Here is a 283,394-nt window from a genome sequence, read left to right on the forward strand (position 1 = left end):
GCCCACTTTGGTGCTCATGTGTCCCTTGGTGGGCACACAGGTGGGACTCAAACAAATAGTTATCAATTAAATCCATTAAACAGGCCTTTGTCATGTACCCACATATATCCCCAAGCTCTGTAGCACTTCTCTCTCTCTCTCTCTTCAATGTCTTAGAGTTATTTGAGGCTTGGTCCTCAGTGTAGGGGAAAGATTCTTTTAAAAGCATTCTGGTTTTGTTGGAACAAACAAATGAAACAAAAGCAGCCCAGGTGTTTCCCACACCACAGAAGCCACGTGTGGAAGAGAGAGGCCTGGGGACCCAATGCCAGAGAGCCCAGTGGAAGGCCTGTTCTGTCACTCACTAGCCACATGGTGCCAGGCAAGGAGTTTCTTCAGTCAGAGACTCAATTTCTCCCCTGGTCCGATGAGAATGTTTATGGTAATAGGATTCTTGGTGTTATAAGAATCACACGAGACAACGCACACAAAGTGTTGGCTGAAAACTATGACACACCAATGGCTTAGATTCTCATTACTCCCCCTCTTCCATTTCTTTAATTTCTAATTCTAGAAAACTTGTGTCAGTGGTGGTGGCCAGGAGGACCTCCATGAAATCAATAGCCTTTGAAGTGAGAATCCATTAATATTATAGAGAGGACAACATAAAGAGAAAGAGCTAGATCCATATTAGGTATTCATTAAATGCTTATTGGTGAGATTTTCTTTTGGAACTATTTCTAACTTTAGAAGTCAAAATTCTGTCTTGTTTTTAAGATTTCATTTATTTATTCATGAGAGACACATCAAGAGAGGCAGAGACATAGCCAGAGAGAGAAGCAGGCTGGCTCTCTGCAGGGAGCCCGATGTGGGACTTGATTCCAGTACCCTAGGTAGGATCATGCCCTGAGCCAAAGGCAGACGTTCAACCACTGAGCCACCCAAGTGCCACTAGAAGTCAAAATTCTTAAATGTGTTGAGAGTAGCCCTCATTTAACAGGAAGGGTTTGATGAACTGAATGCTAGCCTCTGAGCACTCTGGGGGACCAGAAAAAATTCTCTCTGGAAAAACCCAGGAGCCAACTCAGAACAAGCATGACCTCACCCTGTGCCCCTCACTGCCGCATGATGGGGACATGAAGCCAAGGGCAAACATCACACATCTTCCAGGAGAGCCAATTTTCACTCTCAAGTTTTTTGTGTTTTTTTTTCCTGAGGCTGAAAATTACCAACAAGAATTTCTCTAATTGTAAGTTGTGCATTTTTCTTCATATAAACATTTCTAAAAATTCTGAATACATTGATAGGTGTGTTAACGCAACTATGCTTCTTGCTCCCAAATTTTTTTTTAAATGTTCTTAAATCCATGGTGCTCTTACAATTGACAGCATCTTAGAACCGAAAGCACAAGCCAGTCATTCAGTTCACTTTATATTGAACGGTGAGTCATTTAAAACGTTGTTTTTATGTTAAAACTTGCCAAGACACACTAAAAAGTAGAAGGCGCAAGTCATGTGAACTTTAAGAAAAAAGCATGAGAGGTCAACAAAATGTTTTGCTTGTGGTGGGGCCACTGCGTGCTGGGCCCCTAGGCCCTGGTGCTCTTCCCTCTCCCTGGCCCTCAGGCTGTGCTGAGAATGGCTGCCCCAAACCACCCTCTGAGATCAGCCTGCCAAGAAGGAAGTTGCCTGGGAATAAAATTAAAGATTAGCAAGCCAGGGGTGTCCCATGTGACACGGACACTCCTGTGGCATTGGGGCAGTACACCTGTGTCCATGGAGAGGCACAGGGCATGACAGGAAGCTGCTGGGCTGCAGGGGGTAGACAGAGCTGTGCCAATGCCTCCAGTGTCCCCCATCTCCCCTTGCGCCCCCACTCCCTTCTGGAACAATCCTGGAGAAGGACAGAGTTTCAGCGACCACACCCAGGTTATCAACCAAGAAAGAGTCCAGATTGTCAAAGACCCAGCTAAGGCCCATTTCAAGCTTTTTTGGGGGGAAGGGATACAGGGCTGGATGGAGACCTGGAATCCCCCTGGATAAGCCTGAGAGTCTGCACCATTGGCTCAGGGTAGGGAGCATTTGGGCTGGTCCCGGCTTTCCCGACATCCTTGGGGATGAAGGACTGTGGCTGCTATGGTAAGCAAGAGGTGGTAGGCAAGGCTGGATGTCTTCCAGACTGGCTTTGCTGGGCCTTGGAGCTCACTGACCTTGTCAATGGACCATGTCATAACCTCCTAGCCACACTCCTCTACCCTCTGTCGCCGTCTTGCTGAGCCCAGGTTAGGCCTGCTTCAACTATCCCAGCCCACACCTTGACGAAGGACTTAAAACATGAAAACTTTATGATCTGTAGAGCATTTGACATCCTCTTAGCATTTAATACTTTTCAACCTGGGACCCTTTACCCATCATCCTTCTAGATCAGAGTGCTTTCAGCCTTTTCCTCTGCTTCAGATCACAAGAAAGGTGACTCCGCAGGCAGGCACGCTCCCCTGCGCTCCCTCTGAGCTAAATGGCTAAGTTATAATTCCACTCCTCTTTTTCCCACTTCGTGCTGCCACCAGATTTCACATGCATATCTAGTATTGCGCTGTACACGGTGTACCCTGGTTATTTATTTACATGACAGTCTGCCTTGGGGGCAAGACCTAGTGCAGTGTTTGGGGGGTTGTTTGTTTTTTAATCCCAGCACACAACCCAGCATGGAAAATGCCATCTGCAGGAAGTGTGTGTGTGTCCCCGAAGCCCTTCTTCTCACAGGCCAAGATAAGACCTGTTTGAGGAAGATGGAAAAAGCTCTCTGTGAGCAGGATTATGAAATGATAGGGATGACGTGAGGGACTTTCGAAACCCTGGGAAGGAGTACCCATGTGAATAGCCCCTTGCTATTCTTGGCCATTAGCGGTTCAGGTTTTGACTCAGGACAGCTGCTGGGAGCCTGCAGTCAGCTGGGGACAAGGCAGTCCCGCCAGTGCAGGCCTCTGCTGCCTCCTGGTGGCCTCCGGAGCCCCGGCTGAGCAGAGACTAAGGACCGCAGCTTCTGCTCTCTGAGAAACTTGCAGGACCCCTGCCCTGCAAACTGAATAAAAAGGTGTTTGTTTGTTTGTTTGTTTGTTTCCATCCTCGGAGCCACACTTTGCAGCTGTCTGGGAAATGCCTCTTTGCAACATAGCACCAGGAATAGCTAAGAACAGGACCTTGGATGTTTTTAACTAAGAGCTTTGCAGTTTAACTTATGGTATGATACTCAGTGGCCTTCACCCAAGCCTCAGTTTCTTTATCTGTAATATGGGGATAATAATATGGATCCTGCCTCATATGAATTTTGTGCTAATTATAAGAGATAATGCATGAAAATCACTTAGCACAGTGCCTGGCATGTAGTAAAGACCCAAAGAAGTAACGGTTGCTATTATAGCAGAACCTTAGTGGCCCTCCATCTCGCTCCACTTCTTCTCTCTGCCATCCCCTTTCTCTGAGAGACCCTCTCTCCATTAGCCTGTTTCCCCCACCCCATCCCCTGCCTGCCACCACCTCCCAGTGCTGGCCAAGAATCTGCACCCAAGGAAATAATTATGATGCCCATGGTGGCCTCAACATCTGCAAAACCAAAATCTGATGACAAGTGAATGCACCAAGCCTGGCCCAGTAATTTAAAATGGGGTTTGTATTATGAATGTCTTTTTTAATTTCATTTTTCTAGTAATTCGCTTTTATTGCATTTTCCAAAACACTGGAATATCATGTTTGGAATTTTATAAAACCTGATCCTTCAGACACAGAAAGTTTGAGCTTTCTGCTTTACAAGGAAAGTCCATGAACCCGTTGCTATGAACCCCTTCAACTACATGTCCTATGAGCCTGTTGCTCTGACTTTCTACTGCTGTGCTAAAACTCTAAAACAGCCACAAGGATTCAGATACTGTCAGCATCAGTGAGGGATAGAGAAACAGGAGTCCTGAATATCACTGATGAAAAGGGAAACTGATAAAGCAGCAACAACAACAACAACAAGTATCAAGGGGAAATATTGACAACCATAAAAATTGTAAATGCACATACTCTGACTTTTTTTTTAAAGAATTAACCCTATGCATACACTCACACATGTGCACAAAGGCACATAAATCATTACAGCATCATTTTACCAGCACAAGATTGAAAACAACCAATTTAACAGGGAACTGACTAAAATAAATTATAATACATACATACAATGAAGAACTATGCAGTCATTTAACAGAATAAGGCAACTATATTCGTGTTGAGATGAACAATTGCCAAGTAACATTAAGAAGGAACAAGCAAGTACAGAAAAGTGCATACAAGATGCAATCATTTTTGTAAAAAGGACACAGAGAGAGAGGCTGGAAACATACTCATATATGCTTACCTTCACACTGACAATTTCTGAAATGATGCATGAGAGACAGGTGACAAGGTTTGACTATGGACATGACAGATGGGAGCTGGGGTGGGGCTGAGGTTACATTTCCCCATAGATCCATACCTTTTGGATTGTTTGTTTGTTTTTTTACTAAATCCCGAATTGTTAATTCTATGACTTAGGTAGGGCATCCATTCCAGGGGTTCCTGCCTCTAGGAGCAGTGGCCAGGATATATACTTCACTTTCCACTGAGTTGGCACCTCCTCGGGGCATGCCAGGGCTCTCAGGTACCCCAGGCTCTGAAAGGGCTACAGCCCCTCTGGACGTGTAATGATTCTGCACAGAAGTGCAGAGTGGCCTGAAGCAAAATGTATTTGGCAATTCCTTCCCCTGGCAGCTCTCGGCTTTTATATAAATGGTAACAGCAAATACCAGCTTCGACACGGGAAATTCAGATTTAACTCAATTTCAGGAGCCCCTATTACTTTTGCCACCTTGTATCAACTCATTCTTCTGGAATGTGGGCCTTAATTGTCCTCTGGGATCAACCTCCTCATGAAATTTCTGGGGTCACTGACCCCACCCTTTGCTCTAGGAGCCATGAGCAGTACCGTGAGGCTGAGACAATCAGAGCCCCCAGTTCCCTGGCTCTGGGATTAGTTCAGGCAAAGAAAGAAACATGACCCAATGCAAGCAATGATAATGCTGCTGAGATTCCTAGGGATCTCTTACTAGCTCGCACAAGGGAAATGGAGCTGAAGCTGAGGCTACTCTCTTACCTCCTGGGGGAAGGCCTGTCTGATGAGAGTCAAAGAATGGGGAAGAAAATTAGTTCTAGGGACGTCATTTGGGCCTAGATGAGGCTGCACTTTTCTACTCGATTGTCCACACATACCATATCCACTTCTGGGCCTCCTTCCATTTGTTTCTCGACCCACAAACCTGCTCATGTCCCAGCCAGAGGCACTTTTCTTTCTGCCTCATCGGATACCACCTCTTAGCCACCTCTCCTTCTGTTAGAAACCCTGCGCTCTCTTGCTGTGTGAAGCATACTCCCCAGCTTCCCGATGGTTTCTCCAGCCTCTCCCTTTCTGCTTGACTGGCTCTCATTCCCTCCCCAGCCTCACCGTGTTGGAGTTCTCAGGGCTCATTCCTGCACCCTCTTATTTGTCCACACCTTCTCCTGAGGTGTGCCATTCCAGTCCCAAGGTGTTAATCGCTATCTATCCTGGATGACACCCCAATTTGTCTCCAGCCCAAACCTCTTTTCTGAGCTCCCAAAATTTTGTATCATTCAATTGCCACACCTGAGTGTGTCAACTCCCAACCTTTCACCCTGTCCTCCACTCAAAACTTGTTTCACACTGTGTATCCTGCTTGGCAAACGGGACCACCAAGCATCTGGATGCTTAAACCACAAACCTGGGAATCATCTAGATTCTTCTCTCTGCTCCCCTACTCTACATATAACTCATCAATAAGACCTGTCACTTTTACTTCTAAAATGTATCTTGAACCCATGTACTGTCCACCTTCACTGGCATGGCCTGGATAGTGGTCCAGCTTTTCTCCTCCTGGGTACGTGATAGGATGGCACCTTCCCCACCCCAGCTGAAGTGAGGCATGCCCGTGTGACTTCCTTGGCCAAAGCATGTGAGAGGAAGAGACATCTGCGGCTTCTGGTGGGAAATTTTAAAAGCCAGTACACTTCCCTTCCTCCTGCCATGGGGACTATGGAAATCACGTTGAAATGAGGACCCTGTCAGCCTGAATCCCTGAGTGATTAAGATGAGTGGAGCCCCTCTGCTGACCCACAAAATACTGAGCCTGAAGGAGAATAAATATTGGTTATATTAAGCCATTGAGGTTAGGGACTGTTTGTTACTGCAGCACAGCCTGGCCCATCCTGTCTGATACACTAATATAGTCCCATCATCCCACCAAACCACTATGGCAGCCCCCTGCTTCTACCCTTCTTTCCCTCTACGCCGTCACAGTAACCTTCTTGCAATGTACACTAGACCCCGTTACTCCCTCCTTGAAACCTTCTGGTAGCTTCTCATTGTACTTGGAATATAATCCAAACTCCTTCCTATGACCATAAGATTTGAGCCTTGCCTGCCTGTCTGACATGATCTCTTACACTCCCTTCCTCATTAGGTCCAATCCCCCTGACTCCCTATCTCTAAGGCACTGAGCCTTTCCCGCCTCAAAGCTTTCACAGATGCTCTTCCCTTTGCCTGGAACACTTTCCTGCACTAGTCCCAGAGCTGGCTCCTTCTCCTTCAAGCCTCGGCTTGAATGACACCTCCTCTGGGAGGTGCCTTGCCCCTTTACCCTGTTCCTTTCCTTGTTAGCTCTTACCACCAGCTGGTATTGTATTCATTTCTCACATTTATTTACTTATTTATTCGCTATAGGGGCCCTCAGTCCTCAATAACTATTTGTTGAATGAGGGAATTAGTGAATAGAAGGCCCTTGCAAAGGGTAAGTATTACACAAAGGTAAATATCATTGACCAATTCAGACTCGCCCTGTGGGGCTGGCCTCTCACAGGTGACAGGGTCTCAAACTCCTCTCAAGGTCTTTTATTCTCCTCAGAAGCAGAAGTGCCTCTTGAATACCAGGGCTTCTCCAGAGGACCCAGCTGGGGTTCTGTGCTCCCTCTCAGCTCTGACAGCTCACCCAGTGACAGCCCAGCATGGAGAGGGTCCAGCAAGGGCCGACAAGTGGGCAGCCAACACCAGTGAAGAGGCAGCCAGCTGCTGCCATCATGGAGAATGATCTGGCCAGTTCTAGAAATAGCCCAGGGTCAAGGTGGGGTGCTTCCATTCTCTACAGATACATGAATCTGGGGAGATTCCAGTCCTGGATTCCCCTCCACCCGATACTGGGATCACTGATCCTGGTCTGGAACTCCCTATTTTCCAGCTACCCCTTCGCAGACCCCTGTGTTCATCACTGCTCACAAAGAAGCCCCAGGCTTCCAAACCCCTATCCTCCCAGCACACTTCGGAAGTGCGGAGGGTGGGCCTTCTCCCATCTCACAGATAAGGATACTGTGGCTCAGAGAAGTCAAAGGTCTCTTCCAAAGTCATAGTGTGAGTTGATGGATGAACTGGAATTCAAATTCCCTCTCAGAGTCCCACCTCAGACTCCATGCCGTAGTCCACCAGAACCTTCCAAACAAGGGATGTTCTTAATAAGAGTCCCACAGCCTCTGTCCTAGGACTGATCTCAACCCCCTGTCACTTGCTCTGGAGGGCTCTTTGCCTGTGGACTCTGACCCTATTCTCTGGTCTTGGGAGCACAATTTAGCCTCTTTGGCTGCCCCATTTAGCCTGCCCCATTGGCTTCCCCAGGGCCCAGCTCTTTTCTGACTGAATCTGAGATGTCTATTGTCACTTCTGGCCTGGGTATTCTGCAAGCTTGCCCAGCTCACCCCCAGACCTCACAGCTGGTCTGGCCACCTAAACTGCTGCCCTCACCCCACGAACACCCCCTCCTCCTCTAATAAGGGAGGACCCTGGCGGATTCAGCTATAAGCTTCACTGGCCACTTGCTCCAAGCAGGGCTCCCAGAATCCCTTCTCTCAGAGCTTCTCAGAAGCCTAGGAGGAAGGACATAAATCAGGCACCTGGGGAGGGTGGAGAAGAGTCGACAGAGGTAAGTGGCTGTTCTTTTGAATAGGACAGGACAGGGTGGGCACCTTGTAGCTCCCCACTAATCAGATGACAGTAGGCAGAGGAAATACAGGAATTAGGAAAGAATGAAAGATGGAGTGATGATGATGATGATGATGATGATTATTTTAGAAATATGCTTTGCCTTTTTGGGACATTCAATAGCCCAAGTGAAAACTGTTGGAATGTCCTCAACCCCCTGCAGGCCCTGAACAGCCCAAATGTGGAGAGCATGTTGAGGTCCCATCCACATGGGTCCGTGAGAATAGTACACAACTCACAACACCAAATGCAGACGCATCACAGACCTCCAAGCACTCCCCTTCAGGTCATTTTCTCCCCTCATACTCCGGGGCTTCGGGCCAAAGTCTTCAAGATGCAGAATGGCTTCTGTTTCCTGACCTGCCCTGACCCTAGCTTCAGGATCTCTCTGCTGTCTGGCTCTGAGCTCCAGCCTCCTCTCACCCCCAGCCTTGTGTTCCCACTGACTCTCTTCCTACTCTCCAGCCCAGCACTGACCCACACAGAGAACTCAGCTGCTGCCTCCCCGGATTCCCCCCAAGGACAAGGCCGTAGACTTCACAGGAGGCCTAGAGGTGACCAGAGGAGTTCCACCTCACACCAACATCAGATAGGATGAAATGTCAGGCACAGGGATTCTTAAAAGTTCCTCTATTGCTCTTCCCCCACCCTTCTCAGTCCCAGCCCTGCTTTGTGAGCTCTGCTAAAATGAAGGTCATCTACTCTAGCTTGTGAGCATCAGCAGAACAAAGACCAGCCAGACACCTTGAAGTTTCCACTGTGCTTTCTCTACTTTCCATTAGCCTCTATAAATAATAAAGGATTGGTATAGAGAATGGTTTCCCTGCCACCCCTGTGTCATCCTCCCTTAGATGGAAAATTCAAGTGTACTTTGTATACCCTTAATTCTTTTCCCCCACTCTACTAGAGTTGGTGCTTGAAGTGTCTATAACTGACTCTGAACAATATTTTAGGGTGGTTGTGTGTATTTGTTATCAACTGCTGTATAACAAATTATCCCAAACTTAGCTGCTTAAAACAATAAATGTTTATTATCTCATCATCTCTATGGGTCAGGAACTGAGTGACTTAGTGGGATGGTTCTGGTTCAGGGATTCCCATGAGGTTGCAGTCAAGATGTTGGGGGGAACTATGGTCATCCAAGGACTTGCCTGGAGCTAGGAAATCTGCTTCTGAGATGGCATCCTCAGAAAGCTGCTGGCAGGAGACCACAGGCCTCAGAGTCATCACATGGCCTTTCCCTAAGGCTGCTTGAGTGTCCTCATGGATGTGTCCCCTAACTTGCCCCGGAGCAAGTGATCCAAAAGACCGAGCACTTATGATCTAGTTTCAGAAATCACAACTGTCAGTCCCTTCATATTCTACTCATTGGTAATGAATCACTAAGTCTAGTCCACACTCAAAGAGAAGGGAACTAAGCTTCCTCATTTGGAGAGAGGAATATCAAGGAATTTGTGGGTGTATTTTTAAATCGCCAAAATGTGAAAAGAATACAGGATGAAGAGTCAAAATGTTTATGCTTTAATTCTATTTCTAAAGTGCTTCAGGACAGGGCACTTGGGTGGCTCAGTGGTTGAGCATCTGCCTTTGGCTCAGGACATGATCCTGGGGTTCTGGGATTGAGTCCCACATCGGGATCCCCACAGGGAGCCTGCTTCTCCCTCTGCCCATGTTTCTGCCTCTCTCTGTGTGTCTCTCATGAATAAATAAATAAAATCCTTTAAAAAAATAAAATAAAATGCTGAGAGACTTAGGGGCACCTGGGTGGCTCAGTCAGTTAAGCATCTTACTCTTGGTTTTGGCTCAGGTCATGATCTCAGGGTTGTGAGATTGAGCCCTCTGACAGGCTCTATACTCAGAGGGGAGTCTGCTGGAGATTCTCTCTCTCCCTCTGCTCCTCTTGTCTCTCTTTATCTCTCTCTCTCTCACACACACACACACACACATACACACACAGAGATAGATGATAGATAGATAGATAGATAGATAGATGATAGATAGATAGATAGATAAAATAAATCTTTAAATGATGAGGGGCTTAAGCACATCCCTTCACCTTTCTGGATCTGTTTCCCCATCTGCAAAGTAAGAAGAATGACCTTAATGACCATTAAGGTTTCATATTCAGTTAGTATGTGTCTCAATGTTCCAGTACCCAGGACCCTGGGCCTTGACCCCAGAGCTCAGGCAGCCTCCATCTCCTCCCAGCAAGCTTCCATGGCCCAGGTCCTAGATGCAGCTGCCACCCATCAGCTCCCAAGTCATCCCTGAGTTCATCAGCACCTGTAGGGTGGGAACCAGGCATCAGTAGGTTTTTTTTTTTTTTTTTTTTTTTTTTTTTGCATCAGTAGGTTTTTACAGCTCCCCAGTGATTCCACGTGTGCAGCCACAGTTGAAAACCACTGCTCTAACTGGAGGAGCTCCTCACACAGAGAATCTTTCAACAAATAAAATAACATTGAATGTGACTAATTCGTGATCTGCCCTTTCCTTTGATGTCTATGTAGTTTAAGGGTCTTACATGGCCCAGAGGACAGGTACTTCCTTTTCAGTTACTTGTATTTGGGGTCTGATTTCTCTAAGAGGCTGTTTTACTCTGTGTCACTTCAGAGAAATAGAGAAGTTTAGAAAATTAGAGAAGTTTAGAAAAATTTTTCACAGTCAGTATAGGACTCTATAGAACTGTTTCCCTTGTTCAGAGTTTCTCATCATGGTATTGTTTCTGTGGGAAAATTGATCCAATTTTTATCTTTTTTACTTACACCACCTTTTCCTAGAATATAACCTGCTATAAGTTTAAACAATGCCTGCCTTTTTTAAAAACTTGTGTATGTGCATGTGTGGGTGTGAGAAAAGTCAACATTCTCCAAGACAGGGCAGAGCCCAGTGCTGAGAGACATGCAGGATTTGGAACACCCTGGTAAGAGACACCGCTAAAAGGCTGCAGGTGCAGGGCTTAGGTAGGTACGAGAAGCAGTCAGTAGGACTCTTCTGATTCCTGACTTAGTGTCTTCCCCCACATGTGCTCCACCTCAGGTAAGCTGCTGTGCAACACAGCCATCTGTCCCAATTTGCCTAGGACTGAAGAGTTTCCTGGGATATAGGACTTCCAGTACTAAAATTGGGAAAGTTCCAGAAAACCAGGACAGCTGGTCACCTTCCAAGGGTTGTGTACCTATGGGCACCACTTCCATCTTTCAATACTACTAGAAGCTTCTGATACACAGGATGATCCAAAGGCCTCCCAACTTGGTGAATGCCTGCTGACAGCCTGAATGCCTAGTGGAGATGGATTCAGAGCTGCCCTGATAAGAGATTAGGTGGCTTCACTGACAGAAATAAGGGTAGAAACAGAACCGCTCTGCCCCATGAGGTCCTTAGATGCCATTTTGCAGAGCCCAAGGTCCAGGTAGTGGAGCAAGATCTGTCACATTGACTTCCATTAGCCATCCTCAAATATCTCAGTGCCTGTCATGGAGAAGGGGGGATGACCTGTTGTCTGTCCTGAGACCAGTGATTTGAAGCCCGTAGATGCACTTGGGAATCACCTGGGGAGTTTATAGCCCACCCCCAGAGATTCTGATTTCAGTGGTCTGGGTTTGGGCCCAGGTTCGCACACACATAGACATTTCTTGACCTTTCCCCACTGATTTTTTTCTGAGCAGAAAATGTATTGCTCTTAAACTTCTCTAAATCTGTCTCTGAGGTGATCTGGAGCAAAAATGCCTTTAGGTGAAATCAGAACTTTTTGCTATATCAATGGCAATCAGATTATAGATTCCCTTCAAGGGAAATTCTAACTTAACCACTCTTCATTGTGAGAAAATTGTCCAGTTCACAGGTGTAGATGCATGGTCTAGATTCCCATTTCTTCCCAGCTTTGTGTTGAGCTTCTACTCACCTGGAGCCCCAGCGGGGAGGTTTCCTTGGTGTTGCCCCCCACCCCATCCTCCACTTCCGGCTCTGCCTGACCTCCTGGCCCCCATATTTCCCTTGTTTTTGTGTTTCCCATCTGGGATGCAAGAACTCTCCCCTGCCATGGCTCCTCAGAAGTGGAGGGCTTCCACTTTGCTATTTTGAACCTCCTTCACCTGGCCAAGCCCAGTGGATGGGGTATGAATCTCTGGCCAGCCTCATCCAACAACTCCCTCTCTCTCCCTAGGATCTAGGGCTTACCCACAGGGTCTCTGAGGAGCTAACTTCGTGTACTATATCTGGAAGGTCATGAGTGTCAGAGTGAGGTTGCCAGATGGGAAAAAACCATTTGAGGCTGAAGCAGCAATGATCACAGTGGGAGACCAGGTCTGCAGACACAACAAAGACCCAGGTGACCAGACGGCCCAGGTGAGGAGGGCTGAGGCACCAACATGGAACCTGACTTTGTTCTGCAATTTTCCTGGTTCCCATTCTCATCCTCCTAGTACCCCTCACATTCTGTGAGATCTTTCCCCTAATTTCCTCTTTAGCTAAACCAGCATTAATAGATTTCTTTTTTCTAAGATTTTATTTATTTATTCATGAGAGACACACAGAGAAAGGCAGAGACACAGGCAGAAGGAGAAGCAGGCTCCCTGCAGGGAGCCCGATGCGGGACTCCATCCCGGGACCCCAGGATCATGACTGGAGATAAAGGCAGATGCTCAACCACTGAGCCACCCAGGTGCCCCAGCATTAATAGATTTCTATCACTTGTCACCAACCAACCCCTGGGAGAGTCACCAATGTCCATTGCTCCTCATAGACACTTTCTTGAAATATAAGTCTGGGCCTTTCCTGCTCCAATAAGATCCCCTGAGCCCATTACTCTTCGGGCTCCCTTTCGAGTCCACAGGGGGCTGGCTCCCACCTCCCGTGTGAGGCCTTTTCCCCAGGAGTTAGAGGAGTGATAGCCTCTTCATGAATTCAGCCTTCCTCACTGAGGCTTCTGCAGAGCCCTGGGTAGGGTCCTTGCTCATATCTCCAGTTCCCATAGTCCAGGCCTCAACTCCTCCATTGTCCTCTACCTAGACATATTTTCGAACACACTTCAGTGGAACACTTTTGAAAAGAGAGTAAACAGTGGTTTCCTCATGTTCCTGTCAGGCTTTGTTGTCCAAGATAAAGAGTCTTAAACTGGAGAGCTCCTCCACTTCCCCACACTGCCTTCCCTGGCTCTCAGTTCTACATGGCCCTGAGGGTGCGGGGGTTGCTGCTTAGGATTGCCGGCTAGGCTTTCAGCATCTGCCTCTGTTGTCTCCCTCAGCCCTACTCTAACACTGGAGTGAGAACCAAAGCTGAGTGACAGACCCCGGCAGTCAGGGTCCCCAGCAGAGCAGTCTTGATGCTAGCGGCACTCTTACCCTCTACTCCGCCCTGTGTCCTCCTGCCACAGCCCCGGTCAGACTCCCAGGGCAGCATCCTCAGCTCCGTCACCACTTTGTCCCAACTAGGTCCCAGGGACCTGGCTTCTCCTCTTCTAGGATGTAGTGTGGGCCTCAGGGGAGAGCTAGAACAATGCAGGGCCCCTTATCAACAGCTAATCCCATCCTGGCCGGCTCCTGGACTTCCCTTCTCAGAAATGCCAACTCTTATTTTAACACATGGCCTGTTCACTTCTGAGTCACCTCAGCCCTAATTGTGTGCAGCCAGAGCAGCGACAATCCCTCCCCAACACCTCAGCCAAGCTCTTCCGCAGAACTAAAAGCAAACACCTTCAAGTCCATCCGGAACAGGCCTGGCTTCCTTCTGCCTGGTCACGAGCTCCTGGCGCCACAAAACGCAAGAGCCGGAAGACACCCTAGAAATCACCAGACCCCACTCCCTTGTTCACGTCTAGGTTCACCAAAGCTGAGGGACAGAGTCCTGCTCAAGGTCACACAGCAAGGTCAAAACTCCTGGTCTATTCCTTTACTTCCATAACTTCTTAGAAGACACGAGGAAGGAAAATCTGGGGAGGCTGTGGCTAATTCAAGTTTGTTTTCTGTTTACATTTCCATTCTATACTTGCTCAGAAGAAATGCTTGGTACACCTCGGGGGTCAGCACTGGGGTCCCATTTGGCAGCAGAAGCAGTCTCAAGCACTCCAGGTATCAAGGATGACTTTGCCTAGAAGAGGGAATATCAGGATATCATGAGTCAGAACCTCCAAGTGTCCCAGTTGTGGCACTTAACAGGAGAAAGTGTGCAATGGCTGGATAAATGGCTAATAATAAAAGAGTTGGTATCATGGGGGAAGTCCACATGCCACTGCATGTGCCTTATCCAACCATATCTACAACCCCAGAAAAATGAGAGCCAGGTCCCCCAGGGGCCCTGCAGGTGCTTTATCATCACTGATCTTCCATCCTGAGACTCGGTGAGAAGGATTTACACCAAACCCAAAAGGTATTGGAGGCTAATCCCCAGGTAACTTTCCTATTAGTACCCCACAACTCAGCCCCTCACCCATTGTACATTCTCTTTCATCATAACATGATCTCTGGAGGCAGTCTGGCTGGGTATATGGAATAGACCCTTCCTCCAGCATTTGGAACACTGCCTGGCATGTGATCACTTAGCTACAATATGATCATCATAACTATTTCAAGCCCTCAGCAGATATGATCTGCTTCCTCTAGCCTCTTAAGTGTAACACCTATGGGCCAGCATTGTGAAAGCAGGAAGAGTAAGTCCTGTAGTCCTCAAGCTCAAGCTGGGTGCAGTTCTGGGGACGTCTGTGAAATGTCAGAACATAAACCAAGAGCTGTGGTCAGGATATTCCAGAACTGGAATGGAAGATTTGGCCAGTCTGATGAGTGTTCTATAATTTAGCTGAAACACCTAATGAATATTTACGTATGTGTTCCTCAGTATTTGCCCAAATATTTCCCTTCTTTGTACTTCTGGGTTGTAACAAATATAGAAGTCAAACAGAGATTTTCATCTGACAGAATAAGAGACCAAAAACCAGAGAATTTGGGTTCTGGCCTGGGGGTTTCAAACTTTTGGTCAGCTAAAACTTGATTCACCTTATAATGCTTTCTCAAAAGCATTTTTTAAGCTGTATGTACTCCATTGCACACTTATTTTTTATTTTTTTGTTTTGAGATCTTAGACTTTAAAACATTGCAAAAAGAGTACAAAAATTCATATATACTCTTCACCTAGCTTCCCTAATAGCATCTTATATAGTCACAGTATCATGATCAAAACCAGGATATGAACACTGATACAACAGTGTTAACTTCTTTTCAAACCTCATTCCTACTTTTTCCATTGTCCCACCAGTGTACTTCTGTTCCAAGATAGTTCAACCTAGCATCTCACACAGTGTAGATCATGTCTCCTGGGTCTCCTCCAGCCTGAGACAGTCCCTTGGTCTTTGTCTTCCATGAGTGCAACATTTTTGGCCCATTATTTTGTAGGATGTCCCTCATTTTGGGTGTACCTGGTGTTTTTCCATCATTAGACCAAGGTTATACATTTTGGGCATGGACGTCACAAAAGGAATGTTGTGCCCTCCAGTTCTTCGTGAAGCATGCCAGAGTTACATGCAGCTGATACATCTCATTCTTGGTGAGAGGAATTTTGACCGCTTGGATACAGTGGTGCCTATCAGATTCATTCACTGCAAAATCACTATTTTTCCTCTTGCAATGAAGTAAGTATCTTGTGGGGAGAGAGCTTGAAACCATGAGCATGTCTTGTTTCTTGTCACACTTTTACCCACTAATTTTAGTATTCATCGATTGTTCTTGCCTGAGACAATTATTACCATAATGTCAGCCAAATGGTGGTTTCCTATTTCCAACATTCTTCTACCTTTATTAATTGGAATTATACCATAAGGAAGAGCTTTATTTATTTATTTATGCAATTACTTATTTCTACCAACATTATATTTGGTCATGGATATTTGCTTCATTCTATGAGTTATAATCTACTACTATCATTATTTATTTTGTCACTAAATTTGTCTCAGTTTTGGCCATTAGGAGCCCCTTCAGTGTGGCTTTTATGTCCTTTTGTAATGTATTCATTGTTTTTGAGCACTTTTTCTAGTTTTCCAAGCTCCTTTATATTATTCCTGCTCCAGCCCTAGAATTAGCCATGTCTCCAAGGACCCTTGATTCCTTGTTTCAGAGAATGGTACTTAGAAACCAAGATCAAGGAGCGAGTATGCTCATAGCTACTTCAGCAACATCATTTCCAGTTCCTCTCACAGGACAAAGCTAGGAAATACACATCCATATGCACATGTACACATACACCTGTATCTATTTCTAGTTCTGCGTCTCAGCCTCTGTGTGTATAAAGTCATGAGTTCACACGGATTCCTCTGCCTCCAAACCAACACCACCAGACACATTCTAATCTCCTTTTCTATTTTACTTACTCCGTTTCAACAGTGAAAAACCTGGCTCTCACTATCCATCACACATTTACTTTTTTCCCTAATTGTGAAATACACTTGAAATATTTTCAGAATCCATAATGCCTTTTCTTTTGAGTTTGTGTAATTTCAGCCAAATCATGAAATGCTCATGATGCAAGTTTTGGGGAAAGGGGAAGCAATGCAGCCTAATGCTTAATTGAGTGAGCTCTGGAAGCAGGAAATTATTTATTTCTCTGAATCTCTCCTTATGTATAAACTAGAGATAATAACAGTATCTAGCTCACAGGCTTACATTGAGAATAAAAGAGTTAATGTATGTGAAGTGCTTAGTACCCAGAAAGCCCTGGATAAATAGTAATTTTATTAGCTATTAATTAGGAAATAAAGAAATTTTTCCACTGATATCTAATGGTTTTTATGAAATGTTGACCCATGATGCCAGTTGATATGAGGGAAACAAGAAAGAGATTGGACACTTTCAGGTTTGTCGAAATACTTTTCATACTATTGTGGTGAAAGTTAATTTTCCTCCAGCAGATGGCAGCACTTGTACCATAGCCTGTGAGCAGGGTCTTGGTAATAAAGTCATCTCAGTAGATGACCTGAGCCTGCTGAAGACAGGAAGCAAGTTCTGAATTGACAGCTTCAGACAAAATGTGAAAAGTCATCCACAACTTTTAAAAAAGCAAATTAAAAATTCCCCAAGTCGAAGCCCACTTGTGAAGAACCGGCAGGGAATTCAAACAAGCTTGCTCAAACCTGCTACAGGCCACAGGGCACCTCCTTGCCCACATGGGTATCACCCAGACCCACCAGGCCTCCAAATGCCATCTCTGGAGTGATGTTTAGGATGGGGGGCAAACTGGACAGGACTTACTGAAGGTTCTACAGCCTGGAAAAAAGCTGGAACATATTCTTAGGACCCTGCCCCTGTCTGGGGTCCCAGGGACTTACAGAGGGATATGAACCCTCACGTGTACCCCCATCACCTGGGGCTAGAGAAATGAGAGTCTGGAACTGAGGCAAGAAACATAGACATACCTGACCTCGCCAAAGAAGAACTGGAGAGGACAGTGGGACCCCACAGTGGAATCTGGTGGCTGTCCAACCACAGAAGACATTCAGACTCAGGAAACCAAAGTGGCTACATGGAGTCACCGTCTCTTGTTGCTAACATGACCAATCCTGCTCCTTTGAGTGGCAGGAGAGGGCAAGATATGGCCTGGGCTCTAATTCTAGAGCTACCAATTCCTATCTATGGGCCTTGACCAAGTTGTTTTCCCTCTCTATGCCTTAGTTTCCTTATCTGGAAACTTTGCAGGCCTTTCAGGTTTTCACGAGGACTACATGAGAGAATACTGTAAAGCATCTAGAGTGGGGCCCAGCAGATAGATAATGTGTAACAAAAGTTAGCTTTTATTTTTATTACCACAAGTATTCTTGTTATTATTTACATTTCTGTTAACCGCTTCCTTCTGGTTTCTGGTCCTCCATAATTCCTGCTTGCTTGCTTATAGCCATCATGGCTGTCCCAGCCCCAAGACTAACTTTTGGCAGTCTCCTCCCTCTGGGTCTGTTAGGTCCAATTCCAGAGCCAGCTCTCTGATGGGTCCAGCACATTACTGTGCTCCACGTGCCAGGCTAGGCCCCACCTATGTGGGTGGACCCCTCCCTGGTCCAGTCAGATTTGGCTGAAGGGGATGGAAGTTACAAAGCCATTGAGGACAACCAGCATTGTGGCAAGGGTCTCTCCCCAAAGAGTAGACTACCAGAGTAAAGTCTTAACCTACTGATAAAATGTTTTCCAAGACATATACATGCCATTGTGAATAAAATATAAATTCATTTAAAGGTATTATTGAACATAGTAATTTTCTTAATTATTAATATTACTAATAATATCATTTCTATTTTATACAATATTATTTTATCAATATGTTACATATTTGCTATTGTAATACATATTAATTAATTATTATTACTAAAGATGTAAAACCTACCATGTGGTCTCCGTAAAATGTTTTAATTATAAAGAGTTCTTATCTTCAAAAATTTGAGATACAATCCCCCTATAGTGCACTGGGCTACTTCAAGTCCAGTTTCTTTCTTTCTTTTTTTTTTAAAGATTTTACTTATCTATTCATGAGAGAGAGAGAGGCAGAGACACCGGCAGAGGGAGAAGCAGGCTCCATGCAGGAAGCCCAACGTGGGACTCCATCCCAGGTCTCCAGGATCACGCCCTGGGCTGAAGGCGGCGCTAAACTGCTGAGCCACCTGGGCTGCCCTCAAGTGCACTTTCAAAGCATCTGAATGAGCCTCAGATCCCTGGAACAGTGCACACTCCCATCCTGCCCCCTCTCCGGAGGTCCCACCAGCCTGGAGTCCATACCCCTCCACCCCTGCCCATGAGCACTCAGCCTGTAGTGCCTGGGTTGAACTGAAGACAGAGTCACTGCCTGGTGCACTGATTTTTAGAGCACCTATAGGTGTTTTCCTTGAACATCATCTCCACTCTCAGAAAAAGCATTTCTTTGGGTGGATGACCTGGTGGTAGATGAGGGGCATCCAATGATTCTGAGGACACAGTAGCTGGTCCTTAGGAGGACACTCTAGCAGTCATGGCATCTAAGGCAGAAACATAAGACAAGCATGTAGGATGAATCTTGATCTGCAGGACAGGAGCCCACCTTTATGCTCGGGGTTCCAGGAATTGGGGTACAAGGTAGTAGCCCAACTATTAGAACAGGGACTGAGTCTACAGCAAGGCAAGTTGATGGCTCCAACTTCTCTCTGGGGTACAGCTTACAGAGGAGAATTGTCTTATGAATTATAGACAATTACAATTCTGTTCACCTCATCATCTGCCTAAAAATTTTTACCGGCTGCCCAGAACCTTATAGGTAATGCCTCTACCTCTCGGCACAAATCTAGGCATACATGTAAATTTTCTCAACAGAGCATCACTGGAGTCTTATAAGGCAAGATTGTTGGTTTTCTGCATCAGATAAGGAAGCCAGAGGCAGAGCAGCTGGCCAAGATGGACACTTATAACAGTAGCAGCAGAATGAAACTCATGCATGTCTGGGGGCTTGAGCTGTGCCCCAGGCCACAGGCTGAGGCTCTAGCCATTTGGATGGACCCCTTCACAGGCCAAGACTGGACCCTGAGGAGGCCTGAGAACTTCATGGGACTCTGTCCCCTGAGGGTGTTGCTAGAGAGGAACATGGGCCCCCCAGACAGTATTCCTACTGCTGGAAGAAGGTTCTCTCTGAGGCTTGGTTACTGACTAAAAGTGGCATGAGGGAACTCTCTGAAGTGATAGAATTATTTATTCTGTGCTTCACAGGGATGGTGGATACTTAGTACAGACATTGTCAAAACTCAACCTAACAGAGCACTTAGACAAGCTTTTTAAAAAATTTAATTTTTATTTAGTTGTTTATTTAAAAAGTAATCTCTGCCCCACGTGGAGCTTGAATTCACAACCCCGAGATCAAGAGTCACACCATCCACCAAATGAGCTGACCAGGCACCCCAAAGCTTTTTTTTTTTAAATAAATCACCCACAAATTCTGGGACTTCAGCTCTAAGTAGTAACACATCCTTGCAGTCCCTCAACTTAAACCTTCACTCATGTTGTGCCACAGAGCACCAAGGTTGAGAGCATTGCCCCCAGGATAGGAACCATCTCCTGCTGGTTCACAGATGGCACTCTGGATGTCTGTTGAGTAAACTCCAAGGTTCTCAGCCAGATTATATAGGAAAACACATCTTACTTAAGGGCAGTCAAACCTTAGAACCAGGAATATGTGGTTTTTTATTCCTGTTAGCGACGTGTTTTCCTATTTGGCAGTACCACAGGCATAGCACCTATCTGTCCTTATAAAGTAGGCTGGACATTTGACATGGTTTGGCCATATACCATCTACTCCTCTTTTTAACATAACTCTAATTTCCTTTAGGGTATTATCTGGCACCTACCATGTACAGTTTTGGTGGACAGTAATTCACCCAAGGATCCATTCCCCCTACTTCACTAGCCACAAAGGTCATTCAGATCTTCTGCTGCCTGACTTCTCTTTCATGACCTTAGAACAACAACCAAATGCAGATATCTGATCCAAGCTTGACCAATTGGACTCTTTCCTAGGAATTTGGCTTTGTAGCAAAAAACACAAGGGCAGAGGAATGGAAGTTCCTTTGTCCCAGTGATTGTCCTGGGCAAGACCATGGTGCTGTCCCTATTTCCAAGACCCTCTGAGCTGCATGGCTCCTGTCTTTAAGCTTGGTTCTAGGCCACTACTTCCACCCTGTGGCATCCATCGTTGTCCAATCACTTCCCAGTTCTTAAATTAGCCTGAATCAGTTTTGATTGCTTACCATCAATGAACTCATCTGCTTCACCAGTTCATCCTAAAGAATTCCCCATTTCTCCTCTGTAGGGAAGTCCAATGTGGGACCCTTCTACCCTGAGGGAAAAAACTTCCCATGATTCTTAATGAAAAGAGAAGAGGAAGAAGAGGGGGAGGAGGAAGGGGGAGGGGGAAAAGTTGTTTATATAATTAGCTAAACCTAGCCATCTGCCACCTGGCAACATCTGATCAGAACATGGAAAACCAGGGATCCCTGGGTGGCGCAGCGGTTTAGCACCTGCCTTTGGCCCAGGGCGCGATCCTGGAGACCCGGGATCGAATCCCACGTCAGGCTCCCGGTGCATGGAGCCTGCTTCTCCCTCTGCCTGTGTCTCTGCCTCTCTCTCTCTCTGTGTGTGTGTGACTATCATAAATAAATAAAAATTAAAAAGATTATGTTAAAAAAAAAAGAAAAGAAAACAGAACATGGAAAACCAAGTTTACCTGAGAAAGTTTTGCCATCTATTATGAAAGGGATGGGAGGGGTAAAATTTCAAGTGTTTATTCAACACACAAGAAAAGCCAATGATTACTCTCTATTGTATCATTCCTCGGATTTGTGTTGGCAACAGTGCAGGGTCAAGCTCACAGCATCAGAGGAGGGAAGAAATGATCAACTTGGTCCATTTTGGTTTCCTGTCCCTAACCATTTCCAATTGTATCAGAGCCTTCCAGTCTTGCTGTCCCTGAAGGACACATGTCCTGTTTACTTACTGTGATGGACATTTATTCTAAGTTATAAGGTGTTAAAAAACAAAATTCAACCAAGTAAATTAAAAAGATCTTATTGGCTTTACCAAAATATGGAAAGATCCCAGATGTCCATCAGCAGATGAATGGATAAAGAAGATGTGGTATGTATATATAATGGAATATTACTCAGCATCAAAAAGAATGAAATCTCGCCATTTGCAATGACATGGATGGAACTAGGGGATATTATGCTAAGCGAGATAAGTCAATCAGAGAAAGATAAATACTATATGATTTCACTCATATGTGGAAATTAAGAATTAAAACGGATGAACAGAGGGGAAGGGAAGGAAAAAGAAAAGAAGATAAAAATTGAGAGGGAAGCAAACCATAAGAGACTCTTAACTATAGCAAACAAACAGGGTTACTGGAAGGGAAGTGGGGGAGGAAGGAGTAACTGGGTGATGACATTAAGGCAGGCACTTGGTGTGATGAGCACTGAGTGTTATATGCAACTGATGAATCACTAAATTATATCTTTGAAACTAATTTTTTTAAAAAAAGATCTTATTCAACAATTCATGAATGAGACAGCAGCAGCATCCCAGCTGGCAGACAGGAAGAACCTCCAAAGATGTGTACGAAATAAAAGATTTGTATAGGTAGAAGGGGGCAGGACAAGGAAGTTACTAGGAAAGAGTGGATTGGTTTAGGCAAGGTCACATTCCTTTGGGAGATGGCAGAGGTCTGTGAGGCAGATGCCTTCTGTAGTGCTGACCAGCTAATGCCAGATTGACTGGTTTAAGTTTCCATTCCTGGGAGAGATTGAAACTGGAATTAAGTTAGGTATTAAGTTTTGGTTTGGTGATGTGGGCCTGCTGTCTCTTTTTTAACAAATGGAACCCAAACCCCTAACCCTTGAAGAAAGGCAGGATTGTGTGGAAGTACAGACCCAACTGCCTAGGTTCAAATCTCGAATTTGTCAAGGCTATGGGACCTTCCACATGTCCTTTAATCTCTCCATGCTTCAGTCTCCACATTTGTAAAACTGGATCCTGGGTGAATATGTGGGAAGCACCTAGAGTTGGCACCTAGAATTGGAAACATTACCCTGCATTACTGTGATCCTGACCTTGCCACAGTATGGCAAAAACCAACCTCTATGCACTGCAGCAGATATATGCAACTCAAAGACAGAGATTGGGATAAAGAGGAACACTAGCTATATTGCTTTGCCAGGCAAAGGAGGCTGCAGCAGGTTATAGCCTTCAAAACTGCAAGCCTACCTGGAGAACTCAGTTGAGAGGAATTAATAGGGCAATACAGGATCTAACTGGTTTTGAAAGGAATTGTGTACATGCTGCCAGCCTCCTTAGTCATATCTTTAAGGTGGTACCAGGTTCATGAAACAAAAGGCTAATTAATAAGGGAGGAGGAGAGATTTACAGAGGAGAAAAAGAAGGTGACTTAGTTTAAAATCAAACTTCATGGGCGCCTGGGTGGCTCAATCGGTTAAGTGTCCACCTTTGGCTGAGATCACAATCGAGTCCCACATCAGGCTCCCTGCTCAGTGAGGAGTCTGCTTCTCTCTCCTCCCTGCTCATGCTCTCTGTCACTTTTGCTCTCTCTCTCTCAAATAAATAAATAAAATCTTTTTAAAAATTTAAAATCAAATCAAATCAAGCTTCACTGAAGCATTAGTGCAGCTATTTTGGCTTCTGTTCAACTTTATGCTTTTAAGTGGTTTTGATAGCATCAGGCCACTTAACAGTAAGCAACCAACTGAAGCTGTATGACCTGCCTTCTATGGTTCATCTGCAGTTACACTTGTCAAAAGAAAACATTCAAGGCGGTTTCACATCTGGCATAAATAGTATGAAATGCTCCGTGGACCCATGACCCAGAGAAAACAGTGAAAATTATTTTTAAAGCAACCATCTAGATTTTCTGGAATCTGACTAAGTGCATAGAGCAAATGAAGAAAGGTTTATTACAGAAAATCTACTAAAACTCAGGAAGAACTACATGGAGTCTGTGGTATTTGAACCAGGACCCTCACCTACTCCCTCCCCTTGCAGCTCAGCAAGATGGAAACCCCACTCTTGTCTGGTACAGACAAGAACTCAGGCTTCCCTCTTCTCCCAGATCCCAGCCATAACGCTATCTTCCCAGCAGAGACAAACTCAAGCACTTGCCATCATGCCCCCAGCTACCTGTTGCTGAGACTAAGTCTCAGGTGAGGGTAGCTAAGAGGTGGGAGCTGTCTTCTCAGACCCTACTGGTAGGATGGATGCTGTGTTGAGCGTGGCAGGGCTGAGAATACGGGACCCACTTTCCTCTTGGATAGCTCATGCGCAAGGAATTCCCACCAGGACATGCAAGCCGAGGAGGCCTGGGGTTGCAGCTTCCTGATCCATGAGCATTCAGATGCTGGAATCGGGGTGTCACTCAGAGATAAACACATCACTGTGAGACAGGAAAACTGAAGGGACCCCGTGAAAGACTCTTTTGCTACCTCTTCTTGCTAGAACCTAAACTGCCTCACTATACATGCCTTATGGGACAGGTAATGCACGTCCTCCTCATAAAGGTCAAAGATTTAATGATATCTTTGGAGTCTTCCAGCACAATAGATGACATCTAAGAAATGACCAAGTCATCATATTCAAGGCATAAGAGACTTAGGGAGAATACCTAAACACTCCTCTTTATTTTGATGAGTTCCTAGATGCCTGAGAAGCCAGTATACCAAATCATCATCCTCCATAAAAACTCCAGACCCCAAGAAAAGACAAGGTTCATGCTCCTTTCTTTCTGAGTCTTTAAGATGCTCTGTCTTCAATAAACTCTACTTTTACTTCCTCTCAGCTTGAGATTGATATCCATCCTGCATGAAGCCAAGGACTCTCTTGGCTGGTCCTGCAGGACCTGCTCTGGGGTCTCAGACCCAGCCAGCCTGCATCAATTGTCCCCACCACCAATACAGAGCCTTGACTCTAAGATTTCCTCCAGGAGGAAGAAACAACGTAAACAGAGGACTCTAAACTCCTCCCGAAAAAACAAACAAACAAACAAACAAAACAAGGTGACTTCATTTGCAACAGATTGTAGAGAGTTGCAAGCTTCAGAGCTCTTAAAAACAGTGGAGGTTACAATGAAAGACATTTGTTAGGAGATTGATGGATTTATTTAAAATACAGACTAAATGTAAGCAGGTTAATTTACTGGAGAGAAATGGGGAAAGAGGAGACTCTGAAGGGGCCTCCGAGGGTAAAAACCTCGAAAACCACAAGCACTATCCCTACAAAGAAACTTTGATTTGATTGAATATCACCACAAGGAATTTATTCCCTGAGGCATGTTGAAAACAGTAATCAGTCATGAATCTGTGGAGCTTATCAATTTGATTTTGTTAGAGAAAGAGACAGGGCCTTACCCCAAACATCCCTAAGCAATAGTAACTGTGGGCATCCTCAAGGCAGTCCCCCTGGAGGTGTACCATCAGAGGCCTCCTCTGAGAGGCAGTGCTGGGCTTCCACAAAAATTAATTCTGCAGGCCCTAAACAAGTAAACTGGAAAATAACTGTGTTCTATAGTTTTTAGAGTATAGATCCTTTACCTCCTTGGTTAGGTTTATTCCTAGGTATCTTATGCTTTTGGGTGCAATTGTAAATGGGATTGACTCCTTAATTTCTCTTTCTTCAGTCTCATTGTTAGTGTATAGAAATGCCACTGACTTCTGGGCATTGATTTTGTATCCTGCCACACTGCCAAATTGCTGTATGAGTTGTAGCAATCTTGGAGTGGAGGCTTTGACCATCCACTGGAAAAAAGACAGTCTCTTCAATAAATGGTGCTGGGAAAATTGGACATCCACATGCAGAAGAATGAAACTAGACCACTCTCTTGCACCATACACAAAGATAAACTCAAAATGGAGGAAAGATCTAAATGTGAGACAAGAGTCCATCAAAATCCTAGAGGAGAACACAGGCAACACCCTTTTTGAACTCGGCCACAGTAACTTCTTGGAAGATACATCCACGAAGGCAAAGGAAACAAAAGCAAAAATGAACTATTGGGACTTCATCAAGATAAGAAGCTTTTGCACAGCGAAGGATACAGTCAACAAAACTAAAAGACAACCTACAGAATGGGAGAAGATATTTGCAAATGACCTATCAGATAAAGGGCTAGTTTCCAAGATCTATAAAGAACTTATTAAACTCAACAGCAAAGAAACAAACAATCCAATCATGAAATGGGCAAAAGACATGAAGAGAAATCTCACAGAGGAAGACATAGACATGGCCAACATGCACATGAGAAAATGCTCCACATCACTGGCCATCAGGGAAATACAAATCAAAACCACAATGAGATACCACCTCACACCAGTGAGAATGGGGAAAAAAACAAGGCAGGAAACCACAAATGTTGGAGAGGATGCGGAGAAAAGGGAACCTTCTTACACTGTTGGTGGGAATGTGAACTGGTGCAGCCACTCTGGAAAACTGTGTGGAGGTTCCTCAAAGAGTTAAAAATAGACCTGCCCTACGACCCAGCAATTGCACTTTGGGGATTTACCCCAAAGATAGAGATGCAGTGAAATGCCGGGACACCTGCACCCCGATGTTTCTAGCAGCAATGTCCACAATAGCCAAACTGTGGACGGAGCCTCGGTGTCCATCGAAAGATGAATGGATAAAGAAGCTGTGGTCTATGTATACAATGGAATATTCCTCAGCCATTAGAAACGACAAATACCCACCATTTGCTTCAACATGGATGGAACTGGAAGGTATTATGCTGAGTGAAGTAAGTCAATCGGAGAAGGACAAACATTATATGTTCTCATTCATTTGGGGAATATAAATAATAGTGAAAGGGAATAGAGGGGAAAGGAGAAGAAATGGGTGGGAAATATCAGAAAGGGAGACACAACATGGAAGACTCCTAACTCTGGGAAACGAACTAGGGGTGGTGGAAGGGGAGGAGGGCGGGGGGTGGGGGTGAATGGGTGACGGGCACTGAGGGGGGCACTTGACGGGATGAAGCACTGGATGTCATTCTGTATGTTGGCAAATTGAACACCAATAAAAAATAAATTTATTATTTAAAAAAAAAGCACACCCTTCCTCATTCTCTCCAAGTCCAACATCTAAATATCTATTACTGTTCATGGATTCTACGTTACACAATGAGGGACAACCTACTGTTGTCCTTACCCATTTTAATACTCCATTTGCCCCAGATTTCACCATTGAGAGTCTCTTTGAACTGTTATTGGGTTGAATCTTGGTGGATGCACCATTGCTTTTGGTGATGGCCAATATTCACTCCCTCTCTAGTTACCATCCCTTTCCAGGTACCATGTCCATTCTCCCCTGAGTGACTGAGGAGGATAAACCCCGCTTCCGCACCAGAGGTGTGTCCTGACTTGGCTCATGCTATCCTGTCGCCCAGGCCCTGGGAACCGGGGGATGGATTCCAAATAGGTTGCCTGGCCCACTCCAGTCAGTGCGAACAGAGATGTCTAATGGGGCTTCTGGAAAAGAAGCCTCCATTCTCCTCACTGGGAGCAGGTAAAACATAGAATCAGCAAACACTCTCTTTCTGTCTGGATGACACAGTATAAAATGACAAGTGTGATGAGGCCATTGCTGCTGCCCAGATGGAAGCTAGCCTGAGATCAATCTCACTATACAGAGGTGGGAGGAATGTAGACAATAGCAGAGATAACAGGACTGAAGCCTGGTGACGCTACTCATTTCTGGATCATCCTGTGCCTGAAGCCAGCTATGGACTGCTTAATGATTTCAACCAATAAATTGTCTTATTCATTTAAGCCTGAAGGACCTAAGATTTCTCTTGCTTCCCAAGCAAAACAATCCTAAATATTAAACTTCCCAAAGCAGCAACCGAAGCAAAGAATGCATTTCAGCTCCTTAGGACCAAGCCCCTCTTAACTACAAGCCTCTTGTTCTCCCCCGCTGGTCTGAGAGCTTCTGGGGTATATTCACTGTGTCCCCGGCTCTGAGAGGAGGGTGTATCTCTACTGAGGGCATCATAAGCATCTCATGTATATGTGGAAAACCTGCAAACGTTGTATTGTCCACCGCTACTTCCTCAGCTTCTACAACAGAGTGTGGGACTTGCAATAAACATTCACTGAGGGAGTGCATAAGTCACCCAAGCCTGTCTCCGAGCCCCTCCCCTCCAATCCCCCAAAGGAACAGAAGCTGTGGCCAAAAGCTTGCAAGACATTTTATTCTCCTGCCAGGGGACAACACTGCAGGGAGCTAGCTGAGAGAAACTGGAGGGTCCGTCCTGGATTTAGGAAGGCAGGAGCTGGCGGTGCCTGCTGGAGACTCTGTGCTTCTCCCCGGGGTGGAGTAAGGTCCCAGCTCCTTGGACACCTGGAGTGGGGAGAAGAAACAGCTGTGGCAGGTGTGGGGTCCCTGCAAATGTGCACTACAGCCACCTGCCCCTGCTGATCACACCCAGAGTTACATCCTGGAACCCAGTCAGGAGCCTGAGGGGGTTAGGGGTTCTGGAGATGGAAATCACACGCTCCAGTGACAGGAAGTGGTGGGGACCTCACATTACAAGGTGACCCCAGATCTGCCAGCATCAAGTCCCAAAGCTTCAGTCAAGGCAAGACTGGCTGCCAGAGCCACTCAGGGGCCCTTCTCTGCCCCCAGTCCCACCACCCTGGCCTGATCTGTGGGTGCAGCCTGGGCAGCCCTGGAGGGAGAGGCTGCAGAGCCCTCCCTGCCAGCGGGGTTCCCGAGCCCAGCTCTCGGGCCCCGGGTGTCCTGGGCTAGATGGTGCCTGGTTCCTGTTCCCAGGAACCGCTGCTGGGCTGGGGACAGGAGTCAGTCAGGGCTCTGTCGTCTATGCCTAGCCCAGTCTGAGGCCACTTCCTTGGTGGTAACCTCCTTACGCATAATCATCTCACTCAAGCGTTACTCAAAATAAGAAATCAGGATTATTATCCCCTTCACAGGTAGAGACGCTCAAGTTCACAGGCGTTAAGCTACTTGCTCAAGTGCATGGCTGACCAGAGATGGAGCCTGATGTCACCCAGGGTTGCCTGGGAGAAAACCCAAATCCCTTGGGGCACCTGGCTGGCTCAGTGACTCACCTGGGCCTCTGGCTCTCAGGATTGTGAGTTGAAACCCCACGATGGATGTAGAGATTACTTAACATTTTTTTTTAAGTAAAAAATTTTAAAAGCCCAGATTCTTCATGAGTATTTTGCAACCTTTTTGTTACAGCCCACCTGCCCAACTTCTCCAGACTGCCACACAGTGGGGGGAGGAATGTGTCACAACAAGGGCGCTAGGAGGGACATGTAGGAGTTGCTTATGAACTTCTCTATGACAGATGTATTTCCATGTTTTTACACCATGTTGCATATAATTGAGGATGAGATCTGGACCTTCTAGGAAGCGGTCCCTGCTGTTACCTCTGTACTCACCTACTTAAGATTTGCACATCCTGAGTGTCACACAGATATCACTGTAGGGATAACCATTCAGGATAAACTGGGCAATGCCATTCAAAATTCCGGTGATGATTTTTTGGCAGACATTTTCCACCGCTGGAATCTTTGAGCACACCGCTGTTGTAGCCTTCTGAATGGCTTCCTGAAGCAGCAACAGCACCATGACCAGAGACAAGAATTAGCTGTGCTCTGCCCCAACCACCCCCACAGATCCCAGCAGCTACTGTCCCTGGGCACCTCAAACCGTGGGCATGCTGGGAGGAGGCCCTGGTGCCACGTGTCCATGGAAGCAGAGGCTGGAGAGAGCAGGATCGGCCCTCATTCCCAGGCCCAAAGCCCTGATGCAGGCCTGGCCAGGATGGGCTCAGGAGACAAGGACAGTTGGCTCTGTCCTGTGTCAGTCCCTAGTGCATCATCACCCCAGGCCCACTGTCTTGTGTGTGGAGCACAGTGCCCACTGCTGCTAGACCCACAGTCAAGTTTGCCTACAGAGTCTCCTGGGTCCCAGGCCTGGCAGGGCTCAGGCTCAGGTGTGGTGAGGAAGGCTAGGAGAGAGACCTTGAAGCCTTGGCACGTTCCATTTTGCAGTATCGTCTACTGCAATCGCAGAGTAGAAGGCTACAGCTGAGTTCCCAGGGTTGAGGGTGGGCCCTGCAGCACCCAGAAGCTGAGCAGGGTCAGGGAACAGAGGAGAAGGAGGGAGGGAGGGTGAAACGAGGCTTCCTGGGAGGAACACATCCACTTGTTCAGCACTTGCTCAGGGCCAGATGGGGAACTCAGCTCATCCCACCCCTCAGCTCAGGAAGTGGTTGGGGGATTAATATCTATCCCATTGCACAGAGAAGGAAACTGAGGCTCAGAAAGCATTAGCACTTGGCCCAGGCATGCAGCTAGAGGTGACACATCTGGGGTTCATCAACCCTGACCCAGATGCCCTTGGATCCAGCCTCATAGGCTCTCCCGTGGGCACATGCAGTACGACCACAGGGGAAAGGTTCCTACCTCTCCTGACTACAAGTTTCCTTTGACAATGAAAGAGAAAGCATCCTTGCCTGCTCCCAGAACATCCCAATTTCAAATGATTCTCTGTAGTCCCTCCCCAGACACAGGAGGGGACCTCAGATACCCTGTTGAGAAGGTCTGGCCCAAACAGGGATCAGCTTCTCCCCAGGTGCCAGCCCCCAGCCCCTACTACCACCCCAGATGGACGTGCAGATGGTTCCTCAAATCTGAAGATCACCTGAATCTTCGACGGTCCCACGCAAGTCCTCAGCCAACTAATGATCTTTCGACAAAAATTACATTGGTTGAACCGCGGGTCACCCTGTCAGAAAAAGAAGATCCTCAGAGTGGTCTCTCAGAAATCCCTAGAATCCTGAGCAGAGATTCAGAAAGGAGCCCTTGCATCCTCCTAGGCCACCACGATGACCAATGATCTTTCTGTCCTTTAGGGTTAGGACCAGCTAGCTGCCTGGCCCGAGCTCACCTTCTTGGTGGGCTTAGCGGGGTGACGCACCCAGAACCTGTTCCACACCCAGTGCACCTTCTCCATTCCAACACCTGCCCCCCTTGTGTTCTCTGCTCAGACCCCAGAGGGGCCTCTCAGGGGAGGGCCCAGACAGACCAAGGTAGCCCCCCTGAGCCAGGCACAAGTGCGCACAAGAGCAGCGTCTTCAGCCCACTGCTCTGTCCCCCCCACCCCCCCAAAAGAGATGTGCAGCTATCGCCTGGTGCTCCCTGGATGCAGAAAACGAGGAGGTGAGCAGGGAGCCAGCAAAGAACCTGGGCAGCCTCCTGGGCCAGTCTCCTGAAGAACTGCTCTTCCTGACAAATGTCGGCCGTGGACAGGTCATCATGGTCCTCAGGGATCAGACCAGAATAGGTCAGACCTGCAAAGACACAGCATCAGCATCTGTCCACACGTGGAAGAGGAGGGGAAGTCAGAACTCCTGGCTGCTGGGGAGCCCAGGAGGTGGCCAGAGCCCCGGACAGGAGTGGGGCTTGGAGAGGGGCCCAGGAAGCCTGTCCTCACACTGCCCTGGGGCTGCCTTGACCCAGGATCTGTGAAAAGACATGCTCTTAAGACCTTTCTGGAAACAGGAAGAGAAGATAATATCTCTCCAACATTACCATCTGTACAAAACTTTCTGTCTACCAGTGCCTCTATCTCTATTCTCTCTCTCTGTCTCTCAAAACACACACACACAAACACACACACACACACACACACACACACACAAACATGCGTGCAAATTTTCAGAATGCACTAAAATGAAAAAAATCTCATCCCTTCCCAAGCTTGTCTTTCTTTCCCTCTTGCCTTCCGCAAAGACTTCATATTAGGTGATCAAGTCCAAATCACTCTCCAGAACTGTCCCAACCCTCAGCTAAAGAGGAGCTGCCAGGATCACGTAGGGAATGTCCTTACCTGGGGTGACCAGGAGCACTGAGGCGAGGAGCAGGAGGGCCCAGGAGGTCATGGTGAGGCAGCTGCTGACACACCCTCAAACCCCCTTAATGCAGGCAGGACACCTCCCATCTGAACTGCCAGCTCCTGCTCCTCTTCTAGGCCACCTCCCCAGGTCCCTGGGTTTACCACAAACACCACCAGTTTGTGTAGAAGTGGGGGGAGGAGAGGCTCCACACTATCTCTCTTCCCTCCCCCCACACAGAGCTTTCCTAGCTGAGTGCAAGGTGGCTGGAGGGCACAGCTCCCATGATGTCCCCACCCTGCCCCGGATGTGGTCATGGAAGAGCCATCCTTGCACCTGAGGGCTCAGGGAACACCTCTACCATGAGCTCCCATCCTCCCCTCCCCCCCCAATTCCAAGACGTCTGTGCAGGTGTCCCTCCCCCAGCCATCCCCATTTCCCTGCTCTCCCCCAGCCATTTCAGCCCAGTAGCTCTAGCAGACTCCACCAGATTTAAAGACAGGTGCTTGGGGCAGATGCTGACAGCTCCTCCCAGCCCTGCCTTCTAGGGTGGGGGACACCCAGCATGAGCTCAAGGACTCCCTGTGTCCCCAGCCCCTCACCAGCCTGCTGGCCAGCATCGTGGAGGCAGGCTCTTCCCTCAGAGCCACCTTCAGCCCCGCCTGTCAGGGCCCTGGGCCACAGGGAGACACAGCCCGTGGGAAGGAGGTGAGTCCCGGCCAGGGGTCTAGGCCCAGCTCCCGGGCCCCTGACTCCCCATCTGTGCACCACGGTCACGGCCCTCATCCGTAATAACCGTGGCGGCTGCCCACTTAACAGCCAGTATCAGATAAGTAAGAGACCATCGTTTAGGGTAAGTCGGTCCCAGACATTGTGCAGAACATCCTCCTGCTACGGCGTGTGCCCTCCTTACCTGACACCCACATTCAACTGGGCATCCCCTCATTTGTGTGGCGCCTTCACCCACCTCCTTCATGCCTCAGACCAGGACACTGGGTGCAGATAGCGGGGGACCTGACCTGTGCTACCAGGCATGCGGGGGACACTGCGGGCACCAGAACTCGCCTCCCAACTCTTTTGGGGTCTTCCCCCCCGGCTGCTGAGATGGCACAGCCACCCAAGCAGGAACAGCTGACAGGGTTCCCTCACAGCCCCAGCCCTGCATCCCCCTCATTGTGGCTCTGAGGACTGCACCCCTTGCCCCTGCCTCGGAAACCCATCGTGGGCTGACAACCTTGTTCTTTAAATCACTCTACTTTCCTGAGCCTAATCAGAGCAATGCTCTCCACTCAGCTTCTGCTGAGAAGGGAAGAGGTTGGGGTCCCAGGCAAGCCGGCCTCTGACAAGCTGAGGCTCTAGAACAAGGGTCACCGTCTCTTGGAGCTTCAGTTCTTTTTTTATAAAATGGTATAGTGTCTCCTGTTCAAAGGGCTCCCATGTGGCACGTCTTTGTGCATGTGGAAGCTTTACAGCCTGTGCTATGCTGGCAGAGGGAGGCTGGTGTTAGGGCATCCTTCCCCCAGGTGGCTTCTGTGAGTGCTGCTCCTGTGGGAGGGTAACTGGTGCTGTGCCGGGGAGTGGAAAGTGAGATTTCTGTGCTCAGGAGGAAATGCCAGGCTCAGAAAGTGCCACAGCCCTCCTCCCCATGGGACTCCTCAGCACCCTCAACATGGTAACATGTCTTACCCTATTATTAGCATCAGAAACGCAAAAATGAACATTATGACCACTCTTACAGGGAAGATAACTTTTATATTACGAACAATTGTATGCCAATAAATTAGAGAACTTACATTGAAATGGACACATCCCTAGAAGGATACAAACTACTGAAACTGGATGAAAAGAATGCAAAATTCAAATAGACCTATAATAAGGAAAGAGATGGATTTGTAATGCAAACTCTACCCACAAAGAAAAGCTCCAGGCCAGATGTCTTCACAGATTAATTCTACCAGAAATTGAGCAAAGAATTAATACCAGTTCTTCCCGCACTCCTCCAAAAAGACATGCCCTATGTTAATACAAAAAAGAAAACTCAAAAACACAAAGACCAATATTTCCCAGGGTCCTGAATCGAGCCCCTCTTTGAACTCCACACTTCGGTGGGAGTCTGTTTGAAGAATCTCTCCCTCCCCCTCTACCCCTTCCCAGCTTGTTTGCTCTTTAGTGCTCTCTCTCTCTCTCTCTCTCTCACTCTCAAATAAAGAAAGAAAGAAATCTTTTTAAAAAGAAAGCAATGGACTGAAGATATGAATAGACACTTTTCCAAGGAAGACATCCTTGGAAAGGATGAAAGAACACTCAACACCACTCCTATTCAGGGAGATACAAACCAAAACCACAAGGAGATATCACCTCACACCAGTCAGAATGGCTAAAATTAGCAACACAGGAAACAACAGGTGTTGGAGAGGATGCAGAGAAAGGGGAGCCCTCTTGCAAAGTAGGTAGGAATGAAAACTGGTGCAGTCACTCTGGAAAACACCATGGAGGTTCCTCAAAAGGTTCAAACTAAAACTTCCCTACAACCAGCAATTGCAGTAGTGGTGTTTACCCAAAGAATACGAAAACACAGATTGGAAGGGGTACATGCACCCCAATGTTCATAGCAGCATTATCAACAAATAGACAACCTATGGGAAGAGCCCAAATGTACATTGACAGATGAATGGATAAAGAAGATGTGGTATAGGGGCACCTGGGTGGCTACTGGTGGAGTGACCCCTTTGGTTCAGATCCTGGTCCTGGAATCCTGAGATCAAAAGTTCCATCAAGCTCCCTGCAGGGAGGTTGATTCTCCCTCTGCCTGGTTTCCCTCTGCCTATGTCTCTGCCTCGTTCTGGAGTCTCTTATGAACAAATAAATAAAATCTACTAAACAACAAAAAAAGGAAGATGTCATAGATATACACGATGTAATACTACTCACTCATTAAAAATCTGAGTAATTCACAACCATGTGGATGGACTAGAGAGTATTATGCTAAGTGAAATAAGTCAGCCAGGAAAAGACAAATACCATATGATTTCACTCATATGTGAGATTTAAGAAACAAACAGATGAACAAAAGGGGGGAAGGAAGATAAAAGAGAAATGGATAAAAACGATGGAAAAAAAAAGAAATAAACCATGGGAGATTATTACAAATAGAGATAAAAATGACAAGAGATGGACGAAGGTGGGTGGGGGATGGGCCAGATGGGTGTTGTGTATTAAAGAGGGCACTTGTTGTGATGAGCACTGGGTATTAAATGTAAGTGATGAATCACGGAATTCTACTCCTGAAACCAGCATTTCACTGGTTCTGGTAACTAACTAGAGTTTAAATAAAAATTTTGGGGAAAGGGTATCATAAGAACACTTTCCACTCATAAGAACATCCAAACATGTGGACCACTTTGGAGAATTTTGCCCTCCTGCTAACTGTCTTCTACAATACCATACGTAAGAAGGTGTTCACTAAAGGAATCGAGATTCTTCAACAAATGGTGCTGGGAAAACTGGAGAACCCATACTACAGATTGAAAGTAGACCATTACCTTCCACCATACATGAAAAGTCAATAGAACTGGATTAAACTTTTACATGGAAGACCAAAAATTATAATATCATTAGACTAAAGCATTAGGGGAAGCCGAATGACATTGGACTTGGCAATGATTTCTTCGGTATGACTTCAAGAAATGCAGCAAAATGGACAAAACTTTCATCAAACGTAAGAATTTGAGGTATCCAGTGACATAGTCGGAGGTGAAAGGCGATTTATGGAAGGGTAAAAATATTTACAAATCATTCCCTAATAATGGGTTAATACCCAGAACACACAAAGAACTGTTAAAACTCAGCAACAAATTGCTCAAGTAAAAAGTGACAAAGGACTTTGAATAGACGCTCTCCCTACAAAATATACAAATGACTAACAAGCATATGAAAAGATGCTCCTCATCAATAATTGTTAGGGAAATGCAAGGCAAAACCACAATGAGATAGCACCCCATTCCCTGTAACCTGGCTCTTATCAAAAAACAGAAAATTACAAGTGTTAGTGAAGATGTGGAGAAAGTGTGCACTGTTGTTGTAAAATCATGAAACCGCTATGTAAAGCAATATGGTGGTTCCTCAAAATATTAAAGGTAAAACCACCACAAGAGCCAGAAAACCCACTTAAGGCGTTTTATACAAAAGAATGGTTTTCCACGTCCATGTTCTTAGTAGCACTATCCACAATAGCCAGGAGGAGAAAGCCCCCAAATGTCCATGGACAGAGAAATGGATAAATAAAAGGCAACATAAGTGTATATATGTTATTAACCTTAAAAAGATAAAATCCTGGGGATCCCTGCGTGGCTCAGCGGTTTGGCACCTGCCTTAGGCCCAGGGCATGAACCTGGAGTCCCGGGATCGAGTCCCACATCGGGCTCCCTGCATGGAGCCTGCTTCTCCCTCTGCCTGTGTCTCTCCCTCTCTCTTATGAATAAATAAATAAAACATTTAAAAAAGAAAAAAAGATAAAATCCGGTTGAATGTCAGAACATGGATAGACTATGAGAGCATTAACCTGAGTGAAATTAGCCAAATACAAATAGGCAAATAGTGTATGATTTCACTTATATGAGATGTCTAGGAAATCAAATTATTAGAAACATCAAATAGAATGTTGGTTCCCAGGCTATGGGTCATAGAAACGGAGAGTCATGGCTTAACAATGAGAATGGAGCCTCAGCTCTGTGGATAAAAACTCCTAGATGTCTGTGTTACAAGAGTGAGAATATACTCAACACTGCTGAGTGGACATTTAAACATCATTAAAATTGTAAATTTTGTGTAGTGTGTTTTTTACATGTAAAGAATAGTGATCCCTGATAAAGGAGGTAGTTGGGCTCACGACTCAGTCACCCAAGCACTTTACCTTGATGTAAGCAGCAGACCTCTCTGTGCAACACAAGTGTCTACGCATACTTCCTACCTCATCACCCAAAACACAATGAAAACATGTATTCATGCGATATCATTTAATAAAATTGATAATTTTTCCTTCTTGTACAAACAGAGGGGATTTAGGGTGCTAGACTTATTTCATGTGACATTACCAGTATTAGGTAGATTGCCAGTTGATTGAGGGAAGTGTCTCCTTCAGGTGTTCCCTAGCCTGACACCAAGATGTAACACAGAGCAGGGACTCTGTCCAGAGGCCTGTGAGAAGCCACTGGAAGGTGAGGAGATGTGGTTTGTAGTTTGGAAAGAGCCTGGGGATGCCCTGTACAGAAGGGACCCAGGAGCAAAGGCAGAAGGAAGTCTGAAGATGTCCAAAGAGGGATGCAGAGCCTGGCCAGGGCTAAGCTGGTTTGCACTAGGATGAGGCTACTCCAAATTGCCAGGAGGGGGGGGTCATCATTCGCCCCAGCTGGGGTCAGAGAACTAGGAAGTGGCCAGGAGGGAGGGATGTCACATGACACCAGCTAGAGGCCTGGGTTGCCCAGGTGTGTCAAGAGGAAAGTTAGAGAACTGAGAAGGGCCTGGGGGAGAGAGGGTACCCCAGAGGAGTCTGTATTAGGACTCAAGTGCACCCATGCTCGTCCTGACAGGTGACCAGAGTTGGCTTGTGCCCTGCCCTTTACTAGCTGTTACCCCTAAGACTGAGGCCACCTTCTTCTGCTCCCACCTTTAGAAGTCCCTGCTCACCCTCCATCGTGCCCTGGACCCTTCCTCTCCCTTCCCAAGGCCTCCCCTGTGGCTATTCCTTGGGTCTCTCCTACACTGTGGGCCTCGGACCTCTCCCGGGACCATTGTCATCCATGTGGACACACACCTTACACACAGACCCCACCTCTACTCTCACATGGCCTGTAGCTCTGCCCCACTTGGCTCCAACTCTTGACAGGAGCCCCCTCCTAAAGCCATCCCCGCCTGCTGACATCACCCTTTCAATCCCAGTGCACATGGCTGTTGTGCACTGAAACCATCTGACTAAGGTCCCCAAGGCCCAAAAGCACCCAAATCCAGGGACGGAATTTCCTCTGTCTTCTTCTTTCTTACTATCTCAGTGACCCTGGACAAGCCCAGCCATTCCCTAGAGCCTGAAACATTTGGTTCTCTTGGCTCCTTAGCCCCATGTCTGGTTTCCCCTGTGCCACTGGCTGCCTCTCCACAATCTCCTTGGTGCTTTGCTCCTCCTCCACCACCACCAGCCGCCACAGGTTGACTAGCCCCTCCTGTCCTCAGACAGGAATGTTCTCCTTCTGCACTGTCTCCCTGCCCTTCACACCCAGTTCAAGGACTTCAAATTGGGCTTGGCCCAGACACCCCCTCCCCATCCACCGACCTGCATAGGGAATAGACACAGTCTTAGGGTCAAAGAAGAACCCTTCCTCATTCTCTCCAAGTCCACCCATCTAAGAGTCTTTCCCCCTTAGTACATGTCACACCACCCATCCAGGTGCTAAGGCCAAATTACTACAAGTCTTTTCTCTTTATTTTTAAATCATGTCAGATTTCTGGAAAACTTGTAAGACTAGAACACACAGCTCCCGTTCACCTTAACCAGATTCCCCCACTGGTAACATTTTACTACACGTATGTGCTGTGCTGTCTTGTCCTGGTGTTTCTGAGCGTACATGTTACCATTCTGCTAACTCACTGGCAGTGCATTGCGGACGTGATGCCCCACGACCCCCTAATACTTTAGCGTGTGTTTCCTTACAAGAAGGACGCTGTCAATCATAGGGTGGCACTGCCATCCACATCAGGACGCTACCATTAGCACAATATTATCATCCCAGGCTGCAGTGAGTTTCCCAGATCACAGCAGCCGTGTCTTTTGCAGTCTTGATACACGCCAGGCTCATCTGTTACAATTACATCAAGCATCTTCCTAGTTTTCTTTGAATCGGAAGAGATGCTCCATCCCTTCTCCTCTTTCATGATCTTGGCATTTTGAAGAGTACAGACCAGCTGCTATGCGGAAAGTCACTGTGGGTTTGTCTGATGTTCCTCAAGATTAGTGCATGGGCAGGGGAGGGGGCAGAAAACATTAATCACCTGTCTGCCATGTCTCCACTGTCACCCTAACTAATAATGCCATTTAGTAAGTAATTCCCATCTAGTAAATCTTTGTGGGAATACAGTTTGCAACTTTGACTACATTTATTATGTGGTATTTTGAGGTAACACTTTCCTTTTTCCCTTATTAATTATGATTATTTATATCTCTATGGTTCTTGGATTCTACGTTACACAATGAGGGACAACGTACTGTTGTCCTTACCCATTTAAATACTCTACTTGCCCCAGATTTCACCATTGAGAGTCTCCTTGAACTGCTATTGGGTTGAATCTTGGTGGATGCACCATTGCTTTTGGTGATGGCCAATATTCACTCCCTCTCTAGTTACCATCCCTTTCCAGGTACCATGTCCATTCTCCCCTGAGTGACTGAGGAGGATAAACCCCGCTTCCGCACCAGGGGTGTGTCCTGACTTGGCTCATGCTATCCTGTCGCCCAGGCCCTGGGAACCGGGGGATGGATTCCAAATAGGTTGCCTGGCCTACTCCAGTCAGTGCGAACAGAGATGTCTAATGGGGCTTCTGGAAAAGAAGCCTCCATTCTCCTCACTGGGAGCAGGTAAAACATAGAATCAGCAAACACTCTCTTTCTGTCTGGATGACACAGTATAAAATGACAAGTGTGATGAGGCCATTGCTGCTGCCCAGATAGAAGCTAGCCTGAGATCAATCTCACTATACAGAGGTGGGAGGAATGTAGACAATAGCAGAGATAACAGGACTGAAGCCTGGTGACGCTACTCATTTCTGGATCATCCTGTGCCTGAAGCCAGCTATGGACTGCTTAATGATTTCGACCAATAAATTGTCTTATTCATTTAAGCCTGAAGGACCTAAGATTTCTCTTGCTTCCCAAGCAAAACAATCCTAAATATTAAACTTCCCAAAGCAGCAACCGAAGCAAAGAATGCATTTCAGCTCCTTAGGACCAAGAGCCCTCTTAACTACAAGCCTCTTGTTCTCCCCCGCTGGTCTGAGAGCTTCTGGGGTATATTCACTGTGTCCCCGGCTCTGAGAGGAGTGTGTATCTCTACTGAGGGCATCATAAGCATCTCAAGTATATGTGGAAAACCTGCAAACGTTGTCTTGTCCACCGCTACATCCTCAGCTTCTACAACAGAGTGTGGGACATGCAATAAACATTCACTGAGGGAGTGCATAAGTCACCCAAGCCTGTCTCCGAGCCCCTCCCCTCCAATCCCCCAAAGGAACAGAAGCTGTGGCCAAAAGCTTGCAAGACATTTTATTCTCCTGCCAGGGGACGACACTGCAGGGAGCTAGCTGAGAGAAACTGGAGGGTCCGTCCTGGATTTAGGAAGGCAGGAGCTGGCGGTGCCTGCTGGAGACTCTGTGCTTCTCCCCGGGGTGGAGTAAGGTCCCAGCTCCTTGGACACCTGGAGTGGGGAGAAGAAACAGCTGTGGCAGGTGTGGGGTCCCTGCAAATGTGCACTACAGCCACCTGCCCCTGCTGATCACACCCAGAGTTACATCCTGGAACCCAGTCAGGAGCCTGAGGGGATTTGGGGTTCTGGAGATGGAAATCACAGGCTCCAGTGACAGGAAGTGGTGGGGACCTCGCATTACGAGGTGACCCCAGATCTGCCAGCATCAAGTCCCAAAGCCTCAGTCAAGGCAAGACTGGCTGCCAGAGCCACTCAGGGCCCTTCTCCGCCCCCAGTCCCACCACCCTGGCCTGATCTGTGGGCACAGCCTGGGCAGCCCTGGAGGGAGAGGCTGCAGAGCCCTCCCTGCCAGCGGGGTTCCCGAGCCCATCTCTCGGGCCCGGGTGTCCTGGGCTAGATGGTGCCTGGTTCCTGTTCCCAGGAACCGCTGCTGGGCTGGGGACAGGAGTCAGTCAGGGCTCTGTCGTCTATGCCTAGCCCAGTCTGAGGCCACTTCCTTGGTGGTAACCTCCTTACGCATAATCATCTCACTCAAGCGTTACTCAAAATAAGAAATCAGGATTATTATCCCCTTCACAGGTAGAGACGCTCAAGTTCACAGGCGTTAAGCTACTTGCTCAAGTGCATGGCTGACCAGGGATGGAGCCCTGATGTCACCCAGGGTTGCCTGGGAGAAAACCCAAATCCCTTGGGGCACCTGGCTGGCTCAGTGACTCACCTGGGCCTCTGGCTCTCAGGATTGTGAGTTAAAACCCCACGATGGATGTAGAGATTACTTAACATTTTTTTTTTAAGTAAAAAATTTTAAAAGCCCAGATTCTTCATGAGTATTTCGCAACCTTTTTGTTATAGCCCACCTGCCCAAATTCTCCAGACTGCCACACAGTAGGGGGAGGAATGTGTCAAACAAGGGCGCTAGGAGGGACATGTAGGAGTAGCTTATGAACTTGTCTATGACAGATGTATTTCCATGTTTTTACACCATGTTGCATATAATTGGGGATGAGATCTGGACCCTCCAGGAAGGGGTTCCTGCTGTTACCTCTGTACTCACCTACTTGATGTCTGCACAACCTGAAGGTCACACAGATATCCCTGGAGGGATCACTATTCAGGAAAAACTGGGCAACACTACACAAAACTCTGGTGAGGATATCTTTGCAGACTTTTTCCACCGCTGGAATCTTTGAGCACACCGCTGTTGTAGCCTTCTGAATGGCTTCCTGAAGCAGCAACAGCACCATGTCGAGAAACAAGAATTAGCTGTGCTCTGCCCCAACCACCCCCACAGATCCCAGCAGCTCCTGGCCCTGGGACCCTCTGACTGTGGGCTTGCTGGGAGGAGGCTCTGGTGCCAGGTGGCCATGGAAGCAGAGGCTGGAGAGACCGGGATGGGCCCTCATGCCCAGTCCCAAGGCCCTGATCCGGGCCTGGCCAGGAGGGGCTCAGGAGACAAGGACAGTTGGCTCTGTCCTGTGTCAGTCCCTAGTGCATCATCACCCCAGGCCCACTGTCTTGTATGTGGAGTACAGTGCCCTCTGCTGCTACCCCACAATCAGGTTCTGCCTACAGAGCCTCCTGGGTCCCAGGCCTGGCAGGGCTCAGGCTCAGGTGCGGCGGGGAAGGTTAGGAGAGAGAGCTTTGAGCCTTGGCACATTCCATTTTGCAGTATCCTCTACTGCAATCGCAGGAGAGAGGCTACAGCTGAGTGCCCAGGGCTGAGGGTGGGCCCTGCAGCACCCAGAAGCTGAGCAGGGTCAGGGAACAGAGGAGAGGGAGGGAGGGAGGGAGGGTGAAACGAGGCTTCCTGGGAGGAACACATCCACTTGTTCAGCACTTGCTCAGGACCAGATGGGAAACTCAGCTCATCCCACCCCTCAGCTCCTTCCAAAGGATTAAGGAAGTGGTTGGGGGATTAATATCTATCCCATTGCACAGAGAAGGCAACTGAGGCTCAGAAAGCTCAGAAACTGAGGCTCAGAAACTTGGCCCAGGCATGCAGCTAGAGGTGACACATCTGGGGTTCATCAACCCTGACCCAGATGCCCTTTGATCCAGCCTCATAGGCTCTCCCGTGGGCACATGCAGTACGACCACAGGAGAAAGATTCCTACCTCTCCTGGCTACAAGTTTCCTTTGACAATGAAAGAGAAAACATCCTTGCCTGCTCCCAGAACATCCCAATTTCAAATGGTTCTCTGTAGTCCCTCCCCAGACGCAGGAGGGGACCTCAGATACCCTGTTGAGAAGGTCTGGCCCAAACAGGGATCAGCTTCTCCTCAGGGTCCTGCCCCCAGCCCCTACTTTGACCCCAGATGCACGTGCAGTTGGTTCCGCAAATCTGAAGATCACCTGAATCTGGGACGGTCCCACGCAAGTCCTCAGCCAAGTCATTATCATTCGACAAATATCACATTGGTTGAACTGGTCGCCCTGTCAGAAAAAGAAGATCCCCAAAGTGGTTTCTCAGAAATCCCTAGAATCCTGAGCAGAGATTCAGAAAGGAGCCCTTGCATCCTCCTAGGCCACCACGATGACCAATGATCTTTCTGTCCTTTAGGGCCTAGGACCAGCTAGCTGCCTGGCCCGAGCTCACCTTCCTGGTGGGCTTAGCGGGGTGACCCACCCAGAGCCTGTCCCACACCCACTGCACCTTCTCCATTCCAACACCTGCCCCCCTTGTGTTCTCTGCTCAGACCCCAGAGGGGCCTCTCAGGGGAGGGCCCAGACAGACCAAGGTAGCCCCCCTGAGCCAGGCACAAGTGCGCACAAGAGCAGCGTCTTCAGCCCACTGCTCTGTCCCCCCCACCCCCCCAAAAGAGATGTGCAGCTATCGCCTGGTGCTCCCTGGATGCAGAAAATGAGGAGGGGCTCGGGAGGTGAGCAGGGAGCCAGCAAAGAACCTGGGCAGCCTCCTGGGCCAGTCTCCTGAAGAACTGCTCTTCCTGACAAATGTCGGCCGTGGACAGGTCATCATGGTCCTCAGGGATCAGACCAGAATAGGTCAGACCTGCAAAGACACAGCATCAGCATCTGTCCACACGTGGAAGAGGAGGGGAAGTCAGAACTCCTGGCTGCTGGGGAGCCCAGGAGGTGGCCAGAGCCCCGGACAGGAGTGGGGCTTGGAGAGGGGCCCAGGAGGCCTGTCCTCACACTGCCCTGGGGCTGCCTTGACCCAGGATCTGTGAAAAGACATGCTCTTAAGACCTTTCTGGAAACAGGAAGAGAAGATAATATCTCTCCAACATTACCATCTGTACAAAACTTTCTGTCTACCAGTGCCTCTATCTCTATTCTCTCTCTCTGTCTCTCAAAACACACACACACAAACACACACACACACACACACACACACAAACATGCGTGCAAATTTTCAGAATGCACTAAAATGAAAAAAATCTCATCCCTTCCAAGCTTGTCTTTCTTTCCCTCTTGCCTTCCGCAAAGACTTCATATTAGGTGATCAAGTCCAAATCACTCTCCAGAACTGTCCCAACCCTCAGCTATAGAGATGCTGCCAGGATTACATAGGGAATGTCCTTACCTGGGGTGGCCAGGAGCACCGAGGCGAGGAGCAGGAGGGCCCAGGAGGCCATGGCAAGGCAGCTGCTGATACACCCTCACACCCCCTTTATGCAGGCTGGACACCTCGCATCTGACCTTGCCGGCTCCTGCTCCTCTTGTAGGCCACCTCCCCAGGTCCTTGGTTTACCACAAATGCCACCAGTTTGTGGAGAAGTGGGGGGAGGAGAGGCTCCACACTATCTCTCTTCCCTCCCCCCACACAGAGCTTTCCTAGCTGAGTGCAAGGTGGCTGGAGGGCACAGCTGCCATGATGCCCCCACCCTGCCCCGGATGTGGTCATGGAAGAGCCATCCTTGCACCTGAGGGCTCAGGGAGGCACCTCGGCCAGGAGCTCCCATTCCCCCACTCCTTCCCCCACCTCCCAGGGTTCTGTGCAGGTGTCCCTCCCCCAGCCATCCCCATTTCCCTGCTCTCCCCCAGCCATTTCAGCCCAGTAGCTCTAGCAGACTCCACCAGACTTAGAGACAGGTGCTTGGGGCAGATGCTGGCAGCTCCTCCCAGCCCTGCCTTGTAGGGTGGGGGACACCCAGCATGAGCTCAAGGACTCCCTGTGTCCCCAGCCCCTCACCAGCCTGCTGGCCAGCATCGTGGAGGCAGGCTCTTCCCTCAGAGCCACCTTCAGCCCCGCCTGTCAGGGCCCTGGGCACAGGGAGACACAGCCCGTGGGAAGGAGGTGAGTCCTGGCCAGGGGTCTAGGCCCAGCTCCCGGGCCCCTGACTCCCCATCTGTGCACCACGGTCACGGCCCTCATCCGTAATAACCGTGGCGGCTGCCCACTTAACAGCCAGTATCAGATAAGTAAGAGACCATCGTTTAGGGTAAGTCGGTCCCAGACATTGTGCAGAACATCCTCCTGCTACAGCGTGTGCCCTCCTTACCTGACACCCACATTCAACTGGGCATCCCCTCATTTGTGTGGCGCCTTCACCCACCTCCTTCATGCCTCAGACCAGGACACTGGGTGCAGATAGCAGGGGACCTGACCTCTGCCACCAGGCCCGCGGGGGACACTGCGAGCACCAGAACGCGCTTCCCACCTCCTATTGGGTCTTTCCCCGCCAGCTGCTGAGATGGCACAGCCACCCAGGCAGGACCAGCTGACACCCAGCCCTGCATCCTCCTCAGTGTGTCTCTGACGACTACACCCCCTGCCACCTGCGCGGGAATCCCATCGTGGGCCTACAGCCTTGTTCTCTAAATCACTCTACTTTCCTGAACCTATTCAGAGCCATGCTCTCCACTCAGCTTCTGCTGAAAAGGGAAGAGGGTGGGATCTCAAGTAAGCAGGCCTCTGTAAAACTGGGGGCCCTATAGCAATGGTCTCTGTTCTTGAAACCTCATTTCCCTTTCTAGCAAATGGATAATAGTGTCTCCTTCATATAGGGCTCCCATGTGGCATGTCTTTGTGCATGAAGAGCCCATAAGCTTGTGCTGTGCTAGCAGAGGGGAGCTGCTGGCTGGGACAGCCAAGGTGGCCTCTGTGAGTGCTGCTCCTGTGGGAGGGTAACTGTGCCAGGGTGAGTGGAGGGAGTGGGTTATGTGCTCAGGAGGAAATGCCAGGCTCAGAAGGTGCCACAGGCCTCCTCCCCATGGGACTCCTCAGCACCGTTAACATGGTAACGTGTTTTACCCTATTATTAGCTTCAGAAACACAAAAATGAACATTATGACCATTCTTATGGGGAAGATAACTCTTTTATTACGGATAATTGTATGCCAATAAATTAAAGAATTTCCATTGAAATGGACACATCCCTAGAAGGATACAAACTACTGAAACAGAAGGAAAAGAATGCAAAATTCAAATGGACCAATAATAAGGAAAGAGATGGAACTTGTTTTGTTTTGTTTTTTTAAAGATTTTATTTATTTATTCATGAGAGACACAGAGAGAGAGAGAGGCAGAGACACAGACAAAGGGAGAAGCAGGCTCCATGTAGGGAGCCCGATGTGGGACTTATACCCGGGTCTCCAGGATCATGCCCTGGGCTAAAGGCAGTGCTAAACCCCTGAGCCTCCAAGGCTGCCCAAGAGACGGAATTTGTAATGCAAACTCTACCCGCAAAGAAAACCTCAAGGCCAGATACCTTCACAGATTAATTCTACCAAAAATTGAGCAAAGAATTAATACCAGTTCTTCCCACACTCTTCCAAAAAGACATGCCCTATATTAATACAAAAAAGAAAACTCAAAAACACAAAGACCAATATTTCCCAGGGTCCTGGATCGAGCCCCTCTTTGAACTCCACACTTCGGTGGGAGTCTGTTTGAAGAATCTCTCCCTCCCCCTCTACCCCTTCCCAGCTTGTTTGCTCTTTAGTGCTCTCTCTCTCTCTCTCTCACTCTCACTCTCAAATAAAGAAAGAAAGAAATCTTTTTAAAAAGAAAGCAATGGACTGAAGATATGAATAGACACTTTTCCAAGGAAGACATCCTTGGAAAGGATGAAAGAACACTCAACACCACTCCTATTCAGGGAGATACAAACCAAAACCACAAGGAGATATCACCTCACACCAGTCAGAATGGCTAAAATTAGCAACACAGGAAACGACAGGTGTTGGAGAGGATGCAGAGAAAGGGGAGCCCTCTTGCAAAGTAGGTAGGAATGAAAACTGGTGCAGTCACTCTGGAAAACACCGTGGAGGTTCCTCAAAAGGTTCAAACTAGAACTTCCCTACAACCAGCAATTGCACTAGTAGGTGTTTACCCAAAGAATACGAAAACACAGATTGGAAGGGGTACATGCACCCCAATGTTCATAGCAGCATTATCAACAAATAGACAACCTATGGGAAGAGCCCAAATGTACATTGACAGATGAATGGATAAAGAAGATGTGGTATAGGGGCACCTGGGTGGCTACTGGTGGAGTGACCCCTTTGGTTCAGATCCTGGTCCTGGAATCCTGAGATCAAAAGTCCCATCAAGCTCCCTGCAGGGAGGTTGATTCTCCCTCTGCCTGGTTTCCCTCTGCCTATGTCTCTGCCTCGTTCTGGAGTCTCTTATGAACAAATAAATAAAATCTACTAAACAACAAAAAAAGGAAGATGTCATAGATATACACGATGTAATACTACTCACTCATTAAAAATCTGAGTAATTCACAACCATGTGGATGGAGCTAGAGGGTATTATGCTAAGTGAAATAAGTAAGTCAAGGAAAGACAAATACCATATGATTTCAGTCATATGTGAGATTTAAGAAACAAACAGATGAGCAAAGGGCGGGAGAAGGAAGATAAAAGAGAAATGGAAACAAACTAAAGGGAAAAAAAGGAAACAAACCATAGGAGACTATTAAATGCAGATATCTCTATTTATCTCTATTAAATAGAGATAAAAATGACAAGGGATGGAGGAAGGTGGGTGGGGGATGGGCCAGATGGGTGTTGTGTATTAAAGAGGGCACTTGTTGTGATGAGCACTGGGTATTAAATGTAAGTGATGAATCATGGAATTCTACTCCTGAAACCAGCATTGCACTGGTTCTGGTAACTAACTAGAGTTTAAATAAAAATTTTGGGGAAAGGGTATCATAAGAACACTTTCCACTCATAAGAACATCCAAACACGTGGACCACTTTGGAGAATTTTGCCCTCCTGCTAACTGTCTTCTACAATACCATACGTAAGAAGGTGTTCACTAAAGGAATCGAGATTCTTCAACAAATGGTGCTGGGAAAACTGGAGAACCCATACTACAGATTGAAAGTAGACCATTACCTTCCACCATACATGAAAAGTCAATAGAACTGGATTAAACTTTTACATGGAAGACCAAAAATTATAATATCATTAGACTAAAGCATTAGGGGAAGCCGAATGACATTGGACTTGGCAATGATTTCTTCGGTATGACTTCAAGAAATGCAGCAAAATGGACAAAACTTTCATCAAACGTAAGAATTTGAGGTATCCAGTGACATAGTCGGAGGTGAAAGGCGATTTATGGAAGGGTAAAAATATTTACAAATCATTCCCTAATAATGGGTTAATACCCAGAACACACAAAGAACTGTTAAAACTCAGCAACAAATTGCTCAAGTAAAAAGTGACAAAGGACTTTGAATAGACGCTCTCCCTACAAAATATACAAATGACTAACAAGCATATGAAAAGATGCTCCTCATCAATAATTGTTAGGGAAATGCAAGGCAAAACCACAATGAGGTAGCACCCCATTCCCTGTAACCTGGCTCTTATCAAAAAACAGAAAATTACAAGTGTTAGTGAAGATGTGGAGAAAGTGTGCACTGTTGTTGTAAAATCATGAAACCGCTATGTAAAGCAATTTGGTGGTTCCTCAAAATATTAAAGGTAAAACCACCACAAGAGCCAGAAAACCCACTTAAGGCGTTTATACAAAAGAATGAAAGCAGGGTCATGAAAAGGTTTTCCACGTCCATGTTCTTAGTAGCACTATCCACAATAGCCAGGAGGAGAAAGCCCCCAAATGTCCATGGACAGAGGAATGGATAAATAAAAGGCAACATAAGTGTATATATGTTATTAACCTTAAAAAGATAAAATCCTGGGGATCCCTGCGTGGCTCAGCGGTTTGGCACCTGCCTTAGGCCCAGGGCATGATCCTGGAGTCCCGGGATCGAGTCCCACATCGGGCTCCCTGCATGGAGCCTGCTTCTCCCTCTGCCTGTGTCTCTCCCTCTCTCTTATGAATAAATAAATAAAACATTTAAAAAAGAAAAAAAGATAAAATCCGGTTGAATGTCAGAACATGGATAGACTATGAGAGCATTAACCTGAGTGAAATTAGCCAAATACAAATAGGCAAATAGTGTATGATTTCACTTATATGAGATGTCTAGGAAATCAAATTATTAGAAACATCAAATAGAATGTTGGTTCCCAGGCTATGGGTCATAGAAACGGAGAGTCATGGCTTAACAATGAGTATGGAGCCTCAGCTCTGTGGATAAAAACTCCTAGATGTCTGTGTTACAAGAGTGAGAATATACTCAACACTGCTGAGTGGACATTTAAACATCATTAAAATTGTAAATTTTGTGTAGTGTGTTTTTTACATGTAAAGAATAGTGATCCCTGATAAAGGAGGTAGTTGGGCTCACGACTCAGTCACCCAAGCACTTTACCTTGATGTAAGCAGCAGACCTCTCTGTGCAACACAAGTGTCTACGCATACTTCCTACCTCATCACCCAAAACACAATGAAGACATGTATTCATGCGATATCATTTAATAAAATTGATAATTTTTCCTTCTTGTACAAACAGAGGGGATTTAGGGTGCTAGACATCTTCATGTGACATTACTAGTATTTGGTAGATTGCCAGTTGCTTGAGGGAAGTGTCTCCTTCAGGTGTTCCCTAGCCTGACACCAAGATGTAACACAGAGCTGGGACTCTGTCCAGAGGCCTGTGAGAAGCCACTGGAAGGTGAGGAGATGTGGTTTGTAGTTTGGAAAGAGCCTGCCCTGCCCTGTACAGAAGGGACCCAGGAGCAAAGGCAGAAGGAAGTCTGAAGATGTCCAAAGAGGGATGCAGAGCCTGGCCAGGGCTAAGCTGGTTTGCACTAGGATGAGGCTACTCCAAATTGCCAGGAGGGGGGGTCATCCGCCCCAGCTGGGGTCAGAGAACTAGGAAGTGGCCAGGAGGGAGGGATGTCACATGACACCAGCTAGAGGCCTGGGTTGCCCAGGTGTGTCAAGAGGAAAGTTAGAGAACTGAGAAGGGCCTGGGGGAGAGAGGGTACCCCAGAGGAGTCTGTATTAGGACTCAAGTGCACCCATGCTCGTCCTGACAGGTGACCAGAGTTGGCTTGTGCCCTGCCCTTTACTAGCTGTTACCCCTAAGACTGAGGCCACCTTCTTCTGCTCCCACCTTTAGAAGTCCCTGCTCACCCTCCATCGTGCCCTGGACCCTTCCTCTCCCTTCCCAAGGCCTCCCCTGTGGCTATTCCTTGGGTCTCTCCTACACTGTGGGCCTCGGACCTCTCCCGGGACCATTGTCATCCATGTGGACACACACCTTACACACAGACCCCACCTCTACTCTCACATGGCCTGTAGCTCTGCCCCACTTGGCTCCAACTCTTGACAGGAGCCCCCTCCTAAAGCCATCCCCGCCTGCTGACATCACCCTTTCAATCCCAGTGCACATGGCTGTTGTGCACTGAAACCATCTGACTAAGGTCCCCAAGGCCCAAAAGCACCCAAATCCAGGGACCGAATTTCCTCTGTCTTCTTCTTTCTTACTATCTCAGTGACCCTGGACAAGCCCAGCCATTCCCTAGAGCCTGAAACATTTGGTTCTCTTGGCTCCTTAGCCCCATGTCTGGTTTCCCCTGTGCCACTGGCTGCCTCTCCACAATCTCCTTGGTGCTTTGCTCCTCCTCCACCACCACCAGCCGCCACAGGTTGACTAGCCCCTCCTGTCCTCAGACAGGAATGTTCTCCTTCTGCACTGTCTCCCTGCCCTTCACACCCAGTTCAAGGACTTCAAATTGGGCTTGGCCCAGACACCCCCTCCCCATCCACCGACCTGCATAGGGAATAGACACAGTCTTAGGGTCAAAGAAGAACCCTTCCTCATTCTCTCCAAGTCCACCCATCTAAGTGTCTATCCCCCTTAGTACATATCACACCACCCATCCAGGTGCTAAGGCCAAATTACTACAAGTCTTTTCTCTTTATTTTTAAATCATGTCAGATTTCTGGAAAACTTGTAAGACTAGAACACACAGCTCCCGTTCACCTTAACCAGATTCCCCCACTGGTAACATTTTACTACACGTATGTGCTGTGCTGTCTTGTCCTGGTGTTTCTGAGCGTACATGTTACCATTCTGCTAACTCACTGGCAGTGCATTGCGGACGTGATGCCCCACGACCCCCTAATACTTTAGCGTGTGTTTCCTTACAAGAAGGACGCTGTCAATCATAGGGTGGCACTGCCATCCACATCAGGACGCTACCATTAGCACAATATTATCATCCCAGGCTGCAGTGAGTTTCCCAGATCACAGCAGCCGTGTCTTTTGCAGTCTTGATACACGCCAGGCTCATCTGTTACAATTACATCAAGCATCTTCCTAGTTTTCTTTGAATCGGAAGAGATGCTCCATCCCTTCTCCTCTTTCATGATCTTGGCATTTTGAAGAGTACAGACCAGCTGCTGTGCGGAAAGTCACTGTGGGTTTGTCTGATGTTCCTCAAGATTAGTGCATGGGCAGGGGAGGGGGCAGAAAACATTAATCACCTGTCTGCCATGTCTCCACTGTCACCCTAACTAATAATGCCATTTAGTAAGTAATTCCCATCTAGTAAATCTTTGTGGGAATACAGTTTGCAACTTTGACTACATTTATTATGTGGTATTTTGAGGTAACACTTTCCTTTTTCCCTTATTAATTATGATTATTTATATCTATATGGTTCTTGGATTCTACGTTACACAATGAGGGACAACATACTGTTGTCCTTACCCATTTAAATACTCTACTTGCCCCAGATTTCACCATTGAGAGTCTCCTTGAACTGCTATTGGGTTGAATCTTGGTGGATGCACCATTGCTTTTGCTGATGGCCAATATTCACTCCCTCTCTAGTTACCATCCCTTTCCAGGTACCATGTCCATTCTCCCCTGAGTGACTGAGGAGGATAAACCCCGCTTCCGCACCAGGGGTGTGTCCTGACTTGGCTCATGCTATCCTGTCGCCCAGGCCCTGGGAACCAGGGGATGGATTCCAAATAGGTTGCCTGGCCTACTCCAGTCAGTGCGAACAGAGATGTCTAATGGGCTTCTGGAAAAGAAGCCTCCATTCTCCTCACTGGGAGCAGGTAAAACATAGAATCAGCAAACACTCTCTTTCTGTCTGGATGACACAGTATAAAATGACAAGTGTGATGAGGCCATTGCTGCTGCCCAGATGGAAGCTAGCCTGAGATCAATCTCACTATACAGAGGTGGGAGGAATGTAGACAATAGCAGAGATAACAGGACTGAAGCCTGGTGACGCTACTCATTTCTGGATCATCCTGTGCCTGAAGCCAGCTATGGACTGCTTAATGATTTCGACCAATAAATTGTCTTATTCATTTAAGCCTGAAGGACCTAAGATTTCTCTTCCTTCCCAAGCAAAACAATCCTAAATATTAAACTTCCCAAAGCAGCAACCGAAGCAAAGAATGCATTTCAGCTCCTTAGGACCAAGAGCCCTCTTAACTACAAGCCTCTTGTTCTCCCCCGCTGGTCTGAGAGCTTCTGGGGTATATTCACTGTGTCCCCGGCTCTGAGAGGAGTGTGTATCTCTACTGAGGGCATCATAAGCATCTCAAGTATATGTGGAAAACCTGCAAACGTTGTCTTGTCCACCGCTACATCCTCAGCTTCTACAACAGAGTGTGGGACATGCAATAAACATTCACTGAGGGAGTGCATAAGTCACCCAAGCCTGTCTCCGAGCCCCTCCCCTCCAATCCCCCAAAGGAACAGAAGCTGTGGCCAAAAGCTTGCAAGACATTTTATTCTCCTGCCAGGGGACGACACTGCAGGGAGCTAGCTGAGAGAAACCGGAGGGTCAGTCCTGGATTTAGGAAGGCAGGAGCTGGCGGTGCCTGCTGGAGACTCTGTGCTTCTCCCCGGGGTGGAGTAAGGTCCCAGCTCCTTGGACACCTGGAGTGGGGAGAAGAAACAGCTGTGGCAGGTGTGGGGTCCCTGCAAATGTGCACTACAGCCACCTGCCCCTGCTGATCACACCCAGAGTTACATCCTGGAACCCAGTCAGGAGCCTGAGGGGTTTTGGGGTTCTGGAGATGGAAATCACAGCCTCCAGTGACAGGAAGTGGTGGGGACCTCGCATTACGAGGTGACCCCAGATCTGCCAGCATCAAGTCCCAAAGCCTCAGTCAAGGCAAGACTGGCTGCCAGAGACACTCAGGGCCCTTCTCCGCCCCCAGTCCCACCACCCTGGCCTGATCTGTGGGCGCAGCCTGGGCAGCCCTGGAGGGAGAGGCTGCAGAGCCCTCCCTGCCAGCGGGGTTCCCGAGCCCAGCTCTCGGGCCCCGGGTGTCCTGGACTAGATGGTGCCTGGTTCCTGTTCCCAGGAACCGCTGCTGGGCTGGGGACAGGAGTCAGTCAGGGCTCTGTCGTCTATGCCTAGCCCAGTCTGAGGCCACTTCCTTGGTGGTAACCTCCTTACGCATAATCATCTCACTCAAGCGTTACTCAAAATAAGAAATCAGGATTATTATCCCCTTCACAGGTAGAGACGCTCAAGTTCACAGGCGTTAAGCTACTTGCTCAAGTGCATGGCTGACCAGGGATGGAGCCCTGATGTCACCCAGGGTTGCCTGGGAGAAAACCCAAATCCCTTGGGGCACCTGGCTGGCTCAGTGACTCACCTGGGCCTCTGGCTCTCAGGATTGTGAGTTAAAACCCCACGATGGATGTAGAGATTACTTAACATTTTTTTTTTAAGTAAAAAATTTTAAAAGCCCAGATTCTTCATGAGTATTTCGCAACCTTTTTGTTATAGCCCACCTGCCCAAATTCTCCAGACTGCCACACAGTGGGGGGAGGAATGTGTCAAACAAGGGCGCTAGGAGGGACATGTAGGAGTAGCTTATGAACTTGTCTATGACAGATGTATTTCCATGTTTTTACACCATGTTGCATATAATTGGGGATGAGATCTGGACCCTCCAGGAAGGGGTTCCTGCTGTTACCTCTGTACTCACCTACTTGATGTCTGCACAACCTGAAGGTCACACAGATATCCCTGGAGGGATCACTATTCAGGAAAAACTGGGCAACACTACACAAAACTCTGGTGAGGATATCTTTGCAGACTTTTTCCACCGCTGGAATCTTTGAGCACACCGCTGTTGTAGCCTTCTGAATGGCTTCCTGAAGCAGCAACAGCACCATGACGAGAAACAAGAATTAGCTGTGCTCTGCCCCAACCACCCCCACAGATCCCAGCAGCTCCTGGCCCTGGGACCCTCTGACTGTGGGCTTGCTGGGAGGAGGCTCTGGTGCCAGGTGGCCATGGAAGCAGAGGCTGGAGAGACCGGGATGGGCCCTCATGCCCAGTCCCAAGGCCCTGATCCGGGCCTGGCCAGGAGGGGCTCAGGAGACAAGGACAGTTGGCTCTGTCCTGTGTCAGTCCCTAGTGCATCATCACCCCAGGCCCACTGTCTTGTATGTGGAGTACAGTGCCCTCTGCTGCTACCCCACAATCAGGTTCTGCCTACAGAGCCTCCTGGGTCCCAGGGCTGGCAGGGCTCAGGCTCAGGTGCGGCGGGGAAGGTTAGGAGAGAGAGCTTTGAGCCTTGGCACATTCCATTTTGCAGTATCCTCTACTGCAATCGCAGGAGAGAGGCTACAGCTGAGTGCCCAGGGCTGAGGGTGGGCCCTGCAGCACCCAGAAGCTGAGCAGGGTCAGGGAACAGAGGAGAGGGAGGGAGGGAGGGAGGGAGGGAGGGAGGTGAAACGAGGCTTCCTGGGAGGAACACATCCACTTGTTCAGCACTTGCTCAGGACCAGATGGGAAACTCAGCTCATCCCACCCCTCAGCTCCTTCCAAAGGATTAAGGAAGTGGTTGGGGGATTAATATCTATCCCATTGCACAGAGAAGGCAACTGAGGCTCAGAAAGCTCAGAAACTGAGGCTCAGAAACTTGGCCCAGGCATGCAGCTAGAGGTGACACATCTGGGGTTCATCAACCCTGACCCAGATGCCCTTGGATCCAGCCTCATAGGCTCTCCCGTGGGCACATGCAGTACGACCACAGGAGAAAGATTCCTACCTCTCCTGGCTACAAGTTTTCTTTGACAATGAAAGAGAAAGCATCCTTGCCTGCTCCCAGAGCATCCCAATTTCAAATGATTCTCTGTAGTCCCTCCCCAGACACAGGAGGGGACCTCAGATACCCTGTTGAGAAGGTCTGGCCCAAACAGGGATCAGCTTCTCCTCAGGGTCCTGCCCCCAGCCCCTACTTTGACCCCAGATGCACGTGCAGTTGGTTCCGCAAATCTGAAGATCACCTGAATCTGGGACGGTCCCACGCAAGTCCTCAGCCAAGTCATTATCATTCGACAAATATCACATCGGTTGAACTGTGGGTCACCCTGTCAGAAAAAGGTCCCCAAAGTGGTTTCTCAGAAATCCCTAGAATCCTGAGCAGAGATTCAGAAAGGAGCCCTTGCATCCTCCTAGGCCACCACGATGACCAATGATCTTTCTGTCCTTTAGGGTTAGGACCAGCTAGCTGCCTGGCCCGAGCTCACCTTCTTGGTGGGCTTAGCGGGGTGACGCACCCAGAACCTGTCCCACACCCACTGCACCTTCTCCATTCCAACACCTGCCCCCCTTGTGTTCTCTGCTCAGACCCCAGAGGGGCCTCTCAGGGGAGGGCCCAGACAGACCAAGGTAGCCGCCCTGAGCCAGGCACAAGTGCGCACAAGAGCAGCCGTCTTCAGCCCACTGCTCTGTCCCCCCCACCCTCCGAAAGAGATGTGCAGCTATCGCCTGGTGCTCCCTGGATGCAGAAAACGAGGAGGGGCTCGGGAGGTGAGCAGGGAGCCAGCAAAGAACCTGGGCAGCCTCCTGGGCCAGTCTCCTGAAGAACTGCTCTTCCTGACAAATGTCGGCCGTGGACAGGTCATCATGGTCCTCAGGGATCAGACCAGAATAGGTCAGACCTGCAAAGACACAGCATCAGCATCTGTCCACACGTGGAAGAGGAGGGGAAGTCAGAACTCCTGGCTGCTGGGGAGCCCAGGAGGTGGCCAGAGCCCCGGACAGGAGTGGGGCTTGGAGAGGGGCCCAGGAGGCCTGTCCTCACACTGCCCTGGGGCTGCCTTGACCAAAGCTCTGTGAAAAGACAATGCTCTTAAGACCTTTCTGGAAACGGGAAAAGAAGATAATATCTCTCCAACATTACCATCTGTACAAACTTTTCTGTCTACCAGTGCCTCTATCTCTATTCTCTCTCTCTCTCTCTCTCTCTCAAAACACACAAACACACACAAACACACACACACACAAACGCGCGTGCAAATTTTCAGAATGCACTAAAATGAAAAAAATCTCATCCCTTCCCAAGCTTGTCTTTCTTTCCATCTTACCTTCCGCAAAGACTTCATATTAAGTGATCAAGTCCAAATCACTCTCCAGAACTGTCCCAACCCTCAGCTAAAGAGGAGCTGCAAAGATCACATGGGGAATGTCCTTACCTGGGGTGGCCAGGAGCACCGAGGCGAGGAGCAGGAGGGCCCAGGAGGTCATGGTGAGGCAGCTGCTGATACACCCTCACAACCCCTTTATGCAGGCTGGACACCTTGCATCTGACCTTGCCGGCTCCTGCTCCTCTTGTAGGCCACCTCCCAGGTCCTTGGTTTACCACAAATGCCACCAGTTTGTGGAGAAGTGGGGGGAGGAGAGGCTCCACACTATCTCTCTTCCCTCCCCCCACACAGAGCTTTCCTAGCTGAGTGCAAGGTGGCTGGAGGGCACAGCTGCCATGATGCCCCCACCCTGCCCCGGATGTGGTCATGGAAGAGCCATCCTTGCACCTGAGGGCTCAGGGAGGCACCTTGGCCATGAGCTCCCATCCCCCACCCCTTCCCCCACCTCCCAGGGGTCTGTGCAGGTGTCCCTCCCCCAGCCATCCCCATTTCCCTGCTCTCCCCCAGCCATTTCAGCCCAGTAGCTCTAGCAGACTCCACCAGACTTAGAGACAGGTGCTTGGGGCAGAACTGGCAGCTCCTCCCATCCCTGCCTTCTCGGGTGGGGGACACCCAGCATGAGCTCAAGGACTCCCTGTGTCCCCAGCCCCTCACCAGCCTGCTGGCCAGCATCGTGGAGGCAGGCTCTTCCCTCAGAGCCACCTTCAGCCCCGCCTGTCAGGGCCCTGGGCCACAGGGAGACACAGCCCGTGGGAAGGAGGTGAGTCCTGGCCAGGGGTCGAGGCCCAGCTCCCAGGCCCCTAACTCCCCATCTGTGCACCAAGGTCACGGCCCTCATCCGTAATAACCGTGGCGGCTGCCCACTTAACAGCCAGTATCAGATAAGTAAGAGACCATCGTTTAGGGTAAGTCGGTCCCAGACATTGTGCAGAACATCCTCCTGCTACGGCGTGTGCCCTCCTTACCTGACACCCACATTCAACTGGGCATCCCCTCATTTGTGTGGCGCCTTCACCCACCTCCTTCATGCCTCAGACCAGGACACTGGGTGCAGATAGCAGGGGACCTGACCTCTGCCACCAGGCCTGCGGGGGACACTGCGGGCACCAGAACGCGCCTCCCACCTCCTATTGGGTCTTTCCCCGCCAGCTGCTGAGATGGCACAGCCACCCAGGCAGGACCAGCTGACACCCAGCCCTGCATCCTCCTCAGTGTGTCTCTGATGACTGTACCCCCTGCCACCTGCCCGGGAATCCCATCGTGGGCCTACAGCCTTGTTCTCTAAATCACTCTACTTTCCTGAACCTATTCAGAGCAATGCCCTCCACTCAGCCTCTGCTGAGAAGGGAAGAGGGTGGGGTCCCAGGCAAGCAGGCCTCTGACAAGCTGGGGGCTCTAGGGCAAGGGTCTCCATCTCTTGGAGCTTCAGTTTCTTTTCTATCAAAAGGGTAGAGTGTCATTTGTTCATAGGGCTCCCCTGTGGGGTGTCTTTGTTCATGAGGAAGCTTTACAGGCTTCTGTGAGCACTGCTCCTGTGCAAGGGTAACAATTGCTTTTGGGGGGGTTGAGGGGCTTTCTGTGCTCAGGAAGGTGCCAGGCTAGGAAGGTGTCCTAGATCTCCTCCCCATGGGACTCCTACGCAACCCTAACATTTGAATGTTCTTACCCAATTATTAGCATCAGAAACAACAGAATGGACATTATGACTGATCTTCCAGGAAGAATAATGGTTATACTGTGAAAATGCTAATAAATTGGACAACTAATGTTGAAATGGACATATCCCTATAAAGACACAAACTGCGAAATAGACCGAAAAGAATGGAAAATCCATACGGACCTATAATAAGTAAAGCCATGGAATTAATAATGCAAACTCTACCCACAAAGAACAGCCCAGGCCAGATATCTTCACAGATGAATTCTACCAAACATCAAAAAAAGAATTAATATCTCTTCTTCCCAAACTCTTCCAAAAACTGGAATAGGATGCCCTATAGTCAATACCAGAAAAAGGTAACCCAAGAGTACCAATATCCTATCAATATGGTTGCAGTAATCCTCGACAAAATCCTCACCAATGTAGAACATATAAAAAGAATTGTACACCGTAACCAAGTAGAATTTTTCAGGAATGCAAGATTATTTAACACCTAAAATTCATTCATGTGATTCACTACAGCAATAGAACAAAACATAAAAACCACATGATCCTCTCCATGGTCACAAAAGCATCATTTGATAAAACTCAACATCCATTCACATTAAAACACTCACCAACTAGAAATGAAAGGGAAATCCTGCAACCTAATAAATTGCATCTATATAATCCCCCAGCTGACATCATACATCTTGATGACAAACTAAATACTTTCCAACAAAGACCAGGAGCAAGACATGGATGCCTGCTGTCTCTACACCTATTCAGTATTGCACTAATGATACTAGCCAGGAAAATTAAGAAACAAGATGACAAAATACATCCATGAGCAAGGAAGATGTATGCCTATCTCCATTGGCAGATAACATCTCCTGTGTAGGTAAATACTAAAGGATTAAACAAAAAAATGAATTCATTCTAAGGTGTATCTAGAAGCCATAGACCTCCATTATCAAATGATTCAAAGGTGCAACACTAGATTTTACTAGATCAAAATTCATGCATGGATGGAACTAGGTATTTACCGTTTTTTATGTGAGTAAACTTGATCAGTCTCAGTGGCAGGCTGTTTTGTGTAATTATTGTAAAATCTCTGTAAAAGCATGCTAGGAGGCTGTTCTTAAAAAGTTTCATAACATTTCCACTTGTAAGAACATCCAAACATGTGGACCACTTTTGAGAAACCGCTCTTGTGCTAACCATCTTCTATAAGATCATATGTAAGAAGGTGCTCACTAAATGGGATTAAAACTCTTAAACAAATGGTGCTGGCAAAACTGGAGAGCCCATGGAAAACACTGAAGGTAGACCTTACTTTCCACCATATACGAAAAGTCACTAGAAATGGATTCAACACCTACGTGTAAGACCCAAAACTACAATATCATTAGACTAAAACGTAAGGAGAAAGCTGCATGACATTGGACTTGGCAATAATATCTTTCTGTCCGTTATAGCAAAATGAAAATGCAGCAAAATGGAAAATTTGAATTTCATCAAACATAAGAATGTATGCATCCAATGACACAGGCGGAAGTGACTAGCGATTTTTGGAAGGGTAAAAATATTTACAAATCATTCTTTAATACTGGGCTACATTCCAGGATAATCAACAACAAACATCAAATCACTCAATTTAAAAAAGTGAAAAGGACTTTCAATACACTCTCCCTTCAAGATATAGCAATGGCTAAGAAGCATATGAAAAGTTGCTCCTCATCAATAATTGTTAGGGAAACGCAAGGCAAAACCACAATGAGGTAGCACCCCATTCCTGATAACTGGGCTCTTATCAAAAACAAAAAAACAAAAAAAAAATTACAAGAGTTGCTGAAGATGTGGAGAAAGTGTGCACTGTTGTTGTAATATCATAAAACCACTATGTAAAGTAATATGGTGGTTCCTCAAAAAATTAATAATAGGCTACTACATGCTCCAGCAAGCCCACTTCTGGATATTTATTCACAATATGAGAAAAGAGAATCTCAAAGAGGTGTTCACACGCTCAGGATCATAGCAGTCCTATTCACAATAGCCAAGAGGTGAAAGCAACCCGAATGTCGATGGACACATGATGGATAAATAAAATGCATTATAAATATATGTGTGTGTGTGTGTGTGTGTGTTATTAATCTTAAAAAGATAAAATCCTGTTGAATGTCAGAACATGCATAGACTTTGAGGACATTAAACTGAGTGAAATAAGCCAGTCACAAGTAGGCAAATACTGTATGATTCCATTTCAATGAGTAGTCTAGAGGTGTCAAATTTTGGAAACATCAAAAAGAATGGTGGTTTCCAGGCTTTGGGTCAAGGGAAAAATGAGAGTCATGGCTAAACAGTGAGTGTAGAGTCTCAGTTCTGTAGGTTAAAAGTCCTGAATGTCTGTGTCACAACAGTGAGAATATACTCAACACCGCTGAGTGGACATTTAAATATTATTAAAATTGTAAAGCATGTGTTGTGTGTATTTTACAATGTAAAGAATAGCGATCCCTGATAAAGGAGGTAGTAGAGCTCACAACTCAATCACGCAAGCGCTTTTCCTTGAGATAAGCAACAGACCTCTCTGTGCAACACAAGTGCCTAGGATACTCCTATCTCGTCACGCAGAACACCATGAGGACATGTTCTCAGGACACACAATATAATATTTATAAGTACTTTTTGTTTTATCTTCAAACAGAATTTGGGGTGCTAGACATCTTCATGTGGCATTACTAGTATTTGGTAGATTGTCAGTTGCTTGAGGGAAGTGTCTTCCTTCAGGTGTTCCCTAGCCTGACACCAGAATGTAACACATAGCTGGGACTCTGTCCAGAGGTCTGTGAGGTGCCACTGGAAGGTGAGGAGATGTGGTTTGTAGTTTGGAAAGAGCCCGGGGCTGCCCTGTACAGAAGGGACCTGGGAGCAGAGGCAGAAGGAAGTCTGAAGACGCCCAAGGAGATGGTTGCAGAGCCTGGCCAGGGCTAAGCTGCTTTGCACTAGGATGAGGCTACTCCAAATTGCCAGGAGGGGGCGGTCATCATTTGCCCCAGCTGGGGTCAAGGAACTAGGAAGTGGCCAGGAGGGAGGGATGTCACATGACACCAGCTGGAAGCCTGGGTTGCCCAGGTGGGTCACAGAGGAAATGTTAGAGAATTGAGAAGGTCCTGGGGGAGAGAGGGTACCCCAGAGTTCTCTGTAATAGGACTCAAGTGCACGCATGCTCGTCCTGACAGGTGACCAGAGCTGGCTTGCGCCCTGCCCTTTACTAGCTGTTACCCCTAAGACTGAGGCCACCTTCTTCTGCTCCCACCTTTAGAAGTCACTGCTCACCCTCCATCGTGCCCTGGACCCTTCCTCTCCCTTTCCAAGGCCTCCCCTGAGGCTGTTCCTCGGGTCTGTCCTACACGGTGGGCCTCGGACCTCTCCCGGGACCATTGTCATCCATGTGGACACACACCTTACACACAGGCCCCACCTCTACTCTCACATGGCCTGCAGCTCTGCCCCACTTGGCTCCAACTCTTGACAGGAACCCCCTCCTAAAGCCATCCCCGCCTGCTGACATCACACCCTTCAATCCCAGTGCACATGGCTGTTGTGCACTGAAACCATCTGACTAAGGTCCCCGAGGCCCAAAAGCACCCAAATCCAGGGACCGAATTTCCTCTGTCTTCTTCTTTTGTACTATCCCAGTGACCCTGGACAAGCTCAGCCATTCCCTAGAGCCTGAAACATTGGGTTCTCTTGGCTCCTTAGCCCCATGTCTGGTTTCCCCTGTGCCACTGGCTGCCTCTCCACAATCTCCTTGGTGCTTTGCTCCTCCTCCACCACCACCAGCCGCCACAGGTTGACTAGCCCCTCCTGTCCTCAGACAGGAATGTTCTCCTTCTGCACTGTCTCCCTGCCCTTCACACCCAGTTCAAGGACTTCAAATTGGGCTTGGCCCAGACACCCCCTCCCCATCCACCGACCTGCATAGGGAATAGACACAGTCTTAGGGTCAAAGAAGAACCCTTCCTCATTCTCTCCAAGTCCACCCATCTAAGTGTCTTTCCCCCTTACTACATATCACACCACCCATCCAGGTGCTAAGGCCAAATTACTACGAGTCTTTTCTCTTTATTTTTAAATCATGTCAGATTTCTGGAAAACTTGTAAGACTAGAACAAACAGCTCCCGTTCACCTTAACCAGATTCCCCCACTGGTAACATTTTACTACACGTATGTGCTGTGCTGTCTTGTCCTGGTGTTTCTGAGTGTACATGTTACCATTCTTCTAACTCACTGGCAGTGCATTGCGGACGTGATGCCCCACGACCCCCTAATACTTTCATAAGTAAGGAAGCATGTGTTTCTTTACCCGAAGGACGCTGTCATTCTTAAGGTGGCACTGCCATACACATCAGGACACTACCATTGGCACAACATTATCATCTCAGACTGAAGAGAGAGTCCCAGATTACACCAACCATGTCCCTTGCAGTCTGGATACACACCAGGCTCATCTGGTACAATCACACCCAGTATCTGCTTAGTTTCCTTCTATCTGGAACAGATCCTTCATCTCTTCTTGTCTTTCATAATCTTGCATTTTGAAGAGTACAGACCAGCTCCTGTGCTGAAAGTCAATTTGGGTTTCTCCAATGTTCCTCAGGATTTGTGTATTTGGGTCAGGAGGGGTAAAAAACACTCACCACCTGCCAGGTCTCTCTACTGTCATCTTAACTAATCACTATTTTAGTAATTAATTGCAGGGTGGTATTTGTGGGAATATAGATTGCAATTGTGTCTACATTCATATTTGGCATTGTACAGTAATATAACACCTTCCCCTTTCCCTTATTTTCTTTTTAAAGTTTTATTTATTTATTCACAAGACACACAGAGAAAGAGGCAGATACATAGGCAGAGGGAGAAGCAGGCTCCATGCAGGGAGCCCGATGCAGGACTCGATCCCGGACTCCAGGATCATGCCCTCGACCAAAGGCAGATGCTCAATCGCTGAGCCACCCAGGCAACCCCCATTCCCTTATTGATTTATTTATCTCTACATGATCACGGATTCTACTTTACACAATAGATGAGAATCTACTACTGTCTTATCCATTTTAATACTCCACTTGCCCCAGATTTCACCATTGAGCATCTCTTTGAACTGCTTATTAGGTTGAATCCTGGTGGATGCACCAGTGCTCTTGGTGATGGCGAGCATGAATTCCCCTCTTTTCAGTAACAATCTCCTCCCAGATTTTCATGTCCACTCTTACCCAAGTGACTGTAAGATATAAATTCGGCCTCAGCACCTAGGATGTGCTCTAAATGGCTCAGGCTAATCTGCGTATCTCATGCCCACAGAACAAAAGATTGATTGCAGTACGGCACCTGCCTATTCAGGCCATAAAAACCCAATTAATGTTTGATGAAGTTTCTTAGGAAAGAAGTTTCCATTCATCTTCAAGGGAGGTGCTGGAAGAGAGGCCACCAAAGAACTCTCTTTCCCTCTGGATGACATAGTATAAAATGTCAAGAATGGACCTGATGGGGCCATTGCTGCTGCCCAGATGGATGCCTCAGAAGGAAGCTAGCCGAAAATCAATCTCACTATACAGCTGTGGGAGGACCTGAGAGAATGGCAGAGAAACAGGACTGGAGCTCTGGTGACAGTACTCATTTCTGGATAATTCTGTGCCTGAAGCTATCTATGGACTGTTTAATGATTTCATCCAATAACTTGCCTTATTCATTTAGGCCAGAATGACCTAAAATTTCTGTTGCTTCTAAGCAAAACAATCTTAAATAATACACTCCCCAAAATACCAACAGAAGCAAAAGATCGGTTTCTGCTCCTTAGGAACAAGAGCACTCTTAACTACAACTCTGTGGTTCTTTCCGCTGGTCTCAGAGCTCCTGGGGTATATTCACTGTGTACTCCCGGCTCTTAGAAGATTGTGTGTCTCTAGTGAGGGCTTCATAGGCATTTCATGACTTTATGTGGAAGAGCTGCTAAGGTTGTCTTGTCCACTACATCCCCAGCTTCTACAAAAGAGTGTGGGACATATAATAAACATTCATTGAGTGAGTGCATAAGCCACCCAAGCCTATTTTTGAGACCCTCCACTCAAATCCCACAAAAGGAACAGAAGCTGTGGCCAAAAGCTTGCAAGAGATTTTATTCTCCTGCCAGGGGACAGCACTGCAAGGAGCTAGCTGAGAGAAACTGGAGGGTCTGTCCTGGATTTAGGAAGGCAGGAGCTGGCGGTGCCTGCTGGAGACTCTGTGCTTCTCCCCGGGGTGGAGTAAGGTCCCAGTTTCTTGGTCACCTGGAGTGGGGAGAAGAAACAGCTGTGGCAGGTGTGGGGTCCCTGCAAATGTGCACTAAGCCACCTGCCCCTGCTGTTCACACCCAGAGTTACATCCTGGAACCCAGTCAGGAGCCTGAGGGAGTTTGGGGTTTTGGAGATGGAATCCACAGGCTCCAATGACAGGAAGTGGTGGGGACCTCGCATTACAAGGTGACCCCAGATCTGCCAGCATCAAGCCCCAAAGCCTCAGTCAAGGCAAGACTGGCTGCCAGAGCCACTCAGGGGCCCTTCCCTGCCCCGGGTCCCGCCGCCCTGGCCTGATCTGTGGGCGCAGCATGGGCAGCCCTGGAGGGAGAGGCTGCAGAGTCCTCCCTGCCAGCGGGGTTCCCGAGCCCAGCTCTCGGGCCCCGGGTGTCCTGGGCTAGATGGTGCCCTGTTCCTGTTCTCAGGAACCGCTGCTGGGCTGGGGACAGGAGTCAGTCAGGGCTCTGACATCTATGATAACCCAGTCTGAGTCCACTTCCTTGGTGGTAACCTCCTTACACATAATCATTTCACTCAAGCGTTACTCAAAGAAGAAATCAGGATTATTATCCCCTTCACAGGTAGGGACGCTCAAGTTCACAGGTGTTAAGCTACTTGCTCAAGTGCATGGCTGACCAGAGATGGAGCCTGATGTCACCCAGGGTTGCCTGGGACATAAGCCCAGGCTCTTAGTGAGTATTTCTCAGCCATGTCTAGCTACAGCTCACCTGCCCAACTCCTGCTCAATTTCCACACAGTTCGAGGAGGAATGTGTCTCAATAAGGGGACCTGGAGGGACAAGTATGAGGTATTGCTGACATCTCTATGACAGACAAATATCTCTGTTTTTTTTTAACGATGTGGCACCTGCTTGTGGATATGACCTGCACACTCTAGGAATGACTCTCTGCTTCACCTCTGTACTTACCTGCCTAGGGGAGCATATCCTGAGTATCACACAGATTCGCTTCGCAGGTTCAACATTCACAATGCAGTAGGTGATTTCCCCCAGAAATTTGCGGATGGTTTCTTTGCAGTGATTTTCCAGGAACGGAAACTTTGAGCACACCAGTGATGCAACTTTTTCAAAGGCTTTCTGCAAGAGCAACAACACCATAACCAGGGACAGGAATTAGCTGAGTTCTGCCATGCACAGACCCTTGAAGCCCCCAGCTGCTCCTGGCCCTGGGCCCCTCTGACTGTGGGCATGCTGGGAGGAGGCCCTGGTATCAGATGGCCATGGAAGCAGAGGCTGGAGAGACCGGAAAAGGCCCTCATGCCCAGTCCCAAGGCCCTGATCCGGGCCTGGCCAGGAGGGGCTCAGGAGACCAGGACAGTTGGCTCTGTCCTGTGTCAGTCCCTGGTGCATCATCACCCCAGGCCCACACTGTCTTATGTGTGGAGCACAGTGCCTCCTGCTGCTAGACCCACAGTCAAGTTCTGCCTACCGAGCCCCCTGGGTCCCAGGCCTGGCAGGGCTCAGGCTCAGGTGGGGTGGGGAAGGTTAGGAGACAGACCTTGGAGCCTTGGCACGTTCCGTTTTGCAGTATCGTCTACTGCCATCACAGGGGAGAAGGCTACAGCTGAGTGCCCAGGGCTCAGGGTGGGCCCTGCAGCACCCAGAAGCTGAGCAGCGCCAGGGAAGGAGGACAGAGAGGGAGGGAGGGAGGGTGAAACGAGGCTTCCTGGGAGGAACACATCCACTTGTTCAGCACTTGCTCAGGGCCAGATGGGGAGCTCAGCACGTCCCACCCCTCAGCTCCTTTTAAAAGCTTAAGGAAGTGGTTGGGGGATTGATATCCATCCCATTGCACAGAGAAGGAAACTGAGGCTCTGAAAGCATTAGCACTTGGCCCAGCCATGCACCTAGGAATTGGCAGATCTGGGGTTGGTCAGCTCTGACCCAGGTCCGCCCAGACCCAGCCTGGAAAGCTTTGCCTAGATATACCCAGTGAGGATAGAGCGATAGATTCCCACTTTCCGGGAACAAGTTTCCTTCAACAATGTATTGGAAACCATGCACACTCTTCTTACTACTTTCGTGCTCCCGGAGCACACAATTCAGGGAATTCTCAGAAGTCAACCCCCAGATAAACCAGGGCCCCACACATCCCCTGCTGAGAAGCTCTGGCCCAACAAGGGATCATTCTCTCCCCCAGCTCCCCAAACCGGTTGAGCCCCCAACCAAACTCTATTGACCAACCAGCAAGTTGTTCCCCAAACCATAAAGTCTCACCTGAATTAGGTTACCACCTAGGCAATTCTTCAGCCAGTTAACTATCAATTTACATAAATCGCATTGGTTGAACTGAGGGTCACCCTGTAGAAAAGGAAGAACCCCAAGGGTGATCGCTCAGAAACCCCAAGAGCACCTGAGAGACTCCTGAAGGGACTCTTAGAGCCTCCTAGGACAACAGGATTATCTATGGACTTCCTATTCTTTAGGATTGAAGCAGGTTGGCTGGCATCTGCCCACCCTCCTGCTAGTCCCAGAGGGCTGATGCACCCCACAACCTGCCCCATACTCACAGCACCTTACCCACCCCAGCACCTGCCCCTCTTCTGGTCTCTGGTCAGACCCCAGAGGAGCCTCTTAGAGTGGGAGAGGGGAGCTGCCACCCAGACCAAGGTACTCCCCTCCCTCAGCTAGATACAGGCCAGGCACAAGCATCTTCAGCCCACAGCCCTGCCTTCCCTCCAGCTGATGGATACGTGCAGCTCCCAGGGCAGAGAAAATGGGAAGGGGCTGTGGGAAGTAAACAGAGGGCCAACAGTGAACCTTGGCTGCCAGCTGGGCCAGGACCTCGAAGAAGTGCTCTTCCTGACACATGTCAGCGGTGAATAGGTCATCATGGTCCTCAGGAGTCAGACCAGATAAGGTCAGACCTGGGGAAGAAACAGCTTCAGCAGCCCTCCACAGGTGGAAGAGGACGGAAAGTCAGAACTCCTGGCTGCTGGGGAGCCCAGGGGGTGGCCAGAGCCCCAGACAGGGGTGGCGCTTGGTGAGGGGTCCAGAAGGCCTGTCCTCACACTGCCCTGAGGCTGCCCTCACCCAGGCTCTGTGCAAAAGTCACGCTCTCAAGTTCTTTCTGGAAAGCAAGTGGAAAGGTTATACAGCACCACAACCATTCAAGCAACCCCTTCTCTCTCTCTGTCCCCCTATGTCTCTTTCTCACACAAACACACACACACGCATAGATTTGACCTAAAAGGAACCTTTCCTCAACTCCTCTCTTAGGTCTTTCCTGTCTCTTGTTTTCCCCTAGAGAATCAACACAGGGTCCAGCCCAATCCACTCTCCAGAACTGTCCCTACCTTCAGCTAAGGTGGAGCTGCCAGGATCACGTGGGGAATGTCCTTACCTGGGGTGGCCAGGGGCACCGAGCGAGGAGCAGGAGGGCCCAGGAGGTCATGGCGAGGCAGCTGCTGACACACCCTCACACCCCCTTTATGCAGGCGGGACACCTCACATCTGACCTTGCCGGCTCCTACTCCTCTTCTAGGCCACCTCCCTAGGTCCCTGGGTTTACCACAAATGCCACCAGTTTGTGGAGAAGTGGGGGGAGGACAGGCTCCACACTATCTCTCTTCCCTCCCCCCACACAGAGCTTTCCTAGCTGAGTGCAAGGTGGCTGGAGGGCACAGCTGCCATGATGCCCCCACCCTGCCCCGGATGTGGTCATGGAAGAGCCATCCTTGCACCTGAGGGCTCAGGGAGGCACCTTGACTATGAGCATCCCATCCCCCACCCCTTCCCCCACCTCCCAGGGGTCTGTGCAGGTGTCCCTCCCCCAGCCATCCCCATTTCCCTGCTCTCCCCCAGCCATTTCAGCCCAGTAGCTCTAGCAGACTCCACCAGATTTAAAGACAGGTGCTCGGGGCAGATGCTGACAGCTCCTCCCAGCCCTGCCTTCTCCGGTGGGGGACACCCAGCATGAGCTCAAGGACTCCCTGTGTCCCCAGCCCCTCACCAGCCTGCTGGCCAGCATCGTGGAGGCAGGCTCTTCCCTCGGAGCCACCTTCAGCCCCGCCTGTCAGGGCTCTGGGCCACAGGGGGACACAGCCCATGGGAAGGAGGTGAGTCCTGGCCAGGGGTCGAGGCCCAGCTCCCGGGCCCCTGACTCCCCATCTGTGCACCACGGTCACGGCCCTCATCCGTAATAACCGTGGCGGCTGCCCACTTAACAGCCAGTATCAGATAAGTAAGAGACCATCGTTTAGGGTAAGTCGGTCCCAGACATTGTGCAGAACATCCTCCTGCTACGGCGTGTGCCCTCCTTACCTGACACCCACATTCAACTGGGCATCCCCTCATTTGTCGGTACCTTCACCCACCTCCTTCCTGCCTCAGACCAGGACACTGGGTGCAGATAGCAGGGGACCTGACCTCTGCCACCAGGCCTGCGGGGGACACTGCGGGCACCAGAACGCGCCTCCCACCTCCTATTGGGTCTTTCCCCCCCAGCTGCTTAGATGGCACAGCCACCCAGGCAGGACCAGCTGACAGGGTCCCCTCACACCCCCAGCCCTGCATCCCCTTTAATGTGTCTCTGACGACTGCACCCCTGCCACTTATCCGGGAACCCCATCGTGGGCCAACAGCCTTGTTCTCTAAATCACTCTACTTTCCTGAGCCTATTCAGAGCCCTGCTTTCCACTTAGCCTCTGCTCAGAAGGGATGAGGGTGGGGTCCCAGGCAAGCCGGCCCTTGATAAACTGGGGGCTCTAGAGCAAGGGTCTCTATCTCTTGGAGCCTCAGTTCCCTTTCTTTCAAATGCGTGTAGTGTCTCCTGTTCATAGGGCTCCCATGTGGCATTTCTTTGTGCATGTGGAAGCTTTACAGCCTGTGCTGTGCTGGCAGAGGGAGGCTGGTGTTAGGGCATCCTTCCCCAAGGTGGCTTCTGTGAGTGCTGCTCCTGTGGGAGGGTAACTGGTGCTATGCGAGGGAGTGGAAGGTTTGGGTTCTGTGCTCAGGAGGAAATACCAGGCTCAGAAGGTGCCACAGGCCTCCTCCCCATGGGACTCTTCAGCACCCTCAACATGGTAACATGTCTTACCCTATTATTAGCATCAGAAACGCAAAAATGAACATTATGACCATTCTTACAGGGAAGATAACTTTTATATTACGAATAATTGTATGCCAATAAATTAGAGAACTTACATTGAAATGGACACATCCCTAGAAGGATACAAACTACTGAAACAGAATGAAAAGAGTGCAAAATTCAAAAGACCTATATATAATAAGTAAAGTAATAGAATTAGTAATGCCATGTATACCCAGGAAGAAGACCCTAGGCCCGATATTTTTACAGATGAATTCTATCAAACATTAAAAAAAGAATTAATACTAATTCTTCTCAAACTCTTCCAAAATATAGAAGAGGTTGCTCTGATGTCAATACTAGAAAAATACAACAGGAAAATTACAACTGGAAAAAGTACAGACCAGTATCTCCTATGAATATGGATGCAATATTCCTCTACAAAACCCTAGCAAACTGGATCCAGTAACATATCAAAGAATTCTATACCATGACCAACTAGAATTTATCTGGTAATGCAAAGTGATTTAACACCTAAAACTCATTTATGTGATTCATTATAGCAATAGAATAAATGATATAAAGTGCATGATCCTCTCCATGAACACAGAAACATCATTTGATAAAACTCAACCTCCATCCACGTTAAGACACTCACCAACTAGAAATGGAAGGAAGTCCTGCACCTAATACATTGCATCTATATAATCCCCTAGCTGACATCATACTTCATGATGAAAAACTAAATACTTTCTCCCAAAGGTCAGGAGCAAGACATGGATGTCTGCTCTCAATACATCTATTTAGTGTTGCACTCATGACACTAAGTATAAAATTAAGAAAGAATGGGCAGCTCGGGTGGCTCAGTGGTTTAGTGCCACCATCAACCTAAGGTGTGATCCTGGAGACCCAGGATCGAGTCCCATGTCAGGCTCCCAGCATGGAGCCTGCTTCTCCCTCTGCCTGTGTCTGTCCCTCTTTTTCTCTCTGTGTCTCTCATGAATAAATAAATAAAATCTTTAAAAATAAAATAAATAAAATTAAGAAATAAAATGAAAAAAATCCATCTGTTAGAAAAGAGGATGTATGGTTATCTCTAGTTGCAGATGACATCTCCTGTACATAGAAATACTGAAAAATTCCACAAAATGAATCAACACTGAGATGTGTCTAGACCTGCATTTTCAAGTGATTCAGACTGCCCAACACAACTTTCATAGATTAAAATTAATTCATGGTAGTGTTAGGCCTCTAAGTGTATTTTATGTAAATTGATTAATCTGAGTTGGAGATTGTTCTTGTATAATTATTCTAAAATCTCTATAAAAGCATGCTAACAGGCTGCACTTAAAAAGCGTCATACCCTTTCCACTCATAAGAACATCCAAACATGGGCAGCCCGGGTGGCTCAGCAGTTTAGTACCACCTTCAAATTTTTTTTTTTAATTTTTATTTATTTATGATAGTCACAGAGAGAGAGAGAGAGAGGCAGAGACACAGGCAGAGGGAGAAGCAGGCTCCATGCACCGGGAGCCTGACGTGGGATTCGATCCCGGGTCTCCAGGATCGCGCCCTGGGCCAAAGGCAGGCGCTAAACCACTGCGCCACCCAGGGATCCCTAGTACCACCTTCAACCCAGGGCCTGATCCTGGGGACCTGGAATCGAGTCCCATGTCGGGCTCCCTGCATGGAGCCTGCTTCTCCCTCTGCCTGTGTCTCTGCCTCTCTCTCTCTGTATGTCTCTCATGTATGAATAAATAAAAATCTTTAATAAAAAAAAGAACATCCAAATATGTGGGCCACTTTTTAGAGACTTTGCCTTCACGCTAACCATCTTTTATAAGATTGTATGTAAGAAGGTACAATATAAATATTTATGTGTGTGCTATTCAATCATAAAAAGATCAAATCCTGTCGAATGCCGGAACTTGTATGGACTTTGAGGACATTAAACTGAGTGAAATAAGCCAGTCACAAATAGGCAAATACTGCATGATTTCATTTCAATGAGTAGTCTAGAGGTGTCAAATTAATGGAAACATCAAATAGAACAGTGGTTTCCAGGCTTTGGGTCAAGGAAAAAAGAGAGTCATGGCTTAACAATGATTATGGAGTCCTGGTACTGTAGGATAAAAACTCCTAGATGTCTGTGTCACAACAGTGAGAATATACTCAACACTGCTGAGTGGACATTTAAATATTATTAAAAGTGTAAATTTTGTGTTGTGTATTTTTTACAATGTAAAGAATAGCGATCCCTGATAAAGGAGTTAGTTGGTCTCACAACTCAATCACACAAGCGCTTTTCCTTAAGATAAGCAACAGACCTCTCTGTGCAACACAAGTGTCTATGCATACTCCTATCTCGTCATGCAGAACACCATGAAGACATGTATTCATGCGATAACATTTAATAAAATTGATAATTTTTGCTTCTTGTACAAACAGAGGGGATTTAGGGTGCTAGCATATTTCATGTGATATTACTAGCATTTGGTAGATTGTCAGTTGCTTGAGGTAAGTGCTCCTTCACTTGTTCCCTATCCTGACACCAGGATGTAACACAGAGCTGGGACCCTGTCCAGAGGTCTGTGAGAAGCCACTGGAAGGTGAGATGTGGTTTGTAGGTTGGAAAGAGCCCGGGGCTGCCCTGTACAGAAGGGACCTAGGAGCAAAGGCAGAAGGAAGTCTGAAGACGCCCAAGGAGATGGTTGCAGAGCCTGGCCAGGGCTAAGCTGCTTTGCACTAGGATGAGGCTACTCCAAATTGCCAGGAGGGGGGGTCATCCGCCCCAGCTGGGGTCAGAGAACTAGGAAGTGGTCAGGAGGGAGGGATGTCACATGACACCAGCTAGAGGCCTGGGTTGCCCAGGTGGTTCCCAGAGGAAATGTTAGAGAACTGAGAAGGGCCTAGGGGAGAGAGGGTACCCCAGAGGAGTCTGTATTAGGACTCAAGTGCACGCATGCTCGTCCTGACAGGTGACCAGAGCTGGCTTGCGCCCTGCCCTTTACTAGCTGTTACCCCTAAGACTGAGGCCACCTTCTTCTGCTCCCACCTTTAGAAGTCCCTGCTCACCCTCCATCGTGCCCTGGAGCCATCCTCTCCCTCCCCAAGGCCTCCCCTGAGGCTGTTCCTCGGGTCTCTCCTACACTGTGGGCCTCGGACCTTTTCTGGGACCATTGTCATCCACGCGGACACACACCTTACACACAGACCTCATCTCACATGGCCTGCAGCTCTGCCTCACTGGCTCCAGTTCTTGACATGAACCCCCTCCTAAAGCCACCCCCGCCTGCCAACATCACACATATCAATCAATATGTGTTTTGTGGGAACGTATTTTGCAGCTATGTCTACTTATATAAGTTGGCATCTATACTAAAGTAATACTTCTCCTTTTCCCTTATTTGATTATTAATTTATTATTTAAATCTCTATGAATTCATGGATTCTAATTTAATCAATGCATTATAATCTGATATTGCCCTTATCTGTTTTGATACTCAAATGCTTCCAGATTTCATCGCTGGGAGTCTTGAATTGCTCTTATGATTAAGTTCAGACCAATGCACCATTGCTTTTTACGCTGACCATGATGCCTTTCCCTGCCCCAGCAATGATCTCCACCCAGGTATTTGTGTCCATTCCCTCTCAAGTGATTAGGTAACAGAGTTGTGCCTGACTTGGCTCACACTAATCTATATATCCATTGCACTTGGAACCTATTGATTATTCCCATAGGGAAACTGGCCTATTGGACTAATGAGAACATTGGAGATATCTGATTGGGCTACGGGGAAAGAAGTTCCATTCTTTTCTAAGGGAGCTGCTGGAAGAGAGGCTACCAAAGAATTCTCTTTCTTTCTAGAAGACATAGTATAAAAAGTCAAGTTTCGATCTGATATAGTTATTGCTGCTACCCAGAAGGAATCAATCTCAGTATGCAGTTGTGGGAGGACCTGAGAGAATAGCAGAGAAACAGGACTGGAGCTCTGGTGACACCACAGATTTCTGGATCATTGTGTGCCTAATGGTATAAATGGACTCCTTAATGATTTGAGCCAATAAATTGTCTTATCACTAAAGCCAGAATGACCTTGTTGTTTCCAAGCAAAATAATCCTAAATAATACACTCCCCAAAGAACAACAAAGGTTGCCTGCAGACAGAAGTGAGTATGGGTTTCTGTTTTTTAGGACAAAGAGCATTCTTACCTACAACCCTATTGTTCTTCCCCACTGATCTGAGAGCTTCTAGAGATATATTTACTGTGTCCCCAGCTCTTAGGGAACTGTGTATCTCTAGTGAGGGCTTCATAAGCATCTCATGACTATATATGGAGGAGCTGCTAGCAAAGTCTTGTTCACCACTACATCCCCAGCTTCTAGAACAGTGTGTGGGACATACAATAAACATTCATTGAGTGAGTGCATAAGTCACCCAAGCCTGTCTCCGAGCCCCTCCACTCAAATCCAACAAAGGAACAGAAGCTCTGGCTAAAAGCTTGCATGATATTTTATCTCCTGCCAGGGGACCGCACTGCAAGAAGCTAGCTGAGAGAAACTGGAGGGTCTGTCCTGGATTTAGGAAGGCAGGAGCTGGCGGTGCCTGCTGGAGACTCTGTGCTTCTCCCCAGGGGTCACAGGGCTCAGAGGCTCGGACACCTGGAGTGGAGAAGAGCCAGCTGTGGCAGGTGTGGAGTCCCTGCAAATGTGCACTACAGCCACCTGCCCCTGCTGATCACACCCAGAGTTACATCCTGGAACCCAGTCAGGAGCCTGAGGGAGTTTGGGGTTCTGGAGATGGAAATCACAGGCTCCAGTGACAGGAAGTGGTGGGGACCTCGCATTACGAGGTGACCCCAGATCTGCCAGCATCAAGTCCCAAAGCCTCAGTCAAGGCAAGACTGGCTGCCAGAGCCACTCAGGGGCCCTTCCCTGCCCCGGGTCCCTGTCCAGAGGTCTGGCCTGTCTGTGGGCGCAGCCTGGGCAGCCCTGGAGGGAGAGGCTGCAGAGCCCTCCCTGCCAGCGGGGTTCCTGAGCCCAGCTCTTGGGCCCCGGGTGTCCTGGGCTAGATGGTGCCTGGTTCCTGTTCCCAGGAACCGCTGCTGGGCTGGGGACAGGAGTCAGTCAGGGCTCTGACGTCTATGATAACCCAGTCTGAGGCCACTTCCTTGGTGGTAACCTCCTTACACATAATCATCTCACTCAAGCGTTACTCAAAGAAGAAATCAGGATTATTATCCCCTCCACAGTAGGGACGCTCAAGTTCACAGGCGTTAAGCTACTTGCTCAAGTGCATGACTGACCAGAGATGGAGCCTGATGTCACCCAGGGTTGTCTGGGACATAAGCCCAGGCTCTTAGTGAGTATTTCTCAGCCATGTCTAGCTACAGCTCACCTGCCCAACTCCTGCTCAATTTCCACACAGTTCGGGGAGGAATGTGTCTCGATAACGGAGCCTGGAGGGAGAAGTATGAGCTGCTAATGACTTTCTCTATAACAGATGTATTTCCAAGTTGTTATACCGTGTTGCACATGCTTGGGGACATGACCTGGGCCCTCCAGGAATGAGTCTCTGCTGTCACCTGTGTACTCACCTATATCAGGTCTGCACATCCCGAGTTTCATACAGATTGCCTGAGGGGATTTGTCATTCAGGATACGCAGGGTGATGTCACTAAGATATTTAGTGATTATTTTGTGGCATAAATGGGTCAACACAAATGTCTCCTCGCACAGGAGAGATGCAGCATGCTTGATGGCTTCCTGGAGGGGCAGAACCACAGAAAAACAGGAATCCGGTAAGTTCTGCCCCACCCAGACCCCTGAAGCCCCCAGCAGCTCCTGGCCATGGGCATGCTGGGAGGAGGCCCTGGACTGTGGGCATGCTGGGAGGAGGCCCTAGTGCCAGGTGGCCTTGGAAGCAGAGGCTGGAGAGGCCGGGATGGACCCTCATGCCCAGTCCCAAGGCCCTGATCCAGGCTAGGCCAGGAGAGGCTCAGGAGACAAGGACAGTTGGCTCTGTCCTGTGTCAGTCCCTGGTGCATCATCACCCCAGGCCCACTGTCTTGTGTGTGGAGCACAGTGCCCACTGCTGCTAGACCCACAGTCAAGTTCTGCCTACCAAGCCCCCTGGGTCCCAGGCCTGGCAGGGCTCAGGCTCAGGTGGGGTGGGGAAGGTTAGGAGAGAGAGTTTGGAGCCTTGGCACATTCCATTTTGCAGTATCGTCTACTGCCATCGCAGGGGAGAGGCTACAGCTGAGTGCCCGGGCTCAGGGTGGGCCCTGTAGCACCCAGAAGCTGAGCAGGGTCAGGGAGCAGAGGAGAGGGAGGGAGGGAGGGAGGGAGGGTGAAACGAGGCTCCTGGGAGGAACACATCCACTTGTTCAGCACTTGCTCAGGGCCAGGTGGGGAGCTCAGCACATTCCACCCCTCAGCTCCTTCAAAAAGATTAAGGAAGTAGTTGGGGGATTAATATCCATCCCATTGCACAGAGAAGGAACTGAGGCTCAGAAAGCATTAGCACTTGGCCCAGCCATGCAGCTAGAAGTGACAGATCTGGGGTTGGTCAGCCCTGACCCAGGTCCCTCCTGGCCTCACAGAGCTTTCCCGTGGACACATGCAGGTGGGGCTACAGGGGAGAGGGTCCTACCTTCTCAATGAATAAGTTTCCTTTAACAATGTGTTAGAAACCATGCACACTCTTCTTCATCATCCATGCTCCCAAAGCTTCAAGATTTCATGGGATCCTCTGAATTCCCTCCCCAGAGAGGGGAGTGGGGCCCACAGATCCCCTGCTGAGAAGCTCTGGCCCAACCAGGGATCAACCCCTCCCTCAGAGCTGCCCCCCCCAAATCCCCACTCGTGCCCTTGACCACCCTCAGGTGGATCCCCAACCATAAGGCCTCACCTCTGTGATATACTCTCCCAGGTATTTCATCAGCAACCTGATTATAATCTTACAAGGTATACAGGTGAAGATCATCTGGTCATCCTGTCAGAAAATGATGCCCCCTGAGGTGATCTCTCAACACCCCCCATAACCCATGGCAGGGCCCCACGAAGGGGCTCCTCAGTGCCTTCTAGGCCAGGAAGATCACCTATGATCTTTTGGTCCATTAGGGCCTGAACCCAGCTGGCTGGCACCAGCCCACCGTCCTGCTAGTCTTAGAGGGGCTGACAGCCTAGAACCTGTCCCATACCCATAGCACCGTACCCACCCCAGCACCTGCCCCTCTACTGGACTCTGGTCAGATGCAGAGGAGCCACCTGGTGGGAGGGAGCAGTCAGCCAAACCAAGGTACCCCCCACCTCAGGCAAGAGTATCCACAAAATCAGTATCTTGAACCCACACACCTACCTCCCCTCCCACCAGGAGAGCACTAGGAGCCCTGCCTAGTGCTCCTAGGGAGGAGACACTGGCCCCAGCCCAGGGTGGGGGGGGGTGCGGTTGGCGGGGAGGGTGAAGGAGGTGCCGAGGGAGGTGAGCAGGGAGCCAGCTGCTTACCTTGGATGCCTCCTGAGCCGGGACCTCAAAGAAGTGCTCTTCCTGACACATGTCAACCGTGGACAGATCATCATGGTCCTCAGGAGTCAGACCAGAAAAGGTCAGACCTGGGGAATAAACAGCATCAGCATCTGTCCACAGGTGGAAGAGGACGGAAAGTCAGAATTCCTGGCTGCTGGGGAGCCCAGGAGGTTGCCAGAGCCCCAGACAGGGATGGGGCTTGGTGAGGAATCCAGGAGGCCTGTCCTCACACTGCCCTGGGGCTGCCCTGATCTAGGCTCTGTGCAAAAGGCAGGCTCTCAAGTTCTTTCTGGAAACAAAAGGAAAAGATTAGCCCCCCATCACCTGTGAACCTCTTTTCTGCTCTGATTTCTCTCTTCTGCTGGTCTTTGTTCTTTCTCTCTCTAAACACACACACACACACACACACACACACACACACAGAGAAATTTGCAGACTGCTCTGAAAGGCTACTACCCTTTATCTACTTTCAAAGGATGTCTTCCTTTGTCTCTCACATTCTCCAAAGAATTCAAGTCAGGTGCCCAGGCAACCCACTCTCCAGAACTGTCCCTACCCTCAGCTAAGGAGGAGCTGCCAGGATCACGTGGGGAATGTCCTTACCTGGGGTGGCCAGGAGCACCGAGGCGAGGAGCAGGAGGGCCCAGGAGGTCATGGCGAGGCAGCTGCTGTGACACCCTCACACCCCCTTTATGCAGGCTGGACACCTCGCATCTGACCTTGCCGGCTCCTGCTCCTCTTGTAGGCCACCTCCCAGGTCCCTGGGTTTACCATAAACACCATCAGTTTGTAGAGAAATGGGGGGAGGAGAAGTTTCACACTACCTATCTTCTCCCTCCCCCACACACACTGCTAGAGCTTTGTGAGCTGATTGGCTGGGATAGGAGGGCAGTAGCTGCTATCAGCCTCCCCGCCTCACAGGATGTGGTGGTGGCTGTTCTGGAGCAGCCTTCTCCAGGCAGCTTGTAAGCACTGCTCTGATGCGAGGGTAACAGGTGCTGTGGAGGGGAGTGGGGAGTGGGGGAGTTCCTGTCCTCAAGATTAAATCCCAGGCTAGGACGGTACCACAGGCCTCCTCCACATGGACTCCTCAGCACCCTTAACACACCAGCGTCTCCTCTGTAGCCCCCAATTTCTCACCCTTTCCTAACCTCATTGGTCACAAAATTTTCTGGTTCAGGAGCTATTAGAGGGATTGAGAGACACTAGCTGACCTAGTCACCGGCTTGGGATGTGCGTGCATGCGGCCTGCTGGCCTGGCAGCTTGTGGAGCCTGAGGGGCAGCTGACATGGAGACTTCTCACAGACACCCAGACACAGTCCCCTGCCCCAGACCGTCAGATGAGGTCCTCCTTATACTCACTTTCTTTCTACTCCAAGTGGGCAGAGTAGAGAGCGGGCAAAGCAGCTCTCTCTTTGCTTTGCATCTCTCTGAAGATGCAAAACATCTTCTCATCTCCTATGTCCAACTCCACACCCCGGACTCACAAGTACCCACAACCCAACCTTCTGGTTCTTTCTTTGACTCCACTTGGATCCCCACTTCATGATCTATAGCTGGAGAGGCCCTTCTCTGCTCTATCATCAACAAATTGCATTTAAATTTTTGGCCTGTATTTATGAATAGCATAAGGATATTTCTAAATTGCTTTCCTTACAAAAAGCAGAAGGACACAGATATAACGGCCCCCACCTGCCCACCTCCCCCCAGTTCTCCACTATTCCATGGTCTCAATCCTCAGGAAAAACTACTGTTAAAACTTGCTTTTTTATCTTTCTGAACAAGCATAGTATATATGCATTGCTCCACTCTTAGTTACAAAATGTAAAACATATTCAAGGATGTGCACAAAGCAAAAGGGACAGCTCGGTTGCTGCCTCTGAACGAAGCACCCATGTCACCACAACCCAGGCTAAGAACCCTGCCAGCGCCCCAGAAGCCCACTTACCTCCCCTCTCCTCCCCGAAGATGACACTAGCCTGGCCTTAATGATACTCACCTCCTTGCTTGTCTCTGTAGAAATCATCTGAGCACATGCTCTTAAACACTGTAGTCCCATTTGCTCTACTCTTGCAATGTAAGTAAATGGAACAAGACATGCTACATTCTCTGTGTCCGGCTGACTGTGATTAGCATTAATGTGTGAGAGATTCATGCGTGTTGTTGGGTGCAGGAGGCATTTGTTCCTTCGTTCCTGGTTGCTGTGGGCAACTACGCCATTGTGTTAAGTTTCCTTAATTAATTGATTCTCCTACTGATGGATGTTTTGAGCTGGTATCAGTTTTGACCGTCTGATGCACACTCATTATCTTTCTTTTTTACACCTTTATTAAGATATGGTTAAAGTACACTCACCTGCATGCATTGATAGTGTACAACCTTGACTATCAATGACACTATGGTAGCTATCAAGAAGGTGGACATGTTCATCACTTCCTTGTGTCCTTTTGATAAATGAATCGATACATGGTGGATGGATGGACAGATGATGGATGGATAGATAGATAAAGGGAAGGATTAATAGTGGGTGGATGGATGGATGCAGTTGGTGCAGAATGAAGAAGTGAAGGAAGGAGACCTGAATGATACATGGATTGGTTGGATGCATGGATGGATGGATGACTGGAAAGAGCTCCACATGATATAGCTTCCTCTCACTTTGTGGATGCACCTCCCTGGATACCTTCTAAACTACTTGTTACAGGTACACTTCCTGCATCAACTGACCCCAGGGGCTCCTTCCAGTGCCACGATAGCCTGCTGATGCTGGAACCTGACCAGTGGTTGAGAAATGATGGACATACCTGCTTTGTGTTTTGGATAGAAGCTCCTGAATGCAGCACTCTGGACAACTGAACAGATCAGATGGGGAGAACTGACTCACAAACCTCTCATTGATGTTCCCGATCAAAGCTGAGGTCAGACTCCTGACCACAAGGCTGCCACCACTTGAGTGATATCTTAGATAATGACACAGAGGAGAGATCAGAAGTTTCTCAAAGTCTTAGAAAACATCATCAGAACTACCCAAGACCAGTGTCTCAAGTTCCCAGGCCGCAAGACGGGCCCAGCTTCACCAAGGGCTTTGCTCTCAGATGTTACTGTTTTTATATCACAGTCTCTCCCCGTATCTACTTGTGCTCGATGCTCAGTGAAATAAGCCAAACACAAAACAATTACTATGTGACTCCACTCATAGGAGTCACGGAGGGTAGTCAAATCATAGAGATGGGATGTACAGTGGTAGTTGCCAGGCTGGGAGGTTAGGGAGTCATTGGTTTCTTTTTCCCTCTTTTTTTTTTTCTTCTTTGATTAGAAGTTTTTATTTAAATTCTACTTAGCTAACATGTATGGGAAAATTGGTTTCAAGGGAGGTATTTGTTTTTGATGAATACAGACTTTATTTTGAAAGACCAACAAGTTCTGGAGATGGATGATCATGATGGTTACACAATAATGTGATTGGACTCGACACCACTGAACTGGACACTTAAGAATGGTTATGATGAGGGCAGCCCGGGGGGGGGTGCTCAGCGGTTTAGCACCACCTTCAGCGCAGGGCATGATCCCGGAGACCCCGGATCGAGTCCAACCTCAGGCTCCCTGCATCCCTGCATGGAGCTTGCTTCTCCCTCTGCCTGTGTCTTTGCCTCTCTCTCTCTCTCTCTCTCTCTCTGTCTCATGAATAAATAAATAAAATCTTAAAAAAAAAAAAAGAATGCTTATGATGGGAAACCTTCACAGATACATTTTGCGATTCAGAAAGAATGGCTCACAATCCAGGGAGAAGAAAGACACCCACTCCTTCATGAGAGTAAAGGTCAAAAGGACATCTTTGAAGAGCTATTTTACACTGGCCTTTCAAAACTGTAAAATAGGGGCAGCCCCGGTGGCTCAGCAGTTTAGTGCCGCCTTCAGCCCAGGGTGTGATCCTGGAGACCCGGGATCGAGTTCCACGTCAGGTTCTTTGCATGGATCCTGCTTCTCCCTCTGCCTGTGTCTCTGCCTCTCTCTCTCTTTCTCTCTCTGTCTCTTTCTGTCTCTCATGAATAAATAAAATATTTTAAAAAACTGTAAAATATACACAATAGACATCATCCTTTCAGTCAGTCTTAGACTGAACCTAGTTTAAAAAAGTCCTAACAAAAAAAAAAAGTCCTAACAAGCCCACAAACACAGATGTGAAGGGGATTCTTTGAGACATTGTTCCTCTTCCAAACACTTGAAAGTAATCCATCACTGGGGCAATGAGTACAGACTATGGTAGGTACATAAAATGAAACATTATGCAGCCAGGGAAGAGTTAAAGCCCTGTTCTCTAACTCGGAAAAGAGTAACAGGCATAGAGAGTCTCTGTTTTAGGAAAAGATGGCTCTCTATTTCATTAGTGTTCTATTCCATCGACCAGATCACAAACTGGCTGGAAACAATACCCACTTAGGACCTCACAGTTCTAAGACCAGAAACCTGAGTGGGCCACAAGCCCAGCCTGGACTCACTGCTGGAGGCTGACAGGGACCTACTTCCCAGTTAGCAGAGCCCGCTCTGAAATTGGGGCCCCGGGGCCTTCCCCATCTAACGTGCCCACTGCTCATGGATTTCCTGCAGGAACCCTGTCACATGGTTCTCAGTGTTTCCTCCCACTATCTGCTCCCCTATCCATGTCACTGCCAAACTTTCAGGACGCTGACCCTCCCTCTTTTCAGCCATCTGAAGGGAGAGATTCCACCTGCGGACAGCCAGTCAGTGTATCCCACCACCCTGCCACACGCATGGGCTCGAGGATGGGCCTCCACCCCAGTTTGAACAATGAGATATGAGGTGTCTGCTGTGGCTTCAGGGAAGAAAGGCTCCCTCTGGCCATCAGCAGGGCTACCAGAGGAGCCCCCATCCTGCCTCGACAGAGCCGGGTGAGCTGTGACATCTGGACTGGCTAACACAAGTCACTCCTATGGGGAGAGAGACACAGCTGCAGGAAAAAACCCTACAAAGCAGAGGACGGCAACAGAGAGAAGCCTGATCTTGGTGTCAGAATGGGAACCTATGCATCAAGCTTTGCCAACAACTACTTGATCTATTTCTGACTCTTTCTGGTATAAGTATTAGAACCAATTTTGCTCTTGTTCTTTAAAAAAAAGTAATACTAATCCTGATATACATATTTTTGCAAACAGAAATTCATTAATGAACACAAGGTAAGAGAAATGTTCCCCAAAGTCAAACTGTCTCTTGCTACTCTGACATCCTAGCCTCTCCCAACCGTGTTAGGGGGACATGTCTCTACTCTCTCCTTTCCTACAACTCAGCCTCAGTCCAGGGGGCAGGGCTGGGCCGAGGAGTGGCCAACACCTTGGGAGCTCAGGTCCCCACACCTTTCGTCGGGATTCTGAGGCTTTGTCAGAGGGTCAAGCCTGGCTGGCTGACTCCCTCATCCCTCAGGAGAAGAGTCTCCCAGACGCTCCCCAGACCTCTGCTCTGTTCATCCCGGGGCTACCATCCCAGGACAAGGGCAGGACAGAGTGTGTGTGGAACCCAGGAGGGTCATTCTGAGGCTCAAGCTGTGGCCCCCAAGCCAAAGTTCATGCAACTGCGCCAGTGCTGAGACATGTCACTAAGGACAGATGTCCATGGGGGCAAGAGGACGGAAGATGGACTCCACTAGGGACAAACTGGGAGACCTCCTTTGAGGATATGGAATTTAATCTACATTGAAAGGATGGAAAGAATCCACTGACTTCCTTCTTCCCTTGCTTCCTCCCGACTCCCTTCTTCGCTGGCTTCTGCCTTTGGCTAAGATGATTTGGGCTGCACACAAGAAAATATCTGACTAGAAATTGTATAAGCAGTAAAAAGAGCCCAGAAGTGTAAATGGGCACCTCAGCCAGCTCAGGCTTCTGAACTGCTTCTCTGGGCTTCTCGTGTTTCTCCCTTCTTGGGACACAATGGCTACATCACATCCTTGCATGGGAATGTCCAAAAGGAGATAGGGACATCTGTCCCCATCGGTCTCTTAACCAGGAGGACACATTGCCGAGACATACACCCACCCCTGCAGCCCCCAAGCAGGCTTCTTTCTGCTGGACCAGAACCTGAACACATACTTACTCCAAAGTAATTACTGGCAAAGGCCAATGGCGTGGCCTAACCTTGGAGCGTCCACAGAGCTGGCGCCTAGACTCAGCTCTCCTAACACCTAGACTCTGTGCTCTTCTCAAAGGTCTCTTCCGCCATCAGACCCTTGGTCACCGGAAACAACAACGCTGATGGCAGCATTGACCAGTACGGTGCCTCCTTGTACGTGGCAGCTCTTAATTCAGATCTGCAAAACATGGGCATAGGCTGCTGGTGTAGGGACGGAAAAACGGAACACGTTGTATATGGTGGGCAACTGGAGTGCTTTGGTAGAGCCCCTTACGCATTACCAAACTGAGGGACTTAAAACGAAAGAAATGGATTCCCTCTCCAGGCTGGAGGCTCAGAGGCCACCCATTACCCCACACTGAGGACCCCCATCCTGAAGTCACTACTGGGAAGGGGGCCTCAGGTGCCTCCTCCATCAAGCAGGAGCCAATAATCCCCAGTGCTCTCCCTCTTGGGTCTCTGCAGGAGCCACTCCCTCCACCCACAGCACTTACCCAATCTCAGCCTTCAAAAACTGCCCAACTGCTGTGCTAGACTCCCTGAAATCCCTGCCCAGCTGTCCTGTGCCCACCTCGCCCCCCAGATCTCCCCTCTCCCACCCGAACCCCCAGATCTCCCCTCTTCCAGGGCAGTGCCCCGCTCTGGTTACCGGTCTGTGCTCCCAAGGCACATGAAGTCCACCAGGGCAGTGAGCCCTGTGCTCCCACCTCCCAGACTACTCACTGGTATTGGGTCAAATGAGTGCATGGGTGAGAGCTAAACTCCAAGCCCCTACACCCCCCACCCCCACCCAGGGGAAAAGAGCAGTGCCTGGAAGGGCTCCCATGAGGCCTCCCAAGCTGCCATTTGCCGGGCACTCCCTGGGTTTTACCGCCAAGCCCCACACTTCAGTGGACAGTGTCAAGTCCAGAGCAGAGATTGGCTTGGTCGTGGGCCTGGGGAGGGAGGGCAGTCTTAGGCCCTTGGGGAGCAGCCCCAGGAGGATGTCCAGAGACACAGCCCAGACCCAGAGGAGTGACGAGGAAGAGGGCTCTTCACCTGCACCCCTCCAAGGAGACCCCGGAGATCTCCGCGCTGACCCCTGACAACACCCCTGACCCCTGTCCCAGCCCCCCAGTCCCCTCCACCCAGAATCTGCCAATCTCTCTCCACAGTCACACAGACAACCAAGTCTGGCAACTCCACTGCAGTAAGAAATGAATCCATTTATAAAAGAAAGGAGAAAAACAAACTTTGCCCCACCCCACCTGGCTTCTTTATCCCTTCTCTCTCTCTCTCTCTCTCTCTCTCTCTGTCTCCTTCCTGCCCTCCATTCTTCAAAATTAAATATACACAAACACTATTTTTACAATTTGTAAGTACATCACTCAGTGGCAGGAAGTACACTGAGGACTTTCTGAAGAACTGTTTTGCACATACTGCTTTTCCAGCCAATGTGCCTCCTCTCCTTCCCACCAGGGGGGGGGGGTGGGCATTCTCCACATCCCCACCAACACTTGGCTCTGCCTGCTTTTCCTAAGCCATCCTTGAGCCTGGGAAGAGTGGCTTTTTTGCTCCAGGCCACTGAGCTCAAGAGTCCAGCATCCTGTCGCATGCACCATGAATGGACCACTCTTCACACCTTTGCTTCTCTGCTGCCCCAGGAATGCAGCTCTGATCTCCCAATTCAAACTCCAGTTGTCTCCACCAGGTCTGTGGATTGATTCGCTTTGGGGTAGATGTCACCCTGGACCCAGGGGTTGAGTGAGGGGGTCCTGGGGCCTTCTAATGCCAGGAGGGTGGCAAGGCAACCTTCTGGTTGCTTGGTCTGTTTGTTTTTTATTTCATTTATATGTTTTGAGAGGCAGAACAAGTGGGAGAAGGGGCAAGGGAGAAGAACAAGCAGATTCCCTGCTGAGTGTGGAGAGACACTCAGGACTCCTTCCCAGGACCCAGAGACCATGACTTGAGTGGAACTCAGATAGAGGCTTAACAGAATGAGCCACTCAGGCATGTGTGAAGCCACTTTCCTGCTGCGGGCAGGCAAGAACAGACTGGCCCCATGGGGACCGAGGCCAGCTGCGGACACACTGCTAGGCAGGAAGCACGAGTGGAAAGAGCATGGGCAGGAGAGACTGTCCCGCAGAACTATCCACCGTCCACGCACCCGTAGGGGAGCCATCGCATCAACAAACTCAAGTTCACGAAGCTCCAGACCTTGGGAAGCCAACAGTGTTTGCGTTGGTTGGTTAGTTGGTTGGTTGGTTGGTTGGTTTTTCCCAGAATAACTCTTTCTTCACTTACAGTGAGAAATAGATGTGCCAGCAGGTCAGGAGACTGATCTGTGCCGGCTGTCTCAATGTCCGTGTCCCTTGAAAAGCCCAACTTTGCTCAGAGTTCGTGGTGACAGTTGTGTTTGGAGCGATGGGAACCAGAGACCCATCCAGGGACCATGAGGCTGAATTCCTCCTTTGCCTCCAGTGCCAGGGCTCTCTGGAATGGCTGGCTGGCTCTCTGGGTTTCTTTATTTTATGCTCTTGGATGACACAGCTCAGCAGTGGGGAGAAGCCGACCCCTCTTCGAGGATTTGATGGGAGCCACAGAGCCGCTATACAGCAAACCCCAGGAAACACACAGCTCTGTGTTGGCTGGGCTGGATGGGAGAGCATGCCGTGTGTCCCACTCCATTCCCCTTCCCCCGGGGACACGGGAACGCTACATCTGCCAGCCTGCCATGGGGGTCAGCAGGAACCTGGGCCTGGTTCTGGACAGTGAGCTGATGGCACAGATGAAGACACCTCTCCCGGGAATGGCCCTCGAACCTCCCTCCTATATTCCAGGCTTCCTCTCTGTGCCCTGCCAGCAGTGACAGAGGATCCAGGGCAGGGCTCCAGCCCTGGGGGATGGCAGGCAGGCAGAGAGAGGAGCCCAGGCCCCTGAGGGACCTTATGAACCCCAGTCTGTCTGCCCTGGGACAGGGCAACCTGTCTGCCCTGGGATGGGAGTGAGACATGTCTCATGGGAAGCCACGGGCCTCGAGGGATCTTTGTTACAGCTGTGAGGCTACCTTGACCAGTGTACCCAGGGGCCAGCCGTCCACAGACCCTGCTCTGCGGCTCCCTCATCGCTGTCTGTATCCAAACCAGGGGCATCCAGCCGGCTCAGTTGTTGCACACTTAGTAAACCTTTAGCACATTCCAGTTCCAGCTTCCTGATCGGACCCAGCCGCCCTGCTCCTAGGCTTTCCTCCCACATTGACACAGGCTCCCCTCATGGCAACTGACTTTCTCACACTGACAAGCTCTTGAGCCAACAGACTACACGAATCGCTGGGTGCCCTCCAGCGTGTCACCAGACCAGCCTGTGTGCAGGGGCACTAACCCCCGCCCTGCCATCCCCATGAGTATCAGGGGAGCTTCCTGGAGCACGGATGCTGGCAGCCTCCACTCAGTCAGCAGATACACTGATCTCCAGGTGGTGACAAGGAGCTAAGGCTCTACTCCTTGCACAGTAGAGAAGTGTCTGCCCCTTGGTGAGTCTGAGCTTGTCCCCAGGTGTGCTCTGCCAGTGGGTACCCACCCTGCAGCCTCTACCCCTGCCAAGGACACATTCTTTCTCCTAAACCTCCAGCTGTGCCCCACCCCTACCCTGGATGGGGTGCTGAGGTGCCACAAGCAGCATGGCTGGTCTGGGCTACTCAGAAGCCACTCTGGAAATCGTGTCCCCACATTCTTGTCCCAGACTCTTGGGCACTTGTGGGGTTGGTTGGTTTCATGGAAAGGTTCCTCTGAGGAATGACAATCACGTGTCCATAGAATCTCTGGGGAAAGGGGAAGGAGAGGGTGGCAGGTAGGAGGTCCAGGAGTATCCCGGGATTGCCCCTCCAGAGCAGGGCAGGAAGCTCTTAAGTGCATTGCTCAGGAGTGGAGGAGGCTTAGGGGCTGGGGAGGCAGGGGAGGGGGCTCATTCTGGCTACCCTGAGCTGCCTCTCTTTCCACCCCCAACAGCCCAGAGACATGGGGTCACATGTGGACACTCCAAAGCCCCCTGCTTACAGGCCGCCAAGAGACCATGCCCATGGGACTGACAGCAGGAAGAGAGAGGCAGCAGGAACCAGGCAGCAGGCAGGAGATGGTGGGTGGGCTGGGAGAGCGTCACTGCTCAGAAGAGGTAGGGATCAAAGTGCCTGGAGGGCTCTCCAGGACAAAGGCAAACACTGAGGTCCCTGGGCCTCCCATACACCCTGTCCCCACACATCCCTGGTCAGGTATAAGGGCCCCCACCCAAGCAAGGTATCCAGGCTGTGGAGGTGACATGGCCGAGTCACACCTGCTGCTGTGGCTGCTGCTGCTCCCCACACTGTGTGGCCTGGGTGCTGGTGAGTCTCCCCAGCCTCTCCTCACCTCCCTCTCACCTGGGTCCAGGTGTGGAGGAGACTTCCCGTCCATCTCCAGGTTTCCTGGGCTCTGGCTCTGAGCCAACCATTATCCCTACTTTGTACAATATCCTCATTTCAAAATGAGGAAGCTGAGGCGCAGAGAGGCTACTGGGCTTGTCCAAGGCTATTGAGAACATAGAAAACCTAGTTTACCTGACAAAGTTATGCCACCTCTTATGAAAGGAATGGGAGGGGTAGAATTTCAAGTGTTTATTCAACTCACAAGATAAGCCAATGATTACCCATTCTATTGTATCATTCCTCAGTATTGTGTTGGCAACAGTGCAGGGTCTAATTCACTGCATCAGAGGAGGGAGGAAATGATTAGCTTGGTTCATTTCTTTGTTTTTCTGTCCCAAACCATTTCCCCCTGTATCAGAGCCTTCTGGTCTTGCTGTCCCTGAAGGACACGTGCTTCGCTTACTCACTGTGATGGACATTTACCCTAAGTTATAAGGTGTTAAAAAACAAAATTTAACAAGTAAGTTTTAAAGATCTTATTGGCTTTATTCAACAATTCATGAGTGACACAGCAGCATCCCAGCTAGCATACAGTAAGGAGATCTGTAGTGATGTACAATATAAAAGACTTTTATAGTTAGAAGGGGACAGCAGTAGCAAAGAGTGGATTGGTTTAGGCAAGGTCTCGTTCCTTTGGGAGATGGCAGAGGTCTGTGAGGCAGACGCCTTCTGTAGTGCTGACCAGCTAATGCCAGATTGACTGGTTTAAGTTTCCACTCCTGGGAGAGGTTGAAACTGGATTAAGTTAGGTATTAAGTCTTGGTTTGGTGACGTAGGCCTGCTGTCTCTTTTTTAACAAATGGAACCCAAACCCCTAACCCTTGAAGAAAGGCAGGATTGTGTGGAAGTACAGACTTAATTGCCTAGGTTCAAATCTCGAATCTGTCAAGGCTATGGAACCTTCCACATGTCCTTTCATCTCTCCATGCTTCAACCTCCACATTCGTAAAACTGGCTTCCAGGTCAATATGTGGGAAGCAACTAGAATTGGCATCCAAAATTAGAAAAGTAGTTACCCCAGATAACTAATCAGGACCTTGCCATGCATTGGGCCATTAAACACTAAGCAACCAACTGAAGCTGTATGGCCTGCCCTCTATGGTTTATCTGCATTTACACTTGTCAAAAGAAAACATTCAAGGCAGTTTCACTCACGTCTGGCACAACAGCGTAAGATGCTCTGTGGATTCACGCCTCAGAGAAACCAGTGAGGGATCCCTGGGTGGCGCAACGGTTTGGCACCTGCCTTTGGCCCAGGGCGCGATCCTGGAGATCCGGGATCGAGTCCCACGTCGGGATTCCTGCATGGAGCCTGCTTCTCCCTCTGCCTGTGTCTCTGCCTCTCTCTCTCTGTGTGTCTATGAATAAATAAATAAAATCTTAAAAAATAAAATAAAACCTTTTCTTCAAGCTTCCTTGAAAAAAATAGTAAAAAAAGTTAAACTCAACATAACTGATTTCTTTACACAGAATCTTTATTTTTACTTACTTTTTAAAAGATATTTTTACAGAATTTGGTTTTTTTTAAAGATTTATTTTAAAAAAAGATTGATTTATTTATGTATTTATTTGAGACAGTTTCGCAGAGGGAGAAAAGCAGACTCCCTGCTGAGCATGGAGCTGGATGTAGGGCTTGATCCCACAACCCTAAGATCTCCTGAAATCTGAGATCATGACCTGAGCTGAAATCAAGAGCCAGATGCTCACCTAACTGAGCCACCCAGGCACCCCAACAGTGGACATCTATTTTTAAGTAATCTCTATACCCAGTGTGGGGTTCAGATTAAGAGATTGAGTCACATGCTGTACTGACTGAGCCAGGGGCCCCTATACAAAAAATTTTTTAATGATTTTTTATTTATTTATTCATTGAGACACAGAGAGAGAAGGAGAGTCAGAGGCACAGGCAGAGGTAGAAGCAGGCTCCATGCAGAGAGCCCGATGTGGGACTCGATCCAGGTCTCCAGGATCACGCCCTGGGCTGCAGGCAGCACTAAACCGTGCCACCTGGGGCTGCCCCCTACACAAAATTTTTAAACAGGTTTATTGAGATGTAATTCACGTACGATGCAATTCACCCACAACATGTGTTCAATTCAATGTCCTTTAGCATATTCACAGATAAGGGTGACTATCACCACCATGAATTTTAGAACATTTTCATCAACTCAAAAAGAAGACCCAGCTTGATGGGAGAAGTTGCAGCCATGTTGCAAAGGGGCATGCATTCAGGAATGAAAGGAATGTATGACTGTCAAAAAAAAAAAAAAATCTATTGGACTGCCTGAGTGGCTCAGTGGTGGAGCATCTGCCTTCAGCTCAGGGGATGATTCCGGAGTTCTGAGACTGAGTTCCACATTGGGCTTCCTGCATGGAGCCTGCTTCTCCCTCTGCCTGTGTCTCTGCCTCTCTCTCTCTCTCTCTGTGTGACTATCATAAAAAATAAATAAATAATAAATAAATAAAATAAAATAAAATAAAATAAAATAAAGAAACCAGTGAAAATTGTTTTTAAAACAACCACCCAAATTTTCTGGAATCTGACTAAGTGCATAGAGCAAATGGAGAAAGATTTATTCAAGAAAATCTACTAAAACTCAGGAAGAACTACATGGAGTCTGTGGTATTTGAACCAGGACCCTCACTGACTCCCTCCCCTTGCAGCTCAGCAAGATGGAAACTCCACTCTTGTCTGGTACAGACAAGAACTCAGGGTTCTCTCTCCTCCCAGATCCTAGCCATAAGGCTATCTTCCTGGCAGAGACAAACTCAAGCTCTTGCCATCTTGCCCCCAGCTACCTGTTGCTGAGACTAAGTCCCTTGTGAGGGTAGCTAAGAGGTGGGAACTGTCTTCTCAGGTCCTACTGGTGGGACAGATGCTGTGTTGCACATGGCAGGGCTGAGAATACAGGACCCACTTTCCTCTGGGATAGCTCATGCGCAAGGAATTCCCACCAGGACAGGCAAGCTGAGGTGACCTGGGGCTGCTGCCTCCTGATCCACTGAGCATTCAGCTGCTGCAGTGGGGGTGTCACTCACAGAGAAGCAGCCCATCATTGTCATCACCCCCAACACCAGAGCTTTGGCTCCTGGATTTCCCCCAGGAGGGAGAACAGGCCACAAAGAGAGGCCATCAACTCCCCTCTAAGGGAACTGACTTCATTTGCAACAGAATAGAGAGAGATGCAAGCTTCAGAGAGCTCTCAAAAATGGTGGATTTCTTGTGGAAGACATTTCTTAGTAGATTGACAGACCCATTGACAGACCCTATGGGACAGACCCAAAAGCCACACTGTAGATGGGCTTACTTGCTGGAGTGAAACAGGGAAAGACACAAGTGAATAGACTTCCCTAGGTTGGACAAAATCTCAAACACTGACCTCAGGCACTATCCCTACAAAGACACTTGGATTTGATTGGATTCCACTGTAAAGCAATCTGTTCCCTGAGGAATTGCTGAAAACAATAGAGTAATCAGCCTTGAATTTGTGCAGTTTAACAACTGGGTATTGTTAGAGAAAGAGACTGAGAGCCCTGCCCAAACATCTGTCAGCACAAAGGTGGCATCCTCAAGGCTGCTCCCCCTCCAGGTGTAACACCAGAGGTGTGGAGGCACTTTACTAGCATAATTCTGCAGCCACTAAACAACTAAACAAGCAAATAACAATAACAACCGTGAGGTGAGGGTGGGTGGTTAACCACTAGTCGGATTTGCTAAAATATATTATCTAAAATACCCAATTTTCAACAACAACAAAATATAATACATAAAAGAATAGGAAAGAATGACCCCCACTAGAGGGCAAAGCAAAACAAAACCCCAGAAACAGAAACTGCTTGTGAAAGCAACCAGATATCATCATATTTAACAAAGACTTCAAAGTAACCTTTGTAAATATATTTAAAAAACTAGAGAAAACCATGATTAAGGAAAGGAAGGAAGGCATGATGAGTGTCACATCAAATAGAAACATTAATTAAGAGATAAAATGATTTATAAAATCAGTTGGAAATTCTGGACTTGAAAAAGACAGTAACTAAAATTAAAAATCAATGGTAAATGTGAATAAGTGGAAGAAGGAATTAGCACACTCGATGATAGATCAATAGGAACTATGAAATCCAAAGAATGGAAAGTAATTAGAATGAAAAAAAAAAAAAGTGAACAGAGCCTCAGAGAATAATGGGATCTCCTAAGTGCAACAGCTCATGCATAATAGAAGTACCAGTAGAGGAGAGAGAAAGTAGCAGAAAAACATTTGAAGAAAAATGACTGAAAATTTTTCAAAATTTGTTGACAAACAATCCACACATCCAAGAAGCTCAGGAAACACAAAATAGGATACATACAAACAGATCCACAAATCCACACATCATATTCAAAATGCTGAATGCCAAAGACAAGGAGAAAATTATGAAAGCAGGAAGAGAAAAACAATTTCAAGAGAATCCAAATAATATTCACAGCTGACACCACATCATAAACAGTGGAGACCAGGTTACAGTGAAATGAAAACATTCAAAGGGATCACAGAAAACAACTGTCAACCAAAAGTTCTATAGCCAGTAAAGCTGTCTTACAAAAATGAAGGCAAAGTAAAGACATTCTCAGATAAACAAAAAACAGAGAATTGTTGCTAGCACACCCACCTTACAAGAAATACTAAAACATGTTCTTCAGGCTGAAAGCAAGTACACATTCACATGAAACAATAATGAGACAAGATAAGTAATTATGAAAGTTTAAATGCGCATTTCCTCTCCCCTCCTAACTGATTTAAAAAAAAAAATTGTTGCGGCTCCTGGGTGGTACAGTTGGTTAAGCATCCAACTGTTGCTTTTGGCTTAGGTCATGAGATATATATATATATATATATAATCACAAAAAGGGGTAAAAATAGAAAATAGCTGCACAGGAGTAACATTTCTACATCTAGGGGATCCCTGGGTGGCTCAGAGGTTTAGTGCCTGCCTTCCGCTCAGGGTGTGATCCTAGAGTCCCGGGATCAAGTCCCACATCAGGCTCCCTGCATGAAGCCTGCTTCTTCCTCTGCCTGTGTCTCTGCTTCTCTCTCTCACTCTCTCTCTCTCTCTCTCTCTCTCGAATAAATAAATAAAATCTTAAAAAAATGTTTTTTTCTACATCCCACTGGAGTTGAGGTCACATAAGTCTGAAGCTGTTTCTGATAAGGTAAGATATACAGGCTAACACCTAGAGCAACACTCAGAAAATAACTCAGAGAAATGAATAGTGAGAAAATCATTAAGGAAATTAAAAAGCTACATTGGGAAATACTTATCTGATGCAAAAAGAAAGCAATAAAGGAGGGGTAGAAGGAAAACAACATGAGACATGTAGAAAACAAAAAGTAAAGTGACAGATTTAATTCATCTATATCAATAGTAACATTAAATGTATTAAACAATCCAATTAAAGGCAAGGATGGTCAGAATAGATTAGGGAAAAGCAAAACAGGAACCAACAATATATAGAGGGAGATATATTTTAGATTTAAACAGAAGAATATAAAAAAATAAAAAGTAAAAAAAATAAACAGAAGAATAGGTTGGAAGTACGAAGATGGATAATGACACAACACGCAAGCCTCAAGAAAGCGGGACTGTACCAATAAAAGACAAAATGGAACTGAAAAGAATAATTTTACTAGAGATTTTTAAAAGGACATCTTCTAAGATAAAAGGGTTAATCCATCAGGAAGATACAGCAAGTGTAAACATAGACGCATCTAAACACAGAGCACCAATATACATGAAATGAAAGGTGACAGACAAGAAGGGAGAAATAGAGGATTCAACAGTAATAGTCAAGGACTTCAATATCCAAGCTTCAATAACAGATAACAATGAGGCAAAAAAGACAATGAGGAAATAGAAGATCTGAACAACACTATAAACCAACTAGACTCAGCAGACATCTATAGAACCCAATAACCACCAACAAGCAGAGTGGGTATTCTTAACCACACATGGAACATTCTCCAGAACAGACTACAAGCCAGTCCATTAAAAACCTTTAATCAGTTTAAAATGATAGAAATGACACAAAGTATATTTTCCAAACAACAGAATAAAATTAAAAATCAAGGGCACCTGAATGGTGCAGTAGGTTAAGTATCTGACTCTTGATTTTGGCTCAGGTCATGGTCTTGGGGTTGTGAGATCAAGCCATGTTTCAGGCTCTACACAGAGTCTGCTTAGGATTCTCTCTCTCTCTCTCTCTGCCCCTCCTTCCTGCTCTCTCTCTCACTCTCTTGCTCTCTCTCACAAGGAAATAAAATCTTTAAAGAAATCAGGTGAAAAATTAGAAAGTACTTTGAAAGAATAAAAATAAAGACACAGGGGAGCTTGGGTGGCTCAGTCAGTTAAGCAGCTGCTCTGGTCATGATCCAGGGTCCTGGGATTGAGCCCCACATCGGGCTCCCTGCTCAATGAGCAGCCTACTTCTCCCTCTCCACTGCTTGTGCGCTCTCTCTCTCTCTCTCTCTCTGTTTCTCTCTCAAATAAGTAAAATCTCAAAAAAAAAAAAAAAGACACAACAGATGAAAACTAAGGGAAGCTCTAAAGCAGCACTTATGGGGAAATCCTGGAGTTTATATAATATAAAGGCCTATACTAAAAAAGAAGATCTCAAAGCAGAAGGAAGGAAATAACAAAGATAGACTAGAAATGAATTAAACCAGGGATAGAGAAACATGAAAGAAGACCAATGAACCCCAACTCTGGTTCCTTGAAAAAAAATCAGTGAAAGTGACGATTTTTGTTAAATTTGCTATAAAGAAGAGAGAGAAGACCCAAATAATTATGTTCAGAAATAAAAGAGGGATGTTATGCCTAGCCTTACAAAGAGAAAAATGATTATCCTATAAACAATTGTATGTCATTAAAGTAGACAACTTAAAATGGACACATCTCCATAAAGATACCATCCGCTGAAGCGCAGTGTTCAGCACTAGATTTTACAGCATCAAAATTAAATCACAACTCTCTGGGCTCAGACCTAGTTTGTGGCAACATGGCTAAACACATCAGGGAGGTCAGAATTGTTGGTAAACACAGGACCCCTGGTGATGCCTCCCTCAGCAAAATGGTAGAGAAGATTGAAATATGCCAACATACCAAGTATACTTGCTCATTCTGTGGCAAAACCAAGATGAAAAGATGAGCTGTGGGGGTCTGGCCTTATGGTTCCTGCATGAAAATGGGGATAACTGGGGATGCCTGACCCACAGTAACTTCTGCCGTCACAGTAACATTGGCCTTCAGAAGACTGAAACACCAGTAGAAGCTCCACCATTTGAAACATCGCTAGCCTATAATAAACGGGTTAGTTTATGTAACAAAAACTAAACAAAACAAAATTAAGTCATAGCTGAAACTAGGTCTTTCATTGTATTTTATGTGAGTAAAGTTGACTAAGTTACTTGAAGACAGCTTTTGTGTAATTAACATAATATCTATATAAACAGAATGCTAAGAGCTCAGTCCTTTAAGCACCCGACTCTTGGATTCAGCTCAGGTCGTGATCTGAGGCTCAGGTCGTGACCCGACTCTTGGATTCAGCTCAGGTCGTGATCTGAGTGGAGACCCACTTCAGGCTCCATGCTAGGTATGGAACCTGCTTAAGATTCTCTCTCTCCCTTCCTGCCTCCCCATCCCCCGACTCACATGTACATGCACTCTCTGTCTCTCTCTGTCTCTCTCAAAAGGACAAAAGAAACTCATGCTAACAGGCTGCACATCAATATTACAGTAGCCCTTCTACTCATATGAATGCCCAAATATGTGGATGAGTTTTGAGAAACTCTGCCTGCCTGCTAACCATCCTGCAAGACCATATGAAGAAAGTGTTCATAAAAGGGGATTTAAGCATCTTCAACAAACAGTGCTGGGAAAACTGGAGAGCCACATGGAGAAGAATAAAGGTAGACCCTTATTACCTTCCACCATATACTAAAAGTCACTAGAAGGGGATTAAAGGCCTAAGTGGAATACCCAAACCTACATAAACTATAAAGCTGCATGACAGTGGATTTGGCAATGATTTCTTGGATATGACACCAAAAAATGCAACAAAATGCAATAGAACAAGTGAGACTTCATCAACCTTACGAACTTTTTTTCTATTAGATTTTATTTATTTATTCATGAGAGACACACAGAAAGAGAGGCAGAGACACAGGCAGTGGGAGAAGCAGGCTCTATGCAGGGAGCCCGATGTGGCAGTAGATTCTGGGACTCCGGAATCACACCTTGAGCCAAAGGCAGGCATTCAACCAATGAGCCACCCAAGCATCCCAAATTTAAGAACTTTTTGCATCAAGCGATACAATTGACAAAACTGAAAAGGCCATTTGTACAATGAGAGAAAATGTTTGCAAATCATCTATCTGATAATGGACAAATATCCAGAATATACTTTTTTTTTTAAATTTATTTACTTATGATAGTCACAGACAGAGAGAGAAGCAGAGACACAGGCAGAGGGAGAAGCAGGCTCCATGCACCAGGAGCCCGATATGGGATTCGATCCCGGGTCTCCAGGATCGCGCCCTGGGCCAAAGGCAGGCGCCAAACCGCTGCGCCACCCAGGGATCCCCAGAATATACTTTTTTAAACTACTATAACTTGGTAATAAAAAATCAAATAACTCAAATTTTTAAAAAGATTTATTTATTCATGAGAAACAGAGAGAGAGAGAGAGAGAGAGAGAAGCAGCGATGTAGGCAGAGGGAGAAGCAGGCTCTTTGCAGGAGCCTGATGCGGGACTCAATCCCGGATCCCTGGATCACAACCTGAGTCGAAGGCAGCCACCCAACCGCAGAGCCACATTTGGGCGTCCCCAAATAACTCAATTTTAAAATGGCCAAGGACTTGAATACACACTTCTCCAAAGAAATGTACAAATGGCTAACAAGCATATGAAGAGATGCTCAACATCAGTGATCATTAGAGAAATGCAAGGCAGAGCCACACTGAAAGATCACCCCATACCCATTATAATGGCTGTAAGCAAATAAACAGAAAATAGTAAGTGTTGGTGAGAATATGGAGGGGTGTGTAAAGTGTTGTAAAATCATAAAGCCACCTGCAAAGCAGTAAGGTAGTCCCTCAAAAATTGAAAGTAGAACTACCAAATGATCCAGCAATCCCACTTCTAGGTATTCATCCAGAAGAACTGAGAGCAGGATCCCAAAGATGTTTTCAGTCCCATTCACGGCAACACTATTCGCAATAGTCCAGGGGTAAGCAATTAAAATGTCCATGGACAAATGAATAAATAAATAAAATATCACACACGCACCCATCCAACTTTACAAAGGAAATAAATCCTGTCAAATGCCAGAACATGGAGGAACTTTGAGGGCATTATGCTGAGTGAAGTAACCCAAATAGGCAAATACTGTTTCACTTCATTTATATGAGATGTCTAAGGTGGTCAAATTAACAGAAACATCAACTAGAATGGTGGTTTCCAGGCTTTGGAACAGGGGAAAGGAGAGTCACGGCTTAACAATGAGTATGGACTGTCAGGTCTGTAAGATAAAAAGTACTGAATGTCTGTGGCACAACAATGAGAATATACTCAACACTGCTGAGTAGACATTTAAACATCATTAACAGGGGCAGCCCAGGGGGCTCAGCGGTTTAGCGCTGCCTTCAGCCCAGGGCGTGATCCTGGAGACCCAGGATCGAGTCCCACGTCGGACTCCCTACATGGAGCCTGCTTCTCCCTCTGCCTGTGCCTCTCTCTCTCTCTCTCTCTGCGTGTCTCTCGTGAATAAATAAATAAAATCTTTAAAAAAAAAAAGTAAAAATCATGAAGACTGTAAATTTTGTGTTGTGTGTTTTTTATAATGTAAAGAACAGCGTTCCCTGATAAAGGATGTAGTAGAGTCTCACAACTCAATCACACAAGTGCTTTTCCTTGAGATAAGCAACAAACCTCCCTGTGCAATATAAGTGTCTGCATACTTCCTACCTCGTCATGCAGAACACCATGAAGACATGTATTCATGCAATAACATTTAATAAAATTGATAATTTTTGCTTCTTGTACAAACAGAGGGGATTTAGGGTGCTAGACATATTTCATGTGATATTATTAGTATTTGGTATATTGGCAGTTGCTTGAGGTAAGTGATCCTTCACTTGTTCCCTATCCTGACACCAGGATGTAACACAGAGCTGGGACTCTGGCCAGAGGTCTGTGAGAAGCCACTGGAAGGTGAGATGTGGTTTGTAGGTTGGAAAGAGCCCGGGGCTGCCCTGTACAGAAGGGACCTAGGAGCAAAGGCAGAAGGAAGTCTGAAGACGCCCAAGGAGATGGTTGCAGAGCCTGGCCAGGGCTAAGCTGGTTTGCACTAGGATGAGGCTACTCCAAATTGCCAGGAGGGGGGGGTCATCATTCACCCCAACTGGGGTCAGGGAACTAGGAAGTGGCCAGGAGGGAGGGATGTCACATGACGCCAGCTGGAAGCCTGGGTTGCCCAGGTGGTTCCCAGAGGAAATGTTAGAGAACTGAGAAGGTCCTGGGGGAGAGCAGGATCCACAGAGGAGTCTGTATTAGGACTCAAGTGCACGCATGCTCGTCCTGACAGGTGACCAGAGCTGGCTTGCACCCTGCCCTTTACTAGCTGTTACCCCTAAGATTGAGGCCACCTTCTTCTACTCCCACCTTTAGAAGTCCCTGCTCACCCTCCATCGTGCCCTGGACCCTTCCTCTCCCTCCCCAAGGCCTCCCCTGTGGCTGTTCCTCGGGTCTCTCCTACACTGTGGGCCTCGGACCTTTCCCGGGACCATTGTCATCCATGTGGACACACACCTTACACACAGGCCCCACCTCTACTCTCACATGGCCTTCAGCTCTGCCCCACTTGGCTCCAACTCTTGACGTGAACCCCTTCATAGAACTGTTGATACCTGCTGACGTCACACGTATCAAATGAGTATATGTTCTGTGAGAAAATATCTTGCAGCTACGTCTACTTGTATGAGTGGCGTCTACAGTAGGTAACACTTTCTTTTCTCCGTTGTTTGACTATTAGTTTGTTATTTAAATATCTGTGAATTCAGGGATTTTAATTTACTCAATGGCTTATAATCTGATATTGCCTTACCTATTGTGATGCACTCAGCCCTTCTCAAATGGCTCCAGGTTTCATCACTGGGAGTCCTTGAACTGCTTTTATGATTGAGCCTGGACAAAAGTCCCACTGCTCCTGTTGATGGCCACCATGCCTTTCCCTCTCCATGCAATGATCTCCAGTCAGGTATTCATGTCCATTCTCACTCACGTGATTTGGAACTGCAACCCCTCCCTACTGGAGAGGTGCGCCCTGACTTGACTCATGCTGATCAGGGTAGCCCAAGCTGCTGGAACATACTCCTTGGTTCCTCATGGCATCTGCTCCATTCTGGTAATGAGAACAAGGAGATATCTGATGGGGCTTCTAGGAAAGAAGTTTCCATCTTCTTCCAAAGGAGCCACTGGAACAGGGGATACCAAAGAACTCTCTTTTCCTCCTGATGACATAGTGCAAAATGTAAAGGGTCAACCTGATGCAGCCCCTGCTGCTTCCCAGAAAGAAGCTATCCTGAGAACAATCTCAGTATGCAGAGATGGGAGGAATGGAGAGAAAGACAGAGATACAGGACTGAAGCTCTGGTGACACCACAAATTTCTGCAGTCTTCCATGCCTAATGCTCTCATTGGCCTGCTTACCTATTTGAGCCAATCAATTACCTTTTTAATTTAAACCAGAGTGAAGTTTCTATGGCTAACAATAAAAAGAATCCTAAATAACACACGACTTCAAAACTAGAAAAAAACAATTGGCTCCCTGCAGAGAGAAGCAGAGGCTGGGTTTCTGCTCCTAAGGACCAAGAGCCCTCTTATCTACAACCCTGTTGTTCTCCCCCACTGGTCTGGGAGCTTCTAGAGGTATATTCACTGTATCCCCAGGCTTTGAAGGAGTGTGTGTCTCTAGTGAGGGCTTCATAAGCATCTCATGACTTTATGTGAAAGAGCTGCAAACGTTGTCTTATCCACCACTATATCCCCAGCTTCTAGAACAGTGTGGGACATGCAATAAACATTCATTGAGTGAGTGCATAAGTCACCCAAGCCTGTCTCCGAGCCCCTTCCCTCAATCCCCCAAAAGGAACAGAAGCTGTGGCCAAAAGCTTGCAAGACATTTTATTCTCCTGCCAGGGGACGACACTGCAGGGAGCTAGCTGAGAGAAACTGGAGGGTCCGTCCTGGATTTAGGAAGGCAGGAGCTGGCGGTGCCTGCTGGAGACTCTGTGCTTCTCCCCGGGGTGGAGTAAGGTCCCAGCTCCTTGGTCACCTGGAGTGGGGAGAAAAACAGCTGTGGCAGGTGTGGGGTCCCTGCAAATGTGCACTACAGCCACCTGCCCCTGCTGATCACACCCAGAGTTACATCCTGGAACCCAGTCAGGAGCCTGAGGGGGTTTGGGGTTCTGGAGATGGAAACCACAGGCCCCAATGACAGGAAATGGTGGGGACCTCGCATTACGAGGTGACCCCAGATCTGCCAGCATCAAGTCCCAAAGCCTCAGTCAAGGCAAGACTGGCTGCCAGAGCCACTCAGGGGCCCTTCCTTGCCCGAGGGTCCCGCCACCCTGGCCTGATCTGTGGCGCAGCCTGGGCAGCCCTGGAGGGAGAGGCTGCAGAGCCCTCCCTGCCAGCGGGGTTCCTGAGCCCAGCTCTCGGGCCCCGGGTGTCCTGGGCTAGATGGTGCCCTGTTCCTGTTCCCAGGAACCGCTGCTGGGCTGGGGACGGGAGTCAGTCAGGGCTCTGACATCTATGATAACCCAGTCTGAGGCCACTTCCTTGGTGTAACCTCCTTACACATAATCATCTCACTCAAGCGTTACTCAAAGAAGAAATCAGGATTATTATCCCCTTCACAGGTAGGGACGCTCAAGTTCACAGGTGTTAAGCTACTTGCTCAAGTGCATGGCTGACCAGAGATGGAGCCTGATGTCACCCAGGGTTGCCTGGGACATAAGCCCAGGCTCTTAGTGAGTATTTCTCAGCCATGTCTAGCTACAGCTCACCTGCCCAACTCCTGCTCAATTTCTACATAGTTCGGGGAGGAATGTGTCTCGTTAAGGGAGCCTGGAGGGACAAGTATGAGCTGCTAATGACTTTCTCTATAACAGATGTATTACCAAGTTGTTATACCATGTTGCACATGCTTGGGGACATGACCTGGGCCCTCCAGGAATGAGTCTCTGCCGTCACCTCTGTACTCACCTATCTCAGGGTCTGCACATCCTGATTTTCACACAGATTTCCTGAGGGGATTTGTCATTCACGATACCCCGGGTGATGTCATTAAGATATTTATTAAATAATGTGTTGCATAACTCGGTGAACACACGCGTCTGGTGACACACCAGGGATGCAGCCTGCTTGATCGCTTCCTGGAGAGGCAGCACCACAGAAAAACAGGAATCCGGTAAGCTCTGCCCCACCCAGACCCCTGAAGCCCCCAGCTGCTCCTGGCCATGGGCACCATGGACTGTGGCACGCTGGGAGGAGGCCCTAGTGCCAGGTGGCCATGGAAGCAGAGGCTGGAGAGACCGGGATGGGCCCTCATGCCCAGTCCCAAACCCAGATCCAGGCCTGGCCAGGAGGGGCTCAGGAGACCAGGACAGTTGGCTCTGTCCTGTGTCAGTCCCTGGTGCATCATCACCCCAGGCCCACACTGTCTTATGTGTGGAGCACAGTGCCCCCTGCTGCTAGACCCACAGTCAAGTTCTGCCTACCGAGCCCCCTGGGTCCCAGCCTGGCAGGGCTCAGGCTCAGGTGGGGTGGGGAAGGTTAGGAGAGAGAGCTGGGAGCCTTGGCATATTCCATTTTGCAGTATCGTCTACTGCCATCGCAGGGGAGAGGCTACAGCTGAGTGCCCGGGCTCAGGGTGGGCCCTGCAGCACCCAGAAGCTAAGCAGGGTCAGGGAACAGAGTGAGGAGGGAGGGAGGGAGGAGGGAGGAGGGAGGGAGGGAGGGAAGGTGAAACGAGGCTCCTGGGAGGAACACATCCACTTGTTCAGCACTTGCTCAGGGCCAGGTGGGGAGCTCAGCACATTCCACCCCTCAGCTCCTTCAAAAAGATTAAGGAAGTGGTTGGGGGATTGATATCCATCCCATTGCACAGAGAAGGAAACTGAGGCTCAGAAAGCATTAGCACTTGGCCCAGCCATGCAGCTAGAAGTGACAGATCTGGGGTTGGTAAGCCCTGACCCAGGTCCCTCCTGGCCTCATAGAGCTTTCCCGTGGACACGTGCGGTGGGGCTACAGGGGAGAGGGTCCTACCTTCTCAAGGGATAAGTTTCCTTTAACAATGCATTGGAAACCATGCACACTTCATTCTACATTCATGCTCCCTTTTCTGGAGATCCTCTGAAGTCCCTCCCCAGACACAGACCCACAGATCCCCTGCTGAGAAGCTCTGGCCCAACCAGAGATCAGCCCCTCCCTCAGAGCTACCCCCGCCCCCAAATCCCTAGTCATACCCTGACCACATTCTGGTGGATCCCCAACCATAAGGCCTCACCTGTGAGATATCTTGTCCCAGGACTTTTCTCAATATCTTGATTATAAACTTACAGGGCTTACAGGTGAAGATCATCTGGTCATCCTGTCAGAAAATGACACCCCCTGAGGTGATCTCTCAGCACCTTCAACAGCCCCTGGCAGGGCTCCAGGAAGGGGCTCCTCAGTACCTCCTAGGCCAGGAGGATCACCTATGATCGTTCCGTCCTTTAGAGCCTGAAGCCAGCTGGCTGGCCCCAGCCCACTGTCCTGCAAGACTTAGCGGGGCTGACACTGCAGAACCTGCCCCACACCCACAGCACCTTACCCACCCCAGCACCTGCTCCTCTACTGGACTCTGGTCAGATGCAGAGGAGCCACCTGGTGGGAAGGAGCAGCCAGCCAGACCAAGGTACCCCCCACCCAACCAAGGAAGGAGTATCCACAAAATCAGCATCTTCAGCCCACACTCCTACCTCCCCTCCCACCAGCACAGGGTGCTGCCCTGCCTAGTGCTCCTAGGGAGGAGACACTGGCCCCATGGGCAGAGGGGCAGGGAGGGGGGAGAGGTTGCTCAGGGAAATGAGCAGGGAACCAGCTGCTTACCTTGGATGCCTCATGGTCCAGGGCCTCAAAGAAGTGCTCTTCCTGACACATGTCAGTGGTGAATAAGTCATCATGGTCCTCAGGAGTCAGACCAGAAAAGGTCAGACCTGGGGAAGAAACACCATCAGCATCTGTCCACAGGTGGAAGAGGAGGGAAAGTCAGGACTCCTGGCTGCTGGGGAGCCCAGAAGGTGGCCAAAGCCCCAGACAGGGGTGGGGCTTGGTGAGGGGTCCAGGAGGCCTGTCCTCACACTGCCCTGAGGCTTCCCTGACCCAGGCTCTGTGCAAAAGACATGCTCTCAAGATCTTTCTGGAAACAAGGGGAAAGGTTATACACCACCACAACCATTCAAGCAACCCCTTCTTTCTCTCTGTCCCCCTATGTCTCTCTCTCTCTCTCTCTCTCTCTCTCTCTCACACACACACACACACACACACACACACACACAAATTTGACCTAAAAGGAACCTTTTCTCAACTCCTCTCTGAGATCTTTCCCTTCTCTTGTTTTACCCTAGAGATTCAACACAGGTGTCCAGCCCAATCCACTCTCCAAAACTGTCCCTACCCTCAGCTAAGGTGGAGCTGCCAGGATCACATGGGGAATGTCCTTACCTGGGGTGGCCAGGAGCACTGAGGCGAGGAGCAGGAGGGCCCAGGAGGTCATGGCGAGGCAGCTGCTGAAACACTGTCACACCCCTTTTATGCAGGCGAGACACCTCGCATCTGACCTTGCCGGCTCCTGCTCCTCTTGTAGGCCACCTCCCCAGGTCCCTGGGTTTACCACAAATGCCACCAGTTTGTGGAGAAGAAGGGGGAGGAGAAGAGGCTCCACACTATCTTCCACTTCCAACCACACACATGCTAGAGCTTTAGATCTGAGTGTGAGGTGGCTGGAGAGCACAGCTGCCATGATGCCCTCACCCTGCCCCGGATGTGGTCATGGAAGAGCCATCCTTGCACCTGAGGGCTCAGGGAGGCATCTTGACTATGAGCATCCCATCTCCCACCCCTTCCCCCACCTCCCAGGGGTCTGTGCAGGTGTCCCTCCCCCAGCCATCCCCATTTCCCTGCTCTCCCCCAGCCATTTCAGCCCAGTAGCTCTAGCAGACTCCACCAGATTTAAAGACAGGTGCTCGGGGCAGATGCTGACAGCTCCTCCCAGCCCTGCCTTCTCGGGTGGGGAACACCCAGCATGAGCTCAAGGACTCCCTGTGTCCCCAGCCCCTCACCAGCCTGCTGGCCAGCATCGTGGAGGCAGGCTCTTCCCTCAGAGCCACCTTCAGCCCCGCCTGTCAGGGCCCTGGGCCACAGGGAGACACAGCCCGTGGGAAGGAGGTGAGTCCTGGCCAGGGGTCGAGGCCCAGCTCCCGGGCCCCTGACTCCCCATCTGTGCACCAAGGTCACGGCCCTCATCCGTAATAACCGTGGCGGCTGCCCACTTAACAGCCAGTATCAGATAAGTAAGAGACCATCGTTTAGGGTAAGTCGGTCCCAGACATTGTGCAGAACATCCTCCTGCTACGGCGTGTGCCCTCCTTACCTGACACCCACATTCAACTGGGCATCCCCTCATTTGTGTGGCGCCTTCACCCACCTCCTTAATGCCTCAGACCAGGACACTGGGTGCAGATAGCAGGGGACCTGACCTCTGCCACCAGGCCTGCGGGGGACACTGCGGGCACCAGAACGCGCCTCCCACCTCCATTGGGGTCTTTCCCCGCCAGCTGCTGAGATGGCACAGCCACCCAGGCAGGACCAGCTGACAGGATCCCCTCACACCCCTAGTGTGGCTGCATCCCCCTCAGTGTGGCTGCATCCCCCTCAGTGTGGCTCTGACGACTGCACCCCCCGCCACCCCGGGTATGCCATCGTGGGCCAAGAGCCTTGTTCTCTAAATCACTCTACATTCCTAAGCCTATTCAGAGCCCTGCTCTCCACTCTGCCTGTGCTGAGAAGGGAAGAGTGTGGGGTCCCAGGCAAGCAGGCCTCTGACAAGCTGGGGGCTCTAGGGCAGCCCCAGTGGCGCAGCGGTTTGGCGCCGCCTGCAGCCTGGGGTGTGATCCTGGAGACCCAGGATCGAGTTCCACATCGGGCTCCCTGCATGGAGCCTGCTTCTCCCTCTGTCTGTGTCTCTGCCCCTCTCTCTCTCTGTGTCTATGAATAAATAAATAAAAAATCTTAAAAAAAAAAAGATAAAAAAAAATAAAAGTCAACGAGCTTTAAAAATTAAAAGATGTATGAAAAATTAGAAGGGAAACTATTCACATTTACAGCAACACATAATTTGTACACAAGCAATTTTCCAAAAAAAAAAAAAACAAAAAAAAAACAAAAGCTGGGGGCTCTAGAGCAGGGGTCTCTGTCTTGGGGCACCTGGGGGGCTCAGTGGTTGAGCATCTGCCTTTGGTTCAGGTCATGATCCCGGAGTCCTAGGATCAAGTTCTACATCAGGCTCCCCACATGGAGCCTGCTTGTCCCTCTGCCTATGTCTCTGCCTTTCTCTCTGTGTCTCTCCTGAATAAATAAATACTTTAAAAAAAAAGAAATATTCTCCATCTCTTGGAGCCTCAGTTCTCTTATCTGTTAAATGAGTATAGTGTCATCTGTTCATAGGGCTCCCATGTGACACGACTTTCTGCATGAGGAAGCTTTACAGACTGTGCTGTGCTGTGCTGGCAGTGAGAGGCTGGGGTCTGGGACAGCCTTCTGCAAGGTGGCTTCTGTGAGAGCTGCTCCTGTGGGAGGGTAATAGGTGCAGAGGAGGAGAGTATGACGTTTCCTGTCCTCAGGACAAAATCCCAGGCTAGGACGGTGCCACAGGCCTCCTCCACATGGACTCCTCAGCACCCTTAACACACCAGCGTCTTCTCTGTAGCCCCCAATTTCTCACCCTTTCCTAACCTCATTGGTCACAAAATTTTCTGGTTCAGGAGCTATTAGAGGGATTGAGAGACACTAGCTGACCTCGTCACCAGATTGGGATGTGCGTGCATGAGGCGTGCTGGCCTGGCAGCCTTGTGGAGCCTGAGGGACAGCTGACATGGAGACTTCTCACAGACACCCAGACACAGTCCCCTGCTCCAGACCGTCAGATGAGGTCCTCCTTATACTCACTTTCTTTCTACTCCAAGTGGGCAGAGTGGAGAGCGGGCAAAGCAGCTTTGCTGCACCCCATAATGGGTCAGCTGAGCCAAGGAAGTGGGGGCCCCTGACCTCTCCCCAACCCCAGGAGGTCTGATGCACCCACACACTTGCCACACACACACTCACATCACAGGCTTTACACACTCACAGTGACTCACACACTCTGCAAAGCACTAAGTCACAGACCACACACACACGTGCACACTCATTGACCCTAGACACACATACTCCCAAACACTTGCACACGTGCACAGATACCCACATACCGTCTTTATTCCTGCCCTTTCTGGATGCCACCCACGCCAGACTGAGGAGCATGGAATTTCAGCATTTTAAGTACTTTTGTTTCCAATGTACTTTTTGTGAAAAATGTTTTAATCAGATAAAAGATACAAATACAACCACCTATCGGTTCATCAATCCGATATAATAAGCCTGTCGAAGATTTACAAGGATATCCACTTGCACTTTTAAATGGATAGTTTTCAAAGTAAGTGTAATTTTATGTATAATTATATACCATAAAATACCTATTTTTAAACCACTTTTTTATCTCAACTAAATATCATGAATATCCTTCCATGTCAACCTATGTCGAGCTCCTTCATCACTACCACTGGTTGCTTAATGTTCTACTTTAGGGATGAGCTATAACTGGAGTCCTTTGATCCTGGGACTCCTATGTCCACACGAGGCTTTCCCTGGCACAGCACATGCTGGGAAAAGCCCTCTGACGGCTCCTGCAATAGCCTATGTGAGTAACAGAAATGTCTTCTTCAGATAGGGTGCCTCATGATGAAAGATGGCTGCTGTAGCTCCTCTAGGGCTCAGGGCCTCATCCCAGGTGGGAAAATGGAAAGAGTGAAGCAGGATGGGGTGGCACCTATTTAAGAAAAGCACATTTTCCCAGAAACCTTCAGCTTCCATCTCATGCATAAGCTTCAGTTGCTCCCCGCAGCCACCAAGGGCTATGAGGTAGAAAGCCTCTTGCTGGCCTTTTGTTGTCACTTTGAACAAAACTGGACTTTTCAGGAAGGATGAGAAGGAATGGGAATCGGGCAGGCTACAGCGGTATGAGCTGCAGGAGGACTTCTTGCTGAAAGGCGTTTGGTAGGAGGACTTGATGGACTTTGTAGCTAATTGGACACAGGAAATAGAGGGGAGAGGAGGCCAAAGTTTTATAATATTTTGGGCCTGGGAGGCCAAGAGCCTGTTGTGAAGCAGGAACAGTAGGAAAAGGAGCTTGTCTGTGAAAAATTACGTTGAGGTATTGCATTGGGTGCCACTATCTGCGGACCATTCCAGGGCAGGGTTGCCTGTCTGAACCCGGGCTTGGTTGACTCCAAAGTCCGAGGTTTACCCCAACCTGCACTGTCGCTCCATCTACCTGTGCAGAGTGGAGCTGTCACCCCTCCCCCAGCCAGCCCCAGCATTGCCTCTCCCTGCTCTCAGCAAGCGCCTGTGCTCTAACCACTTGGAGAGACCTTGGTCTAATGTGTGAAGACCACATTAATGAAGAAGAAAATCCTCTGGAGGCTGACTCATATCTGCTTTATTGTGGGGATGTGGTAAGACCAGATATTCCAGTAAGTTCTTGCTTGGGGAGCTGAGGGGTTATATGATGAGGTTCCCGGAGTCAGTCACAAGCCTCCACCCAGGTTTCTAAGGTCCCAGTGAAGAGTACCTGGGCAGGTCCTACCTACTCGTAGAATCCCATGGATGGCGAGTCAAGCCCAGGCCCTCCAGGATTTCCTGTCTGAAGCCTACTGCTTTTTATATCTTGAAGAAGGTCTTGGCTTTCTCTAAGGCCATGAAGGAAACCTCTTGTTTTCTTCTAGTTTTATAGTTTTTAACTTTGATATTTAGGCCTATGATTCATCTCAAGTGAGCTAGGTTGAGGTTCCCTAGGTTCAGATCAGAAAAAAAGATTTTCCTTTTCCCACTGAATTGCTCTGGCACACTTTGAACTGGGGGGAGGAGGTGCGGGAGGAGGTACAGAAGCAAACACCAAATATTGGTGAGGATATGCAGCAACCACTGCTCCTGACATTGTTGGTGGGAATATAAAATGGTCAATCACTTTGAAACTTGGAGTGATGGCTTTTCATAGTTAAGCCTTACTTGCCCTATGACACACCGATGGCATGTCTACATTTTTACCCGCACTAAATGAAAACACGTACATACAAAGGTTACACTAGAATGTTCATAGATATATGACCCAGAAATTACACTCCTAGATATATACTCAAAAGAATTGAAAACAGGGATTCAGACAGATGTTTGTACATCATTGTAGGAGCATCATTCACAATAGCCAAGTGGAAATAATCCAGCTGTCCATTGACAGATTAATGGATAATGAAATGTGGTATATACATGCAATAAAATATTATTCAGCCATAAAAAGAAACAAAGTTCTGACGCATGCTACACATGGATGAAACTGGAAAGTATTATTCTAGGTGAAAAAAGCCAAACATAAAAAGATAAATACTGTGTTATGCCACTTACATGAAATATCTAGAATAGACAAATTCATAGGGACATAGGGACAGGAAGTAGATTAGCGTTACCAGGGGCTGCGGTAGGGGAAATGAGGGAGTTATTGTTTAATAACTACGGTTTCCATTTGGAGTGATGAAAATTTTTTGCAAATAAATAGTGGTAATGGTCGTACTACATTTTAAATGTAATCATTGACAATGAATTGTACATTTACAATGGCTAAAATGGCAAATTTTGTTATACATATCTTACAAGAAAAAATTCCAAAAAAAGAGTATGTTCACAGAAATTTTTATAAAGCTAAAAATTATAAGTACCTCAAATGTCCATCAACAAGGAAATAACTAAACAAATTAAGGTATAGCCATACTATATAATACTACAGGACAATAAAAAGAAATACATTACTGTCCTATACAAAAAAACCAGATGTATCTGAAACACTGAGCAAAAAGACTACATTCTGTATGACACCTTTTATTAGTATGAAGTTCTAGAACAGGCAAAATTCACCTGTGTTGTCAACAGACAGAACAAGGGGAGGAGGACCAGAGGAGGGGGCAGGCATCTGGGAAGGGGCAGAGGGTCGGGGTGGGGGTCACATGCCTAGGTGATGACAACGTTTGTGTCTTGTTCAGGCTGGGAATTGCCTGCGGGGTGCGCATCTAGCAAATCTCCTCCAACTCTACAGTGGCCGCTTATGCATTGCCCTCTATGGACGCCAGACCATGAGCTTATCTCACAAATCTCCAGTTATAAACAATTTCATGGCTCCTAATGAACGTGATCAAATATTTTCCAAATGGATTGTATCAGCTCACACCCCCACCCCAGCACCAGTTCCCTGCACTCTCACCAGCATTATCAGAGTCTTTATTTTGCAAATGCAAGGAAAGAAATTAGCAACCATTTTTAATTTTCACTTACAACTGCAAATTAAGTTCATTATTTTCCTATGTGTTTGTTCACTATTAAATTTATTTGGGAGGAAGTGTCTTCTTATGTCCTTTATCCGATATCTATCAGACTCTACATTTTTCCAATTTGTAGAAATTCTTTAAGGAATAAATATATTAATGGTATGATATATTAGTTTCAAATACCCTATGATCTCACTTACATGTGGAAGCTGAAAAACAAAACCAATGAATAAACAAATGAAAGGCAGAATCAGATCTACAAATACAGGGAACAAACCTCACTGTTGCCATAGGGGAGCAATCCGGGGAGATGGGCAAAATGATAAAAGGGGAGTGGGAGGTCCAGGCTTCCAGGTATGGAATGAATAAGTCTCAGGAATAAAAGGCACAGCATAGGAATGTGGTCAGTGGTGTTGTAATAGCGTTGTATGGTGACACTTGGCAGATACATTTGTGGGGAGGAGCTTGGCATAACCTATAGACTTGTCAAATCACTATGCTGTACACCTGAAACTAATGTAACATTGTGTATCAACTAAACCTAAGAAAAGTAAGTAAATAAATATATAAAACTGTACATTTCAGATATTTTATATACTCTTATAATTTATATACCAAAAGTACATATAAAGCATACTTTATAAACTAAATATATACTAACTACAAAGGTAACACCCATGCCTTTGAAATTATGTCACTAACTAAATATCACTTGGTAATTCTCATTTTAAATTTTGTGGGAACTAAAAATTCATAGGAAAAAGTTTATGCCTTTATAGTTGCTTTTCCAAACATGAGCATAGCATGATCTTCTGTTCTTCCAAGTCATCTTTTGATCTCTCAAAAATGTTATAGGAAGAACTTTCAAGCACAGGAACCACGCTCAAGCAGTATGAACTGCCCCCAGTGTCTCCCAGGCCAGGCCACAGAGCAGACCTGCCTTCCAAGGAAGGCCCAGCTGCTAGGAATCCTACCCCATCCCGCACTGGGGGACCTACTGCTTTCGTCATGTGGCCTTTAGCTATAACAAAACAAAGGCAGGGAACCAGAAGAAAGATAATTACAGGCAGAAAAAAGGACATAAAATTGGAAGATCGTCAGCAGAAAGACCCAGCAGAGAAAGTAGAGGATGGTTCCATTTGTCACCTGGAAATGCTACTTTGTTCCACTTACAGTTCATGATCTTGAGCAAATTGAAAAGCCTATATGAATAATAATTTGTGAATGATTTGATAAATTAGTTTTAACCTTAACACTGATCAAAACTTAAAACTACACTAGGAATCCATTGTAAAATTGGGAAAGAATGATGACTTGACACATACAAAAAATGAACTCAACTGAAGGTTTCCGACCCTCTACACTTCATACTTTTTCAAAATGTGTTTGTGGGGCTATAATACTCTTTATTAAACTGTGTTTTCTTTTACAAACAAAATAATTCTAGGAAAAGTGTTAAGACCTGCCTGGGAACACTATATTACCATTGTTAATTTGAAATTAACACATCAGGGAAATGAGTTAACACCTAGCCATACTGATGTTTGTGCTACCCAAAAAACTACTCCATCCAAGCTTTACGTAATATGAGATTCACTGCTAATGTTACGAGGTAAACTTAAAGAAACATTTTTATCAAGAAAACAAAAACAAACACAAGAATTTTCCATGGCAGCTTACATCTAAAAGCTATCGTTTATAGTTTATATCTAAAATATAAACGAGAGAAGAAAAAGCAAAACCCAAAGACCTACAGGTGGCTACTGTGGTTAGACTCACTCACCCTTCATGTTTCCCTCCTCTGGCTAAAGAGCTTGAAAAGTTGCACTCACGCTTCCCAGCATTCATTGCAACCTGGGTCTGAGATGCACCCAGGGGGGGTTGGGAGGCTGGCCCCAGGACCACCTGTCTGTCCCCTTTTTACTGTTTCTCGGCTGGTAAGCAAAGTCCAGGAAATGTGAGGTTTGGGAACAAGAGCCATGCCAGGGCCAAGAGACTTCCTAAGGGGGCTTTCCAATCCCTTCATGGCAGCTCTGGCTGTGTGTCCTTGAACTCTGAGCTTCAGGGACAACCGAAGAGACAACTATGTGGGCAAGTGCTTACTGCCCTGGGCTATCCTTGAGGCCCAGGCAGTACAACTCCTCTAGCTGCCCTACTTGCAGTTTTTCAGGACTTGCTTCTTTCTTTTAGATCCCTTCCTCTTGAAATCTTCAGGCTTTTTGGCACTGACTGACTGAGACCGCTTTCACGGTCCTGGTCTTCCTCCCGTAAAAGTGGCAGGGAGTCTAATTCACTCTACCAAAAATGAGCATCTCTGTCCTTGCACTGTGCCCTGTGTATCTTTGGGGTACCTTTGGAGCCTGGCAGACACACACACATTTGTGCTGTTAACCCCATGGTCAAAACCGCCAGGGCTGTGGTCAGCAGGCTGTCGCTGTATCTCTGAGTAGATCAGTGTTCGAGGTGACTCAGATTGTCCTGGGAGGCCAAATGTCAGCCTTTCCCACCACTCCCTGTATCCAGCTGGCGTTGGGGCGATAATGCAGCCTCTCAGTGTCCTTCTAGAATTTCTCTCCATTTTAGTCCCAGGAGACCCTGAACCATAGAGCGTTCTCTCCTCTAAGGACCCCTTAGACAGAAGGGAGAAGAAATGGGTAGGAAATATCAGAAAGGGAGACAGGACATGAAGACCCCTAACTCTGGGAAACGAACTAGGGGTGGTGGAAGGGGAGGAGGGCCGGGGGTGGGGTTGAATGGGTGACAGGCACTGAGGGGGGCCCTTGATGGGATGAGCACTGGGTGTTATTCTGTATGTTGGCAAATTGAACACCAATAAAAAATAAATTTATTATTTAAAAAAAAAAGGACCCCTTAGGCAGTAGGGTGATAAACCACTTCCGTTGCCCACATCAGCCCATGGCTCTATTGCTTTTCTCTGGCTGCTGTAGCAATGACCATAAACAGAGAGGCTTAACACAACACCCGTTTAGTCAGCAGAAAGACCCAGCAGAGAAAGCAGAGGATGGTTCCATTTGTCACCTGGAAATGCTACTTTGTTCAACTTACAGTTCATGATCTTGAGCAAATTGAAAAGCCTATATGAATAATAATTTGTGAATGATTTGCTAAATTAGTTTTAACCTTAACACTGATCAAAACTTAAAACTACACTAGGAATCCCCTTCACATGTGTGTTTGTGGGCTTGCTGGGTCTTTTATTAAGCTAGGTTCAGTCTAAGACTGGCTGAAAGGATGTCTATTGTGTATATTTTACAGTTTTGAAAGGCCAGCATACTTACACTTAAAATATCTCCAAAAATGTCCTGTTGACCTTTGGTCTCATGAAGGAGAGGGTGTCTTTCAACTCCCTGGAATTGTGAGCCATTCTTTCTGAATTGTAAAATGCACTGAGAAGGTTTGCCATCACAACCATTCTTAAGTGTCCAGTTCAGTGGTGTCGAGTCCAGTCACATTATGTGCAACCCTCACGACCATCCAGCTCCAGAATTTATTGGTCTTTCAAAATAAAGTCTGTATTCATCAAAAACAAATACCTCCCTTGAAACCAATTTTCCCATACATGTTAGCTAAGTAGAATTTAAATAAAAACTTCTAATCAAAAAAAAAAAGAGGGAAAAAGAAACCAATGACTCCCTAACCTCCCAGCCCCTGGCAACTACCACTGTACATCCCATCTCTATGATTTGACTACCCTCCGTGACTCCTATGAGTGGAGTCACATAGTAATTGTTTTGTGTTTGGCTTATTTCACTGAGCATCGAGCACAAGGTAGATACGGGGAGAGAATGTGATATAAAAACAGTAACATCTGAGAGCAAAAGCCTTGGTGAAGCTGGGCCCGTCTTGCGGCCTGGGAACTTGAGACACTGGTCTTGGGTAGTTCTGATGATGTTTTCTAAGACTTTGAGAAACTTCTGATCTCTCCTCTGTGTCATTATCTGAGGTATCACTCAAGTGGTGGCAGCCTTGTGGTCAGGAGTCTGACCTCAGCTTTGATCGGGAACATCAATGAGAGGTTTGTGAGTCAGTTCTCCCCATCTGATCTGTTCAGTTGTCCAGAGTGCTGCATTCAGGAGCTTCTATCCAAAACACAAAGCAGGTATGCCCATCATTTCTCAACCACCGGTCAGGTTCCAGCGTCAGCAGGCTATCCTGGCACTGGAAGGAGCCCCTGGGGTCAGTTGATGCAGGAAGTGTACCTGTTAACAAGTAGTTTAGAAGGTATCCAGGGAGGTGCATCCAAAAAGTGAGAGGAAGCTATATCATGTGGAGCTCTTTCCAGTCATCCATCCATCCATGCATCCAACCAATCCATGTATCATTCAGGTCTCCTTCCTTCACTTCTTCATTCTGCACCAACTGCATCCATCCATCCACCCACTATTAATCCTTCCCTTTATCTATCTATCCATCCATCATCTGTCCATCCATCCACCATGTATCGATTCATTTATCAAAAGGACACAAGGAAGTGATGAACATGTCCACCTTCTTGATAGCTACCATAGTGTCATTGATAGTCAAGGTTGTACACTATCAATGCATGCAGGTGAGTGTACTTTAACCATATCTTAATAAAGGTGTAAAAAAGAAAGATAATGAGTGTGCATCAGACAGTCAAAACTGATACCAGCTCAAAACATCCATCAGTAGGAGAATCAATTAATTAAGGAAACTTAACACAATGGCATAGTTGCTCCACAAACGAAAGGAACAAGTGCCTCCTGCACCCAACAACACGCATGAATCTCTCACACATTAATGCTAATCACAGTCAGCCGGACACAGAGAATGTAGCATGTCTTGTTCCATTTACTTACATTGCAAGAGTAGAGCAAATGGGACTACAGTGTTTAAGAGCATGTGCTCAGATGATTTCTACAGAGACAAGCAAGGAGGTGAGTATCATTAAGGCCAGGCTTGTGTCATCTTCGGGGAGGAGAAGGGAGGTAAGTGGGCTTCTGGGGTGCTGGCAGGGTTCTTAGCCTGGGTTTCTTCATTCAGAGGCAGCAACTGAGCTGTGCATTTTGTTTTGTGCACATCCCTGAATATGTTTTACATTTTGTAACTAAGAGTGGAGCAATGCACATATACTATGCTTGTATGGAAAGATAAAAAAAGCAAATTTTAACAGTAGTTTCCCCCGAGGATTGAGACTATGGAATAGTGGAGAACTGGGGGGAGGCGGGCAGGTTGGGGCTGTTATATTTGTGTTCTTGTGCTTTTTGCAAGTAAAACAAAAATTTCCTCATGCTATTCATAAATATAGGTCAAAAATTTAAATCACAATTTGTTCATGACAGAGCAGAGAATGGCCTCTCCAGCTACAGGTCATGAAGTGGGGAATCCAAGCAGAGTCAGAGAAAGAACCAGAAGGATGGGTTGTGGGTGCTTGTGAGTCCGCATGTGTGGAGTTGGACATAGGAGATGAGAAGATGCTTTGCATCTTCAGAGGATGCAAAGCAAGGAGAGACTGATCCACTCTTGCTGGCTTTAAGGCTGGAGGGATCATGAGCTGGGGAATGTTAGTAGCCTCTTGATGCTGAGAATGACCCTCAGCCGATAGCCAGTAAGTCTAGGGGAACTCAGCCCTACAGGCACGTGAAACTGATTTCTGCCAACAACCTGAGTGACCTTGGAAGTAGATTATTCCCAAAGAGTGTGAGCAGCCACCACGTTGATTTGGTCTTATGAGACCCTGAGCAGAGGAACAGGTTGACTCCACCTAGACCTGAGACCTACAGAACTGCCAGCCCGGAAGTGTAAATGGGCACCTCAGCCAGCTCAGGCTTCTGAACTGCTTCTCTGGGCTTCTCGTGTTTCTCCCTTCTTGGGACACAATGGCTACATCACATCCTTGCATGGGAATGTCCAAAAGGAGATAGGGACATCTGTCCCCATCGGTCTCTTAACCAGGAGGACACATTGCCGAGACATACACCCACCCCTGCAGCCCCCAAGCAGGCTTCTTTCTGCTGGACCAGAACCTGAACACATACTTACTCCAAAGTAATTACTGGCAAAGGCCAATGGCGTGGCCTAACCTTGGAGCGTCCACAGAGCTGGCGCCTAGACTCAGCTCTCCGAACACCTAGACTCTGTGCTCTTCTCAAAGGCCTCTTCCGCCATCAGACCCTTGGTCACCGGAAACAACAACGCTGATGGCAGCATTGACCAGTACGGTGCCTCCTTGTACGTGGCAGCTCTTAATTCAGATCTGCAAAACATGGGCATAGGCTGCTGGTGTAGGGACGGAAAAACGGAACACGTTGTATATGGTGGGCAACTGGAGTGCTTTGGTAGAGCCCCTTACGCATTACCAAACTGAGGGACTTAAAACGAAAGAAATGGATTCCCTCTCCGGGCTGGAGGCTCAGAGGCCACCCATTACCCCACACTGAGGACCCCCATCCTGAAGTCACTACTGGGAAGGGGGCCCCAGGTGCCTCCTCCATCAAGCAGGAGCCAATAACCCCAGTGCTCTCCCTCTTGGGTCTCTGCAGGAGCCACTCCCTCCACCCACAGCACTTACCCAATCTCAGCCTTCAAAAACTGCCCAACTGCTAGACTCCCTGAAATCCCTGCCCAGCTGTCCTGTGCCCACCTCGCCCCCCAGATCTCCCCTCTCCCACCCGAACCCCCAGATCTCCCCTCTTCCAGGGCAGTGCCCCGCTCTGGTTACCGGTCTGTGCTCCCAAGGCACATGAAGTCCACCAGGGCAGTGAGCCCTGTGCTCCCACCTCCCAGACTACTCACTGGTATTGGGTCAAATGAGTGCATGGGTGAGAGCTAAACTCCAAGCCCCTACACCGCCCACCCCCACCCAGGGGAAAAGAGCAGTGCCTGGAAGGGCTCCCATGAGGCCTCCCAAGCTGCCATTTGCCGGGCACTCCCTGGGTTTTACCGCCAAGCCCCACACTTCAGTGGACAGTGTCAAGTCCAGAGCAGAGATTGGCTTGGTCGTGGGCCTGGGGAGGGAGGGCAGTCTTAGGCCCTTGGGGAGCAGCCCCAGGAGGATGTCCAGAGACACAGCCCAGACCCAGAGGAGTGACGAGGAAGAGGGCTCTTCACCTGCACCCCTCCAAGGAGACCCCGGAGATCTCCGCGCTGACCCCTGACAACACCCCTGACCCCTGTCCCAGCCCCCCAGTCCCCTCCACCCAGAATCTGCCAATCTCTCTCCACAGTCACACAGACAACCAAGTCTGGCAACTCCACTGCAGTAAGAAATGAATCCATTTATAAAAGAAAGGAGAAAAACAAACTTTGCCCCACCCCACCTGGCTTCTTTATCCCTTCTCTCTCTCTCTCTCTCTCTCTCTCTCTGTCTCCTTCCTGCCCTCCATTCTTCAAAATTAAATATACACAAACACTATTTTTACAATTTGTAAGTACATCACTCAGTGGCAGGAAGTACACTGAGGACTTTCTGAAGAACTGTTTTGCACATACTGCTTTTCCAGCCAATGTCCCTCCTCCCCTTCCCACCAGTAATGCACTGGGGGGGGGGGGGGGAGGCGTTCTCCACATCCCCACCAACACTTGGCTCTGCCTGCTTTTCCTAAGCCATCCTTGAGCCTGGGAAGAGTGGCTTTTTTGCTCCAGGCCACTGAGCTCAAGAGTCCAGCGTCCTGTCGCATGCACCATGAATGGACCACTCTTCACACCTTTGCTTCTCTGCTGCCCCAGGAATGCAGCTCTGATCTCCCAATTCAAACTCCAGTTGTTTCTACCAGGTCTGTGGATTGATTCACTTTGGGGTAGATGTCACCCTGGACCCAGGGGTCGAGTGAGGGGGTCCTGGGGCCTTCTAATGCCAGGAGGGTGGCAAGGCAACCTTCTGGTTGCTTGGTCTGTTTGTTTTTTATTTCATTTATGTGTTTTGAGAGACAGAACAAGTGGGAGAAGGGGCAAGGGAGAAGAACAAGCAGATTCCCTGCTGAGTGTGGAGAGACACTCAGGACACCTTCCCAGGACCCAGAGACCATGACTTGAGTGGAACTCACATAGAGGCTTAACAGAATGAGCCACTCAGGCATGTGTGAAGCCACTTTCCTGCTGCGGGCAGGCAAGAACAGACTGGCCCCATGGGGACCGAGGCCAGCTGCGGACACACTGCTAGGCAGGAAGCACGAGTGGAAAGAGCATGGGCAGGAGAGACTGTCCCGCAGAACTATCCACCGTCCACGCACCCGTAGGGGAGCCATCGCATCAACAAACTCAAGTTCACGAAGCTCCAGACCTTGGGAAGCCAACAGTGTTTGCGTTGGTTGGTTAGTTGGTTGGTTGGTTGGTTGGTTGGTTGGTTGGTTGGTTGGTTTGTTGGTTTTTCCCAGAATAACTCTTTCTTCACTTACAGTGAGAAATAGATGTGCCAGCAGGTCAGGAGACTGATCTGTGCCGGCTGTCTCAATGTCCGTGTCCCTTGAAAAGCCCAACTTTGCTCAGAGTTCGTGGTGACAGTTGTGTTTGGAGCGATGGGAACCAGAGACCCATCCAGGGACCATGAGGCTGAATTCCTCCTTTGCCTCCAGCGCCAGGGCTCTCTGGAATGGCTGGCTGGCTCTCCGGGTTTCTTTATTTTATGCTCTTGGATGACACAGCTCAGCAGTGGGGAGAAGCCGACCCTCTTCGAGGATTTGATGGGAGCCACAGAGCCGCTATACAGCAAACCCCAGGAAACACACAGCTCTGTGTTGGCTGGGCTGGATGGGAGAGCATGCCGTGTGTCCCACTCCATTCCCCTTCCCCCGGGGACACGGGAACGCTACATCTGCCAGCCTGCCATGGGGGTCAGCAGGAACCTGGGCCTGGTTCTGGACAGTGAGCTGACGGCACAGATGAAGACACCCCTCCCGGGAATGGCCCTCGAACCTCCGTCCTATCTTCCAGGCTTCCTCTCTGTGCGCTGCCGGCAGTGACAGAGGATCCAGGGCAGGGCTCCAGCCCTGGGGGATGGCAGGCAGGCAGAGAGAGGAGCCCAGGCCCCTGAGGGACCTTATGAACCCCAGTCTGTCTGCCCTGGGACAGGGCAACCTGTCTGCCCTGGGATGGGAGTGAGACATGTCTCATGGGAAGCCACGGGCCTCGAGGGATCTTTGTTACAGCTGTGAGGCTACCTTGACCAGTGTACCCAGGGGCCAGCCGTCCACAGACCCTGCTCTGCGGCTCCCTCATCGCTGTCTGTATCCAAACCAGGGGCATCCAGCCGGCTCAGTTGTTGCACACTTAGTAAACCTTTAGCACATTCCAGTTCCAGCTTCCTGATCGGACCCAGCCGCCCTGCTCCTAGGCTTTCCTCCCACATTGACACAGGCTCCCCTCATGGCAACTGACTTTCTCATACTGACAAGCTCTTGAGCCAACAGACTACACGAATCGCTGGGTGCCCTCCAGCGTGTCACCAGACCAGCCTGTGTGCAGGGGCACTAACCCCCGCCCTGCCATCCCCATGAGTATCAGGGGAGCTTCCTGGAGCACGGATGCTGGCAGCCTCCACTCAGTCAGCAGATACACTGATCTCCAGGTGGTGACAAGGAGCTAAGGCTCTACTCCTTGCACAGTAGAGAAGCGTCTGCCCCTTGGTGAGTCTGAGCTTGTCCCCAGGTGTGCTCTGCCAGTGGGACCCCACCCTGCAGCCTCTACCCCTGCCAAGGACACATTCTTTCTCCTAAACCTCCAGCTGTGCCCCACCCCTACCCTGGATGGGGTGCTGAGGTGCCACAAGCAGCATGGCTGGTCTGGGCTGCTCAGGAGCCACTCTGGAAATCGTGTCCCCACATTCTTGTCCCAGACTCTTGGGCACTTGTGGGGTTGGTTGGTTTCATGGAAAGGTTCCTCTGAGGAATGACAATCACGTGTCCATAGAATCAGAGGAGTTCTCTGGGGAAAGGGGAAGGAGAGGGTGGCAGGTAGGAGGTCCAGGAGTATCCCGGGATTGCCCCTCCAGGGCTTGCCCTGGGTCAAGAGCAGGGCAGGAAGCTCTTAAGTGCATTGCTCAAGAGTGGAGGAGGCTTAGGGGCTGGGGAGGCAGGGGAGGGGGCTCATTCTGGCTACCCTGAGCTGCCTCTCTTTCCACCCCCAACAGCCCAGAGACATGGGGTCACATGTGGACACTCCAAAGCCCCCTGCTTACAGGCCGCCATGAGACCATGCCCATGAGACTGACAGCAGGAAGAGAGAGGCAGCAGGAACCAGGCAGCAGGCAGGAGATGGTGGGTGGGCTGGGAGAGCGTCACTGCTCAGAAGAGGTAGGGATCAAAGTGCCTGGAGGGCTCTCCAGGACAAAGGCAAACACTGAGGTCCCTGGGCCTCCCATACACCCTGCCCCCACACATCCCTGGTCAGGTATAAGGGCCCCCACCCAAGCAAGGTATCCAGGCTGTGGAGGTGACATGGCCAAGTCACACCTGCTGCTGTGGCTGCTGCTGCTCCCCACACTGTGTGGCCTGGGTGCTGGTGAGTCTCCCCAGCCTCTCCTCACCTCCCTCTCACCTGGGTCCAGGTGTGGAGGAGACTTCCCGTCCATCTCCAGGTTTCCTGGGCTCTGGCTCTGAGCCAACCATTATCCCTACTTTGTACAATATCCTCATTTCAAGATGAGGAAGCTGAGGTTCAGAGAGGCTACTGGGCTTGTCTAAGGCCACACAGCTCCCAGGCACTGGTGCATGTGGAACCCTGCTGCCTCTGACTCCCGCACGTTTAAGGGCAGGTGCTCCTCGTAAAATTAGAGTTGGGGTTTGGGTGAAGTCAGAGTGCCAGGAGTGGCTAAAGTTCCAGGGATGCTCTGCCCCAAACTACAGCTGACTGGAGTGCCCCATCCTTGGCTTGTGCCCGGGGCCCCGCATTCTGGTGCCAAAGCCTGGAGCAAGCACTGCAGTGCAGAGCCCTGGGTCACTGTCTACAGGAAGTCTGGGGCAATGCAAGAGCTGTGAGTACCACCCGTGGATGCACTGGGACTGAAGGTCTGGGATAGAGGGTGTTGGGCAATCCTGACGGAATAAGCCCCCTTTAGGGAATGGGATGTGATGAATGATAAGAGAGGATGGGATGGGATGGGATGGGATGGGATGGGATGGGATGGGATGGGATGGGATGGGTTGGGATGGGTTGGATGGGTTGGATGGGTTGGATGGGTTGGGATGGGATGGGATGGGCTAGGATAAGATGACATGGATGGGATGGGGTGGGATGGAGGCAGTTGCCTGTGCCTTGGAGCACTCTATCAGCCTCACGCACTAGAGCTGGGAGCCCACCCCCCATCCCACTCAAGTGCCCCACCTTGGGGCCCCCTCCCCAGGATGACCTCTGCCAGGAATGTCAGGACATCGTCCGCATCCTCACCAAGATGACCAAGGAGGCCATCTTCCAGGTAATGCCCAGATAATGGATGAAGTTTGGGGGCCAGGAGGTGGGGGACAGAACAGGGCACAGAGGTTAGCCCCATAAAGAGACCATCTCCAGACCAAGAGTGAGGCCTGGATTTGCCTGGAGATTCCAGGAACCTCCCAGCTAGAAGAGGATCCTGGGAATGAGCTCAGCAACACAGCCAGAGATGGTCTCTCCCAACGGGGAGGATCCTCCCTATAGCCTACTACTTCACTCCTTGGCGTTCTCTGAACTCTGGTGCCCTGGGAGAGGGTGGCCAGTCTGTCTGGTGGTAGCCATGCATCCAGGGACTCAGGCGGGATAGACCTCAGAGAGGCCAGCCTGACTGTCCCTTCTACAACCTCATTGTCTCCTCACTGTCTCCTAGGACATGGTGCGGAAGTTCCTGGAGCATGAGTGTGACGTTCTCCCCTTGAAGCTGCTCACACCCCAGTGCCATCACATGCTTGGCACCTACTTCCCAGTGGTGGTTGACTACTTCCAAAGCCAGATTGTGAGGGCCCAGCAACCTCGCCTCCAAGCTGCCTCCCTGCACAGTCCCCATGTCCACCCACACCAGAGTTACCCCCACACACAGCCCGACACACACACACACACACACACACACACACACACGCACCCCTACCCGTGACCAGTCCAGAAAACACAGTGGCCCACAGCCAAGTGCCCCGCAGCCCTACCTGCTCAGCTGTACAGAGACGGCCCACACATGGGCTTACAAAACACCCGCCACACACCCCCACACCCTTCACATCGCATACACTCATTCACATACTCATACCACACACTCAGTCTCATGAAGAACTTACACCATCCCACACTCACATACAAGCACACTCTCATACCCATGCTTGCTCTCATCCATTCTCACAGACATAACATGCCTGTGCTCATTCACACATTCCCAGACACCTGCCCAATAGACCCTACGGGGCCCCACCTCTGCCTTTTGGCTGCCCCCACCCTCACCACAGAACCCCAATTCATAGCCCCCATCTAGCCTGTTGCCCCCCATTCCAGGCCCAGAGCCGGTGGCTTTAGGGCAAGCCTTTGAGCCAGGCTAGGCAGGAATGGGTTCCCTCCCACATCCTGACCACCCCCTCACCCTGCATTGTGCCCTAGAACCCAAAGATCATCTGTAAGCACCTGGGCCTGTGCAAGCCTGGGCTTCCAGAGCCAGAGCAAGAGTCAGAGCTGTCAGATCCGCTGCTGGACAAGCTGATCCTCCCTGAGCTGCCTGGAGCCCTCCAGGTGACTGGACCTCATACACAGGTGACAGAGGTCCCCTGCCCCACTAGCCCCTCATACCCAAGAGAGGTGGGACTCCAAGACAGCTCAGGCCACTGCCAAGACCCATAGGCACCTACCCCAGAAAGGGCAGACCCAGAAAGGGGATAAGAAGCTCTAAGCAGGGCCTAAGGCAGGAGGGGTAAAGGGGAAGAGGAGGCAGGGGAGGCAGAGCCTGGAGGATGCCTTCTCCCAGTGCTCAGCCTGGCCTCACCTAAGGGGTGATTCTCTCCCCCAGGATCTCTCTGAGCAGCAGTTGCCCATCCCCCTCCCATACTGCTGGCTCTGCAGGACTCTGATCAAGCGGATCCAAGCTATGATTCCCAAGGTGAGACATCCAGGAATAATGGAGCTCAGCAGGGACTTCCACAGTTCCACCCTCCCCTCCCCTTCCCTCAAATCTCTGTCAGGGGCCAACTGGCTGCCCAAAATAGGAAGGAAGCCATCTGTGCATTGCCCCCACACAAGGGACCCTGGAGTTCAGGCTCAGGCCCCATGGGTGCCAGGCCTAGAGTTTATTCAACCATCATAAAGCCCTCACTATTAAATGCCAGGCATCATGCCAGGCTCAAAGAACAAAAATGAACAAGACTTGGGTCTTGTCCACCAGCAGCTCCTCATCGGATGGCACAGAATCCCAGTTGTCTCTTTAGAAAAGGTGCTTTAGTTTGTCAAAAGGAGAATTTCTGCAGATGGATTCTCCACCCCTGCCTGCACCAAACTTGGGAGTCTTTCAGACCTGTAGTGACCATTGCCCCAGACTCCCCTGAGCCCAAGGCTGCCCTGCCTTGACATGGGATACAACGTGGGGAGGCCCTGCCCCATCAGCCCTTCCATCTGGGGAGGCCACCCAGCCTCTCAGATGCCACCCAGCCCCTTGTAGGCCACCCAGCACTGAGAGCTCACAGCAGCAGACAATGTCCTCTCTTTCTGGAGTTGGTATTGTGGGGGGAGAGGGTTTTTTCACTGATAAGTTCAGAGCAGAGAATTAAAACAGCCAGTAAGAGGGTTGAGCTGGTTGGTCAAGGAGAGTCTCTGGGGAGTGGGGATTCAGAGGATGATGCTCTGGTGGACAAAGGACCGTGATCAAGATGGGGCATGGCAAGCCTAAGGAACAGAGAGCCAAAGTGGCCGCGGCAGGCTGGCCAGGGCAGAGCGGTCAGAGCAGGGGACTGAGGGGCAGACACTGCCTGGCCATGCAGAAATGTCTAAGCCAAGTTAGGAAACACTGGCTTCTATTCATTTAAGATTTTGTTTGTTTGTTTATTTATTTATTTATTTATTTATTTATTTATTTATTTATTTGAGAGAGAGCAGAGCGAGAGAGAGCATGAGCAGGAGTGACAGAGGGAGAAGCAGACTCCCCGCTGAGCAGGGAGCCTGATGCAGGGGCTCGATCCCAGGACCCTGAGGTCATGACCTGAGCCAAAATCAAGAGTTGGACACTCAACCAACTGAGCCACCGGGCACCCCAACAAGGGAGGCTTTTAATGACAGAAGCCATCTTAGCATGTTTGTGTGCCGATGAGACTGGCCAGCAGATGGGAGAAGCAGTGAGGTGGGGAGAGAGGATAATGCAGGGAAGAGTACTTGAGAGGGTGGCGGCAGGGTTCCAGTGCACGAGTAGGCAGGCAGGCCTTGGACAGAGCAGGGACCACTCCTCTGTCATTGAAGTGGGCAGGTGACGCTGAGTGTGGGTTCTGACACAAGCAGGTGCAAGCATTTGGGAGATGTACCCATTTGGAAGGTAATGTGCCCCAGAGACAGACGGTTCACCATGTCCTACTCCCACCGGCACCTTCCCAGCACTGGGGTCAACGGGGCCACAAGCAGGGCTGGAGCCAAGGCCAGCCTATGGCATGCAGGTGCTTTACACGTGTGGGTTGGATGAGTGAGGGAGTGAGCAAGAGTGCTTGCCACCTCTGCCTCTGTCCTTGTCCTTCAGCTCGGAGGTTGAGTGTGGAATCAGGGTAGCCTGGGGAAACTTCTCACTTCCCTCAAAGGCTCCTGAAACCAGGGACATGTTGGCTCCAGGAGCCACAGATGAAAGCCAACCCACCTGCAGGGAAATGTGGCAAGCCCTAGGTCTGCAGGGAGAAGACGCAGGTCCGGTTCCACCTCTGCCCCAGGCCACTATGTGGCCTCGGTGATGCTCACCTTTGTGGTCTGGCTATGCTCCTTTTGGCAATTCCAGAGCCTTCGGACTTAGAGTTGGGATGGCAGCCTGGCTCCTGCACTCACCTAGTGACTGGCCAGGCCCCTCGGACTCTCTGATGCCCAATGTCCTCATCTCTAACCAGCATAATCATTCTCCCTCCCAGAAGGGAACAGGGCAAAACTACAAACGCCTGCCGGTGCCAGGCACACAGTAGATCTTGCCAGGGAAGGTCCCACTCTGCCCTCTCTCCATGCCCCCGTCCCCAGGGTGTGCTGGCTGTGACTGTGGGCCAGGTGTGCCACGTCGTACCCCTGGTGGTGGGCGGCATCTGCCAGTGTCTGGCCGAGCGCTACACTGTCCTGCTCCTGGATGCGCTGCTGGGCCGCATGCTGCCCCAGCTGGTCTGCGGCCTCGTCCTCCGGTGCTCCCACGAGGACAGCGCTGGGCCAGGTGAGCCTCCCGCACCACCCCCCCTCCACTACCCACTCTCATCTGCCCCTCCCCCTGGCCTTGCACTGCCCTCTCCCTCTCCTGTCCCCCTGCACTGCACCAATTTGGACAGACAAGAACTGGATACCTCTGCGGGGGAAGTCTTGACAGTTTTCTCTCTATTCCTCACAGCTCTGGCGTCTCTGCCCAGTGAATGGTCACCCCAAGAGTCCAAGTGCCAGCTCTGCATGTTTGTAACCACCCAGGCAGGGAACCACAGTGAGCAGGCCACACCACAGGCAATACGCCAGGCCTGCCTCAGCTCCTGGCTGGACAGACAGAAGGTGAACCTGGGCAGGCACATGGGGAACCTGGGACACTGGGCCTGCCCACAGTGGAGGGCGGAGCCCAGGAAAGTCTTCCAGGTCAGAGACACACAGAGTGGTCTGACCCCTGCCCATGGGGAACTCAAACAGACAGGACACGAACCAAAAAACACGGAACAATAACACAGGGTGAAACCTGCTAAGGTCAGGGGTCACCTTTGGACAAGAGCATGGGCTCCAGAGGACCTTCAGGCCTCCCTCGCAACCAAAAAATAAAGTCCAGTTATCTATGAGGACACGAATAACACCAGGCCCACTGGAACTAGGGAGCGCCTGGCCTTCTCTCCAGGGTCTCCATCCTGTCTTCGCCCCATCCCTCCTCTCAGTGTCACTCCTGGGGACAAATCCACCCATGGACAGGGCTAGGCTTGAAGGTCCTAGGGTCCCAGGACTCAGGGGCCCTACAGTGAATTCCCTCCACAAAGTCCTGAGGCAAGCCACTGATGCCCTGCCCAGGAGGCAGCTTTCTGCATAGTACTCCCCAGCTCAATGACGTTTAGGGCTCCCCAGTGACTGCCACATCAGGTTACCAAGGCCAGATGAGCTTTAAGATTTCTAGAACTGAAATTTGAGGGGAATGAGAAGGTGGAGGCTAAGATTTGGCCCGTGCACCTGAGTTCCAATACCCTCCATCTCTGTTGTCTCTGGCTTTCCCAACAGAAACCCTCCACTTCAGCCTCTGCCAGCTGATTCACAGCCAGAGCTGCTCCGTGGGGGCGAGGGCTGGACCTCCCCCGGGTCAGGAGGGGGCACTGGGGAGGGGCCAGGGTGGGTAGGTGGCAGAGTCCTGCAGCGGCCGGTGCCACCTCACGTGGTCTTTCTCCTTCCTCAGTGCGAGCAGTTTGTGGAGCAGCACATGCCTCGGCTGCAGACCCTAGCATCCGGGGGCAGGGATGCCCACACCACCTGCCAGGTACTCTCGCCCCCATAGCAGTGCTAGGACTTTCCTCAGCTCCCCAAGCTCCCACCCTCTCTGGTGCATGATCATCAGAGGCCCTGCTCCTCTGGTCCAGGGCAACCCCAGGGGTGCAGGCCCAGGATGGCAAGAGTCCTCCGATTCTATTTAACGTGGGTCAGGGAAAAGCCACAAAAGAATGATCAAGGAGACATAAAGGAAAGGAGGGGGCAGTTTTAAGGAGTGTGGTTTGATACTCATTATGGAATGGGGCTTGTTCGTTGAGCAGCGTGTGCTGCAAAGTGGGTGTTCTGGAGTGAGCCTCCTACCTCCTTGGGCTCTGAACCTAGAAGGCCCATGGCTCAGGAGTGCCTCAAGAGGTCTACAAGGTCACACCAAGAGTACCCATCAGGTGGCAGGCGAGGTGAAAGCGGCCCCTTCCAGCAGGAGCTTCCCGTCCGGCCTCTGAGCTGGGAATGGGGAACAGGGTGCGAGGCCTCAGGCCCTAATGCTGTCCTTATGGCAGGCCCTGGGGGCGTGTAGGACCACGTTCAGTCCTCTCCAGTGTATCCACATTCCTCACTTCTGACAAGGACTCAAAGCCATGCCAGGTGAGTCTAGGCTCCCAGTTGAGGGGAATAAGAGGTGGATGGGTCCTGCACCAATCAGGACAGGGGTCCCTGTGTTCCCCAAACAAGAAGAGGTCATCACTGCTGCTAGCTATCCCATCTTCTCCCGTAGGCCACAACTCAAAGCTCCTGAGGGATCCTGGCAGCACCATCTCAAGAATGGCCTCTCTCACTCCCTCTCCTCAGAATCCCACCCCCCCATCCCACCCCCACCCCTGTGCTAGGCCCAGCTCCCACCTCCCTAGCCCTGCCCCCAGCCTCAGGGGGATCTGCAGCTGATCTTCAGGATTTGATATACCCAGGCCAACCTGTCCTGAAGTGCAGGGGAGACCAGACTTTGCTGCACAATGATGCTGTCCCCTTGGAAGCCAGGAACCCCAACATCATGACTCCTTCTTCCTGAGACACATTTCTCTCTTCCTGGCTGTCATTGTCTAAGTCAGAAATAGTACCTTAGGATGGAGCAGTAGTCAGATGCAGCCTCTGTGACCAGGGGCCTCGGGGCAGGGAAACAACCCTGAGAGGAACAGACATAGCAATTGTGGGCCAGAAGAATCCCTGAAAGCAAACTTGGCCCACTTCACCATTTGCTCAGAGCCATCTCCTAACATGGTGGTCACATTCATCCTGTTCACTCATTTTTTTAAAATGTAATGGGTACCTATGGAATGGCCACGTTTTAGGGGCAAGGTCTATTAACAGCTGTGAATAAAACAATGAACCCCGTGCCCCCCTGGAGCTCGGGCCCAGGTCCAACTCTTCTACCTGAGTGGGGAAGCCCAGGCTTGCTCCTGAATCTCCCTAGAATTGCAAGCCCCTGTGGGAGGCAGTCGGGGGGGAAAGTGTCCGCCCTCAGACCTATCCCACAGGGACCAAATTAACGCTTTCCCTCTACCCTGATGACGGCTACGGGAACCCAGGGGCTGGGGAGCTGCCCAGGAGATCAAGGCAGTCTCCTTTCTCCAGCTCCTAGGGCTTCCAGCACCAGAAGATCTGGGCCTTCCATCCCTGTTGAAACAGGAAAAGCAATGGATTGGCCCAGAAGGCCCGGGCTCTGGTTCCAACTCTGCCATCAACTGACCATGGGTCCCCAGCCAAGATAATGTTGCCCCCTCTCTGGCTTTCATTCTCCTCAGCAGCAAAGTGGGGATCAAATACGGTGGTTTCTGGGATTCTTGGGCTCTTTCACATGACAAGTCTCCTCCTCAAGCTCCCTTGCCCTCTGCCCACACTGGGAAGAAGCCTTCACTCCCACGGTCACCTTTCCCACCTCCTTCAAGCTGATGGGCCACAAGCCCAGAGGTTGTAACCTCATTCCTGTTATTATTCTCACCCCTCCTATCTCTAACCACAGCCCAAACCAGAGCCACTTCCTTGTGAGGTGCAGCCAAGGCAGCACCCTCTGGAGGAGATCCGCAAGAGGGGACTTCCGGCCTGATAACTTCCGGCCAGAACTCACACCCAACTGGAGCCAGGCCAGCTCCCGTAACCCCCCAGCGCTGGGTCCAGGGAACACATCAGCCACATGGCCCTTCCCTGGCTTGATTCCCTTTCATCTCCATGTGCATAAGACACTAGCTTTTACAGTTATTTTGCTAATACTTTCATAAAACTTAAATTCAGGAGAATAAAAAATGTGACCATGAAGTACCGTAGAAGATAGATATACGAGAGCAAACTTTTCTTTAAAAAAATCAGGACATGCCTGACGTGTGAAGAACAGACACAGCAGGGCTCAAGCAGGGTTAGGAGATGACTGGACAAACTTTCATATCTGAAATGTTCTGCTGCGTATAAGCTATCACTTTAAGATGTAAAAAAGGGTTTTCTTTTTATCTTTTTAGAAGGCGAGCTTCCAAGTTTTGGTCGAAATTCCATGTGATTCCATTTCTGCTATAGCTTATCTCTTCAAAATTCAGTTGGGGCACACACTAAAAATTAGTTCCTGTGTAATCCAATGCCTGTAACAATACTAATAAAACCTATTGCTTCATAATAAAAGGAAAAAAGACAGTCATTTAAAATGTCCCTGAACGCATGGCTGGACCAGGCAGCAACATCACTCTCCTCCTTAGGAGAAAAGTAGGCACCCCCATTGCCTCTCCCTCTGATAACTGCTTCTGGCACAGCCCCTGCCTCTCACCCTCCCCTCTCCCAAAGAGCCCATTCACTGTGATGAGATGAGGTAGTTAGGGTACCAAAAAAATCAAAATATACAACAAAAACAACAACAAAATTAAATAAACCTTTAACTTTAAAGACTGCAGTGCCTGGAAATGTCCCTTTACTTACAAAAGAACTTTTTTTTTATTATATGTCTTATTATGAAAGAAATACGTGTTTATTATAGAAAATTCAAACTGCAGATCAAAAAGAAGAGGAAATCACCCACAATCCTACCAATCTCAGGAGAGGACTAGAGCACACTTTGGCATTGAGCTACAGATATTTCCAATCCATTTCCCCCACATCTCCACCATTCAAGCTCCAGGGGGAAACTTTCTATACAACGTGCTCTTGCAGAAAGGATGTTGTACACAAATCCTTAGACTCTGCATTTGAACATTTAAGTGGATTTTTGTAAATCGATAGCAGACTCTTGTCTTGGAAACCATTATTTCAATTGTAAGATCAAAATCCCTGAGAGAAAAGTGTTTTAAATTTTTTAAAAACTTGGGGAGCCTTGGTGGCTTAGTGGTTGAGCATCTGTCTTTGGCTCAGATCATGATCCCACGGTTCCACATTGGACTCCCCACGGGGAGCCTGCTTCTCCCTCTGCCTATGTCTCTGCCTCTCTCTGTGTTTCTCATGAATAAATAAATAAAACCCTTTTTAAAAAAAAATTGTTTTAACTTGGCTGGGAAAATGACGAGACAGAGCCTGGGGTGAGGCAAGCATGGAGATGAGTTCCTGAGGATGGAAGAGAAGCTTTCATTCAACAGGAGTCAAGAAGGGACCAGCTGGTGAGAGGAGAGAACTGCAGGAAGTGGCTATGGCTGACACTCAGGGGGTCCCTGAGACATGCCCAGCATCCTGCACCTCCAGAGCAGGGTGGAAAGGAAAAGCCCCAGGAGGTGTGACGGCCTAAGAGCAGAGAGGACTTATTCTTCACTTTTCAGGGCATGAGGAGAATACAAGTCCCTTAGAGATGGCAGCATGACATCAGAAAGAGTGCAAAAAATAGCCTTAACGAGGGACTTAGCAGACAGGCCTGGGGACAGCCTCAGAGAGTGCCCCCTGCATGATGCAGAAGAGCAACCACACCCTCATGGCCCAAGAGGCCATCAGAATCAGCTCTGGACAAAACGGTGGGCCTGTAAAAGCCCATGCCTGGGGACAAAGCACTGACAGATTTCATGGATCTTAAGAGAAGCAGAAGTCAGACATGATAGCCCATCCCAGCACAAGGAGATGGTGACCTGGAGGACCAGGGAAAGCATAGTCATCAATACCTCTCCTCATGATGGGGCACTTTGTAAATTAATCCCAGAGAAAAAGGAAGTAGGATCCAGTTGTTAGTAACCCAAGAGGGGCTGAGTATGAAAAGAAGGGGCTGGGTACCTGGGTGGCTCAGTCAGTTGAGCGATCAACTCTTGGTTTCAGCTCAGGTCATGATCTCAGGGTCCTGAGATCAAGCCCCAAGTCAGGCTGCGTGCTGGGCATGGAGCCTGCCTGGGATTCTCTCCCCCTCTCTCTCTCTCTCTCTCTTTCATAAATAAATAAAATGTTTTTTAAAAAATAAAAATAAAATGTTTTTGAAAAATAAATTAAAAATATAAACAAAAAAGGGCTCACTTTCAAATGGAAGAACTGTATTTGAGGGCTTAAGAGCCAAAATGAGTTCAATTATAAGACAATAGAGATAGCTATTTTCATGTCCCCCTGATTAATGACTGAGATTTAAAATTCACAACACAGGGAATCCCTGGGTGGCTCAGCGGTTTCGCGCCTGCCTTTGGCCCAGGGCATGATCCTGGAGTCCCGGGATCGAGTCCCACATTGGGCTCCCTGCACAGAATCTGCTTCTCTCTCTGTCTTTCATGAATAAATAAATAAAAGCTTTTAAAAAATAAAAAAATAAAATTCACAACACAATCATTATAACTTTTTTTTTTTAAGATTTATTTATGTATTCATTCAGAGAGAGAGAGAGGCAGGCAGAGACACAGGCAGAGGGAGAAGTGGGCTCCACGCAGGGAGCCCGACACAGGACTCGATCCGGTGTCTCCAGGATCACGCCCTGGGCTGCAGGCACCGCTAACCCGCTGTGCCACCGGGGCTGCCCTTTTATAACATTTTATTACAGATAATTCTAAACTTTTTCTGCGCATATACAAAAATAAATATAACGGGGGTTTTTTCTTTACATTCTATTTATCTATTCAAAAGAGAGAGGGGCTAAGGGAGAGAGCAGGCTCCCCTCTGAGCAGGGAGCCTGATGGGGGTGCTCAATCCACGACCCTGGAATCATGACCTGAGCTGAAGGCAGATGCTTGATTGAATCACCCAGGCGCCCTTAGATGTAACAGATTTATAAAAATGGAAACATCCTATACATGCTGCTTTGTAAATTGAACAACTGCTTTGTTCATTTAGAAATAATCTTCCCAAGGGTGCCTGGGTGGCTCAGCTGAGTGGCGGGCTATTGATTTCAACTCAGGTGGTGATCTCATGGGTTCTGGGATCAAGCCCCATCTCTCTGCACTCAGGGAGTCTGCTTCGGATTTCTTCTTTCCCTCTCCCTCTGCCCCTCACCCTGCTTGTCCTGCTTGCTGAAGGCAGATGCTTAACCAACTGAGCCACCCTGGCATCCTGAGAGGTATTATTTTTCTTACCAGTAAAAATACATTAGTTATATTCATTTCTTTACTGTCCTGTATATTGCAAAATTCACCGTCATATGTCTTTTACCTTTAGGTTGTGCTTTCCATGTATCTGTCTTTTCCTTTGTGATTTCTGGCTAAAAAAAAACATTAATTTCACTTCTTTTTCATGTGTGGGTCAGATCAGTCAAAGCCGAGCGCTCCAAAAGCAGAAGCATATGCTGAGATCATAGCCATACCGACACATGACCCCAGTTCAGACAGCAGTGGTGGAAGCAAGCCACATGTCACCCACAAAGTTCCTGAAGCTTCTGCACACATGACAGGCAGCTCTGAGCAATGTACCCAACCGTTCAGGCAATAGTGTCTATTGTCAACATCTTGAGCATGTATAAAGAGACAAAATTGGGATGCCTTGGTGGCTCAGTCAGTTAAACATCTGTCTTCAGCTCAGGTCATGAACTAAGGGTCCTGGGATGGAGCCCCATGTCGGGCTCCCCTGCTTCTCCCACTCCCTCTGCTTCTCCCCTGCCCTTGCTCATGTTCTCTCTCTCAAATAAATAAAATCTTAAAAAAAAAAAAGGGCAGACAAAAATCATGTGTGCAAAAGGACACAGAGAACACAGAGTTAGCACTATATCATTTGCTCAATGAGCATTAGCAACTGACTCTTAAGTGCCAAGCATTTCCCTAAGGTTAGGACCAAAACAAACAGTTTCTATCTGCCCTTTTGAAACTTATAGTTGGGAAGACAAGCATTAATCATAGAATCACAGGGGGGAAAAAAAGAATACCTCAGGTGTGGTACATGCTATCACTCAGAGACACACATGGTACTGAGGTATGAGAGGTCAGAGGGGTGAAAGAAGAGCAAGTTAAAGGGGAGAGAGCATCCCTAGCAGAGGAAGCAGATGGCACAAAGGCCTGCATCTTCGAGCAATGGAACGAAGGACAGTGGGCCTGGGATTGAGGACCAGTAGAAACTTCCCAGAATGTGAGGCTGAGAAGCTAAGGATTTCCATCTAAGAGCCAAGAAAGAGGGGATCCCTGGGTGGCACAGCGGTTTGGCGCCTGCCTTTGGCCCAGGGCGCAATCCTGGAGACCCGGGATCGAATCCCACGTCGGGCTCCCGGTGCATGGAGCCTGCTTCTCCCTCTGCCTATGTCTCTGCCTCTGTCTCTCCCTCTCTCTCTCTCTCTCTCTCTGTAACTATCATAAATAAATTTAAAAAAAAAAAAATAAGAGCCAAGAAAGTGTCTTTAGTGGGAGACTGGGGTGTGAGGGAGAAATAACTTGGTTAGGTGTGTATTTTAATGGATTGGAGGAAAGAGTCAAGGGACAGGGAGAGGAGACCTGTCAGGAGACCACTAAACAGACCACTAAACTTTATCTGGCAGGGCCACTAAACAGAAATCAGCAACAGCTTAGACTAGAATGACAGTGGCAGAGGGTCTGTGCAGAAATCACATGGATTCTGGAGAACTTCAGACTATCATAAACTCAATCAGATGGTGACTCCAACTGAAGCTGTTGTCCCAGATGTAATGTCTTTACTGATAATAACAGCAAGGCCCTGGTCCTTGGCATGCAGCTTTAGCTTCTTTTTCTCCAAACCAATTGATACAAATCACCAGAAATAGTTTGCTTTTATCTGGCAGGGCCAACAGCACACTGTCACACTGTTGCCTCACGATGACATCAACTCTCCTCTGCCATAATACTGTTCACACATCTTGATCATCTTGACATTCCATTAAACATCACACTAGTCCTCTACACTGATGACATTATGATACTATCCAATGAGCAGGAAGTGACAAGTACTTTTTTTTTTAAGATGTTATTTATTTGAGAGAGAGGAGAGAGTGTGTGAGCAAAGAGAGGAGCAGGAGGAAGGACAGGAACAAGCAGACTCCCTGAAGACCATGGAGCCTGATGTGGGGTTCTACCCCAGGTCCCCAAGATCACAACCCAAGCCCAAAGGTCAGATAGTCAACCGACTGAGCCACCCAGGCACTCTGTCACAAGTACTTTAGATGTCTTAGTAAGACAAACAAGAGGGTAGAATTTAACCCTAAAACAATTCAGGAGCCTGCCACCTTAGAAGTTTCTGGGGGTCTACAGTGTAGTCTACAGTTATGTCAAGATATCTGTGAAAAAACAAGCTGCTGTACCTCATATTACCTACCACCCCACCACCACCACCACCACCACCACCACCCTACCATCTGCCCCACCTGCTTGGGCAGGTCCAAAGAAAAAAGGCACAACATACAATAGGCTTTTTTGGCTTTGGAGACAACATATACCACATTTGAGTGTGCTGCTTCAACCCAACTAGCAACAGCTATAGAGCTACTACTTTCAAAGGGAGGCAAGGACAAGAAGTTTCCACAGATGTTTAAGCAGCAGAATAGATTACTCTTCCACTTGCACCTGATGATCCAGGATGGCCAAGATTTTGAAGTGTCCTTAGCAAATAGGAACACTGCATGGAACCTCTGGCAAGAACCAACAGGAGAATCACAGTGCAGAATTTCAGGATTCTGGAACAAGACGATGCCCTCATCTTCTTTTTTTTTTTTAATATTTATTTATTTATTCAGCAAGAGAGGGAGAGAGGCAGAGACATAGGCAGAGGGAGAAGCAGGCTCCATGCAGGGAGCCCAACGTGGGACTCGATCCTGAGTCTCCAAGATCACACCCCTGGGCTGTAGGCGGCGCTACACCGCTGCGCCACCGGGGCTGCCCTCATCTTCTGCAGATACCTATTCTTCTGAGAAATAGCTTCTGGTTGGCTAGTGGGCCATAGCAGACTGACCATCTAAACATAAGCTATCCGGTGACTATGCAAACTGAATCTCCACTCATGAACCTGCTATTGTCTGACTCAACTAGCCATAAAGTTGGCCATGTGCAGCTGCAAGCTATCATTAAATGGGTAGTGTATTGAGCCAATCTCAGGTCTAAAAGGCACAATAAGTTACATGAGCAGGTGGCTCACATTCCTTGACACCAACTCCTGTTGTGTTGCTTCCTAGGGAGTTCCTTCAGACCAGTTGACCATGAAGACAAAACTCAGGCTGAGTTACAGATAGATTTGCATAAAATGTAGGTACACCCTGCAAGTGGACAGCTGTAGCACTTTATCCTCACTCAGAGTGACACTGAAGATAGTAGAAAAGGAAAATCCTCTAGTGGGCCTAACTGCAAACAGTCTATTGGGTTGTTTACTGTATTTGGAGTGTGAGATGGCCAGAAGTACAGATTTCAACTAATTCATGGGCAGTTGCCAATGGTTTGGCTGGATGGTCAGGGATTCAGAATGAATAGGATTGTAAAACTAGTGAAAAGGAAGTCTGGGCACGAGATATAAGGATAAACTCTAGAATGGAATGGAATGGAATGGAATGGAATGGAATGGAATGGAATGGAATGGAATGGAATGGAATAGAATAGAATAGAATAGAATAGAATAGAATAGAATAGAATAGAATAGAATAGAAAGAAAGAATAGGAGAATAAATATAAATGTATATAATATACTACACTATATCCTACATATATACTACATATATCATAGAAATAAAATATATATACTATGAAAATAATTATTTTGCATATGAATGCCCCCCAAAAGTCATCTGCTGCAGAGGAGACTCTTAATAAGGTTTACACAAGTGACATGACCTATGGAATGTCAGCCAGTAGCCTCTTTCTCCAGTGCTTACTCAATGAGCTCATGAGCCATGGTGGCAGCAATCGAGGCTATGCATGCGCTCCACAACCCAGGCTTTGCCATCTTGATCTGCGTAGAACTTCTGCCAAATATCTAATTTACTGACAGCAGGAATTAACAGTCCCCACTACTCCTTGTGGGCAGCAGCCAGCTACCTGGTGCAGGCTGATTATATCTTCTATTACGGAGGCAGAGATCTGTCCTCAGAGGAATAGAAACACATTCTGGATATGCATTTGCCTTCCCTACCCATGTTTCTAGCAGCACCACCAACCATGGATTCTCAGAATGCCTTATCAACTATCATAGCATTCCATGCCACATTGCATCTGGTGAGGCAACACTTTTCACAGCAAAGGAAGTGCAGCAATGAGCTCATGCTCATAGATTTCACTGGTCTTAACACATAGACCATCACCTGGAAGGAGCTAGTCTCACTAAAAGGTAGAAAGGCTTACTGAAAACTCAGTTACAGTACCAGTTGGTGCTCATTTTATAGGCTACAGTATGCTCTGAATCGGAGAACATTATATGTGCTTTCTCTCCTATTAAAATACATGGGTCTAAAAAAACGAGTGGATATTGATGTGACTTTTATTACACTTAGTAACTTTGCAGAATTTTGACTTCTGTTCTAGCAACCTAAACCTTTGCTCGTTTAGAGGTCTTAGTTCCCAAGGGTGAAGGTTTCCACCCAGGAAACATGGTTCCACTCAATTAGACTACCACATGGACATTTTGGGCTCCTTATGCTACTAAATCAACAGAGGGCGGGAGGGGGGGGTAGTAGGGTATGGAGTGTCATCTACTTGACAGAGTAATGCTGATTATCAGCATTGAAATTGGGTCGCTGTTATAAATAAATGCAGGCAAAATGGACTATATCCAGTAGTAAAGGTTAATGGAAAACTATAGCAACACAAGGAGGGTGGGGAGTAGGATTAAGGAGTTAGGTCTTTAAGGACTGAAGATTAGGGTTACCCTACCAGGTATAGAACTGCAACTAGCTGAAGCTCTAGCTAAGGGCAGACTAAACCCAGAAGTGACAGCAGAAGAAGCACAGACATCAGTTGCAGCCTTTTGCCCTATCACAGAAATATGGATTGTATTCTCTACTTACTTATTATATATAATGATAATTTGTGTATGTTAAGCATTTTTTCTCTCTTCTTCCTACTTTCACTTTATATAGAACTCGTTGGAAGTTCACTTTACAACTTAGTCTTTAGATGATAGAATGTTCAGTGGGACTAAGTGGATTTGAGAAGTAATCGACACAGCCATCAGTGGATACAGGACTCTTGGGACATGTCATTTTGGGAAAGGTTGAAAAGGTGTTCACTTGTAAGAAGAAGGGTAGCAAGCTTCTTGTTAGGCAGAAATACAGAGCTATTTTCTTTGTTGCTGTTGTATAGAATTCAAATGTGCAGAAGAGTGTCTATGGAAGCTGAGTCATCAAGGGATGGTCTGTGCCTCACAACTCCACAAATTATCCTTTCCACCTGCTCTGGGAAAATGGATTTGGGTCCTTTAGATTTTTTCTTGCCAGCTGCCATGGAGACTTTGTCCAAAGAGGGTGCTGGAGACACATTGCAGGAAGACAGGGCTTCTTCGCATCCAGTTCCCTGTGCTCACTTGAAAGAAACGTGCAGCTTTCTCTGGCGCCAGGCTCTTACAGGCCTCACAGATTCCCCGGTGCCTGGTTCCTGCAGAGGTTACAGATGCTCTGGGTGCTCCTCTCCTCCCCAGGCAGTTTGGAAGCAAAGATGAGTCCCCATAAACAGCGTTTCCTGACACATTAGAGACCATGGACGGGTTTCAGGGGTCAGACTTTCAGCGAGGTCTGGATCTCAGCCTTAGACACCATCTCAGCCCTAGGGGTGATAGCTGTTCCTTACACCTGCTGTTCCTACAATTCTTTCGAGTTCTTTTATACCAGTCAATCCCTTGTGACTCCAATCCTGTTATAGTTAATAATTCTTGAAATTAAGTTTTCCCTGATCAAATTACTGTATGGTTTCTCTCTTTTAACTGGACCCGGACTAGGCTGGCACTAGTTTAGCCTAGACAATGGGAGGGGATTAAAGTATGGAGATTCAAGAGACACTTAAAATGTGAAATTGACAGGACTTGGTAATAGATTAGATGAGGGAAGTGGGGGTGGGGAAAGAAGGATTTTGGCATAAATTTCCAAATTATTAACAGGATGAAGGTAGAATCCTACACCTCTATAGAAACCACTGGAAAAGAGCCAAGTTTGAGAAGAAAATTCACAAGCTCAGTTTTGAACAATGTTGGGTTTGAACTGACTTTAAGACACCCAAAATATATTAAATAGGCAGCTGGTTCTAAAGTTCAAGAACGTAGAGAAGTCTAGGATCCAGACAGAAGCCATCTCCCTTAAGGGGACAGGTGAAGCCATGGACATATTTTAAATGGCCCAAGGAGGAAGCACACTGAGGAGAGGGCCTAGCAGTCCTGAGGAATCTCAAGCTTTAACAGCTGGAGAGGAAGAAGGGTCAGCAAAGGACATACTGAAGCTGTCAAAGAGGTAAAGGAAAATAGGGATGCCCCAGGGACAGCACTGACTCCCAGAAGTAAGGGTGGCAGCCACAGACATGCAGGGCTCCTACCTTTAGGAGAACTTGCTGTGGTTGACTGGTTGCCACCAGCCACTGTATCCAGATCTCTCACATTTTCAGCTCTGCCACAGTGCTTGGGCTGAGGTCATACTTTCTCCAGGCCGGTCTTAATATCAAGGACTGAACTTGAAAAAAGCCATTTCTGCTTGACTCTGCTGACTGGCAACCTTTGCTCTGGGCTCCCCGCTGGCCGGGCTGAGACTTTCTCAGAACTGTGCTGCAGTCAGATGTCCCTCCTGCTTATCTTCCCTCCCTTTACCCTCACAGAGTCCTGCACCTAAGGCTGAAATAGCCCATCTTCACACTTCTAGTTAAGCACAGGAATGTATTGCTTTAGTCAGATATTTTGTTACCAATAGAGACAAAATACATCCCAAATGACACACCACCCACATGCTGACAATAGCCTAAGGGAAGGATATAAAACAAGAGGCTGGTTTAAAAACAGGAAAACATTTAATCCATTCCAAAAAACACAGCAGGAAATGAAGAGAGCCACACCAAAAAATATCTATGATGGCAGAAGAATATTACTGGATTCCTAGAATCCTGAGGCTGTGATGTGCAGAAGACATTATCTTGTCCTTTGGATATTTCCAGATGCCCAGAAAAAAATTACACACACATGTAAAAGAGTTCTGGCCTGCTAAAACTAGAGGGGAGCTAGATACGAAGGAGAAGGGGGCATCAGTCTATAATCAACTGATCAAAGAACAGCTGGGGGACAGTGCAGACCCATCCCAGGCAGGTGAGCCCCTCTGATGTCCTGGTGTGAACCCAAATCCACAAAACAGCTGGCTCCAGGAATGTGCCAATCAGCCTATGTTCAGCTACAGCCTTGGTATTATTACATCTTCAGCCAAAGGCACTGGGAGCAAAGCCCTAAACTTTTCCTTCAAGCCCCCTGCTGGTTGGTTTCATCATTATCTCGCCTCTTCCAAATCTGTAAGAAACAAATACAACACGCAGGTAGGAGCTGGCATTCAATCCACACACATTATCAAATACCTCTTCCACCCTAGGCCAGGGACAGCCTGTCACTCCACATACATATTTGCATGTCCTCCGAAACTAACTCAATCATCTTTCAGAAAATTCCCTTTTGCTTTTTATTTTTCTACCCATCCCCCTTCTCTTTACTTTCCATGCCAAACTCACTTTCTAAAAAAGAACTCATAGTTAAGCTTATTCTCATAGACAAAGTCACTAAAGAAAAAGCTATCTCGGGATGCCTGGTGGCTCAGCAGCTAAGTGTCTGCCGCTGGCTCAGGGCATGATCCCAGGATCGAGTCCCACACTGAGCTCCCTGCATGGAGCCTGCTTCTCCCTCTGCCTTTGTCTCTGACTCCCTCTCTCTGTGTCTCTCATGAATAAATAAATAAAATCTTAAAAAAAAAAAGGAGATTTTATTTAATACATTAAGCAGGTGTAAAACAGAACATTTTTAAGAGCTGCTGTCTCTTTGAAAAATGGATCAAACTTAAATTCAACATATTCAGAATGTCTGTAAACAAACTTATTGCATGACAAGACAAAACAAAGCTATAGCTTTTTCTTAGTCTCTGTCTTCCTTCTTTGCCAGGTACCAGACAGTTATAAAAAGTAGAGATACTCTGTTCCATGAGCTCTCGATAGAGAAGATGTTAAAATAATAAGGTTGGTACTCTGGTAAAGACATGCAGAAAATGCTGTGGAGTCATAAAGAGTGCTAACTTGGCCTGGGATGCTGAGGAAAGCTTCAGAGTCGACTTTTAGCTAGGGTCCTGATAAGCCTAGACTCTTCCTCCTTGAAACCAGACCACATACCTCTGCAAAACTAACCTGGCCACACACATAACCTCCTCGCTCATCCACAAATCTTCCACGCTTCCCTGCCCTTCTCTTTTCTAACAATCACTCCTAGGTTCACAGGGCTATATAATCTGGCCTCCTCTTGCCAGATGCACTCCTCAGTGCATCCCAACAGGTACCCAGCCTAACCAAGGCTTTAACTCAATATCACGTCTTGCCTTCACTCACATCATTCCTCTCACTGGCCCCACACCCTATCTGTTCAGCACATAGCAAGTTCATGGCCAACGCACCTGAATATAAGCCTCCGAGAGCGTGATCATCTGGGGAAGGATGTCAGTCACCTGCAAGTCTTGTAATTCATACCATTTGCCCGTCCCCTGCAAAAAGTATTAAGGGATAGGTTAGTCTCCTCCCTAAAACCAAAAGGTACAGAAGGAAAGGACTGCAGAAAAAAAGTGAGAAAAATCGGAATAGCCACTAGACCATCTCTCAGCAAGAATCATAATTAAGAGGGTGCATGACTTCTGCTTGGCATCATTCAATTTAAAGAGCTTTTGGAGTGCTGATCTTGGCAAACTCAACCCCTGCCGAGGATTCCTTGAAGTATAATGGAGTCTCCCAACACTTTTAAGAATTTAGGTAAGAGGTAGCCCTCTACTCCTCATCTAAGATAACTCCTTGCTGTTCAAAAATGACAGACTAGGGATGCCTGCATCTGCCTTCGGCTCCAGGCGTGATCCTGGGGTCCAGGGATTGAGTCCCACATCAGGCTCCCTGTGAGGAGCCTGCTTCTTTCTCCCTCTGCCTATGTCTCTACCTCTCTCTGTGTCTCTCATGAATAGATAAATGAAATCTTAAAAAAAAAAAAAAAAAAACAGACAGACTACACACACTGAGCAGGTGCAGTGTTAACTACTGGGAAAGCCTAAAAGTAGACATCCCCACACCCCATCCCAGAGAACACAGCAAGAGCCAAGAAAAGTGTCCTTCATGGACACAGTTCAAAATACTAACCTGTTTCCTTTGGTCCATAAAATCAGTGCTGCAAATACAGCAAACCTACCTTACTTCATGCTGCCATACATAAGGGAGAAAAAGAGGCTTCTGGATTATGGCAGAGGCACTGCTGGAAGCTCACCTGCCTCATCCATCCAAACTTCAAAGAAATGCCAAAGACAGATACTACAGACTACAGATATCCCAGATAGTCCAAGAGTTCAGAATATAGGAAACATAAGAAATGCTCAGGATCACACAATCAAGCCCCTATTCCTGTATTGAGGACTGGTTAAGAACCTGGTGAAACCAAGGGCGCCTGGGTGGCTCAATCAGTGAAGTGGCCAACTCTTGATTTTGGCTCAGGTCATGATCTCAGGGTCCTGGGATCAAGCCCCATATTAGGCTCCACACTCATCAGGGAGCCTGCTTGAGGATTCTCTCTCTCCTCCCTCTGCCCTACTCCTGCTCACACATGCACTCTCCCTCTTTCTCTCTCTATAAAATAAATAAATAAATGTTAAAGGAAAAAAAAATAAGTATCAGGGTTCAAATCCCAAATCTACCAACTTCAGGTAAATTACTCAAACTCTGAAGCTAGGTTTCCTTGGTTGATTTAAAAAAAAAAAAAAGGTACTGGGGCCCCTGGGTGGCTCAATCAGTTCAATGTCCAACTCTTGATTTGGCTCAGGTCATGATCTTGTCCTGAGATTAGGTCCTGCATCGGGCTCCCTCTGCAGGGAGTCTGCTGGAGATTCTTTCTCCCTCTCCCTCCATCCCTCCCCTGACTTGTGGTTTTCTCTCCTGCTCTCAATTTTTAAAAAAAGGAAAAAAAAAGGTATTAATGCCTGTCTTAGAGGTTGTGTTAAAGATATAAGTCAGGGGCCCCTGGGTGTCACAGTCAGTTAATTATCCGACTCTTGGTTTCCACTCAGTTCATGTTCTCAGGGCTATGCAATCCAAACACAATCCAGCCCCATATGGGGCTCTGCACTTAGCACAGAGCCTGCTTAAGGGGCTCTGCACTTAGCACAGAGCCTGCTTAAGATTCTCTCTGCACTCCTCTCCCTCTCAAATAATACATTATTAAACACTCATACTTTCTAGCACACAGTAAAATCTTTGATAAACAGAGCTACTTATTTTCCCCCTATTCCCAGAAGGCTAATCAAACTAAAACAATCTATGCTAATCATCCATGTGATACCAAACATATCTTAAGTACATGTTTCATCCATTTTTAGCTTGAGACAAATTCAAAACAGTTTTTTTAGCTGAAAGAAACCTTTAAACCAGTGCTTCATAGACTATAATTACATACCAGAGAGTCTTGTCAAAATGCAGATTCTGACTCCGTAGGTTTGCATGGGGCCTAAGATTCTGCATTTCTAGCAAGTTCTCATATGGTGTCAGTGCTACCAGTTCAAGGATTCCACTTCAGAGGGTAAGGCTCTAGTCTAGGATAGTGGTGCTCAACCTTGGCTGCACAATGGGATCTCATGGATAATTTTAACACCATGACGCCTGGTTCCCACCTCCACATAATCTAATACAGTCTCTTAACTCTGACATTTCGAGCCAGATAATTCTTTGTTATGGGGGCTTCCTGTGCACTACAGCATATTTAGCAACAGCCCTGGCCTCTATTCCAGGTGAAAAAACAATTTGTTCTAATATAACTGGCTTTGAATGTCCCAGGCATCAATCAGGATTTTAAAATCTCCCCAGGTGAGTCCAACATGCAGCCACAACTGAGACCCACTGCCTGGAACTAACCACTGACAGCTCTATTAGTTGCAGAACACCAAGGCCAAGACAGGGCGAGGTAAAGAGAGCAGGCCACTGAAATGCCAAAGGAACAGCCACCATTTTTGCCACTCACGTGATGAAGCACGTGGATCCGGTAGGAGCCCTCCGAGGGCTTGCCGTCGTGTACAATGTTGGCAATGAGGTCATAGGTAGTATTCTTGTGCACTGCTTGTACTTCTTCAGACAAGTATTCTCTCAGATCCACATTTCTAGTGATGATGAAAATAAATCCAAGTATCAGACAAAGGCTATGGAGGTCAGGGAAACTGTCCTCCATCAACGGACTAGAGAGCTACTGACCCCTACTTTAGGGCCCTGGATCTAGGTATACTTGCAGAACCATGAAATCCAGCTTGCTGGAAATTCACATACTTTGCCACAAAAATGAGTCAAACGAGCAAGATGGGCTCTACGGGGAAAGCACACTGTAAAAGCAGGCCTCGCCATCAAAACTGCACAGCCTCGTGTCATTCACATTAGAATTGGAATGAGGGCTCTGCTACTTCAGAGGTATGTAGGCATTTGAGCAGGTTGAGCCTAAAGCTCTTCTCAGATATGAAAAGGAGCGGCCCCATCTCCTCGGAGATGGTGAGGGTTAAGGGAGACCACAGGAGTAACACATCACCCCCCTGCTCTCTCTGGGAATCCCACAGGTGCAGTGTTCCGTTGACAGCCTCTGGCTAGGGAAGGCCTGACCACATGATTCTGCGAGTCACCACTGTAGAGAATCATTTTAACAATTTCACTAAGGCTAACCAGGCAAACCAGTAGCTTCAACACAAAAGGGGAATTTATTCAAGGTAAAGCAGAAATGTTGCCAAAACTAGGACTTAAAGAAGAAGCAAAATCCAAGGGGGCCATTTGCCCTCTTTTCTGCTACTGACATCCGCTTTGTTCTTCTCCCTCCTTTGGCAGCCCGGCTTTCTCTTCTTTTTTTTTTTTTTTTTTTTTTTCCGGCTTTCTCTTCTTTATGTACCCACCCTGGCTACTCCACAGCTTCCGAATTCCTCAGTTTTGGTTGCCAGAAGAAGCTGTCCCTTCAACTGAGACTTGGATATATCTATTTTATTTTGGGTGTCTGAATATTCACTTTCAAGTATAGAGAAGCATTCTTGAGTCTGGAATTAAATCTCCTTTTGCGTTTTATTTGTTGGATTCTAACCATCAGTTGAAGCATAAATGTATACACCAGTTATTGCAGTCAATGTTATGATAATTGTCAACTGTGAAGATGGGACAAAGACAATTGTGAAGAACTTCCCTATAAACAGGGAAACTGTGACCAGTAACATAAATAAGAGAGACTATATCATATTCCTAATCTCTATAGAACTGGCGTGCTGTCTGATGACATACTACCACTCAAAATATGAAATTCAGTAACATCATAAGTGAAGGATTCATGGAAAATGCTAACAGTGGTCATGTCTGTGGTCACTTCCAGATGTGTATCTGCCTCTGAATTATAGACTGTGTATATATTATCTGCCCAAAAATTTTTCTATGTAAACCATGTAGTAATAAACATGCAACTTTGTTCCAATAGCATTCTACATGTTAGTAACAGCTATCCTTTTCTATAGACTAATAGCGTACAGTGTAGATTGCAACATTTATTGTTGAAGATAATTTAGATATGAGTTGAAAGAAATCCATGAAAGCTCTAGAGAGCCAAAATGCCTGCTGGCTGCAAAGAGCTATCTTCTGGTGCTAGTGATCCTCAGCTTTAAAAACAGCTGTCCTGGGCAGCCACGGTGGCTCAGCGATTTAGCGCCGCCTTCAGCCCAGGGCATGATCCTAGAGACCCGGGATCAAGTCTGTGTTGGGCTCCCTGCATGGACCCTGCTTCTCCCTCTGCCTGTGTCTCTGCCTCTCTCTCTCTCTCTCTCTGTATCTCTCATGAAAAAATAAAATCTTAAAAAAAAAAAAAACATAAAAACAGCTGTCCAGACATGTCTGTCTTAAGAAATCCTAGAGAGAGGATCCCTGGGTGGCGCAGCGGTTTGGCGCCTGCCTTTGGCCCAGGGCGCGATCCTGGAGACCCGGGATCGAGTCCCACGTTGGGCTCCCGGTGCATGGAGCCTGCTTCTCCCTCTGCCTGTGTCTCTGCGCCTCTCTCTCTCTCTCTCTGTGACTATCATAAATAAATAAAAATTAAAAAAAAAAAAATTTAAAAAAAAGAAATCCTAGAGAATCTTCAGAAGTATAAATACTTCAGTTTTCATGACTGAATCAAAACTGTTAAGTGACAAAGGAATGAAAACATGTTAAATCATTTTGATTTGGGATGCCTGGGTGGCTCAGTGGTTGAGCATCTACTTTCAGGGTCCTGGGATCAAGTCTCACATCCAGCTTCCCAGAGGGAGCCTACACCTCCCTCTGCCTATGTCTCTACCTCTCCGTCTCTCTCATGAATAAATAAAATCTTTTTTTTAAATCATTTTGTTTTAGAAAATAGCCAAAGGAGCCCACCACACTCCTCTCCTAATCAAAACAGCTCAATTCAGAGAACACCTAATTAGCTGGAAGTACAGCTTTAATCCTGTGCTCCAAAACCCTATCCCCAAACCAGCAGAGGGCACCTAATCATTGCAAATCCGCTCAATCTCTGGTAAAAAGATGTGTTATGAATAAAACACAGGAGAAAAATTAGGTATGAAAAGAGACTTTTGCAAAAGTAGAGACTTTAGGGGCACCTGGGTGGCTCAGTCAGTTAAATGTCTGACTCTTGGTTTTGGCTCAGCTCATGATCTCATGGATCATGAAACTGAACCCCACATTTAGCTCTTCCCTCAGCATGGAGTCTGCTTGGGATTCTTTCCTCTTCCTCTCCCTTCCCCTCTGCCCTTCCTGCCACTTGCACGAGCTTGCTCTCTTGCTCTTTCTCGGTCTTGTGTGTGTGTACACTCTCTCTCTAAAATAAATAATTCTTTAAAAAGAGTGTAGGCTTTAGCTAATCTAGAACCATATTACATCCTAAGTAATTATAGTGCATAATGCATTTAAAGTGCAGATTTCCAGAATTAGTCTCTGAAAGGCTGACTAGGTAAGAATTTATCTTTTTCTTGGGTGCCTGCACCCAGGCACTTAACTCAGTCAGTTAAGCGCCTGCCTTTGGCTCAGGTCATGATCCCAAGGTCCTGGGATAGAGCTCACATCAGGCTTCCTGCTCAGCGGGAAGTCTGTTTATCCCTCTCCTTCTGCCCCTCCCCTGTTCGTGCTCTCTCTCTCCAATAAATAAATAAAACCTAAAAGAAATAAAGGATTTAACTTTTTCTCAAATTCTCCAAAGTAAGCTTTTCAAGGACAAACTACTGAAGTCAGTTACCAAAAACCTAAATGCAGCTGGTAGCCAAAAAAATATAATCCAAGTGCAATGTAAAAGAAACCAACAGAGTAAGGACATTTCTGTGGTGACTGAGCAGGAACTATTATCAATACACAGTCCTCCTTCCTCTGGAACTGTCCTAGAGTCCAGAGCACTCCCTCCTACCAGGAACACACTGGTGACTGTGACAATTCACAAGAGTCCAGTTCTGAAAGAAAACCTCACTACATGGACTTACAGAGAAAGGTTCTCTACTGTCTCACTCAAGATAGCAGAGAGCTGGCTTCCATATCCAATTTCACTCTATCTGTCACACAGACAAGATGCTAGTGAAGAACATGACAAAGAGTGTGGTTTTGAAAAGCGAAGAGATTTTCCTGTAATACTAACTAGGGGTTTTCTCTCCTCATCCCCGCAATTGTTCTCAGATTCCTGGTGATTGTGGAACTGGAAAAATAAAACGTTATTCTTGGAAGGATTCCTAGGGTTCACCTAGTCCAAGCTCTCATTTTATCCATGTATGAATAACTCCAATATATATGCAAATAACCTGCCCAAAGTCACACAGCTAGAATGGCACAGCACTGAAGCCTCTTCACTTTCAGGTACTACCGTCTTAAAAACACTACAAAGAAGTAAGACCTAGGACCATTTTCAAAGGAGAAAATTGGCAGTCTTGGTGTAGTTTAGGCAACTGAGAAACTGAGAGGGCTGAGTGAAGTAAGTCAATCAGAGAAGGACAAACATTATATGTTCTCATTCATTTGGGAAATATAAATAATAGTGAAAGGGAATATAAGGGAAGGGAGAAGAAATGTGTGGGAAATACCAGAAAGGGAGACAGAACGTAAAGACTGCTAACTCTGGGAAACGAACTGGGGGTGGTAGAAGGGGAGGAGGGCGGGGGGTGGGAGTGAATGGGTGACGGGCACTGGGGGTTATTCTGTATGTTAGTAAATTGAACACCAATAAAAAATAAATTAAAAAAATAAAAAATTAAAAAAAAAAAAAAAACTGAGAGGGATGGAGAGAGAAGGAAAGGAAGGAAGGGATGAGCATTTATAAATCACAGCTCCCAAACTACTCTATGAAGGTTTGGGGGGAAAAAAAAAAACACAAAAAACATCCCTACTGAGCTAAACATCAAGTTAATTCTGTCATATATACACCCAAATCCTTTTTGACCAAAAACTACTTTAGGGCTCCATTCTTATCTTTTCTAAATGCCAGCAAAGAGACCCACACTTCCTCCTACCAGTCCTACCACCAGGTTTCTCCATGTTCTCAAAGATATTTTGTTCAGAGTATGAAAAACCACGTCTCCTGAGAATTGGAAACCAACTATCTACCTCCAAAAGGATCTTGCAGGAACTTTCTGAGTTAGAAAGTACAGCAAAATGAAAGCATCTTGTACAACTCCTCCCAATTTGCATTAAAATACTCAAATGGGCAGCCCGGGTGGCTCAGCAGTTTAGCGCCGCCTTCAGTCCAGGATGTGATCCTGGAGACCCGGGATCCAGTCCCATGTCGGGCTCCCTGCATGAAGTCTGCTTCTCCCCCTGCCTGTCTCTGCCTCTCTCTCTCTCTCTCTCTCTCTCTCTCTGTCTCTCACGAATAAATAGATAAAATCTTTAAAAATAATAATAATAATAATAATATACTCATAAATGTTAGTAAAAAGACAACTGCATGATAAACTAAAAATAAGACCATATATCAAAATTTATCTTTCTTGCCACTAGGGAGAAATTAAACACAATCTAGATTTTACCTTCTGGGGAAAAAATTAAGACAGAAGGACCCAAAGATGACAAGACAAATGTGGAACCATCACCACTATCCATGCCTACCTACAATATGCAAGAAGATGCAATGACCACCAAGATAGTCAGACTCCAACTTCCCGAGAGCATCTTCATGGCCAGGCAGCATCCTACCTGTCCTGCCCTACTTTCATCAACTATTTTTTCCTACATTGAAAGACTACACACTTCCCAGCAAGCAAGAGGACAAGAGGAGAAAAGGTGAAAGGAAGACCGCCTCGAGGTAAACATCTATCTTTGAAGTCCCTGAAATATTTGTATCTTTCCAAAAAGAACCCTTAACTTACGCAGTGTCTGTAGGCTCTGTTCCCAGCAATCTCTAAGACAGTCCCAAATAAATGGTACAAAAATATGAAAAGAGATTCAGGCTCACTACCCCTAAGAGGAAGTGAAGCAGAATACTCACGTAATAGGGAAGTTGACAATAGTTGGATTCTTCTCCACAAAGAAATTGTTTTTAGTGAATCTCTTAATACAAAAGATGAGATATGGAGGGAGCTTGGTGAGCTGGAAGCGCTTTAGAAAGTTCTCCTTGTAGGTCTTATATTCCTAGACAGAGTAAGAGGGAAATTATCAAATCAGTGCTGGAATACTGGGGCAGGGAGTAAGTTTTGTTTTTGCTTGGCTTGTTAAAATCTTTTTTAAGATTTTCTTTATTTATTTATGAGAAACAGAGAGAGCGAGAGAGGCAGACATAGGTAGTGGGAGAAGCAGGCTCCCTGAGGGGAACCTGATGCAGGACTCAATCCCAGGACCTGAGATCACGACCAGACAGTTAACCACTGAGCCACCCAGGTCCCCTTGTTTGATTTTTAAATATAATCCTACCTTGAGCTTAAGAATTCAGAAGACACCTGATTCCAGAAGCCACATAAAGGGTCTGGGACAGCAATGCAGCTAAGGTTGCCTAAAATACAACTGCGGGCCATGTTTACACCAGCACATGAGCATGCTGCTGAACTCCACCCATGGCAATGTGGGTGTGTGTTTTTACAATGAAAGCAAAAATGTCAGATGAAAAACAAGATTTGTTAAAAGCTGCAGAATTAAAACGACAAAAGTCTCACTGAATTCAAAATAAAGAAGCACCTCCTGACCAGAGAGGCATACACCCACTGAACAAGTACTTTTGAAGCAGTGAAGGGCTGCTTATCATTGAGAGTATCCTAGCAGATCTAAGAACTAAAACCACAAAAGTCTTAGAAGAAAACATATCGGTAAATTTTCCAGGCCTGGGATTTAACAATGGATTCTTACATATGAAACCAAAAGCACACACTTCAAAAGAACACCTAGACAGAATTTCATCGAAACTTAAATCTTCTATGCTTCAAACAATACTATCAAGAGGGTGAAGATGCACTCTACAAAAGAGGAGAAAATGTCTGCAAAATCAGATATCTGATAAAGGACTGGAATCCAGATGATATAAAGCATTCCAACTCAATAATAAACAGATAACCCAATTAAAAAATATACAAAGGATCTAAAGAGACAGTTCTCCAAAGATGATACACAAAGGGCCCAGGACCACATGAAAAGACACTTTAACAGCATTAGTCATCACGGAAATACAACTCAAAACCATAATGAGCTACCACTTCACACCTATTAGGTAGGATGTTTCTAACTCAGAAGATGAACAATAACAACTGTTAGATGAAGGTGAAGATGTAGACAAACTGGAACACTCCTATACTACTGACAGAAATACAACACGGTGTAGCCACTTCAGGAAATAGTCTGGCAGCTCCTCAAATGGCTAAACAAGTTACCAGAAAGCCTAACAATTTCGCTTAATTACCACCCAAGAGAAATGAAAACACGTTCACAGGACAACTTGTAGACTAATATTTATGGCAGCATTATTGACAGTAGCCGAAAGGTAGAAACAATCCCAAATGTCCATTGACCGCTGTACGGATAAACGAGATATGGTATATTCACACAATGAGATATTATTTGGCCACAAAAAGGAATGAAGTAGTGACACATACTACAATATGGATGAACCTTGAAAACATTACACTAAGTGAAAGAAGCAAATCATAGAAGACCACATATTATAGAATTCTACTTACAAGAAATGTCCAGAATAGGCAAATCCAGAGAGAGAAAGTAGATTAGAAGTTGCCATCTGGGTGGCTCTATTGTTAAGCATCTGCCTTTGACTCAGGTCATGATCCCGGGGTCCTGGGATGGAGCCCCACATTGCATCGGGCTCCCTGCTTAGTGGGAAGCCACCCTCCCCCTTTGCCTGCCACTTCCCCTGCTTATCTCTGTCAAATAAATTTTTAAAAATCTTGAAAAAAAAAAAATAAAAAGGCTGCCCATAACTAGGGGAAAGGAGAAGGTTGAGATGGTAACTGAAGGGTGATGAAAACACAAATGATGAAAATGTTCTAAAACTAACTGTGGTGGTAGCAAATCTGTGGATATAGTAAAAACCATTCAATTATAAACTTCATTTTTTTAAAGATTTTATTCATTTATTCACGTGAGACAGAGGGAGAAGCAGGTTCCCTAAGGAAGAAGGAGCCCAACAAAGGGCTTGATCCTAGGACCTCGAGATCATGAGCTGAGCCAAAGGGTGACACTTGACCAACTGAGCCACCCAGGTGCCCTCAGTTATAAACCTTAAATGGGTTCACTGTATGGTATGTGAATTATATCTCAATAAAGCTGTGTGTTGTTTTTTTTAAATCAAGTTCCCTGTCACATGATGAGTAACCTGAGAACACTGAAAAAATAAGCTTTCCATCTCTGGTACACACACCACAGGCACACTTCTGACAAATTTTTGATCATCTACAGATATAAACACTACTGGAAAAAATATCTTTTTGTTGGTATCAAGTAACTTCTGTGTGGTTGAAATAACATACTGTGTTAAAAGCCAAAAAAAAAAAAAAAAATTTAAAGTTTGGGGTTTTTTGTTTTTTTTTTTTTTAATTTACTCATTTGAGAGAGAGACAGAGCACGCGTGCCTGTGTGAGAACAGAGTGAGCGAGAGCACAAGCAGGAGCGGGGGAGGGGAAAAGGTCTGAGGGAGAAGCAGACTCCCCGCTAAGCAGAGAGCCCAATACAGAGCTTAATCCCAAGACCCCAAGATCATGACCTGAGCTGAAGGCAGACACTACACCAACTGAGCCCCCCAGGTGCCCCAAAGGTTTTTAAGTAATGTCTACACCCAATGTGGGGCTTGAATTTACAACCCCAAGATCAAGAGTTACATGCTCCCCCGACTGAGCCAGCCAGGTGCCCCCCACCAAAAAAATTTTTTAATCAGGTAAATGCTAAGAGATTTCACTGTTATATCTAAATCTATGAACAAGTAGACATCAAGAAGCATTCTTTTTAATTATCTCAGACTAGGGAAAGATTTAACACCTAAATGATATCACAGCCTCAAAGTTTTCTCAGGAGTTCCTGAGAAAATGGTGGGGCAGGGGACTTCACCATGGACAGCAAACCACATTCATATAGCAAGGAATAATTTAGCTGTAACTACACATCATATTGTAATGTAATAGCACCATTAATCAATTTTATTAGTTTCAAAGTTTTGTCTGCATAACTTTTTTTTTTTAAACATTTTACTTATTTATTCATGAGAGATACAGAGACAGAGAGGCAGAGACAAGGTAGGCTCTATGCAGGGGGCCCAATGTGGGACTTGATCCTGGGACTCCACGATCACACCCTGGGCCAAAGGCAGGCGCTAAACTGCTGAGCCACCCAGGGATCCCCCTCTGCATAACTTATAAACATGTTATAATTTCATGCTTGCTTAAAAGCTATAGGTATAATGAGCTTATACCAAAGTTTACATTTATACTAACAAGTATTATTATAGTAAAAATCAATTTAAATCGATACTGAGGGTTCATGGGAATCTCAAAATTACTTAAGTTTGAACAAACAGTGATAACAGGGACCAAGAGTGGCATGGCTGAAAAAGTCAGATGAAAAATCTGAGTTTAGATTCCCAGTTCTGTCACTTAAAATCATGAAATAAAGAAATTGAGCTACACAAACCCTAAAGTGTCTCTTTCACCTCCCCAAAATGAAACGAGTCTAAAACACAGGTTAGACATCTTAGGTATCATTTTTACCAATCTGTGTGTGTGTGTGTATGTGCGTGTATGTGAGAGACATGGGCAGCTGCCACTATACATGACATCAAGAGACTGTTTTGCTTACTAAACTTGCTAACAGTACCTGACAACGGACTTGGGCACTGGACAGAAACAGTGATGGAGGTCAGGGGAGGTATGTTTTGGAGTTCTGGGGTGCCTGTCAAGCTCACAATTCAGCCTTTTCAAGGAAAGGCCCCTAGTCACAGGGTCCTTGAATAGAATGGACATCTGATTCAAACAGGCCTTTCAACTCCGTCCAGGGAACCTGGAGCAGAGGCAGGGCCTTGGAGATAAGGTAATGGCAGCCTGTACAAGGGACAATCAACAGACCGCCACTTCTGACAACACCTGCACTCTCGTTTCATCCTTCCAAGTCCTGCTCAGTTCAAGTCTCCCTAAGATCCTAAAGAGATAGATGCCTTTCAATACAGTTTCTCTTTTAGTGAACTTTTTATGGGTATTTAATATCTGAAAAAAAAAGAACCTTAGCTAATGAAAAGGCAGAAACAGTAGGGAATGAGACATTAAGCTAAAAAAATTCTGGGACGCCTGGGTGGTTCAGTGGTTGAGCGTCTGCCTTCGGCTCAGGGTGTGATCCCGGAGTTCTGGGATCAAGTCCCACATCGGGCTTCCTGCATGGAGCCTGCTTCTCCCTCTGCCTGTGTCTCTGCCCCTCTCTCTGTGTCTCTCATGAATAAATAAATAAAATCTAAAAAAAAAATTCTTCCAGTAAAGAACCAAAAGGATTAAATCTGTCTAGCATGAAAAAGGGAATTAAACCAAGAAACAGTTAATTCAATAGATAAGATACTTTTAACTTCATAAAAAGTAGTATCATAGAGGTGCCTAGCTGGTCCATCAGTTAAGCATTCAACTCTTGATTTTGACTCAGGTCATGATCTCAGGGCCCTGGGATCGATCCCTGCATTGCATGCGGTCTGCACCCAGCAGGAAGTCTACTTCAGGATTCTCTCTCCCTCTGCTCCTCCCCTCCCCTGCTCATGCACATGTGCGCATGCTCTCTCTCTCAAGTCAATCTTAAAAAAAAAAAAAAAAAAAAAGTAATGTGACAGAATAAGTTATTTCACTTTATTTATATTTTGGCTGTTTTTTTCCACTTTAATATTGACACTACATTTTTTAAAAGATGGGAGTTTTTCCTACTTTTCTGAGCATCTACTGTCCTAAATATCCCCTCCTTTCTCCAACCTACCCAGAGGCAGATGGATTAAAGGAACATATGAGAAGTACAAGAAAGGGCACAGCAAATCAAGTTAAGAGTTGGGGTAATCCGCTAGAAACAGCATGGAGTCTGGGAACCTCAATACAGATAATATGTTTTATGATAAATGCATTCCACACACATGGTGACCTCAAAGTATAAAAAGAAACTGGGGGCAGCCTGGGTGGCTCATCGGTTTAGAGCTGCCTTCAGCCTAGGGCCTGATCCTAGAGACCTGGGATCGTGTCCCACATTGGGCTCCCAGCATGGAGCCTGCTTCTCCCTCTGCCTGTGTCTCTGCCTCTCTCTCTCTCTCTCATGAATAAATAAATAAAAATAATTTTTTAAATGTTTAAAAAATAAATAAAAAATAAAAAGAAACTGAAAAAAATCAACCGAGAAAGGGGCATCAGCAGGCAGCTGTGCAAATGGGCTACCTTCTCAGTGATACCGTTGAACTTGGCCAGGATGTTGAAGAGCGGCACCTGAGGGATAATGAGCTGCTCCTTCTCATCCTTGTAGAGGGGAGCAGTAGGGAGATCGAGTGTCAGGTACATGAAGGTGGACTCCACCATTGTCTCCTGGTATTCATCATTATGCAGCAGCTGCTCTTTTTCTTCTGCTGGCTAGAAATGAAGGAGAAGATAAAGGAGGGAAGGAGAATGAGCAGTAGAGACCATCACACGAAAAGAAAATGTTTTTGTTACGTTTACTTCCTTTTGTTTGTAAGTAAATGAAAAGGGTACCCAAGAGACTGCACATTTCATGGGCAGCACCACCTGGTTAGGGTAATGCAAAAACCGATGGATGTCCATCTCCAAAGACATTTAACTTAAATATCGGACTTTTTAAAATATTTCCAAATGGTTTAGAAAGCTCATCTGACCTTTCTGAAAAACCACGCCAGCACCACCCAGTGGCTAACTTCCAAACTTAATGAACACACCGGTGTGACAGGAATCTAAGGAACTGTCTGGGCAGGGTTGTACAGAACCTCATCCTGGGGCAACGGGCCTTGATAGCTCTCTAAGACTCTCTTTGTCAACCCTAAATCCTCTCAGGCAAAATAAATCAGGCCAAGAGTCAGGTTGAGGTTCAACTCACCAGATCAGGATGAGGAAGCTTTTTAGTGAAGATCCTCATAGACCCCTGGAAAACATCAGTCACAATAGCTGTACAAATGGAAATCAAAATGCAAATTCTGTCAGGTTGGAAAGCATTTCAAAAATATAGTCCTAACTTCTAAATTTCTGAAATAAACCAGCATCTTCTAGCATAAGACCTAAAGCTCTCACTAAACACAGAAGTACCTATGTAACATATACCACCATGGTACCTTACATTATTTGTGCAAGTAATTATTTTATGTCTGTCTTCTCCACAAGATGCCCCTTGACCCTCCAGCACAGGGTCTGGCCCATAAGAGAAAAATTAAGTGTGTTTGAAATGAATGAATGATTTATAAGGCCTAGAGACTTATCACAAAAAAATTCATAAGCAAAGTAAGACAGATCCAAAGAATTTCCCATAACCATACGCTGTATGCAAAGGAAGACAGGAATCCACCTTGCACTAGACATAAAAGAAATGCAGAGGGGATCCCTGGGTGGCTTAGCAGTTTAGCAACTGCCTTCGGCCCAGGGCATGGTCCTGGAGTCCCGGGATTGAGTCCCCCATCAGGCTCCCTGTGTGGAGCCTGCTTCTCCCTCTGCCTGTGTCTCTGCCTCTCTCTCTCTCAATGTCTCTCTCCTGAATAAATAAATAAAATCTTTAAAAAATAAATAAATAAAAGAAATGCAGACTAAGGGACAGGACAGAGAAGAGAACCAAAGCAATGAGAAAGAACAACAGGGTTCTAGAATCCTGATAGGACACAAGTTACAGAATTCATCAGAGGATGTGCACAGGCTGAAGACATCCAGCAGAGGTGGCACGGCAACCTAGTAGAAAGAACGCCAGCCCACAATTCCACATCAATATAAACATCAACACCAGCAGAACCGAAAAAAGGACAAGAAAAAAACTGCATTAGGTCTCCAAAATTATTCATCTAGCTCAGCAGTCTCTAAGCTAACGGTTAATTTTGGCATTCATGGAAACCGTCTAGTTGTAATGCCAACATGGATATTAAGGATAGAGGACTTGAAGACTGGGAATCTTTTTGGAAGACAGCCTCATTTCTCCAAGTACAGGCTCAGGGGGAGGAACTAGCTTTTACTCTGCTTCACCAATTTAGAAGCCACGCAAACAGCTCAGTGAGCCCTCCTCACATTAACTCTTGCACTACCAGACTACCAGTTGACAAAATGCTGCCAGCCCCTCAGCACAGAACTGGATCAGGATTTCTAGAGCGCAATTGTAACCATTTCCATGTATTAACTAAGCATGCCATCAGATAATAACCATATCCTAATTTTTTTAAATGGAGAGGAGCCTGTTCAGGAATAAAGCTTAGTTCACGTGTACATAGACACTACCCTGACACAAAAAAATAAACAGTTAAGAAAAGGATGGGAAGTTGCAAAGTGCCGTAAAAACAAGCAAACAGGGATCCCTGGGTGGCTCAGCGTTGAGCGTCTGCCTTTGACTCAGGGCATGATCCTGGGATCAAGTCCCGCATCAGGTTCCCTGCATGAAGACTACTTCTCCCTCTGCCTATGTCTCTGCCTCTCTGTGTTTCTCGTGAATAAATGAATAAAATCTAAAAAAAAAAAAAAAAAAGTAAACAGAAAAGAGCTCTTACAAAAGAAAATGACTTACTCTTCTTTTTCTTCTTTGTACCCCCCAGAGCTGAGTGCAGAGCATTCAGAAACCAGGACAGGAAGTCAACTCCATCCCCTGGAAAAGAAGGAAGGGTGGGACACGTCAAAGCTGGAAATTAGTATAACACAAACCATGCACTGGCTGGCATGATGTCACATTCCTGGTTTTCCTTTCCTTCTAGGCCTCACCATTCCTTCCCCTGGCTGCCTCTTTATTTGGTCAGTAAATGCTGGCACTCCTCAAGGTCAAGCCCTTAGTCTTCCAGTCTTCACTCTCTCCTTGGGCTCTCTGACCCAACTAGTACCTTTGATTATCATCTCTACTTCAAACTTGTATCTCACCAGCCACCAAAAGCCAGTATTAAATTTCCCCTCTAAATCACTCCTCAGCCTGAATCATGTTTTTAAAACTTAAGTCTGATGTCACATCTTGGCCTAAAGGCCTTCACTAACTCCCCACTGTTGTCAGGGTATAACCCAAGCTCCTCTTTGCAGCACCTAAACCGGATGATCTAGTCCCTCCCTCCCACCTCAGCTCTCACACTGTCCCCTGGACTCTAGGCACCTGGCTACTGGCAGCCTTCCATCTGTTCCGGGCATGTCCACGTTGTTGGAAGCATCCTCGCTACCTGGAATGCCCAGCCCTGACCTATCTCCACTGTGCCTAGAACTCAGCTAGCTCTTCCTCCACTCTGACCCTGGCCAACTTCCCAGGTGCCCAGCTGGGGTTCCTTGCTTTATGCCCCCTCCCAAAGCATACTTCACTTCATCTATCATAGCACTTATACCCTTGAGTCAGCTTTTTACACAACTACCTTCCCAACTAGAATAGGAGCTCCTGGAAGAAAAAAACTGTGCAGCTTATCCCTGTTGCTCTAAAACCTACTAGCAGCACGAAAGGATGGTGAATAAACAGACACGAGGCGAGAGGATGTTGTATGAGATCCAGGTGCTAAGAGCTACAGAGTGTCCTCTCTACTCACATGGCAATAACTAGTTGTACTTAGGAGGGATGAAGAGTCAAAATAGGTCATCGGAGTATCTAGTCTGCAGAATGACAAAATGAGAAGCAAACACGGCAAGTGCTTAAGAGCTGGTGCCTTTCTCAAAGCCTCCTCATCTTCCCCTCAGCCATACAGTTTAGTTTACCAAATAAGACAGACTTTCTATCCAGATGAAGTCACAGGATTCTGAGCAGGGCAGACTGATGAAAGGAATGAGGAACGCAATCATGCTATCAACTAGAAGCACACCCAGTTACAACAAGGTTCACTTCAAGTGCAAGTAAATTTGCTCATCAAACTGGTTTTGTTGCCCTACCATTAGAAAAGATGAAGGACTCATTTCTTACCTTGCTTGGTGATCTGAAAAGTCTTCTTGCTGCAAAGGACAACAGCCTGAAGCATCTCATGGGGAGAGACATGTGCCTTGAAATTTCGAGGGTTCCAGAGCTTTCTCATCAGCTCTCCAAAACGCTGGACCAACAAGAACATGATATCCCCCGGAGGACGCTTGATGTTCTTATAATTATCTTCTTCCAAGAAGTAGTTCCGTAGAGGAGGAACATTAGACAAAGCCTAGAAGTAGAACACTCCAATTAATCCAGAACCCCCATGCAGGGCCCCGCACACAACCTCAGAAACAAGCTCTTCTACTAGAATTGGGCCTGTGATGGCCCTCAAGAGGCAGAAGGAAATGCTCAGGTTTAAAGTTCATGTTATAGAAACAACTCTGTACTATTTCACATAAAGTCCAGTTCTGTAGACACTTAACTGACATAGACATAATGAAGAAGTTTTGTTACAATTTTAATTTTTTTTTAAGCAATGTCTATTCCCAAAATGGGGCTTGAACTCACAATCCCAAGTCAAGGGTCACATGCTCCACCAACTAAGCCAGCCAGGTGCCCCAAAGAAATTAAAAAAAAAAAAAAAAAAAAAAGTATTTAAGGCCCTATTCACTGACCAACTTTTTTTTTTTTTAAGATTTTATTCTCAGATGCTTACTGGTTGAGCCACCCAGATGCCCCCACTGACCAGCTTTTTAAAATAATTTCCTTTATTTACTCTAATTAGGCCTGTGACTATCTTTGGATTCAAGGAATTGAGAGCTAGAAACCTAAATACTCCATTTGGCTAGGGTACAGATTACTACCTGGAGGCCAAAAATCCCACATCTCTTCATTGTACATAAAAATAATATGGGGATGCCCATGTGGCTCAGTGGTTGAGCTGCCTTCAGCTCAGGGCATGATCCTGGAGTCCCAGGATTGAGTCCCACACTGGGCTCCCCAGAGGGAGCCTGCTTCTCCCTCTGCTTATGTCTCTGCCTTTCTCTGTCTCATGAATAAATAAAATCTTTTTAAAAAATAAAATAAAATGAAATAATATGTAAATTATCTTAAAATCCGGTGTTTTTCCCAAATGTGGTATTTACTGAGAGAGTGGTAATAAATATAAACAAAATGAAATAAAAATGAATTCTATGGAAACATGACACAAAATGAACATATACATAAAAGGGACTGATTCTGTTAGGATTGAAATGGTCAGGATCCCTGGGTGGCGCAGCGGTTTGGCGCCTGCCTTTGGCCCAGGGCGCGATACTGGAGACCCGGGATCGAGTCCCACGTCGGGCTCCCGGTGCATGGAGCCTGCTTCTCCCTCTGCCTATGTCTCTGCCTCTCTGTGTGTGTGTGTGACTATCATAAATAAATAAAGAATAAAAAAAAATAGGATTGAAATGGTCAAAAGATTTAGGAAAACAAAAATACATTTTACCTCATGAGGCAGAACGATCAATACTAGCCATGTGGGTTCAGGAAGAAATACATGTTCACTAGTATGAACTACAAAACTGGGAGGGAGACCACAGAAGAGACCTTAAATAGACACAGTCTCCCCACAGTCCCCTCCTAATTGGTTTGTGAATCCTTACCAGTACTGTGCTTACTATGGGCACAACTTTTTTGGCAAGGTAATCCATTTAGAAAGGAGGACAGGTTTCTGCTGGACACAATAAACCCAGGTGTCTTAGTGGAAGACAACTCAGGACAACTCCAGACACAGGGAGTACTGTAACAATAGACATGATCAGGAAAGCCCCTGCAAACTGAGCTCAGCTAAAGAAGAACTTCATGCTTAGAGAATAATTACCAAAAAATGAGTTACTATCTAAAGGAAAGCAATCTGGATAAAGTTCGTCCTAGTTCTCAGTTCTCCAAGCTCTGGAGGAAGGCTGCTCAGGGGCTTCAGCAACAATACAAAAAGTAAGTGTCAGAGAGGAAACTATTCAGCCTCCAGATGGAGTATTTCATCATTCAATCCCATTCTAGCAGCAATAATATCACAAAGGGTTTGTTCATCTCCTTATTTTATAAATAAAAACTTCCCATGGGAACTAAAACCCATCACAAAGTCAAGGCTAATGCCAGGCTTCAAATCCTCTGTTCATCTTCCAAGTCTTCACAAAGCCATGAAAGACCATAAGAGAAGCAAAGTCTCTCTCTACCTAAGAATTTGACCTTTCCAGGGTCTAAAGCATGACATCAGTCACACACACCAAAACTAATAAAAACTTCATAATTTTTTACCCAAATTCTTTATGCAAAAATACCATAAGCAAAGTTTAAAGGCCTAAGAACTGGAAGGAAATGTTTATAACATATACAATAGGATGCCTGGGTGGCCCGCCGGTTGAGCATTTGTTTGCCTTCTGCTCAGGGCGTGATCTCAGAGTCCCGGGATCATGTCCCACATCGGGCTCTCTGCATGGAGCCTGCTTCTCCCTCTGCCTGTGTCTGTGTCTCTGCCCCTCTCTCTCTCTCTCTCTCTCTCTCTCTCTCGCTATCTCTCATGAATAAATAAAATCTTAAAAAATATATATATATATATATGCTACCAAAAAAAACTAATATATATCTCTTAAAGCTCAATGAAATAAACCACCAATAGAAAAATGAGTACATACATCCCAACATCACACTAAAAAATGTAAATAATCAATTTTAGAAGCTAATGAGGAAAGGTACATTAAATGTATCAAAATGGGGAGGAAAGTGTGACAATGCAAGATGAATCCTCTTTTGTGTTGTTGATGGGTATGGGAATTGCTACAAACATCCTATAGCCCAGTCTCCCCACTGTCCCCTCCTATGCCTTAAATACACTAACACAGAGGTGATGATTAAGCTTCAATTCATCCACAAAATGGATTAACATATAATTATTAAAGATGCTGCACAAGAATACGTACAAGCCTATTTCAGAAGTATCACAGGTTCGGTTTCAAACCATCACAATAAATAATACTACAATAAAGAGAGTCAAATGAACTTTTGGGGTTTCCCAATGCATCCTAAAGGTTATGTTTACACTACACTGTAATCTTTAAGTAGGCAATAGCTTCTATCTATAAAAACAACATACAAAAAATTAAAAAATTAAAAAATAAAAACAACATACATACCTTAATTTAAAAATACTTTATTGCTAAAATATGCTAACCATCCAGGCACCTGGGTGGCTCAGTGGGTTAACCATCCTACTCTTGATTTTGGCTCAGGTCATGACCTTATGATTGTGAGACTGAGCCCCATGTCAAGCTCCCCAAGGGGCATGGAGCCTGCTTAGGATTCTGTCTCTTCCCCACCCTCAGTCCCTCCTCTCACCCCACTCATGCTCACACTCTCTCTAACAAAAAAAATTGCTAACCATCACCTGAGCTTTCAGTGAGTCACTCTCTTTTTGCTGGTGGAAGGTCTTGCCTCCATGCTGATGGCTACTGACTGATCAGGTTGCTGAAGGCTAGGGTGACTGTGGCAGTTTATTAAAATAAGGTAACAACTGAATCTTCCTTTCATAAACAATTTCTCTATGGCATGTAATGCTGTTGGATAGCATCCTACCCACAGCACCACTTACAAAATTAGAGTCAATCCTTTACAACCTTGCTACTGCTTCATCAGCTAAGTTTATGTAATACTCCAAATCCTTTGTGGTCATTTCCACAATCCTCACAGCATCTTCACCAGTAGATTCCACCTCAAGAAACCACTTTCTTCACTCATCCGTAAGAAACAACTCCTCATTCACTAAAGTTTTATCATGAGATTGCAGCAATGCAAATATAATAAAAAACCTGAAGTACTGCAAGAATTCTCAAAATGTGAGAGTCAAGAAGCGAGCAAATGCTATTGGAAAATTGGTGTTGAAAGACTTCCTCCGGATGCTTGGGTGGCTCAGCAGCTGAGTGTCTGTCTGCCTTCGGCCCAGGGCATGATCCCGGAGTTCCTTGATCGAGTCCCGCATCAGGCTCCCTGCATGGACCCTGCTTCTCCCTCTGCCTGTGTCTCTGCCTCTCTCTCTGGGTCTCTCATGAACAAATAAAATCTTTAAAAAAAAAAGACTTCCTCAACACAGGGTTGCCACAAACCTTCAATTTGTAAAAAGAACAACCTCTGAGAGGTATAATAAAGCAAAGTGCAATAAAATGAAGTATCCCAGTAATGATTTCATAATATACCTTTTTCTTAATTTTTTCTTTATTTTAGAGGAAGGGAGGGAGGGAGGAAGGGAGGGAGGGAGGGTATGTGAGAGCACATGAGCAGGGGGAGGGACAGAGGAAGAGAGAATCTCAAGCACACTCAGCGCTGAGGAGGGAGCCGAAGGCAGGACTCAATTTCACAACCCTGAGATCATGATCTAAGCCAAAATCAAGAATCAGATGCTCAAACAATTGAACCACCCAGATGCCTCTTTCAAAATTTGCTTTTAAACCAGTCCATAATGGACTACTAGAGAAAGGGAAGAATGAAGACTTCACTTTAAACTTTCTATATCTTCTACCCCCAAAAAGATATTTGTTTTTTTAATTAATTTTGGTCAATTAAGCAAAATTATTAATTTTCTTGTGTTTATCAACATTTTCTAACCATCCTACAATGCATAATATTACTCAGTTTTTTTAAAAAAAACTTTTTTTGAAGAATTTATTTATTTATTTGACAGAGAATGGGAGAGCACAAGCAGCGGGAGTGGCAGGCAGAGGGAAAGGGAGAAACAGGCTCCTCACTGAGCAGGGAGACAGATGCAGGGCTCCATTCCAGGACCCAGGGATCATGACCTGAGCCAAAGGCAGATGTTTAACTTACTGAGCCACCCAGGCGCCTCTACATAAACAAACCTTAATTGCAAATAAGACAACTCTGGTTTTCTGCATTCCTCAGTTCAAGCCGTAAGCTTAAGAGCAGGATCAAGACATCAGACAACTAGCACAGGAACATCTGCACTATTTCACACACACACACACACACCCCATCTTGCACATATGTTTCTTATTTGGTACTCCCAAGCCATACACACATTCTATCCTTCATTCCTTGAAAACTCCAGAGGCCACTGACTCCAGAGGCTAGAAGAGGCCTCACCATCTGGCAGCAGCCCTTTGAGCTGACACAGAAATGTTCTGTTTGATATAGAACACTCAAGTACAGGGGCGCCTCAGTGGCTCAGCTGGTTAAGCGTGGGCCTTCAGCTAAGGTCATGATCCCAGAGACCTGGGATCCAGTTCTGGTGTTAGGCTCCCTGCTCAGCCGAAAGTCTCCTTCTCCCTCTGCCCCTCCCTTCTCCCACTCATTCTTTCCCTCTCTCTCTCTAATAAATAAATAAAATCTTAAAAAAAAAAAATAGTCAAGTACAGTCCTCAGCAAGACTTGATGTCTTCAAGAACCAATGATCATAACAGAAAGGAGTCATTTCTTGGCTAAACTTCATGGTATTCCCAGGTTACCTCTCTCCCTCCCCCACTGTTCCCATCCTGATCCTACCTGAAGGACAGCGTTGGCGTAGTCGTTGGCCTTTATGTTATTCAGGCCCACAATACCTGGCAGGTAAGTAGTACCATCATATGCCCGGGAGAGTTTGGCTTGCTTGTCCAAGTTTGCAATCTGCTGCTTTGTGAAAGTGGGCTTCAACACATACTGCAAAGCAAAAGAAAATTCCAAGCTGTTGCAGGACTGCTACAGAGTTCACAAGATATATCTGAAATAGCAATTTCTGCCAGAAACAGGAAACACTTTGGTTGTGAATGCCTCACCACACACCCAAAGGGCTCCCAACAATAGGTATAAAGGCTGAGGTAATATGGAACAGGCCCTCTCCACATTATTAATGTAGAAAGGGATCTCTGTGTTTAACCCAAAATCACTGAATCCTAGGTCTTTCCTCAAGCCCCAGGTCTGGCCAACTCCATGATAAATTAAATGACTGTCAGAAGCTGGAGGACACTCAAGTTTCTGCAAGCAGCAGGAGGCAGAATCTCACATGGGACTTCACACAGAGCCAGTATAGGCCCAGCACAGAAGCAGTAATGCAAACCTGAGATCTCATGAATTCTCTGTGGTTAGAGGGGCAGGAACAGAACCTTCCCCAGTCCCAGAGTTACAAGGGTCATTATGTAAAGGGCTGAACAGAGGTCTTCTACTAATTCATTTTAAAACCTTGCATTTATTTGTTTCTCTTTCTCCAAGTATTAGAACTACTTTAACCTCAATTGTTAATAGGCCTATAAAACTTATAAAAGCAGCATAAATAATGTTTCAAAACTCTGAACACCAAGCTTTCCTTAAAAATGAACAGAGCAGTCAACATGTGTATGTAGACACTTGCTTAAAAGGAAAATTATAATCAACAGTTTCAACATTAATCAAACCCAAGAAGACTTTCCATGCTCTCCACTTAAGTACAGTGACTCTTGGATGGCTCCATCCAGTGACCTGGATGGCTCAGTGGCTGAGGGTCTGCCTTTGGCCCAGGTTGTGATCCCAGGGTCCTGGGATTGAATCCTGTATCAGGCTCCCCGCAGGGAACCTGCTTCTCCCTCTGCCTAGGTGTCTGGCCCTGTCTCTGTGTCTCTCATGAGTAAGTAAATCTTAAAAATCTTTAAAAAGGAAAAAAAAAAAAATACAGGGACTCTTGGCACAGATCACACACCAGAGCCCACATATGGGATACACTGGCCATTCTGGCCGCATCATATCAAAAGTAGCCAGGAGCTGGTATGCAGCTTGATATCCACTGTCCTACACCAGGCCCAATTCACATCCCTATTCCAAAGTATAAAAGCTTAATATAGTTCACAAAGTAGCCATATTTCTTTAGTCCTAAAGTTAGAAAGTAGCCATATTTCTTTAGTCCTAATTCTCAACATTAAATGCAGAAATAACAGCTAGGCTACAGATCAGACCACATTTATGAATCCTGATCTTCTTACTAGAGTCTCCCTGGTTCCTCCCAAAGAAAAAGAAGCCTCTCCAAGCCCAAGGGATTGAGATTCTTCCGTAACCTCAGGTGGGGCAGATCCCCAGGAGCCCTGGGATGGCTCCCAAGAGAACTAGTTCCAAATCAACCCTCATGGACACATACTGTGATATCCTCCAGGGAAGAATCGATGATCTCATAGTTGTCTGGAAGGCAGTAAAACTTGAGAGTGTGGAGGTTGAGGAAGACATGATGGCTAAACTGGACACTGTGAATATAGGCATGAGACTTCAAACCTCGGCCTGTAAGGAAGGATGAAAGGCTGTAAGAGTAGGACAGATGCCAGAGAGACACAAATCAGATTTGATTTTCCTTTCATAACTTTGTACTGGAACACACTAATACCAGCAAAAACTAAGTACTATACCAATTGGTCAGTGAATCTCTTACATGAACTTGTCCCATCACAAAAAAGAGGAAAAAAGAATAGCACATTAGTACTTTATTCCCTGGATGGCATAAACCATTGGTTAGGGAAACTAATTTCATACACATAAATGTGAAATGTGTGTGTGCATGCAGTTGTGTATGAGCTAGTTCCACTTTATCTAAAAGTAAGACTACCTACGCATAGATTATATATAATACATGCACAGACATACATAGATATGCATATATACATGTACAACTACAAATATCCATCATCATTCAGTCCTGCATTTCCAAACACCCACATTCAGGACAATCCTGTACCTATGTAACTTTGTTCAGAATGCCACTCTTTTCTAGAGTCTCTCTACCTTAACCCATTCAATCTTCTATGTCCTACCAGTTCAAGTCCCACATTGACCTCCTCCATGAATTAAACACAAATGCTCCAGCTAATATTGATCTCTACATATTTTAACTCCCAGAGTCCTTATCCATACTCACTGCCACACAGTCCAGCAGTAATCCTTATGATCTTATAGTTTGCTTATTGTTTTATGTGTTAACCTTGACTATGAGCTCTTTATAAGAGCAAGGAATGTAGTTTATGTTTCTTTTGAATCCTCCAGCATACTGTACATAGCATGTGCTTGGTCTGAATGAATTGACTAGTTCCAGAAAAGAATAGGATGAAAAAGCCCTCAGAGCAAAAGGATTTAAAAAAAATAATAAAAAATAAAAAATAAGACATGAGTACAGAAAACATGAGAGATTCAAAAACCCACAGCCTTTAAGACCTCCTACAAAGCCTCAACTAGTTTTTCTTCCCTTTCATACATACACAGGTTCTGACCGAAGAACCTCCTATTGATTTCCTAGGATTATCCCAATTGCCTGGGAATAAAGATAGATATTCTCAGATGTGACTCCTGGTAGCAGCTTACCTTCTTTAAAAGAAAGTAAAAAACCTCTCTGGAGCAGACCTGTAGCTAGCACTGAAAACTTAGAAAGTTTATAATATACAACATTTACTTACCCTGAAAGTACTTGCCACACACCAGACAGGCATATGCATTGATATGTGAGAGGGAGATGGAACATAGTTTCTCAAAGTCAAAGTCCAGCACACTCCTAAAAGAGCCAAACAAAAGAAGAAAAAAAGAAAAAAAAAAAAACAATTAATAGGGAGAGATGTCTAGGAAAGCCCCCAAGTGAAGCAGCATTGGCTCCACATTCCACAACATCACATAGCATCCTTCAGAGATAGTTCAACGACCATATGTAAACTGTGAGGAACATTATTCCTCCCCTAGACATTTAATATAGCACCCCTACACACCAATTCCCAAAGCAATGTCAAGGTATCTCTACCAGACATACAATGCCAATGACCCTCTTTCTTTTTCAAATTTACAACCAGTAGAAAACCTTCTATTGCAGTTACTTTCTCTGGAGGAAAAGCTAAAAAGTAGGACTAAAGCAACAGGGCCCCAACAACATTCCAAATTAAAAGACTAGGGATGGGGCAGTCCCACTTGCGCAGTGGCTTAGCACCGCCTGCAGCCTGAGGTGTGATCCTGGAGACCCGGGATGGAGTCCCATGTTGAGCTCCCTGCATGGAGCCTGCTTCTCCCTCTGCCTGTGTCTCTGCCTCTCTTTCTGTCTCTCTCATGAATAAATAAAATCTTTTTAAAAAGTAAATAAATACTAAATACATACATACATACATACATAAATAAAAGACTAGGGATGGGGGGCACCTGGTTGGCTCTGTCAGTTAAATGTCCCAACTCTTGATTTCACTCAGGTCATAATTCAGGGTTGTGAGATCTAACCCCACATAGGCTCTGTGCTGGGTGTGGAACCTGTTCAAGATTCTCTCCCTCTTCCTCTGCCCACCCCCTTCTCTAGGGAAAAAAAAAAGAGAGAGAGGCAGTGAAAAGACATCAAGAGTGAACAAATCCTTTTATAAAAGAAAAATCGATTTTTGTCCATAAAAATAAATGGGAAGCCTGAATATTAGAATACCTACAAATAGATGTACTTATTTAACTGCAAAGTAATGTTATATGAGTACAGGGCAGGTTAAGGGACAAAAAACATTTTTTTTGGGGGGGGGGGGACAGAAAACTTTTACTTCCATTAAATCCACAGGTGACAAAGAAATTTCTCCTCAAACATTAACTCTAATTAATTGGTAATGGTCCCAGTAAAGCGGCACTGTCCATTAAAGGAGGCAATAGCCACAAGTTAATATTTACATTTAAATTTAAAATAATTAGGGACACCTGGGTGGCTTAGCGGTTGAGCATCTGCCTTTGGCTTAGGGCGTGATCCCCGATACGGAATTGAGTCCTATATTGGGCTCCTTGCAGGAAGCCTGCTTCTCCCTCTGCCTATGTCTCTGCCCTTCTCTCTGTGTCTCTCTCACGAAAAAATAAATTTAAAATCTTTAAAAAAATAAATAGGGGACCCCTGGGTGGCTCAGCGGTTTGGTGCCTGCCTTTGGCCCAGGGCGCAATCCTGGAGTCCCAGGATCAAGTCCCGCGTCGGGCTCCCGGCATAGAGCCTGCTTCTCCCTCTGCCTGTGTTTCTGCCTCTGTCTATCATAAATAAATAAATAAATATTTTTTAAATAAATAAATAAATTTAAAATAATTAGAATTTGAAACTCGGTTCCTCAAGTCATGTTTCAAGTCCTCTCTAGCCATAAATGGCTTGCACCTGCCACAATAAATAGCCCTTATAGTCATTTCACTACGGAGAGAAGTTCTTATCTAATCTATATATTAAACAGTACTATCTTAAGGCATGAATTTAAAAACATCTTAAGATGCCATCTGGGATCAGAGAAATGAAACAAGGATAAAGTAACTACTTCTGCTTTAGGACATATTTTTATCTGTTTTCTCTACTAAATTCCAGCCATCTAAAGTAGTACTTAGCATGTAGTAAGTACTCAAAAAAATACTTAAATTTGCCACTGTCATTTTAAGGACACCATATATATTCCATCAAACAGATTCAAAATAAACTAAAAGCTTTTTATGTACATGCACCTCCTAAAAAAAGAAAATGCCCTCTGACACTTTATATTAAAAGGTAAGGATTGGGGACACCTGGGTGGCTCCGTAGTTGAGCATCTGCCTTCGGCTCAGGGCGTGATCCCAAGGTCCTGGGATGGAGTCCCACATCGGGTCGCCCACAGGGGGCCTGCTTCTCTATGTCTCTGCCTCTCTCTGTGTGTCTCTCATGAATAAATAAATAAAATCTTTTTAAATAAATAAATAAAAGGTAACGATTAATAAACATGGCAGGAGGCACAATTTTCTGGGCAGAAAGCTTTAAAAGGGATAAAATTTGTGAATGTGTTTTTGATGTACAGTTCGAAGAATTTTCTGCAGAGATTCCAATGTTTTTTGCTGCTTTCAGCATCCCAGTCCTACCAACCTGTTAATGGTATCCAAGTACGGGCAATGGCGGCTCCTCCGATCCTCAGAATCCACACGGCCATTCTTTGCTGAAAGGGAAATCATCACAGGCTGTGAAAATGGGAAACTCGTACTCAGGGTCAACTACAAGTACAAACCAAAAAATGAGAAAAACTAAACAGGATGAACCCATACACAGGTAACCCAGGAATACACCAAAAAGCCCACTAATGGAACAAGCACCAAACTGGGAGAATATATTTGAAACACATATAACCAACAAAGGACTCATTTGCAGATTACATAAAGAAATCTGGTGAAGCAATAAGAAAACGACAACCCAACAGAAAATGAGGAATATAACCCTTGTTAACAATCAAGAAAATGCCAATTTCCTTGTGCAATGATATACCACTTCACACCTACCAGAAAGGAAAAAATAAAATCAGAAAATTCCCAGTGTTGGCAAATACAGAGAGCAATAGAAATGCTCATGTACTGCTGGTGAAGTATAAACTGTTACAACCTCCTGGAAACAGTACAGCAAGATCAAGCTGAGAACCTTTGACCCAGCAATCTCTACTTATAAACCTGAGAGAAACTTTTGCATATGTACACCGGAAGTGTTTTACTAAAAATATTTATAGCAGCAGTATCTGAAAGGGCCCAAACTGGAAACAAATCAAATATCCACCACAAATAAAACAGATAAACATATTTTGGTATATCATCAATATAACACTATGTAGCCATAAACACCAATTTGGATGAACCTCAAAAATATGGCTAGTAAAAAAAGGCAAATCAGAAGACCACATATAGTATGATTCCATTTATATCAAATACAAAGTAAAACTAGTAGTATTTAGGGATATACAACTAAAAATAGAAATTATTAGAAAAAAATTCAGAACAGTCAATTCCTAAGCAAGTAAAGAAGGTAGATACAATTGAGAAGGGGCGTATGGGAGCTTCTAAGGTATTGGTTATGTACCACTTCTAATGGTGATAGCATTAGGAGACAATTGTCCATGGGTCTCTCATGTTTCTGTCCATATTGTGACCAGAGGCACTATCTGCCTTCAGACTACCTTGTTAAGGAGATGTGTAGTAAACAGCATTGGAAGACAGACACAGGGATCTCCCCACAGAGCAAATAGGAGGCAAGTTCACAAACCACTATAAAAAACTCTGTAAGCCCAGAGTTCCACTGTGAGTATAAGTTCCCTTCAAGGGTAGCCCGGGTGGCTCAGCGGTTGAGCGTCTGCCTTCAGCCCAGGGCCTGTTCCTGGAGACACAGGATCGAGTCCCACGTCCGGCTCCCTGCATGGAGCCTGCTTCTCCCTCTGCCTGTGTCTCTGCCTCTCTCTCTCTATGTCTCTTATGAATAAATAAGTAAAATCTTAAAAAAAAAAAAAAACAAAAAACTGCACCGTGGAGAATGACACTACAAACTCCACGGCCTTCATTAGCATCCAGAAAACTGTGGCAGGCTACCTAGGCAGCTTGCAAATAAAATCTCAAATCCTTCACAGTTCTTGACAAATGGCAAATTTAAGGATGTATGTTTTCACTCTCCTTTAAACCATACTTGTGCATTATATTCGGTCCATCTTAGTGCCTGTGATCTACTTCATCATAAAAATAAAAAAGGGAGGGATCCCTGGGTGGCGCAGTGGTTTGGCGCCTGCCTTTGGCCCAGGGCGCGATCCTGGAGACCCGGGATCGAATCCCACGTCAGGCTCCCGGTGCATGGAGCCTGCTTCTCCCTCTGCCTGTGTCTCTGCCAATCTCTCTCTCTCTCTCTGACTATCATAAATAAAAATTTAAAAAAATAATAAAAATAAAAAGGGACAGACAAAACGAAAACAAAAAAGATAAACCAGAAGAACAAATGGGATTCTAGTGTGTCCCAGAAAAAACAATCTTATCACAACTATACAAAATACCTAAGAAACAACGTCTCTTCCAAAGAAAGGGAAACATGAAGCTGACAAGGCACTTCAAAAAAAAAAATCAAAGAATATCCTGAAATTAATTATTCAACGAATATTTATCAAGCACTCTCTATGAGCAAGGTGCTATTCCGGACTCTATATGTAATACAAATATAGTTCAAACAGAGGATTTTTTTTTAAGATTTTATTTATTTATTTATTCAGGAGAGAGACAGAGAGAGGCAGAGACACAGGCCGAGGCAGAAGCAGGCTCCATGCAGGGAGTCCGACGTGGGACTGGATCCCGGGTCTCCAGGATCACGCCCTGGGCTAAAGACGGCGCTAAACCGGGGCGCCACCGGGGCTGCCCCAAACAAAGGATTCTAAGCAAGAAGTTTAAGAGCTACTATTAAAGTATAACCATATACCGATATCCAGGACCGAAAGGCAAAATTACAGTCTTAGACAACTAGTACCGTCCTCACCACAAGGCAGTCGAGTCCGGTCGCGGACACCAGGGAGTGTGAATTCCCCACTCACCCCCACCCCCAGGGAAGGTTGGAAATGGAAAAAGGAGAGAGCGAGAGTGGAGCCCGCGCCCAGCCGAGCCCCGCGCACCTCGCACCTCCCGCTCAGGCTCAGAGTCCTCGTCCACCTCGCGCTCCCGCTTCACCCGCACAGCCGGGACGACTGGCGTCGGGGCCTCGCGCGCGCTCACCGGCTCGACCTCCCGCTTCACACGCACTGGACTGCCCCGGGAGCTCGGCGCCTCGGCTTCCCGCTCCGCTCCCGCTCCCGCTTGACGCGACCCGAGCTGCCCCGCGACTCGGACTCGCGCTTGCCGCGGGTAGAACCACGAGATTCACGCTTGGATCGCCCAGACATCTCCTCTACCGGCCCGGTCTCTCTGCGCAGGCTCCAGGCACGCTGTAGCGCGCGGCAGGGAGCCAATCAGAAGCCGCGCTGGTATCGTGCCCAGGGCTCTCTACGAGTCGCGGTGCAGGACACATCCTGCCGCGAGAAATCCTCTGGGAAGTACTGCGCCTCTTGTGGCGTCTGAGCTTCTGCGTGCGCCCCTGAGAAAAGCCTGCGGGCCTACTGCCGCCTTACCCATAATTTTCTGGATTTAAAGAAAAAAAAAAAAAAAAAAGAGGTCTCATTGGGCTCCGGATTTCTTCGAGCTTCTTTGTGCCCGGGAGGTGGTCTCCAGAGTCGCTGCTCACCAGAGAACTAGGCGACCTCCCTAAATCATCCCCTTCCTGCAGCAACCTAGCTACTCCAACTCCGCACTTGGAGGATTGTTCTCGGCGTCCCAGGAAAATGCAAACCACAGGCAGAGAGAGACGGCCTTGATCAAGCTAAGAAAGCTCAACTTTCAGGGCCTGTGGCCTTCACGATCCCCTCCACGGCCCTGATCGAGTGTGTCCAGCTTTACCGAGATGGAATGGGCATATGCAATCAAATGCATGCTTAAAGTGTGCCGTTTGCTAAATACTGATGGATGGGTGTATACACACTCTGAGACCATCACCACCATTAAGATAAGAAACCTACCCACCAGCTCCAAAATTGTCCTTCCCCAAACGCCTGCTTTGTCACCACGGGGAGTAGCTTTATGTAAATGGAAGCCCAGGGCGTGCCCTCTCTTTGGCCGGGCCCTATTAGCTAGGAGAATTTATTTTGAGATTCCTCCACGCCTTTTCCTGTACCAACAGCTTGTTCCTTTTGATTGCTCAGTGGTGTTCTATGTGTGGATGTGCCAGTGTGTCGCTATGCTAATCACAAATTCCCAATTTTGTCCTTTTCTAAGTCATTCATGAGAGACAGAGAAGACAGGCAGAGCCCTAGGAGAGGGAGAAGCAGGCTCCCTGCCGGAAGCTCCAGGTGGGACTCGATGCCCGCACCCCGGGACCACGCCCGGAGCCGAAGGCGGAAGCTCAACCCGAGCCACCAGGTGCCCCCCTCCTTTCTTAGAGAGGGCTCCAAAACTATATGCAAATTTTGAACAGCGCCGGGTCCTCCGGCGGGGACAGTTAAGCCATACCCACAGGTGGACCCGGGCGCTGGGCGGGCTGGAGGGGCTGCGCGGCAGGCGTGCCGCTGGGTGACCCGCCTGAATACCCGCCTCCTCACAACCTCTTTTGGACGTACTTGCGCTGTGTTCTCGTTTACAAAGGAGGAAACCGAGGCTCGGCGGCGTTCAATAGTCAGCCGAGGTCAGGCAACCGGTGATGGGAGTTACACAGCATTTTGTCACCACAAAAAGGAAAGGAAGATTCCACACACCGATCGCTGAGTGGTGTAATGGGTGCTTTGTGTTTTTCTGAATGTTCTGATGTGTCAGCAGTCAGCCTAAGTCCTCTTTCGTATTGCTCATGTCACAAAGAAAATCCCCGAAGAGGAGCGGAAGCCGCGCATGCCCCGAGGCAGCACCCGCGCCGGGAACTCTGCGCGGGGCGACGCTCGGCCGGGCAGGCGCTTTCGGGGCGGGACCTCGGGGCGCGGGGCCGGAAGTCCGGCGAGGGGCGGCGCGGACCTCCCCCGGCGGGACCGCGGCCGTTGGGGCCGTGGAGTCGGCGGCGGCTCCGAGCGCAGGGCTCCAGATGGAAGCAGCTCCAGAGCCCGGACAGGGGGTCTGCTGCAAGCCTGGCGGGCGGCTGGACATGAGCCACGGCTTTGTGCACCACATCCGACGGAACCAGCTGGCCCGGTACCGCCCCGCCCCGCCGCCGCCCCCAGCCTAGCTCTGCCCGGCCGTCCCTGACTCCCGCTCGGCTCCCCGCAGGGACGACTATGACAAGAAGGTGAAGCAGGCGGCCAAGGAGAAGGCGAGGAGGCGGCACACGCCCGCGCCGACGCGGCCCCGCAAACCCGACCTGCAGGTGTACCTGCCGCGACACCGAGGTGAGGCCGCCCGCCCCGCCTGCCTACTCCAGCCCGCGCGCCCTTTCGGCCCCCAGCCCTCTGTCTCTTTGCGCTCTTTTCTCTACATGGAAAAAAACCCGCTTTTGAACCCGCAGGGCTCAGTTCATGTCGTCCCTTCCCGGAACCCTCACCTCGACGCTCCCCTTTCTCCACTCACATTCTCCCTGAGAACAGAGAAGGTTCGTGCCCCGCGCCCCTCCCCCCCCGCCCCGTGAAGCATCACGATTAACGGGAATTATCTGGGAACCAGCAAGTCGTTGTTTACTGGTTTGCCCACCATGCTGTCGTGCTTTAGGCCTGACAGAGTTTGGCACACCTGTAGTTGACCAGGACGTGGGTGTGGAATGAAACTCGAACTAACTATTCTAAATGGCCTTTTCTCCAGCTTCCCCGGGACCTAGAGATCACAATAGCTAACTATTGTGGCACTGAATTTGTTTAGCGTTACCTAAAAGTGTTTTTACATCTTGGGTACGTTGATTCACTTAGTTTTCCCAAGATCGATTCACTTAGTTTTCCCAAGATCCCCTAGGATGGAAACGACTATCATTTCAGTCTCACAGTCAGGAGACAGGCGCAGAGAGATTAGCTTGCCCAAGGTCTCGCAGCTAATAAATGGCAGAGCCTGAATTTAAACCCACGTAGGACTCTAGCCATCTCTGCACTACCTTCCAACACTATTCACTAGATGAAGATGCATTGTGATTGTGTACCTACTACGTGATAGAACTGTGCTGGCCCCAGAGCAGGGATACAAAGGTAAATGAAACTATCGATTGGCACCACACTTAACATATAACACACGCACAAAGTCCATAAGAAGATTGGGACTTCCTTTACAGTATGTTTTCATGTGTTATCCATGTGGGCAGGGGCTCCAGCAGCCTTCCCCTCTTCCCTCTCATTGTGATTCATCCTTCCAGATGGCTCTACCCACCCAAGCAACCCAGACTGTGAGGAGTCCGGTGAAAGCAGCAGTAGTGGCAGCTCCGAGCCAGAACCTTCTGGCCATCAGCTCTTCTGTTTAGAATACGAGGCAGACAGCGGAGAGGTCACCTCAGTTATTGTGTATCAGGTATGCCTCATGGAAACAGCTGCAGCCTGAAGGTCCTTGGCCATGCTAGAAATCAATGCCAGAGCCTGAGCCGCTATTTTCCTCGGGGCCAGTGGGAAGTGTCGGCTCCACATGGGAGCATAGACTGTTGGGCGATGCTTTTGAGCACAACTCACACCTGCCACACAGTGATTCTCAGCAGGAACCAGGGAGGGCTTGTGGCCTCCAGCTGAAAATCACTATTACAGGGGCACCTGGGAAATGACAGGCACTGGCAAGAAGCTGTGAGTCAAATGAAGTTCTGTGAGAATGTTGTCTAGGGACAGGGCAGGTCGCCTTTTCAGAAGAGGCCAGGCCCTGAGCTTCCTGACTCTTCCTCCACGTAGGATGATGATCCAGGAAGGGTGAGTGAAGAGGTGTCAGCACACACGCCTCTGGATCCACCCATGCGAGAGGCCCTCAAGTTGCGCATCCAGGAGGAGATTGCAAAGCGCCAGAGCCGACATTGACCAGGCTGAAGGCTTTCTCACCAGGCTGGATTCACTGCCCAGGGAGCTCACTCCTAGTTTGGGGGTGCCAGGACCAGTCTGAGCTGATCTTGAGACACACACACACACACACACACACACACACACCCACACACACACCCCTGAGCTCACACATACGCAGGAACAGTGTTGCAGGGACAAGCCTAATCATCTCCTTTGCAGCCATTCTTTCTTGTATGTTGGCCCATTTGACCAGCTTAGTATTCTGGGATTTGAGAATTTTGTTTGGCTAGCTTGGTGTTCTAGAAGCAGAGACTCCAGGGACAGCTGAGGTGTATGAAACCTTATGCCAACATGCTGCTTTCTTACTGAAGTCCTATGCAATGGGACATCTAGTCACTGCTGCTCTACCCAGCTCAATGAACTGTGTTTGTTGTTCTATGGTTCCTTTGTTCCTTGCTTCTGCTCACTTCTGTCCATATTTTCTAGACCTTTCTTCCAGCCATTTCCTTGTTCTTTCCATTCCCTCATCTTTGTCTCAGAATCCATCAGTTCCACCCCACCTCCCAATGTGACTTCGCCTCCCAGCTGCTCAGGACTTTGAAGGTGGGGAGTTGGGGGGTGGGGGAGGCTACCTTCCTGATAAGCTCTCCCAGTAATTCCAATACCAATAAAGTGGGAGATCTTCATTTTTGAGACTGACTTGCAAGCATGTATCCCACCCCTTCCATGGCTTTTGCAAGTTTCGCTTATACCGCACTGTTTGGCACTGTCTAGATAAAGAGACCTAGGAGGATGATGCCAGAACTCAACTGCAAGGATTTCTTGCAGCAAAACCTGCCTTGGTTAGAGCTATGGGATTCCAGTTTTCAGCCTCATCCCTGGCTGTGAACAGACCATCCTCTGCTCAGGCTAAGGGGGAATTATCAAAACAAGCTTGAAGCTGACTCTCCAAATGTGATTTAACAGTCCTGAATGTACATACAAAGGGAAATTCAACATGAGCAATAATTGTCTATTTGGACCCCTAGTTGCAAAAAAAAAAAAAAAAAAGGCCAAACAATGGCAGCGAAATGAGCCTCTCTCATCTGCCCTTCCCTTGCCCCATTCTTTCTCCTTTTGTATTTCCCAAGAGTATATAAACGGAGATCCTTAGGGTAAAGATCCTAGGAATATCACTGCTTTCACCTCAGTGAATGTTTTCCCTAACACAGGGTTAGGCTAAGGTCTGAGAAGTTCATAAGACATCCTATGCACTGCAGTTCCAAGCCACTTCAGATTTCCAGCAATTGACCTAACCTCAGTGACTGGAAGTACGGGGTTTAAGTGAGCCCATGAACACTAAGACTTCTTGAAACCAAAGTCCCCATGCCCCAGGGGTTTCTCTACATCAGGGTCTCAAGATCTGCCTGGCTGTTCCATCTCAGCAGCTTTTCTCTTAAAGGACACCTAAGGGCACTGTTGGTTTGTCCCCTACACCCCTGAAAATCTACCACCTCAGAAACGGGGCAAGGCAACTACTTAAACTAACTGCATCATTAGAATCCAGTAAGCCACAGCTTGCAGTGCCAGAGAAATTCTGGGAAGGTGAGTGAGGTAGATAAGTTAGATGGGCCTGGTTGTGAAGGGAGCCAGGGACCAGAGTATTCCTGACCCACAGAGCTGGCCCAAGGTTAAATACCTTAAACTTGCCAGTCCTGGGCTCAGTTCTACTTTCAGGGGAGAAAATCTGCCTGCTGCTTATTCAGCCAGGCTAGAAGTGCCTTTTGACTTACAATGTTGACTACCCTCTAGAGCCTCTAAGTCAAGGAGGCCATGCCATACTCTATGCCCAATCTTCCCTGCAGCTCTGAGGACTGGGGATTTTAGTCTTCCAGCTTTTCAACTGATCTTCTGACTTGGAAATAGGATTTCACTGGAACTCTTAGGCTTCCTAGTCTGGAAATACTTCTTGGGTCTGTCTTCTCACAACTGGATGGCCTATTTCACGGATTTATTAAAGAATTTAGAAACAAGACCAGAAGAAGAAGCCAGAGGCATGGTACCTGAAATTCTAGCCTCCATTCCTGTTTGTGAGAAGGGAAGTGTGTACCTAATGTGACCTTTTTATGTGTCTGTCATGTAATCCTCACACTCTCAGGTAAGAGATTGATGAAAACTCCTTGTTTGTGAATTTATTTTCTTAAGGCATTTTGCGTATCAAGTTGATGTAGAATGTTTTCCACCCAAGAAAGCATCCTAATTCTTAATTTAAGCAGTAGGACTATAGAAAGCATTAAGCCTAGTACTTAAATGAGAGGTTGTCCTTTAAGGGAAGCCTGTTGGTAGTGATGCTGCCACTGCTCCAGGTATGCCTAAAGCACTTCTCTGGTGATATAGCCCTCAGCCAGTTGACAGCTTTACCGCTCAGGCTCATTGCTTATTGCCACCCCTCAGTCTGGGTTCCAGGATGGTACTGGTACTATGCAGTTGATTCACCAGACTGGCCTCCAAATATCTTCTAGCTGTTTTCAAAAATCAGTGCTTTGCCATCAAGGAGCATGTTACAGAGCATTTCCCACAGGTTCTAGGGATGTCACAAAGAAGACTGCCCCATACTGTTTGGTACAGTGGCAACAGTGTCAGATTAACTGGAGCTCTTAGGCAGGCTGCTTCAGAATGAACACTCATTTGACTAGACACATTCTTGGCTGTCTTAAAAAAAAAAAAAAAAAGTCTGGTAGCCTCTTTGATGTATCTCATGTATCTCATGTATCTCATGATGTATCTCATGTCCATGAATGTTCTCCACTTAGGTCTTGGATTTTAAGGCTTTCTGTTTCCTGGGCCACCATGGATGATATAATAAATAGAAGGAATCTGGGGTTCTTAGGGGCTTTGGGCTGCATAAGAGTAAATACTAAAGTTTGAGTTCTAGCCAGTTGGCAAGCATATAAGTCTTTGAAGAATGTAACACAAGAAGGGAAAACAAGAATGTAAAGCTTTTTGTACTGAGAGTAGGAGTCTGGCACTTGGCCAGCCAGTAGGACCAATGTGGGCAATAACATGCTTCTCCCTATGTATGAGTCTCTGAAAGGGGCATTTCACCTCCATGGTCCACTCTGAAGGGCACTGCCAACTAGAGATTTAGCCCATGGGACTGGAAGAAAACACCTTGAGGTAGTGTGTATCCAACCTGCTATGCATTTGCCAGGATGCATGGATAGTAGGGTAGAGGATCCCCAGCTGGTTTACAAGTATACATGAGACCTTTGCATATAGAAAGAGGAATGGGGACAGATTATTTTCCTACCTCTTGGGAGAATCAGCAGAGATTGTTAACAATTTTCTGAAACATTTTAAGCTCCCTTGTTGAATTCCTATTATTTAGGACTCAGATGGTAAGAAACCATAGGCACCCACCCCAAATTTCTCCAGTAGTTAGAGTGACACTAAAAGTAAAAACCGTCTGAATATTTGGCTCCTTTTCCTTCTCAGAGCCTCCAGGATGAGGGGTTGGTTGCACTGGTCAAGTTGTGTTAAATGCGTAACAAGCCATATATTATTCTGTTTTCTCATTTCCAATGTTTCTGCTGTGTGAATGAAGTGTGCAATTATTTGAAAATCTTGGAAGGAAGGTACTTTTCAAAAACAGTATTCTTTTTAAGCAATAAACTATTTTTACAGCACTGTTTTTGCCAAGAGTTTTGAAATCACTTGTGTACATAAGGGAAGTGAAGATTAAATGCCTGCCCTAAAGTCATTCAGCACCACAGAATCAGCACTTGAAATCTCATCTCTTGCTTTGCCTTGACTATTTTAAGAACTGCCCAGGTTGAAGCATAACAACAAGAGTCACGTAGCATTAGAGTTGGAAGGGACTATTAAAGATGTCTGGACCCACTTCTTATATGATAAGTGACTCCACCCTACCAACTCTCCATGAAAAGCCCTTCTGTCAAGTCCCATCTTGGAGTAATTCTACTTTAGGGACTGCTGAGATTATCCTATTAGGCCAAAATTTGCTTCTTTGTCCCGGTTCTAGAGTGCTTGTCTTACTCCCATTGTATGTTAGAATAGCCAGTTTAGGACCTAAGTAGTTTTTTCAAGTCTTCCCCCATAACAGTTGGGACAGACACTCAAACCCAGGATTTATATATTAGCAGGATATAGTAAATGTTGACTAAGATTTGCAAAGCTTCCAATGAGGTAGGAAATGCTGAAGGTTCATTGGGCAGGTGAGGAAAAGGTGCCTGCTCCAATGGTAACACACTTGGGCAGGAAGACCGTGCTTCTCTGAATTAAGAAGCAACACCTCTGCGTCCTGGAGCACAACATGGCCAGCAAAAAGTGGACTGGATGTTAAACCCCACTGATCCATTCAGCCAGGTCTTGTACAGTGATCACTCTGCACAACCATACTTCTTGGGCCTTCCTTAACTACTTGTCCTGATGCAATTCAGAAAAGCACTCTCCCAACAGATTTCCTGTTTCCATTTTTACTTTCCATTGGGTCCAAAAAAGGTTGCTCCTTCAGGTCCTTGTCTAGTTTATTTTTCCCCCACAGTACAGGGCCCCGTTTCTGCACATTACCTTTGCCAGATCTAAGCTTCCCCTGCTCCTGGCAGCCCATGGTCTGTCAGCCCTAGTGTCTCACAGAGGTTCCAGCACATGCTGGGATTCTTAGTGTGTGAGACACACTTTTGGTATGTGAAAAGTATGTCCAAGAAGGCAACTTTGGCCTGTACATTTTGGTGAAACCGATGGTAATTTATTCCCACACTATCCTGTTCACTCTTCCCAAATTGCTCTGGGCCTCTAGTCTGCCTTATCTCTCTTGGTTACCAACACCTGGCCACGTGTGACCATGAATATCTGTGGCCTTGTTTCAAGTAAGTGTTCATCACCCAGGAAACATGTTTTGGACACTGACTTCTTACAGTACTCTATACTTGGACCCTTGAAAATAAGTGATGAAAGTAGCCCTCAAGAGTTTGCTGAGCCGAGGGAAGCATAAGCCAAATCCAGGGCTCTTGAATTTAAGTAACAGCCAAGACTTCGTGCTCGCTTCTTCGCAGAGCGGCCTCGCCCAGGACAGAGGCAGGCGCGGGGCGCCTTGGTTAGAGACGCTTCCTCCAGCCTTGCGCGCAATGCCAATCACGGCTGTGCGGCCCCGGGAGCTTCCCGCCTCCCCAAGCTTCCAAAGCAGCCCCCGGGCACGCGGGACTGTGGGCATCTCCGAGTCGAAGCCTCTGCTCCAGTCCCACGCCACAGCCCTCGGCGCTCAGGCCCCCCGAAGGCGGGGCGCCGCCCACGCTTCCACCGCCAAGCGGGCGCGGGGGCTCGGGAGTTGTAGTCTCCCGGCGACAGCGGCCGCGGGGGCCGGGGCGGCGCGGACTCCACGTCCCGTCGGGCGGCGCGGCGCGGCCGGGGCGCCAGGGGCGGGGCCGCTCGGCCCTTTAAACCTTCCAGGGCTGCTCCGAGGGCCGCAGCCAGAGACGGCGCCACGCGGGGCCGAGCAGGGCGCGGCGCTCCGGGGAGGTGCGTACTGGGCCCCTTCATGTCCGCGGCCTCGGGGGACGTGCTGGGGAGACTCGCGTCCCCGGCTCCGGCGGGGGAGAGGAGGGCCCCGTGCCCCCACACGGGGGGGAGGGGCGGGCGAGGTGGGCTTCCTGCGCTAACCTGCCTCCCCCCTCGGGGCGCCAGCGGTCAGGTGGTTCCCTGCGCGCGGCCGCCGCTCGGCCCCGGCCCGCACCTGCCCGCAGGTTCTTGGCGCGGCCCCCTGGACAGCCCTAACTGCAGCCCCTCCCCCTGCCCGGTCCCTCGGGCGTGGGAGCGGGACTCCCTCCCCAGAAGTTAGAGCCCCGCCTGAGCTTCTGGGCGCACCGGTGGCATTGGGCTGGAATGCGGAGGCCCCCGGTGGAAGCCAGGTGTCCACGTTCTGGCGTGGGCTCAGCCCAAAACGTGGGCGTTGTGAATTGAGTGTTGACCACCTTCTCCGCCCACCGACTTCGGCCAGGCACTGGACCCTGGACTTTGACCTGTCTCTCTCCACCAGGCCTGGGCCGCTGATGGTTTTGGCGAAGTACCTTAAGGTAGCTGGGCCGGCCCCCTCTTTCCCACCTACCTCTTGTCCTTCCCCCCACATCACCACCACCCTGGCTCCCCTCCCTCATGACCGCCTGGATCCTCCTTCCTGTCAGCTTGTCAGCATTCTCCATCACTGGCCTATGGACTGTGTGAGTAAAGAGGGGGAGGGGGACGGCAACTACGGGACAAAATGGGCCCCAGCCTAGAAGGGATAGGGCCTCCCAGGACCCAACGGGAGCTCGATGGCACACACACAGCCCCTTGTCCTGCTGTAGGCTCCGGGGTAGTACCCAGGACCACTAGCTGTCTCCAAAACCTGGCCCTGTGCCTGGGCACACAGTCCCCTCGGACGTTGGCACCACTGCTGTCCAGTAGGGTGACCCAGACAGACCTACTTCTTGCCAGGGTTACTTCCACAGGTCCTCTTGTTTGGGGCCATGCTGTAGGTTCTCCTGTGGTGTCAAGCTTCAGGATCACCTCAACACGAGTCCCCAGCAAGGACAAAGGCTGACTGGGGCCAGAGTCAAGGCAGAAGAGTCAGCAGGGGAGAGCCGGGCTGGGAGGGTCGTGGGTGTGGGGTGACGGTTGTGTTCCCGCAGGTATGCCATGGCCGTGATGAACCGCCACGCATGCCCTGTGGAGAACTGGTATGGTGTACTCTGCAGACAGCCTCCCTCTAAAGCTCCCTTCATCTCTGTTCCCTCTTGGGTCGGGGCTGCTGCGAGCCAGACGGAGACTCTGAGCCTGACTGCTTTTATCTGACATTGGCAACGCCTGTCCCTCCCCAGGCATGGCTTCGTGCCCATCTACCTGTTTCCCACCATCCCTTCACCCCTTTGGCTTCTCTCAGGCCAGTTCTGGGAAGTGGGCTCTTCTGTCCCTGCCAAGGGAAGTCTGGGAGGGTGATCCCTGAGAGGCCTGAGACTATAGGCCGAGAACCTAGGGGAACCACTTTTCCCCAGACTACCCTCTGTCCTGCCTACCAGGTCCTACAACGAATCCTGCTCTCCTGACCCTGCTGAACAAGGGGGCCCCAAGACCTGCTGCACCCTGGATGATATCCCCCTCATCAGGTAAGGCCTGGAAACTGGGCAGGTCAGGGAAGACCCAAGCCCCTCAGACAAGGACCTGTCTTTCAGTCTCAGAAATAATGAGTGTATTAAGAGTACTTGATAACAATTTTCCATGCCAGTCACCATGTGCTGAATGCTCTACATGCATAGGGCCATTTAATCCCAGTACCAGCACTGGGGCAGCTACTGTTTTCACCGTCTTATAGGCAAGAAAACAGACTGAGGGATGTCATCTGTCCAGGTCACACAGCTAGTAAGTGGAGGCACCTGGACTTAAGTTCAAGCCCTCTGATTGCCCAGCCCCAGTTCTGGCACAAGGAAAGCCAGACTGGCTGCAGGCCTTGACAGCCACAGCGAGTCCAAGGAGTCTCAACCTCTGCCAAGCAATCCTGGGTACTCCCTTACCCATCACACACATGAGCTCTGCTTTGGGGGAGGGCCCAGCCTGGGGCGGGTTGTTTGTGATACACAACTGGCCCTTCTCATAAATCAGTGGCCTGCCTAAGGACAGGCACAGATAAAGCAAGAGACAGACGGGCCAGAATGGGGGTGCTAGTGCTCCTGCCCCTCTCTCATTCTGTCCTTGCCCCCCACCCCCAGCAAGTGTGGCACATATCCCCCAGAGAGCTGCCTCTTCAGCCTCATTGGCAACATGGGTGCTTTCATGGGTGAGTTGTGCCCTCAGCCCCACTAGCCAGCCCAGTCCAACCCATACCCCCACCCCCCTCCCAGAAAGGCCCAGGAAGCCCTTGCTTAGTGTAGCCCCCTCCCACCAAGGGCTAAAAAGCAAGAGGGGCTACTTCTCTCCTCTTCAACAAAGGCCAAAGTCTCCTGCACAGCCACCCTGCTGGCCAGAGCCTGAGGAAACCCAGTACACCACCTGCCCTTCTATTCCCTTTCAGCCTTCAGTGTCTGGATGGGGGTGGGGGTGTCGGTGGGCTGGCTGGGCTGGGCCAGTCTGGGAGGAGGACACCAGAGCTGGCCCTACCTGTGCTCTCTTCCTCCAGTGGTCCTGATTTGCCTGCTGCTCTATGGGCAGCTCCTGGAGCAGAGTCGTCATTCCTGGGTTAATACCACAACGCTCATCACAGGCTGTACCAATGCTGCGGGCCTGGTGGTGGTCGGCAACTTCCAGGTGGGCCCGCCTGCCTGCATGTTGAACTTTTTTAACTGATGGGTCCTGGCTGTCTGCAGGTGCCCTGTCCCCTGATGGCTGACCCAAGTTGCAGCCCTTCAGGGCTGAGGGAGGAGACAGAAGGTCTGGGAGGGAAGGGAGATAGAGGTGGGGAAGAGGGGTGGTGGAGGTAGGGCTGCTTCACAGATCAGCCCTTCTCTCTGGGCCCAGGTGGATCATGCAAAGTCTCTGCACTACATCGGAACTGGTGTGGCCTTCCCTGCTGGCCTGCTCTTTGTCTGCCTGCACTGTGCTCTCTCCTACCATGGGGCCACTGCCCCCCAGGACCTGGCTATGGCCTACCTGCGGATTGTGCTGGCAGCCATCGCCTTTGTCACCCTAATCCTCAGTATCCTTCCAGGACAGGGCAGCCAGGAGAGCATCTTCAAGCCCAGCCTTTCCCCACCCAAGATGCTGGGGGGGGTAGGTGGTGGGGAGTGGGGGAGAGCTTGGCACACGTATATCCAGAAAATACTGCCCAGGGTGTTTTCCTTCTTTCCCTCCCAGGTGGGAGACCAGGCTCTTTGGCCCAGCTTAGTTATCTATCTGGGAAGGTAGGAGTGTCACCACATCCCACGTGTCCTACTGAACACTTCCTTAGCCCCATTCCAGGTGGTGTCTTCTTTATGCATGAGAGCTCTCAGCTGCAGCACGGGGCAGCCCTGTGCGAGTGGGTGTTTGTGATCGACATCCTCATTTTCTACGGCACCTTCAGCTATGAGTTTGGGGCAGTTTCCTCAGAGACACTGGTGGCTGCCCTGCAGCCTGCCTCTGGCCGGGCCTGCAAGTCCTCCGGAAGCAGTAGCACTTCCACTCACCTCAACTGTGCTCCGGAAAGCATCGCCATGATCTGAGGCCTGGGGAGGGTGGCTGGCCCAGCCTCAGCAGCTCCCCACCTCATAACTTTGCATTTATTTTGTACCAAAAACAATTTTGAGAAAGTATTTTGTTGGGATATGGGTTTCCTTGCTGCTGGAGGAACGGCCATCCCATACCCACCTGTGCTATAGAAGAGCAGGCCTGGCTGCTGCCTGGGCCACACGCAACCTACTGCTTGACTCTGCAGTGTTTTATGTTTAAAGGTCACATATCCTCACTCACCCAGCCAGCCCTTCAGGTGCCTTCTACTCCCCAGTGCCGAGGCAACACCACTGGGGTTTCCCGCTGCAGGAATTGGGGGCTGGAAACAGCAAGAGGGATAGAAGTCAGGGAATAGAAGGGGGAGCACTCCTTAGTCTGTGGGAAGGCCCACTTTTGGGCCCACTGAGCTGCACTGGGATTCTTCACTCGGCCCCTTACTTTCAGGCAAATAACATAGCAGAACCACGTGGGTATTTTAATACTTTTTTTTTTAATCTATTAAAAGAATTCTAATTTGCATGTTTGTAGTCTGTTCTAAACAATCAGGAGAGGGCCTGACCCAGGTCAGCTTTCCCTAGGCAAAGGGTGGGAGGAATCCCCTGCCCTCAGGGAGAGTGCCCACTGCTCTTTGAAAGCAGGGCTGCCAAGAATAAAGGATGCCTGGTGCTATCCAAATATCCTTCAAGAGCTTGAAACCCTTTCTAGGCGTTAAAACAGTCTAAAGAACTGACCTGATCCTTCCCCAATTCCATGTGAAGTTTGCTTCTCTAGTAAGGGATATGGGGGCGGGGGAAGGAGGTCATCCAGAGAGCAACTTTGAAATGCTAGAAACGGTTTTCACAATGAAAAAAAGCCCGTGGGATTCCAAGGTTGACTAAAAATTGCAGGGGAGAGAGACAGAGGCTAGATTTTGTTTACCATCCGTAAGTAGCTATTGGATGCCAGACCCTGACACATTTTGCTTTCCAACGATGAACACCTAGGCCCAGTCACTGGCTGCTCCAGTGGCCAGGTTCTTGACCTGGGTTCCACTGCTCTCAGGCCAGTAGGCTTGGCAGGAAGGGACATGTAGCCCGGTACTTTCTGTGGTTCCCCCAACCACAGTAGGGACCTCATGGAGGATACAGAACCCCTGCCCAGGCCTGTGAGCAATGCAGTGCAGGGTGGGTAAAGAAATCTTTAATGAGGATTCAAGGTGCAGGAGGAAGATATTGTGGAGGACGAGTGCTCAACCCCAGGCACCTCATGTGTACATGGCTCCGTGGAGGTTCTCAAGCCGGTGCTTTTGCTGCTGCTTGCGAGCCTGAAGGAAAGAGGAAACACTGGGCATGGGTCATACCTGAAGCCCTGTGGGGGGAGCGATGGGACAGCTATCACTGTTTTCAGGCCCCAAGCATGTGCATCGCCAAGGCTCTTGTCCCTCACCAAAGTCACCAGGAAGACGACCAGAGTCAGTGACTCTGAGGCCTAACCAAGCCTGCTAAGGTAGGGAATGAGAACACTGAGGACAGCGACTAAGGGGTCCACATTACCACCCTCTTCACTTACCACCAGCCCTTACCTTATCTCGTCTGTGCTCCTCATAAGCGTCATCATCAGTGGGCAGCTCATGGCGGCACAGGGGGCAGGAATTTGTCTGAGAAAAGGAGGGCAGTGTTCCAGCCCAGGTCTGGTCTTTATAAGCTAACATCTGCCCCTTGCTCCCAGTTCCCACCCGTACCCTCTCCCTTCTCTGATCCCCTAACAGTCCATAAACAGAAAGAGGCTTGAGAATTGGGCCCAGGGCAGGGTAAGGGCTGAGAGAAAGGAAGCGGTACCTTGCTTAGCCAGGGTAGAATGCAGTTGGAATGGAAGAGGTGACGGCAAGGCATCTCAATGGCAGTCTCCTCCTCCTCAAATTCCAAAAGACACACGGGGCACTTGAGCTCTTGAGGAAGGAGTGCTGATCAGGAGAGCTGCTACAGGCCCTGCCTCCCGGCTCCCACTCCTGAAAGACATTCTTGCCCCAACCTGACCTGGAAAACTGAAGGGCTAGACCAGTCTAGCTTGGGAGCAGGTGCGTCTGGCAAACCTGCCCCAAATAGTAAGAATTTGTGTTCTCACCAGCCTGAGAGCTCCTGATGACTGTCCTGGGAAGGTTCTCAACCACAGCCTTGGCAGCAGGTGGAGGCAGATGATGATCCCAATCTACTACCAACCCCAAGTCTTCAAAGTCCATCCTATTGAAAAGTGACCTGGGAGGAACGATGCATGATCAGAACCGAAGAAAACCGTACTTTCTTTTTGCCCCCACAATCCAGTAGGCATTAACAGATAAATATTCTGTCGAGCCAGTACCAACAGCTAGCCCTCAAAAGTGTTCACTAGATAAAAAGCACAATGGAAAATGGTTTACAGTTGCTATAAGACAACCCCAAGCATGCAAGCTATTTTGTCCCATTTTATTATTTTTTAAAGATTGTATTTATTTATTCAGGAGAGAGACAGAGAGAGGCAGAGAGGCAGAGACACAGGAGGAGGGAGAAGCAGGCTCCATGCAGGGAGCCCAACGTCGGACTCGATCCCGAGTCTTCAAGATCACGCCCTGGACCGAAGGCGGCGCTAAACCGCTGAGCCACCGGGGCTGTCCTAGTCCCATTTTACACATGAGGCAACAGGCTCAGAGAAATTACTCAGGCCATGTAGACATGACCTGGTAAAGCCAGATTCCAAGTGGCAATGGTGGTTTCCGTGCTTGTTGTTCCTAACGAATGTACCTACTCACGCCCACACGGCCCCTCCCTGCTAGAACCGACTGCCCTGCCGCCCCCCACTCTCCCCTATTCGCCAGCTCCCGTCTTTCCTACCATCCCCGGCCCGCCCACGGATGGTCCAAATTATCGATCTTCCTCGAATCTCGTCTCTGGACTAACTCTCCATCATAAGATTCATCCGTCCTCCCCAGACTCTCTGCCCTCTATAATCCGCCTTGTCCAGCCAGCCCCAGCCCAGATACCTGCTACCCGAGCCCCCACCCCCCAGCTCCGTGCACCCACCTTGCGAGCTCCAGCAACATACTGGTTCGGGCCTCCTGCTCGGAATCCAGCGGCTCGCAGTCGTGCTCATCGAAATAGGACGCCATGGCGGCGGGGCTGTCTGACACAGCCCTCGGAGGCCGCTGGACTGTGGCCCCACGGCGCTGGCCAATAAGTTGCGGGCCTGAGCGAGGAAGACCAATCAGAGCATCCGAAAGGCGGGCTCAGAGGCTCGTTAGGCGCATGAAAGCGGAAGTATTAATTCTGCTGCCTCTCGTTGGCTCGAACAAGTCAGGTGACCAAAGGCTACAGCCAATGGCAGGGGCTTGGGCCGGTCGGGAAAAACAGCTGTTTGGGGCTCCGACCCTGGGGGAGGGTATCTGCGAATGACGTGTGGGTCGGGTGCTCGGCGCCCTGAATAGCCAAGTGTCGGGGCTGTAGGGCCTTGGGTTCGCTCTGCGGCTCAGAGGGCCTAGGACGTGCAGGTGCTAGAGGCCCTCCAGAGAGCGAGGCGTGGCGCAGGGGGTCAGGGTCCTGCGAACCTGGAAGGACGACGTTCCCCGCTGCTCTGCCCGGTCCCCGCCCAGTGCTTCTGCACCTGCTGCACTCTGGGTAGTTCAGGGGTTGGCCCTTGATTACCCTCTCAACCCGCAAAACAAAAATGTCCTGATTATTTTTTGTTAGACACAATCAAGGGTGGGGTAAAAGTCCCCCAACGAGAGAGGAAAGATCCTTGCCAGGGAATCTAGGGCCTTACCCGCTCACAGAACTATGTGTGTGACCTTCAGCCCACTGCTCAGCCTCTCGGCTAGCTTCTGTAAAATTAGTGGCTTGATTTCAAGGAGTTTGCATCCCTGGCTACCCATGGCTATCCTGGAGATGGAACCAGGGGTTGCAGCTTTAGGGGGAAATAACCCTGCGTCAGATACTTCCCTCAAAGATTCTGATAGAACTGATCCAGGCCCTATAGGAAAGCTGTGTAGGCCAGCGGCTAATGTGTGTGTCCAGGCATCCTGCACACTTGGATTTAAATCTTAGCTCTGATACTAAGTAATCTAGGCCTGGAGGTGATAGTTTTAGAAGTTCTACAGGTGATTCTGATGTGAGGCAGGCTTGAGAACTGCACTAGATGAAATGGATGACAGCTACTTTTTATTTGGCATCTAGAACCATTACACTGATGGATATGTTACACACAATACAAATAATCCTCACAATTGTTCTGGGAGTTAAATATCCCTTTTTTCGTATGTAAACCCCAAGTCTCAAGTGACTTGCCCAAATCCACACGGCCTCTAAGTGGTGTTACCGACCAACTACACAGCCAAGCAGTTTTCTCCAGCTTTCCCAGAAAAAGATGGTAATGAGCCCAGTGGAAGCAACAAGCTCTGTGAGGGGTAAATCTCCACACAACTCTCAGGTTTGTTCTTGTTTCTCTGTCAGTAGCCCTCACTTCACCTAACAAGGAACTACTTCTGTTACACACTTGACCTTGACCCTGAATTCCTCTTCCACACTTGAGTTTGCGATGCAGTCAAGTAGCCCAGGCAGAGACTGCCCAGCTTCCGTGACCCTAGTAGGGCTTTCTTTCCTTCTTCCATAGCCTTTACCCAATCATCTTTCCTGTGACCCTAAGGCCCTGCCAGCTTGGCCCTGTATGGCCTTGGAGCTTTGAAGAGGCTGAATTCTTTCCTACAGGACAAAGTCTAGGCCATCCTTTGTGACTGTCCATTACAGCACCAGAAAAGCCCTTCCCATTTTCTTTAAGGTTTTATTTATTGATTGAGAGAGAGAGAGAGAGAGAGAGAGAGGTGGAGACACAGGCAAAGGGAGAAGCAGGCTCCATGCAGGGAGCCCAACGTGGGACTCGATCCCAGGTCTCCAGGATCACATCCTGGGCTGAAGGCAGCGCTAAACCGCTGAGCACCCAGGGATCTCCCCATTTTCACTGCGATCTGCCTCATCTGTAATCAGGTGTAAAGCTTGAGGAAGAACGCCCAGGAGAAAAATTGAGGAGGACAGGGTGTCCAGAGAGGAAAAAAAAATCTATCCAAAAGTGAAAGCCTCGTGAGATAAAAATCTTTGAGGTGCCTTCTTCTGGAGTCCAATTCTGAGCATCTTCAAGACATCAGAAAAAGGGGCGCCTGGGTGGCTCAGTGGTTGAGTATCTGCCTTTGGCTCAGGGCGTGATCCCAGGGTTCCAGGATCAAGTCCCACATTGGGCTCCCTGCATGGAGCCTGCTTCTCCTCCCCCTGCCTGTGTCTCTGCCTCTCTTTCTGGGTTTCTCATGAATAAATAAAACCTTAATTTAAAAAAAAAGACATCAGAAAAAGAATATATTTCATTCTGACGTAAACAGGCTCAGAGGGCACTAGTTGAAGGTTCTGGTTTGGGAGCCACTCTCTCTTTGCACCTGCACCCCAGAAGTTTCTGTCCAGGTAGGATTGGATCACATACAAGGAAGGAAGAATATAGGGGCCACCTCCCAAGGGTGAAGTCCTTCTACCAACTTTCTAAACAACCCCAGGAGTGGAGGCCAAGAAGGATGAACTAACTTGGAGGACTTCACACATACATACAAACACCAGCTTTTAACCAAACAGCAGCTTTTACTGAGCTCCAGGTAGGGCTGGCCTGGCACAGCTAGTGCAGCAGGCTGCCCTCAAGGGCCAGTCTGTGGCGTGATAGGAGATGCAAAGGTGCACACATCAGAGTTGCTCTTCAGTGCTCAGTTGGGTGGCTCAGATGGGAGCAAACGCCAGGGTTCTCTGGAGACCAGAACCAGCCAGTGCGGCCCCTCGGCCTATCCTCAAGGCCCAGCTGGGTCAGCCCCCAGGCCCTGAGGCAGCGCCGGCGTCCTGGGCATGTGGAGCACTGCTGTCCCCACTGCTCCACGGGAGAAAGATGACCAGTAGCACAATCAGGATGATGAGCAGGCCAATGCCCACCACCAGCCCCAAGTAGATCCGGCAACGGACATTCTCCCAGCGCTTCTTCTGGGCCAGGTTTTTGGTTGTCTTGCTGAAGGCTGAGCTCTGTGGACATCCCCAGACACAGGTTGGGAGTTAGTGGTTCCCCCCAAGCCCCAGGGCCAGGTTCTCCCAACCACCCCCTCACGCCCCTCACAAGACCTAACCTCCTCCTGCATCTTCCCAACCTGTCTGCTCCCCTTCTCCACAGAGCCTCCCCTGGGACCCTCCCAACCTGACTGCTGGTCTGACACTGATGGAGCCCTTGACTCGCACTCCTCCAAGGCTCACACCCAGTAACAATAACAGCCCTCAACCTGTAGGAGGGTCCACAGCTTCAAACCAAGGACTTGTTATTTCATGAGGCCTACCTGGAGCTTATTGAGGCTATAGGCACCTCCACAAACCCACAGGCCCCCCGGGCGCTCAGGCAAGCCTCAGGCCCCCCAGAGCCTGGAGACCCTGAGCACAACCTGAGGACTCCTCCTGGCCTCCCTCCCCCGTCCCTGCTCCCCCATGCCTCACACCATGTCCAGCAGTTGGTCTGAACGCAGCTCCAGCTCGGCCAGTTTCCCATCGCGCTCCAGGACCTTGTCGAAGTTGTTGAGCATGATTTCTGTCACCTCATCCGCCTGCCGCTGGCATCGTTCCAACTCTTTCCCTGCCTGGGCACCAAGCCCAAGGTCAGAACTGCATGAGGCCCCCACCCGGCCCTCATCTGATCCTGAGACCTAGTGGCCTCCTTGCCCCACCCCCCACCCCGTGTGTGTGTTGTGTGTTGGGGGGGGGGGGTGTACAGGTAGGGGAAATAGCATCTTTCATGTGAGGGTATGGCATGTACAGAGTGAAGGACTGGTCTCCTGAATGTGTATGACCTGCCTCTGACCTCACAGGTTCCTCTCCTTGCCCATCAAGGCAGATCCTAGGTCAGCCTTGGCTACAGCATCTCAGCTTCCTCCAAGATGCCTCAGGATGGAAACTTCCCAGTATCTCACTCTCCCACAGAGCAGATACTTTGCTCACCTGCCCTAGGATGGCCTCTACCCAATGTGCACCTGCCCTGTGGCTTCCTATTGGCCTAAAGCAGCAGTAAAGAAGAGGGAACCAAGCTACATGGCTAGAAGCCAGACAGAGCAGATACCGACCCCATAGGACTAGAAAGGTAATTGTGGACCACCACACATCATAACCTTTGCCTAACCCCACAGACACACAGACAGAAACAAACTGAGATCAGACCTCCCTCTGACTGGCCAGGCCAGTTCTGCCTCCCACATCAGTGCTCAAAATTGATTCTCTGTCTGCCTGGAAACCTCACCAACCCTGGCCTCTGGCCTCAGCCTTCCAGCTACCCAAGAATCTTCACTGAGGTCCAACTCACAGAGAAAAGACCAACTCTTTGACTTCTCGGCTTGAGCAGCAACCACACCTGACAAAAGAACCCAGCTCATTTCAGAGGACTAAGAAGGGAGGGGCAGGGACCAAGTGTGGCGGGGTGGGGAGTGCTGAGAGAACAGGGGAGAGGAAGAGAGAGTGTGCATCACAAGCAAGAAAGAGATCAGGCTTTGGACACATGCAACTGAGACAGACCTAGGGCAAAGGCCCCCACCCCTACCCCCACCCCCGTAAGAGCTGGAAATTCAGGAGCAGGTCCAGGGATGCATCAGGGAGCTCAATCCCAGCATATCCACAAACCACAGAAGCTCCATCCTCCCCGCCTAGTCCCCCACAGCCCATCCTTGTTCTCATCTCCTCCCCACAGGGCCCTGGCCAAGCTCCCTTTCCTGCCAGACCACATTGCCCATTGTCTACAGCAGACATTTTGGCACTTGACTGAATTCCACTTAAAACCAGAGAAAGGGGAAGGATCTGGTGGTCAGAGGGCCACTCCTACTCAGGCAAGAATCCACATTCAGGATCCTTGCAGCTGCCTTGTACACAGCCTCCAAGCATTCCCAGTTTATGAGTCCTATCTCCCCAAGTGGACCACAAGCCCCAGAGGGAGAGGCTACGTTTGTCTGCTCCCATCCTGGTGGCCCCAAGGGGGCCAATGTAGTGCTGACCATTATAAGGATTCAGTGAGTGGGTCAATCACATTGCAGTCTCTCCAAAAGCAACTCTTATTTTCAAGAGATGTTATCCCAGTATGTTTATCCAGCCCAGCAGGAGTTTCAAGGGGCAGGCATCTGAAACCCAAGTAGGTCAATATTTACCCATGAGCTAGAAAAGCAACCTACTTGGAGAGGGGACAGGCAAACCATGCCAGAGGGGTGCACTCCCAGGCTGGGGGAGCAGTGACTGGGGAGCAAGGAGCAATAATGCAGAGCGCAGGGAAGCTGCACTCATCTGGTCAACCGTCATCACCGCTATTGTTACTACATTGGTAGTCAACAAATTCACACAGCCTACCTTCACAGAGTCCAAGGCAACCCCACTTCCTAATAGCCTAAGGCAAAAACTTGAGAAGGAACAAAGACTGAAAATAACAATCATCGCTAGAGGTTGGTGGGATGCTGAATATTGGTTTTTCCGCTATGAAAACCATAGCTGTTGTTCTTGGATTCTCCAATGTGGGGTGACATTGGGTCCCATTCTCCAGGAGAGCTGGCTGTGCTTCCCACTGCCAGCTGCAGCCTCCTCCCCACACTGCGAAGCCAGGCCTATCCGGGGGCCAGGGTGGGACCAGGCCTAAATGAACACATTCGCTCCAGGGTACAGAGAGGCCTCAGGCTTAACCCCCGGGGCCCTTCTTGGCCCTCCCTGCACCAGAGGGAAAAGGATCCTATAGGCCCAGGTCTCCACTGGCACAGGGAGAAATAAAGCACTACAGGATGTGGAAGGAGGTAAGGGACCAGAGGACGGGGCCACGCTCCCTCTCCTGCCACAGTGAACCCAGGATAGTGCCTGGCACACAGTGGACAAGGGAAAAACATCTCTGAATGCCTATTTGTAAGACGCTCACTATAGGCTGGGAGAAAGAGACATGCATGGCACAAGTAGAGAAGAGTGAAGGGTTGCGCTGTGAAGGACAAACACTAAGTGCTGGAGCCACCCTCAGAGAGTGGATTCCTGTGAACAGAGACAGCCCCGGGTGGATGAGCCCTTGCAGGATGGGGTGGAGCTGGGGTTCCGGCGAGGCAGACCAGGCAGAGGGCAAGGGCGGAGGGGCAGGGTGGAGCGCACGAATGCAGAGTAAAAGTCCAAATAGAGGACATTCACTTGCAGAGAGGGCTGAGCAAGACCTAGTGTGGTCTTGTGAGCCAAGGAGGACACTGGAGAGAGGCTTCAGAATAATTTCTCTATCCGTGGTAGACTGGCCTAGATGGCAGTGACAAAATTTTGGGCAGGGAAGCCATCCAGAAGGAGTGGAAAAGTGCCCCCAGCAAGGCTGTGAGGAGTTGCCAAGTTCATGGGGAGCAGAGAGTGTAGAGGGAAAGTGTGGGTGACTGGGTCATTTCCCAGCCCTGCCCGATGTCTGCAGGGCCAAGGGTGGGCCGTGGAGTGGGGAGCAGCAGCACGGATGGCAGACAGGGGGTGGCAGTTACACAGGAAATGTTCTCAACAGACCGTTACCCTCTGTACAGAATATCTGCTTTCAACCCTCAAATATCTCAGGTTTTTCCAAGCCAAATAGCCTTGGTTCTTCATTCCTTTTTTTTTTTTTAAAGATTTTATTTATTTATTCATGAGAGACAGAGAGAGAGAGAGGCAGAGACATAGGCAGAGGGAGAAGCTGGCTCCCCACAGGGAGCCTGATGCTAGACTCAATTCCAGGACCCCGGGGTCACAACAACATGAGCCAAAGGCAGATGCTCATCCACTGAGCCACCCAGGCACCCCACCCTTGGTTCTTCTGAAAACAAAGCTCTCCAAACCTCTCTGCCCTAACTCTCCTGTCTCCCTTCTCTCTGGGAGACAAACCCTATTCCAGCTGTCACCACTGTCCTAGTCAAAGAACTGGGGATGGGGTGGGGGGGGGGGGTTGCTGTGTGTGCAGCGGGCAGGCAGTGAAGGGGTGTATCAGTTCCTTGCTAGGTCAGCATTCACCTGAGCTCAGAGCCAAGGGCCGGGGCTCTGCACTGCAGCCCCGGGTTCCCTCAAATCTTGCCTCTGCCACTTACCCACTATGCAAACTTTCTGACCCTCCACTTCCTCATCTGTAAAGTGGTGACAAGAATGATACCTACATGATGTTAACTAAGGCATATGACTGTCACGAACAAAGTGCTTATCACAATACCTGACAATACTGAATGCTCAATGAGTAAGAGCTATTATTATAGACAGAGCCCAAGCTCCCTGGCTGATTACTTTTTAAGCAGTCAGATCTCAAGAATTATACCATACAAATGGTCAATAAAACCTCTTAGATAATTTTACAAAACACACAGCCAAGCAAGCTCTCCTTATTGCAAACTCGTGCACTTAATTGTCTCTAACCTAAACACAGAACGTCACCTGGGCCTTTGATAACTGGCATAGAGTTTATTTCCATCAAGCACTGCAGGCTGTTGAGAAGGTTTTAAGTCTTGAAGGTGATAACAGCCACCATTCAATGGGCACGTACTCTGAGCTAAGCACCATGCTGCCGGCTGTTTGTTCACCTGATCTGATTTAATCCTCACAACAATCCATTGAAGGTATGTTATCATCCCAATTTTATAAGAAACTGAGACTCAGAGGGGTTAAATCATCAAGGTTGTACAGTCAGTAAGCAGGCGATCCAGGAGTGGAACCAATAGACTCCAAGAATCACATTCTTCACCACGGTGCTAAAATGAATGCAGGTGCAGGGGTGGGGGGGGGCAAATACTTTAGCTGGCTGCTAAAGACTCCCCAGACCTTTTAATGCTGCCAAGCCAACCCTTGTGCATATGAGGGAAGCCTGTAGCTCAAAACTCACATTCACTGGACACTGCACGAGAGAAGACCACCTATAGGATGAATGAATTCAAGCCCTTACCCATCACTATTTGTTCCTGTTCTATCCCCATACCTGTCACCACATCCGGCACGGAGGAAATGCCCAAGAAATGTTTGTTGATTGAATGAATCAGAGGAGAGGACAAGGAAGAAAGACCAGGTAGGGAAGGGAGTGGGGAGAAGGAAGGGAAAGAGTTGGGGCCAGGGACAGGGGCAGGTGTGAAACAGAGAGATGGGACTAGGAGATGGGAAGGGAGAAAGATCAGTGTACCCTCCCCAGGCTCTGATCCACTGCTGGCCTCAGATGAACCTGTGAGAGTGTCAGAGTTTTCCAGTATCCACCAATAAATTATCCTGGCCTCAGCCTTCACTTAGGAGTTTCCTCTTCTCCCCCACGTGCTCAAGGCCAACTGGAAGCCCACCCCTAGCCCTGCCAGATCCCTTGCCCTGTATGCTGGGAAGTGGGCTCAGAGCTTTGTCCCATTCTTGGAGCCTCCCTTGGTTTCCTGGCGTGGCCTTAGAGCTCAGTACAACCTTCCTGTCCCGCTTCCTCTTCCTGCCTCTGGTTCCCTAGAGATGAGGCCATCCAGGCATCCCGACCCCCAGCCAGGCCACATCTATCACACCTCTGTCAGCTCCTCCAGGGCAGAAGCTTAACGTACCAAGCCTGCTTCCTGCCCAGCCCATCTTCCCAGGAGTCCGGAGGATGGAGGAAAGCTACTGCCACCACCTGTTTGCGGCTGACACCTTTGTCTTAGAGATGGCAAGTGGGGACACAGGCCAGAGTTTGCAGCAGGAGTAAGGGATGACTCACCTCAAGAATGTGTCCCTGGGTAGAGGTTAGGAGACAGGCCTGTGCCATAGTCTGATAACTTCAATGGAACTTGTATAGTTAACATGTACCTTTATCTTTACCTAGGGTCAGAAGAATGCCCTCCAACACCCCGCCATGGCTGGCTACCACCCCATCTGCTCGGGTTTCCAACTCCGGGCCACACTGCTCTGTCTTCTCACAGCTCCAGGAAGGGCCGAAGAGGTCACCACACTACCTACACTGCTCAGGAGCTCCAGGCGGGGCTCTGCCAACTGTATCTCCCTTAACCTCCCAAGTACCCAGTAAGGCAGGTAATGCTGACCCCACTTCATAGATGCGGAAAGAAAGTTCAAGAAGGTTAAGTGACTTGCTCCGGGTCACAGCGCCGGTAAGTGGCCACCACCAGGATCTCAGCCCGGAGTCCGACTGGAAGCCTGACTCCGAAGTCCCGAAACCCGAAGCCACTGCGTGTAACCCCTTGGCTCGGGGAAGGGGGAAGCCAGAGCCTTGCTCCCTGCGCACGGGCGGCCGAACTGTCCCTCGCCGGCCTGCGCGCCCCCGCTGGAGGAGGCTCTGGCCCAGCCGGCTCCGGGCGGCCGCCACTCTCGGGGGGCCCGGAGAAGGCCCCCACCTCGGGCTTCAGACTCCGGCCTCGCACCCGTCCGGCGCCCTCCGCCCCCGGCCCGCCGGCCCCGCTCCACTCCGCCCCGCCCGGCCCTCACCATAGCTGCAGCCGCCGCCTCGCCAGCCAGTCGGGGCTCCTGTGTCGCCGCGCGGCCGCGGTGCCAGATCCCCGGGAGGAAGCGGAGGGGCGGGGCCCTGCGGGGGCGGGGGCGGGGGCGGGGGGGCGCCTGCCCGGGAGCCCGGACCTAGGGAGGCAAAGCGAAAGCTGCCGGCTCCCGCCCGGCTTCGCACGGTGCCCCAGCCTCCGGGGCCGGGCCCTCCCGCCTGGGCAGCCCCGGGCTCGCTCGGCCCGCGGCCACACGTCGGGGCCCGTCGGCGACCCAGTCTCTGAAGCGGGCCGCGTGGAGCGGGCCCTGGGGCCGAGGTCTGCCACCGCCACCGTCCGGCCCTGGGCTAGCGACGCCTGGAACAGCTAGCGCGTGTGAAGTGCAGTCGCTGGTAACCAGACTCCGCGAAAAGTTTCAAAACGAAAGAAACTTTATTCACCATCAGTATTGTGAATGCACCACCTGCCGCTGAATTGTGAATTTCAGAATGGTACCACTGAGTGGTACGATTGTGTGTCCACAATGTAGGTTGTGTGAATTTCACCTCAATAAAGAAAACAGACCCCCCGGGGAGAAGTTACTAGTTCTAGCTTTTCGGTATTTCCCTCTTCACCACAAGGGCAGCTGCAGCCCTGCCCTCATATAACCCTGCTCCTCCAGAGCCTGCCTCCATGCTCATCTCCCCTCGTGGCTGTGGCCACCCCCACCCCCTGCCTCCCCCACCACCTCAACTGTGGCTCCTCTTGGGGAAGGGGGTTGAGGGCTTCCGTCCTAGCATTGAGCCTGCCTGAGCACGGCCCACATTCCTACCCTGGGCAGTCTGGGTCCCAAGGAAGTGGTTTCACCCCAGTTCTGTGGACTTTGAGTCCAGGAATGACAGACGTGAGGAGAGAGGATGACCATGGTCTGAGATAGGAGGACACAGGAGGACAAAGATTGGCCTGAGGGCTTTTCTATGCTTTTTTTTTTTTTTTTCCCTCCCTGGTTCTCCGAATATGATTCCAGAACCTGACTTGCCAGGAGGAGTCCCAAATCCTGTCTTCCAACCCTGTCCCTTCCACACTCCCCCCCACCCCCAAAACAGATTGTTTTCAATACCGGAAAGCCCATGGGAGAAACAGGGACAGAGATGGCAAGAACCCTTTCCCCAAACCAAGACAGGAAAGAGTGACAATGAGGTGGAACCTGGCAGGGAGAAGGGAAGACCGAAGACAAAGAAGCCCATTGTACATGGAGGGGAAGGAGGGCCATAGGCCCTGTCCTGTGACACTGACTGAGCCCAGCCACAAGATATGGTGAGAGATGCTCACCCTCTCAGCTGAGACCCGGAGGCCCTGCTAAGTCCCAAAAGGGCAGACAAAAGACAAATAGAACTTTGAGAACCAGGGGTGCCTGGCTGGCTCAGTCAGAAGAGCATGTGACTCTTGAATTCAGGGTCATGAGTTCGAGCCCCATATTGGGTAGAGAGATTACTTAAATTAAAAAAATAAACAAAAGAACTTTGCAGAACCAAAAAGAAGGAAAAGTGGCCCAGTTCCTCTAGCACCTTGCTCTAGACTGCACCAGGGCCATAGAAAAGAGATGAAAGGAGGTCCTCAGCCTGTCTTGGCTAACACTTCTAGTAGAAAAGTAATAAAGGCACATGGCAAGGCTCAAGCCCTTAGGAGTCTTGTGTACCACCCTAAAATGGTTTTGAATTTTCCATATGTGGAAACCCTCAGAAAACTCTGGTTCTTGAGACCTGTCACAATGAATGGAAAATAGAGAAGAATGGGGAGACTCCATCTTTCTTCTCCAAACATACACTTTCTACCCCTCCAACAATGGGGCCTCAAATAGGAGAATCTCAGCCAGAAGCTGTCCCCAGGGAGAATAGAAATAGAAGGACCAAAGGCAAAAATGGAAGGGGACAAATTACCTCACATGTGAAGGGATACTGAAAGGTCTTTATTGCCCACCGGCCACCATCAGTGTCCTAGCCCCATGCTGGGCCTTCTGGATATCTCTCCAACCAACTCTGAGGGCCCATGAAACAGCCACAGTCCAACTCTCTCCTTCCGGGGGACCAAGGTGCCTGGGGCAGACAGTGTGGCAGAGGGGCCTCAGAATGAGGGGCAGGAGGACGCAGCAGCACTTCCTGCAGACAAGGATGGAAGAGAGGGCCCTTCTTGGCACCTGCTATGGAGGGTTGCCCTAAAGAAGAGGGTGGGTGGGGGGAGGGGCTCCCTATGTGGGGATGGCATGGGTGGCGAAAAGCACGATGAAGAGGATGATGATAAAAACAATCACGCAGATGAGGACAATCATCTTCACGTTCTTCCACCAGAACTTCCGAGCCACCTTCTGTGATGTGGTCTTGAAGTGCTCCGACTGTTGAGGACAAGGCAGAGTGAACCAGTGCCTCCTCCCACCAGAACAAGAAGACAGAGGCCCACATGCTATACATGTAAATGTTGAAGTGAGCAGTTGAGGGAACAGACCGTTACACAAAAAATGTTCTGTCCTCCTACCCTGACAAATATACCTTCATGACAATCTGATGGGCCAGATTCAAATTTAGAATTCTAAATTCTTGCCTCCCCTCCTCTCTTCTTACCCATGCACCGTCATGTACACTGAGGGGCCTTTTACATATGCTCACACCCAGAAGTGCAACACTGTCTGCACAATCCGCCCTTGGGAGAGCACACACTGGGGCGAACGGGTGCAAGCTCCAAGTGGGCACATCTCCCTGGGACTCTGACTCCGTGCCCTATGGGGACCTCTGAGGCTAGAGGACAGACCAGGGCAGTACAGACGTCAGAGGTAAGAGAAACTGCTCTTCCTCCTCAACTGGAATTGTAGAAATTAACTTTCCCTGGGCCATGCTCCTCAGATTAGGCTGCGGAAAGAAACACTAAGTCCCAGGGAAACTAGACCCAAGCTTATGCACAAGACTTGGAAAGCCACAGCCAGTCTCTCCCTGTGGACAAAGAACCTTAGGCCCCAACCTTTGCTGGAGTATTTTGTTAGAGTTACTCCATCCCTGAGCAGCTGGCTTCAGCCCATGGCTGGAGAGAGAAAGGAATGAGGTCTAGCAAGATGTGTGGGAGATATTATTCTAGCCTTCAGCTAGCAGAGGACCCCCTGATCAAAGAATTTCACTGCTCTTCCCAGCTTCTTTTTAAAGCAGACTCAGCAAAACTCTAGCAGTTTTCCACCCCCTGCCTAGTGACTCCTCAAGAAGGCCAAAGGCCCTAGGAGTATTTTCCGGAGCCAATATTTTTGGCTTAGGGAGGTCAGGTCCAAATGATTGTCAAGGGCAATCTTCAAAGGGAAACATCAGTTTCATGGGAGGGAAGCCTAAGAATGTGAGGGCTGACTGGGCCATCTACCTTTCTATCTCAGACAAGGCCTCCAAGAATCAGCCCCACCCACCCACCCACCCACCCAGTCACTGGAGCCATTTCCTGGACCCCAGTACCAAATAGTGGAGTAGAGCAGAATCAAAACAGGGGGCTCACTTGTCAATTCCCAAAACAAGTGAAAAGGCAGACTTCCCTCCTATTCATTTTGCCCCCAGCACCACCAATTCCCCGAGCCCCAGCAATTCACCCTCCCTCTCTTCCTCTACTGCCCAGCTCCCAGCCGCCCTGCTCCCAACCTCTGTGGGTTCCCCATCTCACTGTGGCTTCCAGATCCTCTGTCTTGTTGCGGAGATGGTCCAGGTTTTCTCCTCGGGCCAAGATCCGCTCCACATTCTGGGTCATAATATTCTTGACTCCCTCCACCTCACTCTGCAGGTTCCGCACACGATCATTTCCAACACCTCCACTGGCCTCCTCCTGGGCAGCAACGCAGGGGTTAATTAGGCGAAGTGGTGGAGGAACTGAGACTCAGCCTCAGAGGCCAGGGGAGGGGAAGGCCTAAGGTGGACTTTAGCTTTTTTTTAATGCTTGAACTGTTTACAAAGAATGTTTTCATGTATTACTCATGTGATCAAAAACAAATGCACTTTTAAGCCCCAGAAGGTGAGTGCTGATGCTAGACAGACTAGATCCAGTTTCTTTTCAGGTTCTCAGGGCCCCTGAGGAGGAAAAGAAACACAGACCCTAAATCCCACTCCACTGTTGCCTTGCTCCTCAGATGGGGGCAGAGAACTGCTGAGCTGGCATCTCACAAGGGGGAAACCCACCACTATTAACCGAAGGATCCTCATTGAAAATATCTGTGCTGGCCAGCAGAACACCCTCAGCTGCCACAACACCCCCCTCACTGCTGGACAGCAGCTGGAGAGCTGCTCCCGCCCCAGACTTCCCCAGACCTCCGGAGCTGCCTAATTGCTGTGACCCAGAGCAACAGCCACCGGGTTCCAAGGCCCTGGCCAGGCCCCGAGAGGCAGAGCCATTGCGCCATAAACTTCTGCTTTCCCCCAACACACTGCCCCATGTGCCGGCACCAACCAAGCTGCCACTGCCTCCTTAAGCAGATATTAAATAAAAACAGCAGACTGGCTGTTGAGGGAAATGGAGGGCAAGTCCTCCCTGGCTGATAAAGTTTTTGAACAGGGAGGGCAAACCATTACTAGGCTCCTCCCTCCCTGACCCCCTAGACCTCCGAAACAGGCCAGGAGCCGGTCCAAACTAGACGGATTGTCACAGAGAACCAACTTCTGGTTCTTTTACAAACCCTTCGCCTTCTTCTCCGTGTTTAAAGAGAGGGGCCCGATTCCTTAGGCCGGGCAGAGAGAGACGGATTCTTGGAGTTTCTCGACAGGATAAAGGGAAGGGCCGACGGGGAGGGCTCCCGCCGCTGGGCTGGAATCCGCCCTGGGAACTTCGGAGGCGCTGCCCAAGGGGGGTCACCGGGCTCGGCGCCCGGCGGGCCGGAGGAGGCCAGGAAGGGCCTCTCAGCGGCTCCCGGCCTGGAATTCGGAGCCTCCACCCCCACCGGAGCCCCGCTCCGGGCCAGCTCCGAGGGCAGGGGAGGGAGAAGGCGCGGGGGCAGCCGCCCGGGCAGCCAAGTTGTCAAAGGAGAGCGGCCACCGGCTGCACCGGGCCAGCCCTCCGACTTGGCCAGCGGCCCTGCGACCCCAGCCCCCCGCCCCCCGCCCCCAGCCCCCGCTCGCCTTTCGCTCAGCCCCTCGCGAGCTCCCAGCGCGCTCACCATGTCTCCAAGCGGCTCGGGCCTGGCGGCGGCGAGACTCCCTCGTCTGTTTCCTCCCGGGCGGCCCTCGCTTCACTTCCTGCTCGCTCCAACTTCGAGCCTGCCCCCGCCCGCCGGCATCCCGAGCGGCTCCAGCCTCACCTAGCGCGGGCCGGCAGGTAGGCGGGCGCCCTCCGCTGCCCTCCCAGTCTCCTCCCAAACCTGGGCTCGGGCTTAAAGCAACAGGGCTCGATCACCAGAGATCTTCTAACGCATCAGAACCAGAAAAAAAAAAAAGAAAAAGAAAAAGAAGATCAAGCAGCCCTCCTAGGTTTCCTGAGGCTGGACCTCCTGATATAGATAGGGAAGCTGGACTCCCCGCCCCCCCTTTTTTTTAATGTCCTGAATATCTGACTCCAAATCTTAAAGACTGAAGTCAACTCTAAGTACACCACCAGGGGTAGTTCACATGGAAACAGAACACAGATATGAAAGTTTCTTGCTGGCAACCCCTGTTCCCATGTTCAGGGGTGGACAGAAAGTATTAAAATCCCCCCAAGTCTGGAGTGCTGTAATCCTAGGCTGTGGTGTCAGAAAGCTCCGGATTACTAGTGTGACCCTGAGTGAAATTCTTCACCTCTCTGGTTTTGGCAGGTGCTAATGCTGACCTCAGAGGATGGTGGGGACGTATAACAGGATAGCACACTCAGTGTGCCTGCCACAGTTTCTGAAAGGAAGACCTGTCCACTGTTGGGACGAGGGAATGATGGCTTACCAATCCCTTCTTCCCTTCCAGAGTTCAACATTTCCTTCAGAAGCCGCTTTGAGGGGTTGGTGAGCCTACTCAGAAATGGTCAGAGGCCTGCCCTATGGACAAGAGAAGGGCCCCAGGCAAAGGATTTTTCCACCACCTGGTTCCAGGCCACAGAATATCTAGTCTTCCCAGATGGTATTTATCAAGACAGAACAAAAACAGGGACAGGCAAAAGAGAACAAACATTCCTGTCCCATCCCAGAAGTATTATTAGTTCTTTTTTTTTTTTTTTTTTTTTTTTTAGTATTATTAGTTCTAAGAGAGAAATGTCAGTTTCTCTAACACATATTTTGTTAAAGGAAATGACAATTTCTGGACCTCTGTTTTGAGATACTTTATTCTACTTTATAATGAAATCTTATCTCCAATTAAATAAGATTATTATATTTTGCAAATCTGAAATTTGATGGACAGTACCAGCCTACTTTCACAGAGAATGTGGCTGTCTCACTTCTCATCATCCTTAGAAAATCTATAAAGAAGAAAAAAAAAAAAGAAAATCTATAAAGAGGTCAAGTGGAGATGGGTCAGAATCCTTGATCTGTACTTATGCTGTCCATTACCATAGCCACTGACCATATGTGGCTGCTGAGCACTTAAACTGTGGCTAGTCTGAATTGAGAAGTGATGTAAGAGTACACACAGTATTTCTTTTTTTAAAAGATTTATCTATTTATTCATTTGAGAGAGAGAGCACAGGCACACATACATCAGGAGGGGAAGGGCAGAGGCAGAAGGAGAGAGAATCTCAAGTAGACTGCTCTCTGAGTATGGAACCCTGCACTGGGCTCAGTCTCAAAACCCTGAGATCAGTGATCTGAGCTGAAATCAAGAGTGGGATGCTCAACCCACTGAGCCATCCAGGCACCCCAAGTATTTCAAAGACTTTTTTTTTTTTAATTTACTTACTTGAGAGAAAGAGCATGAGGCAGGGGAAAGGGCAGAGGGAAAGGGAGAAGCCGGGAGCACAATCCAGGCTCAATCCCAGGACCCCAGGATCATGCCCTGAGCTGAAGGCAGACACTTAACTGATACTGATAACATGTTGAAATGATGTTGTGGATTTATTGAGTTAAATTTTAAAAATTGTTAATGCTCATTTCACCTGTTTCTTTTAATTTGATGAGTAGAAAATTAAAAATTACAAATGTGGCTCAAATTATATTTCCATTATAAGACACACTGATCTATGCATTAATATTCATGTGACCTTGGACAGACTGATGTGACATCTATAAACCTCAGTTACCTCACCATCTATGCCTGGCACTGAAACAACCCTCAGTAAATGGTGGCTATTATGATTACTATTATTAATGATTCCAGATGCTAAGTGCAGTGGTGGGTAGGGACATAGGATAGGTGCCAAGAAACAAAGTAGGATGTCTGAGGAGAGCATAAAGACATGGAGGAGGATTTCCAGAATAGAAATTAGGGTTACAGGAATGCCTGGGTGGCTCAGCGGTTGAGCGTCTGCCCTCAGCTGAGGGTGTGATCCTGGGCTCTGGAATCAAGTTCCACATTGGGCTCCCTGCAGGAAGTCTGCTTCTCCCTCTGCCTATTTTTCTGCCTCTCTCTCTGTATTTCTCATGGATAAATAAATAACATCTTGAAAAGAAAAAAAAGAAAGAAAGAAATCAGGGTTACAAGATTTGAGGAGTGACCAGGCTCTAGCATGCTGCTGGCAGCTTTGGACATACATTGGTGTCCCTGGGGGAGCTGACCCTTGGCCTAGGCCCAGAAACCACTGGGGAGATTTTCCAGCACCCACAGTTGGGACTGCAACGTGCTCCCCCTCCTCTTCACCATGCAGAGCCCCTGCAGTCTTGGCCTCTCCTGTAGGAACATCACAATTCTATCCTTTGTCAAAAGACCATCTTGCTAATGCCCTCAGAAGATGAGACATTCAGTAAAGTACCAAACAATGAACTGTGAGCAGAAATGGTACTATGGGGGGTGCATGGCTGGCTCAGTTAGAAGAGCATGTAACTCTTGATCTTGGTGTGGTGAATTAAAGCCATGTTTGGCCTAGAACTTACTTTAAAAAAAAGAAAGAGGGGATCCCTGAGTGGCTCAGTGGTTTAGCATCTGCCTTTGGCCCAGAGCGCGATCCTGGAGTCCCGGGATCGAGTCCTGCGTCAGGCTCCCAGTATGGAGCCTGCTTCTCCCTCCTGTGTCTCTGCCTCTCTCTCTCTCTCTATGTCTATCATAAACCAATCAATCAATCAATCTGAAAGAAAGAAAAGAAAGAAAGAAAGAAAGAAAGGAAAGAAAGAAAGAAAGAAAGGAAAGAAAGAAAGAAAGAAAGAAAGAAAGAAAGGAAAGAAAGAAAGAAAGAAAGAAAGAAAGAAAGAAAGAAAGAAAGAAAGAAAGAAAGAAAGAAAGAAATGGTACTATGGGCAGGGTACGAGAAGAGAAATAAGTCATCGATTCTTTTGCAGTCAAGGAAGGCTCTATCCCAGGAGAAATGGAGTAGCAGTCACTTTGCAAAGAAAAATGCTAGATGGTAAGAGTTGTACTAAAGAAGCAATCATGATGTGATGAAGAGTGTTCTCAGTGCCTGTGTGATCAGAAGATTTGGGTATCAGCTCCACTATTCCCTGGCTATATAGACTTGGGCAGGCCACTTCCCTCTAGGAGCACCAGTATTCTCATCTGCAAAATGGGAAGAAGAATGAAAGCTGCTTTGCAGGGTTATTATTAGGGTTAAATAATACAGATATATATTTCTATATTCCTGCTAAAGCACTTTACAAGTGAAAAAGGAGACTGATAGAGAAAATAAGATTAGACAATAGTGGAAGAGGAATATTAACAGCCTGCAAAGCAACCAGGCAAACTTTGAGAGTGCATTGACCTCGATGCTAGTCTTCTTATTTATGGCATAAATGGGGAGTTTGCTTCTATAGCTCTCTGGGGAAAGGCTGGAAAACAAGGAAAAGGAGCATTCAGGAGGCACACCTGGAATTGCTCCCTGAAGGATCAGAAAGCTCTCACCACTGCCAAGGCCTCTTTTGCCTCCAAACCCCTTTGTTAACTGTTATACTGCTGGTTATCCCATCTGGGACAGTCACACTCCACCCCCCCACCCCCAATCATTCCCGATGTCTCATTCTCTTTCTGACTGTGCTTTTAGAACCAGAAGCTTCTACTTGTGACCATCTTCACTTTAGACTCTGCACTCTCCCAGAGCAACAGTCTTCTATGAGGCTGATTTTGCCCTCCAAGGGACATTTGACAACAGAGACGTTTTCGGTTGCCACAACTTGGCAGGGGGGGGGTGTGCTCCTGGAATCCAGTAGGTAGAAGCCGAGGATGCTAAGTTTCCTACGTGCAAAAGACAGCCCTCTCACAACAAAGTATTATACAGACCAAATGTTAATAATGCTGAGGTTGAAACCCTGATCTCCCTAGGGAAGTGCAACGCTTTATGGTTTCAGCAGCCATTTATGGGTGATCCCCAAATCTGTATCTCCAGCCCTGACCTTGTTCTCAGTTGCCATCGCTGCCTCTCCAGTGCCCTCTCCACAGGCACCTCCAAAAGCCAAACCAAACCCTTTATGTTTTCTCCATGTTCCTCCTGCAGGGTGGTACTCCCATTCTACCAGTTTCCCAAGCTAGCTTATCCCTAAACACATTTTATCTTTTTTTTAAAGATTTTATTTATTTATTCATGAAAGACACACACAGAGAGGGAGAGACAGAGGCAGAAGGAGAAGCAGGCTCTATGCAGAGAGCCCAATGCGGGACTCGATCCCGGGACTCCAGGACCACACGCTGGGCTGAAGGTAGGTGCCAAATTGCTGAGCCACCCAGGGATCCCACATTTTATCTTTTATAGAATCCATAATATACTTTGCCATTTGCGGCATACGCATTTGACACCTCCGAGACTCTAACTTTTGTGAAGTCGGAGGCTATGTCTTTATTTTGGTACCCCTTGTTGAAAATAACATACATCATGCAAGAGTAGTCACTCAGTAAATGTTTCAGGTATTGAACCAAAAGATCTGACAGAGAGCTTCTTTTTTTGCAGTGCAGGTAAAAATACAATTTTTATTAGAAAAGACCCATGCATGGGGGCATGGGGCACCTGAGTGGTTTGATTGGTTGAGTTGTGTCTGTCTTTGGCTCAGGTCATAATCTCAGGGTCCTGGTATAGAGCCCCACATCAGGCTCCACACTCAGTGGGGAATCTGCTTCTCCCTCCCCCTCTGGCCCTCACCCCCTGCCCCCCACATGCACTCTCTCTCAAATAAATAAATAAATAATTTTTAAAAAGAAGGAGGAAAGAAGAAGAAGAAGAAGAAGAAGAAGAAGAAGAAGAAGAAGAAGAAGAAGAAGAAGAAGAAGAAGAAGAAGAAGAAAAAGAAGAAGAAGGAGGAGGAGGAGGAGAAACATGAAGAAATCTCTTTCCTAAATTTTGGATCATTTTATGAATAAATGAATACTAAATGGCATGAGTCTGTACACTGATCCTGAAAGGATAAACTGGATACCCCCCAACAAAAAACAAGTCATGGGGTAGAGAGGTACTGAGTTATCACAGCTGTACTTCTCTTACCCAGAATGCTCTCTGGTCACCCAAGAACATACTAAGAACTTTTGAATTCCTTCTCTCCTCTTAAAATGATACTCATCCTTCAAAGCCCAGCTCCAAGTTTTCAGAAAACTTTCCCGAGTTCTCTAGTCGTGATTCATTTCCTCCGCAGTACTCCCGCAGCACTTTGAACCTCATGTAATACTTAGGATTTTGTACATTCTATTGTCATTATTCTATTATTTCTTTTATTTCCTTATCCTTTAACTCCTATAGGACAAAGGCCACAGCTTAATAATCTGTTTCTTTCTCTGTAACTAGTCCAGTTCTTGGCACATAACAGAATATAAATGCTGAGTTGATGGAACCATCTAATTTTGAATGGTCTTAGAAGAGCTAGCCCAGACTTTCTGACCCACACTGAATTCATTTGAACTGGGGTTTTACAGCAGATCAAGAGATTCATCCCCTAAATAGATCTATGGCTTCCAAGGTGACTTGTCTGTTAGGATGACCTGGAAGTGGGCCAGACCCTCCCCAGCAGGAACACTGTTAGCCCCATGATTCTACCTGCCAAACGCATCTGTCCCTAGTAATCTCTACTTTTACATATACTCCAGATGTTCCTTTCCTTTAGGATAGTGGTTCTCAACACATGGTCCAAGAACCCCTGGACTCTTCAAAGACAAAACTACTTCTATATTAATACTGATACGTTATTTGTCCTTTTAACTATGTTGCCATTTGTGCTGATGATACAAAAGCAATTGGGAGTTAATGAAACTGTTGGCAACTTAGCAGGAAAGAGCCAGTGGCACCAAATTGTAGTAGTATTCAATGCATTTATTCCCCCTTAAACAGTTGCATTTTCAAAAAACGCCATTTTCAATGTCTCTAATGAAGCAGTACGAATTATTTATTTTATTAATTTTTGACACGTGGAGCACACATCCTTAACTATTTTGTGTGAAGAAATGCGAAATACACAACACTTTGCATACCCAAGTATGATGGCTGTCTTCACAGTTGTTCCTAGAAAAAGCACTTGTGTCAGTAAGCTGTGAGCTGAAGTAATGTTTTTAAATTAACAGAGTTTTTTTTTTTTTTGAGTAGCATAGACAGTTTCCACACACCCCTTAGCACTCTCCCATTTTTCTCTCATTAGTAACATCTTGCACTAGTGTGGTATATTTGCTTTACAATTGATGAGCTAATATTGATAGATGATTATCAAGAGAATCCATAGTTTATGTTAGGGTTCACATTCCATGGGTTTTGGCAATGTATGCCCCATTTCCTGGCAACCACTGATCTTTTGCATTAAAACCAGTTTTGCCATTTCCAGTATATCAGTTTGGATTATATGTACAGTATGTAACCTTTCCAGATTGGTTTCTTTCACTTAGGGATTTGAATTTAAGGGTCCACCTCATCCTTTTGTGTTTTGATAGCTCATTTCATTTTACCACTGAATATTCCACTGTATGAATTTGCTGGTTTGTTTATCCATTCACCTATTGAAGGACATCTTGGTTGCTTCTGAGCTTGGGCAATTATGAATAATGCTGCTATGCATTTGTATACAGCTTTTTGTGTGGCATAATTTTTCAAATCATTTGGGTAAATACCAAGGAGCACAATTGCTGGATCATATGGTAAAAGCATGTTTACTTTTATAAGAAACTGCCAAACTTTTTTCCAAAGTGGTTGTACCATTTTGTATTCCTACCAACAATGAAGTAAAGTTCCTGTTGCTCCACATCTTCACCAGCATTTGTTATCGATGATGCTTTGGATTGCAACCGAATTGCTGTATGAGTTCTAGCAATCTTGGGGTGGAGACTTTTGGGTTTTCTATGTAGAGTATCATGTCATTGGCGAAAAGGGAGAGTTTGACTTCTTCTTTGCCAATTTGAATGCCTTTAATGTCTTTTTGTTGTCTGATTGCTGAGGCTAGGACTTCCAGTACTATGTTGAATAGCAGTGGTGAGAGTGGACATCCCTGTCTTGTTCCTGATCTTAGGGGAAAGGCTCCCAGTGCTTCCCCATTGAGAATGATATTTGCTGTGGGCTTTTCGTAGATGGCTTTTAAGATGTTGAGGAATGTTCCCTCTATCCCTACACTCTGAAGAGTTTTGATCAGAAATGGATGCTGTATTCTGTCAAATGCTTTCTCTGCATCTAATGAGAGGATCATATGGTTCTTGGTTTTTCTCTTGCTGATATGATGAATCACATTGATTGTTTTACGGGTGTTGAACCAGCCTTGCGTCCCAGGGATAAATCCTACTTGGTCATGGTGAATAATTTTCTTAATGTATTGTTGGATCCTATTGGCCAGTATCTTGTTGAGAATTTTTGCATCCATGTTCATCAGGGATATTGGTCTGTAATTCTCCTTTTTGGTGGGGTCTTTGTCTGGTTTTGGAATTAAGGTGATGCTGGCCTCGTAGAACGAATTTGGAAGTACTCCATCTCTTTCTATCTTTCCAAACAGCTCTAGGAGAATAGGTATGGTTTCTTCTTTAAACGTTTGATAAAATTCCCCTGGGAAGCCATCTGGCCCTGGACTCTTGTGTCTTGGGAGGTTTTTGATGACTGCTTCAATTTCCTCCCTGATTATTGGCCTGTTAAGGTTTTCTGTTTCTTCCTGTTCCAGTTTTGGTAGTTTGTGGCTTTCCAGGAATGCGTCCATTTCGTCTAGATTGCCTAATTTATTGCCATATAGCTGTTCATAATATCTTTTTAAAATCGTTTGTATTTCCTTGGTGTTGGTAGTGATCTCTCCTTTCTCATTCATGATTTTATTAATTTGAGTCTTCTCTCTCTTCTTTTTAATAAGGCTGGCTAATGGTTTATCTATCTTATTAATTCTTTCAAAGAACCAACTCCTGGTTCTGTTGATCTGTTCCACAGTTCTTCTGGTCTCGATTTCGTTGAGTTCTGCTCGAATCTTTATTAACTCCCTTCTTCTCCTGGGTGTAGGATCTATTTGCTGTTTTTCCTCTAGCTCCTTTATGTGTAAGGTTAGCTTTTGTATTTGAGTTCTTTCCAGTTTTTGAATGGATGCTTGTATTGCGATGTATTTCCCCCTTAGGACTGCTTTTGCTGCATCCCAAAGATTTTGAACGGTTGTATCTTCATTCTCATTAGTTTCCATGAATCTTTTTAATTCTTCCTTAATTTCCTGATTGACCCTTTCATCCTTTAGCAGGATGGTCCTTAACCTCCACAGTGTTTGAGGTCCTTCCAAACTTCTTGTTGTGATTTAGTTCTAATTTCAAGGCATTATGGTCTGAGAATATGCAGGGGACGATCCCAATCTTTTGGTATCAGTTCAGACCCGATTTGTGACCCAATATGTGGTCTATTCTGGAGAAAGTTCCATGTGCACTTGAGAAGAATGTGTATTCAGTTGAGTTTGGACGTAAAGTTCTGTAGATATCTGTGAAATCCATCTGGTCCAGTGTATCATTTAAAGCTCTCATTTCTTTGGAGATGTTGTGCTTAGAAGACCTATCGAGTATAGAAAGAGCTAGATTGAAGTCACCAAGTATAAGTGTATTATTATCTAAGTATTTCTTCACTTTGGTTAATAATTGATTTATGTATTTGGCAGCTCCCACATTCGGGGCATATATATTGAGGATTGTTAAGTCCTCTTGTTGGATAGATCCTTTAAGTATGAGATAGTGTCCCTCTTCATCTCTCACTACAGTCTTCGGGGTAAATTTTAGTTTATCTGATATAAGGATGGCTACCCCTGCTTTCTTTTGAGGACCATTCGAATGGTAAATGGTTCTCCAATCTTTTATTTTCAGGCTGTAGGTGTCCTTCTGTCTAAAATGAGTCTCTTGTAGACAGCAAATAGATGGGTCCTGCTTTTTTATCCAGTCTGAAACCCTGCGCCTTTTGATGGGGTCATTAAGCCCGTTCACATTCAGAGTTACTATTGAGAGATATGAGTTTAGTGTCATCGATTGCAACCATTTTATTTTATTTTTTTTTTAATTTATTTATGATAGGCACACAGTGAGAGAGAGAGAGGCAGAGACACAGGCAGAGGGAGAAGCAGGCTCCATGCACCGGGAGCCCGATGTGGGATTCGATCCCGGGTCTCCAGGATCGCGCCCTGGGCCAAAGGCAGGCGCCAAACCGCTGCGCCACCCAGGGATCCCAATTGCAACCATTTTAATGATTATCTCATTGTTGTTTTAATTTGCAATTCCCTAATAAAAGACGTTGAGTACCTTTGTTGTTTTTTCTTTTTTTTTAAAAAATGAAACATCATTTTACTTGTGGATATTAGACAAACTATGGTCATTCAAATTGGCACATTTGGCAGATATTTTTTCAAAAAATGAAAGGCGGTTCCTTCAGGGAAAACAATAGACAGTATTTGTTGCCAATGATAAAATTTGAGCTTTCAAATAAAAATTTGAATTTTGGAAAACCTGTTATCTGCCACTGTGAGCCTGGTAGCTTCCTAACACAGTTAAGAGACTCCGCATTTGGCAGCCCGGGAGGCTCAGCGGTTTAGCGCCGCCTTCAGCCCAGGGCGTGATCCTGGGGATCCCGGCCCACGTCAGGCTCTCTGCATGGAGCCTGCTTCTCCCTCTGCCTGTCTGTGCCTCTCTCTGTGTGTGTTTCTCATGAATAAATAAATAAATAAAAATCTTTAATAAATTAAAAAAAAGAGAGAGCGACTCCGCATTTGGAAGAGCAGCGTAACTCAGTGAACCAATGTTTTCCAAATAACAATTGTATGATTTTGTAAAAGGTTCGTTCAAAGTGCAAGATATACCGATGATTTTATTGTGACAGAGCATAAGGTTCATTGATATGGTTTCAGATTCCATATCCAACTGAAAAACTACCACTTTTTATAAAGTTTAGGTGTGGTATCAGAGGATACCCGCAATTACCTAAAAAGGTCATTAAAATACCTTTCCTTTTTCCAAATAAGTATCTGTGAGGCCAGATTTCCTTCATGTACTTTAATGAACAGCAGATCAAATGCAGAAGCAGATAGGAGAATCCAGCTGTTCCAATTAAGCCAGACATTAGCTTTTTAGAAAAGATTTTATTTATTTATTTCAGAGAGAGTACAAGCAGGAAGAGCAGCAGAGGGAGAGGGAGAAGCAGGCTCTCCGCTGAGTAGGGAGCCAGATGAAAGGCTCGATCCCAGGACCCCAGGATCATGACCTGAGTAGAAGGCAGCCGCTTAACGGAGGGAACCACGTAGGCGCCCCCAGACATTAGCTATGCATGTAAAACAATATAGTACTACTTGTGCAATTTTTGTGGAAAATATACCTTTTCCACAAAAGTTATTTATGTATACATGTAATGGGTTCATTACTGTTTTTAAGTATATCAATACATATCTTTTTTTTTTTAGATTTTATTTATTTATTCATGAGAGACAGAGAGAGAGAGAGAGAGAGAGACATAGGCAGAAGCAGGCTCCATGCACGGAGCCCGACGTGGGACTCGATCCCGGGTCTCCAGGATCACGCCCTGGGCTGAAGGCGGCGCTGAACCGCTGAGCCACCTGGGCTGCCCTCTAATCAACACATATCTTAAACATTTCTCAGTGTAAATTTCCAATATGGTAAACGCGGAAAAATATAACCCACATAAATAAAAGCTCTTTAGGGTTCTCAATAATGTGTAGCAGCGTAAAAGTGTCCTTGACACCAAGAAAATGTGAGAACCGCTATTCTAGGATGCCTTCCTGTGATCCTGCTGGCCAGTTCCAGGGCAGAGAATTAGATACGGCAGTGCTGCTCAAGCCTCACCTCTAGGAACCTCCCCGATCGACGACACACTCTGCGCTCTGCCCCTATTCTACATCCCCTCTGCAGGGGCGTCCCGGTTTCCCCAGCTGATTTCAAACCCCTGGTTCCCGGCTGGTACTGGAGGAGAGAATAAAGGAGAACTCGCACCCTCTCCCTACGCCAGGACAGCGCTTGCAGCTGCGTCCTCAACTCGGAGGTCAGCCTGTCTGAAGAAGAGCTGGACATTTACACCCGCTTCGCTCACGTCTGGGGGCACTCACTGCAGGGACACAATTTGGAGGAGACCTCATGGGGCGGGAGGGGCCCAGGGAAATGGTCAGAACTGACTGTTTAGGGCTGAAAGCGTCAGGCTTTGGGACGCTTCGGGGTAAGACTGATCTGACTGCTGAAGACACGCGGGTCAGGGAGTATCCTCCCTCCTCCCGGGTCACCTCGTGAGGCGACAGCAGCCCGCGCCCCTGGGCTCCCCCTCGCTCCGCCCCCTGCCGCCAAGCAGGGAGCGGGCGCCGCCGGCGAGAGCCCTTCACGACAGTCCCGGCACTTTCCGGCCGGCCGCGCGCGGGCTGATGTGTCGGGGAGGCGGGGCTTAGGGCAGCGATTCCTCGCGACGCGACGCGACGCGACGCGACGCTCCCTGCTTGGGCGCTCGTGCGGTGGCCGTCTTCCCTCCGCGGACCCATGGCGGCGTCGGCCCGGTCCGCGCGGGGCCCGCCGGACTCACGTAGGCTCAAGAGTCCTCCCGTGCGACGGAGAGAGGGGCGCTGACTCAAAGGGGCGGGGGCGGTAGGATGCCCTGTGGGGCCCCGGGAAGGGGGTTGTGGAGCAAGCTTGCAGTCCCACTCGGGGAGCTTTGCGGTGAGGGGACTGTGGTCTGAGAGGGGTTCTGGGAACTGGGAGATCCAGGAGAGGCTGCACGGCAAGGGTGTTTCCAGTAGTCAGAAATCAGTGGGAGAACCCTGGTAGGCAGAAACCCTGGGGCTGTTGGGGCCGTATTTTCTGTGATTTGGGGCGGAGCCGATTTTATTTATTTTTTTTAAAGATTTTTATTTATTTATTCATGAGAGACATACAGAGAGAAAGAGAGAGAGGCAGAGACACAGGCAGGGGGAGAAGCAGGCTCCATGCAGGGAGCCCAAGGTGGGACTGGGTCCCGGGTCCCCAGGATCACGCCCTGGGCTGAAGGCAGGCCCTAAACCGCTGAGGCACCCAGGTGTCCCCCATGGGGCGGAGCCAGTTTTAAAGCACTTCCATCCCCACAGTTGCACACACACTTTGTTTGTTGCCTGCAGATAAAGTACAGAAAGACAAGGCTGGACAGTCTAAAGGGCCCAGTCAGGGCAGCGGAATGGGGAAGCTCTTGGGGTTTGAGTGGACAGATGTTTCCAGCTGGGGAAGACTGGTAACTCTGCTGAATCGACCAACGGATCCTGCCAGCCTGGCCGTCTTCCGTTTTCTCTTTGGTAAATCGAGTTTCTGGGAGGGGCCAGTGTGGTGGTGGGTGGGAGAATAACCATCCTCCCTTGTGCGTTTCTGGGTTACTTACTTAGTGACTTGCCTCCCTTTTCCCCAGACCTGAAGATATCCTGGAAGAGATCTTTGTGGAGTTTAGGATCAAATCCAGCATTGTCGCCCCTGATTAGGGTTTGGAGGCTACAAATGCCTTGATCTGAGGCCATAGGGAATACAGAGGCAGAGGAACAGAGACCCATCTTGCTTGTAGCCTGAAGTTGCCCAGTAACTACTCAGGACTAGACCTCAGAGAAATAGCAGGTGTGACAGGGCAGACATTTTGGCTGTGACAACTTAATCCAGAGTTTCCTAACTCGGGCCACAGCATGTATGCTTGGAATTGGTTACAGATGTGGTGAGATCTTAGTCCCCGTAGCTCAACTGGTGGGCAGTTTTGCTCTCCAGGGGACATTTAGCAATATTTGTAGACATTTTTATTTGTCACAGATTGGGGGAAGGGAAATTGGCTACTGTTATCTGCTAAGGATCCAGGGATGTTGCTAAGTGACCTGCAATGCACAGGATAGTCCCTCCTGGCAAATAATTAACCAGCCCAAAATGTGAGTAGTCCTGAGGTTGAGAAACCCTGCCTTAACTGGAACTGGCTTCTTGACCTGAGTAGCCCCTTCTGTTTGCTCTAGTGTGGTAAGCCAAATACTGTTTTCTGGGTGTGCTGGGAAGTGGAGAAGGTTGAAATACACCACCTTAGAACACTTTTTCTGGGCTGGTAGGACAGACCTTAAATTATCAAATCCTAAAAAAAAAAAAAAAAAAAAAATCAAATCCTGAACAGCTTTTTTAGCATTCTGTGCACTTTTCTCACTTAATTATCCTGGTAACCCTGTAGAATATTATGAGTCCCTTTCTCACATAGGGAATGAGGAATTGGCTCAGTGAGGTACAGTGGCCATCTGAGGTCACAAAACTGGCATAATGCCTAGCACAGAGTAGGCACTCAGTAATTATTATAAATTGAATGAATAAATGGCAGAGCCAGGGTTAGGTAAAAAGTCTGACCCTGGAGTTGAGTGCATCCAGCTATATTCCAGTATACTCTACTGCTTCCTTTGCTGAGGCCTAACAGCCCCTCCCTAACTGCCTTCTCAGGGCTGATGATGGTGTTGGACATTCCCCAAGAGCGGGGACTTAGTTCCCTGGACCGAAGATACCTGGACGGGCTGGATGTGTGCCGCTTCCCCTTGCTGAATGCCCTGCAACCACTACCACTTGACTGGATGTATCTTGTCTATACCATCATGTTTCTGGGTGAGGGAAAGTATGGGAGAGATGGGAGAATTGACTGGCCTCCCTAAAGCCCAGAAATACAAAGCATGCTGATGAATGACCAAAGTCTTGGGTTCATTATTTCCCTTCTGCTGTGACTCATAATTTCATCCTACTGACCTGTGTGTCATCTGAGTTGTGACCTCATAAGTCTTTTTTAAAGTATTAAAATAACATTTGATTTTTATTTGGTTTAACAATTATAAAATGTCCAGTGATTTTTCTTAATCCCACCCACAGCCTGTCCTGGGGGAGCTGGGCCTGTGGTGACCCTTTGACCTCTTAATCCTCTCCCTCACAAATCCCAGGGGCACTGGGCATGATGCTGGGCCTGTGCTACCGGATAAGCTGTGTGTTATTCCTGCTGCCATACTGGTATGTGTTTCTCCTGGACAAGACGTCATGGAACAACCACTCCTATCTGTATGGTTTGTTGGCCTTTCAGCTGACATTCATGGATGCAAACCACTACTGGTATGAATCTAGGGGAAAGGGGGAGGGGTTGGCTGGGTCAGGATGGTGACCAGTGGTAGGAGCCCGGTGAGGTCCTAGAATATGCCCCAGCAAGCATATTTTCAACCATGCTTTGTAAAGTGTGGTTACAGGGTCACACTTTGGATGAATTCGGGAGGGGGAAGGGTCAGTTAGGTTGGGGCACGTGGGATGACAAAAAACAAAATGGCTCCATTCCCACCCCCTCTACTCTTTCCATATCTCCCTAGGTGCCCTGATCTATCCACTTCCTGTAACCCATTTAGAAGAAGAGAAGACTAAAGCCAGACATAGATGTTTTCAGATACTTCAAGGGTGGTCATGTGGAAGAGGGAGCAGACTTCCTCTGTGTGAGCCCAGAGGGGCAGAGTTAGAGCCAAGAGTAGAAGTTGCTGTGAGGCAGAGTCATGTCAGAAGGAGAGGGCCCACCAGGGCTGCTCAGCAGTGCTGTCCTGGGAGGAGGTAACCCTCCCCAACCTCTGGCTTAGGTGACCATCTCTCAGGGGAGGTAGTGAAGTTATTTGGAGATAGGGTGGCAGAGCAGATGACCTCTAGGGATTCTTCCTATTAAGTGAAAAACAAATATGCAAATATGACATGTTAGTAAGATGAGTATAGGAGAAAAATCTCAAACGTTGACTTTGTTAGTGATTTATCAGTCATTAATTATGCCTATAGATACCCCTTTTGTAGACGTTTGTTTGTTTGTTTATTTAGATTTTATTTATTTATTCATGAGAAACACGCAGAGAGAGAGGCAGAGACAGGCAGAGGGAGAAGCAGGCTCCAGGCAGGGGGCCCGACACGGGACTTGATCCTGGATCACACCCTGGGCTGAAGGTGGCACTAGACCACTGAGCCACCCGAGCTGCCTTTTTGTAAACCTTTAAACTTGTTCAGAATGCCCAGCTCTGATAATATAAAATTAAGAGACAATTTTGACAGAATACTTCTGAAAAATTTCGTTTTTATAATTTTTCCACAATTTGAAAAAATACTTTTCCCTTACTGAGGGCTTTCCATTTGGTGAGGCACTAGACTAAACACTTAAAATTTTTCCTCATTACAATGCCATGAGGCCCATAGTGCTGCTCTATTTATAGAAGTGGAAGCTTAGGCCTAGGAAAGTACAGGATTTGCTTAAGGTCACCTATGAGGGTAAGAGACACAAGTGAGAATCCAGGTCTCCTTGACCATAGATTCCAGGTCTCTTAACCATAAGTGTAAGCTGCTCCTTCGCCAACTTCTCTGCTCAATCATTGTCTTCTTCAAACCTGCTTTGCTTCTGCCTCCCCAGAATGTGTCTAGTCTTAGTATCTTAGGCTTATCAGTTCTCTCTCAAGGTAAGCTGTTAGCAGGTACTTTCCAGCACTAGATCCTGGCATCTAGGTCTATAAAAAGTTTGCCTTAGATAATTTTTTTTTCTTAAATGCACTATGTATTTCCATACACCTTTACCTTTTTAAATACTCCCTCAAATTGATTATTTTTCAAATTCAATCATATTCTAGCATATTCTAGTAATCCTTTTCCTGATTTGTTACATGAAGACAAATTAATTTACTAACTAATGGTAAACATGGAACTGTTTGTTGTTATAACTCACTAGTAATCTTTCTGTTACAACTTAAAATGATCACTGTTAAATTTGCTCATATGATTCTCAAGAGCCTCAGAATAGCCCAGAGGTCGAGACAGGATATGGGAGATATCCCGGGATAGAAAATTACACTTAAAAACGAAAAGTAGAAATGTACTGGGCTAAGAAGTTCTCCTTAATCTTTATTTCCCTTGGTGCAGGTCTGTGGACGGCCTGCTGAATGCTCGTAAGCGGAATGCCCATGTGCCCCTTTGGAACTATGCCATGCTACGTGGCCAGGTATGGAATTTTAGGAAAGAGGGGAGTGTTCTTTGACAGCCACTGTCAGCATGGCCCTCCTGGTACTGTACTCCGCCTCCCTGGATCTTCCCTTTCTTCCCCTTTGCTGGAAAGCAAGGCTGACTGTTTCCAGTCCCCTAGTCTGTGGGTTCTCTCATTGCGTCATGGAAGGAGAGAACTTTTTCCCTGCTAGATTAGCATCATTATGAGAGATCCAGGCTTCATGACTTTCCCTGGTACCTAATACTGTGCCTGGCATTGATAGAATGTCAATAAATACTTGTTGGATGAGTGAATTGAATGAATCTAATCTTCCATAGGCCCTGAACTCTGATCAGAACGCATGTTATTTTTGATACTCTTAGAAAACAAGGTTCTTTTTGGTTTGAACGTTCATTTTACATTTTGCGATGGCAGATCTTCATTGTGTACTTCATTGCGGGTGTGAAAAAGCTGGACGCAGACTGGGTTGAAGGCTATTCTATGGAGTATCTGTCCCGGCACTGGCTCTTCAGTCCCTTCAAGTGAGTGGCAGTCAGGGCGGAGTTCTCACTGGGGCACAGGTGCACAGTGGGGGCCTCGCCTCCCTCGGGTCTGTCGTAATGGCTGCTGTTCCTGCTTTACCGGGATTTGCCACAGGCTTTCCTCTGTCCATTCATCTATCTATTCAGCAGAAGGCATAGTCAATGATACCAAAACATCTAGGTCCTCCCAGCCCCTGGGAGATGTACGGTATGGGCAAGAACGAAGGGAAAAAAAACTAAAAGAGGAAAGGAAAATCAGAATAAGGTGACTTGGTGAATGAGTTGGTGTTCTCAGCAGCCACCAAGGGTGGTGCCGTGCCTTGTGTGGCCACCCTAGCCTCTTGCCAGGATACCTTGGCCAGTGTACTGTCCATCTTCTAAGGCAGGCAGGGCACCTGGGTGGCTCAAGGGTTGAGTGCCTTTGGCTCAGGTTGTGATCTTGAGGTCCTGGGATTGAGTTCCATATCGGGCTCCTTACAAGGAACCTGCTTCACCCTCTGCCTGTGTCTCCTCCTCTTTCTGTGTCTCTCATGAATAAATAAATAATATCTTATTTAAAAAAAAGAAAAGGACGGTCAGCATCCTAGTCCTGACAAACCCATTGTTGCCAACTCTTTAAAAAACAGAGGTTTGCCTCTCGATTTCTGCCTTCCTCCCATTTTTTCATTCCTCATATTTTACTTTCTTTTTTCCTCTTCCCTGTTATTTTCCAGTTCCAAACATTTGACTTTACTATGTTAATTAGACATTTACCTTTTAAAGTTTCTTCTTTTATAACCTCCGTGAAGAATTGAAGAATCCACGCCCCACCCCCAAACACTCATTCTCAGTCAGATTTGCCCTAGGAAATCTGTCCTTGGTTATCACATATGGTATATTGAAAAAAATCGAACACCTAAAGTGTGTGGAAATGAAAGGTTCTTGGAAACTCTCCCATAGGTGTCTTCATGTGGAGTTCCTCTATCTGCCTACTGGGGTACTTCCTCTGGTGAGGACAGGGTGGCAGAGGTACCTTTGCTGTGAATGTGCTGGAAATGCTGGGTTCCCCAGTGGGCTGGTGCCTGACCTTTGATCTTTGTATCTGGTGTCTGCAGACTAGTATTGTCCGAGGAGATGACCAGTCTACTAGTGGTACACTGGTGCGGATTGCTGCTTGACCTCTCAGCTGGTTTCCTGCTCTTTTTTGATGCCTCGAGGTCCATTGGTCTCCTCTTCGTGTCCTACTTCCACTGCATGAATTCCCAGCTTTTTAGCATCGGTCAGTACCTGTGGTCTGGTAGGAGGTGGGAAGCCACAGGTGTGCAGGTGCGGACAGTGGGACACGGGGATGCAGTCCCTGAAATGGCAATAAACAGGCGGTGAGAACCAGGGCCTCTGGGCTCAGCTAGAATGTTGCCAAGTAAGGAATCTCGGGGAACTCCGACTACTCTAGCTAATAGCTTCTTTCATCACAAGTGGAATACTTGGGAGAGGTTTCTCAAAGGAGAGGGGGTTGAGGGGACTACCCATGTTCACCCCGCTGAACCCAGCATCTGAAACACTTATTTTCTCCCTGCTCTTTCCTAGGCATGTTCCCCTATGTCATGCTGGCCAGCAGCCCTCTCTTCTGCTCCCCTGAGTGGCCCCGGAAGCTAGTATCTCGATTCCCCGAAAGGCTGCAGGAGCTGCTGCCCCTCAAAGCTGCCCCTCAGCCCAGTATGTCCTGCGTGTATAAGAGGAGCCGGGCCAAAGGTGGCCAGAAGCCAGGGCTGCGCCATCGGCTCAGTGCTGCCTTCACCCTGCTCTACCTCCTGGAGCAGCTCTTCCTGCCCTATTCCCATTTCCTCACCCAGGTATGTGTGGGCTGGGGGTTAGCTGGGGAAGTGGCGGAGGGCAGAGCAGTAGGGGAAGTGTGGGGGCTGGTTTGCAAGCGCTGCGTTGGTTGAGGATGGAGTTAAATAGGAGAACTGTCGGGCTGATTGCTGCTGCCCTACCTTCTCAGGGCTATAACAACTGGACAAATGGGCTGTATGGCTATTCCTGGGACATGATGGTGCACTCGCGCTCCCACCAGCACGTGAAGATCACCTACCGGGACGGCCGCACTGGCGAGCTGGGCTACCTTAACCCTGGGGTAAGATGTGTGGTGCTGACCACTTAAGTTCCTCAGAGCTCCCTGGAGTGTCGGGGTCTGATTCCCTCCGAAACGTAATGATAAAACACATTTGGGTCCACTCCGCCCTTTCTCAGGAGCCAGGTTGACCGACCCTTCTTTTGTAGAAGTTGAAATACGGCAGTGCCGTTCATTTCCTTTGAATTGAAATTAGATTTAGGAAAGGTAAGTATAAAAAGCCTAGTAGTGAAAAATTCTTCCCCAAAGACGTTTAGGGGGGCTGGGGTGCATTTGTGTGTGTGTGTTTCCTGCTCAAAACAGGCACCAGGCAGGGATCTCTTAGTGCTGTTGGCAGTGCATTGCATGACCTATCCGAGAGGTGGATAATGATGAGGTGGGACTAATGTGGGGGTTTGGGGCAGGTATTCACGCAGAGCCGGCGATGGAAGGATCATGCAGACATGCTGAAGCAATATGCCACTTGCCTGAGCCACCTGCTTCCCAAGTACAATGTCACTGAGCCCCAGATCTACTTTGATATTTGGGTCTCCATCAATGACCGCTTCCAGCAGAGGTGGGCAAGGGGGACAGAGAAGGGGGAAATGGAAGTCCCACTCCTTTTGCCGAGACGAATAGCCCATGCTCCCCAGTGCTGTCTTGCTTGAAAGGCTGTCCTCTGGTGCATGTCCCTGTTCGCCTGGTTGTGGGCATAGCTGATTGCTTCCAGCAGGGGGCACCATCAACCAGAAGGAAAGGTAACTGACCTTTTTTTTTTTTTTTAAGCTGTTAACACAATTCTCAGGTGGCCACTAACTTTCATTCTTCCCTATGCTCCAGAATCTCTTTCTTCTTTCTCTGCCCTCAGACATGGTGACATAAGCCATTTCTTCTATCTGGAAACCCTGTTCCCTCTGTGTGGGAATAGTGATGAAAGGAACAAAACCAGAAATTCTGGTGAGTAGGTGGCTGTGGTCTCCTTAGAACATGGTTTTCTTTCCTAAGGATTTTTGACCCTCGTGTGGACATTGTGCAGGCCGCCTGGTCCCCCTTCCAGCGTACACCTTGGCTGCAGCCACTGTTGATGGACCTGTCTCCCTGGAGGACCAAGTTACAGGAAATCAAGAGTAGCCTGGACAACCACACAGAGGTGGTCTTCATTGCAGATTTCCCTGGTATGGAGGAAAGCAAAGAAAGCTTTGCTGCCTTTCTTTGTGGCTTCCTTGGCTGAGGACACTGCATGTGGCGAGGGGGATAGGGCATTCCTGGTGGGAGGAAGGTTCTTAAAACCTGACTGGTGGCAGCAGTAAAGGTGTGATGTCTCCATTCTGGCTGGGGGTGATTTTGTCTTCCATAAGATGGGATAGGGAACTTTGTTGCCCCTGGCAGGGCTGCACCTGGAGAATTTTGTGAGTGAAGACCTAGGCAACACTAGTATTCAGCTGCTGCAAGGGGAGGTGACTGTAGAGCTGGTGGCAGAACAGAAGAATCAGACTCTTCACGAGGGAGAAAAAATGCAGGTATTTCGCTGCAGTTAACAATGGCAGAAAAATTTAGATAAATGGAGTTAATTTATTATAGGCTTAAAAGGGAGATCAAAATGCAAGGGTCCTTGGGGCTGTGAACCTCTTTATCCAGGATTCCAGAAGTCAGTTCCTTTGGACTCTAAAACACAGAAGAAAGATGCCTTGGCGGGGCAGGGTGGGAGTGGATTGGGGTACGGTGGGTATTGTAGGAAGCCCGTAGGCTGCCGAGGGAAAGATCAGAGAGTGAAATATATCCATTTCTTCCCGTTTGTCAGCTGCCTGCTGGAGAGTACCATAAGGTGTATACGATATCACCCGGTCCTTCCTGCTACATGTACATCTACGTCAATACTACAGAGCTTGCACTGGAGCAAGACCTGGCCTATCTGCAAGAATTAAAAGAGAAGGTGGAGAATGGAACTGGTGAGTATATAAAGAGTTGGGCTGGGAAAGCTCCTGGTTATGAGAAATCGGGGTTGTGATTGAGGATCTAGCCATCAGAGAATGAACTTGAAGCTTCTGGCTGGTGAAAGGAGAATTCTAAAACAGAATGATCTCAGTGATTACTCTTTTTGCCATCTTCTGTGCAGAAACGGGGCCTTTACCTCCAGAGCTGCAGCCTCTGCTGGAAGGGGAAGTGCAAGGGGGCCCTGAGCCAACACCTCTGGTTCAGACCTTTCTTAGACGCCAGCGAAGGCTCCAAGAGCTTGAACGCCGGAGAAATACCCCATTCCATGAGCGGCTCTCCCGCTTCTTGCTGCGGAAGCTCTATATCTTTCGCCGCAGGTAAGTTTTACCCACAGCAGTACTGGTCATTATCATCAAGATGTTGGTAAGTTGGGTAACTTTTCTCTGGTAAAGGTAATGGGGCCAGGGGTAGGAGGATGGGACAGGACACACACTCCCAGGAAAGGACAGTCTTTTCATTGGGGAAAATCTTTTTCCCCCTCTCCAGTTTCCTTTCCCTGGTTTAATGGAAAGAGTAAATGACCTTTGTCTGATGGCCTGCTGTCTTGTTTTGCCTCATCCTGTCACCAATAATAGGATTATTCCTATTCCACTGTTGAATCCTTTACCAGACCATATAAAGAGTGGGATGCCCTTCCAGCTGGGATGGGTGGGTCACTGTGGGGATATTTTCACTTATGCCTAAATGAGAGGACGTAGGACCAGGGAATCCTAAGGGCTTTGGCAGGAATTCCTACATAGAAGCAGGAGTTTGGACTGTGTGGCCTTTTTCCTCTTTTTCAGCTTCCTGATGACTTGTATCTCACTTCGAAATCTGGCATTAGGTCGCCCTTCCCTGGAGCAGCTGGCCCAAGAGGTGACTTATGCAAACTTGCGACCCTTTGAGCCAGTTGGAGAGTCGGGTCATTCAAACACAGATTCTTCAAATTCTAATCCTTCTGAGCTGAATTCTGACCCTGTCCACTCAGAGTTCTGACTGGGGCAGATGTTGGATACAGATGTGGGAGCAACCAGTCATAGGACCATTAACCTATGCAGTGGAAATGTGAAGAAATGGTTATTTTAGACATTTTTCCTCCTTGTTTATAGTTCTTTTAAATTCAGAGAAGATATCTTAGAGGAGCCAAGGAAGTGAAGCAAGGATAAGATTTATCACATCAAGGTTGAGGGGTTAGGAGGGGTTTAAAATCAATATGAAAATGCCCTTCTAGGATAAGAAGGGGTAAGAGTCAGGTTTAAAGTGACTGGCCCCTTAGCGAAAAAGATTTAATGTACCATGATGACAATAGTGCCTGTTCTCAAGTTATTTGTTATATGCTAGACACTGTGTGACGCATTTTGCCTGTGTTACTGCATTTAGTCCTTACTGGCCATTAGCCCTATTTTACAGTTGGAAGAAGTGAGGCTCAGAGATAAATTTGCTCAAAGACAACACCTAATAAGAGATGTATTGATGGTTTGAATTTTGTCTGTTTGACTTAGGGTCGCATACCCTGCCTCTTGCAATTTGCAGAATCACTGACAATAATTATGAAATAGTGTAGACTAAAATTTGTCTTAGTTACAGGTAAGATTAAGATGGTGATTAAGTTCTGAATGCAGAGAGTAATTTTCTCTTCTCTCCTTCATTGTGCTTATTATGGGGACAGCCAGTTTTTCACTAGCAGCAATGAGAATAGGACAAAGATAAACTAATAAGGAAATTTAGATGATTGGTAGTAGTAGCTCTCTCAAGCTTAGTGTTAATTTAGCATTATTCTAGCCTTTGGTGAGAAGAAAGTGATGTGATGATGTAAGAATTAACCAAACTTGGTGATGGATTAGAACATGTTTGAAGTTATTTTGTAGGTTTGGATGCACAGGGTGTGATTGAGGAAGCACCTCAATTCCTTGGGCATTGGGCTAGCAAGTGAGAAATGCATAGAGAAAAAAGGAAAACCCAAAGGCTTCTATTTTGGGTGCTCATGGCCTCATAGCAAAGACTAGCAGTAAATTGGCAGTCCCAGTAATTTTGATAAAGAATTGCATCTCTTGTTTTCAGGTTTCTCTTCCCATGCCCCACCCCACGCCCACCTCTTCAGATAGTGGTTCTTTACTAGGCAGCTGCCTTCTCCCTATACACACTTCAGGATGATTATGCTGCTGCTTAGCTTGCTTCCTTGTGCCATATACCTATAGACCTAACTAGCTCCACTTGGGGATCTCACAAAGCTTTCACTCTGTCCTAGACAGAACTTCTGTTCATCCCCAACTCAGACCTGCATCTCCTTTACTAGTGAATGGCAACTGCATCTTTTTCTTTTTTCTTTTTTTTGTCATCTGAATCTTCAGCCTTGATTCATCCTTTTTTATCACCTTTCTTAAATTCCAAGTTGTATCAATTCTACCTCTTCAATCTATTCATCTCTACTACCTCTGTGTTCTTTCAGCCTTTATATTGGAATTCAGTTAAAAGGCCAGATCAGATGCAATTGTGCAGGTTGGGCCTGACCGGATTCCTACAAGGCATTTTGTGGGTTAGCTAGCCAGTAGCTGTGCCACAGGTTGGTAAGAGCAATGTGAGGGAAAGTGTTTTTTTAAGTTTTGTTGATCTCAGTGACAATATACTTTGGCACAATGTCCTTTGCCAGGGAGTTCAGCTCTATTTTGTTCCCCTGCGCTTGACCCCCAACTCTCCCACCCATTCATTACTTGACTGGTATGAAAAGTAGTTCATTAGGGAAAGGGACTCCTACCAAACTAGTTTTAATATAGGCAAGGATGCTATCCCAAAACCGTTAGTATGCCACCTTTTCTCCAATGAAAGTGTTGGGGTGAGATGCAGCAGAAAGGTGGTTATCTTGATACATTTAAGAAAAGCTCAAAGGAATAAATGAGTTCATTTCAGGAGGAATCTGGTCCTGTGCAGCAATTCTAGGAATGGGCTATCAACCTCCTTTTAGCCAGGCTTTAGTATTCCATTTCATTCTACTCCACTCCCAGCATTTGGATCTTTTATCCCTTGTCAAGTCATCCCTTCAAAACTTCATAGGTCATATTTCCTTCTAACCCAAACAGTTTAGGTTTATTCCATAACGTTGCATACTTTTGATATTCAACCATTTGCAGTCACCATCACCTTGACACCTTGGTTGCTCTTCTTGGGGCTGGTTACTATTTATTCAACCTTAATTTTTTTGTTACACAGAAGACAGGCCTTTACAAAGATCCTTCTTAGTTTAGAGCTTCTCAAGGTACGGCATCTTCCTAGCAAATATTGAACCTAACCTTAATTTCTCTGGTGCTATCCCACCAGCCAATGGGCAGCCAGCTCATCCCCAATTCCGTTTGGCCAGCCATGTTGCTATTTGACAGCAACACATTGTTCTCTAAAAAAATTGAGACTTTCACTCAAGATTGGTTTGCCTCTTCTCCCAACATAGTTTAAGCCTCCAAATAAGTGTAATCAAGCATTGAGTCATTACAGGTCAATTAAAAAGGTTGAACCACCACTTACTTCATACATGCCAGTGTAAACATGTGCCAAGTGGCTGCTATACTTTAGCTCCTAGGCTTAAAAAGGGATGGTTCAAGGTCTTGTGTAGTAAACCTCTACAAGAATAAAGGCTTTAGAAACGTACAGCATCTTCACTAATTTGATGTTCAAATTTTCCACTTTAACATAAAATGGATGTTTTGTAAGCCCCTTACCACTCTTCAAAAATTTTGCCAACTGTGTGTCACCTGCCGCCTTTAACATGTGTTTATAATAAAGGGATTAATACTTAAGGCACAAAAACTCATTTTGTTTTTCCACATTGAAAAGCTAAAAAGGAATGGGTTTAAGATTGAACATTCCCATTCCATGTTTTAGGTCCTTAATCAGGCAATTTTAAGACATTGGCAGCTCAGTGGCTGCTGCAATAAGCACATATGGATTTTGACCATTGCATCAGCCAAAATGGCAATGATGGATGAACACCTCAAATTTTGGGCATTTTTCTTAGTGCTAGGTATGAATTTACAAACCTGTTAAAATGTTTGCAGTAATGGATGAAAGGAGTTGAGGTAATTTCCCTGAACCAGGCAAAAGATTACAATTATTCAGGGATAAAGAATATGTTCTCAGAGCATATGCATACCAAAACACTTTTAAAGAATAATGGACACAGTTAAGGTAGAACCTAGCATTTTATTTAGATCTTCATTAAACTGTTGGAATTGAGAACCAGACATACGTAATAAACCTCCAAAAATAGATCCTGAAAGGCACTTTCTGCTTAGGGCAAGCAGTCATGGAATAAGCATGTAAACAAGCTGGCTTCTCTGTACCACACCAGCCAAGTCAGCTTTCTCCATGGCCAGCCGCACCAGCTCTGCCCTCCCTTCTGTTAACACCAGCCAGACCCCCTGTAGGTCTAACCCAAGGTTTTTCTGTAGGACACCTTGGCCTACCTGGGAATGCTGGAAAACATGTTGTTAAAGGAATCATGGTGTTGAGGAAAAAAAAAAATCTTTTAAAAGCTGCCATCTGAGGTGATGGCTTCTCTGTACTTACGCCATACCCCAGAATACAATAAATAAGCAATTAGAAAATGTTCAAGTATGAAGGGATTTCCTCCTCCCCGCCAAAAGCACTGCTCTCTGAAGGAAGCTGGTTTCTCTGTAGCTACACCAGCTGTTCAGAAAGCTCATTGGACCTGGTTTTGAAAATAAAACAAAGTTAAAACCCTGGGAGGAATTATTGTGCAGTGTGGAGTACTCAGTCTTTCTTATAAAGAAAAAAAAAAAGTTATCTGGTACCAAAGTGTGCAACCTACAGACCCTCAGGTACTGCCCTGTGACTTCTCTGTATGACATCACAAGGGTGCCAAGTGCCTGTTTTTCTAGAGCTAGGAGTTGGTGGTTTGGCTAGTGCTGAAACCATGCATAGGATTGGTTTACTAAGTAAAAACCTTATTACGTACGTCCTCCAAAAGACAGCTGGAAAGTGGAGAGATTTTGATTTGGTGCTATTTAAGAGATGGCAATTAAGAGCATAAGCACCAGGGAGATGGTTTAATGGTAACTGCCTTTTTTTTTTTTTTTTTAATGTCAGGCTAGAGCTCCAACTGGAACTTGCGTTACATGCAAGAATGATTGGATAGGGAACACTCCCTGACAAAGAGCTACATAATTAGAAATGGATCAAGTTATAGGGAGGATAAGGGAAGGCTTCACATTCATAATAGAGCTCAAGACATTACAAATTCATGCTGACAGGGCTATGGCATTGCCAGACAGAGGCTATAATGGAACTACAAGTACTTTACGTGCACATTACAGGACATTTTCAGCATTTGGTGGGGAAGTCAATGCAATTAGGATTTTAGAAGGTTGGGTGATAGGGCACAAAGGTTCAATTTCAAAAAGCATTATTTACTACAGTGTTGTTGGTTTGTTTCTAGGCAGTTACATGGATCACCTATGCTCACTAAATTCATTATAATGGTGAACAAAACACCTAGGGACAGAATAGCAAGCCCAACTTACAGTCCCCCACACAAGCTAAAATTCATGTCATTGACTAGAGTGACTGCAACTGATCAGGAGCTGAAAGAGGACAGGAAAATTTAGGAAGAAGGGCCCTTTCCCTCAGAGCTTGAAGGCTTCTCTGTAGCCTACGCCAACAAGTCTGGGGAAAAAAGGCTAACACTTTCAATATTTAAGCTTTTTGGGTACTTCCCATGGGAAGCTGTCCCTACCAAAGTGGCCATAGGCTGCAGTCCTCTGATAAATTGGCTTCTTCAGATCCAGATCCCTGGAATATACAAGTCCGTAACTTAATATGTAGCATTCAATTAAAATAAAGCAAAACAATCAGCAAGACTCATTTTCAAGAGTTCTGGCAAATGAGTTCAGTTCTCTGGGGTTTGCTAGGAAAAAAGTTTGTGGCAGAAGTGTTTGTTACTTCCCTGGTGTCCAAACTCCTCGCACAGTCCTTATTAGTAACTATAGTTCTTGTTTTTCCATCCTTGGCTCAACAAATATGAAAACTTGTCATTATTCTGAGAAATTCCAAGTATCAAAAGCTCATCTGAGATTATGGCATACTTACCAAGGTCCCATGCCCACACCCTGTTTATTTTTATAGCAGCCTTGATATCCCACTTAACTGTACACTAATTTCTTTTAGGTAAAATACACATCCTTAAATAACACAAGCACAAATCCCCGTATCAAATGTGGAAGACTTTCTTTTTAGGGTGGTTAGGGTGGTTAGTCTAAGCCATGGAACACTGTTAATTTTAGATTTTTCTTAATATAAGCCTTTACTAAAGGCAATTTAAAGATAACATCAACAGTTCCAGGAATTAAAACATTTCCCCACTTGAGTCTTCACACCTTCACCTTCTCGGATTTGAATATATCTCCTATATACACACGCACCCACACCCTCATTTTTCACTAGCAATAGGCTTTACCATCTTTACCTGACAATGACCCCAGGGCGGAGGTCAAAATTCTTCTTCACAATCTCTAATAACTCTCTCTCACTCTTCTGAGAGGTGCCATAATGGAAAATGGAGATAGACAATGGATGAGAAACTCCAATAGCATAAGAGACCTAAAAGGATTCAAATGTCATAAGAGTCAGTGATTAAAAGACCCACACAGTTATGTAACATGCTGGCATTTAAAAAAGAAATACTACGCTAAATGCCCTCCCACTTGCATGCCTTTCTAGTCACTCCCAGTTATATAAAAGAGTATATACCTGAACAAGAACCCTTCTGCACAGACCTCCTTTAACAAGGGATTTTGCCACCCAACGAGCAGCGTAAGCAGCTGAACGGTCCACCTTGGTATAATCCTTTCCTGAAAAGGCACCACCTCCATGAGCTCCCCAACCGCCGTAAGTGTCCACAATGATCTTCCGGCCAGTCAAACCAGCATCACCCTGAAATTACAGGATTTAAGTCACTTTATACCTAGTGCTTTCCAATAAATGGTTCTAGGTCGGGTTTGTTAAACACCTATTCTCTGTCACTCAAATATCCTCAGAAGATTCACATGCAGACTTATAAAAATCCAGAAAAAGGTGGTAGTAGCCAAATCTGCAAGTAACCGTTACAGAACTCAAAAAAAGTAAATGGAATTGTATTATAAAGCCTTACCTGAGGCCCACCAATAACAAATCTGCCACTTGGCTGTAGATGATAGATTGTATCCTCATCAAGGTATTTTGCAGGTACAACAGCTTTGATGACTTTTTCCTTTAGGGCATCCCTCATCTCATCAAGACAAACCTCTTCATCATGCTGAACAGATATAACAATTGTATGGACTCTGATGGGAAGCACAGCACCTCGATCCTGCATGTACTGCACAGTCACCTTGAAGGCAAAGCACATGACCAGAACATCAATTTATTAGACAGGACAGAGAACCAAGACAAAGCTAAGTTATAATACAAAGGATAAATACTGTTTTTTCTCAGCTTTAAACAACTTTACTGACGTTCTGGGCCAATGCAATCCAGGTTTATAATCATCACTTACTTGAGTTTTAGAATCTGGGCGTAACCAAGGCAAAGTACCATTGCGGCGTAGTTCAGCCAGTTTTGCATTAAGCTTGTGTGCTAAGACAATAGTTAAAGGCATACATTCCTCAGTTTCATCAGTGGCATAACCAAACATCAAACCCTAAAAAAGGAAAAAGTCACCAATGTGATCAGTCCAAGCTTCAGAATTTAATGATAGAAGAGATGCAGACAGACTCTATACCAAGGTACCTGGTCCCCTGCACCAATGTCTTCCTCGTTCCGGTCAAGATGAACACCTTGAGCAATATCTGGTGACTGTTGCTCCAAGGCTACCAGCACATTACAGGTCTTGTAGTCAAACCCTAAAAACAAAACAATACCTTAAAAAGAAAAAAAAAGGAGCCATGGCAATACCTATGCCTTCTATTTACAAGTATCTGGAATTTTAACTACTACTAAAGAAATCAAATCCAGATACCCCCCTCCCCCCACACACACTTTTCAATAGTGTTTCACTCATTTTAACAAAAAGACCTACACTAGTACTTGTTTTCATTAACTGAAAAAAAAAAATATGCAGGATTTTTGCTTTTATGAAAAAACTATGTACTAACAACGTATGTCTATTGTAAAAGTGAAGCCTTGCTTTGCATTGTTTCGGCCTACAAATTTCTTAAGAAATGTCCTATTTTTGGATGAGGGGAAACCTGTAGCAACACTTAGAACTTTCAGAGAACAGGGCTGGAACAAAAGGGATAATAACACTGTACAACTGGAATTACAGGTTAGCAGGAACTAAGAGCTAAAGAGGGTTGAAAATATTTGGGAAAATGAGCTTAGAAAAGCCAACTCCTTAAAACACACCTTTGGAAGAATCATCATATCCAATGTGTTTAATGGCTTCACGAACCACTTTCTGGTAGTCAACAGCAGCTCTGGACGTAATTTCCCCAGCAAGAAGGATCATTCCAGTTTTAGCAACAGTTTCTAATAAAAGATAAGTTCACACTCAGATGTCACTCTTACAAAGTAGTTTTCTTGATGTTACCTTGATAAGCAGTGTTTAGAACCTACCACAAGCCACTTTGGCATCAGGGTCCTGCTGAAGGTGGGCATCAAGGACAGCATCACTGATCTGGTCACAAATCTTATCTGGGGGAAAAAGAAATTCCTGGCTCAATCTCTTTATCTTATCAATGGAAGTAGGTCATGCAGCCTTATAATTACTGCTGTACAGATCTTTGGGAGAGCTTTTAAAAATTGTGGTAAAACCTACAGAATGTAAGATTTACCAATTTAACCATTTTCAATCATACAATTCAATGGTATTTCAAGTACGGAGATCTTAACCGCTGTCTAATCAAAGCAGAGCTTTACCAGAAACCATGTGCCTGAAGAATAAACGCTGGATATAATGCTGCATATTACTTGAAAACTTGACACCAGTCTTAATATAGATGAACCACAAGCTCACCGACTCAGATTAGCCAGAATGCCCAACACGTTTAATACACTTAACCTGTGATACATGCACCTTAACCTTTGAAGGACTTCATCCCATCTCTAAAGTATTTCAAACATTTTGAAAAATTAAGTTCCCAGGCAATACAATTTCCACTGTTAACTAAGTACAGGCACATAATTGAAATTAATCAAATTAAAGCAGAATAGTTTATATTCAAATCCCAAAGCAAAGCTGGGAAACATTTCACTCTACAGTGTTATTCTTCAAGGACAATCATACTTACATTTTATCCCCCAAATTTAAAGTCTTCATTATAAATCTAACCAACCAGAAAGTTGGAACTTTTTTTTCCTTGTTATCAATTTCTCCCTGATCCTAAGGAACACTAATCAGAGCAACAAAAGATAATGTCAATTGAAGAGTCAAAAACAATGAAAGGACACTTTACAAACAGAAGGAATAAAATATTTATTTTGCCAGAGGTGTAGTCCAGGAACATGAGCTGAACAAACTGAAAAATATCCAAATGTATTTTGAATCCTTCTTTCCCCACTGTATTGCCATCTATTAAAAAGTGAGAGAACAGAAATACCTCCCCCTGAGCTACCACTTTCCTGAATTTTCTACAACCATCCGTAACTAAAGCAAAATGTATATCGCAGTCAAGTGGGAAGGTCAAGGCTTATTTTATGAACTGCTATAAATGCCTGTGACTTAAGTGATTATATTAATAAAAGGTGGGTCAAATATGTGTGAAGTTCTTAACACTGAGGGAAGGTGGGTAACCCACACCAGAACACCTGACCTTCCCTAATCAGGATCTTGATGTCTGTCCTCTCCTACACCACTAGGCTGATGCTTGTGGGATTTCATCAGAGGCACAGTAGACTTAGTATACAGAAATGGATCCTTAAAACCATTCGACTAGATAACTATGTCATCCTGGTTATCCTAAGAAAAGGCAGAACCAATAGAGCTAAATAGTGATCTTCATCAGATGATGTTTTCAGGCTGAGATTCAGAGTTCCTTGAAATAGCTTCACTCGTTCACGTGTAAATTGATCTCCATAATGGCGGACTAGTGGACAAAGCCCGGAGAAGGAACTGTTCGGTAAAACCTTGCCTGACGGTAAAGCACCAAAGACTTTAAAGGGAAATCCAACGCAATGACAGCTTACGCTTAATTCATGCTTCCTATCCTTTTCAAACGCCATCCAAATAAGGAAAGGCCTTCCCCAACCTGCGCTATATTTAGTTGGAGGCTGTCACCTTGACGGCAAGGCCATATATTGCCGAAGGGCACGGCCAACGTCTTCTGGGAGCCGTAATGGCCCAAAACAAGGAATTAACGGAAACGGGAGCCATCCGGTGGCCTGGGCCCCCTCGTCCGCACACCCGAGCGCGCCGGTAGCCAGACGGCTCCCCCTAGCCCAGATGCCACATGCGGCAAACACGTGGTTGCGGCTGCAATGCGGGGCGCGCGCTCCCGAGGCCCGGACGCGAGCGCTCGGGGCCGGCGGCCCACTCGAGGACTTTCAGACGGCGGGGCGGAGATGAGGAAATAGTGCCCTCCCCGAGTGGAGCACAGCTGCCCCGGCCCCCGCCCTTCTCGTTTTCTGGAATCTTCCGCATGCCGAGGCGCGCGGCCGGATGGGAGGAGAGGAGAGGAGGGAAGGGGGAGGGGAGCGGCGGCCACGCGCTCGGCACCGGCGGCGCCACGAGGAAAGCGCGCGGCCGCCGCTCTTCCCACCGCCCGCCGGGCGAGGGCAACCAGCGTGGGCACTGCCACCTGCGGGGCCCGGCCGGCCCGGCCCGGCCCACGCCCCGCCCCTCACTTCGCTCCAGGGCCCGTCACCTCACCTGGGTGGCCTTCCCCCACAGACTCTGAAGTGAAGAGGAATGTGCCCTCCTCGATGAACGCCTCGTGAAAGCCGTTGAGCTGCCCGTTCATGTTGGTGTTCGTAGCGGTGAGCGTTAAGTGGCGTTGAGAAAAAAGGGAGCGGCGAGGCGACGACTGCGAAATGCACAAGCAGAAGACAGCGTCCTACCGAGCTCGGGCGGGCGGCGCGGAGCAAACGAGGCGGCGGGCGATGCGGCCCCGTATTTATACACAGCGCCCGCGCGCGCCCGGCCCGGACCCCGCCCCCCGGCGCCGCGCGCCAATGCGCCACTCGCGCGGGGGTAGGCAGAGGGGCGGGGCGCGGCAGGGGAGCCCGGGCTGAACCACCCTGCGGGGCAGGGGGAGCGAGCGGAGGCGACGCGACCCTCCTGCGGGTGTTTAGTTACCCTGAGCACTTCTAACAAGGGGCTCGGTGGACAGGCGAGTGGGTGGGGCCCCTGTACCCTTCCGATCCGAAGTGGGAGGAAAAGCGCGGAGGACTTAGTGGGCCCGTTCCCCTTGCGGGGACATGGCACCTCCCTTCCGACCGTTGATCGGGCGATCTGTCCGCGAGGCCGCGTCCCCCGGCGGCGGCGGCGAGAATCGGCCGAGGTTTTGTCCTCAGGCTCGGCCGGGAGGGTCTTTCCGGGCGCCCCCCCCCCCCCCCCGCCCGCCTTTAGATGTCCTGGCGGCGGGGAGCCTGGGGCCCTCGGCCCTGAGACAGTGGCCATCTTGGCTGGTCAGCGCGCGTCACTTCGCACGGCCCCACTCCTGCTGGCGGCTGGAGGTCCTGAGGGTTGCTACGGATTTCGTGCTTAAGGCCTCGATGGTGAAAAATGGCCGAAAAGCAGAATAACCAGAGTTCTGCCATCGATGTAAACCATTGCCCTCGTACTTCCACGCCAGCGCTAAAGTTTCCGAGAGAGGCCCTTGCCCTTTGTGGCTCGTGCAGCGAGGCCCGCGCTCCGGCCCCTTCAGCCCCCGCCTTCTCGGCCCAAGAAGGGAGGCCCTTTGCGAGGCTGACCTTGCGCTTGCAGACTTTCCTGTGTCTGTCAGCGGGTAGTGATCCATGTGGAGGGTGTCCTTTCAATCCTCTGTTGAGGAGACTGTTGGACTTTTTACTTGAGGGGAAAAGCCTTGTGTTAGCCTTTGTAAGTGAGTAAGCAAATGTCCTGCTAAGGTGAAATGGTGCCTTTCGTGAAGCTTTCACTTTAAAATATCCGCCTGCGTCTGTCCCAGTTCTGCCCATGAAGGGAATTAGAGGGAGAGAAGAAGAAGAAAAAAAAAAAAAGAAAAAAAGAACACAACAAAACTTGAGCCCACAAGGAGTAGGGAGTCAGGAAGGGATTCCATGGAGTCTGCGTGTGGAAGGAGCCACAAGGGGAAAGGAGGGCAGGTGTCACCTGCTCTGGGCCAGGGGCTGACAGGGGCTGCTGTTCTAGTGGTCCCGAGTGCATCGACATCGACTTGAATGATATTAGGGAAGGATCTGCTGCCCTGATTGGATGCACGGTACCCTGGGGAGATGAATGAGACCCTGACACACACACACACACACACACACACACACACACACACACACACATCCTTGGAGCAGCTTCCAGCAGCTTTAACGCTCAGAGAATTAGCTAAATTCTGAAGAACAATCCTGTCGGCAGTGGGAGGAAAGGTGGGAGTTTGCCATTGGGAAACAATGGCAGCACTTGGGCTGTGCTAGGGGCTTTGACAAAGACGGTTAAGAGAGGGCTCACGAGCTCTCGACTTTCGGGCCACATCCGTGGTCACTCAAAGCAGGCAGCAAGGTTAAATCTCAAAAGAGACAACATGTAAGCTTTTATTTGTTGTTGTTTCTTAAAATAACCACGGAAAAGCAACTGTATAAGACTATTTCATAATTTTTCTTGTTTTAATGTATTTCACCTTTTTTTTTTTTTTAAGCAGAATGCAAATTTATCAACTCACAATGAGTAATAAAATTGCCAACCGGAACAAATTGCATGTGTAGGCTGGTCAGTGCATTATCTCCCAGCAGAAAAATCTATATGGGAAGCCAGAATATAATTAGAAGGTTATTTGGTTAATATAGAGTCAGAACAAGGGGATTAGTTAAATTTAATGATTAGCTAATTAAACCCTGATACCCCTATGCTACCAACTCCACAGCGGGGCTGTTTCTGCCAAGGAGATTAGAATCAGCTGTTCATACTTGCTTACCTACGTCTTTCTTGCTCGTAGCATGTGTAATATAGTGGTTACGAATAAGGGGTTTTGGAGTCAAGCCTCTGCCACTTCTTAACAGTGTTGAGCAAACAGCCTCTGCATTTCAGTGTCCTCAGTCTATAATATTAGCATATTAATAGTACTATCATAGGATTACTTCGAGGATTTAATGAAATCATGCAAATAGTCTTTAGCTTTAGAACGTAATAGATTTTTTTTTTTAAAAAACATCAGTTGTAAAAAATAGCCCTTCAGTGACTTCTAATTGCTGTTAAGATATAGACTAAAATACCTACGTATCTTGAGTGTGATTTGGCTGCTCATCTTATGTCACTTTCTCCTGTTTTTTTGTTTTTTTTAGTTTGGATTTCTCTTGATTAGTAACAGTTGCATTATTAATTGATTCATTTCAAAGTAAAGCAGACACATTTTCATTGATTGTATGTTTTTCGCATTGTTTCTTACTCCCACAAATATTTATGAGCACTCCTGGTAGGCAGACCTGGGGACTGGTGCTATGATAGTCCTGGTCTCTGCCCACCCCGGAGCTCTAAATGGGAGGAGATGCCTGGCTAACTCCTCCTCATCCTTCCACTCCAGCTCAGCTGCCACTTCCTGGATGAAGCCTTCACCTACACTGATTTCTCACAGGGTCCTGTGTTTCCTACTAAGTGCTGTTTGTGTTCTGTTTTGCTCAAGCTTTGTTAGTGTCTGATACACAGAAGCTGATTAGGAATGTTTGAGGAGAGGAGGAGAGAAGAGCAAAACAAAAAATAGGAAACATAAAGAAGGAATAAATATTGGGAATGGCAGAAGAAAATAGGGAAATGAGAAATCCTGGGGATCATGTAAAATCCTTGGGATCAATGAAAAGAGCTACAATTTTGTTTTAATTGCAAGCATCATAAAATTGAGGACCTTTTACTAACAGGGAAGTTCATTGCCATCCTTGCCTGAGAAGAGATTTCTGATTCCATACATTAGTGCCTTTAAGGGTAAAATAAACCAGGAGAAATTATTGGTTTATTTCATATTTAATATTAATGAGATTTGTTGAATGTGAAATGTTGTAAAGCACAAATAAAAAATCTAATCACTGCCTAAAGGATTCAGATTTCTCAACACGAAGAATATTAATATGTCAGTAGTCTATGAAAGTGGCAAGGTTGGGATTGGATAAACTAGTGTTTGTGACTCACATAGCAAATATAATAACTCCAGGTCTTATCAGTTTGCTGGTGAAGAAAAGAGTTCCAGTAACTAAGAGAAAGCATTTACCATGCAAAGAGTTGTTGATGGGGCTGGAGAAAAGAGGAAGATAACAGTAGGTATTTCAAAGAGCAATAGAGAAGGTGTGGAGATATGAGAAGAAAGCTGCTAGGCTGTGAATCTTAAGAGTATCTTCTATGTGATGACAGGCCAAGAAGAAGGAAATCTAGACCAGATGTCTACAAAATTGGTCTAGTCCTTTAGGGCCAAAGCTCAGACATCTCAGATGGCCTCAGATACAAGCTAGCTCTAGTGGGATCTGAAACATATACAATGTGAATTCCCTTATTTTTAGGCTTCTTGAAATTTGTTTTTGTTTCTTTTTTTCCCCCCCTAATTCTTTTTTTTTTTTTTTTTTTTTTTTTTTTTTTTTTTTTTTATGATAGTCACAGAGAGAAAGAGAGAGGCAGAGACACAGGCAGAGGGAGAAGCAGGCTCCATGCACCGGGAGCCCGACTTGGGATTCCATCCTGGGTCTCCAGGATCCCGCCCTGGGCCAAAGGCAGGCGCTAAACTGCTGCGCCACCCAGGGATCCCTCCCCCCTAATTCTTAATCAAACCTTTTGACAATCCCAATAAAACTCATGAGGGAGAGAAGAATGGATAGAGTATAATGAAAACACCAAAAGAGGCAATAATATGATGACAATATAATTTATTGTGGCCGTCACTGTTCTAATATCTATGCCCCACGACAGTTCTAACAGAGCAGTTACTACCTCTTTTCCTGCCTTACAAATGAAGATGCTATCACGTGAGTCATCCAGCTCAAACATCAATTCGGTAGTGGAGCTGGGACTTGAACTTAGGTCTGAGCTCTAAATTCATGCTATTTCTTACAAGTCAAGTAATAAATACTTCACACTACCCGAGATAACTAATGATTTTAGTTTATATCTGGGGTGCGCGGCTGGCTCAGTCAGTGGAGCATGCAACTCTTGATCTCAGGGTTGTGAATTTGAACCCCATGTTGGGTATAGAGATTACATTAAACAAGTAAAATTTTTACCAAAAGAATTTAGTTTGGGGACGCCTGGGTCGCTCAGCGGTTGAGCGTCTGCCTTTGACTCAGGGTGTGATCCCGGAATTCTGGGATCCAGTCCCACATTGGGCTCCCAGTGTGGAGCCTACTTCTCCCTCTGCCTGTGTCTCTGGTCTCTGCCTCTCTCTCTGCATCTCTCATGAATAAAAAAAAAAAAATTTAGTTTGTATCCTTTCATACCTTTTTCTATTAACATGCACACACACAAATACACACTTTACATGAAACTTTGATTTTTCTCTTAAAATTTTTCATGGCCATTTCTCCGGGACACTGGAAATAAGTCATTCATTTTTTTTTCTTTTTCTTATTGTAGTAAAATAAACATAATATAATTTTAACCAAATATAATTTTAACCACTTTTAAGTGCACAATCTGTGGCGTTAAGTTCCGCAAAATCATTCTGTTAATAACAGTAGAATATACTGTATAGTTTGACTCTGCCATACAATTCATTCAGTTTATGCCTTACTGGTTGACATTCAAGTTGTTTCCCATTTTTGCCCTATACACAATGCTGATGAACCTATTTGTTCATTTGTTTTACAATTTTTCCCCAGATTTTATTTATTTATTAGAAAGAGAGAGAGAGAGCACAAGCAGGGTGAGGGGCAGGCAGAGGGAGAGGGAGAAGCACACTCCCCTCTGAGTGGGGAGCCCAATGTGGGGCTGAATCCCAGGACTCTGGGATCATGACCTGAGCTGAAGGCAGATGCCCAACCAACTGAGCCACCCAAGCACCCCAAAGCTAACATATTTCACTTTTGTGAACCAGTTTTTTTATTTTTGTAGAAAAGATGTCCCAAAGTGGGATTGCTAAAATAAAGGAAATGTACATTTTTACATGTCATTAGTTATAGCCAGATTACTTTCCAAATGGCTGTCAAAATTCACATTCCTTACTAGTAGGGTATGACAATACCATTTCCCAACTCTCCCACCAATGCTGAGTTGTTATCATTTTTAAATTTTTGTTAGTATGACAAATGAAAAATGTTGAGAATATTTTTATACCCTTGGGAGACCTTTTCAAGAAAGACAGAATATCCAAAAGTCACAAAGGAAAAGATTGAGAACTTAACTACATTAAAAATGAAAAATTACTGTATCAGTAAACTCCAACAATAGGAGTAAACATTTGCAATGCATATTACAAAGGGTTAGTACCAATTGATAAGAAAATGACAAACAGCCCAATGAAACCAAGGAAAAACAATGCAATTCATCAAGGAGGAAATGCAAATTGTCTATAAATGTGAAAAGATACTCAACCTCACTGATAGGTAAATGAGTTCATAAATTGAGTTTGGGAAAAAGAAGGTACAGAGAGGAAGGAAGAGCAGAAGGAGGAATCTAAATACTAGGATCTTCAGTCTTTAGCTCCCCTATTAGTTTGGCCTCTGGTGAAGATTTCATGATTTTGATGATGCTTTCCAGAATTTCTAATGGTGCCATTCATGGAGGTGCACAGGAACCAAGCACTAGAATTCAAATCTCTCTCTCACCCAAATATGGATGGGGTTCTCAGGATTATCCCAGTCTACCTGCTGCCAAAGGCTATACAGCTCATCAATCAGGGACTCCTGTAAGGATTTATTCTCACCATTTCTGTTGCTGCTTAGCCCAGCCACTTGGCTGTTGTCTACAGTGATGTCTACTTGACTCATCAGTATCTTTATTGGGACAGATTGAGATTGTTTTCAATACCTTGTAGATGTATCATTGGCCATCCTCAGCTTTTCTCTGAAAGTCAATGCTGTTTCCCATAGACAAGGTATTATTTGGGGACTTACCTCTTTAGACCCTACCCCAACGCTTCAGGAAGGTGCATACTCATCTCTTGGGACTGGTCCTAGTTTAGACTTGCTTGCCCTGAATTCAGGGCCAAGTGAGCCCCTGGATGAATGCCAACTTTGTCCTATTCATACACCTACTTGCTTTTGCTTCTAGCTTTGTTTGCTTGCTAATACCTGGGCCTCCCTGATCTGCCTTCTCATCTCTTTATCCCTCTACTTTTTTTGTTTGTTTGTTTGTTTGTTTGTTTGTTTTTTGCTTATTGTTTTTGACTTGACCTCCCACTAATTGATATCTCATTTGGGCTCAGGGTCCTTCCATTGTAAACTGCCTCCACAGGCAGCCAAAGGAAGAATCTGCCCCATGCCCCTGGATAACTAAGGATGTTGAGGGTAGAAGTAGGAAGGAACTCCTGTATCCTCTGTCACCCAGCTCTGTTCTTTGGGAGGACACAGCTACCCCCAGGACTGAGAAGGCAGGTGTGGCAGGGCAACTGGGAGCACTTGGTCCTGTCCTCAGTGGTGTTGCCTTCACAATTCACAGAGACTTTATACACTTGCTGAGGTTTTTGCCATCCTTTGATAACTTTTCAGTCCTTCAAGCTACCCAGTTCTCTAGGAAGCCTGAATAGTTGACGTTCTCACAATCCCATTTAAGGGAAAAAGGCAATCCACAAACGAGAAATGTAAAAAGACTTTTGTTAAACTGTATTCTGTGATTAAAGGCCTGACAGAGAAAGAGAGTACAAAGCAGGCCATGGTCAGGATCAATGAGGTTGAGATCTTCCTAGATGCTAGGAAGCAGAGTTCTGGTCTTTGCCCCCAGATGTTATCTTTGCCCCAGAGTGATGTGACCCTTTATATACACTCTCAGAGAGTTCATGGCACCTATCACAAGGGAGATGGTCTGGCAGAGTGATCATCCTGTGCATTCTGCTGGGATGGTGCTTTCCTCTGTAAAGGTTCTCCGTATCTTGCTTCCAGGCTTCCAGCTGGAAGACATCAACCCAACAGTCATGGATTAGGTTATATGCAGATTAGAACTAGCAGGATCTGTTTCTGGAGTCCTTTGGCAACTGCAACAGCTGGGATTCAGAATAATGGGCAACATTTCTCAAATAGATAATTTAAAGAAACAGTGTTGTGGTTTCAGCCCTGGCTACACTTTAGTATCAACTGGAACACTTTAAATCAAGTGATGCCTAGACCTGCAGATTATTAAATCAGAGTCTCTTGACCTGGGACAGGGCACAGGTGGGTTTTTAAAACAAAAGATGATTCTAGTTAACAATCAGGCTTGAAAATTATTGGGCTAGCCAATTGTTGGTTGAATCAATGGTAATGACCTTACATCTTCAAGAAGCCTGCAAGATCCATATTATATATATGATAAAAGTGTTATTCTTCAGGACCACAGACACCTTTGTGGGAAGCCGTGGGTTCTCAAACTTTAATGTGCATACATATCACCTGTTAAAATACTCATTTTAGCAAGATGCTACATTTCTACAAGCTCCTAAGGTGGTGCTGATCCTGCTGGACCGTGAACCACAATGAATAGCGAGAATCTAGACCAGCAGTCTGCAAATGGGGATAGGGTCCCCCCGAGACTACATGAAGCTTCCCAAGGTCTATCTAGACACTGATAGTTTTTTTAAAAATTTATTTATTTATTCATGTTAAACACAGAGGCAGAGGGAGAAGCAGGCTCCCTGCAGGGAGCCTGATGCAGGACTGGATCCCAGGACCCTGGGATCATGACCTGGACCAAACACAGATCCTCAACCACTGAGCCACCCAGGCATCCAAAAACTGTTAGTTTTAATTGATGAATTTCCAGATCCCTAACTTCCATCTCAGCTATTTTCTAAAACTGATCTGCCGGAGAACAAAGTTTTTGTTTTGTTTTTAATTTTAGATAGAGCAAGAGAACAAGAGAGCATGGAGACGTAGAAGGGGAGGGAGAGGGAGGATGAATCTGAAGCAGACTCTGAGCTGACTGCAGAGCCTGACCTCACAACTGAGAGATCATGACTGAAAGATCACAACCAGAGCTGAAACCAAGAGTTGGACGCTTAACCAGCAGAGCTGCCCAGGCACCCCTGATTTGCCAGAGAATAGACCTGAGATGAAAGAGTGGGTTCCCATCTCCTAAGTCCCCTTTCACAGCTGCCCTTCTATTAAGTGCTTTAAAAAAATGAGGCCTCTCACTCAGCTGAGTCCCATGCTGGGGTGCTAAACAAGGGAACACACTGAAATATTGGTGGAGAAATATTGGTATTGAGAAAATGAGTGATTCTGAGAACTAGCAAATCTTTTTGCAGATTAAATCTTATTTAATCCTTGTTTTCTACACAATTGGATGACTTAATGGCATTGTTAGCTAATAGGTATTACACACAATTTTGGATGATAGATCATTATATGGTTTTGTTTGGATTTGGGGTGTTTTTTTTTTTTTTTTGGCATTTAGAAGGAATTAAAAACATTTAGTATAATTGCCCTAACAAAACTATTTATGTGAACAAGGGTCCTTAGTGCTTATATCTTAATGAAAAATAGGATTTGAATCAATAATTAGCCCTGTCTCTTTCTAGCAATAGTAATATTCTTCTATAGACTTTGAACTAATTGAGGGAGAAAAAAACCCATCCACTTCATCACACACATCCACACTTATGTATTTTTCCTCTTTTGATTGATGATTATAAAAGATTATAAAAAATAAAAAAAGATTATAAACATTTGTGATTTTGATGAATTGTATACTTATTATATTGATAAGTCAAGCCAAAGGAAATTTGACAAATGCTCAGACTTACAATGAACATTTTCTAATATATTTCAATTTATATGCATATTTTGGAACAGAATAGGTGATAGGGCAACCAATAAAAGGCTTTGAAGATAAAATATAAAATAAGTACAAAATTCTGTTGGGAAGGTAGATTGGGGTTCACAAAGAAAGAGGAATAATACAAATTTTTGCACTTTTAAAGAAGAATTTGTTCATATATTTTAATTTTTATTTATTATCTTTTGTTCATGTAGTTTTTATTTATTTTTTTTTTGTTCATGTAGTTTTTAAAATGAATGATGGTGGATATTAACTCTATGGGATTTAGATTCCACTGGACATATTTAAGAGTAAGGGTTTATTATATTTTGAATGCCAATATTTACAATATGCTGAAAGTTACAGCCTTTCTAATATACTTATGATGGAAAACTTTCAGATATCTACTTAAAAATATACTGGTAGCAGGGGTGCCTGGTTGGCTCAATCAGTTGAGCATCTGACTCTTGGTTTTGGCTTAGGTCATGATCTCAGGCTCCTGGGATCAAGCAGAGCTCACTATTGGGCTCTGCACTCAGCATGGAGTCTACTTGTCCCTCTCCCTCCCCCTCTGCTCCTTCTCACCTCAAATAAGCAAATAAAATCTTTTTTAAAAAATATGCTGGTAGCATATACTTTTAAAGCATTATTTTGGAGTTAAAAAGCCACAAAAATTGGAAGAGTATCTAGGATACTCCAAGAATTGAACCTCCAAGAATTGTTCAGAGCTTATGTAAAAGTAATTGTAAAAGAAACAACTCAGGATGGTCCAGGAAGAAACTTTTTGTGAGCCAGATCCAAGTAGCATGCAGAAATATTAGTAAAAGGGGGATCCCTGGGTGGCGCAGCGGTTTGGCGCCTGCCTTTGGCCCAGGGCGCGATCCTGGAGACCCGGGATCGAATCCCACGTCGGGCTCCCAGTGCATGGAGCCTGCTTCTCCCTCTGCCTATGTCTCTGCCTCTCTCTCTCTCTCTCTCTGTGACTATCATAAATAAATTAAAAATTAAAAAAAAAAGATTCGTGAAAAAAGTAAAAAAAAAAAAAAAAGAAATATTAGTAAAAGTGTGATCACCCTCTGGTCCAAAATAGTATGCAGGTGCTTTGAATCAGATATTTTGCAGGGTTTCTCCAAATTTTGCAGTATTGACATTTTGTGCTGGATAATTCTTTGTTATGAAGAACTATTCTGTGCATTACAGAATATGTAGCATATCCCTGGCCTCTACCCATTAGATGCCAGTAGCACCTGCCCCCCACCCAAGTTGTGACAACTGAAAATGTGCTCCCCAGTTAAGAACTACTGAGCTACAGCCTTTAGAAACGACAAATACCCACCATTTGCTTCGACGTGGATGGAACTGGAGGGTATTATGCTGAGTGAAATAAGTCAATCGGAGAAGGAACATTATATGGTCTCATTCATTTGGGGAATATAAAAAATAGTGAAAGGGAATAAAGGGGAAAGGAGAAAAAATGAGTGGGAAATATCAGAAAGGGAGACAGAACATAAGAGACTCCTAACTCTGGGAAACAAACTAGGGGTGGTAGAAAGGGAGGTGGGCGAGGGGTGGGGGTGACTGGGTGACGGGCACTGAGGGGGGCACTTGATGGGATGAGCACTGGGTGTTATTCTATATGTTGGCAAATTGAACACCAATAAAAAATAAATTTATATATATATAAAAAAAGAACTACTGAGCTATTAGAAACATTGAAAGGTTATTGATAATGCTAGAGTTCACAAGTCAGGGTCCAAATTCTTTGTACCCTGTCTGGAAGTCAGCCTTGCTTTCATTCTCTTTGAGGATTGGAATGAAATTTTAAGTCCCTAAGAGTCATACTTGATGGAGCCCACTGGCTAGAAGGCCCTGTCTGTGGACTACTATAGATTTAAATCTCTGACTCTGACAGGGAATAGTCTCACTTGGCTGGGTTTATGGATACTGGGCGTGGGAGCAACATGGGCAAAGAGGGGTGGTGAAGCAGACTGAGGCTGGCTACAGACCTCAATGTCCAGAGGTAAGGTAGAGGCAGTGTGGAGATGGCTTCCCAATCTGGGAGCCAAGAACTCCAGTTGACCACGTATACTGGGCCCTGTAAAGAATGAAGGCACATGATTGTGTGTCTGTGATGCCTCACTTTTACTTCTCTAGGGGCAAAACATACTAGCGAATGTACTATCTACTCTCCTTGCAGGTGGTTTTGGACTTGAACAGCAAGTGACCTGACCCTTGCTGAACAAGTATTTATTTGAGAAAATTACTCAAGACCTACAAATTTCACTACTCATGGTCCAGAGCCACAGGGAAATGCCAACTCCCTGTGGCTCAGTGGTATCTCTATCTCAGAAATACTGCCCTAGTTATTCCTTTGGGTTGAAAATTTTACTTGGAAACTGGACTACATTCATGGTGTCTGAACTCTGGCAGGGTCCTGAGAATCATCTTTCACAAAGTACCCTTTGGATAGCACTTGTAGGTGTGGCCTGACACATGGAGAATCTGCCCTCTCTCCTTGGACTCTTGCCCATGCCCAGGTCCACTGCTGCCACCAGTGAGCTGCTAGGCTCTGACCCCCTCCCCTTGGACTCCTGCCATGCTTCTATCCTGAAGTTCCTTCAGATACACTTGGCAGCACATGAAGTGGGGGAAGTGGGTGTTGAAGAAGACTTGTACCACACTCAATTTTTGCTCTTGTTCTAAGCAACCACATCCCCAAAGATAATTTTTAGTAGTAAATGGATCCCATGTAGGTTTTCCTCTTGGGAACTAAACAATGAATATAGATATCCCTTCCTCTTTACAGTTATTTGTTTAGGCTTATTTTAAGTGTATATATAAAAGTAATAAAACACATTAAAGAAAGTTTGGAGGAATTGGATTGAGAATTCAGAAATGAACGCAAGGTGCCAATACCATTCAATGGAGGAAAGAATAGTCTTTTCCACAAATGGTGCTAGAACAACTGGATGGCCAAATGCACTATCCACTATCTACAAAAATTAAAATAAATTAAAGATCTAAATGTGAGAGCTAAAACTATACAACTTGTAGAGGAAAATGTAGGAGTATCTCTTCATGATCTTGGACTAGACAATAGTTTCTTGTATATGACACCAAAAGTATAAACAACTAAATTAAAAATATATAAATTGGACTTCCTCAAAATTAAAAACTTTTCTGTATTAAGGGAAACTATCAACAAAATGAAAATACAACCCACAGAATGGAGAAAATATTTATAAATCATATATCTGGCAAAGATCTAGTATCTAGAATATATAAATAACTCTTACAACTCAACAATAAAAAGACAAGAAATAGAACTTTAAAATGGGCAAAGGATTTGAATACATTCTCTGAAGAAGATATACAAATGTCCAAATTGGTCCAAATGTCCAATAAGCACATGAAAAGATGCTCATATCATTAATCATTGGAGAAATGCAAATCAAAACCATAGTGAGATACCACTTCACACCCACTATCATGGCTATAATAGAAAATATAATAACAAGTGTTGGGAAGAAGGTGGAGAAACTGGAACACTGATAAATTGCTGGTGGAAATGGAAAATAGAAAACAGTTTGGTAATTTCTCACAGAGTTAAATATAGAGTTACTATATGACCTAAGAATTTTACTCCTAAGGATAGGTCCAAGAGAGTTGAAACATATTCACACAAAAACGTGTACATAAATGTTCATAGCAGTTTTTTCATGATAGCCAAAATGTGGAAACAAACTGAATGTCCATCAACAGACAGATAGATAGACAATATGTGGCATGGCCATACAATGGAATATTATTTGGCCATAATGAAATTCTGATATGTACTACAACATGGGTGAACGTTCAAAGCATTATGCTAAGTGAAAGAACCCAGTCACAAAGGATTATGATATCCATTTATATGAAATGTCCAGGGTAGGCAAATGTACAGGGACAGAAATTAGATTAGTACTGGCCAGGGACTGAGAGGAAAAGGGAATGGAGAGTGATTGCTAATGAGTATGGGTTTTCTTTTTGGGACAATGGTTGTACAAGGAGTAGGGTGTGGTCAGCTGATTGGGCCAAGCATCAGTCGACAGAAAGCTCCAGGAAAATCCCTTATTTGAACTTTCAGGGGCCACTCAATCCTCTGTTGCTTGAGGCTCATACTTGGGCAAAAGTAAAATTCATGAAATTCTATCAGTATATTAACTTTCTGGGGAGACTAGACAATGAGTCAAATACCCAGACTCACAAACTAACTACCAAACAGGCAGAGGTTATGAACAGTCTACAAGATACATCTGAAACTAAGTATGTAAAAGGTAAAAAAATAAATAAAAAAAAAAGAAACACAAATGGCTAGTAGATACATGAAAAGTATTCAACCTCTCTCATAGCTTAAAAAAAAGTATCACAAAACAACGAGATTCCATTTGTCTTCTATCAACTCAGCAAACAAAAGTTTAATAATGCCCAATGTTCACAAGATTATGGGGAAATAGGTGCCCTTATATACTGTTCCTTGGAGTGTAAACAGATTCAACTCTCCTGGAGGGCAATTTAGCAATGTCTGTCAACATTTTGAACGCTCATTCTCATTGACTCAGCAATTCTACCCCTAGGAATTTGCCCTAGGGATAAACTGGCAAAATTATGCCAAAATCATGTGCAAAATCATGTTCACTGCAACATTGTTTATAATAACAAAAAAACTGTGGAACATTTAGACATCCATCAGCAGGGGACCAGCTAAACACAGCCATGTAATGGAAAAGTATGCAATCATTAAAACATGAGGTAGAACATGGAAAGGTCTTCTAAATGTGTTCTGCTTTTTAAACAAAACAGTGTGTGCAGCAATATGATCTCATTTGTGTTCAATTATAAAATACATACAGGTAGCTGCAGACTTTTTTTCAGGAAGGATAGATAAGAGGTGTTGGTAACTTTTGGAGAGTGGTACCAGGGGGTTGGAAGCAGGAAAAAAATAACTTTGGCTTTATAATTAATGCTTTTCTATAATATTTGATTTGTTTATACCATATGAATGTAAGACTTTTCTTAAAATAAATATTTTAAAAGCAGGGGAGGAACATGGATAAGGAAGAGTTAGAAGAGGGATCCCTTAGGTAGGAAACTGTGGCTTATCCTGACACAGGACTGCCTTGTTTTAGCTGCATTGTGACCAGATCATTGGAGGTTTGGGAAGACCACCAGGGCAGCAGCTTGAAGGATGGAAGGGAGACGTGAGACTAGAGTTAGGGCGACTGGTCAGAGGTCTTTGCTACAGAGCAGGGCTCAAATTTAGGAGTGATGGTAGGGGTGGAAAATGCCTCAAATAGAATTATTAAAAAGGACAACGGACAGCCATGGTGCCTGATTGGATGAGGAGGCCCAGCCTTCTGCTTCCGGCAGCTGAGTGGGTGGGTGGCAATGCTGCCCAAGGAAACACACAAAAGGAAGGAGAGGAATAGAGACCAGAAGAAGCTGGGGAAGAAAATAATGAGATCAATTCTGTTCAATGAAAACATTGAATTTGATTATGTTGAGTAGAAGCAGAAGTATGGAGCTCAGCAAATTCTGAGTTGGAGATAGAACACATCAGATCCAGTAGCAGTGGAAACGGGATATAAAGAAGTTGTGTGACCAAAAAAACAAAAAAACAAAAACCCAAAGAACAAAAAACCCAGGCCTGGTTCAAGGTGGCACTCTTCAGATCACCCATTTTTGAGTGTTAGATTCGGGGAAGAAGACCCAGGGTGAGGCTGAGTGAGGAGTGTGGAATCAGAGCTGTGCGAGGAATAGGAGGGCTTGGGGTCATAGGGGACCATTCCCTGCTCCTGGCTGGACACTGGGTGAGTTTTTAAGCGACTCCCTCACCAGAACCAACTGCCTTTCTTTTGTCATATCCCAACCCTGGATTTTCTGGGTTTGCTCCTGAGAAAGACTACCTAACCAGTGAGAATGACCCCGCTCCCAAGTGTATGGTTTATACCTCTGCTTGGGCTCTCTCTCTGCCACCTGTGCACTTATTTTTACTCACCTTTGGTTGGCTCTGGCTCTCGTTCCCCTTATTCTAAATTAGCATCATGTTCCCTTCTCACACCTTACTTCTACTCTCATCTTTGTGAACTCTCTTGTCTTCTTACTTCAGGGAACAAACAAAGGCCTTCAGGATGAGTGTCTGTATGTCTCAGCCTTCTCTCTGGAAATATATCTAAAACAACATTTGCCTTCTTTTCCGAGTACTCAGCCTCCAAGGATGAGGTTCAGTTCCTGTTCAGTGCCAGGATCCCTCAAGGCAGCCTCACTGACCCTGTTCCATCCCTGAGCCTTTACTATCTCTCCTTCTTCTGTCTAGATCGCTGTATCACACATTATACATTTTTCTTCATGGATCTGCCCTGCTGCACTAAAGTTACCTCACCGTCTCCTCCAATTACCTTGATCCTATACATATTTTTCCTCTTCACTTCTTATGGATAAAACAACATCTGAGCAGAAAAATGCACACATTGTAAATGTGTGGCTCACAGAATTTTCACCAACTAAACATGATCATGCAGTCAACACCCAGATGAAGAAACCAAGTATTACAGCACCCTCAGGCCCTCCATGTGCTCTCTTACACTCTCTTTCCCTCCGCAAGGTAACCACTATCTAGCTTTCAAAAACATAGATTAATTTTGGTTGTTTTTGCAAATTAAAAAAAAGAAAAAGCCAGCCCAAAATGTTATGTACTGTTGTGAGTCTGGCTTTTAATCAATATCATGTTTTTGAGTCACCCATATTGTTGCGTGCATAGTTCATTTCCATTGCCCTATAATATTCCATGGTGTGAACGGGCCACGATTCATTGATCCATCCAGGTATGATGATAAGTAGCCCTGTTTGGGACTATTGCAACTAGCAGGCACTATGTTTTATTCATCTTCATATCTCCAGGCTTCCACACATGCCTGCATAATTGTGCATTAACAGGTGAGAAAATTCAAGGAGTACTTTTCCACTGTATTCTTGGATGATAAGATGATACCTGAAATTTTAGATTCAATCCTTAGTACCATGATTTAAGTGTTTCAAAAGGGCCATTTATAACCTGAATTGTCATTAGAGGGCAACGATGGTGCTGTATCTAGAAGCTGTGTGGTATCAGGTATGCTGGAAAATACTAAAAATGTTTATTATAGAAATGGAAACAGAGAAGATCCGGCATGGACTAAGTTGCTTTAGAAGAGAACACTGGGCCTGGGCCAATGTCTACATATTTGGGGGAGGCAGCTTTCTGCTCGATAATACTCATGATACTGGCTTGTATTTAGAGAGCACTTAATCATAGACCAGGCCCTGAAGTGTGCTTAAGGCTTGGTGTCCATTAATTCAATATGACAATGCCTTTTTTAATGACTGAGACTTGAACATGAGCTGCCTGGTGAAACTATGATCAATCACTTCATGGCTGCAGACACTGGTGACTACAAGCCCCGGGAAGTGACATTAATAGGCTCATGGTTTGTCTGAAAAGCCTTCCTCTGACTGGCTCCCTATGCCCCTCCCCTCCTAGTAGAACTGCCCTCTTGCCTGAGAGCAGCCTCCTGCAGCACCTCCCTGGATCCCTTCCACAGCAAGCAAAGTATAAAGTGTTTCTGTCAGGAGCTTCCTTCCGCTCTGGGCCTATCCGTCCTGGCTGGGACAGTCTCCTCTCTACTCCAGGACACCTGTCCAGAGCTGCTCTCTCTTTCCAGTGACTGAAAAAACATTCACCTGCCAAAATGTTGGATGAAGAGTCCGACTGGGTTTGTGGCCACAGCAGACTTGACTCTTCAGGTAGCCAAGGGTGGTTTGGGTTATCGTAGAATTTGTTTGTTTGTTTGACAGAAAAAGTGAAACTTAGCAAGTGCCTGGAAAAAAAAAAAATAAAGCTGGAGAAATCCTTCTCTAGATGTATCTATCCAGCATAGGCCTCAGAAAGAAGAAAAGCCCAGACAAATACATCTGGGTTTCTGCATGCAAAAGGCATTTGTTAGAAGCAGCAGAAATGCTGTCATCCTCACAGGATACGCTGTGCTGCTGGCCCCGGGACAAGATGCTTTATCTTGCCACTGGCGCCTGAAGCCAAGGCCTGGCGGCTGCAGAACCACCAAAAAAACAGTGGCCTGAGTTAGACAAGCAGGCGTTGTGAAGTGCTGGCAGCCTGCGTCCCCACCCCTGTCTGTCCTCCCTCTTACTTTCTCTATTCCATTCCCTGCCCCAGACCCTGCTCTCACTTCACTCTTGTTTCTCCTGAATGCTTTGATATTTTTTTCTTTTGGAAGGGACCAAAGAGAGTCCAAGATTTAGGAAGCTGGACAGCAGATGGGCAGATCCCAGAAGCCTCGTTCTCCCCACCCACAGCAGCCCCAGTTAACATCCTCTCTTTCTTCTCTTCTGCCAGACAAAGCCCAACACACACTAACAGTGTTAACACGATAAATATCAGCAGTCCTGACCTTTGTCTGTGGGTCCTGGAGTCACCCTGACTCCCAAGCTCTGACTTGCCTGTGCTTAAAGTGGATTAGCACTTACAGTAGGCTGTGGGGCCCTGTGCTGGGGCTTGGTGGGAATCAAAATAGAGATTACCTAATTTGACTTAAAAAAAAAATTTCCACTTGAAAGATAGAATCCCCCAGAGAAATATACTGGGGCTTACACATACACAACTTTAAATTGGATTTTAAAAATAGTTTGCCAGCTGTTTGCTAGGTCGTGCCTTAGGTTCTTGTCCTTGATTGATGTTGGGTCCATTTGGGAAATGAGGCCAAGAGGGGACAGAAGGACTGCCAAAGTCACAGGGTCCTAGATGCCTGGGGATTTTCCCAGGAGCCCTGGCAGTTGTTGCCATGGGCCTTTAGAAACCCTTGGAGACCTGGCACCAGGGTCTGTGTTTTGCCCAGAGCTTGAACCACTTCCCCCAGACCTCACCTCATCCCTACATTGCTTCTTCTAGGCCAAGATTGGAAAGAGAGAAGAGGGGGCAGAGAGAGAGAGAAAGAAAGAAAGAAAGAAAGAAGAAAGAAAGAAAGAAAGAAAGAAAGAAAGAAAGAAAGAAAGAAAGAAAGAAAGAAAGAAAGAAAAAAGACTGTTCTCAGTTGGATGGCTCTTTCACATTTTTTGTGGTTAAATATTTATTTTAGCTCCTTGTAACACCTTCAAGTGATGCATACACGGGCCCTCTGCCCAGAACCCCTGTTGCCCTCTTCTGTACTGGCCTCTGTACTGGCCCTCCCATCTCTCAGGTCTCAGCTAGAATACCACTTTCTTAGGGAAGCATGAGAGGCAGCAGAGTGCAGTGCTTAAGAACACCAGGATGCCTGGGGTTTGAGTCCTGGCTCAGCACTTCCTAGCTGTGTGACCCTGGGCTAGTCACTCAAGCCCTCTGTGCTTCAGTTTCCTCAGCTGTAAAATGAGGATAATGATAGCACCTACCTCATTAGTGTTGTTGTGAAGATTCAGTGAGTTACTGTACAGTGTGCAGAATATGTAAAGCGCTTAGAACATGGCCTGACACACAGTAAGCCTGTCTTATAACTCTCTAAAGTACATCTCCCCAGGCTCGGTGGTCAGCAGCTGCCCTGTGCTCCCCTAGCTGCCTGTACTTCTGTGCACCACCTGTCCTCATTTATCTGTAATGCTTAATTATCTGCCTCCTTCTTAGGGGCAGGAACCAATGTCGTCTTGCTCTCCACTATCCCATTCTCACAACTTCCTCCAGGCCTTGCTCTCAGGAGATACTCAAGAAATGTTTTTGAGTGCAATCATAAGTGAAATATAAAAAAGAAGAAATGTTAAAGGCAAATGCAATCCAGAAGGCAGAGAAACCCTGGGGCCCTCGGGTCACACTGCTCCATCTATATTTGCTCCATATATATACTTGGCCTTTTCGTTTTGTGTGATAGTTAAACAGAGACAGAATTGATGAGTTTCGAGTTCCGGGATTATGAGGATAAGGCTTTGTAATCACATCTTTGGCAGGAGACTTCCACCCCATCTAGGTTTTCAAAATCTAACTAAATATTAAGTGCATATGAAAGAATAAATCACATGAGCAAAATATAAAAAAACAAACATCTAACTACCTACAGCATGGCTTGGATAGAGGTTACAGCCCACACCACCGAAGCCCCACTGTGTACCCCTCCCATCTGCCCATCCCCTCCTAGCCCCCTCCTAAATTCCTGTGGACTCTTCCCTTACTTTTCTTCATAATTTTACCCTAGAAATATCCCTCCTTGAACAACATGCTGGTTTTGCATGCTTTTGAACTTTATATGAAATAAATCATATAGTACACGTTCTTTGATCTGCTTTTCTTGCTACTCAACATGCTGTTTGTGACATTTGTCCATGCTGTGGCACGCAGCTGTGTAACATTCTACTATGTGACTACCCTGCCATTCTCTTCTCCATTCCTCTCTCAATAGATATTTGGATTGTCTGGTGTTTTTTGCTGTGGCCGACAGTGTCACTGGGAACATTCATGCAGGTTACTACTATAGGAGCCATGGCTGGGAGTTTCTCTGGGGTTATTTCTGGGCCCTAAGGTTTATACATTTTCACCTTTGTCTAGAGAATGCTGACTTGTTTTCCCAACGTGTTCCCAGCTTCCCACCTGGTCCCTAGCCTCATCCCTGCTATGTTCCTCTTCAGGTTCTATCATTCCTATGGGAAATGGGCTTTGAGGCCGGGCTGGAAAGAAACCTATCAGTTTGCACTGCCCTGGCTCCCACTTTGGGCACAAGAGGTGACAACCTGGCTTGGGAGACTTAGAATATCTTCCCATGTGGCCTGAGTGGGTTCTCTCCAGCTCACATGCACCACTTAGTGCCCCAGACAAGAGAGAACTCCATTGATCCAAAGCAAAAGCCCAGTGCAAACCAAACAGATATCTGGAAACAGCATTCTGACCCATTTCTTTTCTTTTCAAGATAATAAAAGTTTTACTATTTCATCAACTCAGTGAAAATGATATTAAAAAACACTTTTCTTGTTGTAAATAACTTGCTTTTGCACTCATAGCTTTTAAATCCCAAAGAGTTTTTTTTTTAAGATTTTATTTATTTGAAAGAGAGAGATATAGCAAGAAAGCATGAGCATGAGGGAGAGGGAGAAGGAGACTCCCCTCTGAGTAGGGAGCCTGATGTAGGACTTGATCCCAGGACCCCAGGATTATGACCTGAACGGAAGGCAGATGCTTAACTGATGAGCCCCCCAGGATCCCCTAAATCCCAAAGAGTCTTGATTGTAGTAGGCTTTCGATAAATATTGACTTTTATTTTTGGGCATTTAGTAGGATTATTCAGGGGTCTATATGCTAAAGTCAAAAATGGAAATCCTTTCTCCGTTTTCTCCACTCTTTTATATGGTTTTATGTTGCCCATATAAAAATAATTTTTAAAAAAGATGGACCACTGAAACCTGATGAATCCCTAAGGCCTGTTGTGACTTTCTCCTGGGAATCCTTACATGTTTGGTCACCATCAGCTCAATAGGGTGTCCTGGCTCAGCTTCTCATTCTACAAAGGAGCCAGTTAGTTGGTTATTCAAACACCCTTTTGAGAAGACCCATTGATACTTCATGAAAATGCTCCTCTGGCAACTTTAAGTGGGGCAGTCTGTAAGCAAAGTCTTTTGCTAAAAGCAGTACGTTATAGACACAAGCCAGGACTGTGCATAAACCTAGTTACGCTGGGCCTGCCTGAGGCCCCAGTCACTTTGACGCATGGCTACATTCTGTTCTCCCATCACGCGCAATCTCCAATGCTTGCCAATTCATCTTTTATAATATTTCTCCTGCCCATTCCATCATCATGTTTGGTCCTTTTTCACTTCATGCCAGAGCCACAAGGGACAGAAATCATCTCCCTGCTTGAGTTTCTTGTTCTAACCCATCACTGCTGGGTTAATCTTTAAACAGTAAAAACCTAACGGCAGCAACAATAAAAGCCAATAAGCAGAACTGTTCTCCCTGCCACCCCCTCTTTTTGGCCCCCAAATTCAAGGGCTTCCACAGAATAAAATCCAGAAGCAAGACATGGCATGCAGAGATCTCCCCCAGCAGCTCTGACCTCTGTGGCCATCTCTGTAGAAGCCAGCACAAACAACCCTCCATTGTCAGCAGAGTTTCAGGACTCAGGACTCCTGAAGCCAGCCACAGAGCAGGGCTTCCAAGCCCCTGCCCTGGGACATGGGCCTGTCTTCTGAGAGTTATCACCCCTTGCACCCCAATACACACACCTCTTTGGTGTACTCCCAGCACCCACTCCTTCAGACAACAGCAGCCTGCATTGGCCTCCACAGCAGCTTTTCCTGACATTCCTCCCTGACCAGAACCCCCAGCAGAACCTTCAGGGTCCTACCTCCTCCATACCTTCCCTGCCTTCCCTTTGACCTTTGCCTTACTCCAGATTTCTGTCCTAATCTAATATATATATATCTTATTCCAGACAGACCACCCACCTAGACTGTAAACCCCAGAGGGCAGAAATCTTGACATTGGGATCCCTGGGTGGCGCAGCGGTTTGGCGCCTGCCTTTGGCCCAGGGCGCGATCCTGGAGACCCGGGATCGAATCCCACGTCGGGCTCCCGGTGCATGGAGCCTGCTTCTCCCTCTGCCTGTGTCTCTGCCTCTCTCTCTCTCTCTCTGTGACTATCATAAAATAAAAAAATAAAAATTAAAAAAAAAAAAAGAAATCTTGACATTAATGTAGGTCTGCTTTGCAACCATTCTGCCAATATATGTTGCATCTTATGGCATGATGGTGACCATGATAATGCGAGGAAGAAAATTAAAACTAAAAACAAAAGCATAGAGGCACCTGGGTGGCTTAGTGGTTGAGCATCTGCCTTCAGCTCAGGTCGTGATTCCGGGGTACTGGGATCGAGTTCCCATCGGGCTCCCCGCGGGGACCCTCCTTCTCCCTCTGCCTATGTCTCTGCCTCTCTCTGTGTGTCTCTCATGAATAAATAAAAAAAAATACTTTTAAAAAATAATAAAATAAATAAAAAACAAAAGCAGAATCCCCTCTTTCTCTATTTCATATTAGGCCTGCCCACCCCCTCCCCCATCAAATCTGCTAACTGCCCCCCCCAGGCCTGACTCCTTTATCCTGTCATATGTAAAATAAGGAAGTAAAATTCTAGGAATAGAGAATTGAAAAAGCAAACTAATACTTTTTTTTAAATGACTCAAATAGCCTAGGAAAGATAAATAAACAACTTGGACCTGAGACAAAAGGTCATTGGCTCCTGAGAGAGGCAATCCAGGTGCTTCTGAGAGCCAACCTGAGCCCAACCACCAGAAAGGCTTCAACTGCTGAGCCAAGTCTGCAGGGTGAGTGTATAATAAAGGAAAGCTGATTACAAAAAATAAAAGGTGCTGAATTGATCCTCAGTGGTCATCTCTGAAATACCAATGGGTTAATATTGTGTAAACCTCCTTTTTTTAAAAAAAATTTTGATTTTATTTTGCTTTTTTTTTTTTTAAAGATTTTATTTATCTATTCATGAGAGGCACAGAGAGAGAGAGAGAGAGAGGCAGAGACACAGGCAGAGGGAGAAGCAGGCTCCATGCAGGGAGCCCGACGTGGGACTCGATCCCGGGTCTCCAGGATCACGGCCTGGGCTGAAGGCGACACTAAACCGCTGAGCCACCCGAGCTGCCCTGGAGCCACTGGAGCTGCCCAAACCTCCATTTTTTTAAATACTTCACTTGAGTATGACGAGTGGAGAATTTGTGGTTGTAAATTTGCACAGCCTTCAGCAGAGTCCCCATCTATAGGACCTGCAGGGCCATGACAGTCACCTCACAGTAGTGTAAACTTCTTGTTTTGAAGGGTAAATAAACTTCTTTTAAAGGGAAAAGAGGAGCACCTGGCGGGCTCAGTCTACCATAGAGAAAGCGATTCCCGCTCTCTGGGGTTTGAGCCCCACATTGGGTGTGGAGCCTACTTAGGAAAAAAAAAAGAAAATGGAAAACACATATTCTGGGAAGGGCTTGTCTTTGACAGGAAGCAGAACCACCTATCCCAATTCATGGGTTATAGTGCAAATATTTAGGTTTCTTTAAAAGAGTGGGGGGAAAAATCTGTCTTTTTTCCTACCGTCTCTCCATCATTTTATCCGGCCTGTCTTTACAAAACCTAACTTCCTAAAACCCCATTATCACCCTCAGGACTCCTTGCTCAAAAATGTACAGTGGATTTCTGTTTCTTCATGTGTAGAATATAAATGTGATTCAAGCCTGGCTCTGCGACCCTAGAAATCTGGGCCCTTCTTACCTTCCTAAAGTCTCTTCCCCTCCGCACAGCCAGCCTCCTCCCTGCTAGGTGCACAGTGCCCATACCCCCCCACCCCACCCTCGCGCTCAGGCTCCCCTGGAGGCCCAGCTCTTCCTCCCAGCCTGACGTAGATACTCCAGTGTATCATGAGCTCGGAACATCCTGTGAACCGCACACTTTGGCAATTATAACCCCCTGTTAAACGACTTTCTGTGGGTCACACTTAGGTCTCCGGCTAAAGGATAAAGTCCTGGAGGGCAAGAGCTGGTCTTTTTCACCACTGCTGAGCTCATTTCTGGGTCTGGACTGCAGCCAGCCTTGGGTGGCTAAAATCTCCTCAATGCTGGGTTAATCAGGACATCTGGCCCTCCTTCTGCCTTGTCCACTGTCTTCCCCATGATCTACGCCATCCCCCTCCAAGTCTCAAATCAGAGCAGCCTTCAGTGCCCCCACTTATCTTAATCAGATGAGAATAATGGGAGAGATGACGTATTTGAAGAAGCCTTGGGGGAACAACTGCAAATAGCCCAGGTTCATTTACAAAGGACTTTCGCTGTTATCTCACTTGCATGTAAGGGAGGCAACTCCCCCCCCCACCCCATTTTACAGATCTGATAAAAATGTCACAGGTTTAAATGCTTTGGATAAAGGATTTGTCAGAATGGGGCTTAGGCCCCATCTTTTAAGTCTGATAGTATGCTTTTTCCTACACTAGGTTGCCTCTTGATAGCCGATGAAGATAACAACGCTAGTTTTATTTATCCAAAATGAAAAACATGTTAATACTTATGCTTAGACTTTTTTCTAGTAAAATGCTAATCATCGCTACCTTGATGGGTGCAAAATATTAAAAATGGTTTTGTGTTACCTGTCTTCCTGAATGTGTGAGAGATTTTAGGATTAAAGTATTAGCTACCTAGTGTTTGTGTGTATCATGGTGAAATCCAGTTAGCCTTTGGGTGCTCGACAAAAACCCATGCATATTTTACAAAAACTATTCGAAGCACCTGCTTATTGGTAACAGTATCATACCCTATAAAAGATAGTGGGTTATTTTTAGGCATTCCTGGAATTGTGAAACTTCGAAAGTGCTTTTATTTTGAAAACATGTTCGTTTCATGCTGTCCATTTATTTTAAACCCTAGGAATTCTCTATGGAACAAGTGTATAGGAACTGGCATTTTAATTTCCATTTTAAAGATGAGGAGACCAAGGCCAAGGTGCCTAAGTGGCTGTGACAGGGTCACCCAGTTCATTAGTGGCTGCTGAAGTCAAGGTTCTGGCAGGAAACCAAGGCCACACTCTAACTGGATAATTTCAGCAGAATTCAGTACTTTTTACAAAAGTGGGGGCAGGGCATAGGGAAGCCACCAGGGATAGCACAGTGTTTTGGGGAACTACCCGGCCTTGACAAGGATAGAGGAGGGCATTGAGATCAGAACCTGGAGAAAGACCTGCAGTGAAATGAGCCAGCAGCAGCCTTCAGAGATCTAGGAAGACGTCAAGGGAACTAACACCCAACCTGTCTCCTGCTGGAAGACCCTCACTGGCCTCTGTAAAACCAGAGGGCAAGGGAGCCTGTAGAAGTCTATAGAGACCAGCCTCCTGGGGCATAAGCCAGGGCAGGGAAGAGTAGGGAGTGCCTCTGGGGTGGGTTAAGCAAACAAAAGATAACCAGAGCAGAGGTGAGCCATGGCTAAACCGCAGACTTCCTGTCTCCTGTTCCTTCCTATGCACTTTTCATAACACTGGGGCTTAAACACACTGGGCCCTAGCAGAGAATTCCAGAGAAGATCCCTCCAGAGACCACTCTTAGGCCCACAACATCTCTCAGCATGCAACTTCAAGCTAGTTCTCTAAAATTTAACATAATGGGAGTATGGGAGTATTCACCTCTACATGAGGACAGACTACCAATCCAATGGGAGCTGCAAATTAGATGGAGTCAGGCAGCTGGTGCATAGACCAGGGCAAGATGGTGGGCTGGCAGGCTGAGAGCTCACTCTGAAGTCATCACTGGTTCTTGACCATCACCTCATCCAGTGAGGCCGCAAGGCCTTTAATGTAGCTACAGTGGGCATTAGCCACAAGGCTGGTGAAGTTTTTTTTTTGTTTTTGTTTTCTAAGATTTTATTTATTTACTTACGAGAGACAGAGAGAGAGAGATAGAGAGAGGCAGAGACACAGACAGAGGGAGAAGCAGGCTCCATGCAGGGAGCTCGACGTGGGACTCCATTCCGGGTCTCCAGGATCAGGCCCTGGACCGAAGGTGGCGCTAACCGCTGAGCCACCCGGGCTGCCCTAGGCTGGTGAAGTTTTAACAAGGAGAGAACCTACTATCTTTTTGCATCCGGCAATTAAAATATCTTGAAAGAAAAATAAAATAAAAAATAAAATAAAATATCTTGAAAGAAAGACTTCATTTCACAGCATTGTCTATAATGATATAATTTGCACTTGGGTACTATGGCTTTATTTTTACATAATGCCCCTGGCATGAAACTTCAGGTTTTATGAAAAGGAATCATCTTTGGGCACTGAGAGTGTTCTACCTTGGGTGAGTTCTTTATTATCCTTTGTTTGATGGGAGTGAAAGTCATAAAGGAGTCTGACGTTGGCCTCTCCCAATCCCAGGAGCTATAAGAGCAGTGTAATGAGAAATGCAAAGCAGTGTTCTCCCAGAACACAAACTCACTCAGAGATCATGGAGAAAGAATTTTCAGTTCCTGTCCTAGCTGAACTGTTTCCAGAGAAATGAAGCTATAGTCACATGCAACTCTTATGCATGATCTTATGCTCTTAGTGATCACACTTCTCAAAGAAAGATAATAGCTAGAGTCTACAGTGACTTTGCTAGGAGTGTAATACAGCCAAATCACTCCCCCCACCTCTTATCCAAATAAGGCCCTATGCACTGTGCATTCCCCACCCCCCATCCCTCACGACTGAGGAAGGTTTTTCCCAGCTCCTCTATTAAGCATTGTCCCTGGTACCATTGGAATTGACCAAAGAGACACAGAGGCAAACCAATGGGTTCTCATGGCAATGGCTCTAGCACAGGAGTCTCCTTGCTGTTTCTGCCTCAGGCCTTTTGTATTCGCTAATCCCTCTGTTTGGATTACTCTTGCCCCAGATTTTGGCATGGGGTGAGTATATCGTCTGATATGGATAAAATAAACATATGAAAAAGGTTAAAGACTCAGAGGAAGCTGGCGCCCAGAGCAATCCTTGCCTGGATGCACAGGTGTATGGGGACTCTCCCAGTGCCTCTCCCCACGGCTGGAGCTTCAAGACACCAAACACCAGGAAACTCCAGAGGAATTCATGACCTTTCCGTTCTTGTTGAGAGAGAAAAAGTCTTTACAGCTCATGTGATTTCATTTGGTTATTTTAAACTGTTTATTTTTCTGTCCCATCCCCAGGGAATTAACGTTTGCAGGCAAAAATTGGACTTGCCTTTGCTCAGCTATTTGTGTATAAATATGACTTGAACAAAGTCTCTAAAGGATGACCAATCCTGCCTACTCCATTCCCCTTCCCTCTTATTTCCTAAGAAAGACTTAATAAGTTTGTACCCAAGAGTGAAATGTTTCAGTGACACTTAAAGCCCTCTATGCATTTTTAAAATCTTTTCAAATCCATAAACAACGCACTAACAATATTCACAGACTGTTGGAACAAATCACTATAACCTAACAACATTAACACACGGGGGGTTTTTTGTTTTGTTTTGTTTTGTTTTGTTTTACCAATTCCCTTTCAGTTTTACCCATTTGGATACATAGTTTAGATTGTAGTATTTGGACCATAATACAACCTTGGATTCTACATTTTCCTCTCAACATCTGAGAACAAATACACATTTCCTCAAATGTGTTCTTTTAAAATATCACAATTCCATAAATCTGGGTCAAATCTATTGTGAATTGATTGCCCAATGAGTGGGTCCTGGGCTGTATAGGCTAAAGAAAGATAAAAGTTGTCTCTGCCCTCAAGGAGTTTATATCCTCTTGGAGAGCTAGTAATCACATATATCAAACACCTTCATATAGTCGATAATCACATGGAAAAATGTGTGGGTCCAATGATGATGCCTTGATGGTGAACAGGCATTCCAGGCAGTGAAGAATTGGTCAGGGCTGGGGAACGGAGACAAGTCTGTCTCCCCTTGAAGATAAGAGAGTTGATTTATCCATGATGAGCAGCAGAGGCAGAGGGAAGGGAGGAAAGAGACAGTTCAGACAAGGAAAACTGGATGAAGACATGCATGTGCTGAACATCAGGCCACACAATCCGCTTGGGGTAGGGTGGAGCTCTGAGGCACTTGGCCCAATGGGTATAGAAGGTGGATTTGTTAGGGAGTGGTGGGGCCGAACACAAGCAGGTGGTCGAAAGGGAGGGATTTGGAATTTCCCAAAAGCGAACAGAAGTACAAAGCTGATGTGACTGGTATGAAGAAGGGACATGGTGAAACCAGCACTCTAGTCCCATTGGCCCCGTAGGGGTGGGGTACAGATTGTTGTCACCGTTGTTGTTTTGAGATGAAGGGGATCTATGCATCTAGATATAGCTGGTGGACCAGGGGAGAGTTAAGATACTGGAGAGCAAGAGGTCCAAGGGAAGCAGGCCCCAGGTCTGGGGAAGGGATGGCACACCAGGAATCCCCATGAAACACACTGGTTTGCTGCTCCATTCTTGCCTAGAAGAGTGCTTGGCATGGAGAGAGTCTTCATAAGGAGTGAACCAAGTTTGCTTTTGCAAAATTCCTGTACAGAGTTCAGCAAACCTCTATTCTTTTTCCAAATCTCTGTGTCAACTCCCTAAGATAGGGTTATTTTTGTTTCAAGTGGGCCTCACAGTCGTTTAGGGCCAGGTCAGGACAGGAAGCCATGTGAGTCTCAATCCTGAACCTCCCTGAGGCCTGTAAGGATTGGTGCATGAGATCCCAGTTAGTCATCCTGGCAGCTGCTTCCTGCCGCCCTTCCCTCTGTGCCTTCTGTTTGGGCCTCTTTGGAGTGGTAAGAGGATATTGTCTGGACTCATCAAGTATTACCACGGGAAGGAAGCTTGTACAGAAGCACGTGGCCCCTTGCCACATCACTAGACTAATGAATGCCATCAGGCCTGGGAGGGCAGGGGGCTGACCTGAACCACATGCTACCTGAGAGCAGCTCACAGCCTAGCCTCATTCGGGTAGGAATTTAACAAAGTGTACTGAGCATTTGCAATGGTCAGGCACTGTTTCAGAACTGTAGATACAGACAAAACTGCTGAGGTAGGAAGATAATTCATTGAGATAAGTAAGGTGGATGGCAAGAGGTGCCAAGGAAAAAGCAGGCTAGTGAGAAATGGTGTGTGCTAGGGGTTTGCAGCTGTAGAGAGGGTGGTCAAAGGAGGTCAAGGTGGAGAAAGTGACATTAGAACAAAGGCCTCAACAGAAAGCCGGAGGGAGCACGAGACTATCTGGGTGAAGAGTGGTGCAAAGGCTCTGTGGTGGGAGTGGGCCTGGCATGTTCCAGGAAGAGTGAAGAATGCTGTGAGAGGAGAGTAAGAAGAGGTGAGGCCTGAGAGATACAGCAAGGGCTGTGTGGGTTCTCGGAGTCCACTGTGGGAGGCTTTTGGCTTTTCCCACTCCCTGCTCATAGTCTAATTCATTATCCTTCCTTTTCCTGTTGACTCTCAAGGATGCTGAGACTTCTGTGGGCAGAGGGGAGAATGGGGCAACCAACAGGGTTCTTGAAAGCACGTAGCAGTGCTGTGGGCAGCTATCTGGGCTCCCTGTGCTGGGCCTGCCCCATGCCCCTGCTCCAGAAGTCTTTCAGGCTGACAGAACACTGTGACCTCCCATTTCAGGATGAGCAGAAAGAGCGCAGATGCAAAGTTAAACCAAATTAATCGAGTACATAGAACCTACAAAAGGTCACAGGGGAGCAAGTTCATAGCTGAAGTGAGTGCAAAGGGCTGAGCCAAAGTCCAGCAGTGCCATGCCTTGGCCTTACGAGGAGCAGAAGCAGACGCATTTCTGTAGAAGTGCCTGGCAAACAGTGATGCCCTAATAGTGGTCCATTTTATTCTAATCTCCAGTGTCTTGTGTTCCCTGCCAGTGCTCTATGCCCACATGAACGAGGCCTCTGCTCCAAATGGTTTCCCAGGCACCAGTGTGGATGGCAGGTCATGGGTGGGCAGCTGAAGCAGTTGTGTTTATAGCGAGCTCTTGCCTGCCAGGGCTCCCACTCCCCAGAAGGAACTGTTACATGTCCTGGGGCAGAGACAGGTGGGCAGATCCACTTCTCTGTGCATCTCAGCCTCTCCTGGTGACCAGGCCCTTCTGCTCTGTGGGTGGCCTGAAAAGGTGTGGACAGAGCTGGAATTGAGGACCAGATCATTGTCAGAGTTTGGTCAAGCTGGTCTTGAACTCTGGCTCTGGCCATGATCTTCATCTGTGTGCCTTCTTTCTCTCCCCCAGGACAATCTAGTTCAGGAGTCAGGATCAGGGATCCCTGAGTGGCGCAGCGGTTTGGCGCCTGCCTTTGGCCCAGGGCGTGATCCTGGAGACCCAGGATCGAATCCCACATCGGGCTCCCGGTGCATGGAGCCTGCTTCTCCCTCTGCCTGTGTCTCTGCCTCTCTCTCTCTCTTTGTGTGACTATCATAAATAAAATTAAAAAAAAAAAAAAAAAAAAAAGGAGTCAGGATCAAGTCAATCTCACAATCACTTATGAATTCCTAGCTGCCAGGCATTTTACCTATTGCAGGGAATACAAAGATTGATAAGGCATGAATCTTCCCTGCAGGGATATTGATGCTATTGTATGTATGGAATGCACGCATGCATGTATGTTCACATTAACTCACATACTCGTGGGAGGCAGTCAGGGACTTGAATAGGAAGAATCCTGAGTTACAATGAAATGGTTTTGTCCCAAGTCCCTGTGGGCCTTTGGGTCCACCACCGGTCTTCGCAAAGTCTTGACTTCCATCGTTATTCAACGGGGGAGAAGAAGCCAGCCTTGTCTGCATCTGGAGGGCCAGGTGGGCAAGGCCCGTAAGTGGCAAGGCACTCAGCACACACAGGGGCTGTACGTTCATGAATGTTCATACCCCACATGCAAACACAGAAATGCAGTGATCAGCATGAGCCAATGAGAACAGTCTCAAATCAGAAAAGAGACGTCAATGGCGCAGGAGGAGAAATATCTGAAAAGGATGCAGGATGTCATTCCAAATGCATCTGTGTGTGTGGGTGGACTGGTTGATGTAGGGCTGTGCATTGCCCAGACTCCTACAGCCCCAGCCCTCCAGAGTCCCCCCAGCTCTCCAGCATGGCAAGAATGTCCCTCCCAACTCTCAGGAAGCTGCCTCCTTCCCGGGTGGGAGCCTCATTATCATCAACTGCAGACATTACTAAGTATGTGCTCAGGTGAGGAGATGACATTTATGAAGTACCCACGGCCATTAACATGCATTTTACAATCATTACCTCACTTTATTGTTGCCCATAACTCTGCAAGATAAGCATTATCTTCATTTTACAGAATAATAATAATAAATAATACTTGTTACATGCTTTAAAGGTGTTTAACCTATGTTAATGTATTTAATCCTCATGATAGCCTTGTGAGGTTAAGTATTACTATTATTTATCCCTACTTTTTGGAGGTGGGATCTGAGACAATCTGAAGTTAAGTGACTTTCCCAAGGTCACACAACTGGTTTGTGGTTGTGGCCGACTGCCTGAGTTTGCTCAGATTAATTCTCTGCCTTTCCTAACCTCAATGCTGTATCACAGAGGACTACATTTCCCAGTTCCTTTGCCCTCTGGCTTCCAGGTTGATTCAATCTAAAGGGAAGCAGTAGAGGAAGGCTGGAGAGAGGGAGGAGGAGAGAAAACAGAGTATTTCTCCCCATTTCTCTCTCTTTGCTTCCTGTGGTGTCTCTGGCAACAACCGTCTCTTCTACCTACATCTGCTCTACAGGCTTTCACTCTGTGGTCCCAGTTTTTAGCAGGCCACTTTCATGTATTTCTAGATGCCACCACATGGCTCCATCTCTGGGCCCTAGCAATATTACCACCTCCTCCTGTTGCACTCCCAGTAGAGTAGCTTCCTGTTCTTGCACTAGGCTCCTTAGTCCTTTCATCTTGGCTCACCAATTCCCAGCATTAAATTTCTTCTTGAAAGAGCTAGAAGACTTTCCATTTTCCCGGATGGACTTGACTGATATCTAGACAAGTGAGTCTAGAGCCCATGGTCTTGATCTTTTCAGATGAGAAAACAGATTCAGACTTACTCTAGGTTGTAAAACTAATGAAGTATTAAAAAAAAAAAAGCCAAGAAAAAATGGGAAAATAAAGAAAAATGAGAAGATATCCTTTTGGATATCACAACATACCTTGAAGATATAGTTCTGAAAACAAGGCAGTGCAGACACAGTATCAGTGGAACAGATCAATAGAACAGAATATAAACCAGAAATAGCTATGGGAATAAAAGAATATTTTACTTGTAAATGGAGCATTTAAATAAATGGAGAAATAATACTAGAAGGATTAATTAACCCATACATTTGGGGAGAGACCCCCAGAATAAATTCATATAGATTGAAGAGCAAAACCAGGGACGCCTGGGTGGCTCAGTGGTTGAACGTCTGCCTTTGGCTCAGGGCCTGATCCCAGATTCCTGGGATCGGGTCCCTCATCGGGCTCCTTGTGTGGAGCCTGCTTCTCCTCCCTCTGCCTGTGTCTCTCCCTCTTTCTCTGTGTGTCTCTCATGAATAAATAAATAAAATCTTAAAAAAAAAAGAGCAAAACCATATGAAAGTACTAGAAATAAATAAAGGTGAATTTCTTTTCTTTTTCTTTTTTTATTTTATTTTTAAAAAATATTTATTTATTTATTCACAAGAGACACACAGAGAGAAATAGAGGAAGAGACACATGCAGAGGGAGAAGCAGGCTCCATGCAGGGAGCCTGACGTGGGACTCGATCCTGGGTCCCCGGGATCATGCCCTGGGCTGAAGGCAGAACTAAACCACTGAGCCACCTGGGCTGCGCTTTTTCTTTTTCTTTTAAATCTTGGGATTATGAAATCTCCTCCCAAGCAAGACCAAGAAAATGCAAAAATGATAAAAGGATAAAACTGATAGGTTTATAATATATATATAATAATTTAAAATTTAAAATTTTTGTATATAAAAAGGAACTTAAAAGTTTTAAATATATTCTTGCCTAATTGGCTTTGTTTGGGATCTCTACAGTGCTCTGAAAATGAGAAGGAAGACTGAGACTTGATATCTTGGGTGCTCTTCTTGTTCCTTGTTGGGAGAAATTGTACATTGTTAGCCCTTCACCCAGCTCAAGGCATAAGAAACCACTTCACAAAGGTGAGGCGATCCTGAGTGCTTCCTCATGGGTGTTTTTGTTGACTCTTTAAGCTGCAAAAATGAGATAAGTTCAAACCAAAAGTATTTGGAAGGTGGAGATGAAGAGGGCAGAAATACTATTTTTTAAAAAGATTTGTTTATTTGAGAGAGAGTGAGAGAGCAAATGAGGGGTTGAGCAGAGGGAGAGAGAGAGACAGAGACAGAGAGAGAGAGAGAGAGAATCTGAAGCAGAGTCCCTGCTGAGCGCAGAGCCCAATGAGGGGCTCAATTTCAGATCCTAAGATCACAAGCTGAGCGGAAATCAGGAGTTGGAGCTTAGTCGACTTCACCACCCAAGGACCTACCCTTTCTAGGAAAGTTATCTACCTTGCCTGTGTATTTGCTCATAAATGCTTGGAAGAGAGCAAGTGTGAGTGCAGAAAGGGTTCTGAATAACCGAGGGGTGGGCATCTAAAGCAACACAGGACAGAAGGAGATAACCAGGGCAGGACAGCCTTGACAGAGCACTTTGTTCTTCATTCATTTTTATTAATGATTGTGGGGTTTTTTCCTCTTACAGAAAAGTTTAGCACAAAATGGCTTTAATTATTTTATGGCATAAACTGGGTCTTTAAATTATTCACATTATTTTGTTTCTAGTGTATTTTTTTCACACAAATTTTTTTCCTGAATTGGATTTTTTTCTTTTTTTTTTTAATTTTTTTATTTATTAATGATAGTCACACAGAGAGAGAGAGAGAGAGGCAGAGACACAGGCAGAGGGAGAAGCAGGCTCCATGCACCGGGAGCCCGACGTGGGATTTGATTCCGGGTCTCCAGGATCGCGCCCTGGGCCAAAGGCAGCCGCTAAACTGCTGCGCCACCCAGGGATCCCAGATTTTTTTCTTTATGTTATTTAAATACATAGAGTAAAATAAGTTTAAATATTAGGGCGTTCTGGTTCAATCACTGATTGGACATTTTGCCCCAACTCAGAACGCTAGACTTTTTTTTTTTTTTTAAGATTTTATTTTTAAGTAATCTCTACACACGACATGGGACTTGAACTTACAATCCTGAGATCCAGAGTTACATGCTTTATGGGCTGAACCAGTGAGGTGCCCCCGAACACTAGGCTTTTTGTCCAAATGTGCTTTGTTCTGAGGTTTGTTACTCTTGCAGACTTATTTAATGAAACCATTCAAATGAATGAGACTTTTTTTTTATGAGACTTGTTTTTGCTACAAAAAGATTGAAAAAAAAATGTGGCAGATCCATTCATCTATGATGAAAATCATCTATGATGATTTTACCAAAGGAAGGAAAGAAGGAAGAAAGAAAGGAAAGAAGGAAGAAAAAAAGAAGATAGCAAGTTCTAGGACCATAATAATATGGTCTCTTCTTATAACAAGTAGAAAAATTAAAAGAAAGTTACACATGTATGTGTGTATGAAAAGGTCTGGAAGGGCAGTTGACAACAAGCTGTCCAAGGTGGTTACCCCCCAGGGAGTGGGAATGAAGAGAGCAAGGGGAAGAAGCTCTTTTTGCCTTATGCATGCCCTATTCTTTTTTCTTCAAGAAGCATATGCTAGGGCAGCCCCGGTGGCGCAGTGGTTTAGCACCGCCTGCAGCCCAGGGTGTGATCCTGGAGACCCCGGATGGAGTCCCACATCGGGCTTTCTGCATGGAGCCTGCTTCTCCCTCTGCCTGTGTCTCTGCCTCTCTCTCGCTCTCTCTGAATGAATAAATAAATAAATCTTTTAAAAAAAAAAAAGCATATGCTACTATGTGATTTTTTTTTTTATTCCAATGAAAAAATGTAAACCAAGCTAGTGAGATAGAGTTCAAGGTTTGAATCCAAGCTGCCCCCTGACCTCAGGTCATCTGGTGGGGAAGACAGCACACACATCTGCAGAGAAGAGCCACAGCCCAAGGTCACTGAGCAAGGACAGTGTCAGAAGATCATCACAGGAGTCTGGGGATGGGAATGACCACTGAGCCATGGGGCAGGTCGATAAGGAGGATGATGACCTCCCAGGCAAGGGGACTTTGAGGGAGAGAACAAAGCCCTGAAGGGTATGAGAGACAAACCCTGGGCTGGAGGCCTCAGGCAGGAGAGTGCTAGGGGATTAGTGGAGATGAGAGGAGGACGCAGCCACAAGGACAAGGGACCAAAACTTGATGCTGAGGAATTGGGCAGCTGGGGCTTTAAGCAGAATAATCTAGTTGACAGTTCCCAAAGTGTGGTTTGGGGACCCCCATGGGTCTTTAAGATCATTCTAGGGGGTCTGTGTGTTTAAAACTATTTTCATGGTAATGCTAAGGTATATTTGCCTTCTCTACTCTCATGCTGAGTGTGCAGTGGAGTTTTCCAGAGGCTACATGATGCGTGATGGTATCACCACTCTGATGTTAACATATAAAGGGTTTTATTTTATTTTGGGGGTATTTCTTTTAATGAATTAATACATATTTTTACAATTCCCCACATTAATATCAAATACAGTAAGTAAATAACGATAGATATGACTCATATAAACAAAACTTTTTGGGCTCCTCAATAACTGTAGCGTGTGCCAATATACAATTCTGTGTGCACCATGCAGTGTCTGTGCGCACGTGTGTGCGGGCACATGACTGTGTATGTCAGTGAATAAATGTGTTTTTTTCTGGAATGGAAATCCAAAGTGCTCGTTCAGTTCTCTAAGTAATGATACACCAAACGCAAAAGTGGTAAATCATTGGCTTGAAGGGGCAGAAAAATCAAACACCGTGACTGAGCAACAGTCCACCAGGAGGTGGGTTTTGAGGGAAATGACATGACTTTAGACGAGTAACATAATCCCTTTGTTTGTCTCTAATTTGGGAATAATATTAGTCTATCGACCTTAGCAAGAAGCTATATGTGAAAACACTTTGCACATCAGAGATGACTCAGAGACCATCAAAATCTATGCCAATGTTAGTTTCTAAAATCCATGGAATTCACCTTTCTCAGACCTTTGCACCCTGACCTCTACCCTTGCTGCAGTGAAGTGAGAAAATGTGAAGTCTTTGGCTGGTGTTCACAGCTTCCCTTCCAATCACACTCTGGATAGTGGAATACAGAGAGAAGACAGGATCTGGGCTCATCTCTTGATTGGGGTAATACCTGCACGTTCACGCATCACTTGTTCTTGCATTATTTGGCTGAGGGCCTGCCTGGCAGCTTGACTAGACTCCTGCCTAGAAGTGGGATGAAATGAGAATAGGCCAGGACTTGTTACTCCCGATGGAGTCATTCCCAGAGACTTAACTTCCCCCTCTCCCATAGGTAGCTTGCACAATTACTTCAATATCCTTCCTATGGGAAATGATAATCTTATTTTCCTATGCTTCCTTCACAGGCCTTGGAGTATTGAATATTTAGCAGGAACTCTGTACCCAAGCCAGGCCAGGTGCAGGAAGGGGCTGGGATCAGGCCTCAGGCCTCCCCTGGGCAACAATTTCAGGCAAGAAAGGTAAGAATGATGAATGCCCAGTGGCCCATGATACCTGGAGCCCTCCTCCTATAAAGTTTGCAGTTGAGCGCTAGAAAACCATAAAGATCTCTATTTTAAAGAAAACATCCTCTTTATTGATAACAAGCTTAGGAAGATTTAGGTGAGCAAATTCCTAACAATACTTCCTCCAACGTCTAAGCCAGCTTTTGTTCTCAAATACCAGGTGTGAATTTCTCAATGTTGTATCTTCATGAAACACAGCAAGTTTAAACATAACCATCCTACGACTGCCCACCTCTGAATTCTGTTTTATGTTCTGCAAACGGCTAAGACCTTTCCAAAGGTGTTAATTAATCTTTCAATAGCTTTCTATTTAACAGCCAGAAACTTGACCAAGCTATGTGATCCTTATAAAACCTTAGACTATTTGGGAGCCAGTAAGAAGATGAAGTCCAAGAGATGTGGGTTTGGATTAGCTGGTGACCTAATAGTTGGTAAGCTATTTAACATCTCTAAGCCTTGGTGTCCTCACTTGTAAAAGCAGACTCAAAGTTTATTCAATAAATACATTATTGAATGTTTAATGCATGCCAGGCGCTCTTGGGGGGATGCCAGGCATACAAGGGCAAACAAGACAGACATGCCCTCTGCTCTCATTGAACTTATCACAGGACCTGGATACTAAACAGAGATCACATATCTAAGTCATTAATTCCAATCGCAGTAACAGCATCCACCTCTGAAGATGTTGTGGGGTTAAAAGAGGCAACCCCAAAACTCGTGTCCTAATACTATTTATTAGTTTTGTTAATAGTCCTAATCCGTATAAATATATGTTGTGCATTGGTTCCTCCCTTATTTTTTGCACATATTTAAGTGGTTAGAAGCAACAGCAGGCATGTGACTTCAATGTGTATCCCTTACAGCAGATGGGAAGGCAAGCATTTCTCCTGTGTTGGGGACATGGGCTTAACCTAAGGAAAGAAGCTGAATTTGTTGCTCATTGCTGGCAAAAACAGTTTAGCATTAACATTAACTGGACTGGCAGTGCTTCTCCTGCGAGTCCCGAGCCGCAGGGGAGTGGAAGATGCGGGCACAGAGTTTTGCAGAGGGTCTCTGAATTCTGACGTGCATCAGGTTTTCACTTTTCCACAGAGCGAAAGCATATTTTACCCACATATGGACCTCATTATAATCTATGTAGATGCTGATGTGATTAATGCAGTATAGATTCCTTTAAATAAATTGTTGAAGTCTCACCAGCGTTTTTTAATTACATGCTTTCTCAATCAAATCTTATCCTGTCTCTTCCTGGCTTAAATCCTTTAACAGCCCTTCACTGCTCAGGATAAAGTCCAAATTCCCTCCCAGGCACAGCCTGATTCCGCTGACCTCTCTCGGCATGTGCACCACCCCTGCCCTTGTGGATCCACCAAGTTCTAACACGAAGGCTCTTTCGGTCCATGGCTTTCAACACTCACAGCTCAACTCAATATTTGTTCTAGCCTGAACAGATCTAGAGCTCTTGAGTGGGGAAAAACACCCACCCTTCCTGCAGGCATCATGCCATTTGAAGTGGGCATGGGTCCGCTTGGGCACCTGCTGAAGCAGGTCTCACCTCGGGCTGGTCACTGCTCACCTAGACCACCTGTCCCCTAGACTCCTGTGCACTCTCTCTCTCCCCTTCTCTTTCTGGGAGTTATTGAGGCCCAGGCAAAGGTCAAGTCCCCTAGCTTCTTCCTCCGTCACCAGTGCAGCAACCGTGCCTTACTGCCCCTCCAAACGAGTACAGAAGCCATTTTCTGAATCAAAGCCATTTTCCTTTCAAGGATTTCAGTAAGAAACAATTTCAGAAATCACAAACTTCTTGATGTCAGTTTTCTACGAACTCTCTTTCTTTAATGTTACATGGAAACCCAAGCTTCATAATGGCCCATGTCTTTACACGTGTTTAGGCATAAGAATTATTCAAATCCCCAGTGAAAGAGTTGCTGATAGAGATGGGGAGAACCATTATACTCCTCTCCCACCCTAAAACCCTCCAAAGGATGAAAAAGAGAAACAACCCCATCTTTTAAAAGATGAGAGGGGTGCCTGGGTGGCTCAGTCAGTTAAACATCTGCCTTTGGCTCAGGTCATGATCCCAGGGCCCTGGGATCCAGTCCTGTATTGGGCTCCCTGCTCAGTGGGGAGTCCCTTCTCCCTCTGCCTGCCACTCCCCCTGCTTGTGGTCTCTGTTACTCTCTCTCTCTCTGTGTGTCAAATAAATAAATGAAACCTTAAAAAAAAAAAAAAAAAGATGAGAAAAAAGGGAGCAATCACTCCATTTTTTTTATTATGAAATTTAATGCTAACAAAGAATGTTCTCAACATATATGAAAAATTTAACTAATCACAGTAAAATGAACACATGTACCTATCAACCTGCTTTTAAAAAATTTGATTTAAGTAGTGCCTTAGAAGGTCCTGTGTGTACTTGTCCTGTCACACCCCTTCCTCTCCCTCTGAGTAATAACTTTAATCCTGAATTTTGACTTAATCATTCCCTTCTTTTTCTTCAGAGATTTGTTCTTCATGTATATTTTCCTACACAATTTATTTTAAGTTGAGAGTTTTTGCATTTATGGAAATACATATTTCCATTTTCCATATATACATTTATGGAGTATATATTCTGTGACTTTTCACTCAGCTGTATGTTTTTAAGAACCACCTACGCTGCTATGTGCAGCTATATAGTCCACTCTTTTTTTTTTTTACGTTTATTTATTTAAGTAATCCCTACACCCATCATGGGGCTTGAGCTCATGACCCCGAGATCAAGAGTCACACACTCTTCCAACTGAATCAGCAAGGTGCTCCTAGTTCACTCATTTTTATTGATGAATTGCATTCCATTGTATGAATATGTGACCCTGTATTTACCTGCTGTCCTGGTAGCTGTCATTTGTTTCCAGCTTTTTGTTATTACAGAGTGTGTTGAACATTCTTGTACCTGTCTCCAACTTCAATGACACAAAGAAGCTGTAGACTGCCAAGGGTACTGTTCTGGAAAGGCTCTTTTTTTTTTTTTTTTTTTTTGCTTTTTTTAAAAAAAAAATCTATTTATTTGAGAGAGAGAGCACAAGCAGGAGGGGCAGAGGGAGAGAGAGAGAGAGAGAGAGAAAATCTCAAGCAGACTCCACGGTGAGTGCAGAGCCTGACACAGAGCTCAATATCATGACTCTGAGATCACAACCGGAGCCAAAACCAAGAGTCGATGCTTAATTGACTGTGCCACCCTGTTGCCCCTAGAAAGCCCCTTTTTTAAAAAAAGATTTTATTTATTTATTAATTAATGAGAGACACAGAGAGAGAGGCAGAGACATAGGCAGAGGGAGAAGCAGGCTCCCTCTGGAGAGTCTGATGCAGGACTTGATCCTAGGATTCCTGGATCACGACCTGAGCCAAAGTCAGACGCTCAACCACTGAATCACCCAGTCATCCCTGGAAAGCCCATCTTAATGGTTTATTGTTTGGAACCGTAAGACAAGCATCTGGAATTACTCCAGAGAAGTACCCTACCCTTCTGGATGTAGGCAATAGGGAAGTGGAAGTAATGGAGAAGCCAGGTATAAGTGCCATATTCATTATCCACGTCCCAGCCTTCTACATGAAGGAATCTGCTGTGGGTAAGGAGAGAGAATGGGGGGAAAGAGGGGACAGTGATCATCAGAAAGCCTGGTGTACACTAAATATTTGTGTCCCCTCAAAATTCCTATGTTGAAACCTAATCCCTAAATTGATAATATTTGGAGGTGGAGCCTGTGGGAGGTGATGAGGTCATGAGGGTGAAGCCCTCATGAATGGGATTAGTGCCCTTTTAAAAGAGACCTCAGAGAACTCTCACACCCTTTATAGCATGTATAGATACAGCACAAAGATGTCTATCTACGAACCAGGAGGGGTCTTTCCAGATACCAAATCTATGGGTGCCTCCATCTTGGACTTCCCAGGCTCCAGAACTGTGAGAAAGAAATGTTTAAACACCCAGTTGGTGGTGTTTTTTTTTTTAAAGCAGCCCAAACAGACTAAGACAAAGCCTATCTTAGGGAGTATTACCACACTGACTTCCTACATCCTAAAAACTGGGGCAATATGGCCCCAGACAAAGGCAAAAGCAGATTTGGTGACAGTGTTCAAGGAAAATAGACAATTTAAAACTGTGGTCTGTTCAGACCACTGGCCTCATCTTTCTCCAAACTGATTTTTAACAAAACTGGTCTCTTTCAAAGATGAGCAATAATCAGAAAGACTTAGGCATGCATAATTAGTGCAACTTCTAGGTAAACAAGCCAATATTTATAGCCTCTCCTTCCCCAAACCCTAGTAAAATGACAGTGAAGAAAATATAAAAGGGCCTAGTCCCTGAAGGAGCAAGAGGCAAGTAAATTAGCAAAGTGGAGGAAGATATGGCTTATGGTGTCTGAGGACCACGTGAAGGCACCAGATACTGTGTAAAGTGGGAGCATAGGGTGAAAATAGCTATTAGAGCTCAGGCCTTTTCTTCCACCCCTTAAAGCAAAGTGACCGCCAGCCCAAATAGGAAACTGTAGATTCAGGCTCTGTAGGAACTAATCTGAAAGGCTCTTGGGGTCGCCTGGGTGGCTCAGTGGTTGAACATCTGCCTTTGGCTCAGGTCATGATCCTGGGGTCCTAGGACCAAGTCACGCATTGGGCTCCCAGAGAGGAGCCTGCTTCTCCCTCTGCCTATGTCTCTGCCTCTCTCTCTCTCTGTGTCTCTCATGAATAAATAAAAAAAAATCTTAATAAGTAAACAAATAAATAAATCAGAAAAGCTCTCTATTTGGGGACACATGTTGTAAGGGGTTGGTGATGTCATGTGCAATCAGAAACACAGGGATCGAGATTAAATCTATGTTATCATATGACCCAGCAATGTCATAGTGGGAAAACACCTACATGAATCAAAAATATAGGTCCACCAAAACTTATATGTAAATGTTCATAGTAGCTTTTTCATCATAGCCAACATGTGTAAACAACCCAAATGTCCCCTGACTGATGAACAGATAAGCAAAATGTTGTGCATCCATACAATGAAATATTACTTGGCCATAAAAAGGAATAAAGGACTGGCAAGTACTAGGACATGAGCCAACCTTAAAAGCATTATGCTAAGTGAAAGGAGCCAATCACAAAGGAGGACTTATTATATAATTACATTTACATGAAATGTCTATAATAGGCAAATCCAGAGACAGGAAGTAGATTAGAGGTTGGCAGGAGCTAGGAAAGGGGAGTGGGGATGACTGCTAATGGATCTGGACACAGGTAGCACTGATGGTTGCACTACCCTGAATATACTAAAGACCAGTGAGCTGTATGCTTCAAAAAGGTAGATTTTTTTAAAAGATTTATTTATTTATTTATGATAGACACACACAGAGAGAGAGAGAGAGAGAGAGAGAGAGAGAGAGAGAGGCAGACACACAGGCAGAGGGAGAGACAGGCTCCATACCAGGAGCCCGACGCGGGACTCGATCCCGAGACTCCGGGACCGCGCCCCGGGCCAAAGGCAGGCGCCAAACCGCTGAGCCACCCAGGGATCCCCCAAAAAGGTAGATTTAATTATATGTGAATTATATCTCACTAAAAAGAGGGAAGGGAAAAGTGAAAACCTGTAAGATCCTCCACAACTTTAGCTTTAAGTCCAGAGAGTCAAATTAAGAGATTTTAAATTACGCCTCAGTTGAATTACAATAGTAAATTACTGGAAACAGTGGAAATGTTTGCCAAGAGATTGGGTTAAAAAATATGCTATATCATGCCAATGGAATGCAATGCAGCTACTTAAATAATGTGGGAGATATATATTTAACGACATAAAAATACATATGACATATAGGACATGAAGGAAACAAATTGCAAAATAGAATGTATATTGTCATCTTATATTGGAAGGGAAAATTATATATGTATCTCTCTGGAAGTATAGATACCAAAATGTTAACCATGGGGCAAAAGAAAAGAAAAGAGTAAATATGTCTCCTGAATAGTGGAACCTCTAGCCTTTTTCTCTCACTCTGCTCCTAGAGCATAAATGGCCTTCATCTCCCCCCTCAAAAAGAAGAGAGACACATAAGCAAGAAACAGATGAAAAACATACATCAGAAGAGGGATTGCTTCAGGAAACAGAGTCCAACAAATAATTCTCCGTGATCTTAAGGAATGTGAGATGAAACAATCTCTCTTTGACAAGAGAGCTCAAAGAAAAGATGCAAGAGTGCAAAAAAGAGATTTCAAGGCCACAGAAAGAGATGAAAAGTTGGCTGGCCTAGTTCAGAAAGAAAGTAAGAAAAAATAGCAATGTTATAGAGATACATACATCAGTAGAAACAATAAGAACTGGAATAAATACAGCTGAAAAAGTTTTCTGAATGAATACAATTGAGAACACAAATGAAAAGAATATGAAACAGAAAGAAAGCATTGTAAAAACATTTAGAGGAAAGATGATTGAGGAAGACATGTACGAAGGATACAAATACAGATACAGAGGTTAAAATAAAAAAGATATACAGAGCACAAAAGATGTATACATGGCAGTCCTAAAGTAGAAATACAATAAATGGAACAGAAAAAAATAGTCACGGATGTTCTAGAAGCTTTCCTGAAATAAATATTTGAATCTACAGATTGAAAAGACAGGCCATACCCCAGGAAAAAAACAATACAGATTGATCATAGAAAATTTTGCTTTTCTCCAGTGTTTATTCTCCATTTTTCTATTATAGTGGAATGTTTTTAGCTGGGTATATAGTCACCCAGAATGAAGACTGTATTTCCCAGTATTCCTGCAGTCAGGGAGGGTCATATGACCAAGTTCCATCCAATGGGATGTGAGCAAAGATTACTGTGTGCAACTTTTGGATATATCCCTAAAGGGAAGGAATGTGATCTCTTTCTCTTTCCTCTTTCTTACTGGCTAGAGTATACATCTCAGTCTATGGACAAGGTCAACACCCTAGGGATGGTGGTAAAGCAACAAAATAGAAAAAGCCTGAACCCCTGATGATTTCATTAGATAATTGCTACTGTATTGGTTTATATCATTAAATGAGGAACAAATACATTCCTTTCTCTTAAAGCCACTGTTATTTTGGGTTTTTGTCTGAATCTCTGCCCTAGGGATCCCTGGGTGGCGCAGCGGTTTGGCGCCTGCCTTTGGCCCAGGGCGCGATCCTGGAGACCCGGGATCAAATCCCACATCGGGCTCCCGGTGCATGGAGCCTGCTTCTCCCTCTGCCTGTCTCTGCGCCTCCTCTCTCTCTCTCTCTGTGACTATCATAAATAAATAAAATTAAAAAAAAAAATGAATCTCTGCCCTAAACAATACACTGATTAAGGTATATATTGGTGAAATTGCTGAATTTCAGAGCCAAAGAAAGAATCTTAAGTATATCCAAAGAGAAGAAGCAAGTCATGTACTAGGAATAAAAGGCATTTATTTAGCCTTTGACTTCCCTCAAAGCAACACTCAATGCCAGAAGACAGAGGAGCAATGTCTGGAAAGATCTAAAGGAAAGAATAACCCAAGAATTTTTATTCAGTTTGCCCTTTAAGTATAATGACACAGACCCTTTGAAGCATGCAAGAATCCATGAGACCTGTATGAAAGCAGACTACTTGATGACAAAACCCCACCAATGAAGGGATGATTCCAAACATAGGAATGGAGAAGTCATGGAAAAAGAACAATAACAATTGTGTTCCAATTATACACAGAGCCAACCAGACAACTGTGGGAGTTGTGGTAAAAGAATGGAATGTAAATATTATTAACCTTTTCTATGTGAAAATGATACAACCAACAAAATTAGGAGGAGACAAGGGAAGAGGAAATGGGAAAGAAGTGTATTAATTTCCTCGTATTTGTTGGCTGGAAGTCAACTGACATTGTCTAAAGGTGAAATATGCTTTTTAAAATGACTCAAAACTCTTAATGTTATCATTTTCCTTAATTCAAAGGGCCTTTTTTAGGAACCAGTATTTTTCGTGTCAAAAATATTTTCTGAAAAAAAAATATTTTCTGAAGTTCATGAATTCCTTTAAGTTTTTCCTCCTGACAAAAGACTTTTGTTTAAAAAAAAAAAAAAATATGATCCCATTTTTTTGGTAGTGCTATTGTGGGTATTTCCATTCTCTGTAAAACTATGTCTTTTTTTCACCTATGCAAACACACACACTTTCTTTTATCCTCATACTTATCTGTGTATTTGCAGGTAGAAACATCTGGAATGATGGTCCCTACATGCCAACAGTTAATTGTCTCTGAGTGGTGGAATTGAGACCAAATTTATTTTTGTTTTTTACTTTTCTTTTGACAATTTTTGGCATGCTTCAAATTTTTGTAATACAGTAAAAGTTCAATAACCAAGCATAGATCCAACTTGGAACATGCCGGGTAATTAGAAATTCTGGATTGCTAATTTCCTGGGTATTTGTCTATTGCTATTCCAAGGTACAATTTCACAAATATATTTGTAATGTACTTCATTACGGTTTTTTCACCTTAAAAGTATAATGATTTAAGTAACCTGTATACTAAAATAGTATATTTTATATACTATGTAATACATATATTACAAATATAATTGGCCATAGTAAAAACACACTAATAATTCAATCCCTGAAAATACAATAAACATTGTAGATTATAATTAAGTATATTACAGTAGATGCACTACCTGAGTGAAGTTGAAGCCTCTATCTTTGAAGAGGTATATTTATAAATAATTCAGAAAAGCAATTGTATCCGTAACTTTTTTTTTTTTTAAATTTATGATAGTCACAGAGAGAGAGAGAGAGGCAGAGACATAGGCAGAGGGAGAAGCAGGCTCCATGCACCGGGAGCCCGATGTGGGATTTGATCCCGGGTCTCCAGGATCGCGCCCTGGGCCAAAGGCAGGCGCCAAACCGCTGCGCCACCCAGGGATCCCTGTATCTGTAACTTAAACTGAAATTTCTTTTTATTATTTTTTCTTTTTTAAAAAACAGATTTATTTATTTATTTGAGTGGGGGTGCAGAGTGAGAGGGAGAGAGAGAATCCCTAGCAGACTCCATGCTGAGTATGGAGCCTGAGGCCGGCTGGATCCCACAACCCCAAGATCATGACCTGAGCTGAAACCAATAGTTGGATGCTTAACAGACTGAGCCACTCAGGCGCTCCTGAAATTTCCTTTTATTATCAAGACTTTTTGCAGCATACACAAAAATTTAACTTAAAAACTTGTATTGTTCAAAACTTAACCAAAATTGTTTGCTCCATTATAAAAAGAAAATTCAAGGCCTGACTGGCTCTGTCAGTAGATCATGCAACTCTTGATCTCTAGGTTGTAAGTTTGAGCCCCACATTAGGTGTAGTAATTACTTAAAAATAAAACCTTAAAAAAAAATGATGGGGGATCCCTGGGTGGCGCAGTGGTTTGGCGCCTGCCTTTGGCCCAGGGCGCGATCCTGGAAACCCCGGATCGAATCCCACGTCGGGCTCCCGGTGCATGGAGCCTGCTTCTCCCTCTGCCTATGTCTCTGCCTCTCTCTCTCTCTCTCTCTCTCTCTATGTGACTATCATAAATAAATAAAATTTAAAAAAAAATTAAAAAAATGATGGGCACCTGGGTGGCTCAGTCAGGTACGTGTCTGCCTTCGGCTCAGGTCACGATCCCATGATCCCATGATTGAGTCCTGCATCTGGTTCCTTGCTCCCCTGGGAGCCTGCTTCTCCCTCACCCTCTCCCTCTGCCTGGCACTCCCCCTGCTTGTGCTCTCTCTGTCAAGTAAATAAAGAAACTCCTTAAAAAAAAAAAAAAATGACCACAATGGATGTTAATGGCTGAACAGAATTCATCAGATGATTTTACTTGGTAAATTCTTAATTGTTAGACAATAAGGTCATTTCCAATTTTTTTGCTAATATAAACTGTTTGTTTGTATCCTTAACTCTTTCTCTGAGATAGATTCCTAGAAGAATCACTGAATCAAGAGAATGTATATTCCCAAAGTATTTTATATTTATTGCCAAGTTCTTCTAGAAAGTCCTTGCTAGTTAGGCATCCCCACCTGCACTTCAGGAAAGAAAGTTCTCCCTTCCCACACCCTCACTGTCATGGGGTATTATTCTAGGCGAGAAGAACTCTAAAGTTTCTTCTCAGGTGCCTGGGGAAATGCCCCCACTAACTAAAGACCTGGACTCTAATGTATGCCCCTAGAGACTGGCCAGTGGGGGCAGGACATTGGGCCGGCTACTGCAGTCTTGGTGCAACCCAGTGTCCAAATGGCTACGCCCAATGGACAGACCTAGCCCTGATTCCCTTGCCTTGCTCCTCCTCCATCTCTGATTTCCCCCACACTGCTCTTCCGAAGCCACCTCCACATGGGCCTGCTTGTGCTTGGCACCACATCGTGTTTAAATTGCTCAGTGAATTGGTACCCCTCCCTCCCAGACAGGAGTTCCCGGAGGGCAGGAAGCACATCTGCCTTGGCCACCGAAGAATTTCCACTTCAGGGAGCAGTGCCAGGCACCTTGTTTAATGAAGAGATAGAAGAGGCTGGGAATCAGAAGCCACTGACGGATTAACTAGACACTGCAGAGTCTTCTAGGCCTCCCTGCCTCTCCACACTCTCCTTATAACCTGTGACAAGCCAACTTTTGTTTCTCAAAACCATTCCCTCCCCCAAATGCATGTGCTACCCTGCCTCAATCAGGTCCTTAGGGCAAATCACTTCAACAATTAGCTTGCCCCTTAGCTGGTCGCCTTGCTTCCCACGCCCTCCTGTCTTAGCTCATTAATTCTCACATTCCATGGCTCTTTTTTGAAACATAAAGATCTGACCCCAAGATCTCCCTGCTTATAAACCTTCAGGGCTTCCCATTCCCTCTAGAATCCTTTCAGTGGAAATTTTTGCCATTTACCACTCTGTTTTGACCTTATCTTCCACCAGGACTCTGATGACCCTATTTTAAAGAATACAAAATGAGTCAACCGCCCCCCCCCTGCCCCCGCCAAGAATCCACCTGTATTGATGCTCTTCTTTGTGTATCTAGAATGCTTTCTCCTCTCTAAATTTCTCTTTTGCCAAAGGCCCAGCTCTATTGTCACCTTCTCTATGAGTCTTTCCCTGTCTCTCTAGACAACTCACTGCTACTTTATTCTCTTCCCTCAATTCTTTGTTCACATCTTCACAGAATGTTTTTTTCTAATGGTAGAATATTCAATTGATTATTAGAATTTTCCTAACATTTCTGAATTCCTTAGGGACTAGAACTGTGTTGTCTTTGTATTTCTTGAGCCTAGAAGCACCTGCCACATAGTGTCTGTAGTAGAGACGGCTTGTTGCCTACCCCAGCATTCATTAGTGATCTCATTTGGGGTGGTAATCCGCCCAGCTAAAAGGCATTTTCTAGATTCCTTTGTAGCCAGGTGTGCCCATGTGATTAAATTCATTATGTTAAAATGTTAGTGGGGGGCAGCCGGGGTGGCTCAGCAGTTTAGCGTCGCCTTCAGCCCAGAGCGTGATCCTGGAGACCTGGGATAGAGTCCCACGTCGGGCTCCCTGAATGGAGCCTGCTTCTCCCTCTGCCTGTATCTCTGCCTCTCTTTTTCTCTGTGTGTGTGTCTCTCATGAATAATAAATAAAATCTTTAAAAAATAATAAAATAAAATATTAGTGAAAGTATTTCTGGGACTTTCTGGAAGTGTCCTTAAAATAGAAGAGAAATACCCTTCTCACTCTTCATCTTTCCTTCTTCCTCGAAGGCAATTGTGATAGCTGTGACTTGAGCCATACTGAATAGTAAGGGATCTTGGTTTCCCAATGATCAGAAAGACACCATTCTATACCTGATTTCCCTACTTCCAGACTTCCTTTACTGTCAAAAGAAACATACAGCTATTAGCTTTTTTCCTCTTATGTGTAGCCAAACATTAACTAGACTGATTCAGTATTCAATAAATGTTTTTTGAATGCAGAGTAACTCCCAAATTATATAATTTTTATTTTGTCTTACCTGCCAATGAACTTGGAACAAGATTTAGCACTTCATTATATCAATGCATCATCACATTTTCCTTGAAATGTTAATTTCTCTAAACTTTTTAAAACTTGAGTGTAGGTCTGTCTTTATTTTTTAATTGTCTTCGCCTATATTTTATTAATTTTGTAAAGTTGGTTCAAATTTGTCTAAAATGTAGATGGGATAAATAAATCAACTTGCAAGTTGAAGTGTAGATGATCAGGGTGCCTGGACGGCTCAGTCATTTAAACATCTGCTTAGGTCCTGATCCCGGAATCCCAGGATAGAGCCCCCCCATTGGGCTTCCTGCTCAACGGGGAGTCTGCTTCTCCCTCTGCCCCTCACCCTGTTCCTGCTCACTCTCTCTCTCTCAATTAAATAAATAAAATCTTAAAAAATAAAGTGTAGATGACCAAAGCTGAAAGTCCAGGATTGGGGAGCAGCAGAATCACACCTAAAAAGTTGGTTCTGCTCTACTCTGGCCCTTCCCCAGGGATTGCCTCAGCAGGCTGTCTTCCAGCAGAGTTTGTCAGCATCCTTCACTGTGACATTATGTGGGCCAGGGCACACCCCCAAAGGAAGTTTAGTTTTGGTAAGTGCGTGTGACAATAGAAAGGCTGAGTCGGAGGAAAGAAGATGAAGAAGGTTGACCAATTGAAAGGTGCATAGAATCAAAGAATAAGACCTTGTTATATGGGTGGGGAGCCCCAGGCCCAGGGATAGAAGTGACAGGCAGAGATCATGCGGTTAATGGTTTAGCTGTGATTCTTTTAGTTTTAAGCAATAAAAAACAACTCTGACAAATTTAATCACAAAAAGAAGTATTTATTAGAAACCCAGTCAGGTTGCCCCTGGCACCCATGGAAGAATTTCAAGTGCTGGGTAAGGACTTCTTACCATGGAGGGTGAGGACTGACTTTCCACAGACCACACCCTGTCACCCCCTCACACCACCCCCAAGCCCTTCATCATCCCAGTGGATTACGTTCCCCTTCCTTCACAATTCTATTTCCCCCAGAGTAACTGAATGTCTTGTTTTTTCATTTGCCTGGTTTTCTACATACTTCTTATTAATTCAGTCTCAAACTCCTCCCTCCCCCTAGAGTGGTATAAATCTCTCATCATGTGCAAATGTAATGGATGTTCTATCAGTTTCATCATCTTGAAGAAATCTCTCCAGTGCCTTTGACCTGATCCTGTTTTGTGTAGACAGCTCTTTAGGACTGCTATGTAGGATGGCCATGTGATCTCCCTTGACCATCATCCTGGAGAGGTCTTGTCTGCACAGATATTTAAGAGGGGGGCACAGAAAAGTTTATTAGAAGTCCCATGTACATATGTGTGGCTTGCCACCTCAGGACTTGATTGCAGAGTGAATTGGCTGGGCCAATTCATTGGGAAACCTCTGATGTCAGCATCTCTAGCTCTTTCTTCTTGGGCTCAGTCAGATTTCCCTTTTCTGGGAAACTTTTCTGTTTCTGCCAGTCTCATACTCAGAGGGAATAAGTCTGCCAGTGTTCTGATTGCAGAATGGGGGAAGAGAGGTAGTGGCCTCCTCATTCAGTATGTAGGATGTCCCTGTGTAAGTCCCCTGTTTCCAATATGCCACCTCTGCCCTCAGCTGTGACTGATGTGTCCCAGTCCAGAAAACCTGCTCTATGCTTTCCTAGAGGAGGGACAGTCGCTCACTAAGGGCAGTGGAAGAGGGGTTGGGGGTCTAATTGCTTCTTTTTTTTTTTTTAAAAGATTTTATTTATTTATTCATGAGAGACACCGAGAGAGAGAGGCAGAGACACAGGCAGAGGGAGAAGCAGGCTCCATGCAGGGAGCCCGATGTGGGACTCGATCCTGGGACCCAGGATCATGCCCTGGGCCGATGGCAGGCGCTAAACCGCTGAGCCACCCAGGCATCCCAGTCCTCCTGTTTCTATGCTCAGCTTCAACCTTATTCCAAATGAGTGGTACCTACTGCCTCCTATCTCAAGCTCCTGGGGGTTCCATGGTGTAAACCCATAGTATCTTGGGTTTTTTGTTTTTTTATTTTTTATTTTTTTGGTTTGGTTTATGATTCAGCTTTCTCAGGTCTTCTAACTCAGTTATCATTCAACCATCTACTTTACAGCTTCCAACATTTTGTTGCTCTGTCTCCTCCCAGATTCTCTTTGTTCTTATTCATTTATGCCTTTTCACAAATTCCTCCGCTGTCATTTTAATGGATTTCAGGAGGGAGGGGAAATATTGATTTCTGCTGACTTTCGTTGTTTAAAATTTTATGTTGGGAAACACACTTGCCTCTCCCAATCCCTAGGAAGTGAGCATTAGTCCAGTGTGAGTCACATGTCCTTCCCAAACCAATTAACTTCCGCAAGGAGAGTAGGGGCCATGGCTGGTGTGGGAGGTAGTGATAGTGTGGTGGGAGTAGAGTCCTATTTTACTAACATGGCAGTTCCCATGGTCATGGACATAGGGAAGGGCAGTCCCCCTAGGAAAGTGACTCTAGAAAGATAGTCTCTCAGGATCCATGACAGCTAGGAAACAGAAGATTGAAATCTGAGGCTCTTTTTGTTCTCCCCATCCTGTTGGTCATCATAATGAGGACAGAAACAAGAGGGAAGGGACAGGAAAAGGGAGCCATCACAGCTCCTGGGGTAGGATCTGATGTCCACAGGAAATCTCTGAGTTTCTGCTGCTATTGGATTAGATAAGGGAGGAGATAGTCTACACACAGAAGCTGGAACAGGCAGAGGGACAATGGGGAAGTCTCTAAGAGGGCACGGGATGGGAAAGCCATGGGAGAAACACTCACTTGAGGAGACAATTGGTCTGCCAAGAGCTCATCAAGAATTTCTGGGAGTCTTTCAGGGGCAGCTCACAGGGACTTAGGAATATATGGGCCCTTCTCTGGCATGAGGGCTGCCCCAAATCTCCCACCAGTTATCTTCTGGGCAACACTAGGTTCGGGGAGATACTGGCATTTTGTGATGCCAACATGGTACGTTCATGAGAGACTTGGAGAGAGAGGCAGAGACATAGACAGAAGGAGAAGCAGGCTCCCTCCAGGGAGCTGGATGC

The 283,394-nt window shown here is 46.8% G+C and overlaps 11 protein-coding genes, 1 long non-coding RNA gene and 1 other non-coding gene across 34 annotated transcripts; 5 read left to right on the forward strand and 8 right to left on the reverse strand.

Moving 5' to 3' along the window:
- Window positions 1-27,806: 27,806 nt before the first annotated feature.
- LOC112665067 (antimicrobial peptide NK-lysin-like) lies at window positions 27,807-131,820 on the reverse strand. 9 transcript variants are annotated; one of them, XR_007403262.1, is made up of 6 exons: window positions 130,717-131,820; window positions 114,637-114,850; window positions 111,912-112,832; window positions 102,038-102,144; window positions 101,454-101,537; window positions 99,049-100,320 (listed from the first exon to the last, which is right to left on the reverse strand). XR_007403262.1 is itself a non-coding variant. In XM_049096028.1 (5 exons), the coding sequence occupies exons 1-4, from the start codon at window positions 43,556-43,558 to the stop codon at window positions 29,040-29,042; spliced, it is 408 nt and encodes a 135-aa protein (XP_048951985.1). In that variant the 5' UTR covers window positions 43,559-43,776; the 3' UTR covers window positions 27,807-27,971; window positions 29,036-29,039. The 9 variants fall into 9 exon arrangements, 8 of the variants coding, with proteins under 8 accessions (XP_048951985.1, XP_025310652.1, XP_048951983.1 ...); XM_049096028.1 differs by lacking the exons at window positions 99,049-100,320; window positions 101,454-101,537; window positions 102,038-102,144; ... (1 more) ...; window positions 114,637-114,850; window positions 130,717-131,820 and adding exons at window positions 27,807-27,971; window positions 29,036-29,204; window positions 30,303-30,386; window positions 30,845-30,951; window positions 43,507-43,776; XM_025454867.3 differs by lacking the exons at window positions 99,049-100,320; window positions 101,454-101,537; window positions 102,038-102,144; ... (1 more) ...; window positions 114,637-114,850; window positions 130,717-131,820 and adding exons at window positions 27,807-27,971; window positions 29,036-29,204; window positions 30,303-30,386; window positions 30,845-30,951; window positions 31,491-31,648.
- On the reverse strand, window positions 62,058-77,102 carry LOC112664324 (prosaposin-like). 2 transcript variants are annotated; one of them, XM_025453814.3, is made up of 8 exons: window positions 76,874-77,100; window positions 76,250-76,356; window positions 75,653-75,736; window positions 74,340-74,508; window positions 66,473-66,579; window positions 65,930-66,013; window positions 64,622-64,789; window positions 62,062-63,687 (listed from the first exon to the last, which is right to left on the reverse strand). In XM_025453814.3, the coding sequence occupies exons 1-8, from the start codon at window positions 76,923-76,925 to the stop codon at window positions 63,571-63,573; spliced, it is 888 nt and encodes a 295-aa protein (XP_025309599.1). In that variant the 5' UTR covers window positions 76,926-77,100; the 3' UTR covers window positions 62,062-63,570. The 2 variants fall into 2 exon arrangements, with proteins under 2 accessions (XP_025309600.1, XP_025309599.1); XM_025453815.3 differs by lacking the exon at window positions 75,653-75,736 and having other exon boundaries at window positions 62,058-63,687; window positions 76,874-77,102.
- On the forward strand, window positions 86,675-128,648 carry SFTPB (surfactant protein B). 7 transcript variants are annotated; one of them, XM_049096023.1, is made up of 11 exons: window positions 86,675-86,769; window positions 119,436-119,563; window positions 119,933-120,004; window positions 120,389-120,514; window positions 121,144-121,293; window positions 121,547-121,636; window positions 123,733-123,916; window positions 124,088-124,239; window positions 125,114-125,194; window positions 125,703-125,787; window positions 126,772-128,071. In XM_049096023.1, exons 1-10 carry the CDS (start codon window positions 86,706-86,708, stop codon window positions 125,763-125,765), a joined length of 1,110 nt encoding a protein of 369 aa, XP_048951980.1. In that variant the 5' UTR covers window positions 86,675-86,705; the 3' UTR covers window positions 125,766-125,787; window positions 126,772-128,071. The 7 variants fall into 7 exon arrangements, with proteins under 7 accessions (XP_048951980.1, XP_025309595.1, XP_025309589.1 ...); XM_025453810.3 differs by lacking the exons at window positions 86,675-86,769; window positions 126,772-128,071 and adding exons at window positions 118,943-119,091; window positions 128,172-128,648; XM_025453804.3 differs by lacking the exon at window positions 86,675-86,769 and adding an exon at window positions 118,943-119,091 and having other exon boundaries at window positions 126,108-128,071.
- Window positions 131,821-137,446: 5,626 nt separating the features above from the next.
- On the reverse strand, window positions 137,447-169,869 carry USP39 (ubiquitin specific peptidase 39). The gene is given in 14 exon segments (XM_025453802.3): window positions 137,447-137,952; window positions 139,094-139,180; window positions 141,682-141,817; window positions 147,166-147,308; window positions 152,558-152,746; window positions 153,225-153,292; window positions 154,881-154,958; window positions 156,234-156,459; window positions 161,709-161,861; window positions 163,306-163,442; window positions 164,606-164,700; window positions 167,020-167,089; window positions 169,556-169,723; window positions 169,726-169,869. Coding segments are annotated over 14 exon segments (1,695 nt in total). The 5' UTR covers window positions 169,823-169,869; the 3' UTR covers window positions 137,447-137,904.
- LOC112665139 (small nucleolar RNA SNORA35) lies at window positions 161,832-161,959 on the forward strand. The gene has a single exon (XR_003140244.1). It is a non-coding gene; the product is annotated as a small nucleolar RNA SNORA35 (small nucleolar RNA).
- A 225-nt stretch (window positions 169,870-170,094) lies between the features above and the next one.
- Window positions 170,095-177,072, forward strand: C17H2orf68 (chromosome 17 C2orf68 homolog). 3 transcript variants are annotated; one of them, XM_025453811.3, is made up of 5 exons: window positions 171,422-171,647; window positions 171,723-171,841; window positions 171,958-172,041; window positions 172,786-172,937; window positions 173,303-177,072. In XM_025453811.3, the coding sequence occupies exons 1-5, from the start codon at window positions 171,541-171,543 to the stop codon at window positions 173,423-173,425; spliced, it is 585 nt and encodes a 194-aa protein (XP_025309596.1). In that variant the 5' UTR covers window positions 171,422-171,540; the 3' UTR covers window positions 173,426-177,072. The 3 variants fall into 3 exon arrangements, with proteins under 3 accessions (XP_048951981.1, XP_025309596.1, XP_025309597.1); XM_049096024.1 differs by having other exon boundaries at window positions 170,095-171,647; window positions 172,786-177,072; XM_025453812.3 differs by lacking the exon at window positions 171,958-172,041 and having other exon boundaries at window positions 171,435-171,647.
- Window positions 177,073-178,792: 1,720 nt separating this feature from the next.
- Window positions 178,793-183,100, forward strand: TMEM150A (transmembrane protein 150A). Of its 2 annotated transcripts, XM_025453796.3 has the most exons (8): window positions 178,793-178,924; window positions 179,442-179,622; window positions 180,073-180,120; window positions 180,460-180,546; window positions 181,147-181,214; window positions 181,554-181,681; window positions 181,892-182,069; window positions 182,333-183,100. In XM_025453796.3, the coding sequence occupies exons 2-8, from the start codon at window positions 179,558-179,560 to the stop codon at window positions 182,572-182,574; spliced, it is 816 nt and encodes a 271-aa protein (XP_025309581.1). In that variant the 5' UTR covers window positions 178,793-178,924; window positions 179,442-179,557; the 3' UTR covers window positions 182,575-183,100. The 2 variants fall into 2 exon arrangements, with proteins under 2 accessions (XP_025309581.1, XP_025309582.1); XM_025453797.3 differs by lacking the exon at window positions 180,073-180,120.
- Window positions 183,053-185,774, reverse strand: RNF181 (ring finger protein 181). Its single transcript, XM_025453799.3, has 5 exons — window positions 185,617-185,774; window positions 184,685-184,815; window positions 184,399-184,508; window positions 184,143-184,217; window positions 183,053-183,884 (listed from the first exon to the last, which is right to left on the reverse strand). Exons 1-5 carry the CDS (start codon window positions 185,700-185,702, stop codon window positions 183,825-183,827), a joined length of 462 nt encoding a protein of 153 aa, XP_025309584.1. The 5' UTR covers window positions 185,703-185,774; the 3' UTR covers window positions 183,053-183,824.
- Window positions 185,775-188,185: 2,411 nt separating this feature from the next.
- On the reverse strand, window positions 188,186-195,161 carry VAMP5 (vesicle associated membrane protein 5). Its single transcript, XM_025453800.3, has 3 exons — window positions 195,025-195,161; window positions 189,093-189,230; window positions 188,186-188,631 (listed from the first exon to the last, which is right to left on the reverse strand). The coding sequence occupies exons 1-3, from the start codon at window positions 195,025-195,027 to the stop codon at window positions 188,422-188,424; spliced, it is 351 nt and encodes a 116-aa protein (XP_025309585.1). The 5' UTR covers window positions 195,028-195,161; the 3' UTR covers window positions 188,186-188,421.
- Window positions 195,162-196,959: 1,798 nt separating this feature from the next.
- On the reverse strand, window positions 196,960-200,514 carry VAMP8 (vesicle associated membrane protein 8). Of its 2 annotated transcripts, none has more exons than XM_025453801.3 (3): window positions 200,179-200,514; window positions 198,699-198,857; window positions 196,960-197,403 (listed from the first exon to the last, which is right to left on the reverse strand). In XM_025453801.3, exons 1-3 carry the CDS (start codon window positions 200,179-200,181, stop codon window positions 197,260-197,262), a joined length of 306 nt encoding a protein of 101 aa, XP_025309586.1. In that variant the 5' UTR covers window positions 200,182-200,514; the 3' UTR covers window positions 196,960-197,259. The 2 variants fall into 2 exon arrangements, with proteins under 2 accessions (XP_025309586.1, XP_048951987.1); XM_049096030.1 differs by having other exon boundaries at window positions 198,699-198,854; window positions 200,179-200,446.
- An 11,357-nt stretch (window positions 200,515-211,871) lies between these two features.
- Window positions 211,872-224,851, forward strand: GGCX (gamma-glutamyl carboxylase). Of its 3 annotated transcripts, none has more exons than XM_025453792.3 (15): window positions 211,872-212,033; window positions 212,602-212,772; window positions 213,929-214,087; window positions 214,414-214,579; window positions 216,398-216,476; window positions 216,894-217,000; window positions 218,095-218,258; window positions 218,567-218,832; window positions 218,982-219,113; window positions 219,515-219,666; window positions 220,095-220,264; window positions 220,479-220,609; window positions 220,891-221,038; window positions 221,206-221,401; window positions 221,867-224,851. In XM_025453792.3, exons 1-15 carry the CDS (start codon window positions 211,991-211,993, stop codon window positions 222,057-222,059), a joined length of 2,277 nt encoding a protein of 758 aa, XP_025309577.1. In that variant the 5' UTR covers window positions 211,872-211,990; the 3' UTR covers window positions 222,060-224,851. The 3 variants fall into 3 exon arrangements, with proteins under 3 accessions (XP_025309577.1, XP_025309578.1, XP_048952160.1); XM_025453793.3 differs by having other exon boundaries at window positions 211,956-212,095; XM_049096203.1 differs by lacking the exons at window positions 211,872-212,033; window positions 212,602-212,772; window positions 213,929-214,087 and adding an exon at window positions 214,828-215,059 and having other exon boundaries at window positions 214,444-214,579.
- On the reverse strand, window positions 213,923-218,143 carry LOC125752868 (uncharacterized). Its single transcript, XR_007403377.1, has 2 exons — window positions 218,013-218,143; window positions 213,923-215,161 (listed from the first exon to the last, which is right to left on the reverse strand). It is a non-coding gene; the product is annotated as an uncharacterized LOC125752868 (long non-coding RNA).
- A 383-nt stretch (window positions 224,852-225,234) lies between the features above and the next one.
- MAT2A (methionine adenosyltransferase 2A) lies at window positions 225,235-232,132 on the reverse strand. Its single transcript, XM_025453795.3, has 9 exons — window positions 231,913-232,132; window positions 229,662-229,739; window positions 229,452-229,574; window positions 228,837-228,949; window positions 228,604-228,747; window positions 228,220-228,438; window positions 227,820-228,002; window positions 227,536-227,669; window positions 225,235-226,862 (listed from the first exon to the last, which is right to left on the reverse strand). The coding sequence occupies exons 1-9, from the start codon at window positions 232,001-232,003 to the stop codon at window positions 226,760-226,762; spliced, it is 1,188 nt and encodes a 395-aa protein (XP_025309580.1). The 5' UTR covers window positions 232,004-232,132; the 3' UTR covers window positions 225,235-226,759.
- Window positions 232,133-283,394: the final 51,262 nt, after the last annotated feature.

The sequence above is a fragment of the Canis lupus genome, chromosome 17 (assembly GCF_003254725.2).
Source record: "Canis lupus dingo isolate Sandy chromosome 17, ASM325472v2, whole genome shotgun sequence".
Lineage (NCBI taxonomy): Eukaryota > Metazoa > Chordata > Mammalia > Carnivora > Canidae > Canis > Canis lupus.

What these genes read in the sequence shown, in the direction of transcription:
- LOC112665067 (XM_025454865.3), bottom strand. Translation starts at nt 55,818, where the DNA reads ATGACCTCCTGGGCCCTCCTGCTCCTCGCCTCGGTGCTCCTGGCCACC. An exon ending in TGGCCCAGGAGGCTGCCCAG is followed by an intron (nt 54,660 to 55,125) that starts GTTCTTTGCTGG and finishes TTTTTCTGACAG; the next exon opens with GGTGACCCACAGTTCAACCG. An exon ending in GTTGTGCAGACATCAAGTAG is followed by an intron (nt 52,203 to 53,266) that starts GTGAGTACAGAG and finishes TCCCCACTCCAG; the next exon opens with GTGTCCAAGGAGCTGGGACC.
- LOC112664324 (XM_025453814.3), bottom strand. Translation starts at nt 76,925, where the DNA reads ATGACCTCCTGGGCCCTCCTGCTCCTCGCCTCGGTGCTCCTGGCCACC. An exon ending in GGTGCTCCTGGCCACCCCAG is followed by an intron (nt 76,357 to 76,873) that starts GTAAGGACATTC and finishes TTTATTCCCCAG; the next exon opens with GTCTGACCTTTTCTGGTCTG. An exon ending in TGGGAGAGTATATCACAGAG is followed by an intron (nt 74,509 to 75,652) that starts GTGAGGCCTTAT and finishes CTGCCCCTCCAG; the next exon opens with GAAGCCATCAAGCATGCTGC.
- SFTPB (XM_049096023.1), top strand. Translation starts at nt 86,706, where the DNA reads ATGGCCGAGTCACACCTGCTGCTGTGGCTGCTGCTGCTCCCCACACTG. An exon ending in ACTGTGTGGCCTGGGTGCTG is followed by an intron (nt 86,770 to 119,435) that starts GTGAGTCTCCCC and finishes CCCAAACTACAG; the next exon opens with CTGACTGGAGTGCCCCATCC. An exon ending in TGACTGGACCTCATACACAG is followed by an intron (nt 121,294 to 121,546) that starts GTGACAGAGGTC and finishes TCTCTCCCCCAG; the next exon opens with GATCTCTCTGAGCAGCAGTT.
- C17H2orf68 (XM_049096024.1), top strand. Translation starts at nt 171,313, where the DNA reads ATGTCACAAAGAAAATCCCCGAAGAGGAGCGGAAGCCGCGCATGCCCC. An exon ending in CGACGGAACCAGCTGGCCCG is followed by an intron (nt 171,648 to 171,722) that starts GTACCGCCCCGC and finishes GGCTCCCCGCAG; the next exon opens with GGACGACTATGACAAGAAGG. An exon ending in TCTCCCTGAGAACAGAGAAG is followed by an intron (nt 172,042 to 172,785) that starts GTTCGTGCCCCG and finishes TCATCCTTCCAG; the next exon opens with ATGGCTCTACCCACCCAAGC.
- TMEM150A (XM_025453796.3), top strand. Translation starts at nt 179,558, where the DNA reads ATGACCGCCTGGATCCTCCTTCCTGTCAGCTTGTCAGCATTCTCCATC. An exon ending in GATGATATCCCCCTCATCAG is followed by an intron (nt 180,547 to 181,146) that starts GTAAGGCCTGGA and finishes CCCCACCCCCAG; the next exon opens with CAAGTGTGGCACATATCCCC. An exon ending in TGGTGGTCGGCAACTTCCAG is followed by an intron (nt 181,682 to 181,891) that starts GTGGGCCCGCCT and finishes CTCTGGGCCCAG; the next exon opens with GTGGATCATGCAAAGTCTCT.
- RNF181 (XM_025453799.3), bottom strand. Translation starts at nt 185,702, where the DNA reads ATGGCGTCCTATTTCGATGAGCACGACTGCGAGCCGCTGGATTCCGAG. An exon ending in ATGTTGCTGGAGCTCGCAAG is followed by an intron (nt 184,816 to 185,616) that starts GTGGGTGCACGG and finishes CGTTCCTCCCAG; the next exon opens with GTCACTTTTCAATAGGATGG. An exon ending in CATCAGGAGCTCTCAGGCTG is followed by an intron (nt 184,509 to 184,684) that starts GTGAGAACACAA and finishes TCCTTCCTCAAG; the next exon opens with AGCTCAAGTGCCCCGTGTGT.
- VAMP5 (XM_025453800.3), bottom strand. An exon ending in CAGACCAACTGCTGGACATG is followed by an intron (nt 188,632 to 189,092) that starts GTGTGAGGCATG and finishes GGATGTCCACAG; the next exon opens with AGCTCAGCCTTCAGCAAGAC.
- VAMP8 (XM_025453801.3), bottom strand. An exon ending in CAGAGGATCTGGAAGCCACA is followed by an intron (nt 197,404 to 198,698) that starts GTGAGATGGGGA and finishes TGTCCTCAACAG; the next exon opens with TCGGAGCACTTCAAGACCAC.
- GGCX (XM_025453792.3), top strand. Translation starts at nt 211,991, where the DNA reads ATGGCGGCGTCGGCCCGGTCCGCGCGGGGCCCGCCGGACTCAC. An exon ending in CTATACCATCATGTTTCTGG is followed by an intron (nt 214,088 to 214,413) that starts GTGAGGGAAAGT and finishes CACAAATCCCAG; the next exon opens with GGGCACTGGGCATGATGCTG. An exon ending in CTTCATTGCAGATTTCCCTG is followed by an intron (nt 220,265 to 220,478) that starts GTATGGAGGAAA and finishes TGCCCCTGGCAG; the next exon opens with GGCTGCACCTGGAGAATTTT.
- MAT2A (XM_025453795.3), bottom strand. Translation starts at nt 232,003, where the DNA reads ATGAACGGGCAGCTCAACGGCTTTCACGAGGCGTTCATCGAGGAGGGC. An exon ending in GCCCAGATTCTAAAACTCAA is followed by an intron (nt 228,439 to 228,603) that starts GTAAGTGATGAT and finishes TTTGCCTTCAAG; the next exon opens with GTGACTGTGCAGTACATGCA. An exon ending in TTGTTATTGGTGGGCCTCAG is followed by an intron (nt 228,003 to 228,219) that starts GTAAGGCTTTAT and finishes CTGTAATTTCAG; the next exon opens with GGTGATGCTGGTTTGACTGG.